Below are 288,358 nucleotides of genomic sequence, written 5' to 3'. Positions count from 1 at the left end.
TTGAGCACTAACTATATGTTAGACATCATCTAAGCACTGAATGAATTTTAATTTATTAAACCCTCACCATGAACCTATGACATAGGCATTATTATCCTCATTTGTACAGAGGAGGAAACTAAAACAGGCAGAGTTTTAGTTGTTTGGTCAAGATGCACAGAAAGTAAGTGGCAGAGATCAGCAAGATATTGGGGAAGAACAGACAAAATAAAGAGAAGGAGTCTGCAGGATGTTTGCATTCCTGAAAAATAAAAAGTGAGATGTTATTACCCAAGGACTCAGCTGAAAGTTAGCCATGTTAAGAGTGTCAAAATGAGAAAAGCCATAAGCAAAGTGAGTAGAGAGTGATCAAGGACAGAGCAACATATGTTCCAGCTATATTCATCTTAAGGAAAGGCTTTAGGAGGTGCCTGGGGGGATTTGTTCATTGGATAAAGGATGTTCCCACAAGAGGCTGGTCTCAGTTGTACATTGTGATTGAATTCTCTCTGACTGGGAAAACTTCTGAGCTACCAAAGAGCCGTTGTAGCTCAAACTGACATGGTCCTGGGCTTTAAAGTAAATAAACCAGTTATTTGTGAATCATATAACTTCACTTGTTACACCAGCAGCTATTACTGCATAAAGTGAACCCCAGATCGAGGGGACAGTAAAGCATATTCTCCCCATGTGGTACCTGGCAATCTGGACATGTCCCCCCCGCAAGGGGTCTCTCCCTGGTCTTGCTGCCATCCAGGCAACTTGAGACTACTCAGTGGGATAAGGATAGGTAGACAGCGGAACAAATGTAAACACGATAGTGTCTTTTACTGAGTTAATAAAATAATTCCAATCAAATACAAAGTTTTTAATCAAAATGTAAATGCTATGAAAATCTGCCTTAGTGGGATGCAAAACAGGTCATGTTCTCCATCCAGCTCAGCCCCGCTCCCGCCTCACTGGGATGAACTATGTCACATCTCCAAGGGCTGACATTTACCAGAAAGCTTAGCAGCAAGGGAGCCAAGCCCAAAGTCACTGCTCGTAGCTGAGCAAGAGGACAGATGAACCTCGAGTCTTTTCCTTAGGCTTACACGGGGCTGCAGGCTGAGGAAAAGACACCAGCTCAGCAGGCAGGTGAAAGCAATGCAGCCTTGCTCGGTTTTTGTACTCCAAAAACACTGGGTGAACATGAAGATTTGTTTCTGATACACTAGCAGAGAAATGGGAGACTGGAAAGTCAAATCCAGAGAACAATATTTAAAATTTTACTAAGCTAACTATAAGCATATGCTCTAGGAATAGAATTGAAGAAACACCTAATGGCAGTTACTTTTCTCTTTATTAGGAAAGCTGAGAAAGTGTTTTTCAACCATTTGGGAAAGAAACTGTATGAAACGATCATTTTTAGTTTACTAGTTTTTATTTCTCTGTATTTCTTGAATACATGGAAATTAATGCCTTGAAAAATCACTCAATAATGATGATGAGACAATACAGTGCATTTTGCTTTGATCATTGCAAAGATGAAACAATACTACCTCAATTATCTTCTAACCACTAGAAGTACCTGATGCTACCAGGTACATCTCTAATATAAAACATATGAGTGTTTTCTCTATAAAATGCCCGTACATATATATAATGTGACACTGGAGGTGGCATGACAATTAAGGGTATAATTGCTGTAATTACTGATGGAATTACTCATATTCCTCTATGCTACTTTTTCTAATTATCTTAGTTTAATGAAAATGTGTATTTTTGCATTGAACAGAATGTGGCCATCATTTGGCTGCCTGCCTCAGATGATGTACAGTGTCTGTCCCTTGAACAAACACAGAGCAGAGAGGTCACCACTTGTTTGCAGGAAGAAGAGGTTTCTGGAACACAACAGGCAATTTAAATGCATGTCATGAACATCCTGCAAAAGCTCACAGATGGGTTTCATTGGAAGAAGTATAACAGTAGGAGGGACATTATCTTAGAAGGAGCCCAATAGCTTTACAGTCTTCAGACTTTAATGAGAATGACTTGTAAAAATAGTACAAAGGAATCATACTGTTTGTCCATTCTTATTCTAGTCTCTGACTCAAAAATGGATTCAAACAGCTCCACTTTTCCTGGTTTTGTTGCACTCTTTATCACAAGAATAAGGCCTGAAAGATTGGTGATTTAACCATTCTGAAAATTGCAAGACTTGAAAGAAGCCTACTCTCTTTCTTTTTTACTTCCTCTATTTTAAATGCCTTGGAAACTTAATAGACAGGCTGTACTGCTTATTTATTCACTTATCAGTCACCTGGACAGAGGTTAAATAGATACTCATTGAACAAAGAGTATGTGATCATTCAAAACATATATCTAGCATATTCAGTTTTTTCTAGGAGTAAAAGGTACTTTGCAAATCCAGATAATTTTTGATATCACAGCTACTTGTTATCACTAATCAGAAGAGCTATAATACTTACTTTATTAAGTCTATGAAAACCGTATGGAAGGAAATAAAAAAATAAAATTGGGAAAATTATCTTGATTCAATCACTCAACAATTCTAACAATTTGCTTTTCAGGCCTATATTAGTTTCCTATTGCTGATGTTAATAAATTACCACAATATTAGTGGCTTAAAACAATACAAATTCATTATCTTACAGCCATGGAGTTCAGAAATTGAAACGGGTCAATAGAGCTGCATTCCTTATGAAGTTCTAGGGGAGAAATTTGTTTCCTTGCCTTTTCCAGCTTCTAGAGGTGGCCCCCATTCCTCGGCTCATGGCCACATCGCTCCAACCTCTGCATCTCCCCAACCACACTGCCTCATGCTTACAAGGACCCTTGTGATTACATTGGGCCTATCCAGATAATCCAAGATAATTTCCCCATCTCAACGTCCTTGACTTAATCGCATCATAAAGTCCCTTTTGCCACATAACGTAACATGCTCATAGATTTAGGGATTAGAATGTGAACATTATATTCTGCATACCACAAGGCCTCTTTTTTTATTTCAAATTGAAGGTGGAAGGATTCTTTGCCTGTACTTCTTTTAACTTGCAGTTTAAAAAATCAACAGCTCCTGAAGGGAAGGCAATTACTATTTTTATTAACTCATCACTAATTCGTAGGGTTACCAGGAGTCAGAGCTGACTTGACAGCAGATAACAACAAAAATATCAGAAATTGCATATTTAAGATTCTGTTACAGAGTTAGTCGTTAATCTTCCAGTTTTCACTTCTGCCTAGTCAATGGATGGCTGTTTCCATCATGAATATAGCAGAAAGAGAATACACATCCAGATGTGCGTTTCTAAATTAAACAAACGAAAGTCCACTTTTCAATTTAAATTATTACTTCCTACCTGCCTCCATGCACTGACATGACCATTAGATCCTTTTTCCTAACCATCCAAGCTTTTGACTCTTCTACTCTCAGACTTCTATCTTTTGAAATCCCTTAGCCCTTTCTGTGAGGAATGGGAAAAGGAGACAGTAAGACTAGTTAATGATTTTTAAAAATAATTAATCATTTATACTGTGACTAGGAACACCCTTAAACATGTCTATTTTACTATTCTATGTTCAGTATATGTCTACTCAAGTCTGTTAGTTTGCTTCATTACATCATGACGAAAAAGTACAAAGCTCAGGAAAGTTCAGGTGGTACATAGACAAGTCCTCATCCAACAAAAAAGTATCTTTGGGTTAAATGCACAAAAAACTCAGTACATAAATTTGAAGCCAAGCTTCAGACTCTTCTTTTAGTGTTCCTTTACCTTATCCCAAGTTGCCTCCTTCAAGTGAATATATGAAAATGACTTATATTTAGCCCATCAATTGTTTAAATGTAAATGAGTGCTTCAGAACTTTCTACAGTATATAAGTACAGAATAATGCTTCTGGTATATTTCCAGCTAAAAAGCGTGTTCTCTTGGGGCTGGCTCAGTGGCGTAGCAGTTAAGTGTGCACATTCCACTTCAGTGGCCCTAGGTTCGCTGGTTGGGATCTCAGGTGCAGACCTACGCACCACTTGTTAAGCCATGCTATGGCAGGCATCCTACATATAAAGTAGAGGAAGATGGGCATGGATGTTAGCTCAGGGCCAGTCTTTCTCAGCAAACACGAGGAGGATTGTCAACAGATGTTAGTTCAGGGCTAATCTTCCTCAAAAAAAAAAAAGCAACCTCTCATTGCACCAAAATGTATTGTAGTAACTATACAATCTGACCAAAATCAACAATTTAATCAACTCATCTTATTTATCTATTGTCTGAGAAAGTAAACATCCTTCTATTTATTTTTAACTTTATGTTCAAGATCTGATGTTAGAAATCTTGACTCATCATCAAGGGTGTTCTTTTTTCCCTCATCTTAAAAGTAAAATTTACTCCAAAAATACTTTCAAAAGATAGCTATTCACTTTAGCTGAAAAACACTGGATCTTTAAATTTTAAAATCCTTCACTGAGCATCTTCCAAAGTGAAATTTCTTATAGTACTCAACCAACTTGTGAAATATTTTGGCCTTATATAGGTTTTCACTGATTCCAGGCAAGGGCATTTTGACAAACAAGTTGAGCATTGAAACCAACAGTTGAAATTCAGTCGAAAGAAGTTCTCTCTTTTTCATTTTAATAACATTTCTGCACAAATTCCGAAACGATAGGGTCCCTGTTATTCTGAGTACAATGATCATTACTCATGTCTGCTGGGGCATTATTGGATGTATACTTTGGAATAAAGAGGGCTTTTACAATGTCTAATATGATGTCCTTTGCAATCTGTTATTAGTCTGTGCATCGCCTTGCCAGTTAATCATCCCATTATAGATTCTGCAAATCTGACAACCCAGAGGGATTGAAATGCAGTATGCTACAAGATTAGAAATAGCTATATGAAAACGAAGTAAGGGTAACAAATGTTGTAGATTGGAACATAAAACAAAGGCTTCAAAAAATGTTTGTTCTGGAGATCTCTCAATACTTTTACCATAAAAGAAACAAGAGCAACAGACAAGCAGGGAGAGAGGAGAGCCATGGACTTGACCACAGGTGAGGAATAAAATAAAGCCAGCAGTTTGTAAAGGATTTTTTGGAAGCTACCCAACATAATTAAAAATCAAATTAATACATACATCAGCTCTCTATTTACCTGCCCTGTCATTTGAGAGCAGAAAAGGCCAACGCATTTCGTCAATCACCCCCAGAACTGCACAGCGCCATTAATCTCACCACTTGTTTACGTGTGATGGTTGGTCCCCTTGCTTCTGTGTACTTTGCTGCCATCTCCAGGAAACTGTGATGACAAGAACAGCCCAAGCTGGGCAGCTGTTATAGCCTTAGAAAATAGTCTTGGGATTGTCTGAATTTGAAACCATCTTTAATAGAAAAACCTGGAAATTTAAAATATTTGCAGTTATCGATGGTTATTAGATCACAGGTACAATATCTATTGGTTATTTATTTGGAAATAGAAGTTACACTTTAAAATGAGAGTTTCATTAGCAAAATGTCAAATTCAGAAGAAATCCCATTAAAATAGCATGTTTAATTTCCAAACTGTTAAAGATAATAGAAAAACAGTTTGTCATGAAAATCTTTATTGCTATAACAATCCAAAGAATTATTGGCAAATTGGTCTGCATTGAATATATTGAATTACTATAAATTCAAATCCTTTTTTAGTGAACAAGTTCTCTAAAGGAGACAGCAAACACTGAAATTCCATTTGCTAGTGACTATAAAAGAGGATAATAAAAAAGCTGAAAGCGTGGATTCATGTTTTCCCTAGAAAATATCCTAAATTGAGAGGGATCGGGGTTTCTAAGGCTTTTTTTGCTAAACTTCTGCCTATAGGGTGCTCACTGCCAGAACAGACCCCCTTGATTGGCATGTAAAGAAAAGGGAAATAGTTCTTACAGCCCCCAGGGAAAGTGCAAGGTGCTTCTCCACCATGAACAGTCGGCAAGTGCAGTGAGGTTCAATGTCATGTAGAGCAAGGTGCAGACTGTTCACAATGTCAGTGTAGTGAACATCAAGGACATGACGGAATAACTTGGGGAAGAAAGTGCCTTCTCTGACCTTGATTGTTTATGTTTGATCAAAAATATACAAGGTAATAATTGCACTAAATCTTTATTCTATAGATAACATCTGATATAGGAATAATACATATCCACATGTAAGACAAAGTAATAGATATATGACTGGCCATTTCACGTTTTAACAAAAGACCATACACCAATCCTCAGATACTCTGGTAAAAGGTATATTCTAAATGCCCAATAAAAAGAATAAACCTTTTTTATATATTCAAGGAATTCTTAATGTGTGAAGTCTAGGAAGTCCATGCTCCAGATCAGAATTTATATCATCTTTTCCCCTGCTGGATTATAATATATTTTGCACCAGGGACAGGGTCTTATTTATCTATAATCTTAGTTTCTAGCAAAATGTATGGCACAATAGGCAATCTTTAAATGTTTGTTGAACTGAACTGAGTTGTAATAAATATGTCAGTAAAGGTTTACTCATTGACGATGATTTATAAATTTTCTAAATAATATTTTCTAATCCTTGGGACAACTGTTATCGTTTTGAAGCAAACTGCTACAGCTCTGGAGGAAAGAAAGATAGTGCACGAGCAGACCTCTGTATGGAAATTAAGCCACTGTCAATGCAAAAATAAATGTGAGAGTGGTACCAGTTAATGCTAATAGTCTTTCTAATCCTTTCCAAATATTGAAAAATATCTAATAATTGACTCAATTAACTTGACAATAAAAAGGGATTAAAAAATAAACCATCGTAAGAGAGAATCAACAGAGAGAATGAGTCAACCAATTAAAGATCTCTCTCTAGAAGAGAAGCCTGACTCAGAAAGTCAGGTAGAATTAGCTAAAAGATGCCGCTACAGAACAGACAATACACAATAGGAATATACAAATGAGAGGCAATGATGCCACTGTGCAACTGAATTAGAGAATATCCAAAAGGGAGACCAAATTAGACTTTACGGGAAGACTTCAGAATTTTTTTGAAGAATAAAAGACTGGTGACTCACAAGTTTGAAAACTACACAAGATTGGTTTGCCATAAACATAGAAGTCAAATTTACTTTGTAAACAGAGTGACATCAGCATCATCACAGAGGGAACTTGCCCGGGATTCTCTCCCCTCCAACATACCACAAAAAGGGACATTCATACTCCAATAGAGGACGTCCTAACACAACACAAAAAGGTTGAGACACACACAGCCATACTATGGAGGGCGGGGAGGCTGGAGCCCACCTCCAAAGAGCTGGAACAAGGTAAGAGAAAACTTCACTCCCTCCTCTAAGGACTGAAATCTGTGACTGCAGGAGGCCTCTGAAGGGAAGGAACAGGGGAGGGGATGTTTGTTTGGTGGAACACCAAGAACCCCCAAGGGCCCGTGCAGCCTAGCAAGAAGACTTCTACCAAGGCAAGAGCTTTCATGGGGGGTGACCTCATCAAGCCAACACTCCAGGAGAGCAGATAGCGAGAGCAGATAGAAAATCCTAAGAGCATGCAAGAGAAAGCGCCCTGTGTCCATGCCACTGCCTGGGATCTCAGCTGAAGGCAGAGGGCTCAGAATACATGGCTCTTGACCCCCACTCAGTGGCGATAGGTGGTAACTGCAACCAAATAATATCAGGATGCATAAGGCCAGACTCACCCCCTGTAGCAATATCAAACATTATTATCAAATCTCCAGACCAGACAGAAAACGACAAGTACCCAGAATTCAGTCCTGAGGGCATAGAAATATGTAATCTAAATGACAATGAATTCAAAATAGCTATCATCCAAAAACTCGATGAGGTAAAAGAGAATGTAGAGGAACAATTCAACGAGTTCAGGAGCTACTTCACAAAAGAGATTGAAACTGTAAAGAAGAATCAATCAGAAATATTAGATATGAAAGACACAATGGAAGAGATAAAACAAAATAAAGATTCCTTGAATGCTCAAGTGGACATCATAGAGGAGCATATCAGCATAATCGAAGATAGACATGTTGAAAAGCTCCAGACAGAGGAAGAGAGAGAACTAAGACTAAAAAGAAATGAAGAAAGTCTCCGAGAAATATCTGACTCAATTAGGAAATGCAACATAAAAATTGTAGGTATTAAAGAAGGAGGAGAGGAGGAGAATGGAGCAGAAAGTGTGTTCAAAGAAATAACCACAGAGAACTTCCCAAACCTTGGGAAAGAGATGGAAATCCGTGTGGAAGAGGCTTCTAGATCTCCAAGATTTGTCAATGTAAAAAGACCTACTGCAAGGCATCTAGTAGTAAAACTGGCAAAAATGAATGACAAAGAAAGAATTCTAAGGGCAGCAAGGCAGAAGAAAATAACCTATAAAGGAACCCCTATCAGGCTTTCAGTGGATTTCTCTGCAGAAACCTTACAAGCTAGGAGAGAATGGAATGACATATTCAAATCTTTGAAAGACAAAAATTTTCAGCCAAGAATACTTTATCCAGCAAAATATCCTTCAGATATCATGGAGAAATAAAAACTTTCCCAGACAAACAAAAGCTAAGGGAGTTCACAGTCATGAGACCCCCCCCCCCCCCCCAAGAAATCCTCAAGAAGGTCCTCATACCTGAAATAAAAAAGGGGGTTACAAAGCACAGAGTAAGGAGATAAAAAGGTAGACAGAATCAGAATAAGATAGCAAATACTCAAGTATAGCATTAAAGATAAAGGGAAGGAAAATACCAAAAACAAAGATAATTTTGTCATTTTAATCACAAACTCACAACACAACATGGAATAAGAAGTGAGATAAACAACTTAGGAGGGGAGAAGGAAAAGGACTGAATTGGTTTAGACTAAGGAAATAAGAAGCCATCAGAAAATGCACTATCTTATACACGAGATTCTGAATACAAACCTCATGGTAACCACTAAACTAAAAAGTAGAACAGAGACACAAATAATAAATAAGGAGAAAACAAAAAAATACATCAATAAAAACTGCATAATTCAATGGGTAGACCAAAACACACAGGACAACAAATACAGGAAATGCAGAAGAACTGGAAAATAAGTGATAAAATGACAGCATTAAGCCCTCATATATCAATAATGACCATAAACATAAATGGCTTGAATTCTCCAATAAAAAGACACAGAGTGGTGAGATGGATTACAGAACAAGACCCAACAATATGCTGCCTCCAGGAAACACATCTCAGCTCCAATGACAAACACAGGCTCCGAGTGAAGGGATGGAAGACAATACTCCAAGCTAATGTCAAACAAAAGAAAGCAGCTGTCGCAATACTTAGACAAGTAGACTTCAAGATAAGACAGGCAAAGAGAGACAAAGAGGGGCAGTATATAATGATCAAAGGGACACTCCACCAAGAAGACATAACACATAAATATCTATGCACCCAACATAGGAGCACCAGAGTTCATAAAGCAACTATTAACAAACCTAAAAGAAGATATTAATAATAACACAATAAGAGTAGGGGACCTCAACACTCCACTCACATAAATGGATAGATCATCCAGACAGAAAATCAACAAATAAACAGTGGAATTAAATGAAAAGCTAAACCAGTTGGACTTAATAGACATATATAGAACACTCCATCCAAAAACAGCAGAATACATGTTCTTCCCAAGAGTGCATGGAACACACTCAAGGATAGACCATATGTTGGGAAACAAGGCAAGATTCAATAAACTTAAGAACATTGAAATAAGAAGCATCTTTTCTGATCACAAAGCTATAAAGCTAGAAATTAATTACAAGAAAAAACCTGAGAAAAGGACAAAGATGTGGAGACTAAACAACATGCTATTGAACAAGCAATGGATTGTTGAAGAAATTAAATGAGAAAGCAAAGAATATCTGGAGACAAATGAAAATAATAACATATCATACCAACTCATAGGGAATGCAGCAAAAGCCGTATTAAGAGGGAAATTCATCACAATACAGGCACACCTTAACAAACAAGAAAAATTCCAAATAAGCAATCTCAAATTACACCTACCTGAATTAGAAAAAGAAGAACAAACAAAGCCCAAAGTCAGCAGAAGGAGAGAAATAATGAAAATCAGAGCAGAAATAAATGCTATTGAAACAAAAAAGGCAGTAGAAAGGATCAATGAAACAAAGAGCTGGATCTTTAAGAAGATAAATAAAATTGGCAAACCCCTAGCCAGACTTACAAAGAAAAAAAGAGAGAAAGCTCAGATAAACAAAATTATAAATGAAAGAGGAGAAATAACAATGCACACCACAGAAATACAACGGATTATAAGAGAATACTACAAAAAACTATATGCCAACAAAATGGATAATCTAGAGGAAATTGGTAAATTCTTAGACTCTTACAATCTCCCAAAGCTGAATCAAGAAGAAGCAAATAATCTGAACAGACCAATCACAAGGAAAGAGATTGAAACAATAATCAAAAGCATCCCAAAGAATAAAACCCAAGAACTAGATGGCTTCCCTGGGGAATTCTACCACACTTTCAGAGAGGATTTAATACCTATCCTTCTCAAGCTATTCTAAAAAATTAGGGAAGATGTAACACTTCCTAACACATTCTATGAGGTCAACATCAGTTGATACCAAAGCCTGACAAGGACAACACAAAAAAGCAAAACTACAGGCCAATATCACTGATGTAAATAGATGCAAAACTCCTCAACAAAATTTTGGCAACCCGAATTCAGCAATACATCAAAAGGATCATACGTCATGATCAAGTGGGACTTATATCAGGGGCAGAAGGATGGTTCAACATCCACAAATCAGTCAACATGATACACCACATCAACAAACTGAGGAATAAAAACCACATGATCATCTCAATAGATGCAGAGAAAGCATTTGACAAGATCCAACAGTGATTTATGATAAAAACTCTTAACAAAATGGAGATAGAAGGAAATTACCTCAACATAATAAACGCCTATATGACAAACCCACAGCCAACATCATACTCAATGGGCAAAAACTGAGCTCCACCCCTCTCAAAACAGGAATAAGACAAGGATGTCCACTCTCACCACTCTTATTCAACATAGTACTGGAGGTTTTGGCCAGAGCAATTAGGCAAGAGAAAAGAATAAAAGGAATCCAAACAGGGAGCGAAGAATTGAAACTCTCACTGTTTGCAGACAACATAATCTTATAGATAGAAAACCCTAAAGAATCCATCGGAAAACTATAAGAAACAATTAACAACTACAGTATAGTTTCAGGGTACAAAATCAACTCACAAAAATCAGTTGCTTTTCTATATTCTAATAACGAACTTACAGAAAGAGAAGTCCAAAAAATACAATTACATTTACAATCGCAACTAAAAGAATAAAGTACCCAGGAATAAATTTAACCAAGGAGGTGAAGGACTTATACAATGAAAACTATAAGACATTACTGAAAGAAATTGATAATGACATAAAAAGATGGAAAGAGATTCCACACACGTGGATTGGGAGAACAAACATAGTTAAAATGTCCATACTACCCAAAGCAATCTACAGATTCAATGCAATCCCAATAAGAATCCCAATGACATTCTTCATGGAAACAGAACAAAGAATCTTAAAATTCCTATGGGGCAACCAAAGACTTTGAATTGCTAAAGCAATCCTGAGAAAAAAGAACAAAGCTGGAAGCATCAATCTCTGACTTCAAAATGTACTACAAAGCCATAGCGATCAAAATGGCATGGTACTGGTACAAAAACAGGCACACAGATCAGTGGAACAGAACTGAAAGCCCAAAAATAAAACTGCACATCTAGTTTTAGATGTGATAGACTAGACTAGACTAGACTAGACTGTCTTCCACAAAGTGCTAGCCTTCCACAAAGGTGCCAAGAACATGCAATGGAGAAAAGACAGTCTCTTCAATAAATGGTTTTGGGAAAACTGGACAGCCACATTCAAAAGAATGAATGTAGACCATCATCTGACACCATACACAAAAATAAACTCAAAATGGATCAAAGACTTGAAGATAAGTCCTGAAACCATAAAACTCCTGGAAGATAACATAGATAATATACTCTTTGACATCAAACTTAAAAGGATCTTTTCAAATACCATGCCTTCTCAGAACAAAAGAAAACAAAAGAAAAAATAAACAAGTGGGAGTTCATCAGACTAAAGAGTTTCTGTAAGGCAAAGAAATTAGGATCAAAACAAAGAGACAACCCACCAACTAGGAGAAAATATTTGCAAATCATATATCTGACAAAGAGTTAATCTTCATAATATGTAAGCAACTCACACAACTCAACAATTAAAAAAAACAAACAGCCCTATCAAAAAATGGGCAGAGGATACCAACAGACATTTTTCCAAAGAAGATATATAGATGGCCAATAAACACATGAAAAGATGTTCAACATCACTAATCATCAGGGAAATGCAAACCAAAACTACACTAAGATACCACCTTACGCCTGTTAAAATGGCTATAATCACCACGACTAAAAATAACAAATGTTGGAGAGGGTGTGGAGAAAAGGGAACGCTCATACACTGCTGGTGGGAATGCAAACTGGTGCAGCCACTATGGAAAACAGTATGGAGATTCCTCAAAAAACTAAAAATAGAAATACCCTATGACCCAGCTATCCCACTACTGCATAGCTACCCAGACAACTTGAAATCAACAATCCAAAGTAACATATGCACCCCTATGTTCATTGCCGCATTCACAATAGCCAAGACATGGAAACAATCCAAGTGCCCATCAACTGGTGATTGGATAAAGAAGATGTGTTGTATATATATATATACAATGGAAGACTACTCAGCCATAAAAAAAGATAAAAAGGCATCCCATTTGCAACAACATGGAACGACCTGGAGGGAATTATGCTAAGCGAAATAAGCCAGACTGAGAAAGATAAACACCAGATGATTTCACTCATATGTGGAATATGAACAAACACATGGACAAAGAAAACATTTCAGTGGTTACCAGGGGATGGGGGCTGGGGGTGGGCACAGGGGGTGAAGGGGAGCACTTACATGGTGACAGACAAGAAATAAAGTACAACTGAAATCTCACATTGACATAAACTATGATGAAAGAAATAAAAATTAAAAATAAAACAAAAAATAAATTAAAAAAAGAAAAGGACTTGTATACAGAGCTTATAAAGAACTTTTACAATATGACAAAATACAATACAATTAAAACCACAGTGAGATACTGACTTCACAACCGCTAATGTGGCTAAAATTGAAAAGACTGACAATGCTAAGTTTTAGCAAAGATGTGGAGCAACGAAACTGTCCACATATGCTGGTGGAAATGTAAAATAGCACAAGTGTTTGGAAAACTGTATGGCAGTCACACCTAGGTATTTACCCAAGAGAAATGAAAGCATGTATTCACAAAAAGACTTATACAGGAATGCTTTTTTCACAATAGCTCCAGTCTGGAAACAATGTAAATGTCCATCGACAGGTGAATGGATAGACAAATTGTGGTATACCCATATCACAATAGCTCCAGTCTGGAAACAATGTAAATGTCCATCGACAGGTGAATGGATAGACAAATTGTGGTATACCCATACAATGGAATACTACTCAGCAATAAAAAGGAACAAACTATTGAAACACAGAAAGATGTGAATGAACCTCAAAACATCATGCTGAGCATAACAGACACACAAGACTACACTGTATGGTTCTCGAACAGGCAAACTAATCTATAGCAATAGAAAGTAAATCAACGGTTCCCTGGGGCTGAGTGCAGGGGAGGGCATGGACTGCAAGGGGTAAGAGAGAAGTTTTGAGGGTGATGGAAATGTTCTATATCTTGATTGTGGTGGTGGGTATAAATATTTGTCAAAATCATTCAACTGTACCCTGATAACGTGTGCACTTCATTTTATGTACCGTATTACTCAATAAGGTTGATTTTTAAAAGAGAAAATGCAAGCTATATTTTGTCTTAGATTCAACAGGTACAAAAGTACTGTCAGCTGCCTATTAAAGTTTCTAAATGCTTACTCTAAAAAAAAAAATTACTTCGTAAACAAAGTGGTTTATATCATCCAAACAGACTAGGAAAATGAGCAATTCTTAAGGTCCATACTATTTTTTCTGTCCACTGTCTTTAGACTAGACCAAAGGTACGGATAAGGCAGTTCCCTTCACTATAAAGTCGTCTAAAATGTAATCAGACTCTTGGCTGTCATCTGCCCAGAGAACAGCTCTTCCCACAGCTCTGCCACCTGCAGACCCATGCTGAACGAGTGTGGGAAGAAGGGGCCAGTCCTTGTCCTAATCTGATAATTAGCCTCTATCCCACTAAGCACAGGCACAAGAAGGGGCAGAGCCCATAATTCTAATATACCATCTGTCCCATTTATTACAGAAAGAAAACCAATATCTTACTGCTGATTTTAGTAGGCATGAGAAAAGCAAAGGTCTTAGTATATCAGTTGCACAAGAGAACCTGTTAGCTAACACATGTGCACAGCTAAACTGTGAGAAATGTGTCTATAAAATATACATTGGCACACCCTAAAATTGTATACCCAATGAATGCATGTGCCAATTTTCAGGATTTGTAACATATTTTCACAAGATACCAAAATTCCCCATACACCCTCAAAATTCCCCATAACCTCCTCAAAAACTAATGGCACAAAAGTGATATTCAATCTAGAATATATCTTTTCCTTAACTAAACTTTCCTTTCTGGCTATTTTTCCCTTCTGTATGCTATAAAATCAGCCTACATTGTCTTTAATCAATAATTTCACAGACTTGTCAGGAGGATTAAATAAGATAAAGTATATATAAAGTGCTTATAAATGTAAAAAAGCTGTAAAAAGTTTTTACTTTTGAAATAAAGTTTTAAGATAAACTTCTCAGATTCTCGAGATTGTACTACAAATGTAATCATATACCAAACTTAACTCACATACATATTTAAACTGATGGTATTGTAGAGATTAAAAAGTTCAAAATGGAGTAAAAGTATTATTTCTGAAGACGGGCTAGTTGGAGCAGCAGGAACATGACACTAATTCACTGTTCCACTAGGACAGACCTAAGGGGACTAGCCCAGGAGTAGGGAGGTTCAGCCTAGTAGAGAAAGCAAAGTGCTTTATCGGAACAGTCACCATATGTTCACAGGGTTACCTGTGATTCAGATAATGCAGATAGCGCCATGAATGGCAACTTTGGCCAGACCAATGGCAAAGTTGACAGATCAGAACCAATTCTTTCCATTCCTACTCTTCTCACCGTCCCTCCTTCCCCACAGCAACTGAGTAGGTTGCATCTCTTGTGCTAAGCAGGTTAGAAAGGCTCAGCTGGAGCATCATAAGGGAAATTTGGACAAAGCAGCAAAAGAGGTAGGAGAAAGTCTCCACTAAGGAATCTTTGGAGGTCTAAATATCCACAGTCCTTTAGAACATGTTTTCTTTTTAAACCATCCAGAAATCCTCTTTGCAATTGTTCCTTGAGACTTATTTGAACGTCACTCATCTCCTGGTCATAAAACTTGTTGTTGATTCTCCTGATCCTGTCTTGATCCACAAAATAAGAAGTTGATGACCTTCCTTATGTGCCTATAGCACTCAATGCTTACTTTTCAATGACTTTTACCACATTGAATTAAAATTGCCTGTGTATTTGTGTATTTCCCCACTGATAGTTTTTTGACTAGAGAACCTTTCTCTATATATTTCACTCTGACCACCAACCAGAACTCTTATTTGAATAATATCTCTGAAGGTCATTAAAATTAAAATGAGCACCTACTTTGAACCCCATAACCTCTCAAATTTGCTAATACTGTAGATGGACACTTCATACTGGGCTGCCCAAGTCCTGAAGTTGTTTCTGTGCAAAAAGTCTGCTTAGAAATCAGAAAATCCTGCTGAAGATAGTATGGCAAACATGTGTGTATGTGTGGTGTGAATATATATATGCATACATATACATACATACATATACATGCATATGCATATACATGTACACATTTATAGGGGTTTCTCTTCATATCATAACAAGATCATATTATACGTATTGCCCTACAACTTGCATTTATTTCACTTAATAATGTATCTTAAATTTTCAGGTCAGTATAAAAACTCTAACTCTTCATGGGGCTGGCCCCATGGCAGAGTGGTTAAGTTCGCACGCTCCTCTGCAGGGTTTCTCTGGTTCATATCCTAGGCACGGACATGGCACCGTTTGTCAGGCCACGTTGAGGTGGCGCCCCACATGCCACAACTGGAAGGACCTGCAACTAAGATATACAACTATGTACCAGGGGGATTTGGGGAGATAAAGCAGAAAGAAAAGAAAAGAAAAAACTCTAACTCCTCTTTAATAACTGCAGAATTATCTGTCATATGGATGTACCATAATATACTTAATCATTGCTTTATTAATAGCTGTTCAGGATGTTTCCAGTTACTTTGCTGCTACAAACAATGCTGCAGTACACACTGTCCTATGTACATCCTTTCATTTTGTGATTTTGTTTCCATACAATGAATTTCTAGAAGTAGAATTGCTGAGGCAAGGACTATGCCCACAATCTTTTAACAGCAACTGCCAGATAAAGAGGCAATCCAAACTCCCATCATCAGTGTACGAGATTGCCTGGGCTCCACATCCTCATTAGCACCGGACGCTACTGGTCTTAAATGTTTGCAACAATAATGGGTGAAAAATGATACCTGGTTATTTTGCTTTGCATTTTTCTTATTATTGTAAGGTTGAGCATTTGTGTCTCCGTGAATTGCATTTCTTCTTCTTTACATTGCCTTTATATTTTCTTTGCTCACTTTTCTGTGGCAGGATTTGTTGTTTTGCCTATTAATCAGCAGAAGCACTTTGTATATTAGGATTATAACTATTTGCCAATCGTAAGTTTTGTACATATTTTCTTCTAGAACATAGTTTGTTTCTTGACTTTGTTTATGGTGTTTTTATGCTACGCAGAATTCTTTTTGTTTTATTATTTTAAAAAAATTTTAGTGGGGCCAGCCCGGTGGCACAGCAGTTAAGTGCACACATTCCGCTTCTTCAGCCCAGGGTTCACCAGTTCAGATCCCGGGTGCAGACATGGCACCGCTTGGCAAGCCATGCTGTGGTAGGCGTCCCACATATAAAGTAGAGGAAAATGGGCACAGATATTAGCTCAGGGCTAGCCTTCCTCAGAAAAAAGAGGAGGATTGGCAGCAGTTAGCTCAGGGCTAATCTTCCTCAAAACAAACAAACAAAATTTTAGTTATCTTCTTATGACTTCCGGGTTTCCTTTATTGCTTAAGAATATCCTCACCTTGATGTTTTATAGATAATCTCCTATTTTAAAAATATTTTTTATAGTTTCATTTTTAGTTTTAGATTATTAACCCATCTGAAATTTATTTCTATTTGCCTTTATTTTCTTCCATTTTTATATACAATTATACAAACACCCTCCTTTTCACATAGATTAAAATATTTATTATATTTTAAGTTATATATACTTGGATATGTTCTGGGGTTTTCTATTCGGCTTCATTTATTCATTTGTCTATTCCTATACCAATATTGTACTGATTTGATTAGTACAATTTAATAATTTAAATGTCTTGTAGGCACAATTTAACTATCCTTTTTTCCACAGAATAATATCTTAGCAACAATCATACATTGATTCTTTCATATGAACTTTAAAATACTTTTCCAGTTCTTCAAGAAACTCACTGGTAATTGCATCGAATTCATGTAATTATTGGGGGAAATTGCTATTATTATGGTATAGTTTTGCCTCTTCCTTCCTTTCCTCAGCCTTGGGAGGATAATTTGTTCCTGAAAAATCCCTCAGAGATGAGTTCCCCTAAATCTAAAATGTCATTTCCACAGAAATTTTTGGTGCTTCAACATTTAACTGACAGAGCAATCTCAATTTTATGTAATTGAACTGTTGACACAAAACAACAAAAATAAAGACAAAGGAATACAACAATGCAAAAGGAGCACAGATCATCACTACTCTGGCTAGCAAGCCATGAGCACCTGGAGGGAAGCATGGACGGCATCGTAGGCCAACCACAGCACTCCGACCGGGCAGCAGGCTGGCACTCCTCTCCAGGCGCTTGGCTGCTGCTGAGGACAGGATCCAGAGTACATATACTCGCAAAGAGAAGTAAATTTCTGTTGTTAGAAGCTACCTAGTCTGTGGGTTTTTGTGATAGCAGCCCTAATGGACTAGAAAAGGGGAAAAGACATACTTACTTGACAGATTCCCCCAATAAATTAGGTTCTCTAATGATTTGTCCCCAACATAAGTCATTACTATACAAAATCTGACAGAACTCAGACTTTCCACGGGCCTGGTAGAGTGCCAGCACATTATAAATTGTGTGTCACTTAACTAATCTGAGGCTTTGGCCATTCTTTTTGAGAAAAACAGATCTCTTTGGGTTCCTCTGCTGTTACTGATAGATTCTTAGAGACAAAACCTTGGTCAGAAAGTAATTCTTTGGTTGCATTACTTTACTTAAGAATTCTCTCCTTTTTCCCCAAAAGAATTCTGATTGTAGACAAGCACAGAATTCTGCCACCATTTACTGCTCTCTCCCCTGGGTTTTCTGAGCTATTTAAACTTTAAAGTTGTACTAGGACTAGTTTTGCTATAGAATATCTGATTCTGAGTACTGACTCATGGAATTTATTTTCAATATAAGTGCAAACCTCTACTACAAAAGATGTGATTTCAAAAAAGGCTGGGTCAGAATCAGGAAGATTTATAAGGAGTACAACTTAATATAAGGATTATTATAATTCTTATATTTTCATGGTTCTTTGGAGTTTCAGAGTATTTTTGGAACAAGTTATTTCATTTGAGCCATATAATAACCCTGACTCATGTATTATCCCTATTTTGAAAAACAATAAAACTGAAGTTCATGGAAGAAAAGTGGTTTACCCAGGGTCTTAGAACCAAGAAATGGCAAAGATCATGAGCACATACCCTACTCTTACTTCCCATAGTTCAACTAAAACAAAGCTGCAGTTTTTTAAATGATTTATTAAAAGTTGGAGGATAGTAGAAAGGTAAATATGACTGCTTCTCCTGGGTTACTGCGGGATACTTCCACAGAAACCAGCCCAGTCCCACAACAAGAGTGTCTTCAAGTATGTGTACTTGACCCAGAGCTTAGGTGACGTCAAGAGGAAGAGAATGCCCCTCTAGTCCAGTCTCATGCCCGCCTTCTAAATTCTTGTTTGCTTTCCCAGAACCAGCCTTTTTTGAGAGTAAATGTCCATTTTCTATAAGGGAGATACCAATAACTCTACACAGGAGAAGGATCTGGTCCTTGATTGTCAACTGGGAATTCTCTAAATACACAGTGCATTCCTGCAAGTCTGGATGTTCAGCTGTGCCCAATAACTTCTATGAGACCCCAGTGAATCAGTTCCCACTTGGTCAAATAGAGCCTACCCAATCCATTCCCTTTAAACAGAACCCCTCCTGGTCCCAGGGGAGACCAGGCATGTAGGATCTTCCTGCAGTCTTCAGAATTTCTACTTAATCTCCCATCAGCAGTTGTGTAAAGAAGAGCATGCACATGGCTTTCCAGGACCAAGCAATGATACCTATTCAGGGAGCTTTCTAAATTATGTATAAAGGAAGAAACAATTCTATTTTCATCCCTCTACCCCTCAAAAGCCAAAGAACCTTCAGAAACTTAATACTGATAAAATATATACTCAGTTTATATAACCTTAAAGAGAACACTTATCTGTTTAGTTTAGTTCAAGTTATTTCGTAGTCTTTTCCCAAAACAATTGATGGATAATTATTTACTTCCTACAACTAAAAGACTTTTGTAGTGTTCTGGGGTTTTGGTTTTTTGGATTTGGGTGGGTTAAGGAGGATTTTTGGCTTTCTTTCTCCTGAACAAAGAATCAATCTTCTCCAAAGAGGAACTTAAGTCCCTGGGGAATAGAAAACTCCAACTTGGAAATAGTTACTTCTCCATCCTCTCACCATCAAGGCCTAGTCTCAGTCCTTTACAACAAAAATTTTCTGATGTATTCCTTCTTACTCACTACCTACAGAGTTCTAATTGTCTTGAAAAGTGCAACATAAACAGAGATGAAAAGAGGTAATATGTCTACTGGATGCTTTGTGTCTCCAGAATCTTATACATTGTAGACATTCAAGAAATGCAGGATGAATGGATGGATAGATAGATGGATGGATGGATGGATGGATGGATGGATGGATGGAAGGACAAACAAACAAGAATGAACAAACTCAATGTGACCCATCTGTTTAAGTTAACTATTGCCCTATGACTTAATAATGATTTGTTATTTCTTAGAAATCTATGTGCTGTCTAGGCAGATTTTCTGCTGGTTTTGTCTAGGTTCATTCATTCACCTGTATTTAGCAGCAGGATCAGCAGGCATGGAAGATCCAAGACGTCCTCACTCAGATGTCTGGTAGTTGGTACTGGCTATCAACAGGGATGCCGTCCTTCTCCTTCACATGGGCTCTCATCTTCCAACAAGTTAGACAGGCTTTCTTACATGGTAGACTCCAAGCAGTATTCCTAGAATGTGAAGGTAGAAGCTTCAAGATCTCTTGAGTTCTAGGCTTTGAAACTCACATAGCCATTACTTCTGCCACACGTCAGTCAAAGAAAGACACAAGGCCAACCCAAATTCAAGAGGTGGGGAAATGTACTCCATCTCTGGAAGAGGGGAGTTGCAAAGAATTTGTTTCACAATCTAGGTTCTGGTCACAATTATTTACATTCCTTACGCCTGCAAAACTCACCTCCTCTCAAGACCCCTAAAAGTCTCAACCAATCACAGCATCTGGCTCAAAATCCAATATCCAGAATTTATATCCATATTTAATTCAATATCCACTTAAGCTCATGAGACCAGCATCTTTAAGAATAAGCTGTAAGAACTTCAGCCCTATTGATAACCAACCTCCTGGACTCCATCACCTCACTCTTCATTTGCACCACTTCTTCCCAAATTGTCATTGTATCTCTCCAACTCTTGACTCCTTGCTTTGCCTCTCACTTTTATCCCCTCATTTGCCCTTCCTGTCAGCTAGTACAATTTGTCCGGCATGATCCTGGGAATCTTCTCACGACCGTATTACTTTCTCTGGAGCCATCCTGTTTCTGTGTCTCTTGGTAACTAACACATCCCAACTACCCCCATTTCACTGGTTGTGGTGGGGAATCAGATATAATGTAGAGATTAAATTAATCTTTTGAAATATTTATAAGTTGCTCAGAAAATCAAAGCAATGGAATTGTATTTATGATTTCAGTAATAATTTGTGGTTTAACACTTCAGTGCTTCACTCACCTGTCTATAAAATAGAATAAACAATTTGCCTAGGGCTATAGCTTGCCTCTCACCTATGTACAATTTGTTACTAGCAAGATTTCCAAAGATATTGCTGTATATTTTATTTTTATTTTTTCATCCTATGGAAAAAATATACTGCTTTAAAGTTATCATACATTTTAATTAGCAAGTTTAATTATATAGTATAATCATCTTCTGAACTACACCTCAAAATGGTTTGATCAAGAAGAACCATTTTTATTAAATTTGACAGAACTCACTTAAAATTAGCTTTCTAGAGAATGACTTCTGTTTAAAAAAATGCTATTCATGTTCTATCTTGCACTCTTATTATAACCTTGGCCCTGATGCATTACGATAAAGAGAACTAAAAGTGGCTATACTTCTTTCTTTTCAGATTTCTGAAACGTTATTTCACATACCTAAAGCAAGCTGAATGAGGTAACTAAACCATCACGGTGATTCTTTTTGCTAAAAATAGAGTCAAAGCAGATAAATGAACTTCATTTCTCAGGTGTACTTCCTAAGTCTCCAAAATCCATGGGCTCTGCCCAAAAGTAAAACACCGTGCAATATAATTTATAATTGGAGCTATTTGTTTAGACAGCATTCGTTATTCTCTGTGCCTCAAATAGTTTAAAATATGTGACATCCTATGTCCCTGCTTATTTGCAATTTCACTCTGATACTCTCTACTAAAATAACCTTAAATATTCATACTTGAATACTATCTTCAGGCACCACTTAACCTCCAGTTATATATTCCTATAAGCATTTATGCAGAATAACTGTTAAGATAGTCATATTTATTTTTCAAAATGTACATTTGAGCCACATTCTAAACATCTCACTAAGCCAAACATAATTAATTCACTTATTCAACAAACGTTTACCCACCACATGCAGGAGATTAAGCAGTGATAAGACAAAGTCCTTGCACTCATTGAACTTACATCCTAGTATACAGAGGAAGTCAGTAAACAAATCAGCAAGTAAGTGTAGAGGGCACTAAACGCAGGTCAATGCTATGAGGAAATAATAAAACAGGATGAAGGTATAGTGAGCCAGGTTGGGGGGAGGGGAGAGGAGGTTACTATTTTGTGTAGCAATAATGCCCACTAGACATAGATCAGGCTGGAATGTCTGAAGAGTTTATTTCAGACCTCTTGAATATATTTCTAACTCTGGCTGAGCTCTCTCTTCCTCCCTCCAGGATTATGTGGCAGATCAGTGTCTCCTTTGTCTCCCATGTTAACGATCTCCAACACAGTGATATCTAGATTCCCTACCTCCCAGGATCTGCCTTAATTCCATGGGGTTTAATTATCATAAAACAAATGACAAAGAAAAGGTTGCCTTTCTCTTTAGAGACTTATCTTTGAATGTATTCTATTCCGGAAAGCAGTCTAGTCAGGTTCCTTCAGTTTGGTAGGACCTCATTTGGATAAGAGATTAATGTTCTTTGCTGAGCTCATCACTGATCTTTTATTCTTTGAAGATGGATCAGGTCTTTTTGCCTTTTCTATTTAAAGCCAGAAAAGAGAAATGAAAAAAAGTGCCAGAGGCCAAAAAAATAAACCAGAAAACTGCATCCACCCTATGTGAGGATAATCTAGGTTGCCATCAAAATGAAATTGCTGGCGTCTTTTACTTGACTTGGAATCATTTCAGTTATATTTCATCTTTTAAGATCATTAGATTAATTCTTAGCGAAAACCTGTTACTTCATACTAATTTCCATCCTCTCTACAAAGTCCTCAGCATGGCTTGAGCCACTTAAATTCCTATCTGTGTTTCTGAAATGTGATCCTTCTCAGACTACCATCTTAATTGTTTTTCAGCTGATTGCTTCCTATACAGTTACTTTGAAATTCATGGAGATTTGGTCTTCTGATCTCCACTTCTTACCCACAGGGGCTGAAATCATAATTATACTTATCCTTATCACCCATCTTGAGAAGTGATAGTTTCTTCATCTGATTTTCTATTTCGAATCCTAAATCTTGACACTTTTATGAATATTAATCAGTGGGCAACACGGCTCTGCAGCACCACCGAAAACATGAGGGTTGTACAAAATGACTGACGACATTATTTAAATAGAAAAGATTCAGTTAGGATCTATGAAGGAGAAAGAGTCCTAAACTATAGCCATTCAGTTTAATTGAGAGTGTGACACAATAGGTAAGTATTGTTTCAAGGAGTGGAGAGGATTATGTGCTCCAGAAAACCAGTAAGGCTTCTGGCTCCTGTGGTTATGCTTAGTCTACCAGCTTGCTCTGTCTTCCACGCTAGTATCCCTGCAGATAAACACTTTGGAAGAAATGCTTGCTCTGGGCTTTTGCTGGATCACAACCACAAAAGTGATCAACTAGAACAGAGAAAATTAAAAAGTTTAAGGATTAAAGAGTTCATTAATTTCAGGGAGAATGAATGTTGTGAATACCTAGAAACTTGTATTAATGGAAAATGGCTTTTGAGTCAGAGAAGCATTAGAATGAAATTACTATTCCCTCCTACTCCGCTTTCTCATTGTATGATAAGTGATAGTCAAGTTTGCTGCACAGGCCAATTTCCATATTTTTGAGATTTTTTTGGTGGCCATTGTTATACAAAGTCAGCTTATCATTTAAAATACCTATTGACTATTTTTCTTCTCTCTTTCTCTCCATGCAATAGAGGATTTTTTAAAACTACTGCAATTTGAAACTTGGATATTCATTACCATATTACTACTATTACATAGACTATCTAGTCAAAAGCCACATAGAAACGTGCTGGCCAAACTAGCAGAGAAATATGAATGATTAGCAGCTGCCAGGCAATAAATTAGTTGCTTAGTTTACTTATTCAGATAAAAAGAAAAAACAAAAGGTGAAGAACCAGTAGATTAAATGGATAGGTACGCATATGACTAGAATATTTTTCCCATGTCATAAATAGTTTTTCCCCTACATAGACTGGTCTTAGTTTGAACCTGTTTAGATTTGTAATCTCCAAGAATGAATGACACATAAGGATAGTGATTTTACCAATGCTCTAAATTAACAAAGAAGCCATTGTGCTGTGGTACACTTTATCTCTTCAGAGAGGACTTTGTAAAAAGTGAATGAAGGGGTTACTGATTTTCATTTGGGAAAATTTTGTTAAGGCAAACTTTGGGTTCTCAACTTTAGTTTAACAGTACACTACAATGTAACACTGCAATAAATTTTCCATACATCTCAGCCTATACTAAGACTTCTCTAAACTGCTGGGAAAATTCATTCCTTGACTGGCATTTTGATCCTTTTGGACCAGTGAAAAAGAGCTAAGATATAATAATCACATTCTCTCGTCTATTTCTGGCAAATTTACTAGTTTTGACAAAATCCAAAGCGTTTGCTGGTAAGGCACTAATGGAAACAGAGGCATTATAAACTGTTGGTTTTCTAAATTTTTATTCATTCATTTAGCATGCTTAAAATGTGTAAAGTACTACCTAAACACTGATAGGGATGGAAGAGGGATGCTGAGGCTTAAGATTACTCTGTTCCTCATAGAGACCAAGTTTTAGGAAAAGAAAATGTAGACATTGCAGGCGTCCAGTAAAGCATGTCTGGTACTCCTGCACCCTTCTGTACCATGGCCTACAATGACTCCCATGCTCATCATACCATCCATTTACCTGCAGCATGGCTACTGCATGCTAAGTATGGACCCTTTATTCTAGAAGAAAGATACACATGCTGTAGCTGAAATATCAGAGGGTTTCAGGATGACACTAACATACTAATTGTCAAAAATATAAACTAATATTTGCTTCATTCTTCTTATTCATATGTATTCTCTTAGAACCTAGTCTTCCATGAACAGAAATCATGAGATACCGTGTGGCCTTAAAAAGGGAATGCAACCTCCAAAAGTTTTAAATTTAAAATCAAGGTATACCTAAACCACTGGGGAAATCTGGCTCAATTTGTATTATCATTTTTCACCATACGACTTTATGCTTGGTCTCTCTTGAAATTTTCTTCTCAAGTACAGGCAAACTTTCTGGCATTTGGGGGCTACTGTTGTGTGAAGTCAGCAAGTGCATTTCAGACTTTAAAATATGCATTAAAGAAATTATATTTGCATTCAGTAATTGCAGTATGCTATAAAACCCTGGCCTAACAGATTCAAGGACAATGCTGCAGTGGTGTTTATAATACCTACTTGCTATACGAACTTCATGTAAACACAATCTCAAGTAAGTGTTCATTTCATAATGACTTCTGCTATCAATACTCAATCTACTTAGCTACCAGAAAGTGTCAATACGCCCTTCACCTCACATGTTCTTAAGTGACAGGTTCCACTTCTCCAGCTTGTTATTTATTTGTTAGCTTTATTGATTTAACTTCCTTCTCTGCTTCTACTTATATGTCTAGAGGAGAATGATATTAGCACAGACTTTGTGACAAAGATGCAATGAATAGCTTAAAGTGATCGCTATTGGATCAATCTGTAAGGCCAAGGGAAAACAGAGAGATATGAGTATATCAAGATGTGTTTACCACTATAGTCATGCCCGCGTGACGAAGTTTCGGTCAACAATGGACCACGTATACAATGGTGGTCCCACAAGATTAGTTCCATTTAGCCTAGATGTGTAGTAGGCTATACCATCTGGGTTTGTGTGAGCACACTCTATGATGTTTGCACAATGATGAAATCACATAACGGCACATTTCTTAAACATATCCCTGTCATTAAGCGACGATACATGACTGTATCCTTAATTTACACCAAACCAATTGACATGAATGTAATTTTCAAATTCAACTAACGTTTTCTTTTCAGATAACAAAGAACCTAATCCTATCATTCAACAAACATTTCTTAGTACCTACTATGTGCTTGCTGCTGTGTTAAGTATTGGGAATGAAAAGATGAATAAGATAAGCTTTTTGTTCACAGCCTAGTAGGGGAAAGAGAAATTTTAAAAATAACCACAACACAATGTAGAAAGTACTAAAGTAGAAATATGAATGTTTTAGGTTTTGTTATATATAATAACAACTTCCTCCTAAGGAGAGCCTATAAAATGAAAGTACTTGATGGGATTGGGGAGGCAAGTTTAAACACAACCTCAAGAGTTAAATTGTTTTGCATAATAGAGGAAGGAGAATTTGACAATTTAGGAGAGAGGTCTAGGACAACACTGCCCTGTAGAAATATAATGTAAGCCACATATATAATTTTTAAGTTTCTGGCAGTCACATTTTTACAAGAAAAATAAAAAAAGGTGAAATTAATTTTAATAATATATTATGTTTAACTCAATATGTCCATAACATTGTCATTTCAATGCAGCAATATTTTAAAAATTATTACTGAGATATTTTATGGGATGTTTTCAAAGTCTTCAAAATCTAGTGTGTATTTTACTCTTACAGCACATCTGACCTCAAACTAGCAACATTTCAAGTGCTCAAGAGTCACCAGAGATGACCAGTGGCAGTGCATTGGACAGCACAGATCTAGTAGGTTAGAAAGGAGGGAGTCACCAATGAGTCAGCAGAAACCTGAGTGCTGTGTAATATGATCTCTCCACAACCCCCTACAATCTTTAGTTAAGGCTACCATCCTCACAAATACTTGGTGAGAGAGATCTACAGAAAACGATGAAGCTAAATTTCACAGAAGTATTGATGTGGTGTAGGTCAAATGTGCAACAGTATATTTAAAGACAAGCAGGCATGTAAGGGTGTGAATAAATAGCTGAAGAGGTCTAGGAGCTGTTACTAAGAGATGAAGTCAGACATATGTGCTGGGGTGAGAATGGAAAGGACTCTGTTTACTTTGCAAAGGGATTTGTTTTTATGTTGAACACAATATGGAACTATGGAGTGTGTTTTTGCCTGAGATTATATAATCAGATTTCTTTATATCTTCACTTGGATGTCCCACAGGCATTTCAAACTCAACACGATCAAAATTTAATTCATCATTGAACCATTCCTTCAAACCTGTCATTTCTATGTTTCTTAAGTTCTGCTACTCTTTTATTTTCCCAAACTTGCCTCCTAATGCCCTGCAAGGCTAACTAGTTTTCTCACTCTCCACTTCCCTAACTCTATTTCAGGCAATCATCTCCCAACTAGATTATTAAAATCGGTCTCTCTTTTCAAACTTGATCAATTTCAATCCATTTCCCACAGAAAGATAAACTTTTGTAAAGTGCAAAGTAAATCATAAAGTTTTCTGTTTGTTTCCTACTTTTCTCAGAAGAAATTCCCAATCTCCTAAAATTGGTTTAGAAAGTGCTGAGCGATCTGGCTCTCAATTACTTCTCCAGTTTTACTTCAACATATTTTCTTCTCACTCTCCACTTTAGCCATACTGAACTTCTTTCAGTCCATCAAACATGCCCACCACTTCTGAGCCTTTGGCAGGAGGTATATCTTCTGCATGGAACATATTCCCTAATTTTGTGGTCTCTATATACGTGACCTTCTAGGAAGTCTTTCCAATTGTCCCCAAGTGTAAGTTAGATTGCCCTCCTATATGGCTCTTTAATACTCTGTATTTCTCCTATCATAACACTTAGCATCCTATTTTATAATTTCTCAGAAATGTGATATTTTCGCAATAAAATAATTTCTCCACTAACACAAAGAATAACCATGTCTTTTTCTCAGTGATAGCTTCAGGGCATACCATACCAGGCACAGATTTAGGTACTCAATAAAATATGTGTTGAATGATTAATTTATATCAATAGTTGCAGGTTTAGAGAGATCAGAGGAAGGTATCAAGTTAGGTTACTATGAAAGTCTATATAACAGATTTGAAAGTCTGAAATAAGGCAGAAGGATGGGTGATGTGTGACGGATGAGTGAAGTACAGCAAAAGATATTCAGAAGGTAAATTTTGCAGGACCTGGTAACTAACTAGATATAGGAGGTAAGGGAGAAGAAAGAGTTAAGGATGATTCCAAGTTTTAAATCTTAGATGGTTAGCCATGTCAACAAAAAACAACCACAAAAAGAGCAGTAAGTTCGTGTATAGGGAAGGTACAATAAGATTTTAGAGGAACAATGAGGTCAATTTTGAAAATGTTTACTTTGAGGGATATGTAGAAGATCCAACTACCAATTGAGAACCTCCTACTGGAAGTAAAGCTCTGAAAATTCAGGAAAGAAATAGGAAAGAGAGATATAAAGTTCAAAGTCACTTGTCAATTGATGATATGTGAAGTCACAGGAATGGATAAAATTGAGAAACAGGAGTATGTAGAGTGAAAAGAAAAGCCAATGAGGATGGCCCTGAAGGGCATCCATTTTAAGGATTTGGCTAAAGAATGGAAGCCTTAGTAATGGCAGATGGAACACATTCATCTACTTTCAGTCCATCCATAAGCCATACTAAAATAATACAAAGATTTTTATTTAAAAGTATAACTCATAAGGACAGGCAGAACAGGAGTGCAACAAGAAGAGAAGAACATATAACTTCAAAAGGTAGAAAACATTTGGACAATCGTAAAGAACTTAGCAAGCTGGGAAAAAAACCCCACCAGAGTCTCATCCAGTATTGAAGGTGGCCAAGAACCAAGTCAATTTATGTAACATCATCCCAAAAGGCTTGGTAAGAACTGGCAGCACTATACATTATAGAAAGTTGAGTAAAGCTCCACCCACATGTTCAGTGCCTCTATTTCACTCTTTAGTTGTCAACTCTTAAGTGTGAGCAAACAACTAAGTATTACAAAACAACACAGAGAGTTTCTATGATGAAATAAAAAAATCAAAAAGGTTAAATAAATGTTGGAGAAGACTGATTTTGCAGGGAGAACAAAACTCCAAAGAAAATTACTATTAATACCTTTAGGGATAAAATAAATAAAATACTGCAACCATGAACAAGAACCAGATAACATTAAAAAAAAAATTCTGAGAACAAAAAGAGGGGTAAATACCTGGAAAATTAGAACTTTATAGTAGAAACAAAAAATTCAAAAAGACAAGTTTGAAGAGAAATTTAGGAAATATTCTAGAAAGTTGGGAAAAAAGAGAAAGAGATTAAGTAAATATAAGAAAATTGCTGGTGTGGTCAAGAAGTTATAATAAAATATGAGTTCCATAAACAGAGAAAAGAGGAAAAAATCATTTGTAATTTGTATCAGTTTCATGTGGCTGCTGTAACAAAGTACCACAAACTTGGTGGCTTAAAATAACACAAATTTATTCTCTTACAGTTCTGGAGGCCAAGAGACTAAAATCAGTTTCACTGGGCTAATCTCAAGGATTTGGCAGGGCTGGTTCCTTCTGGAGGCTACAGAGAAGAATTCATTTCCTTGTCTTTTTCTGCTTGTAGCAATCACTCTTATTCCTTGGCATGTGGTTCCCTTTCACTATCCTCAAGTGCATTACTCTAATCTCTGCTTCTGTCATCACATGTCCTTCTCTCTGACTCTGACTTCTGCATCTCTCTTATAAGAACCACTATGATTACATCAGGCCCACCCAGATAATCCAGTATAATCTTCCTATCTCAAGATATTTAACTTGATCACATCTGTAAAATCCTTTTTGCCATATAAGGTAACATTCACAGGTTCCAGAGATTAGGACTGGACATCTTGGGGGCAGGGGGCTGTGTGGGTCGGGGTGGGGGGCTGGGGGGGACGCCAGCAGAAGGGACATTATTCAGCCTACAATACCATTGATGAAATAATTCATGAAAATTTCCCATAACTGAAGGATCTGAGTTTCAAAATTAAAAATGTACCTTAATTCCTAGCACTGTGATGAAAACAGGCACAATAAAACACAACGTAGTGAAGTTTTAGATTATCAAAACATATGAAGATTTTATAGGCTACAGTATAAATCATAATGACATAATTCTTCTCAAAACCATAGTGGACATTAGAAGACAGTGGAGGAGTACTTCAAATTTTTAAAGGAAATTATTTCCAACCTAGTATCCATAACCAATGAAACTTCTATCTAAATGTCAAGTTAGTAATCTGACAAAGATACTACAAAAAATGAAAATTATAGACCAATATTTCTCTCAGATTAAAAAATCCTAAATGAAATACTAGCAAATCAAATCCAGCAATATATTAATAGGATAAGACATCAAAACCAAGTAGAGTTTATTCCTAGAATGCAAGATGGATTTAACACTTGAAACACAATCAATCTTAATTACCACATCAACAGAATAAACAAGAAAAACAATATAAATATATCAATAGACTCAGAAAAAGCAATGGATAAGATTCAACATCCATTCATGACAAAAACTCTCAGCAAACTAGCAATACAAAAGAACTCTCTCAATCCAATAAAGGGCATCAAAGACAAACTTACAGCTAATATTATACTTAATTGTGAAATATTGAACACATTCCCTCTGAGAACAAGAAGAATGTCCATCATCACCACTCTATCCAGCACTGTTGAGGAGATCCATTCTAAATATTAGGGTGGAAGAAGTAAACGTGACATTGTTTGCAGACGGTATTTTTACATATGTAGAAAATCCAAAATAATCTACAAACTATTTCAATTGAGAAGCACATTGAGCAAGATCACTAGATACAAGGTTCAACACACAAAAATTAATTGTATTTTATATACTAGCAACAAACAATTGGCAAATGAAATTTTTTTAAATACCATTTCCAAAAACATCAAAAAATATAAAATACCTAGGAGTAAATCCAATGGAAGTTGTACAAGATCTCTATATTGAGAACTAAAAACAACGAGAGAAATTAAACAACATCTAAATAAATGGAGTGACATGTTTGTAGATTAGAAGGATAAATGCTGCTAAAATAGGGGCCAGCCAGGTGGTCCAGTGGTTAAGTGTGCACATTCCACTTCGGTGGGTGGCCCGGAGTTCACCGGTTCAGATCCTGGGTGCGGACATGGCACTGCTTGGCACGCCATGCTGTGGTAGGCGTCTCACGTATAAAGTAGAGGAAGATGGGCACGGATGTTAGCTCAGGGCAAGTCTTCCTCAGCAAAAAGCGGAGGATTGGCAGCAGATGTTGGCTCAGGGCTAATCTTCCTCAAAAAAAAAAAAAGAATACTGCTAAAATGTCAAATCTCACCCAAAACGATCTATAGATTTGATTCAATATCAATTACAATCCCTGGCTGTTTTATTGGGGGGGGGCTGGCATTCGGTTTTGGTTTTGGGACATTGGCAAGCTGATTTTAAAATTTATTTAAAAATACAGAGGACTTTGAATAGCCAAGGCAACCTTGAAGAATTAAGCTGAAGGACTTATAAATTCAGATATTAAAATTTATTATAAATCTACAGTATCAGGCCATTTTAATGGTCCAAGTATAGGCAAATAGATCAACAGAAAAGAGGAGAGTTCAGAGAGAGACCCACACATACACAGTCATCTGATTTACTCAAAGGCATCACTGCACTTCAGTGGGGCACACGATGGTTTCCTCAGAAAGGAATGCTGTAGCTTGGGGTGTGAAGAGATGGGGGAAAAAATGAACTTTGATCCATTTATTACATTATATTCAAAAAATTAATTTTAACTAGATAGTAGACCTAACTGTTAAATATAAAATGTTTTCTTAAAAAGCTTCTAGTTGCTCAAAGAAAATATAAGACAATATTTTGTGATCTATTCATACAATGTGATATTAAGTAACAAAAAAATGAACAACTATTGGTAAACATAATAATGTGAATGAATCTCAAAAATATATGGAATGAAAAAACATAAATGCAAAAAAGTACATACTAAATGATTCCATTTTTATGAGGTTTAAGAAGGCAAAATTAATCTGTGTCATAGTAGTCAGAATAGTGGTAACCCCTCATATTGACCAGCGTGGGGCACTAAGAAATCTTTTTGACTAATGGAAATGTTCTATATGTTCATTTGAGTGGTTTATACAGGAACATATATATGTAAAAAGTCATCAAACTGTACATTTAAGACTTGTGCAACTTTACCTCGATAAAATTTGAAAGGTTTAATTGATATTTCAAGATAGAATACAGACATTTTTAGACACGTAAAATCACAAACTATTTGCTTTCTGTGAAAGCTACTCAAGGAAGTAGTCTACAAAACGAGAATGCTAACCAACAATGGGGCAGATCTGGGATAGAAAAAACAGGGGATCAAACCAAGGAGAGAAGGTGAAGGAATCCACAGCATGATGGTAAATAAATCCCAGAATGTTAATTGTACCCTAGACTTGGAGGGAAAACAGTCCAGATTGGAGCAAGTTCTGCCAGAGATGGCTGCAAAAAAAATTAATTTGATAGAATGCCTGATCATCTGAACATCTAAAGAGGATATTTAAGCAACTGCAGAGAATTTGAGGTTTAATTAATGAAAGACATATAGAAGAGAGAAAACTGAGTAAGTGAAACAACTATCTTTTTCCAGGAAAACATCATTGTATAGGAAAATTAATGTAAACAGTTTACTACCTAACTTGACTCTCCGAACAACATTTACATGGTTACAATCACGTAATCATTAAATATCTAACCAACTCTAATATAAATTTAAAAGGGGTTAGATAATCAGCTAAGGAGAAAAAGGGTCCCTCCGGGGTGGAGGGAATGGTGGTAAGCACGTCTGGAGACTGATGTTTCGGCAGTAAACCTGGTAGCATATTTCAATTCCTAAAATGATGTGCATGCACAATTTTTATTTAAATAAAATCTTCAAAATTTTTCAAAAAGAGGATGGGAATGATATAAAAGAGACTAAGAGGTGATCAGAGTCAGGAGATGAACTTCGGAAGGACTAATGGTTCGATTGAGTGATAGATTTCTTCTGATCATAGTCTAGATGGACTATCTCAAGGTTTTCAAATTAAGTTTTCAATGTTATCCTCTTGCATTTTAAACCTATCATTTTTCAGAGCAAGACAACCTGTCCTTTAGAAACTCCTCTTTTTTAATGCAAATGCTTTAAATCATTTGTGAGGCATTCTGTCAGCATTTTATGCTTGCTGGGAAAAGAAATTTCCTTCTCTCTTCCTATTATTGTATCTCTCAAAACATTCAGCAGAGAATTTATTACTTATTAAAGCAGATGGCATTCCCTAAGAGTTTTCAGGAATTATAAATAATTACAGGAAAGAAAAGTGCTTCCCTTACCAAAAAGGCAATAATGATGGAATCCACTATTGCATATGCCAGCGAGATCATAGTTTAGAGAGCAAGCACAGTGTTTTAACCTTTATTCTAGCTGATAGAAGATGATGCAGTATTCTATTATCCACAATGACAAGTGATTTATTGGGATACTTTCTTTTCTTCCAAACTGTTTTAAACCATTGTTTTTTTCTCCAATTGCACTGATTTTTCATCTTAGTGCATGCACAGCGTTGTAAACATTTGAGCAGTCATTTTAAAAAAAACCAACGGCAACATTCTCAGCTTCTAGAGATATTGACTTCATTAACATTATACCACAAATGGAGGTTTGCCTTGTTGGATGCCAAAACAACTTTTATTTAGGCAGACTTCTTAATAGCCTTGTCTAAAAGTAAGCAAAGGCTTAGGAAGTTCCTACTAACATTTCCCAAAAAATTTGCTTTCTAAAATCTTGTTTTAGGAAAAACCATGGTAAAGGTTGCCAGATATTCTTGCTAAAAGAGAAAACTATTTTAAAATAGGATTGCCAAACATTGAAAGATGCAGGAAACAGATTAAAGGCTGATGGTGGGACTGTGATGATTTTGTATGTGCCATTTTTCAGACCTGGAATCCTGGTGTGCATTTTTTTGCCCTCAAGGGAGGTGAGATCGTCGGTCTTATGGTAAGTGATGAGAAAATTATCAGACAAGAGGTTTTGCTGAGGTTCTGAAATAAGAACAAAACATTTAAGAATTTTTCCTCCTAATGTTCTTCTCCAACGGAGAGAAAGACTCGTACTTCAGGCCACTGCTAGAATGGCAGAGGATGATTTAGTTTTCAGGTAGGGAGTTGGTGGGGAGTACTAGAATGCTGAGTCAAAAGGGGCTTTGCAACATTGATATCTTTTTGACAAATTGCCCAGATTTCATGGTTAATGAGCCATTGTTATCTGTGTTCCCTAGATGTACAAAATCAAAATTCTGAAAGACTAAAGACTGCCACTCTAGGTCATTTTTCATTATTGATTGCTGTTTGTAATTGCATTACATAGTAAAATTTAGAACTGTACATGCATGAAATGGGGAAAAAATTTAAAGGAAGAATGTATTATTAAAGATAACCATCATTATAGTTTCAGGTTGCTTTTTATTTTAAAACATATAATCTAGCAAGAAGGAAGTCGAAGTATTGATATCTAAACCTTATATTAGGGAACAAAAGAATTGGATTCTGAAAATTTACTGAGTGTCTTGAGTAAATTACTTAATCCTCATGCATCTAGGGCTTTATCATCTGTCAAAAAACAAAAAGTGGAAAAACTAAGAAACATTAACTCTAAAAATCCTCTAACTCCACAAATTTTGTTTTTATTTTCAAAATATAATTTCCATGGGATATTAATCTATGATATTATTTGTTTAAAATATTCAAAGATTTTATCTATATCTATTTTAATAATTATCTGTTTATTTTAAATTATATTAATCTTTTGATTTACATAGATTTAAAAATCACACTCATAAAGGATATTGGAAAAATTGCTGTGCACAGGCCAGTGTGATAATTTTTTACTTGATATTAAAGTTATATGAAGCTGTCATTAGTTGTTTGAATCAAAATTATGAGATATTTCCTCCATATTAAAAGGTACAGATATAATAAACATCTACCACCTGTTGAAATAGCTTTCTAGGCCCAACACAGAGCCACTCCTACCCAAGGTGCCACATCAGCAAACCGAAACTCAGCTAACTTTCCTGTCCCTGTAAATGCTCCACTTGACCAGAATCACAGCATATCCAGTCAGCCAATCCCCAAACGCCAAGCCAACTCTGGGATCTATACTTATTTTCTTATCCCTTCTCACTCCAATTAAGGTTGACTAGGTGGCCCCAGCCAATGAGATATAGTCTATTTTTCTCTTTCTTCTTCTTTATCCTTTATCCTACAAGAACTTCTTGCCTTCTGCCCCATTTTGCAGTTCTCCAAATGGAGACTGTCCACTGCATAAAGTGTTAAATAAAGTTTGTTTGTATCACTCAAGTTGTCCTCTTTAATCATTTTTAACACACTCAACGTAAGAAAAAAAATTCATTCATCTCCTTCCCTCTCTCAAAATAGCCATTATCCTAAATTTGGTTACCATTTCCAATCATGTTTTTATAATTTTACTACATAAACTCTGTATATGTATATTGTAAGCATCATCTTGTATGTTTCCATTCTTCATAAAATAGTAGCATACTGTACTTACGCTGTATATATACAAGGTTATATTTTTGAGATTATCTACATTGATAATTTGGATATAACCCATAATTTTAATTGGTTTATTCTAATGAATTAATATGACAAAATTTGCTTATTCATTCTCCTCTGGATATGTTATCAAAACCAAAGTGAGTTCACCTCCTGGCAAGTTAAATCAGACTCTCCAGCAGAAATAGTTGTCACACAAAGTAAAGTATATTTGCAGCAAATTGGAGACCATGCAGAATCCTTTCCAAAGTCATGGTGTCCCCAAACAAAGGGAAGCAGGGAGCTTTTATTTGGATAGGGAATGAATATTCAAAAGGGAGAAGTGGGTATTCGCTTGCACAGGCTTAGCTGGAAAACATACTTCCATACACACTGCAAGTTATGGTGAAAAAGCCTAAGCTCCTCCTAGAGAGGAAATCTTAGCATTAAAAATAAGGCAAAGGTCAAAGGTGTAGCTCTGGTGGTGAGGCTTGGTCTGGTTCAGGGTAATTGGTGATTGCATCTCTTAACATAACAAAAGGAAAAAAAAACAATTTGGAAAAACAGTTAAATGCTTCTGAACCCACCGTTGAATTCCTCAAGGCAATTAGTTGGTGACAGATAGACATTTAAGTTGTTTCCAATTTTTAAAACAATGTTTGAATAAACATTCTAATATATATACTGTACATAATAAGGAAGTGTCCCTGGATTATATGTGTAGATATGGGATTATTAAGTTTTACAGTTATGCACGTCTTCAAGTTTACTACATGTGTCTCCAATTGCTCTCCAAATTAATTCTGCTAATTTATATTCTCACCAACAGTGTTCATAGTGTCTTATGACGCACAGAAAATTTTTTATTTAAATTAATCAATCGTTTTTATGTTTTCTGGGTCTTGTTTCAGAAATCCATAACATGAGGTCAAAAATATATTTTCTATATTTTCTTCTTTAAGGATTTTAGTTTCGCATTTCATCTTTGGGTCTTTAATCCATCTGGAATTGATTTTTGTTTATGTTCTAATCTATGGATTCATTTTTGTTTCCATATGAATAACCAATTGACTTAACAAAGTCTGAAGTTAATCTGTAGCTCTACCCTCCTTCAAAAAACACAAAATAAAACAATCCTACACACCATTAAAATGTTCTAAGTTCTATGAAGCTTGCCTTCTGGGGTTATTTGTGGTTGCTTCAACCCAGTGTTACCAGAGATATTATAAGTTGGAATCATGTTTTAGCTTAATTTCTAAATGTAAAAACCACCTGGATAGTATAACGTTGTGCTCCAAATGAATGTGAAGGCAGGCACATATTTGTAAATTCTCAGAGGAAAATTCTGCTACCCCAACTCCCAGCTCAGGCTGAGACAGGTAAGTTGCTTAGGCGCCTCTCTGTGCCAGTGGAGAGATATTGTTCCAGTTCACTGGTGTTGAAATTTTCAATAGTTTTTCATTTTCTTTTTTTTTTTTCTTTTTTTTAAGATTGGCACCTGAGTTCAATCTGTTTCCAATCGTCTTTTTTTCTCCCTCTTCTCCCCAAAGTCCCCAGTACATAATTGTATATTCTAGTTGTAGGTCCTTCTGACTCTGCTATGTGGGACACCGCCTTAGCATGGCTTGATGAGTGGTGCTAGGTCCAAATCCAGGATCCAAAATGGCAAAACTCTGGGCCACTGAAGCAGAGCACACAAACTTAACCACTGAGCCACATGGCCGGCCCCTCATTTTATTTTCTATTTCATTTTCAACTCTCTCATTCATATGGATCCACAGCATCATTTCCTATCCCTACAGGACCACTAAATTCCAAAATTCTTGATAACTGAGAGAGAGAACCAAACCCCACTCCCATCCCCACCTCCCAAGGTAGCTGCCACATCAGCTTTTGCTCTGGGGTTTTGTTTCCTCCTCATTTATGTCCCTTGGGATTTTACATATTCTCTTGTGAGCATTTAAATGGATAGTTGTTATCTAGTATTTCTAGGTTTTTAAAAACTGAAGGTGGTTCAGGTTATCTAATCCCCACTATCCAGAAAATGAAGCTCTTTAAGTTGTTTTAATATAAGTCAATATTGGATATTAAATGTTTAATATTTAATTCAATGATGGAAAGGATAATTTTAAGATTGCTAAAAATGAAACCAAATCTGTCATATATGATTCAGTGAGACATTTTTATATTAATGTCACATTCAAAATGGTTTTAGCTCTTTCTTGGCTCTTTTTAAAGGTTTTTTCCAGAGGGCAAAGATGAAGAATTTGGTTGCTTTCAGAGCTCTATTATCTAACTCATGCAATTTATTAATGTATTTAAATTTATATGAATATTAATTATGATGAACTCATCTTGTCTTACATTTTCTTGATTTTTATTGGAACACTATGTGTCATGATCTACAAGCTTTCCCACTATTCCCCCATACCTAACCTTACGCCCCAGTTAAGCAAACTGGAGGGCATTTTCCATTCAAATGCGAAACATTTTTCTGCCTCTGAACCTTTGCTTTTGCTTTAAACCATCCATATGCCATTCCCCACTCCTCACATCAGACTCTCAAACTCTACCTGTGCTGTAAGGCCTCTTTCTGTCTATCATCTTCATGAAAGCACTCTTTACTGCCCCAAATATGATATCCAGTCTCTTTCTACATAATCCTTGCAGTCCTTATCATATTATATCTTGATTTAATATTTCATCAGGGTTTTAAATTTTGTTTTAGTTTAGAAAATAAGAGTCTCTATCTTTTTTTCTTATATCCCATGAAACACTTTGAGAATTTGTCAAAAGTCAATAAATACTCATTGCATTTCAGCATAAATAAAAGCTTCTTTGCAGTTCAAATTAATGATTTTAAATAATTATAAGTAGTGTCATTATTTAAAACATAAACTCTGAAAGGAAAGATTTTTAAATGTTACATGCTACATAAAAGGTATGACAAAACATAGAATAAATCTCTCTGGGTTCCTACAAAAAGGAAGGTTTAGACTAGATGACTCCCAAAGTCTCTTCCATCTAGAATACGCTAATATTCTTCACCAATTTCATATACATTTCATGCATATTTCGGTCAGAGGACATAGGTGGTCACTGGGTCAGGGTCAGGAATTGAACTCACCAAGGAACTGCATGTTCTGGGAACACAGCTAGGATGAAGTGCAACTGGACGCTCCCTTCCCTCCACGCATCACTGGAAGCCATGAAGTAGAAGCAAATAAAAGACAAAGAAAACACTGGAAACAGAAGGAGAAACTCCTTCCTCCTACAATGTCTGTCCATTGCCCTCTATTGTCTTAGCTCAACATTGTGCTTGTTGAAAATGAGAAATGATTACAAGATCCAGTTCCATTATCACCAAGCAGGCAATGAAGGGTGGATTTGAAGCTGAGAGGCAATAAATTAATGATCGGCACAATGAGGAATATAAATTTCATTGTACACGTTATCCTCAATTTAGGAAAAGGTTTCCTAAAATTTAAAAGATGGATAGTCATGATATGAGGAGGTAAATTTGGATTAAAAAAATTTGTACAATTCTTTCAAACACCAAAGTACTAGTTAATGAACTACAATTTCAGTATATTAAATTGTAGTGAAGCAGCTCAGTGCATCAAATGATTTTAACTTACTCTATAATTTTGCAATTGGAGAATACATTTCACCTTTCCAAATCTGTTGCAGTTTGATATCAAGGTCTACTTTTAATAAAGATCATTAGTTACTCACTGGGAAAAAAAAGATAGACTTATGACTTAAAATGAAACAACATCTAGGGGTTGGCACATTATAGAACAATAAACCTTTGACTCTAATCTCTAGGAATTTACTTGAATAAACAGATATAGTATGATAGCATTAAAACATCACCTTCCTCAATTAACAGAATGAAGGTCTGTTATCCACTACGATTTCCCTAGATCTCATCATTCTCTTAAGAAAAGTTTTTCTGTTATATTTGATAAATATAAAAATCCCTTGTACAGCTTAGGCACATGTCATAGTGGGTAAAAGCATGGGCTTTGAAAAAAGACTGAGTAGGTTTGAATCCTGGCTTTCACACTCATTGTGCAACTTTGGGCAACTTGCTTAACCTCTCTCTTTCTCGGCTTTGTCATTTGTAAAATGGGGACAAAGTACCTGCCTCATAGGATTTTTGTGTGTATTAAATGAGCTAATACATGTAAAGTGCTTAGGACTTTGCCAAGAGCATAATGAGTCAAATAAAATTTCACTGTTTTTCCTACTACCTATACCCTTGAGAACAACTGTCAAACACTCTTGATTGATTATGGTGACTTATGTTAAAAAGAAATGACTAATTTCCCCAAAACTCTCTCATTACCACATCAGAGAATAGAGGGATAAGTTTAAATTGAACTGTCTCTCCCTTTAGAATTCCAGGACGATTTATTTCTTAAAAATGGGAGCAAACATATTTTTTGTACTTGTCCTAATGCCTTGTCAGATAGTCATGACTGATTTATCCCTATCATTCAAGGTTTCAATCTATCAATATGAAATGTATTATGTATATTTACATGTATATATTTCCTACCCAATTGATGCTCAGAAATACCTACTAAATCCCTAGGATAAAATTCCTTAGACTTCTGATTTTAAAGCTTGTTATATGTCTTGTTTCAAGTCACATACAGCAATGCTAAAGAAATGATTCATATAAAGTCACTTTAAAGAATAGTCTGGTACTGAGAATGAGCTATTGAGCATACATATGGTAGAACATTTTTTTCCTGTCAGCCCTAATACATTCATGTATGCAGCAGTTCAATTCATAATCATTTATTAAAGTGAACATTTGTAGTCTTAAATATTAAGAAAGAAACACACTATTAAACGTTAAAACCCTACTTGCATTTAGCTATGTTTAAAAAAAAATAATCCCAGGAATACTGTAATGAGGTCTAGGTTTAGGAGCAAGCATTGTGCAAGTTAATGTAAGTAATGAACCTTTCATGTGAAATGATGTAGTGTCACAACTCATTTGCATCCCACTTAAAGTGTAATTAAGTTTCTCTGACAGCACGGCTTATGGCTGAAAGAACAGACCTGGCTGCTAAATTAATCCAGAGCCCCTCAGTTAATAACACTCAGCAAAGAAAACTTTATACACTCTTTCATTAAAAGTTCCCAAACTCCCATTTATAGAAGAGTATGACAAGGCAGCCCTGAAGAGAAACCTTTGTATGAAATTGATGGCCTCTCACCAGACACATTTAATCATCAAAAAAATCAGACTTTGATGAATCAGGACATAAGAATATGCCATTTCACTCCAGCTAGGAAGGCTGGTGGTCTGGAGGGGATGACTTCACATTTAAATATCACCATATATTTAAATTACAGTATGTTTTCAAACCTAAATTGAAGTGTTGGTTTATTTTAATATTTATAACAGAACTGACTTACCATAATAAGTGCTCAAAAATAATGGAATTTATTTTTTTATTCTTTCTTTCAGCACACAAGTACTTCATATAAGTTTCCAAATGAAGTTATTATTCAATAAATTCTCTTGAGGTTGTTTGGTTTGTTTGTTTGCCATTGTCATTGCTAATTTGTTTTCTTAAGAATATTCACTTTTTGAAATTCCCAGAACTGATTATGATGTTGCCACAAGATTAGAACTACACTGCTATTTAGAACAAGTTTTAACTAAACAAGGATTCAACTTATAAATAATCTAATGTTTTCAGAGAGGCCCACAAAAGGTCTAGCAAATTTCTCATGATCAGATTCCACTTCTCTCCAGGGCAACATAAGAATCTTTGCCCAACAATTACGTGTGGCTACTGCTTGGTGTTACTATCCTGTTTTTCTCCTTTTGGCCAACTCAATTCAAAGGGTGATGTGAAAAGAAACACTGTATCTTTAAACTGATGGCCCTAAAAATTGACTATTGTTGCCACCATAAATAAATTGGTTCCTCAGAGAGTCAAAGTGTTGGTAGCTGAAGAAAGAAGACTAGATACATCTCTAACATAGAAGATATTCCTGAATCCTACAAGTGCCCAATAATTTAATAATATAATGCCTAATGGACTTACTCCAGTTCCCTAGACCAATATTATCCAGGGTCTTTCAGGCTAAGTTAGCATTTATTCTGACAGATGACCTGCATGTCATCCCTACCAAGAAAAATGTCATATTTAAGAATAAGATAATATATTAAGTGTAACACTGAGACGTTATAATATTCACCTCCACGTATTTGCGAAGCACTGAAATGTCCCTTGGGCAAAATGTGCAGCAGCTCGTTTTCCTAGATCAGTTCTCAGCACTATGCAATGAATTACTGGCATTTTAATAGAAACATTGCATGCTCTTTCCTGATTTTCCAAAGATCTATTTCAGGGAGCAGAAAACTTGCCAGGAAGGATGAGTTGATGGGAAAGAAGCACTCTAACAATTACTTTCTCTTATCATTTATTAAAAGAATCATTATGTAGTAAAACATAAAGAGTAAAAGTTATGCCCAATTAAACGATTTATTTTTGTCATGTTGTTGGAACATTTACAGTTAGTAGCAAAGACTAGCTATTCAACTGAGGCCAAAAGGTGGTGGTACATGGACTTCTATTTGTGAAGTGCCTGTCTTCATGAGCTATAACCCATGTTGTCAGAAAGTAAAGGAACACAGCAAAGTTCCCTTCACAGCTCTAAGCCTAGCTGCTGCCAGTCATTTTCCATAAGCCACTTCAGATTGAAAAGGTTAAATTACTCAATGCAATGGCTTTAGGTCATATTGAAAAAAATATTCAAATTTTAAGCGTTAAATACACAGCCATGTTTCTATTTATTCACTAACTACAAAAAAAATGTAAAAGAAAAACATATTATGCATGGCTTTAATTACTTTAGAAATTGTGCATTAATATAATATCAGTTATATTCTTTCTAAAAGATGTTTATATTAAAATTATGTAGCATATATATATATATTTTTTTTTGAGGAAGATTAGTCCTGAGCTAACAACTGCTGCCAATTCTCTTCTTTTTGCTGAGGAAGACTGGCCCTGAGCTAACATCCATGCCCATCTTCCTCTACTTTATATGTGGGACACCTGCCACAGCATGGCTTGCCAAGCGGTGCCATGTCTGCACCCAGCATCCGAACTGGCAAACCTTGGACTGCCAAAGCGGAATGTGCACACTTAAGCACCACGCCACCAGACCAGCCCCTGTAGCACATATTTTTTACATACATATGTAATTTTTCTTATGTATAAATGTATAGACCTTGCCACAATATTCATCAAGGAGTGAGAAACCATTCTTTCTATGCTAATTAATGATTATATTCCCACCAGCAGTGTACAAGGGTTCCCTTTTCTCCACATCCTCTCCAACACTTGTTATTTCTTTTCTTTTTAGAATAGTCATTCTGATAGGCATGAGGTAATAGCTCATTGTGGTTTTGATTTGCATTTTCCTAATAATTAGTGATGTTGAACATCTTTTCATGTTCCTGTTGGCCATCTGTATTTCTTCTTTGGAAAAATGTCTGTTCAGATCCTCTGCCCATTTTTTTAATGAAGTTGTTTGTTTTTTTTGTTGTTGAGCTGTATGAGTTCTTTATATATTTTGGATATTAACTCCTTATCAGATATATGATATGCAAATATCTCCTCCCAGTTGTTAGGCTGTCTTTTCATTTTGCTAATGGCTTCCTTTGCTATGTAGAAGATTTTTAGTCTGATGTGGTCCCATTTGTTTATTTTTTTCTTTTGCTTCTCTTGCCAGAGGAGACTTGCTATTCAAAAAGATACTGCTAAGGCCAATGTTGAAGAGCATACTGCCTATGTTTTTTTCCAGGAGTTTTACAGTTTCAGGTCCTACATTCAGGTCTTTAATCCATTTTGAGTTGATTTTCGTGTATGGTATAAGCTAATGGTGTATTTTCATTCTTTTGCACATGGCTGTCCAATTTTCCCAACACCACTTATTGAAGAGACTTTCCTTTCTCCATTGTATGTTCTTGGCTCCTTTGTTGAAAATTAACTATCCATAGATTTGTGGGTTTATTTCTGGGCTTTCGATTCTGTTCCATTGATCTCTGTGTCTGTTTTTGTGCCAGTATGATGCTGTTTTGATTACTATAGCTTTGTAGTATCTTTTGAATTCAGGGATAGTGATGCCTCTAGCTTTATTCTTTTTTCTCAAGATTGCTTTGGCTATTTGAGGTCTTTGTTGTTCAATATAAATTTTAGGATTCTTTGTTCTATTTCCATGAAGAATGTATTGAGATTATGATTGCAATTGCATTGAATCTATAGATTGCTTTAGATAATATGGACATTTTAACTATGTCTATTCTTCCAATCCATGAGCGTGGAATATCTCTCCATTTCTTTATATCTTATTCAATTTCTTTCAACAGTGTCCTATCGTTTTCAGTGTATAGGTCTTTCACCTCTTTGTTTAAATTTATTCTGAGATATTTTAATTTTTTTTTTGTGATTGTAAATGGGATTGTATTCTTGACTTCTCTTTCTGCTAGTTCATTATTAGTATATAGAAATGCAACTGATTTTTGTAAGTTGATTTTGTACCCTGCAATTTTGCTGTAGTTGTTGATTATTTCCATTAGTTTTCTGATGGATTCTTTAGGGTTTTCTATACATAGAAACATGTTATCTGCAAACAGTGAAAGTTTCATTTCTTCCTTTTCAAATTGGATTCCTTTTATTTCTTTTTCTTGCCTAATTACTCTGGCCAAAACCTCCAGAGCTATGTTGAATAGGAGTGGGGTAGTGAGAGTAGGCACCTTTGTCTTCTTTCTATTCTTAGAGGGATGGCTTTTATTAAGTATGATGTTGACTGTGGGTTTGCATATACAGCCTTTATTATGTTGAGATATTTTTCTTCTATATCCATTTTATTGAGAGTTTTTACCATAAATGGATGTTGGATCTTGTCAAATGCTTTCTCTGCATCTATTGAGATGATCATGTGATTTTTATTCCTCATTCTGTTAATGCGGTGTCTCACATTCATTGATTTGTGGATGTTGGACTATCCCTGCATCCCTGGTATAAATCTCACTTGATCATGGTGTATGATCCTTTTAATGTACTACAGTATTCAGTTTGCCAATATTTTGTTGAGGATTTTTGCATCTATGTTCATCAGCAATATTGGGCTTTAATTTTCCTTCTTTGTGTTGTCCTTGTCTCCTTTTGTTATCAGGGTAATGTTGGCCTCACAGAGTGTGTTAGGAAGCATTCTGTCTTCTTCAATTTTTTTGGAATACTTTGAGAAGGATAGGTATTAAGCCTTCTTTGAATGTTTGGTAGAATTCTCCAGAGAAGCCATCTGGTCCTGGACTTTTATTTTTGGGGAGGTTGTTGATTATTGTTTCAATCTCTTTACTTGTGATCTATCTATTCACATTCTCTGTTTCTTCTTGATTCAGTTTTGGGAGGTTGTATGAGTCTAAGAATTTATCCATTTCTTCTAGGTTATCCAATGTATGGGCAAATAGTTTTTCAAAATATTGTCTTATAATCCTTTGTATTTCTGCAATAGCCATTGTAATTCCTCCTCCTTCACGTCTAATTTTATTTATTTGAGCCTTCTCTTTTTTTCTTGGTTGGTTTGTCAATTTTATTTATCTTCTCAAAGAAACAGTTCTTAGTTTCATTGATGCTTTCTACTGTTTTTTAGTCTCTATTTCATTTATTTGTGCTCTAATTTCTATTATTTCTCTCCTTCTGCTGACTTTGGGCTTGTTTGTTCTTCTTTTCCTAGTTCTGTTAGGTTTACGTTAAGATTGCTTATTTGAGATTTTTCTTGTTTGTTGAGGTGGGCCTGCATTGCTATGCATTTCCCTCTTAGAACCCCTTTTGCTGCATCCCATAAGAGCTGGTATGTTGTATTTTCATTTTCATTTGTATCCAGGTATTTTATATTTCTTCTTTGATTTCTTCATTGATCCAATGGTTGTTCAATAGCATGTTGTTTAGTCTCCACATATTTCTGACTTTCCCAGCTTTTTTCTTATATTTGATTTCTAGCTTCACAGCATTGTGGTCAGAAAAGATGCTTGATATGACTTTAGTCTTCTTAAATTTATTGAGACTTACCTTGTTTCCTAACATATGGTCTATCTTTGAGAATGTCCCATGTGCACTTAAGAAGAACGTGTATTCTGCTGTTTTTGAACAGAATGCTCTCTCTCTATCTATTAAGTCCATCTGATCAAGTGTTTCATTTAAACCCACTATTTCCCTGTTAACTTTCTGTCTGGATGATCTATTTATTGATGTAAGTGGGGTTTTGAGGTCCCCTACTAGTATTATGTTACTGTTAATTTCTCCCTTTAGGTCTGCTAATAGTTGTTTTATGTACTTTGGTGCTCCTCTGGTAGGTGTATATATATTCATAAATGTTATGTCCTCCTGGTGGAAAGTCCCTTTTATCATTATATACTGCCCCTCTTTGTCTCTCATTGACTTTTTTATCTTGAAGTCTGCTTTATCTGATATCAGTACAGCAACACCTGCTTTCTTTTGTTCGCCTTTTGCTTGGAGTGTTGTATTCCATCCCTTCACTCTGACCCTATGTTTGTCTATAGAGATGAGATGTGTTTCCTGGAGGCAGCATATTGTTGGGTCTTGTTTTTTAATCCCTCCAGCTACTCTGTGTCTTTTAATTGGAGAATTCAACCCATTTACATTTGGAGTGATTATTTATATATGAGGGCTTAATACTGCCATTTGATCTCTTGTTTTCCAGTTGGTCTATATTTCCATTGTTTCTCTTCCTTTGTATTTCTGATTGCCATTTCATTTTGGAGGTTTTCTGTGGAGGTTTTTCAGTTTTCTCTTTTTTTTAATGAATTGTGGCTCTGCTCCGATTTTTTGTTTAGTGGTTACCATGAGGTTTATACAAAAGATCTCATAGATGAGGTAGTCCATTTCTGATGGCCTCTTATTTCCACTAGCCTAAGCAGATTCTATCCCTTTCCTCTTCTCCTTCTGAGTTATTATTGTCACAAATTATTCTGTTTTCTTTTGTGAGTTTGTGACCACGTTGAAGTGTTTATAGTTACTTTTGATGCTTTACTTCCCTTTATCTTTTAAGTTATAATTATTTGCTTCCCTGTTCTTAAAAAGAGCTGCAGTTTTCTGATTTCTTCTGTTTATCTCCTTGCTCAAAGTGTTGTAGATCTTTGCCTTTTTGTGTCAGGTATGAGAGCATCCTCGATAATTTCTTGTAGGGGAGGTCTAGTGGCAACGAACTCTCTAAACGTTTTTTCTGGGAAAGCTTTCATTTCTTCATGGTATCTGAGGGATAGTTTCACTGGATAGAATATTCTTGGCTGAAAGTTTTTGTCTTTCAGTATTTTGAGTATATTGTTCCATTTTCTCCTGGCCTCTAAGGTTTCTACTGAGAAATCTGCTGAAAGCCTGATAGGAGTTCTTTTATAGGCTATTTTCTTCTGCCTTACTGCTCTTAATATTTTTTCTTTGTCATTTACTTTTGTCAGTTTTACTATTATATGCCTTGGAAAAGGTCTTTTTGAATTGATATAATTAGGAGTTCTATTGGTTTCATCTATTTGTAAGTTTGGTTCATTCCCCATGTTTGGGAAATTCTCGGCTATTATTTCATTGAACAAGCTCTCTGCTCCTTTCTCCCTCTCTTCCTCCTCTGGAATACCTATAATCCTTATGTTGCTTTTCCTAATTGAGTCAAATATATCTCAAAGAATTCCTTCATTTTTTTTAATCTTAGTTCTCTCCCCTCCTCCATTTGAAGCAATTCCATATTTCTATATGTAAACATTAATTCTTTACTCCATAACATCAGCTCTATTTTTAAAGGATTCTAGCTTATTTTTTATTTCATTAATTGTGTTCTTCATATCGAGAATTTATGCCTGTTTTTTTTTAATAGTTTCAACCTCTTTGGTAAATTATTCCTTCTTCTTATTAATTTTATTCCTGAGCTCACTGAACTGCCTTTTTGAGTTTTCTTGTAACTCATTGAGTTTCTTTACAGCAGTTATTTTGCATTCTCTGTCATTTAGATTGTACATTTCTATGAACTCAGGGTTAGTTTCTGGAGAATTGTCATTCTCCTTCTGCTCTGCATTGTTGCTGTAGTTACTCATGGTATTTGATGAACTAATCTTTTGCTGGGGTATTTGTGGTAGTATCAAAGTGCAGATTCCACCTGCTACCACTGAGGTAGCTGTGTTTCTGGGAAGCAGGAGTTGTGTTTCTGATCTCACCCAATCTGGTGGAAGTTGTGGGGTATTAAGGGTGCTTGAGCCAGCAGGGAGAGCACTTACCTGGAAATGTAGATTTGCTGCGGCCTCTTGTGGTCATGCCAGCCACTGTGCTTGGTGGGCAGGCTTCCTCATGGGGTCCAAGCCTGGCTCACTCCTTGGGACTACAGCAGGAATGTGATCATGCAGGGACTCAAGGCTGCCACCACCTGCTCCCACAGTTGTGCTGGGACGTGCTCCCACCTTCAGGGTCACAGCAGTACTATGGGCCTTCATGCCAGACAGGAAATCATTTGCCCAGGCAAGTAGATCCACCACTGCCTCTACTTACAGTTGCACTGGCCACTGCACTTGGCGGGCAGGGCTTCCTCATGGGGTCTGAACCTGGGCCACTCCTTGGAACTGTGGCAGCACTGTGAGCTCTCCCATTGGACAGCAAAGTGATCACACCAGGGCTCAATGCTGCCGTAGCCTGTTCCCACAGTTGCACCAAAATGCACTCCCACCCTCAGGGCTGCAACAGTACTATGGGCACTCATGCCAGCCAGGAGAGTGGTCATGCATGTGCACAGGGCTGCTGGGGGGAAGGAGAGTGCTTACCTGTCTCCAACACCTCTCTGAGGGCAGTCTATGAACATTCAGATACATAGCTGCTTGGGTCCTCGGGTGACCTGTTGTGCTGTGTGGGTATCCTCTGTTCATCAATGAAAGTCCATTTAGTTGTAGTTTGAAGGGTGAGAGATAAAGGAAACACTCACTCTGCCATGTTGCTGACATCAGCAGTTCTTTTTCTTGATACTCTAATTTTTGTTGTTCTTTCTCAGGATTGGTTTGGCTATTCAGGGTTTTTTGTTGTTCCACATAAATTTTAGGAGTCTTTGTTCTATTTTCATGAAAAATGTCTTTGGGACTTTAATAGGGATTGCATTGAATCTGCAGGTTGCTTTAGGAAGTACGGACATTTTAACTACATTAATTTTCCAATCCATAAGCATGGAATATCTTTCTATTTCTTCATATCTTTGATTTCTCTCAACAATATTTTATAGTTTTCAGGGTGCAAGTCTTTCACCTCTTTGGTTAAATTTATTCCTAGGCTTTTATTCTTTTTATTGTGATTATAAATGGGACTGTATTCTTGATTTCTCTTTCTGCTAGTTCATTGTTAATGCATGGAAATGCAACTGACTTTTGTAAATTGATTTTGTACCCTGTAACTTTATTGTATTTTTTTATTATTTCTAATAATTTTTTGGTGGATTCTTTAGGGTTTTCCATATATAAAATTATATCATCTGCAAATATTGACAGCTTTACTTCTTTTCCAATTGGGATCCCTTAACGTTTTTTTCTTGCCTAATTGCTCTGGCTAGGACTTCCAATACTATGTTAAATAAGAGTCATGAAAGTGGGCATCCTTGTCTTATTCCTGTTCTTAGAGGGAGAGCTTTCAGTTTCTCACCATTGAGTATGATGTTAGCTGTGAGTCTGTAATATACAGCCTCTATTATGTTGAAGTACTTTCCTTCTATACCCATTTTATTCATAGTTTTTATCATAAATGAATGCTGTATTTTGTTGAATGCTTTCTCCGTATCTATTGAGATGATCAGGTGATTTTTATTCTTCATTTCATTAATGTGTTATATCACTTTGATTTATTTGCAGATGTTGAATCATCCTTGCATCCCTGGGATAAAATAAATCCCAATTGATTATGGTTTTTGATCCTTTTAATGTATTGGTGTATTTGATTTGCTAATATTCTATTGAAGATTTTTGCATCTATGCTCATCAGTGATATTGGCCTGTAATTTTCTTTTTTTGTATTGTCTTTGTCTGGTTTTGGTATCAGGGTAATGTTAGTCTCATATAATGAGTTAGGAAGTATCTCTTCCTCTTCAAATTTTAGAAAAGTTTGAGAAAGATGGTATTAAATCTTTGAATGTTGGGTAAAATTCACCAGGGAAGTCATCTGGCACTGGAATTTGTTTTGGGGGATGTTTTTGATTACTGTTTCAATCTCCTTACTAGTGATCAAACTATTCATATTCTCTTTCTTCTTGATTCAGTTTTAGAAAGTTGTATGATTCTAAGAATTTGTCCATTTCTTCTAGATTATTCAATTTGTTGGCATATAGTTTTTTGTGGTATTCTCTCATAATCCTTTGTATTTCTGTAGTGTCTATTGTAATTTCTCCCTTATATATATTCCTTAATTCAAATCACCCCTAAAAAGTTTTATGTGAGCAGTTTGTTGAATTCACATTTTAAGACATGTCAAGATGGTCCAAATCTAAGGTTCACCATGTAATAATAAAGGTATCTTCTCATGTTCTATTGATAGTTTCTGTGAGTCCCTGGTTACTACAAAGCACATTAACTCAATTCACACAGAAATACTGTATACAAATTTGATACTTTCTTTCATACAATACTCTTGTAAGATGAGCTTTACCTATAGATTATCAAAGTATGCAAGCTTTCACCACCAGTGGCAATGTTACTACTATATTCATAAAAGCAAGTAGAAATCATGCAGTCCTGTACAGTGTCTAGTACAGCCTGAAGGAAGTTGATTCAAATTGAGTCTTCTGTAGTTTTACTTGCAATTAGCTGGGAGTTGATTCAAATGATAGAGTTGTTCAAGTATAAAAACTAGCTCAAACAAATATGCTGAAAATAATTCACTTGTGCTATACATAAATAATACAAAAAACTATATGCATGTATAGTATATATACTTATATATTTATAATTTTATATGTATATGTATTTTTTTAATATTAGGCACTGTGGAAAGAAATGATGAATGCTTAAAGTATCTCCTCAAAAAATGTGTAGTATCTGAAATGAGCAGTTATCAAACCAAAAATCTCAAATATTCACAAAACATAATACATAAGGATACTTGCAAAAGGTAAATTATATTTGGATTTTTGACTGGAGTTATGGAGGGTTAATAAAATAACATAAATATACCAGAAAGATTACTTGCTACATTTAATTCTACCTTTTAAAAATCTTAAATAATTTACAATTGTCCCTTGGCATTTTCAGTTCTAATTAGCTCATATAGTATAAGGCAAAAAATGTTTTAGAATAAATTTGATAAAAATCTCACTTATTTATGAACAGAGCTACTTATTCCTATTACTAGAAATACAATGAAGATTTTTCTTGGATATTAAAAAACTTAAGGAGTTGTTGTTAAGCTCTTATCTCCCTCTCACAACCCACTGTAGCTAAAAGCCAAAAGTAAATATTCAATCAAATTATTGTTGCACACTCACAAATTAGGCCCTTGTCTGTCCTTAATCTCTTCATATGGCATTGAATAAAGGGCTTCATAAATTCTTTGAATCCCCAATCCATGAATTGCATATGAATTCAATTTTATCACTACTAGGTGGAAAATATTCCCAAGGAAGAAATGCAATCCCATTCCACTGGTTCCAGGTAATTTTGACTTTAAATTGTAAACTCAGGTCTTTCTTACGTAGTTAGGGGAAAATAATCAAGGCAGCATAATTTTCAATTGGGAGATTTAATGCATTAAACAAATAGAATCAAAATTCAAATTAAACAAAAATTATACAATTGCTTTGTAACGCTAGCTTGTCAGTCATGGTTCCTAAGTTGAAGATCCATTAGTAATGCCACTGAGTATTCACCTCATTCATAGTTGTATAATTTATAAAAAGTTAAAAGTATTTATGGTCTGCTATAAAACATATAAAATGTCAGATTCAATTTGTGCAAATGACTAATTTTTAAAAGGCATAATGATACTGCTGACCTAGGCATTGTTTCCTCATGCTTGGAGCTCTGAGGAAAAGCAACTGAAACTGCCTTGTTTGCTCATTAGTCCTCACTTTATTCACTGTTAATATCTATGCTGATCCCTGGCAGGCAAACTCAGACCCTGGAGACCTGTTAAGCAGCCACCTTAGCCCAAGGAACTTGACCTGAATCACAGAGACAATCTCTAATGGACCTTACATGCCCCTACCTACTTGAGTTAATCATTTTATTCTTCCTCATGATTTCAGAAGCTAATAATATTTATTATACTGGTCTTATTCATTCATCCATCAACAATTATTTCACTATTTTATCAATCTTGATTTTTTAGCAAATTCTTTTTGGGTGATATCAATTTCTATCTTCTTAAACTGTTCATCTCCTTATTAATGCTTATTAATGTAATCTTTTAATAGGAATAAGGCATAAAAGAGAGAGGTTTTGGAAACCATCCATGTCCCAAACAGAGAATATTGGATTCCTTTTTTATTCAGATTGTATCTCCATAGAATTTCCTCCCCTGCGCCCAAAGCAGATCCTGTCAACTCTAATGAAGAATCTAATATTAACTGAAGTCAGCCAAAATCACTGACAACCCTATTCTAAGAATTACCCTTTTGGAAAATGGTGGTGATCGAGAGCCAAATTACCTTCTCTGCTCTTCCAACTTTCTCCCTCAGGGATCAAGACAATTTAAAAAAACTGTTCAGGGAACTGCTGTAACAACATTGTCCACAGGACAATTAACAACTTCTACAAAGAGACCCATAAACCAAAATCTACAGTCTCTGATAAACACAATCTGCTCATCATAGCCATTTTCCCTAACAGTCTATTCTGCACCTAGAGAAGGAAGTATGTGAGGAATTTCATCCAGGGAAGCTCTGAAGCAACTCCATTGAGCTGTCAATAGTTATTTCCCTTTTAGAATGTCTTTTTTTTTTTTTTTAATAAATGGTCCATCATCAAATAGCTGGAATCCTACACACTAATCTGCTGCCAAGACAAACCTGAGTTTATTTGCTTAACCTCCTTCCAAAACAGGAATTCTCAAGTTCTCCATTATAGCTAGAATTTCTTGTTTCATTTTAAGATGATAAGCGTTTCATAAGAACCAAGCATTAATTGTTCAGTTGTCAATTTTCCAAAAACAGTTTTCACAAAAAGGTATATTTTTAAAGATCTAAGCCTATCAAGCTCCAACAAGTGTTAGGATGTAAATGGAACATCATTATTCCTCTCTTCGTTCTATTTGCTTCTGTATCAAGAAACTTAAATTAATTCCCGACTTTATCAAGCTCTGGACTGTCATTCAACTAGTATTTATTAAGTGCTTGTCATGCGGCAGACACTTTCAAGTTGGGCATCTATGGTCAACAAAACAAAGTCCCTGCCCTCATGGAGCTTATATTCTAGCTACAGTTGTAGAAGAGACTCTTGAGTAGCAGCAGACACCTAAGGCAAACATCTTAAATCCCTCTACCCATTTACCAAGAGAAGAACAGGATGTAAATTTTAGATTTGCTGAAAGCACTGCAGAAAAATTGATTAAGGTTCAGAACTCGCACTATAGCAGTAAATCATTATCCAGCTGAATAACCTTTTTATTTGTCATCTGCTATTCCCTTCTGCTTCAGAAGAATACAATTCTAAGGGGTCACAGATGATGCCTACCTTGTACAGCAGCATGTCTCCATTGTCTAGCATACTTAACATTTGTTGAATAACTAATGAGCAACAGGCCAAGTAATGAATGGATAAATGAGTATCACTGAAGTATCTATTCACAGGAAACTCCATAACTGTGGTTGATTTAATACCCTTAATTTTTCGCAGTATCATTCTTCTTGCTTCCCAAAGTGACTCTGTCAAGTGACTTTCCTATTATATTAGGCAGCAGGGCAGCAGGCAAGATCCTAGGAAAAACTGTAAATGTACTAGTCATAGATTGAGGTAGTTATTTCTGTGCTCTTTGCCCCCAATCCCTTACACAACCTCCCAACATTTGGATATTCTGCTACTAAATTCTTTAAATTTTGCTCTAAGTGGTGATGCAAAAGAGTCCATAAAGCAGCAGCAGGATGGGACCAACGCGCCAGTTATCCATTATCACAAAGGAGAGCTCTTTTGTTTTCCCAAACTGCAGCATCTTCAGCCTCCTGCCTACCCTCTCAAACCCCCCTCCAGTTTCTCCTACTAAATTGCATGTGGTTTAATTTTTTTAATTGGAAAAAATTAACCATGGTTCAGGAGCTACATTAAAATCCAGCCTCCCAAAATATTCCAGGTCAATCTCTTCAAGACTTATGGTGAATAATTCTATAATTTCAAAGTGCTTATTTAAGCATTCTAGTAGAACCAGAGTTGCTTTTTTGAGAAAAGCTTTGTCTCTAAATGAGGCATTCCTGCACAGTTTCTTTTTAAGTAGGTTGGATTTTCACTTTGGAAGAAAATAAGTGAAGCTCCTCAATGTTCCCCCTGAAACACCATCTTGGCAATCAATTTGCCTGATTAAAATCAGAATTGTCTTCTATCAATCAGCAACACATAATAGAAGGCATCAGCATACTGTGCTTGCTGTTGCTTCCCACTGTGAATTTTCTGCTACATAGTTCTTTTTACAAACCCAGCTAAGATCATTTATATTTAAAAGGAAGTGATTAAAGTCGTCATTTCAGAAAATTTATCTGATTTTAAACTCACCCAAAGTACTTACAAAAATACAAATTCCTGGGATCCATTCAAGATCTCCTGAATCTGAACATTAAGGGAAAATCCAACACCTAGAACAGTGCCTTCCACATAGTAGGTGCACATGAAGTATCAGTTAAAAGAGTAAATTATGGGGGCTGGCCCAGTAGTGTAGTGGTTAAGTTTGGTGTGCTCCCTTCAGAGGCTGCAGGTTTGGATCCCGGATGCGGACCTACACCACTCATCAAGCCATGCTGTGGTGGTGACCCATATACAAAATAGAAGAAGTCTGGCACAGATGTTAGCTCAGGGCCAATCTTCCTCATGCAAAAAGAGGAGGTTTGGAAACAGATGTTAGGTCAGAGCCAATCTTCCTCACACACACAAAAAAAAGAGTAAATTATGAGTTATTGAGTCCTATACCACAATGTTTCATTTCCCGAAGACAAATAGCTGATCTTGTGGGACAGAATCATTAGGGTTTTCCTCACCTGCACTCTGCTAATCTGGATTTTCCCTGGGATTTTCCCTGAGCTTACTTGAAGGTAGGAGCTTTGACTATCTTATTCATGCATAGAACTCCAGCCTCAAGAACAATACCATACACCTGGTAAGTACTCACAAAATATTTGCAGAATAAATGAATCAGCTTATGAATGCCTATATTTATAAAACCCTATTATAACATCAAAAGTGTTCTACCAGAGCAGAACTTATAATATTAAACACAGATAAACCTGAGCCAGAAAAGTTGAAAGTTGACATTGATGACATTTTATGCATTTTAACAGCCTGTCTATTTTCCTTCCTCAAACCATAATATTTATAATTTGGGAAGGATTGTAATGTCTCTTGTTTAGAGATGAAGCTCTTCTTATTTAAACCTGTATAATAATTTATTCCTATAGAACTGTATACCTACAGCTAAAAATGTGAAATCTACTAGCTTAGTAACATTGTGGCAGATTTTGTAGGTGGCACAAGTATACCAACCAAATTCTAACCCAAAGAAACCACCCTAGGAGAAAAAGTACACTCATTAACACAGAAGGAAACTATTTTTTCTTCCTTTCAGAGCTAAGGAGGTCTCCCCATTTTGTAGACTCCTGGTGTAGAAGTGCGGCTTCATGTTGTCTGTTGTTTTGGGGTTTTTTTTGTTTTTGTATTCCAAAATAGAAGAAGAGATATTTAAAGTAGATATAAAGAAAACATATACTAAAAAATTTGGAGAAAACTTGTTTGTAAAAATCAAATCAATATTAACTAAATTAACAAAACATTTTGCAAAAGTGAATACATTTTATTGGAATGAAAGCTCCAAGAGAGCAGAGACCACATTTTATTTGACTTTGTATGCTCTGCCCCTAACACAGAGCCAGGCCCATAAAAGGAACTCAGTGAAAGTTTTATAAATGAAGGAGTGAAAGAATGAATTCCTTTCTGCCTAATAAGTATATTTAAATAACTAACTTTGTTTTCAATAATCAAACGCTTTTTTAACATACCACTTTCAGTAGTAATTTGCTTGATACTCAAGGGCACATATCTTTTTCCACATAGTAAGACAAAACTGTGCTCCAATTTTCAGTGTTGATTTTGCTAGACACTACAGTACTTTGGAGCCTAACCATTTTAAGAATTCAGCAAAACACTTAATTCAGTTTGACACTTAAATAGACAGCAGTATTAAATCTGCCACTTTGTTTCTGTTACCTTCACTACCGTTGATGGGATTTTAATCCGGTTGGCATCCACTTAACAAACAATATACTCACAGTTCTCAATTTTCATTTTTCCCCTTTTACACAGTAGAAAATGAAATGGTAAAGTTAATAGAGCTGTAAAAAATATAGTACCAAATTTATTTTAATGACAATGTGAGTGTCACTGATTTAAGACAGCTGCTCTCTGAATAAATAGATTCAGGGCCTAAACTGTAGAGAAAAAGGCTGTGGCAGATGTCCATCTCGGGGACCTAAAGACCTGTTGGCAGATCACTGCCCAGTTAGGATTACTAGTCTCAGCTGCAGTTTTCCCATAGCTCAAAAAACTGCCCAGCTGCTTCTGTATGCAGAGGCTCCTAGATCGATTTCTTACTGGAATAGATTCCTCCAAACAAGCATAATCCTTTATTTGAGGTTTAGTCACTTGAATTCCTCTCTGTATTCTTCACTGTCAGGCTTTGCAATTTTTATTTATTCTTGGTAGAATGCACTTACTATTGTAGTTATGGCACTTTTCACTCTAAGCCCCTCTTTTCAAGGCCTTTGAGAAAGAAAGGTCTTTAGCTAGAAATTTCTCATGCTACTTGACAGTCTGGAAATGATTTATTTTAGAAGAGAATAGAGGTGAAAGGAGTAGAAAGAAAGATCATTTATTCCACCGTCTTTGAGAACTTGATTATCAGTTCATCACAGGTTTATTGTTAAATGAAATGTGATGGCTTTCAGCATTTAATTTTATTGCCTTTATCTTTGTTTAAGAAGTAACATTAAAATATTTTAAAGTCTCATGAATAGAGTAAACCCAACAGGCTAAAAAAATTCCCTGTGGCTAAAGTAATTTTAATTTATTCTCTCCCACACTAATGTGGTAAAATGGATTACTGAAACACTAGACAATGAAAACATGCTTTAATCTTATATATATTTACACATATACTTACAAATATATTTATTCATATATGGCTCTATATGTAAACCAGTTTTTATTTATTCTGTGGGTGTCCTTTCAGATGTTTTCAAGATCAGCCTCTTCCACACATGGAAGAGTCCACAATAATCAGAATTGTCACTCTTTAAAACCTCTACTTAATATCCTGACATTTTAATTCATTGCTTTCCAAATTCTCCATGAGAATTATTGCATATACACTTAGGACTAAATTATAAAATGGTTACTGAAACAATTATTTAACAGTATTTCAAAATGTATCAAACTTACTCTGGGGCTCTCTGATTTTGCTACACAGAAATAAAATATTTAGGCTAATTTCTTTAGAGAACAGCAAGATTCAAGGCAATCTGTTGCTCTTATCTCTTCTTTTTCTAATAACAGAAATTCTTCAAAGTAAATTATTGCCAATTACTTACGAGTTCATCCAGGGAGAGGAAGAGAAAGAAGAGTGAGGAGATTTGCTTAAAAGACTATTCCGACTTCCCAAGTGTGAAGTCTTCAATATAGACTATTAAATAGCAGATAGACTATAGTGGAGAATACACAGAGACCAAAACTAGATATAACTATTAAGAATTTAAAGTAAACTTGCCATGATCTTCTTAATTAGGTGAAAAGAAAGCTGTTTATGAAAGTTAAGCCCCTATACTTATTTCTGATTTCTTATGCTAACCTTGAAGACTCTGCGATGAATAAAACCCACTGAAATATCAAATCCACATGCAGATAATGATTTGTCAAAACCAAGTTTATATACCAGAAACAGAAAGAGGAAGAAAGTGTACATAAAAATATAAAGTTATATGTTGTGTTTTATTATTATATTTTATCTGAGTCCTAGAACTTGATTTGTCTCTTTTGTATATCCAAATGTAAAATTAAAATAAATAAACTGTATTTTTCCCCCTAAGAACATTTGACTCAGGGTAAGACTAAGAGTAAGGCATTACTACATTTAAATTCCCCTTCCTCCTCTTAGGGCCTGACCAATAAGTAAGAGGTAAGCTGGGCATGAGTATCACACTACAGGAAGTCCCCTAAAGGAGATGCTATATCCAGAACAGACTTAAGATGTGATCTAAACAGTGCACTGGGCCTAGCCTCACATGAATTAGAGTTGTCTTAGCTATTGCTCCAGGGAGCACAAGCAGGTACTTAAGGAAAGTACTAAAAGAAAGATTCTCTTTTTTCCTCCATATTCAGAACAACACATTGATATCACCTTCCTGGGTAGAAGGGGACAAACATAAGTGACTGTCGGCTTACTTTCCAATATTGAAAACTATTATATTCACTTGAAAAAATCTTTCTTCAGCACAAAAGCATTACTTCTCACAAGCTCTTAAAAGGTACATAATTTTATGCCCAATCAAACATTATTATTACTGTGTATGGACCATAGTAGCACCATGTGGCAGGCATATTATTTGGGGCACAAATCCCAACCTACGTTTTTTTTAAAAAAGGCATTACATAAAAAGCTCAGTTAGATATTGGCCAGGGTTCAAAATGAAAACATATGCATGAGAAATTCAGAACTTACAAATAAATAAAAATGGAAAGGTTAGCAATGGTCTTTCTTCCTCACTGTTCTAAGCCTTTGAAATAAGCTCAGGAAATGTATGCAGGTGGTTTTTTGATTAATTTGATAGAGGTACATCCATGGAACCAATTTACAAGTGATTTGCAGGCAGGCTGGCATTACTGAAATAAACGGTGCTATTACTATGATTTATGCTACTATTCCTAACACAAATGATAAAGTGAAATTTACAGTCCTTAATTACCACCATGAAAAATTGGGAGGGATAGAAAAGAGCAAAGATTGGCAATTTGCAAACTTGTCAGTAAGGCAAGATGCAAAAATCCATTTGCTTTACTTAAAAAAAGAGAGAGAGAGAGAGTGCATAAATGGGCCTTACTATATTGTTATCAATCCATTAGGGAAGGGGAGGGAGTTCAAAAAATAAATGACCAGAACTTAACCTTGAGATGCCAGGAAGCATGGTTTAGGAAAGCAATTGACAAAATGCAGCCTCTAGTTACAAAATGCAGGGAAGTGACAAAACACAACACTACACTATACACAATTCTTGGCCACTCACAAAGCCTACTTTGCTCTTCAAGTCACTTCCTTTCTATTATTTTTTTCAAATATCTTATAGCAGAAGAAAAGCAAATTAAAGAAATCATATCTGCAATTTTTAACTAAAGGTTTTTCTATTGTCCCATTCATATCTAAATAGCTCTGGAAGTCTGTTAGGATACTCAAAAACAATTATAGAGACATTGCTATACACAGAACTTTAACACAGCTACACAGTGGAGAACCGTCTCTGAGAGACATGGCTCATGCGGTGCATCTGTCAAGAGGTGGGAGTGATGTGAATGCCAAATTGCCTGGACCCACAGCCCCTTCCTCTCTCCATCTTCCATCACTTCCTACTTTAATAGTTCATCCAGGCTTTATTTCCAATACTCATTCCCTTGCATGACTGACCTACTCTTGAGGAATGTCTAGAGTTCTAACAGACCTTCTAATCACTATTTGCTAATTGCTTCAATAAATAGTAATTCCATGCAGTGGTCATTCACTCTGCTTCACAGACTGCTTCATAGCAAAATTCTGAAAAGTTACAAGATATGGTAAGTGATTAGACAAGAGAGATGGAAGAATAAATGATGGCAGAAGTTTCATGCCTGCCTGAAGTAGAAAATAACGGTGCAAGCTTAGATATAGGGAAGCCACAACCAAAACCTGGGAATTGATAAGTTAATTTCAGAAGTGTTAAGTTTGAGTTGCTGGCAGGACACTCAGGTGTAGATATCCAGTAAACATTAGGAATGTAGGACTAAAGCTCTGGAAAGAACTTGGGCCCACAGATATAGATGTGGAGAAATCTGAACAGAAATGAAGACTGAAAGCATGGGAGAGGATCAGATGGTCATAGTGGAGAATGCAAAGACAGTAGACCTGAGAGCAAAACTAAAGACAAGACATATTTAAAGGCCCAGGAGAAGAGAAAAGAACAAGATCAAAAAGGACTCGTCACAGGAGAACTAGGAGAATCCTGAAAAGAATCTCAAGAAGAAGGAATGATCATCAATGTCACACGCTGCATAGAAATCAAAAAGAATGAAAAGATTCCATAAAACCTGTTGACCAAGATACCTTCAATAGATAAAAACCAAAATATAAGAATTTAAGAAATAAACACATTTAAGAAAAAGGAGCTGCAAGTGTAGAGTTTCCTATTAGAAATCAAACAGGAAAAGACTTAGGGGACACTCTGGAGACGCATTAGGAGAAGGTTTTTTAAAGAGGAGGTATAAAGCATATTTAAGTATCTTATTGATTTCTGATCTCTTGCCACTTCTTAAAAACGTCTTCTTCCATGGCTGGGATGTGGAAAAAGCCTTCAGATAAGTCTTTTATGGAATTCATCCCCTTTGTATGTAGGACCTCAGTGATCTGATGTATTATTCTGTCTTTGCTTGTTCCCAGAGTGCCAAAGAGCATCCTGGGCATTCTATAACCAAGCACTTTCTCCATTTCTACTTCCCATCAACTCAGGCCTCATTCCCACTCCAAAAATCTTCATATTTTTTAAGCAGCATCTTCTCCACTTCAATCACCTTCCTCCCAAGATTTCAAATTATAATAAAATTTCCACATCTTCTTTGATAACTTCCTTACATCAAATTCATAAATTTCACACTTTTCCCTTGGGAATTTTCCATACCTTCATTCACTTGAATTTGAATAGTATCTGCTTTTCATAAGCATTTTCTAACTCATATTTTCATCACCATACTTGAAATGCGCCACATGGAATTTGAAGTACTTTATTTCTTATAATTTATAAATTTTTTCATCAATAGTTAATGCTAACTACCATTCCAGGGCTTACTCTGCATATTAAATATTAGTATACCACCTGACATTTATTGTCTCATTTCATCATCTCCAAAAACATTTGAACTGAATATTTTTATTCTCTCCAATTTACAGATAAGGAAACTGAGTATCAGCAAGTTTAGGTCACTCATCCAAAATCACACAGCAAGTAAGAAACAGAGCTGGAGTTTGAACCCACATCCATTTGACTCCAATGTTCATTGTCTAACTTGTGGAAAATTCTATCCTTTTCATCTTACTTTATAAGAGTACTAATTGTCAATTAATACATTTTCATTATTGGAACACTGCACAAAAAAATAAAATTCTCACTAGTTAAAGCAGGTATCTGTCAATTCTGATTCATCCTAACACAAAATACTCAAAAGGATAGAACTCAAGAATTGTTTTGTTCCTTCTTCTACCTTCTCTTCACACTTTTATCAAGCAGTATCCTGTTTCCCAAGAGACCCACGAGTTTTTTTAATTGGTCTTCCCACTGTCATTCCCTCTGTTCCTTTCTCTATCCTAACTACTCTGAATTCATCTTTATTGACAGATAATGTAAATGTGCATAAGATCACCATAATTTGAAATTAGTCCTTACTTTTCATTCATATTATGATCTCCATATCTTTTAGAGTTGACTTTAATACATGTATTCTTTCTTATCAAATATAATATATTTTATGTATCTGTAACATAAGTATATACATACACTATTTAAGAGTATTAAGTTAGCAGAATATCTTTATTTTATGTAGCTTAGCGTCAATATGTTAAATTTTTTATTTTTATCATATAATGCGTATGTATGTAATTTAATGGTATTAAACCAGCAGTATGTTTTATGTTAAGCAGTTCTCAAACAATGCATACATTGGTTCTTTACTACATTCCTTTTATAACTTTGCTCTCCTTTCCACTTTCACAATTGGAATGTTAGTTATATCTATATCTTCTCAAACACACTAAAGGTTAAAAAGCACAATTACATTTAAAAAAAGAAGAAGAACATGCCATACCTCTACCTATGTGATACTTTCCCTAGAACCCCACTGTCCAATATGGTAGCCAGTAGCTATACCTGGTAATTTAAATTTAAATTAATTAAAATTAAATAAAAGTTAAAATTCACTTTCTCAGTTCCTATAGCCATATTTCAAGTGCTCAAAAGCCACATGCGTCTAGTGGCTACCATTTTGGACAAAACACATAGAGAACATTTTCCATCATCACAGGAATTCCTATTGGACAATAGTAATACAGAAGATTCAATAGATAAGTCAATCTTTAGAATGTCTTTCTATTTCTCTTAATATTATTATCCTCCATGAACGGATAAAGAAAATGTGGTATATACATACATGGAATACTGTTCAGACTTTAAAAACTAAGAGAATTCTGCAATATGTGACACTATGGATGAATCTTGAGGACATTATACTATTGAAATAATAAGCTAGTCACAGAGTGGAATGGTGGTTGTTGGGGGCTGGGAAATGGGGAGTTACTAATCAATAGCCATAAAGTTTCAGTTAAGCAAAATGAATAAGCTTTAGAGATCTGATGTACGACATTGTACTATAGTCAGCCATAACGTATAGTACACTTAAAAATTTAAGAGGGTAGATCTCATATTTTTTGTTTTTACTACAATAAAATAAAACTATTTAAAAATAGGGCTATTTCTGGCATGGTCCAGAGGGAAACAATGACAGACAATAAATTATTCTTTTACTACTGAAAAAAAAAAGGTTATTATCTTCCTACCTTCTTTCTTTCTTATTGCCAATCCCTAGGCTTTATTAATTTTTCTACTCACTACCACTTTGAAATAATAGTCTTGGAAATATTTTACAATGTAAGATCAATAATGTTTTCCAATTTAAAAAGTCTTCCATGACTTTTTCATAAACAAAATAGTCAATATACCTTGAGTCACTTCTTTGTTATTTTCCCTTCCCCCAAAACTTAAGCGACAAAACAAAGTAAAACGAGCCTTCCTAATACAGTGTGCAATCCTTCGTAAATTCCAGTGACAAGACCATCTGTTCCTACGGGTGGTCCCTTGCTGAGAATTTTGTTTCTAGAATTAGAAAAGAAATCCTCAATAGTTTGTTACACTTTCTATGGACAGGTCATTATTTCAGCTCCTAAATCCTATATTTCTACCACTGTCAGCAACTTTACAATAGGCTTCTGGTTTTTCCCTTGCTTCTCTACTTTCTGAAAAGTTTGAAACTAATAGAATACACATGTGAAAAGGTGACAAAAGTTGGAGTTCTAATCTATAGTCATGGATCACACAAAGGCCAGTGCATATATACACATCAAATCTCTAATCTTGGCCTTCTTAGCACACACTCTTTGACTGAGATAGTTTTGACAACAGAAAGTTTTATGTCTTAAAGTATTTCTAGCAGAAAAAAGATACATCATACTATTGTGTCTTCTTTTCTTAATGACTGAAAAGAACCAGCAAAACACAGACCTCGTACTTTAAATATGAAAACCAGAAAAGACAGCTAAAACTCTTGAAAGCAGCTGCCCATGGGAACAAGACTGGACTGAGGAATAATGGGACAGGAGTACTACGTTTAATCATAAGCCCTTCAGTTGACTTTTAAACCATGTGCATTTTTAAAACAATAAAATTGTTTTTAAAAAGTTTATGGAAACAACCTCATTGTCCACCAGTTGAGGAACTTATGAATTTTATGTATTAGAATAACAATGCAGCAATTAAAATAAGCGAACCATTGCAAAATACATGACTGCGAAATATTTGACTTTTGCCATATTTATATACATATCTTCCCTAGATTCTGTCATTTACAAAAACATCTTAATTAATGGCTCTTCCCAATTTGTTATGAAGAGTACATCATTTCATAAATCTTCAAAATTTGCAAAATATAACAGTTTTTATGGATACACACATATTGAAAAAGCAAGAAAATATTACAGAAATGATACAGACACATTACAGAATAGCAAAAGTCAAAAAAACTGGAAAAGGTGGAAAGAGGGAAGGAGAGGTGGGAGGGAAAGGCAAAAGAGATGGGCATTGGGTGTGTCTATAATGATTTATTTTTTAACATCTGTCAAGTCTAGGTGATGAATGTTAAATCTAAGTGGTGGGTGTCATAATTTTCTGTACTTTTCAGTTGTTTTGAAACATTTCACTTTTTAAAAAAATTTCTGCTTCTTCATTGTTGAAAGTGTCCTCAGTTTATATAAGATTTTCCTACTAAGTACACACTAGTCTCTGGCGCTCCCATTAGGGAGCTGAGTAGAAACTATTCCTAGAAGAGCAGTTATCGTTATGAAACCCAATGTACAGGAGCACATGTAAAACAACAAGCCATAGTAATGACCCACCCATAAACCATCTAACCCAGAGATTCTTTCAAAAAATAGCCTCATGCACATCAGCCCTACTCAAGCCCTTGAACTTCCTTATTTTGCTTCCTTTTCCCATAACTTTGGAGGAAAAAATGAAGGTTAAATATCAAGTATATAGATATTCAAATTTCTAAAAAACATTTAAACCTGCATTTACAAATACGGTCATTGAAAACAAAGGTTGATTTGATTGAGTACAGATGTATAGCACTCACTACAAATGCACCACTGTTGGAGAGCAGTAGCACTAGGTGCTGTCTGCGCTGAGCAAACAAAAAGAGAATCATGAGGATAAAGCTGAAACTAGGCCAATAGTTCAAGCATCTTCAAATTAAAATGCCATCCAATGTTAATTTTTATCTACTCTTATTCATGGTTTTCCAGTAGCTCATTCTCAGAAAACTGCAGGCTACTTAACCGATTGAAGCTAAGGAGTGACAGTGGGTCACAGAGTTCTTGCATTTACATAGTTAAAAGGAAGAAGTCTCTCTTTTTCCACTTGTGTAGATTATATAAATTTCTTTAACTTTTAAAAAATCTACCATTAAAGATATGCTAAACATTGTCCATAAATCTAAACGTCATCTAAATTTTCAGCTCTATTTCTATTAACAAGGGAAGTTAATTGCCAGATAAAAGAACATCAATTTCAACACCAGCTGTTTGGATTCATGTTAATAATGTTCAACACACTGTACATAATACGCTAAAGTATTCTGCTCACAAAATAGTCAAGGATGGCAATGTACCAGCATCTACCCAACCCACAGTCAATTTACTACCTTTCACACAAGAGATGTGTGCATTTTAACCAAAGTCTGCATTAAGTACTTACTTTCCCAATGTTATATTTTCAAGGTCAGAAACTAAACTGCCTCATCAAAAATGTCAAGGAATAAACATCTTAGAAGTGTCTGTTAAAAATTCAGATTCCCAATAGTCATGTTATTAAAATTAAACTGGCAGTTTTCAAAGTTGGTAACATAAACAAATTAAATTGCAGAATTTTAATATTTTATTTCTATAAATTTTATTATTTATCATGCTTAGTTCATTTGTAATAATTGACAAAAATAATGACACACAATTTAGCACTGTTTGACCTAAAATTTTAAATTTCTTACAGTGACGTGTATCATTTATATTTTTTATTTTCTGTATATTACTATGTTTTGACATCTTTAAAAACCTTTCTGGCTGGGGAGAGACTGCCCCACCCTGGACTAGCCAATTCTTAGAGATAGCAAAGGGCCCAGTGGGGAGCACAACCTTGATATGTAAACTAACCAATCCAGAGCCATTCCTCCTCCATCTGGCCATATACCCCAGGAGGCAATAGTCTCTGCCTTAACCATCCCAGGGCCAGGTGGAAACTAGGGACCACCCTTAGAGCTTAGAGCCCATCAAAATTATTCAAACTAGCCAATCCTAAACTGTTTACCCTGCCCTGACTTGCCTTTCTCTCAGAAGCTCCAATAAATACAGTGGCCTAGGCTCCCCTCCCTCCTGCCCCCATGCCTCCTGACCCACGTTAGTGCTTTCCCATGTGGCCCTTCATGGCACGGCGTGCCTCCTGTTTCTAGGACCTATGAGTATAACAAGCTTTGCTTTCTTGAACCTCTCCTGTGTCTCCTCTGTGGCTGCAGCTGACTGACTACCAGATAGAAGAACACAGAAATGATGCTTATGTTTACTTGATTTCCTGTTTTCTACATGCAGCTTACTGCTGATTGTCCAACAGTATCTATTCTCCTCTTCTTACCTTTTAATGACAGACACCATTGGGCTTAGCTGGCTTGTGACTGTCTGGCTAGAGGTGACATTTCCCAGCCTCCCTTGAAGTTAGATGTGGCCCTGTGATTAGGTTTCGGTCAAACTTATCACATAGATGAGAAATAAAACTTGTTTTTGTTCATTTAAAAGGCAAAACTAGGAACAACACCTAGCAAGTGCATAGAAGTGAGTTTCAATTCAATAGAGGAAATTACTTTCTAACAATGGCATTCTTTAGAAGCTATTGCACTTCTAACACTAGATCTTCTTTTCAAACAAAGGTTGGATAATGTGTTCCACCAACAAGATGGAAGGAGAGATTTCTGAACTAATAAAAGCTTGGAATAGATGGCCCTTAAAGTTTCTTCCAGCCCTAATATTCTACAATTCTATGCCAGGTAGGAAAAGGAAAGAAGAGGAAGGAGTGATGAAAAGGCAACGTTTAGAACTAAATGACTTATAAACAAGGAATAGATTACTAGGAAATACATCTGAATAACTAGAAAAAATTTTGCGTTAATTACCATTTTTATAGAATACCAAGTTTCACATATGTCTACCCTTTTTAAAAAACAACCACAAAATTTCAAACAAATAAGTTCAAAAATCTAGAGGGCAAGCTCTAGATTCAGAGTACAGAAATAAAATGATGTCTCATGGTTTTGAGATTAATTTGATTGGAACTCAAAATTCCTTTCATTAATCATTCATAGTAGCAGTTGGAGACTGTTTGATTGATTCAGGTTACAATCATGGAGTAATTTACTACTCTAATTTATAACATGATGTCTGTTGGCTTTTGCCATACTTATATTTCTATCTGCCCTAGATTCTGTCACTTTATAAACATCTTAGTTAATGACTCCCTCCAATTCATTAATAAGTTTAATTAAAGTAAATAAAGGAAAGGACTATATCACACTAATCTTTGCACTGTCTCTATGCCTAACACAATGCCATTGTTATAAGTGGGGCTCAGAAATACATTTGTTCAACGATCATTTCTGGAGACTCAACTCTGTACCTGCCAATGCTCTGGGCACTGGGAGCAACACAGTGCTGTTTAAGAGCATGGATTCCAGGTCAGATGAATCTGTGTTTGAATCCCTGCTCTGCCAGGGATTAGTATACCTCAGTTTCCTCACCTATAAAATGGGCAAAATAAGACTTCTTCCTTACCAGGTAAAGACTGAGCAAGATAATATGTGTAATGTGCTTAGCATAGCCTGGCATATACTAAGTCCTCAATAAATGTCATTTATAAGTCAATCACACTTTTCCACGAGGAAAGAACTTTGGCCTATTTTTTTTTCATTACTGTATCCCCTGCACCAAAAACAGTGCCTGGAGCATAGTAGGCACTTAAAAAAAAGTGTTTTAAATAAATGAATCAGTAATCAAGACATATTTTTACATAAAAATGATTTCATTTTCTTCATTACAGACATTTATTTCAAGAATTAGAAACTACATGGACGGATGCTCTATTAAGACAAAATGAAGAAGAACTTCTTCTAACATACCAAGATAATTTACTTCCTTCCAGAATCCTGCCTTAGAAAGACAAGGTAAATTATGTTATATAGGCAATAACTACTTACAGTAAAATGCTTACCTTTATATATAACCTAAATAATAAAATCTTCAAATTGGCAAGAAATGTGGTTAATTAAGTATACCTATTAGATACTCAGAGAAGTCTTAACACATAAGAACTTGAAAAAGCCAAAATGACAAACTCTTGATTTTCTTATTTATCTCAGGACTACACGAGACAAATGCTTTTAACAGAAGAAATTAAAATGCTAATAATTTCAATCTTATCTCCCAAGAACACCGTATTTTAGCAGTTCCTGGTGTATGGCAAAATAGCTTTCACACATTTGTTTTTCCATTCAGTACTCCAGAAAATTTGCCAAAAGGCAGGATTCCAGATGGAAAAGAAGAAAGAAAACATGAAGAACTTGAATAACCCACAAGGATTTATATTTGAGAATGATATAATGACTGTACCAGTGACGAGGAGGTATAATGGATGCCAGTCCCTTCCCTCTGCCAGATTTTCCTTCTCCCTTTTTCTGAGAACCCTCACTCCCTTTGGAGAACTGCTCCTCACTCTTCCAACCATGTAATTCTGGCAGGGCTGTCAATTACAGTATTATAGCCTCCTTATATACTGAAGTGGCAAGAAGAAATGTGTTTCCTCTAAGGTGGCTAAGCTTGGATATGTGTAAATTTTCAACCGCCTGAGTCATCTCTCTCACCACTACCACATAAAGGAAGCCTCTCTCTGTAGGAGAAAAGAAAAAATTAAGATAGACACACAGAGATGTGGAAGAGGTGTAGAGATGAATGGGAGCTAAAACATGAGAGTGTGAGAAGAAAAAAGAGCAAGAGAGAAATAACCGTTGACATCATTCTAAATCTTTGGATTGAGGAAGCTTGAGGCAGGCCAGCTAGTCCACGTCTAAGCTACTTAAGGACCTGAGACAACAATTCTCTGTTTTTGCTCAAATTTCCTTGAGTTGTACTTCTTTCATTTATAATTAAAAGAATTCTGATGAATACAGGAGACTGGATTTTACTTAATCACAAAGTATCTAGAGGTACAGTATAAGTCTATAAATCAAAATATTTCGAGTCTTATGAATATTCAAGATTTTCAAATATGGGCACTATTTTTTGTTTTCTGTTTTTAATGTTTTATGCATTTATATGATTAAAACTGCAAAACATTTGGGTTTTACTCATTGAAACTATTCTCCTCTTTGAGATGTGAATTTCCACACAATTAAAACAAGTGAGAAAAACATAACATTCATTTTGAAGAAATTATCTTAGCAACTCAAGTTAATATAATGATTATTAAGTTAACCACAGAGGCAATAGCATGAGGATTAAAGAGCATGGACTCCGAAGCCAGATTGCCTGGACTCCAGTTTAGCTCTGCCACTTACCAGCTGTGAGATCTTGGTCAAGTTATTCAACAGAGGTATGTTTCCTACCTGGAAAACGGATTATGGTGTGATGAAAGGATTTGAAATGTGAAAAGTGTTTAGAATAGTATTTGACCCAACATAAGCATTACATTAGTGTTAGTCTTTATTGTTACTATTGTTACTATCTAAAACAATTGATGTTACGATAAGCAGATCCTAAATTTCATCGTCGTGACTTGGCAACAACAATGCAGTGCTTTGAAACGCCTCATTGGTTGGCTGATTTTATCATCTCACGCTTTTCTTCAATGAAAGAAATGAGAATCAGAATGGCCTGATAGATGCACAAAAGTTCAGGTGTATACATGCAAACCCATGAAGCATTTTACCAACGTTAGTATTGACAAAGCCAAGAACAGCGTGCTGGTTCCCTCTGCCACTTAGCCTTTTTCCTCTAAGGGAGAGGAATGTAATGGAAAGCAAATTGTCTGACTGGGAACTTGAGACTGAAATAATCTAATGCTGATTGATTCTACTTATTTTCTACAACAATGTGATAATATGCTTAACTGTATTTAACTATCCAAAATGACTATCTAAAGAATTGTTTCTTTTTAAATCGATAGCCATGCAGTGCCTCTCCAAACCACATTCCTTGACTGAGCATCTCTAGAGATACCAATATTTGTTTGTCCAGTACAGCGAGGGTCAGAAGAGTCTACACCCTTGAATGGATTTTGTGTAGAAACAGATGATGCCCTGGACAGAGCTAAATAGATCGCTTTAAATTTTAAAGTTTAAAACAAAGGCTTTGGAACTCAGAACTCAGCTCATTAGTAAATTTTCTTCTAAATTTTGCTTGTTAACTCAAAGACAAAGTCTATAAAGCATAAGGAGTGCATGTGTGTATGTGTGTGTGTGCATGCACGCATACAACTTATTTAGTGGAGTTAAATTAGGGTCTTAAATATTGTAAAAAAACACTGAGTATCATAACTACACTAGAAGCTCTCTACAGTTTTGAGATCTGAGACTAGTTTCATGAAAAGGCACCAATCATGATGAATTTAAATCAGGAAGTGGGTCAGCCTTATAACTTTGAATGACGTCTACAATAATACATATGGAGAGACTCATGCATATTTCGCAAACCAAATAGAATATTTGAGAGGTTAATGATTTTTAAAAACTATCTGGAAAGCTAGCCTAAAGCAGTGAGCAGCTTTAGTATGCATTAAAAGAGAACTTAGGGGCAGATTTCCACCTCGAGGTACCGTTTAGTCTTGCTTTTCCAAAAAAAATGATTCAACAACTGCAAATAAAAAATAATCATCATATTGAGAAATTTAATCCAGAAAGAGTCAAGAAAGTGAACATTCGTAAAGAGTCACATTCTGAAGAAGGGAAATCTAGTACCTTATTTTTGAAATGAAAGTTTTATGTTCAATATTACTACAAACTATTTTAGAAAATTCAAAGTAACATTCTTGGGACATTATGAATATTAAAATTTAAAGCAATTTATTTGTTGTCCATACAAAATATTCTGTTCCAAGTGTTTCCCAAAGTGACTTTCTTGAAAAATTAATCCCACAGAATTTCTACAGACAGTAGGTACTAAATGTGGGAGGTAGCTTAGAATAGAAGTTGAGTTCAAATTGTGCCCACCCCATTTATGAGACCTTGGGCAAATTTCTTAACCGCATTATGTCTCAGTTTCCTAATCTGTGAAACACAGATAAAAATGGTATCTACATCTTAGGACTAATGTATGAAGTTTTTACATTAGTGTCTGGTACATAGTAAGAACTCAATAAATGGCTGCTGCCATTGTTGTTATTAGTATTACTATTATGTAAAAAAAAGTACTGTGGACAAATACGTTTGTGATATGTTGGGTTAATAATGTGAAACAGATTTCCCTTCTGAAGGATTTGAGAGTTACTAATATGTTAACGTTCATAGTGACTCTGCAAGGGACAAATAAAGTTTGTGGTCTTTTCCAAAACTTTTTCATTGGAACCATTTTTTTCCCCTCAGTATACTTTTCAAAACTAATGTCAATGAACAGACTTGAGGGATGTAAATAAATAAAAAGAGGATCTCAAAAGAATTTTTTTCTTTCTTTCTTTTTTTTTTTTTTTCCGAGGAAGATTAGCCCTGAGCTAACTGCTGCCAATCTTCCACTTTTTGCTGAGGAAGGCTGGCCCTGGGCTAACATCCATGCCCATCTTCCTCTACTTTATATGTGGGACACCTACCACAGCATGGCATGCCAAGCAGTGCCATGTCCGCACCCGGGATCAGAAGCAGCGAACCCCGGGCCGCTGAGAAGCGGAATGTGCGCACTTAATTGCTGTGCCACTGGGCTGGCCCCAGAATTTTTTAAAAAGATAATACAAACTAATCTGCCTACTGTAATCACTCTACTAAGGAATTTTTAAAATTCTAGTTCTAAAATCAGACAACCTGGCTTTGAGTACCAGCTCCACTGCTTACACACTATGTGATCTGACGCAAAAAAATGAACTTTTCTAAGCCTCTGCTTTGTCATTTGTAAAACGGTGATGGTAACCATACCAATGTCACAGGATTGCTGTAAGGATTAAATGGAACAACACTTGTAAAGCATTTGCCAGAATGCTGTCAAGCTGGGGAAAGAGATTCTTCTTGGGGCATCCTGTGCATTAAGGTGTCTCCATTCCCCCACCCACAGCCAGATGAGGCTATGACCTTCTGAAGCCAAACATGACTTGAGAACCAGGAGAATTCAGATATCCGTAAATATTTCTGGTGAAGGCCACAATATTGCTAGTGTAAGATTTTCTTGAATGATAACATAAATCCCAACCATAAAAGAGCCATAGCATTACAAATCATTCAGCTTCTCAGAGCCTTTATGACTGAGCTCTGCTGAGATTGTGTCACTGCCAGGACTCTGGGGGCCAAAGGAAGCTGCTCAGAGGGATCTTGTATTTTCTCTTGCTTTGTGTGTACTTGCTTCTGCTAGATTTCTACATTCTTTCCCATTGTAAATTGAGAAGTTAATATAATTAATTATATTGGGTTTGGGTGGGGCAGAGGAGGGGAGTTCTTTCTATCTATAGCTAAACAGAAATACTATAGCAAAGCACTGCCTCAACATAAGCACATAACGAATATTAACTGTTGGCTATCATTCTCATTCAGGGTTGGATCTGGGGTTTTGGCAGCCAAAAGCTTATAAAATTTGAGAGGACCCTATCTGAAAAAAAGAGAAACACAAAATTACAAAACCAAAGTTAGACACAGGACCTTAGAAGGAATTCATTCAAATAGGGGGCCCTGAAGCATAAGCTTCACTAGATTTACAGTAAACCTACTCAGATGACAGAAAATACATGCTTCTGCTTTCAGGGACTTTTAAATAAAATAAGGGAAACAAGACAGTACCTATGAGTTTAAACAGCAGTCTAAAATGTGAGTCAGTATGGTGACACATAAATGTCACAAAATAGCATATAACAAATTTCTAAGTGAATAACACAGCTAATATATATTACAGAAGTTCAAAAGATAGAGCAATCACCATGAACTGGATTATCTTAGAAGGCTTCACAGAGGAGGTGACATTTTAATCAGGTCAAAAAGAGAGGACTTGGGTAGGCAGAAAGAAAGGAAAATTCTATGTGTTCAAATCATTGAAGTTAAAATGAGCAGACCTGTTTGGTTGAGGTAGAAGTTGTTGGGAGGATAGTAATTGAACATGGTCAGAGAAGCAGTCAATCAAAGGCATTGAATAGCAGTCTAACAATTCAGGGCTTAACCTTACAAGCAAAATGAAGTTACCAACCTTCTTGAAAAGAATGGAGTGACATAATCGAAGTGGTTTTTTAGGACCACCAGCCAGTTCATTGCACATTAAATAAGCACAATCATGAAGACATCGGCAGCAGGAACACTATCTGAAGTCTTTTAATAGTGTAGACAGTCCTCAAGAAGTAGTACTCAGAAGCTGAGGATGGAAGTGAAGGGACATATTCAAGGGACATCCTCAAAGAAGAATCAACAGGATTTGAAAATATTCGTGGGGGGGAAAAATGAAGAGATCAACAATGACACCAGAGATTTCAAGGCTGGTAACTTGGAGAATAACTTAGCAGAAACTGGAAAGTCAGAAATAAAAGTGATTTTGTACAAAGACAAGGTCAGATTTGGGTGTGAAAAGTTTGGGACAAAGAAAGAATACATTTAGGTTTTCATGTCCACAACAAAGTTGTAAATATGGCTTTAAGAGAGATTCTGGAGAAGAAATTTCTACTCATTAAATTCTGGTAACGTAAAAAATGACTTTTTTAAACAGGATAACAGCATATTTTGGAAGGTTCTGGATTTGGAGTCAAGAGGCTTCAGATGCAGATACAGGTGTGTTTAAAGTAGCTAGACTACTGGATCCCTCACAGGCAGAGTTCCAAGACACTGCAACTCCATGAAGAGGTCATCTTGTTTTCCCTAAAAAGTTCAATGAAATCTATAAATTACAAAAACATAAAATATCTGGATGAGAAATCTTTCTCAAAATGTATAGATAACTTTTTTAGTAATAAGTATTACAATACTACTGTAAAATTAAAAAAGGGTGGTTTTAATTTGTAGTTCCTAGAATTAGAGAACACTGTCAATTTAAATTCAATGATGCAAAATGGTGTCAAGATGGCAGCATAGTCAGACTTTGAACTCACCTCATCCCATGGACACAACAAATTTATAACTACATTTGGAACAATTCCCCTGAGAGGGAACTGAAAACTGGATAAAAAGAACCCCCATAACAAGAGGTAGTGCTGACTGAGGTGGAAGAGGCAGAAATTCCTTTCTGGAGAGAAAAAAGCCACCTTTGAGCCATGGTGCTTCATGGTTGGCCAAGAGCAATCTTAGGATACAAAGCCTTCCCTGGAGGAATGGGGGATCTGAGCATGGGATCATTAGCACAATAAGCAGCTTTTGGACTCAGCACAACTGAGATGAGTGTCATAATATCTGGCTTTGCTGGCTATTAACCGCAAACAGGAATACCCCCAGAAAAGCTATTGGACATAAGAGAAAGAAAAGCTTGCTCTTAAATGGCCCACACACAAATTTACTCATTTCGGAAAGCCACCTAAAATCACCAGAAAGAAAGGTGCACAGTCCTTCAGTGAAAAGCGACTCACTTGATAGGCTCTGGGTGCATCTTGGTAAGAGATGAGATCACCCTAGGGACTGAGTCATTGGCAGCAGCCATTATCGTGACTTAGTACAGGCATGCTGACACGGATGCTGGCAGATGCCACTGGAGTTCTTCCACTGGCCTGTTAGTGCAGGGGTCTGCCCACCCACCAGAACACCAATTTAATCCAGCTCAGCCAGGGCAGGCAGGCTGACTCAGGGACTGGCCCCAGTGAACAGTAAGCCCTCGAGCTACTTGTGGCCCTGCATAGGTGGGGTGCCTGGAACCTCTGCAGCTGGGCCACTGGGCCCACCTCTGCAGGGCAGGGCATGCACAAGGAGCAGGTGCAGTGTGTGGGGTGTTGGCAGACCATGTGAGGCCTCTGCAGTCAACTGAGTCTGGTGCAGTGGATTGGGTTATGTGAACAGGGCAGGACTGTGTTGACAGGTGTGTTGCCCTGTGGACAGTGGGCCTTGTCAGCTGCAGCAGACTTGTGCTTCTCAAACAGCCACAAATAGGATCAGCCTCACCTTCCAAAGCCTGAAACAACTGGGCGCTCCCATGCCTGGGGCCAGCCCCACTCAGCCACAATCCTAAGAGAGCTGAAAACAGTCTTGGAGGCCAGAGGCCTACAGCAATTGTCATCCCCTGAACCTAGCAATCAGCCATGCTGGGGGCCTACTCACTCAACAGAAAAACTGTAACAGGAATGTTCTATGAGACATTGCAGCCAACGGTGCTGGGGCTCCCCACACCCGATAAAGTGACTGAAGGGTCTGTAGTAGCCACACGCAGCTGAACATTACAATCAGCCAGCCAGGGGCCAGCCCTGTGGTCAAGTCATTAAGTTCATGTGCTCCACTTTGGGGGCCCAGGGTTTGCTGGCTCAGATCCTGGGCATGGATCTACACACTGCTCATAAAGCCATGCTGTGGTGGCATCCCACATAGAAGAACTAGAAGGACTTACAACTAGGATATACAGCTATGTACTGGGGCTCTGGGGAAAAAAAAAAGAGGAAGATTGGCAACAGATGTTAGCTCAGGGCCAATCTTCCTCACCAAAAAAAGAAAAGAAAAAAGAATAATCACCCAGCCAGGGGGACAGCCTAGCCTTCCCAGGCACCTGCAGCAAGAGCAACCCTTCCACAACAGAAAGACACACATAGCCCACACAGGGGACAATCCTGGAACATTTGGAACTGGTGACAAGAAGGAAGCACACTGCTGGGCCTCATAAGGCATAGCTTACATAAAGCTATCTCTCCAAGATCAGGAGATGTAGCTGACCTATGTAAAACATAGATATACGCACAGAGAAAGAGGCAAAACGAGGAGAAAAAGCAATATATTCCAAGTAAGGGAACAGGCCAAAACCCCAGAAAAAGAGCTAAATGAAACAGAGATAAACAATACACCTGACAAAGAGTACAAACTAAGAGTCATAAGGATTCTGACTAATCTTGGGAGAAGAATGGACGAACTCAGTGAGAACTTTGACAAAGAATTGGAACATATAAAAAAGAATGGGGGCCGGCACACTGGCTCAGCAGTTAAGTGAGCATGTTCCACTTTGGCGGCCCAGGGTTCACCAGTTCGGATCCCAGGTGCAGACATGGCACCATTTGACAAGCCATGCTGTGGTAGGCATCCCACACATAAAGTAGAGGAAGACGGGCATGGAGGTTAGCTCAGGGCCAGCCTTCCTCAGCAAATAGAGGATTGGCAGCAGTTAGTTCAGGGCTAGTCTTCCTCAAAAACAAACAAACAAAAAGAATGAATCAGAAATGAAGCATACAACACTGAAAATGAAAAATTCTCTAGAGGGACTCAATAGCAGAGTAGATGATACAGAAGAACGGGTCAGCGAGCTGGACAAAAGACTAGAGGGAATCACCCAAGCTGAACAGATCAAAGAAAAAAGAATTCAAAAGAACAAGGACAGTCTAAGGGAATTCTAGGACAACATCAAACTCACTAACATCCATATTATATGCGTCCCAGAAGGAGAAGGGAATCTATTCGAAGAAATAATAGCTGAAAACTTTCTTAACCTAAAGAAGGAAACAGACACCCAGGTACAGGAAGCACAGAGAGTAACAAACAAGATAAACCCAAAGAGGCCCACACAAAAGATACATTATAATTAAAATGTCAAGAATTAAAGATAAAGAGAGAATCCTAAAAGCCACAAGAGAAAGGAAACAAGTGACATACAAAGGAAACCCCATAAGGCTATCAGCTGACTTCTCAGCAGAAATATTACAGGCTAGAAGAGGGTGGCATGATATATTTAAAGTGCTGAAAGAAAAAACCTACAGCGAAGAATTCTCTACCCAGCAAGGTTATCATTCAGAATGGAAGGAGAGATAAAGAGTTTCCCAGACAAGCAAAAACTAAAGGAGTTTATCACCAAGAAACCAGCCTTAGAACAAATGCTAAAGGGATTCATTTAAGTGGAAAAGAGAGGATCACAAATAGAAACAAGAAAATTATTTAAAAAAAAACAATAAAATCACTGGTAAAGGCAAATATACAGTAAAGGTAACAGAATGACCACCTAGGAAGCTAATATGAAGGTCAAAAGACAAAAGTACTAAAATTATCTATTTCCATGATAAGAGGGTAATGAATACACACGCACAAAAAAGAGGTTAGATATGATATGAAAAAACATAAAATATGTGAGGAGGGGAGTAAAAGAATAGAGCTTTTAGCAAGCATCTTTTCTGACCACAACAGTATGAAACTAGAAATCAAGTACAGGAAGAAAATCGGAAAAGCCACAAATATGTGGAAATTTTAAAAAATGCTACTGAATAATGATTGGGTCAATGAAGAAATCAAAGGAGAAATCAAAATGACTTGATCAAAATGAAATCAAAAGGAGACAAATGAAAATGAAAATACAACATGCCAAAATTTATGGGATACAGCAAAAACTGGTTTGAAGAGGGAAGCTTATAGCAATACAGGTCCACCTCAACAAACAAGAAAAATCTCAAATAAACAATCTACCAGTGCACCTAAAGGAAGTGGAAAAATAAGAATAAACAAAGCCCAAAATCAGTAAAAGAAAGGAAATCATAAATATCATAGCAGAAATAAATGAAATAGAGACTGCAAAAACAATAGAGAAAATCAATGAAACCAAGAGTTGATTCTTTGGAAAGATAAACAAAATTAACAAACCTTTAGCTAGACTTACCAAGAAAAAAAGAGAGAAGGTTCAAATAAATAAAATCAGAAATGAAAGAGGAGAAATTACAACAGACATCTCAGAAATACAAAGGATTCGATAATCTAGAAGAAATGGATAAATTCTTAGAATCATACCATCTCCCAAAATTGAATCAAGAAGACACAGAGAATCTGAATAGATCAATCACCAGTAAGGAGATCGAAACAGTAATCAAAAACCTCCCCAAAAATAAAAGTCCAAGACCAGATGGCTTCCCTGGTGAATGCTACCCAACATTCAAAGAAGAGTTAATACCTCTCCTTCTCAAACTCTTCCAAAAAACTGAAGAGAAGGGGATGCCTCCTAATTCATTCTACAAAGCCAACATTACCCTGATGTCAAAAGCAGACAAGGACAACACAAAAAAAGAAAATTACAGGCCAATATCACTGATGAACATAGACGGAAAAATGCTCAACAAAATACTAGCAAATCAAATACAATACATTAAAAAGATCATACACCATGATCAAGTTGGATTTATTCCAGGGATGCAGGGATGGTTCAACATGTGCAAATCAATCAACGTGATACACCACATTAACAAAATGAAGAATAAAAATCACATGATTATCTCAATAGATGCAGAGAAAGCATTTGACAAGATACAGCATTCATTTATGATAAAAATTCAGAATACAATGTGTATAGAAGGAAAGTACCTCAACATAATAAAGGACATATATGACAAACCCACAGCTAATATCATTCTCAACAGAGAAAAACTGAAAGCTATACTTCTAAGAACAGTAACCAGACAAGGATGCCCATTTTCACCACTCTTATTTAACATAGTATTGGAAGTCCTAGCCAGAGCAATCAGGCCAGAAATAGAAATAAAAGGGGTCCAAATTGGAAAGGAGGAAGTGAAACTGTCACTATTTTAAGATGACATGATTTTATATAGAGACAACCATAAAGAATCCACCAAAAAACTTTCAGAAATAAAACATGGATATGGTAAAGTTGCAGGATACAAAATCAACATATAAAAATCACTTGCATTTCTATACACTAACAATGAAGTAGCAGAAAGAGAAATTAAGAATACAATCCCATTTACAATTGCAACAAAAATAATAAAATACCTGGAAATAAAGTTAACCACAGAGGCGAAAGATCTGTACCCTGAAAACTATAAAACATTGTTGAAAGAAATTGAAGAAGGCACAAAGATATGGAAAGATATTCTGTGCTCTTGGATTGGAAGAATTAACATAGTTAAAATGTCCGTACTTGTTAAAGCAATCTACAGATTCAATGCAATCCCTATCAAAGTTCCAACAACACTTTTCACAGAAATAGAACAAATAATCCTAAAACTTATATGGAATAACAAAAGACGCCAAATAAGCAAAGGAATCCTGAGAAAAAAGAACAAAGCTGGAGGTATCACACTCCCTCATTTCAAAATATACTACAAAGCTATCGTAACCAAAATAGCACAGTACTGGCCCAAAAAGAGACAAACAGATCAAAGGAATAGAATTGAGACCCCAGAAATAAACCCACACATCTATAGACAGCTAATTTTCGACAAGGGAGCCAAGAACATACAATGGAGAAAGAACAGTCTCTTTAGTAAGTGGTGTTGGGATAACTGGACAGCCACATGCAAAAGAATGAAAGTAGACCATTATCTTACACCATGCACAAAAATTAATTCAAAATGGATTAAAAACTTGAATGTAAGACCTGAAACCATGAAACTTCTAGAAGAAAACATAGGCAGTACACTCTTCAACACCAGTCTTAGCAATATATTTTCAAGTACCACGTCTGACTGGGCAAGGGAAACAATAGAAAAAAAATAAACAAATGGGACTACATCAAACTAAAGATCTTCTGCATGGCAAAGAAAACTATCAACAAAACAAAAAGACAACCTGAAAAATTGGGAGAAGATATTTGCAAACTATATATCTGATCAGGGGTTAATATCCAAAATATATAAAGAACTCATACATCTGAACAACAAAAAAACTAACAACCCAATTAAAAAATGGGCAAGGGATCTGAACAGACATTTCTCCAAAGAAGATAAAGAGATGGACAACAGGCACATGAAAAGATGCTCAACATCACTAATTATCAGGGAAATGCAAATCAAACCACAATGAGATATCACCTCTGGCCCATCAGTATGGCTATAATTAACAAGACAGGAAATAACAAGTGTTGCAGAGGATGTGGAGAGAACGGAACTCTCGTATACTGCTCATGGGAGTGCAAACTGTTGCAGCCACTATGGAAAACAGCATGGCGATTCCTCAAAAAGTTAAGAATAGAACTACCATACGATCCAGCTATTCCACTGCTGGGTATTTACCCAAAGAACACAAAAACACAAATGCATAGATATATGCACCCCTATGTTGATTGTGGCATTATTCACAATAGCTAAGACTTGGAAGCAACCTTGGTGCCCACCAAGGGAAGGATGGATAAAGAAGAGGTATATATACACAATGGAATACTACTCAGCCATAAAAAATGATGAAATCTGGCCATTTGTGACAATATAGATAGATCTTGAGGGTATTATGCCAAGCGAAATAAGTCAGAGGGAAAAAGTCAAATACTGTATGATCTCATTTGTAAATAGAAGATAAAAACAACAATAAACAAACACAGACAGACAGAGATTGGATTGGTGGTTACCAGATGGGAAGGTGGGAGGGAGGAGAGAGAAATGAGTCATTAGGCACATGTGTATGGTGATGGGTTATAATTAGTCTTTGGGTGGTGACCATGATGTAATCTACATAGAAATTGAAATATAATGATAGACACCTGAAATTTATATACTGTTATAAACCAATGTTACCACAATAAAAAAAATAAAACAAATTCAATGATGCATGCTTTGCAAATACCACTCAACACCTGAAATAAAACACTTATCTATATTTATTACTTAGACTAACATTTTCACATGAATTGCTAAATAATAGTGTGTCACAGATAATTTTCTTAAGTGCTTAAACCTCAATTCCAGGCCACACATTTTTTGACCCCAGCTTTCTACATCATTGAGATTTCAGATATTCAGGATGAGTAGCATGAGGTATTTGGAAAGTCTGAGAAGATTAATAGATACTGTAAGAAAATACTGTCATATATTATAACGTGTGCTCTTTATTTATCTCAGCTTTAAGACTCAAAATAGAAAGTTTCTCACCTTCCTACTCCAAGAGTTCATCAAAAGGCTGTCCTGCTTCCCGTGGCAGTGCTGGGGAACATCACAGAAAGGAGTATTCACTTCCATCAATAAGTCTTGAACCCCAGGTTTAAACTTGAGAGTCACAGGCCTGTGCGGTGCTGATAAACTCTCCCATGTTGTGGTAATTCTATATTCCAACTATCAGAATGAGACAGAAGAGCAAACACCATGATCTAAGTAAAGCAATGTGCTTCTTGCTCCCCTGGTCTTGATCAAATTAAACTGAAATAAGATTTTTCTACTAATATCCAAAAGGAATCAATACCCCATTACATTTTCAGGAATTCTATTAATTGCAGTAAAATGTTTTGGTGTGGTATTCACCCCGAGCAAAATACATACAAAACATATTTTGAGGAATTGGTTTTTTGTGACTTAATACATAGGTACATTTATTTATGTAGTATTCACAAAGTTTAATGATGTGAATTTGCTTTCATTCATTCCACAAATAATTTTTAAGGACATACTATGTGTGTAGTCTCTCTCTAGGTCATGTAGAGAAAATTCAAAAAAGTAGTAGATGCAATCCCTGCCCTAAAAGAATATATAGTCTTTATAATAAGGAAGGTAAAATGCACATCTACAAAACTCATGCACAGTTCAGCAAAGCATAGACTTAGAACTTAAGTGGATAACACAGAAAAGTAATAGAAACATGGAAATAATATAGGTTGGAGTAGAGAGAAAATGCCTCCTGGGATTTGATCTGCACGAGAAAGGAAAATACATATGTTGACTATAACTATCTTGGATAGTTTATTCTGGATGTTTATTTTGTCTACTTTAATTTCAACTTTTTGAGAATTGAAAATAATGACTCAGTCAGCAGTTATTGTTCATATTCCATGCTAGCTGCTGACTTCTACGTATTTCCCCAAAATGTAAAGAATGTTGTTCTTACCTAGGTATATATTAAATGATGTGTTAATTAATAAAACAAACATTTCTTGTGCAACCACCAACTGCCTTTTCTGTGCTAGATGTTACAACTACCAAAACAAGATATTTCCCTTGCCTTCAGGTGACTCACAGTCTAGTGGAAAAGAGAACTGAACACCACACGGGAAAACTGAAAAGGTTCTATTGGAAGTACGGGAGCACAGAGCAAAGAGCCTCGAGTTCTGATGTTAGGAATTGTAAGAGTGGAGAGTGTAGGCAAAGACTTCACAGAAGTTACAATTGAAAGATGTGTAGGAATAGAACTGGAAAGGAAACAAGTGTATTATAAATGGAGAAAATAGCATGTACAAAAGTATAGAACCATGTGAAAGCTGAAAGGAGGTAAGAGCCAGACATAAACGGAGCATAAGGTGCATGACGGGAGGGGAGGGGGTCTGGAGAGAGAACGGATGCTGGCGGAAGAGGGTGCACATCGTGGAGCTAACACTAGAATTTATGCTGAAGCCATGTGGAACTACTGCAGGGTTTTAAGCAGAGAATTTACTGACAAGGTTTATGTTTTAGAATAATCACTCTGGAGGATGTATAGAAGAACAAAAATACTCCAAAAAATTTGAAGTCTTATTCAAAAGTTATTTTTCTATCCCAATTTTCCGTAAATACACTGGTAAAGTTTTACTTTCAAAGTAATAGTCTTTATTTCAAATGATTCTTGTGAAATGTCTGTAAGAGAAAAGGATCTTAAAGAATAGACTTGAACTCAATTCAATAACAATGGAACTCTTTATTCCCTCTCTACAACATAATATTTCTCGAATCTCCCAGTGCTAGATACATTCATGCCTTCTCAATTATCCATTTCTCATTATGTAAAGAAAATTAACCAAAGTGAATCTGAGAAGAGAAAGCAAAGAAGAGAAAGCAAAATTTAGAGCCAAGAATAAATTACTGTAAGCATTGAATGCTATAGGTTTTAACAGCCATTTAGAAAACTATCCCATCATAAAAGAAAAAAAATCTGTCTGCACAAAAGTTTAAAACTTCATATACTCAGTGGTATGATCGTTCTTTTGCTCCTAAATATTCTTAAATTATGTCTAGCTCTTTTGCTTAGAAAAAAGCTACTTAGAGCTACTTTTGCTCAGAAAAAGAGTGGCATCATTTTTTAAATGTATTATGTTGAGTATTTTTTCTATTCTTTATAAATGGACTATGTTCTTTCTAATATCCCCGAATGGTCAAAAGCATTCTTCTGGTAACTCACAAATTTCAGTAAAAATATCCCCTTTACTAAAAATTCAAAATGTCAAAGTAATCCTAATTTTGTAGGAAATTTCAGTTGTTTTCTTATATAGTTCAAAAATATCAAATTCCAATAAGAAAATTTATGGAATAAAATAAAATTAATATTTGTAAACAAGCAAATAATTTTTATTCTAGTATTAAACATTCTCTGGTATACATTTCTTAAGTGAGATATCCATTTTATTAGTCCTACTTTGTCTACAAGTAAAAGCTTAAATACAAAAACAAAACAAAACAAAAATCCCACAACACCATACATAATAGTTTTAGGTATCCTTATGCTCAACTGCTGGTCTAATTATGATGTTGACCCCTTTCTAAAATAGCTTGCTGTTTATCACACTCCCAATTGCTTGAAGTCTGCTTTCTCTCAAATTTGTGAAATTCCCATTTGACGCCAGAACTACATAGAACAAAATTTGGCCTGATGAGTTTTGTTTTGCTTTTTTTCAATCAGACTCCCACAAAGGAATATAAAATCACTTGTAGTAATAGAAAGATGTTATTTGACCAAAAATGCTATGACTCCTGAAAGGCAAAACTAAATTTTTCTAAACTGGAAGGAATAAACTTCTAAAAGTCAAAAAAAGAGCAGATAACACTCTTAGACAAGTTGTTTAGCTATATAAACTTTTCTTGATGGATTTCTTTTTAAAAATTCTCTATAGGAAAATCAACAATGATTTTCAAGTGATAATAATAGGAAAGCATGCTTCATTAAAGTTAGGGCTAGGTGGTAGCAAATTAGAGAATCTTATTTCTAGATTTTCTACCTGCATCTATATGGGCATAGAGTTATATAATTATGTCAGGTCAATAGAATCAATGTGAATACACAGTCTGGATAAAAACTCCTTGCTATATCATTTCTCCAATTATTGGGCTTAAAATTTTTGCCCAGCTTTTTTTAAATAAGTACCTTTATTCTCTACCTTGCCTATGGAGACACAGCCCTAAAGGAAAGCCAATAATTTATCTATTCTATAGCCATTTTTTATCCTTCTGATAAATACCTTTGAAGTTATATTTTTCATATCTAATACTACTACTGAGTTACAATATTTTTTCAGGATTTTTAATTGTAAAGAAGCAGAAAAGTTATAAAATCAAATTGATGTCATTCTCATTGTAGGGGGATCAGCTTATGTTTTATAAAGTACATGAAATGTCGGCAAAAAAATTAGCTTTACCTAATGAGATCTAAACATGTCTAACATTTTTTTTTTTTTTTTTTTTTAAAGATTTTATTTTTTCCTTTTTCTCCCCAAAGCCCCCCGGTACATAGTTGTGTATTCTTCGTTGTGGGTTCCTCTAGTTGTGGCATGTGGGACGCTGCCTCAGCGTGGTCTGACGAGCAGTGCCATGTCCGCGCCCAGGATTCGAACTGACGAAACACTGGGCCGCCTGCAGCGGAGCGCGCGAACTTAACCACTCGGCCACGGGGCCAGCCCCATGTCTAACATTTTTTATGTGTATTAAAATCACAGGGATTACTATTTTGAATTCAGGGAAACAGACATATACGTAGCTATTGATACAAAGTTGTTTTGTAGAATAAGACAATGAGGCTGTTTATAACCTCAATTTATTCATTTGAAATTATGAATATATAAAGTATATATATTCTAGTAATCCAGTAATCCTATGTACTATCACACATATACAAAATTTAAATAGAATTTAATGCTTAGCATTTTTACTCCCATTAAGACATAAAACAATATTTAATTTTGTTTTAATTACACCTTACTTGTAAGCAAGGCATAAAACAAAATAGGAAAATAAGGTTTAAAACTATATAAGGTCTCCTACATACATTTATAGCAATTTAAATAGTGATGAACTAGATACAAATAATATTATAGGAATAATATAGAATCTGAATTTAGGAAAGAAAAAGCTACTCAAAGATCCTCATTGAGCTATATAAAATTATAACACTATAAAGCTTGTCCCACAGTAGAACACAGTGATCTCTGAAATTACAAGGCAGTGAATTCAGAACCATAATAAGGAAATACTACTTCATAACCTTTAGTTAACCTGTAGCTACAGTTCTATAGGAGGTCATAAAATCAAATTCTGTGGTTGGATTTAAAAGCTGGGTAATTTTATAGCCACTCATAATATCAGGGTTCAAGCTCATTGCCTCCAGAGGCTGGAATAGAATTCTTTGATCATTCATATCAGAGACTACTAGGTATGAAGGTGGGTGGTGCTATGTGTTGTGTTGAAGGTTAAATGTTGGTTCCTTGGAGTCAAATGACACTGTCTACCATGTGGGCCTCCTTCCTAACATGCATAAGAGTGGTGAAGGGGAATAGAAGCTGCAAGAAGCTGCGTTCATAAGTCAGAATTTATCCTTCTCTTATGGAGTCTTCCCATCAATTTACAGAGTCACACGCACAGTAAGCCTACGTTTTATGAAACACTGATATCAGATGGATGCTAGTATTCCCATTTCCAGGTTATTTCATCTGGAGTGATCTCCGTTTCCAAGCTGACACTTCCCTTTTCCATGATGCCCATTCTTCTCCTCTATGTGGTGCTTTAGCTAGTGAGGATGCTTCCTGTATCTATCATTCCCTTAAAAAATATAAATTACAACGCCCTCTCTATGCAAACTTTTAAATTGCTTTTTAAAATATACTGTGCTTTCACCTTTAAATATTTCTTTAAATTGCTGTTTCCTGCCTCTCTGCCCTCGCTCATTCTGCCTCCATCACTGGAAAGCCATTCTCTGCCCCTCTCACTTCAAGGATCCATTTTTTTTCCAGTTTCTTCATGAAGTGACCTCAGATCTCCTCAGATGAAAGTGATACTCCAAACTCACCCTCCCCACCCACCCTGTAGGTCCAAAATATTGCATCTGTATTTCTGTTATTCATCCATTTCTACCTTATTCTAAATGTATGCATAAATGAATATGACTTACCTCTTGCTTAGCTCTCTTGTAGAATGCAAACATCTTATAAATAGTTGCTGCACCTAAGTTATCCCTTGACTGTTTCTCAGCACCTAGCTTACCCTCTTCAATGTGCCAATTGCACAGTAAGCATTTGTGGCACTAAGGAAATAATTAAATGAATGAGGTTTGATGTTTATGTGAGTGTGTGATTCCTTGGACAATGAAGAATTACTTTGTGGCATACCTGTTACCAATACTTTTATATAATTCTTACCTCTCCTCTTCTACCTGGCAATTGTTTTCTTTCTTGGTTACTTTAGAAAATTCCAGTACTTTAAAATAATTTTCAAGAATTAATCTCTACGAAAAATGCAGTTCTTAGATCTAGTATTCATATGAAAAGAAACATGCAGTAAAAATATATAAATAAAAGAATGCTGAGACTGTCATTATTTTAAACACAGTCTTGTGGTTCTTTCTGGGTAGAGTTGAATGAAGCACCAAAAATATCATTTTGTTAACCTGCTTCTTCCATCTAGTGGCAAAAAGCAGTAAGAAACAATATCCTAGAAAAACACCATGATCAAATGGCTCTAAATGCCATTTCAGGAATTACTGACGATGAGAATCCAACATCCAAGGTTTAATTTATAAGTGTATTCCAACATCCAAGGTTTAATTTATAAGTATATAATAATTATAAAAAAATAATTCTGGCAAATTGGCAGTGTTCAGCTGAGATAATCGTGAAAGTTACTTACATTCATATGTATATTTGCATGTTTTAACAAAGACTTCTGCTACATATATAAAAGCATATATCACCCTGCATTAAATTGGGATGGATCTGTTTTGGTATATATAGTTATATTTCTGGACCAAATTGTTGGAGAACTATTTAGAATTCCATTATTTCCTCAGCTATACGCACAGGGCTACTATGCTCTTATAAGTTTCAAGAGGTACAACTGAGAGTCACTGAAATTGACCTATCCCCATTGGAATTACCAGTGAAAAAACTTTTGAAATAATAGACAGTGAAATACTTTATAACCTGAGACACGGGGTCAATTGGAGGAGGGAAAGAGGCAAAGTTTAAAGGAGGTACAAACAGCTGTTATGCTTTGTTAGAGCTGCTTCAAAGGCATTAATGAAAGACAACATGCAATGCACAGCATAATTGCACGTTCTCTGCACTCTCAAAGGCCATCAGCTTATCCCTAATACATGAGATTTGACTGCCTTTCTAACCCTTTCTGTTTGCCTCACTGCAAAAGTAATTAATGTTTTAGAAGTTAAATGTGGGTTATGCACAAACGAAAAAAAATTCTCCAAGACAGCAAGCTTTTTGCCTTCCCCTATTCAAGTGAGCCAGTTAACAATGTGTAATAGTAATATAAATTAGGAGTTGTTAAAGTTTGAAGATATAAGACTACATAAGAGAAAATGTAAACATTAGTGAATATCATGATTATTTCAAGTTCAATATTTTTTATTAAAAGAAGACTATTTGTTTGTTCCCTAATTTTCAAGAACAGAAAAACCTTGCCTTAACACCCTCAATCCCCAAAGTAAATTTAAATATAGTAGGATTGGCTGTTGGTTTTTCTCCTTTCCATAGCCACCCTCCCCGCTCAAATGAAAGCAGGCTAAAATTTTATTTTCTGCAACATAGAGCAGAGAGGGAGGAGAAATGGGGCGATGACACAGAGGAAAGGGTGAAACAAAGACGATGGGATCTTCGGGCAACTCCATCTGGGAAATCAGTGAGGCAGAAGATGGTTCCCATTTCCCCAGTATTCTTACGGCCAGTCTCCCTGGATTGGGCCAAGGAAAGGGTACCAATTAACTGAGAGATTGCTGGAGCCACTGTCACTGTTGAGATGTCCCAACAGCCACAAGATCCGAAGACTCACCCCCAATAATTATATTGACACAAACAATTGTTACTGTGTGGTGCCACAAGAGCCAGGATGGGGATGGAATCTGGTGACCCAGCAGGACTGCTAGCACCTGTGGCGGAACCTAGCCTGGTACTGGTCACTTCATTTACTTCACAATCATGTGTCCCCACATTATAGGCGATTGAACAGTGTGGGTCTCTCTTATGGTGTTATGATATGCTTTTACTAAAACGAGAGACCTGGGTATTTAAAATTTTCTTTCACAATGAACAAGTTCAGTTCCTGAGAAGCAAATTTCAGGCCAACTATATACATAGTCACTGTCATTAATATTTTATTCATTATGTTTAACAGTTCTTTGATCTTGGGAAAATTATGTAACTTCTTTGCACATCAGTTTCCTCATCCATAAAATAGGGACAATGATAATACCTATCTGATAAGGTTTTTATGAGGAACTAAATGAGAAAATGCATATAAAGTGCTTGGCAAACAATAGGTGTGCAATAGATGTGAATGTTATTATTTACAGGTTACCAAATAAATACCAAGAATTTTATAGTACATTACCCTGCATGTATTGCGGTATCCCAACACTTTTTTATTTATGCTTATAAAATAAATTTAATAGGGCTCCCTTTGGTGCAAATATTTCCTTATCACAGCTTACTTTTGTAAATAGGCATGGTGATTTCTGTAAATAACTTTCAAGCTGCCTCCAAGTCTTTGGGTAACCAATAAACAATTACAATTAAAATTATGTCAATATTTGTGTCCCGTTTTTTGGAGTTTCTTAGAAAATCTTAGCTGAAAAACTCAAGATTAATGCAAGGAAACTTAAAAATCCATAATTTAAAACAAAAAAGGCAGATGAATAATAAAAAGAAAACATATGCTAAAGAACAAAAAGTAGGAAGATAAATGATCATTAAAACTTTTAATCCTCTAAAAATAGAAACCATCATGAATTTCTAGAAGTCTTTCAGCCTATATTTTACATGCAGAGAATGAAAAAAGTCATTCTAAAGCACCCAATCAACTTTTCCGTCCCATGTGAATCTCAGTTGGAGTGAGGATATAATATCGTAAAAATTTTTTGTAAAAACATATTTAGAGAACACAGACATATTTTCCACATTTGGATAGAATGCATTCAATACTAAAAGCCTATTCAAGATTTGAAACTTAAATTCTTTGTAATTAAGGAAGAGGAAAGAAAGAAGGGACTGTTACAATTTGCACACAAATACATCTGAGTTACGATGCTCATTCATTCTTGTTTACTCTTCCGAAGCCAATTTGTTATTAGTTGATCACCTTTAACATGCAAAATATTGCTGAAGGATTCATAAGATCACAAAAAATACAAGGTAACTTTAAAACATTTTAGGCTCCTAGGTGAAAAGACTTTCTTTGTATGTCACATACTTGCTTTTTCTTTCTGAGTCTACACATAGTTTTAAATAAAATCAGGAGTAATAAATGTGCTCCAGTTTTGACTCAAACTACTGGACTTTGATGTAGAACGTTTTTACAGAAAATCAAACCTCTCTGATTTACCCACACCAATCTAGATGTCCCATGAAACACAAAGTTTGATGCTTAACATTCTTCAACAGTTCTAAATTGTTCTGCTAAGTATTCACCAGCAAAAGGACTTCTAGCATCCAGCTTTCTTTCTCATCTTTTGAAATGAAATTCTTTTAGAAGTTTCTACAGGTGCTTCTGAAAAAGTTTACTCCAACTCGATAACCATTTAAATGTAATCCTTTCACGATAAAACTTAATCTGAAACTCTAATAATTAGAGATATTTACCAGTATAACCAATATATTTCATTTCTCTATAATATCTAAAAGAAATTATACTGCACGAATTTTATTATAAACACATAGTGAAAAAGAAAAAAAATACTCAAGTGAAATTCTCATAAGACAAGAATTATGACCCTCCCTAACAAACAGTCACTTCCCTGGAGGATTAAAAAATGATAAAAATGAGTCAAATACCTGTTTGGTAAAGAGCAGCACGCAGAGCCTACACAGCATGCTGCAAGAAGAGTTAGGATCAGGATTGCCTTCATTTTTAAAAAGTGAGAACAAAAATACATTTTGTAGGGGCCGGCCCAGTGGCACAGCAGTTAAGTTGGCGCACTCCACTTTGGCAGCCTGGGGTTCACCAGTTCAGATCCTGGGCGCAGACCTACATACTGCTTATCAAGCCATGCTGTGGCAGGCGTCCCACATATAAAATAAAGGAAAGTGGGCACAGATGTTAGCTCAGGGCCAATCTTCATCAGCAAAAATATAAATAAATAAAAAAGAGGAGGAGGATTAGTAGCAGATGTTAGCTCAAGGCTAATCCTCCTAAACAAAAAAAATTCTGTACATTATTTTTAACTTTATATATCTGATCAAGGTTAAGGCATTATGTTTCATTATTTACTAGAAAGTTTATAACTAATAATATTTATTGTCCTTGGTTGCGTTCGTCTATTGATAACGGTGACAGATTAGTGTGGCAAAACATGGCCAGAACAAGGTAGCAAGGCCAATATCAAAACAGCTGAACTCTGAGAAGGCCATTTATAGTCAATACAAGTAATGCTTACTTCTTTTAAGCTTGTTTATTCTTTTAAAATATCATGAGAATGTTATTAATGGACGGAAACTATCTATCTTCTCATTATTAGCATAAGTCTAGAGGACGCATTTCAGCAACTCTTAACTTGCAATGAGCCATTAGCCTTTAGTATGACATTTGCTATATCTTCTGCACTAAAACTGGGAGCAGATCTTCATTAGCTAAATTATTTTCATTTACTCAATATTATTTCTAGGGCTCACTGGATAAAAAACATTCAGCTTATGCTGTAGGTGGGCAGGAAAATTAGGAACAAATCACATTCCCAAGAAGCTCACAATTTAGTTAGGGAGATAACCGAATAGATAAGACAAAAATGATAAAGTGCAATAAGAAAGACATGCAGAGGGAAAGTTTCACAAAATTTTTGGAAAGAGATTTTACTGGCAACAGAACACCGAAGGTTGCATAAGATGGAGGCATGTGTTAAGGAAAAGGCTTTCATTCATTCATTCACTCATGTTTGCACCAATTACTCTATTGGGACATTAATTTAGATTTGTTCACTCTGAGAGGAAGCTGAAAAAAAAAGTATGGTATGTCCTTCCCCAATAACCGGAATTTGGCTGGCTATACGGTATAGGCCTGAACTTCTTCACTCTTGCATTGTAGGGCCTAAAGCTGAAGTTCCCAGGAACCTAGAATTCAACCAACTACTCCAATTGTATTTGTGTGTGTGTGTGCCTGTGTATGGAAAGGAGATAAGGCTGCTATCATGCTAACTGACTCAAAGGAGAAGGTCAAGGGGAGTTAAGGATCATGGTCACCTTTATGGCAAATCAAGAATGGCTGATAAATCCAGCTAAAATTCAAGTCCAGCCCAATCTGAGAAGGTCTTGGAGCAACAGAGACATTCCTCAAACTGTGACAAATAAGGTACTGTTTATAACAGACCCTTTCAAAACACAAGAAACTCACAGCCAGAAGGGCTATTTGAGTATGGAAAAATCACATTGCTTCTATAAGAATACTGTTAGCCTATATCACAAAGTCATCAAAAATAAGTTTTATTTTAAGTGGGGTCCGGAGGAGAAATAAGCATTAAAATATTTACAGACTATGGTGGCACAGGGAATCCCACTAAAACCTCATGATCCAACTGCTCAGATTATGTAAGAATATCCACCTTCTAGAATATATTCAGATGTGAAGCCTTTGGGAGAAGTCAAACAGGGCAAAGACCTCTTGGATTTGGACTTGAAAACTAACTGAGGCAGCTGCTCATTAAAGCCTATTTGAAAGACAGTTGCGGGGCCGACCCGGTGGCACAGCAGTTAAGTGCACACATTCTGCTTCTGGCGGCCCGAGGTTTCCCGGTTCAGATCCAGGGTGCGGACACGGCACCGCTTTGCACGCCATGCTGTGGTAGGTGTCCCACATATAAAGTAGAGGAAGATGGGCACGAATGTTAGCTCAGGGCTAGCCTTCCCCAGCAAAAAGAGGAGGATTGGCAGCAGTTAGCTCAGGGCTAACCTTGCTCAAAAAAAAAAAAAGAAAGAAAGACAGTTGCTAGCTTGTTACCGGGTATTGGTCAAAACTGCCACCACAGAAGGGCATCAAATAATTAAGGTTAGATATCAATCATGCCTTGGATGATGTCAGAGACATTGAATAGGGAAGGGGCAGCACAGCAAAGCTGACCAAGAGGAAATGTCACATGGAAGAGTGCACTAAGATGGGAAGTTCAGGGGAGTACAAGCTCATAGAGCCAATGAGAGCCTCCAAGGATCTCCCTTCCCCACACTGCTCTGTGGTTCAAGCCCTGTGATTCTTTCCCAGCCAAGACCAAGTAGCTGCCTGGGAATTCCTGACTTGAGGGCTGTGTTACTGTTTGGAAATTGGTAGCTATGTGCCTTAGTGATAGAAAAAACCTTGAGGGGATAAAGAACAGGCAAGTCTACAAATCTGGCAGAGTAGAAGAGCTGCTAATTTAGCAGTAGGAGAAGAATTAGGCTCATGATCTCAGAGGAGCATTTGGATATTTATGGACTTTGGGCTGTAGTCAACGGCAAATGGATCCTAGATGACTAGACAATTGAAAATATCTTTATGTGACACCAATTAAGAAAGTCTCTGTGGGAATTAAGAAGAATTAAAAAGGGTCATTTGGACGTTCACCAAAAAAATCCAGTTCCCAGCTCAGAAAGGAGATTCAAATGCTAAGGCAGATGCTTAATCAGATTCCTGAGCTAGCTACCTGGGTTCTCGAAACAAGGTATGCAGGTTTAGAAACAGTACCAACCTGTGTCTTCCCTAGCAGGAGTATATGTTACACAATGACATGTAAAAACCTGTACTATAACATCTGGAACAAACCAAATGGGATCCAGAATTTATTGAACAAGGGACTCTTGCCAGGAACCCTATAATGAGGAATGTGTTATATGGATAGAAAGTCATTTCTGCTGGGAAGGTATAGAATGATCCTGTAATATTAACTCTTATATAGGGTGTCAAACACTATTTTAATCTCTCTTCTACAGCTATATAGCGTAACAAAGAATTTGTAAGTTTATTTATACAATTAAATAAAAAAGCAAGACTTATGTAAACAATGATTCCCTGGGATGCAAAAATATTTTGGGGAGCTGAATTAAATCTCCCAATAGACGTAATACTTATGGAAACTGCTTGGCCAGAGAAGGCAATGAATTTGGCCTTAGAAAAATTATATATTCAAGTAAAATGCTTCCATCAACACATGATAGAAAGGTTCAAATAACTGTGGATAGAAGAGGAAAAAGAGTAACTTAGTTGGTAAAAGAAATTTAAAAGACCTATGAAACAGTGGGGTCATTGTTAAGGTATTTTGTGAGGGAATTCTTACTCCTTACTGAAGCTGCTGCCTATAATCTGTTTCTCTCTGATTACCAAGGGAACATTCTCTGGGAAAGAAAAAAGACAGATGTCCCAGTCTTATCTTCTTGTAAACTTGCTGATAAATGACTTCTTTAGGCTAAAGATACTTGTTAGCAGGAGTGTCCTCATCTGTGGAATTCTCTTAGCAAAACTGTCCCTACAATCTATGGATTTATAAGGCATGAGTCCCCGGAAAATGCCACATAAGCCTTTCATCAATCTAAATATCAAATAGAGATGCTTTGTAACTTCAATAGCCCCCCTCTTGCTCTATGAGGTCACCCACAAACCTCACTTAAAGACCTCCTTTATTACTGGCCAGAAAAGGTGTTCAAAGCAGAAAGGAAGGACCAAGGTAGCCACTTAGCACGGACTAGATTTCTAGCTGATTCACCTGAGCATTTTGATTGTTTATATCCTTGAAATTACTCATAAATCTGGGTAAGACTCCCTTATTCATGTAAGTCTAACATGATAGTGCAATTCTTTCTGTTGACTCCAGTATGCTAACATTTATATCTAAGAAGGAAGAAGAGAATATGAGTATTTATACATATTTGCTTATACTAAAAAATAGAAGCATGAACTATAAATTTTGTTAATGGTTATCTAAAGGGAGAGGGAGATAATGAGTTAGAAGGAACTAGAATAGAGGCCAGACTTCTCTAAGTATACCCTGATTTGTAGATTTGAATTTGGAACCTCATAAATATTTTAAATTATTTTAAAAATTCCCCAAAATCAAAAGGGAAATGAAACCAATGAATCTGTGTATTGAATTTTCTGGCATAATACAGACAGAAACTACTTTTCAAGTGACTTTAAACACAGGAATTTGGCTGTATATCCCTAGTGGAATATACTCTAAAGTCAAAAAGAATAGCAAAAACAAAACTAATATAACCTTTAAACTCTTTTCAATAATCATATTGTTGTTGATAGTATTGTTTTATTCATAGTCTGTTGTGTGTTTTGTGGGAAAAAGCAAATGAGAAATTATGTTGAAATCACTGAAAACCAATTTGTCATGTTAGAAGAGAAACAGATGTAAGATGTATGACATTAAGTAGGAAGTATCAATATGAAATCATGATGTATTTTTTCTTTAAAAAGACTAGGAAAAATGCCCATCCCATTAACATTGGGCTCTCCTAATGTCCAAACAGTAGTCTCTAAATTAATCATATTCCACCAAGAGAAACCAAGACTTATTAGAGAAATGGCTAGCACTATGTCTATAGCAGGCAATGTCCAACATGAGCCTGAAACATCTTGTCATATCAGAAAGCAAATAAGCTATTGCAGACTACTAAGTTCACATCAAAAGACTAAGGAGCCAACTTAAAGTGACTCCCACTGGCCAAAGTTGGAAACGCATAGAGCATCAATGAGAAAACTGCAATGGATTGATACATATAAAGCAATTTTAAATCCTTGAGTTCAAAAAAGATACTTTAAAAAATCTCTTTGGTCAACTTTAGAGATTGCTAGAGAACCAACTTTTCAGAAAACAGCTAAATTAAAAAAAAAAAGATTCAAGCATCTATCCTGTAAAAACAGTGCCTCTTGGTACCCAAATAATTGAATTGGCGTAATTTTTTTTATAGAAGTATTCCAGCTAAGAACTATGGAAGTAATGACAAAATTGGATTATTGACATTTTACAAGCCCTAACGAATCCATGGATTTAGGCAATGCTCATCAATGGCTTCTAACATCACAAAATGGAGAAAACCAGACACTATGCATCTCCAGATAGAGGAATACAACACCATCTATGAAATATTCTTACCAAAAATTGAACCTGAATGTAATCAAGCTTCTAGATGTAATTCACATAAAATAAAGGAGACAGATGAAAGAATGGGAACATAATTATCAAAATCCAGACTGTAGAAAACTGTAATTTTCTAAAATATGAGGAAAATACCTAGACTAGTGTCATAAATCATTGACTATTTTCTCTTGTGCCAGCTTTTGTGGTTTGTCATTGTAAGATGTGTAATGCCCACAGCCATTTTGTACACAAAAAGGAAAGTTGTCTTTGGATGAAGATGACCAACAAGATGGCAAATCAAGAAAACCACATATAAATGGAGCTAGAAAACTGATGACACAGAGAGATGGTTAACCTTTACATCAAACTGCCAAAAGTTTGATACTGCCATACCTCCTTTTATTGTTTAAACTGGCTTCAGTTGAGCTTACTTTTACTTGTAACCCAAAGCATCCAAATATAGACTAGAAAGGGACCCTAAAGTGAAAAGGGACCATTTCCAACAAACGTATTTAAAATTTGAGGCTCTCTATACACAAGTCCTATCTACCTATGTAACTATCGAGCTAGCTATCATCCGGGGGATTTTTTTCAATTTATAACAAAATCAAATTGAAAAGTAAAGTAGATGGCTGTATTTCTTTCCTTGGTTTTTAAGCTGCATTAGAGACACATCTGAGTTGAGGCTCCCCTCAAAATCTTCACCAGTCACTAATCATTGAGACTCTTTTTGTTATTAGCTAGTTACTCAAAAGATATATTGTGAACAACTGAAGTGTTTAAAGTTTTTGTTCTGTAAACACTCTAAATTGATGGATTTTAAATTTTTGTGACTAGATCCAAAATAAGAACAAACTCTTGAAAGAATAGATACATTTAATAAATGTGATGCACTCTGATGTTTTCAATTCTACTTAATTGTTTGTGGGTTATAGTCCACTATATAGATTCCATAATCCGTTCCCTAATGGATTTGCAACCTGCAGTTTGAAAAGTCATTGATATAAATTACTTCATTATTTTTGAAGGAAGATGTTTTTCTCAGAAAGGAAACAAGATGCATTGCCACTGTTGCAAACAGTAAAACATTAAAGACAGGAAAGCAAACATTCACAACCTGTAGGTTTTCTGCACAAGCAGACCATACAGTCATTAGAATAAATTACTTCAGTTTCTGATATTTGGAGATAAAAGGTTATTATAGTTATTGCAAGTCACTCGAGTGTATGAAGTTTGGTTTCCAAAGTTTTTCATATCCTCTTAAATTTGCCTTTTGATCTTTGACAAAAACCGGGTTAGTAAAAGCATTTAGTATAGATGGTGCCTGGGGTTTCTTCCTCTCTAATATTCTATTGCACTACGATTCACTCCCTAATCATGATAAATCCTAAGAGACTTGCATTCAGATAAGCCACCACCAAAGTACACCTGCTGCAGTGACAATTTTCAGGTGTGACACTGCTGCAATAAATGACACCCAGAGGCGCCTGGGGAAAAAAATGTGTTTCTCTCAGCAAGCGGCTTAGGAAGAAGCGGCTTGAACACTCATCTTCTCTGTGAATGTGCTACATAAAAGTGAAGGGCTTATGAACCCTTTTTTTTCCATGTTATTTTTATTTATACAATCAAAGAGGGAAATATCTTGGTTCAATAGCTTTATTTTAGCTGAGTAATCAAGACTCAGAGAGGCGGTAGCATAGTTGACAAGCGCCCAGTCTCCAAAATCAAACTCCCTAGGTTCAAATCCACTGCTCCTTAGCTGTATGGTCTTGGGCAAGACATTTAGTCTCTGAAGGTCTCAGTTTCTTTAACTTTAAAAATAAATATTCCAAGAATATATGACTCTTTTTGAGGTTACTGTCAGAATTAAATGTTAAGTTCCTGAGTGATTCCTGAAAAATAATAAGTATTAGCGATTTTAATGAAGTGACTTTCACAAAGTCAGGCAGTTAGAAGAAAAGCTAGGACTATTGTAGGAATACAGGACACGTGGTGTTTCTATGGTATACACCAAAGCTTAATACTTGTGGTATTAATTACCTTTTTTCTTCAAGATATTTTTTCAAAACTTACTCAAAAACATACCTTTGTATTTAGCACAATTTTTACTTCTTGGAATGCTTCCATTTATAGTTTGGTTTTCTATTTCAGCACAGCTATCTCTTCAAGAGATGTACTCCAGGTACTGCAGTGCCTTAGGGAATTATTAGAAAAACAGGTTTTCAGTGTACTATTGAGTCAGAAATACTACTTAACAGATATTTCAGGTGATAGGCTGCCAAAAGAAAATTAGCTTTTACTAAACTCTACATTCTCTGTGAATTTTTTTAGTATAAAGTAAAAAACTAATATAAAAACACCAAAGATTTCTCAATAGCCAATAATGTAATCATATACTGTTATAATTCAGACCAATGGTAAAGTGAAATATCATTTGACAATATTTTCTATTTCCTCTTTAAACGACACATTAGGTTTATAAATATCAGCATAAATTTGACCCACGGATCCCATTATACAGAGAAGAATATTATAATTACTAGCTATTTATCATGAAATCATAAGGTGAAATTTGTACAGACATCTCTCACTTTTCATAGACTAAAACTTCGGTTTCCTATATTCCTCATACACATGTCATCACAGCTCTAGTGATGACTCTTTTTACTATTCCTTACATGAAAAATGATAGTTGGTGATGATAAATGATTATAATAGTCAATTGTATAAGTTCTGCTTTCATAGAACAAAACTAGGACAAGAAATGATCAGAAAATGAGTAGTGCCCAGGAATGATAATTTAACAAAAATATGCTCCCCACATATATCTTCAATTAGAAGATTTCTTATGCAGATGTCCTCATTTAAAAATGCAAATGCTACTTCTTGGACTTAAGTCCAAAAATCCATAGTGTAAATTACACTAATGTGGTAACTGAGTCAATACCTAGTAAAATCAGCACTTACAAAGTAAAATTTTGACTGTGATGAGGACTAAAGGAAGAGCTGGGGCAGGTAGAGAGAATTGGGAAGAACGGAAACTTGGGACAGACAAAAGGAAGTCGGAAGACCCTCATGTTTAGGGCCAGAAGAAGCAGCAGGAGCCACTGGAGGAACTCCGAAAGAAATTCTATTTAAAAATCAATGCTTATTGACTGTGTACTATGTAAATAACGTTTTGGTATAGGCACTGCTAGAACTAGAAGTTAATAAGACATGGTTTCTTTCTTTTTGTCTACCATCTATTTCATCTAGGACACTGAAAGTGGCCTGTGTGACAGGAAAAAAATCTTTGTTGCAGGTTGCTGAAGTCTGAGTTACGATTTGGGGAAAAATGAGAACTCTTTAACTTCCTAAATATAGGCTCATTTTCAAAACTAACAGGTCCTGTGTCTCTATTCTATTTTGCAATGAGAATAAGAAGGTAAAAGACAAAGAGGAAGAGATAGCAGGAGAGAAAGATGATGTGTGAATGTGTGTCCACCTCCTCTCTTTCCCTCACTAAAACCAATATCATAAAGAAAAATATTCCAGGATTTTCCCTGCACATGAAATTTTGAAATATATCCTTTAAAGTTATTAAATTAAACGAACAATTAACACTGAATGCCTACTATGCACTGGGCTCTGCGCTATTTTGTGTAGACAGAGGCCGTTCAGAATTAACAAAGAGACATATAGACAAATAATTACAATGTAATGCACTTTAGCTTAGGTTCTCCCAAAAAGCAGAGCCTGAGAAAAGAGCTGTATGCCAGTCATTAATTTTGGAACGTGATTCTAAAGAATGAGAATGGGGATCTGGAGAAAATTAAACAGGATAAAACAATATAAGGTTGTGTTTTGAGCTGACTACTGCTGTAGGCAACTGAAGCTTAGTCCACTGAGGACCCCTGAAGAACTATATGGAATGCACCTCAGAATTGTCTGCCCGAAGGATAGAAGATAGGAGTATTTAATCACCAACTCTTGTCCCCATTTGACCAAGGATGTTAATTACCTCAACTTTGCAAGTTTGCACATTTGTCAGAATAGCTGAGCAGATTTCCACAGGTGTTCCATGTAGCTGAGGTGGCAGAAAAGCACCAAGGCAGAAAGCAAGAGATACATGGTACAACAGAGGTTAGGTGCCAGCAAAGAGTGAAACAGGTGGACTTAAAGGATGGCCTGAGAAGACATGAGATGGGACACAAGAGCTATCCCATACATTCCACTTCTTGCAGCATTCAGAGCCACACATGTTCCATATTGAGTCCAATCTATCACGTAATCTTCAAGGTAGTGGCTAGCCAGCACATAAAGACTCAATGCAAATATTTAGTGGAACCAGCTAGTCTCCACTGCTGCAATTGATTTCACATCTATAGTTGACATTTATCTTCTCCCTCCTCCAACACAAATTCTACACTTCCCTCACATTTGGCCAAGCTCTTTAGTGGGTCCAGGTTGTTTGAGTGATAAGGTAATCCAGACCTTCATCCTCAAAGGGTCAGAGTCCTTAGTTGCCTTCCCTTGTCAGGTTGTGGCTGCTGTAGTTGCCATTCATGGTTATCACTTGACATTGAAACACCAGGAGACACTCTAATGGATCCCCTAAGAAGGACATACTCCACTCTGGCTCCATTAAAGCTGTAACTCTAGCTCTTCATAGTAGGCTGGGTCAATAGCCCTACGATTTAGTTGCCTGATGAACTTCTAGCACAAAGAGCCATTATGATTAGGTGGTTTTCATAGCTTTTGGTTCAGTAGAACACTTATTAGGTCCCGTTGTGGAAGACTTCCAACCTTACCTCCAATCCAGAAGAACCCATAGTTGCATCATTGTGAGTGATATAGAGGGTTGCCAGTTTCTACCTTCAGGTTCTGAGATCATCGGTTCAGTATAAATACTACATCCTGAAGAAAAGCAGCCCAATCTTACAGGGAGCTGTCCCTGAGCCTGTACTTAGTTAAGGCTTTAGTAGGCCATTTCAACATTCTATTTAGTTGGCTGCTTCCAGACGATGCAGATATGGTAAGGTGATGCAATATATGGTAAGATCAGTAGATTCCATGGGAATGAACCTATTTTCATATCTCCTCTACTACAAAATGGGTCACTTGGTCTGAGGTGATACTATACAGGATCCATGTCAGGAAATCAGGCATCCTATAAACTTTTTGGATGATAGTGCTGGCAGAGGCACTGTAGGCATGGAAAGCAAATCCAAATCGGGAGTAGATGCTGCTCATAGCACAGACAAATTGTCTTTCTCCACTAGGTGTCTGATATAATCAACTTGCCATCAAGTAGCTGGCGAGTCTCCTCAAGGAATGGTACCATAACAAGGTCTTGGCATTAGTCTGGGCTGGTGAGATTTTGGGCATTCAAGAATAACAGTCACTAATTCAAGCATGCTGAGAAGGAATACATGCAATTGGGCCCCTGCATAGCCTCTATCCCAGTCAACACAGTTACTCTGCTCATGGATCCATTGTGCAAGTGCTGGAGTGACTGAGGACAGATGCTGGCTGATATCCACTGGGTAAGTCATTGTGTCCACCTGGTTGTTCAGGTCCCCCTCTACAGTGGATCTGCTGTGGTGGGAATTAATGTGAAACATAAAGATCCTCATGCCTTGTGCCCATTACCTTAAGTCCATCCACATACCTCTTTCCCAAACTTCCTTGCCTCCAAACTCCAAATCTTGCCCCAACCAACTAGCCACACCATTTTCCAGGGGTCCTTAAATATTTGTACCTAAGGACATTGCTCCACAACACAGTGAATGACAAAGTAAACTGCTCATATATCTGGCCACTGGAAGGCTTTCCCTTCACTACTGTCATTCGGGGACTTTCCTGAGTGGGTCTGTAGTGTGGCAAGAGTTCACTTTCAGCCAGTACCAACAAATCAAGGTAACCTATCAGGCTTGGCTCTTTCCTTTCTTTGTCATTTGGTTGTAGGGATCCTCCAATGAAGCCATGGGTATAAGTTGAGGGAAAGTCATCGATACAACAGAGGTAGGTGACATGGGATTCTGGCACACCTATTCATACAACGTATTTGTGCCCTCTGGACCTGCTCAGACCTAATCCTGCAAGTAGTACTTCCATCATATGATGGACTGTTGTTATGTTCTCTCGACCTTATGACTTGGTAGATATGATAATATCTATCCCATAATAGGTAGCTCTAGTCACATAGTCACTTGTACGTCCCACAGTCAGGTGCTCAGCCTTTACTAAAACCCAAGAGTATAGCAGGAACTTGTTTTCAAACATTCTTAGCTACAAAAGGCATGACCTTGCTCCAGAAACCTAAAGAGTCTGCACTATATCTTTCCTATGGGGGCTTTTCAGAGACTCTCCCCTATATCCTTTTTCACCACAGATACCTTTAGCATCATCAGATCTACTGGGTGACAGACCCAATTTTACCATAGCAAAAACTGCTGCAACAATCTCTCTTGCTCCTGGGAATGACCTTGAAGGGTTGGAGGATGGACCTACTGGACCTAATATGAGATGTTCTTGGCCAGGACTCCTTTGATCACCTGGCTTCCATGTGCCCCATTCTAACAGAGGGCCATAATGGCAATTCAGGTCCCTTACTATCAGCATCAGCTCAGTTACTGAATTCACTGTATTCAACAGTCCCAAAATGTCTTAGTAGTCACATTTCTTCAGACTAGAGTTAAATGGCCTAATCTGATTTAATGATTAATGTTAAATGATTTATAATCTGATTAAATGGCCACAGATCTTTCTGGGGAAGAATTAGGAGAATATTTATGGTATATTCTTGGGGTGACGTTGCTGGTTATTTTATCAAGGGGATCCAGCTTCTCTTTCAATCAATTGATTCCTGGTCTGAAAATTGGACTAGATCTACAAAAAAGAGTGACAAATCAAAACGATCTATTCCAAAAGCTGAAAACCGCCTTCTTTTCACCAGCTCTCAATTTTTTCCTAGTATACAAGTCAAGTTGGCTGGCTACCCATATCACCTTTAGTACACCTTGGACTATTAGCCATAGTCATGGATATCTGATGTTGATGCACTGTGATTGCCACTCCAGCCTTGCTCATTACAGTAATTACATTCACATGGTTTCTGTTAATTAGTGTCTCCACAGGAATCTGATATTCTGGAAACTTATCACACTCATCAACACTAGACATCCAAGTTCTATGGCAACATTGTCTACTCAGTCCTGGGCCACAGAGGCTACCTATACTTACCTAAGTCACAATGAGTTTCTCAAGAATGATGGTGCTCCTCTCTAAGTCTCCTCTATTCTATTCCCCTGCTGGCGAACACAGTCAGATTGTGGGTTGTCTGGTCTCATATAACACTCTACAATTATATTCTAACATTATCATCTCTCCAAGCCATTGGCCTTTCCTCGATACTCTACCAAGGCAACTTTAGTATTTCTGCTTCACGTACCATGCCACCATTATAGCCAACTTCAAGAAGTTACCTCAGTAGCATATTAAGATAACTTCCAGGTGTCCTTGTTAAGATGTTAGGCCCCAAGTTTAACATCCCATGTCAATCAAATTTTTCCCTTTCCAACCCTACATACTGCCTTCTCTAATAAAGTAACTAGATCCACTCCAACATGTGCTCCCCTGGTTCCAGGTCCTGTACCCTTTCAGTGTGCACGATATTTCTTCCCACAGCATGTACTTGTTATTTCCACTGCCTCTTGAGCTGTGCTGCAATCTGAACCTCATTTTCAGTCTGGTGAGGGGATGGCATATTTTGAGAACAAATGTTATCTACAATGCACCTGCCTCAGGTGAGGTGTTTAGGGGAGTGTCTAGGCAAGTTGAGGATGACTGCCTCTAACAAGGGTAAGGAAGCTGCATCTACCATCCTAGAGGGTGAAGCAAAACCTGGGGTTCAAGATATGCCAGAATAGGCTCATCCACACAAACTTCCCCATCCTAGGTTTCAGGGTCCCACTCTTTCACTATGAGGCCCCTCATTTCAACATAGGAGACATGTCAAGCCTGGGCATTCAGTCTCCTTTGTAGTGTAGCTACCCTTACCATTAGCTTGATTTTCCACACTGTCTGCTCTTCAGCTATTAGAACTAGGGCTTATTCACATGTTGATGTGCATCTTTCTGATTCTCACATTGTGCCTTGAGTTTGTAGTTGGCAATTTTCCATTTTCAAGTCTTCTAAAGCCTTTATCAAAAAGCAGTCAACTCCACCATCAACAGACTTCAGAGTTCCAAAATAGTTATACCAGTCAGTTCGTCCAGTGTAACTGTTGTCTAGGTCGGGAGACAGATTCCTTGTGCTTCCTACTCCACCATCTTCCCAGAATCCTCTCCAAATTGTCATTTTTTATTAATGGAGAAATATCAAATGAAATTATTTCAATGTAGAATTGCTAAAAAAAAAAAAAAAAAAAAGCAGCCAACTTCACAGTCCTTATTATTACCACTGCCTCTATGCCAAGTGCTACCTATCACTTACACTGATGTTTGACCTTCACCAGCTCCTCAAGCCAGTCTGCCACCAGTGAAAGTCTTAGCAACCGTGATGTTACACCAGAGTCATCACCACCAGTCTGGTCCCTATCACTGAATGCCTCGTGAGTGATACAGTTCCTGATTCCCATACTTTCCAGGGCCACTTCAGGTAACAACTGACTTAGCCTGGGTTCCCCATAAAGCAGACCTGGGACAAGGGCTTGCATGTAGGCTGATTTTGGTAAAGTAATTCCAAACAAGAGTAAGGAACTAGGAAGAGCAAACCAGGAAATGAGGGAAAGGCAATATAAGGTATGTTATTAGTTGGCCACTGCTGTGGGCAACTGGAGTGTGATTCCTTTAGGGACCCTCTGAAGAGCTGTGTGGAAGAGCCCTCAGAACTGCCAACCTAAGGGATGAAAGACAGGAGTAGTTATCCACTGACTCTCATGCCTCCTTAGTCAAGAGTTGCCCCATGGGATGTTAGCTCCCTCACACATCCAGGGAAGTTTAAGTATGATGTTGACACAAATAATTCATAATAAGTCTCTAAATCAAAATTGGGGTGAGTTTATTATATGAGCTAGTTTTGAGGACTATAGTCCAGGATAAAATGACCTTCCTTCACCAAGAAAGGAAGAACTCTGAAGAAGTGACGAACACAGCGTGGTTATATACCATCTTGGAACAAGAAACATACATGACATATGCCAGGAATATCTCTTTTACTACTGTCACAAAATGCTTTGCTAGCACAGCAGGTCAGTGGTCACAAGAGGAGCACAGTAGGTCAGTAATTAATCTTTAGTTTCTGGGAAGAAATGCTTATCTAAAAAGAAATGCCGATATTGGTGGGGGAGGTACATACATCCCTATCTTTAAGGGCATCATTCTTGGCTTTGGGACATTGCAAATGTTTAAAGCAGATGTACAATGCATGCTTGGTAGGCCACATCAAGACCTTCTGGAAAAACAAGGCCATGTTGAATTAGTTTTAAATCAAGTGGCTTCCTCATATACCACAATATATATTAACTTTTCTTATTGCTTTTCATTTATTCACCAATGAGAATGGCTAAATGGGTTCCTGCAGGTGTTCCACAGAGCTGAGATGGAAGCATAGCCCTGGGGCAGGAAGCAATAGATAGCAGTGCAGCTGAGGAAAGGTGCTGTCAGTGTGCTGAGTGCAACTGGCTGCTGGAGTAAAATGTTAGGCTGAGAGGATGGGAGATGGGTCAGAAGAGCTTTCTAATGTACAGTGGGATAAGTGCTCTGATAAAGCAATGTTAAAATACTATGGAAACTTAAATGGGAAAGAGAAGATGATCCTTGGACTTTTGAGACGTAAGTAGAAGTGTTGAGGGCTTACCGTAATGGTTTCACCACTTGTACCCTTTCTTTTTTTAAATATCAGATTAACTATATTCATCATCTTCAGCCTCAAAAGCCTAACATCTTAAAAAGAAGGAGGAAAAAAACCTAAGTAATTTTTCTCTGGCAAAATTTTTTTTTTTTTTATTAATGTTATGATGGATTACAAGCTTGTGAAATTTCAGTTGTACATTTTTGTTAGTCATGTTGTGGGTACACCACTTCCCCCTCCGTACCCTCCCCCCACCCCCCCTTTTCCCTGGTAACCACCGATCAGATCTCCTTCTCAATATACTAATTTCCACCTATGAGTGGAGTCATATAGAGTTCGTCTTTCTCTGACTGACTTATTTCGCTTAACATAATGCCCTCGAGGTCCATCCACATTGTTGTGAATGGGCCAATTTCGTCTTTTTTTATGGCTGAGTAGTATTCCATTGTGTATATATACCACATCTTCTTTATCCAATCATCAGTTTCTGGGCATGTAGGCTGGTTCCACGTCTTGGCTATTGTAAATAATGCTGCGATGAACATAGGGGTGCAACGGACTCTTGAGATATCTGATATCAGGTTCTTAGGATAGATACCCAGTAATGGGATGGCTGGGTCATAGGGTATTTCTATTTTTAACTTTTTGAGAAATCTCCATACTGTTTTCCATAGTGGCTGTACCAGTTTGCATTCCCACCAACAGTGTATGAGGGTTCCTCTTTCTCCACAACCTCTCCAACATTTGTCGTTCTTGGTTTTGGATGTTTTTGCCAATCTAACGGGGGTAAGGTGATATCTTAGTGTAGTTTTGATTTGCATTTCCCTGATGATTAGCGATGATGAACATCTTTTCATGTGTCTATTGGCCATATTCATTTCTTCTTTTGAGAAATGTCTGTTCATGTCCTCTGCCCATTTTTTGATCGGGTTGTTTGTTTTTTTGTTGTTAAGCAGTGTGAGTTCTTTGTATATTATGGAGATTAACCCTTTGTCGGATAAGTGGCTTGTAAATATTTTTTCCCAATTAGTGAGCTGTTTTTTTGTTTCAATTCTGTTTTCCCTTGCCTTGAAGAAGCTCTTTAGTCTGATGAAGTCCCATTTGTTTATTCTTTCTATTGTTTCCCTCAACTGAGGAGTTACAGTGTCCGAAAAGATTCTTTTGAAACTGATGTCAAAGAGTGTACTGCCTATATTCTCTTCCAAAAGACTTATTGTCTCAGGCCTAATCTTTAGGTCTTTGATCCATTTTGAGTTTATTTTGGTGTGTGGTGAAAAAGAATGGTCGATTTTCAATCTTTTGCATGTGGCTGTCCAGTTTTCCCAGCACCATTTGTTGAAGAGACTTTCTTTTCTCCATTGTAGGCCCTCTGCTTCTTTGTCGAAGATTAGCTGTCCATAGATGTGTGGTTTTATCTCTGGGCTTTCAATTCTGTTCCATTGATCTGTGGACCTGTTTTTGTACCAGTACCATGCTGTTTTGATCACTGTAGCTTTGTAGTATGTTTTGAAATCGGGGATTGTGATTCCGCCGGCTTTGTTTTTCTTGCTCAAGATTGCTTTAGCAATTCGTGGTCTTTTGTTCCCCCATATGAATTTTAGGATTGTTTGTTCAATTTCTGTGAAGAATGTTCTGGGGATTCTGATTGGGATAGCATTGAATCTGTATATTGCTTTAGGTAGTATGGACATTTTAACTATGTTTATTCTTCCAATCCATGTGCAAGGAATGTTTTTCCATCTCTTTATGTCATCGCCTATTTCTTTCAAGAAAGTCTTGTAGTTTTCATTGTATAGATCCTTCACTTCCTTGGTTAAGTTTATCCCAAGGTATTTTATTCTTTTCGTTGCGATTGTGAATGGGATAGAGTTCTTGAGTTCTTTTTCTGTTAGTTTATTGTTAGTGTATAGAAATGCTACTGATTTATGCACGTTAATTTTATACCCTGCTACTTTGCTGTAGTTGTTGATTATTTCTAATAGTTTTTCTGTGGATTCTTTGGGGTTTTCTATGTATAAGATCATGTCGTCTGCAAACAACGCGAGTTTTACTTCTTCGTTACCTATTTGGATTCCTTTTATTTTTTTTTCCTGCCGAATTGCTCTGGCCAGCACCTCCAGTACTATGTTGAATAGGAGTGGTGAAAGTGGGCATCCTTGTCTTGTTCCTGTCCTCAGAGGGATGGCTTTCAGCTTTTGTCCATTGAGTATGATGTTGGCTGTGGGTCTATCATATATGGCCTTTATTATGTTGAGGTACTTTCCTTCTATACCCATTTTACTGAGGGTTTTTATCATAAATGGGTGTTGGATCTTGTCGAATGCTTTCTCTGCGTCTATTGAGATGATCATGTGGTTTTTGTTTTTCATTTTGTTGATGTAGTGTATCACGTTGATTGACTTGCGGATGTTGAACCATCCCTGTGTCCCTGGTATAAATCCCACTTGATCATGGTGTATAATCTTTTTGATGTATTGCTGTAATCGGTTTGCCAAAATTTTGTTGAGGATTTTTGCATCTATGTTCATCAGTGATATCGGCCTGTAGTTCTCCTTCTTTGTGTTGTCCTTGTCAGGTTTGGGGATCAGAGTGATGTTGGCTTCATAGAATGTGTTAGGGAGTTCTCCATCTTTCTCAATTTTCTGGAACAGTTTGAGGAGAATAGGTATTAAGTCTTCTTTGAATGTTTGGTAGAATTCTCCAGAGAAGCCGTCTGGTCCTGGACTCTTGTTTTTGGGGAGGTTTTTGATTACCGTTTCTATTTCCTTACTTGTGATTGGTCTATTCAGATTCTCCATTTCTTCCTGATTCAGTTTGGGGAGATTGTAGGAGTCTAGGAATTTGTCCATTTCTTCCAAGTTGTTCAATTTGTTGGCATATAGTTTTTCATAGTATTCTCTTATGATCTCTTGTATTTCATTGGTATCTGTTGTGATTTCTCCTCTGTCATTCCTGATTTTATTAATTTGCGCTTTCTCTCTTCTTTTCTTGGTGAGTCTGGCTAGGGGTTTGTCAATTTTGTTAATTCTTTCGAAGAACCAACTCTTTGTTTCATTGATCCTTTCTATTGTCTTTTTTGTTTCAATATCGTTTATTTCTGCTCTTATTTTTATTATTTCCCTCCTTCTACTGACTCTGGGCTTTGTTTGTTCTTCTTTTTCTAGTTCCGCTAGGTGTCGTTTGAGGTTGCTTACGTGAGCTTTTTCTTGTTTAGTGAGGTGAGCCTGTATTGCGATGAATTTCCCTCTTAGGACTGCTTTTGCTGCATCCCAAATGATTTGGTATGTCGTGTTCTCATTTTCATTTGTCTCCAGATAATATTTGATTTCTTCTTTAATTTCTTCAATGATCCATTGTTTGTTGAGAAGCGTGTTGTTTAGTCTCCACATTTTTGCACCTTTCTCTGCTTTTTTCTTGTAGTTGATTTCTAGTTTAATAGCGTTATGATCAGAAAAGATGCTTGATATTATTTCAACTCTCTTGTATTTATTGATGTTTGCTTTGGTTCCCAAAATATGGTCAATCCTTGAGAATGTTCCATGTGCACTTGAGAAGAATGTGTAACCTGCTGTTTTTGGATGAAGTGTTCTATATATATCTATTAAGTCCATCTGGTCTAATTTTTCATTTAATTCTATTATTTCCTTGTTGATTTTCTGTCTGGATGTTCTGTCCATTGGTGTTAATGGTGTGTTGAGGTCCCCTACTATTATTGTATTGTTGTTGATGTCTTCTTTTAGTTCTATTAAGAGTTGCTTTACAAATTTTGGTGCTCCTGTGTTGGGTGCGTATATATTTATAAGTGTTATGTCTTCTTGGTGGAGAGTCCCTTTTATCATTATATACTGTCCCTCTTTATCTTTCTTTATCTGTTTTGCTTTGAAATCTACCTTGTCTGATATTAGTATAGCGACACCTGCTTTCTTTTGTTCATTATTAGCTTGGAGTATTGTTCTCCATCCCTTCACTCTGAGTCTGTGTTTGTCTTTGGGGCTGAGGTGTGTTTCCTGGAGGCAGCATATTGTTGGATCTTGTTCTTTGATCCATCCTGCCACTCTGTGTCTTTTGATTGGGGAGTTCAATCCATTTACATTTAGAGTGATTATTGAGACATGGGGGCCTACCACTCCCATTTTGTGTCTTGTTTTCCGGTTTTCTTCAGTTTCCTTTGTTTCTCGTCCCATGGTTTAATCTGTTCTGATGTAGAGCTGCTACTCTCTGTTGTTGTCCTTCTACTTATCTCCTCTGCTCTTGGTTTTGTAGCCCCTTTCCTTTTTTGGATTTTTCAGGAATGAGGGTTTTCCTGAGGATTTCCTGAAGAGGAGGTTTTGTGGCAATGAACTCCCTTAATTTTTGTTTATCTGGGAAAGTTTTTATTTCTCCATCGTATTTGAAGGATATTTTCGCTGGGTAGAGAATTCTCGGCTGTAGATTTTTGTCCTTCAGATTTTTGAATATATCATTCCACTCTCTTCTAGCCTGTAAAGTTTCTGCTGAGAAATCTGCTGATAGCCTGATGGGGGTTCCTTTGTAGGTTAGTTTTTTTTGCCTGGCTGTCCTTAATATTTTCTCCTTGTCGTTGACTTTTGCTAGCTTCACTACTATATGCCGTGGAGTTGGTCTTCTTGCATTGATAAAGTTTGGAGATCTATTGGCTTCTGTCACCTGAAGATCCATCTCCCTCACCAGATTTGGGAAGTTCTCAGCCATTATTTCTTTGAATAGGTTTTCTGCCCCTTTCTCCTTCTCTTCTCCCTCTGGTATACCTATAATCCTTACGTTGCATCTCCTAATTGTGTCTGATAATTCTCGGAGAGTTTCTTCATTTCTTTTAAGTCTTGCTTCTCTCTCCTCCTCTGCCTGCAACAATTCTATATTGCCATCTTCCAAATTGCTAATTCTTTCCTCCATATTATCGGCCCTACTGTTCAGAGCATCTAGATTTTTCTTAATCTCCTCTATTGTGTTCTTCATTTCCAATATTTCTGTTTGGTTCTTCTTTATCGTATCAAACTCTTTTGTGACATAGCTTCTGAACTCGTTGAGTTGTCGGTCAGAATTCTCTCTTAACTCATTGAGAATCTTAATGATGGCTGTTTTGAAGTCATCGTCATTTAGGTTATATATCTCATTTTCTTTGGGATTGTTTTCTGTGTATTTGTTGCTTTCTTTCTGTTCTGGAGATTTAATGTATTTTTTCATATTGCTTGATGTTGTTGATTTGTGCCTCCGCATGGAGATAGAGTTTAGTTGCTCCTTTCACTTGTTTCAGCTGCTGCAGTGGGAGGAGCAGCTGTTTATATTTCACCAACCAGGAACCCTGTCCGTAGTTGCTAACTGGGCCTGGGCCCCTCTTCGTAGCCACAGTGGCCCTTTGGATTCCCTCCTCTGCCGTGGGGGCCGTCACAGGGGGGCTTCAGGCTGCAGGTGCCTACTGTTGCAGCCCACCTAGATGTGCTCTCTCCTTGGGGTCTGCAACGGTGTTATGGGCTTTTCCAGCGGCCAGGGGTGGGATCACTTATATTTGTCGCTCCGTTGCTGTCGGCACCCACCAAATCTCACTTGTCCTCTATGGGTCGCAGGAGAGCTATTGGCATCTTCTACAGTCTGTGGTTAGTACACCTAGCTATGCTGCTTTTGCCCTGGGGTCTTCCAGCCTTGTGGCTGGCGGCTGGGTGCCTTCTACTGGTGCTGTGCAGAGGCTTTCCCTAAGGCTGCTGTGAGCCTGTAGGGTTTCCCCCTAGGCTACTAAGCTGGGTCTCTGGAACTCTCTCCAGCCCCAGTCCTCTCTGAGATCTCCGGCAATCCCTAGCCCCACGGGGCGGGCAACGGCAGCTGGGGGTCTCCCCGCCCTCAGGGCTTCTCTCCGGGCCTCTGCCGGAGCCGTGAATGCTGGGCGTGGCCCCTCTGCTAATGGCAGACAGAGAGTTTTGTCTGCTGCCTGGCGGAGCTCCGGCGCTTCCCCTCCGGGTCGCAGGACCGGCCTTTGAAAGTTCCCCCCGCCCCGGTCCTCTCCGAGATCTCCGGCAATCCCTAGCCCCACGGGGCGGGCAACGGCAGCTGGGGGTCGCCCGCCCTCTGGGATTCTCTCCGGGCCTCTCCTGGAGCCGTGAATGCTCAGCGTGGCCCCTCTGCTAATGGCAGACAGAGAGTTTTGTCTGCTGCCCGGGCAGATCCGGCGCTTCCCCTCCGGGTCGCAGAACCAGCCTTTGAAAATTCCCCCAGCCCCGGTCCTCTCCGAGATCTCCGGCAATCCCTAGTCCCACGGGGCGGGCAACGGCAGCTGGGAGATCTCCGTGCCCTCCGTGTCTCTCTCTGGGACCCTCCGGGCGCCCCGAGCACCAGGCTGGGTCTCCCCGCCAATGGCGGGGAGAGACTCTCCCCGCGGGCTCAGGTGTGCAACTCCAAAGTTTCCCTCTGCGTTTAGGAGTAATTGCAGGGGGTTTAGGTAGGGTTCTGGTCACCTGTTTCCACCGTCGCTCCTCTGTTGTGTTCTCGCTCCTGCCCTAGATGTGTGTGGATCCTCTGGGGGCGTCCGTTGGAAGAAAGCCGCTTGCGGGTACTAGGCTGCCCGTCGGGGTCGGAGAGTTTTCACCTATTTCCACATCCTCCCGGAGGAAAGTCCATCCGCCTTCCGATGTATAGTCGCGTGGGTGTCTCAGACGTCCTGAGATGCTGTCTGGATATCCTTTGTCAAGCGATAAGTGTCCAAATAATTGTAGACTCGAAGGGCGAGAGACAAAGAGGACTACTCACGGCGCCATCTTGGCTCTTCTCCCTCTGGCAAAATTTTTTTAACGTCAAAAAAAGTATTTGGGGACTAAAGATAAAAAGTGTATTTCCCCCTGGACTGTGCCTTACACTTTACTGGAGCTGAGAGAAAGCATGCGAAAGCACCTCAAAAAATACACACACTGTGCAATCTATTTAAGTGGTGAGAAGAGGGAATCTGCATGATACTGTAGTGAACAATTCAAAACACAGCAAGGAAATGCATTCGTGCATACATTAAACAAAGGAATGATTATTCTTTCATGGTCCTGAAGGTGAAAAACAAATTTGAAACAGCTATTACAAACACCCACTCTCAAATACTAAGTTTCTATAGAGTAAATTGTTTCTATCTTACTAATGGACAAATTTTCCAAAATTCTGTGGTTGAACTGCATGTATCTTTCAAAAGAAAATGTGTATATGTGTTTTTTGCTTGCTTGTTATTGGAAGAAGGCAAACATTTCTTATTTAGATAAAAGAAAGTTAAGAGATGTTTTAAAAACATCTAAATAGACAAAAAGAAGATACATGTTAGGTTTTAGGAGGCTCACAACATTCAAATTCAATATTTTATATGGTTGTGATTGTATCTAGAATATCTGTGCTTTACTTTTCCCTCATAAACAGTTATGATTTATAGCTGAACCTGTGACTTAGAATGATGGATTCACTTCTCAAATCAGGATACTCTAAATATATCTCTTTTTTTGGATAGTTTTATACGCACTCATAAAGTTATTTCAGGTAATTTATAAATAAACCATCCAAGATTATTTGAAATATGCCTTTCCTATCCAAAACTGGCATATCGTTACCAAATCAGTTAGCTGCTATTATCAATTTTTAAAATATTTTTTGAATTTATCTAGGAGGCCTAACACCGCCACCATGGTATGTTGTCATGAAGATACTGACAGTGCTTTCTGTAACAGTCAGCATTTATCTTACGCCAGCTCTCTTTTCAGACAACATATTTAATAAATGAAAAGAATTAGTTGATAAGCCATATTTAACTAGCATTAGTGATTGTTCAATGGAACAATATAAACTTGACGTTAACTCCATTTAATTTTCAGCTTATAACAGTATTTTATTAAGGTATAATTTACATATAATAAAATCACAAATCTTAAATATACAGCTTGGGGAATGTTGAAAAATGTATGCAGCTACATAACCATCAGCCAGATCAAGATACAAAACATTTCAACCCACCCCAGAAAACTCCCTCATGCCCCTTTTCCAGGTAAATTGAATCCCCTCCCCTCACCCAGAGCAATCACTGTTCTGAGATCTCACTATAGCCTAGTTTTGCCTAAACTGGCCTCACATAAAAATAATTATACATCATGCTGTATCTGGTTTATTTTGCTCAACGTAATGCTTTTAAAATTTGTCTAGGTTGTTGCATGTATCAGTAGTCCATTCTTTTTTGTGAGTAGTCTTCCATTGTCTGACTATATCACAGATTCTCTATCCATTCTCCCATGGATGGAAATTTGATTGTTTACAGTTTTTTGTTGTTACGTATAAAGCTGCTTGGAACATTCATTTCTCTTGAGTAGATACCTAAGTAGGAAACTGTTGAATCACAGGGTAGGTGTGTATTTAACTTTATCAGAAATTTTCAGTTTTCCAAAGCAGTTGTACTATTTTACATTCCTACTCTCGGAGTATAAACATTCCACTTACTCCACAATCTCATTAATGCTTGACATTGTCAGTCTTCTTCAATTTTAGCCACATAGCCATTGTGTGTAATTTGTAATTTCAGTCATTTAGTGGTATCTTGTTGTGGTTCTAATTTACATTTCCTTGGTGATAAGTGAGGGTGAAAGCCTTTCTATATACTTATTGGCCTTTCATGTATTTTCCTCTGTGAAGCGTCTGTTCAAGTCTTTTGCTCCTTACTTGGCTTGTCCTTTTCTTAGCGATTTGTAGGAGTTCTTTAAATATTCTGGGTAAGAGTCCCTTGTCAGATACTTGTATTTTCAATCTTTTATCCCAATCTTTGGATTGCCTCTTCACTTTCTTAATGGCAGATTTGGATGAAAAGAAATTTTTATTTTTGATGAAATCCAATTTCTCACCTTTTTTCTTTTTTAGTTAATGCTTTTATGCTCTATTTAAAAAAACTCTTGGGGTCAGCCCTGTGGCATAGTGCTTAAGTTTGGCATGTTCCCTTTGGCTGATCCCAGGTGAGGACTTACAGCGCTCATCAGCCATGCTGTGGCGGCAACCCACATATAAAGTAGAGGAAGATTAGCACAGATGTTAGCTCAGGGCAAACCTTCTCCAGGAAGAAAAAAATCTTTGTCTACCTCAGATTGTGAAGATTTTCTCCTAGAACTTTTTTCATTTCACCAGTCACATTTAGGTTAATTTTTCTATAGGTTGTGAGGTAGGCGTCAAGGCTCATTTTTCTTTTCATGTTTTTCCAGTTATTCCAACTCCACTTGCTGAAAAGACAGTCCTTTCCATTTTTAAATGCATTAGCACCTTTGTCAAAAATCAATTGACTGTAATACAGTTTTCTTTCTGATTTCTCTATTTTATTCTATTGATATATTTGTACAAATCTATGCCAAGGTCACATTGTCTTCATTACTGAAGCTTAATAAGCCTTGAAGTGAGGTAGTAAAAGTCCTTCAACTTTGCAATTTTTCAAAATTGTTTTGGCTATTTGAGATCCTTTGCATTTCCATATAAAATTTGAATCAGCTTGTCAGTTTCTACTCAAAAAAGCCTGTTGAGATTTTTAACTGGGATTGCATTGAATCTACAGATGAATCTGGGGAAACAAATTAGGCAGCTCATTTTCTCTGTATAAAGAAGTGTAGAGGGAGGCAGTCCAGGTATGATACAGTATTACTCTAGCATGCTGTTTGGAACCCAGGCTCCTTTGTCTTGCTGCTCTGCTATCCCTCAGTTGTCTCTTCATTAACACAGCGTAGCTAGTATGTTACCTCAGGTATCAATTCTGCAATTCAGGGAAAAGGAAGGGGGAGGGCAAAGGACCAAAGGTGTATGCCAGCTGAGTCTTTCATCTTTAAAGCATCTTTTTTCAAAGCCCCACCTAACACTGTATGCTTACATCTCATTGACTTGAACTGTTTTATAGTGACATTTCTATCTGCAAAGGAGTCTGGGAAAATGTACTTTTTGAGCATAGCTCCCAAAAATTCAAGTTTTTTTAATAAAGTAGAGGAGAAAGTATATTGTTGGGTAGGCAACTAGGTATCTGTATGAGTAATAAAGGTTCTTCTTCCACAAGAATGCTAATCTCTGAGTTAAGAATGCTGGTGAAGGAGCAGGTTTGTGGAGGCATTCAGAGATGATCTATCTACTAGATGGCTTCAAGCTCTGAACTATATTATAACAGAGAATTTGAAAATTCTAGACCAGGAATATTTGATGTTTACAAAATAAAATAAAAATATTTTTATATCTTGTTTAACAGCATTAAGAAAATGTCATTTATTTATAAATAAAAGCAGAACCTGTTGCTCAAATTCAAGACTATTTCATTCCATTTCCTTCTACAGAGTAAAAATAGTTGTAAGACTGAAAAAACTGCTGGTTAAATAACACATGTATCCTAATAATTCCTTAACAGAAGTAGATGTCCTGTTCAACTGAAATAGGTCATTGTTTTCTACACATTTTAAGAATGGACAGAAGATTCCAAGAAAGGAATTATCGTATATTACATGGAGTTCAAAAATGCACAAATAAGATGTTCCAGTCTCAGGCTGGCTGAAGTTTAGGTATGTGGAAAGAGAAATAATGATTTTGGTTGACAGAGTCAGGGATATTTGGGGTGATGGTAATGCAGGGCATACAGCAGAATTCATTGCCATGAGGGCTCCTAGACTAAGTGAATCTGAGAAACATTTTAACTTTGTAGATAAAATCATCTACAAACTTTACATTTTCTTGTTATATACAATTTGCCACAGAGGTACTATATTTTTACTGACCTCTATGAAACTATTTGTTGTTGAAATGTGTTCATGGTATCTTGAAAAAGACTATACTTATCATTGGTTTACCTTAAAAGATATAGAGAAGAAATGTTTGATATAGTCATCTACTACACTCCTATATATCAGGTTTCTCTCTTAGCCACAGGTCTGATTCGGGTTGTTTCCATTCTTCTCCAAGCAGTGTGTTAAAATTGAAAGGCTTGAAGTATTCCAAACGATGGCTATATGCAAAGAAAAAGAAGGTGGGAATTGAAATGAATTATGCATTTGTGAAACAGTTGTCCTGAAGGGCTATTTATTTTGGCACATCTGTGATATAATGTTCTATTTTAAGAATACCAAAGGTAAGATGTATTCTATCTGTACAATTTTCTCACTCTATCAAACATTGAGCTCTGAAAACTTTCACTCACATCTCAAAGCGCTCTCCTTTCAATTCTGCCAATAGCTCCCCCACAGCTGAGGAGAGAAATAAAACTCAAGCCTCGAAACCTGATTCATTCCATCTAGCCTTAAACAAATCATATTGCACTCTTATAGATGTTAAAGATCTCATAGGTATTTTATATTTGACCTTTGATATAATTTATATCAGTCATATAAACAATTGTTTGAAAAAGTTTCAGCTTCATAAATTAGAAGATAGACTCCTCTGGCAAAGCAAGGGAGGTTAGTAAAAGACTGTTAATCCTAGTTCTTTCCTTTGTTTTAAGACTTCACTTAAATTCATTTTTGTTAACACATTGTAAACAAAAGAAATCAAATACAGAGGTGATCCATAATAATTTTAGTACTTATTTTGATAAAATGCATTTAGGCTTTCACACATAAGTACATAGATTGTATTTCTTTTTTTTTATTGGCATAACATGGTTAATAATATTACATAAATTTCAGATGCACATCACTATACTTTGACTTCTATATACACTACATCGTGTTCACCACTCACAGTGTAGTTTCCATCTGTCACTCTACAAATATCCCCCTTTACCCCTTTCACTCCACTCCAACCTCTTTCCCTCTAGTAACCATTGATGTGAAAGATAAAAAAAAAAAACAGAAAAACTCTCATAGGTACCTAGTTCTTTTCCTTCCAGGAAAACCATTTAACTATTATGAAGCTTTCTGTTTTGGCTTAATAAGGAGAGAAATGCTCAGCTAACCTGCTGCAGTGGAACTCAATTTGGTAGGAAATCTCTCCACCCTGGCTCCGCCCTGGCCAATGGTAGAATGTACTTGGGTAAGCCTCCCAGAACACATGAATGAGGAACTTGAATACAGGAAGGCATTAGCTGGTGAAGAGCCACAGAAACAAGCTGTCTTGAAATGAGGGCCCTGAGTAAGTTTGATTGTAGATTCCTGTCCCATTCTGCCCACGTGCCCAGGCTGAACCAGTTATGGAGTCACAACTGTCAATCCCAGATGAAGAGGTTAAGGACACAGTGAAGGAAAAGATAAAAGAAGGGAGAAAGAGGATAGCAGAAAGGGTCAGGACTGGGGAGAAGAGCACAGGGAAAAGTGTGTCAGGCAGAATAAAGGAATAGGCTACAAGTGAGGAAGGCAAAGCAGAGTGAAGTAAGAGCATGACAGGAAGGAGAAGGCTGGCAGGGAGAGGAAGGACAGTGTAGCACTTTCTAAGGATAAAAAGGCAGGAAAGTCAGTCTACCATGGTGCAAAGCCCACTAGGACGTCTCTGTCAGGTTCTTCTAAACACGCAGACTCACCAGACTATCTTGGCCACACCGAATACAATCAAAGAGGTACAGGGCAGGAATCTCAGTTTGCCCCAGGACAGCACCTGGCTCTCCTCCCTCAGGGAGGAGTGTTTGCAGCAGTCCATGGAGCAGTCACAAGGCTGGCCAGGAGTTATATTCTCCTTAGATGGCAGCTTCAAGTGCAAAGAGATAGGACTCGAAATGGGAAAGTGTAGGACATACCTTGACTTAGATACCTGCTGCCCCATAGGAGCGAGTATCTCCTGTAATAACTCCATAGGTATAGCTTCCAGGGTCCCCCAGGGAACACCATTGTTAAAGGGAAATCCCAAAGCTGTTCTGTCCCCACCAGGTATTTCTAGGTTATTCATAACTCCTCTCAGTCCAGATGCAATTTACCAATTAGGGGTCATTTTTATCATAAGCAATCTTGCCTAGAAATATAGTTGACATTTTTATGCTTATGAAGTTACCAGGGGAAGAGAGCTAGAGAGTTAACTGAAGTCCAGATTCGCAAGCAGCAGGGGAAAGGAGTTATTAACCCTTACTCAGGCAAGGAATCATGGATGCCTCTGGCCATCTAGCTCTGAAAGGGATCATAATAAGTTTGCAACCATACTTCTACATCAGCTGTTGCAACACTCACTAAGCAAGTCTTTTCGCACACCACTATGGCAATAGAAGTGCTCTACCGACAGGAGTGAGACAGACTACATCTGTCAGGTATTTACTGAGAACCATCAGGGAGCAGAGGACTCTACTAGGTGCTTGCACACATATGTCTTCTTTGATCAAAAAATGTTACTACTGGGGTCAACCCAGTTGCGTAGTGGTTAAGTTCCCACACTCTGCTTTGGTGGCCTGGGGTTCATAGGTTCAGATCCTGGGCACAGACCTACATACCACTTATCGAACCACGCTGTGGCAGGTGTCCCACATATAAAATAGAGGAAGATGAGCACAGATGTTAGCTCAGGGCCAATCTTCCTCAGCAAAAAGAGGAGAATTGGCACTGGATGTCAACTCATGGCTAACCTTCCTCACCAAAAAAAAGGTTACTTCTGCTCTACAAAGAATTTCCAAAAAACTCTTATAGTTGGAACGTATCTTCATTGATTTTCTACTTACAAATCAGGTTTTTGTCCTTGTTGCAGCTCATGCTGAGGTACAGGGTAAAGAGCCTCATAGCTTCTTTTATCACTAGATCCATGAATTGCAAATGAATTGAATTTTGTCACATTTGGTGGAAAATAGGTCCAAGGAAGATAAGCTCTGCCTTCCCATTTTGTCTCTCCTCTGGATACTTTGAATGACAGAGAAAGTTCTTGCTACAGATACAACATGTGAAACACAAAAGGTAAATTCAGGTTTATACTTTGAACATTATACATATATATACATATATATCTTGCATACTTAAAGATATTGTCTCATATTTCCATTTACTTACTTTCCACACATTTCTTCTTCCAGAGAGTAAAAGCACCAAATGCTGTCCATGGCTGTCAAAATTAAAATTCCTCATGAGTGTTTGAAAGAAACAAACGTTATTTTCTTCACTATCTTTCATATCTGCAATGGGTGTGCTTGTAACTAAATTTCCAAATAATTAAAAGATGTGATATGACTATTGGATAATTATAAGGAGAGCTAGTATGTCTGGTTACTTAGAAATGATATCTTTGAGTTTACCATTTTCCAGATGACTGCAGTCAAATACATAAAACTATATATGTTCAGATTGCTTTTTATACTTCATTTGGTTAGATGAGGCAAAGTATGAAAAAGAGGCAGGGGGATATCACGGTATTTGGAGTTCATAATAAAATCAGTTTTCAAAAACTAAAGTACCCTAAAGGAAGCTGGCACCAATTTCCAAGTCTGAATCCAACAACTTCACTACAGGTTATTTCTGTAAGAAAACTGTCTTGAAGCTCATTAGGAAGATAGAAAATAAAAATACAGATTGTCTAAAACTAGTCAACAGGCTGAAGACTGTCCTTGATCTGTCTGCCTCTTGTGTTTTCGGGCTTTCTACCATTAGTTCAGACACCAATGTCACATTTCAAAGAGAAACACAATATATCCTCAAAAGGGAATTCTAAGAGATTATAACTGGAATTAGCCAGGTCAGTAAGAATCAAAGGATTTCAAGTAGTTACATGAAGCAAATTTGCTGTCTCTGGAAAAGACTATCTCGAAACATTTCTACACAGATGGTCTGCTGTGAGCTTTTCAGGGAGGATTTCCTTCAGTAACTATACTAACAGAACACAAGGATTCTTTTCCAGTTAAAAGTTCTCTGCTTATTTTTATCACTATTATGCAACTTTAAGAATATCCTAGAAGGAATAAAAGTTCTTGCAAATTAAAACAACAATATTCTTCATGTTGCTTTCCCAGAGGTTAACTGTCACAGGAGATGATTGCCTGAAGCAAAACTGTAATTCTTGATTATTACCTGTCCTTATATATATGAAACCAAACTATTCAGGACTTTTTTTAACTTTTGTAATTTATCAATTTTATACATAGGGTTATTATATAATTTCTTAACGAAAGAGAATCTAATTCTCCTATTCATCTAGTGCTAAGTCATCACTTTATGAAAAGAAACTCTTATCATCTAATAACATTAAAACTAAGGATGAAACTCCAGAATTCTAGCAGATCCTAGTTCTTGACTGTCTTCAAGACAAGTTATAAACCTATTTGCCTTAGCTTTCTCACCTGTGTGGTGAAAACAATCACACAATAGTTGAAATTTTATCACCTCACATGACAGTTTGTGAAAATTCATATTTTTCAATAAAATATTTTGCCATATTAGTTGAAAGGTAATACACAAAGATATATGATTATTATTCTGAAAAATATAATTGCAAACAGCTACATCTTCCACTCTAAGGTTAGCAAGAAATCAAAATCAGGGAAAGAAAATCATACATAAAATCTTGTTTAAATCAGTTGTTTGGGACGCTCTGCCCAGCCTACAAAGGGACAAAGGCTACTGGATACTAGATACTGAGAGGTATTTAAATGCCATTTAAAATGAATAATGGCAAATAAAGAAATATTTCCTTATTAAATGTTTCACTAATTTAAAATGCTATAATTTAGATAACAGGTGGGCATAAATTCACTTTTTCACATCTACAGGAAAAAATTGCAAACCAGGTAAAGAGGGTCCCCAAGGGACTGGTTAAATTTGAACAAAGAGAGTCCAAGGTTAATATTTTTGATGAATCTAGGAAAAGCCACATGTGATTTAGTTTTTATCCCCGGCACAGAACACAAAGTGACAAAGGATACACTCAATAAGTACATGATGAATAAAGGAAGGAATACATGAATACATAATTACATATATATAAAATTAAAGTTTAATCTAGTCATTAAAAAATCCCCTAAAATAAACATTTTCATAAACTAGTTCAATTCTTTATATCTACATGTATCCTTTTATTTCTGAATAGCTAATATATAATAATGGAAATTTATAGAGTAAATAATAAGAGTTTATATTTTATAATTATTTTTAATTCTGCAAAGAAAAATTATCTTCAGATTTATTAGAGAACGACCTACATTAGTAAATTGAAAATAATAACATAATATTTTCAAACATTTATAATATATATTCTGAATTACACATATACTTGAAAATAAGGAATTACATATAATTCAGATTAATTCATATTAGAAATCCTCCTAGTTAGTTGGAATTAGTGAGCTTTTACTATGACCATATGATTTCTAACTAGAAAGTAATGTGTTCAAGTTATGCAGTAACGAGTTAGAAAAGATACTTTATACTTACGGACAAAGTTCAACTTCTAAATACTGTTTGGTTAGGTCATTCAAGAAAAATGCTTCCACAACTTTTGAAAACAGAGATATGACATATTAAGAAATTTAATTTTTCTTCAAAAATAAATAATTTGTTTATTACTTTAGAATATAAAATGAGTTAACTCATTATTTTTAATTATAACTCTATCACCAATAGAAAAGGGAAAAAGAAAATAAATACACATTGCCTGGAAGAAGAAATAAATAGAAAACATATCATCAATTTTTTCCCATACCAGATGGCAATAAATTTAAAATATTAATAAAGCCTAGTGCTGGTGAGGTTGTAAAGAAACGAACATTATCACACAGACTTTGAGCCAGTTGTATTCTTCTAAGAATTCATCCTAAGGAAATAATCAGACAACTGGGAAAAGAAGTTAGCATAATGCGATTCATCAAAAATTGCTCAAAAACTGGAAATGATCTAAATGGTTATCTCCTATTATACAGGAGAGCTGTTAAGTAAATTATAGAATTTATCTATTTCATGCAACAGAATATAATACAGTCATTAAAATCAAATATACAATTAGATATTTTCTGATATAAGAAGACACCCATGATATTTGGTGAGTAGGCTGCAGAGCAATAATCAAATTTACCTGAAATAAAAATATCCATGTGTGCCTGTGCCTGAATGTCTGCAAAATGTGCACAAAAATGTTATGACTGGTTATCTCTGATAGGTGGAATGCAGCTAAGTGATTTTTCTTTTCTTTATAATTTCCTGGAATTTTCTGAGCATATGTCATTTAAAAAATTGTTTAATTATGAAAGTAATACATGTTTCTTATAAATGATTAAAACAATACAAACATACATGAAGTAAAAAGTCCATCTTTTTCTTCCCACTTTACTCTAAAACCTGTCTTTTGCTCTATAGCCTGTCCTTTTTCTGTCCTTCTACAATCTATTTTACCTGCTCAGATTTTTAAAAAAAAATAAGGAATCATACTTCCCTACAACCTGCTTTTTTCACAAAAAAGCTTTCCAGCATATAGATACTCAAATATTTTTAATAACTGCATAGTATTCTTCTATGGAATGTCATAATTTATTCACGTAATCCTCTATTGATAGACATTTAGGTTGTTTCCAGCTTTCCATGTTATTTTTATAATAAAATATCCAAGATATAGATATAGTTCCATCAACAATTCAGAGTCTTATTGTCCCTTTCTAAGTCTTTTACCTAAACAAATTAGAATTGTCTTCTGTGATGGTTAATTTTGTTTGTCATCTTGGCCATGGTAGCCAGATATCTGTTCAAACATTATTCTAGATATTTCTGTGAAGTTATTTTTTAAATGAGATCAACATTTAAATCAGTAGACGTTTAGTAAAGGAGATTACTCTCCATATTGTGGCTGGGTCTCATCCAATCAACTGAAGACCTTAAGAGGAAAATGACTGACCTTCCCTTAGCATGAAGGAATTTTGCCAGCAGACAACCTTCAGATTCAAACTGAAGTGTCAGCTCTTCCCTAGGTGTCCAGCCTGCTAATCTATCCTTCAGATTTTGGACTTGCCAGCCTCCACAACTGCATGAGCCAATTCCTCAGAATAAATCTCCCTCTCTTTCTCTACACACACACATACACACACACATGTTCTATTGGTCCTGTTTCTCTGGAGAACCCTAACACATCTTCTGGTTACTATTTTCCAGCTCCATTTTGAAAGATGAGTTGGAAATGGGTGAAGAAGAATTATGGAAAGGGCATTCTAGGGCGAGAGAGTAGTGTAATCAAAGGCACAAGGCTAGGAAATATTGTGGCTTATTTAAAGAACTACAAGCAGTTCAGTCTCACTAAGCAAACCTTTCAACGCAGAAAGAAGTGATGCTGGAAAGCGAATAAGGGCCAGGTCACGGAAAATCTTATAGAGATCTTACTAAGACAGGTAAAATTTCTCCTGAGAGGACAGAGAGCCTGAGAAGGTTTTTAAGTAGCTGAACGACCAGTTAAAATTTTTATTTTAGATAGATCACTCTGGCTTCCAAGTGAAGAATGGACTTAAGGTCAAGAAGACTATTTAGGAGGCTCTGACCCAGCCCAGGTAAAAGATGATGAAGGCCTAATCTATGGCAGGGATGGTGGGGATGAAGAGGAGCTACCAAATTAGAGAAACATTTAGGAGGTGAAGCTGGTAGGACTTAGTAAATAAATCCACGTATGAAGAGTGAGAGAGAGGGATATCTTGGAAAGATCTCACATTTCTTTATTTGGTGATCTGAAGTATTATAGGGCCACTAATTGAGACTGGGCAGTTAGGAAAAGAAGCACGTTTTATGAGAGTAGTGCATGAGTTGAGTTTAGGACTTGAGTCTCTTGTCTGTAGCACCTCCAGTAGATAAGTCATACTGGTATATGTACACCAGTAGAAAGCTCGTATATACAGCTACTGTATCAATAAAAGACAACATATGTTTAACATACGATAAATTAGTACTGACAAAATGTATGATATACAGATGGTTTAGAGAAAGCAGATGTTAGTATGGACTAGAAGAATCATCAAGAGTTTCTTTGAAGAAATGAAACCTGAATCAGACCTTGAACTATGTGCATTAGAGTCAGGGAGAATAGAATGAGAGAAGGTCCATGGGTGAGAATATGCATGGACAGTAAGATCATTAGCCTTTCACGAAGTCAAGAGCTTTTGGTTGGCTATGATAGCCCAATTCATGAGTACCTTGAAAGATTACAGAAAGGGTTTGAACTTTTTGTGAGGGATAGCAATGGTTTGTGATCTGGGGAATGGCAACACAAAGAGTATTTCAAAAAGATAACGTTTGGCAGCTTAATTAGGATACTTTAGAAGGGGATCATATAGCAAACCCGAAACAGTGTAATTTCATGGCATGCGTTTCAGCTGTCATTTTATATGTGAGATTACTTTCCAGTATAAAATAAAAACTACATTTCATGTTGAAGTTGATGGTGTTTCTATAATAAGTAAAACACCCCAAAACTTCCATAAGGAAGGTTTATAAGGTTAAAGTGGCAATTTGAAGATACTTAAAGACAAAACAGGATGGCTGAACTCTTCTTAAAATAGGTAACAAAAGTAAAGGAAGGAAATATGGCAGTAATTTAAAAATCTGGATTTGCAATTGCCATTTTTCACTGTTCTAGTTATATAAGTTGAAGACACATAGGTAATTGTGAAAAAGTCAGAATGAGAGATTGGTAGGAAGTATCAGAAACTGCACATGTCAGTTGCTCAGAAGCACTCACTTCCTTACAGCAAGATAAAATAATAGTTCCATGAGAGGTTATTATAAAAAGATTTATGTTTGCAATAAAATACAGTCCTTCCACTTACCTTCATAATTCCACAGTTCATTGAAAGGCTTTCCTGGTTCTCCAAGTGGAGCTGGAGGATCATTGAAAAATGGAGCACTAACTTCCATCGTCACTCCTCTGTCACCTGGATTTAGTCTGACAAACACTGGCTCATGCTTCACTGGAAAACCATCCCAAGTGTGTTCAATTTTAAAATCCATCTGAAGACGCTAAAGGAAAAAGACATATTAAAACGAGCTCTTTTAACAATATACAACTGTTTCCTTTAGGTAGAAATGAAATGAAAATTTCTATGCCAAATAGCAGGCAGGAAGGCAGCAGAGTGACAAGAACACAGTTCTGAGAGGCCATTTGTGTTACGGCAAGTCACAGACACTGAGCTCTGTTGTAAAATAGGTAGTTGCATCCCAAAGGCTTTAAGAGTTTAAGTCTAGATTCAGCTTGAGGTACCTTGTAAAGAGTGTATCAAAATCATTTTTAAAACCTTGTAATTAAGTCCATGGTAGAAATTATTCATGTACTTAACAACTATGAGCACTATGAGTTTATATGTCATCTTTGTATTTTACTGTAAAATGTGCAGGTGTCTGAATTACTGGATCTCCTGTGAATCAAGATTTTTATAATAATTTGATTTAAAAAAAAAACCTCTATAAATCAGCAGATGCATGGCTGTTAACACCTGTTCTTTTGGCTAAAACTCTTTTCTCTTGGGGATGGGAGTAGGGGGGCTACAGACATTGAAGGTTAGAAGAATTTAATACTGTCTTCTTTGGTCTCAGAGTTAAGATTTTCTTAGCATTTTCAATTTTTGATATTTCAAGTGTTAAATGACCATTTTCTTGGTTAATCCCTTCTCTCCAATTGAAAAATGGAAACAGAATCTGCTATCATTTAAACTTTAAGATAGACTATCTTTGACACAAGCAGTATTTGCATTTTAAATTGCTTCTCTAAGGATTAAATGGAAGGACATAGTATTATATTAATAAAATCACATTTTTGTTGAACACTATGGATCAGGCATTTTATAAACATTATTTCATTTAATTTCACAACAAACTTGCAGGAGAACTATTATTATCCTCACTACAAATGAAGAAACAGACTTGTCCAAGGTCACATGGCTGACAAATCAAGAAACTGAACCAATTGTAGCCATGTTTTTCCAGATGAAGATATTTCAGGAATCTGCAAGAAGATGAAAAACTTATTTCAGGAGTAGTGGATTCCTCAAATTATACTAGGTCCTTATGTCTTGTCCAGAGGATAATCTTGATTAGTAAATGATGATATTTCCAGACTGTAACTTCCCTTATCTAAAGTCTTTAAATGCATTCCCTTGCTTCATATGTGATTTTTTACTGCAAGTAATAGAGTTATTAAATTTTGAATCAATCTATTTCAATGAATATGTACTGAGTACCTACTATCTGCCAAGCATCAGGAGAACCGAATATATAAGCTCTGTGTCACATAGGAATCCTAGATCTCTGAAAATCTTTTTCTAAAGCATGTAGTTTTTTCCTAATTTTCACTACATGCTAATAAATTTTAGTAGATAACCTCCAAAATTAAAAAGTACTTCTGGGGGCTGGCCCTGTGGCCGAGTGGTTAAGTTCGCACGCTCCACTGCAGGCAGCCCAGTGTTTTGTTGGTTCAAATCCTGGGCGTGGACATGGCACTGCTCATCAACCCATGCTGAGGCAGTGTCCCACATGCCACAACTAGAAGGACCCACAAAGAAGAATATACAACTATGTACTGGGGGGCTTTGGGGAGAAAAAGGAAAAAAATAAAATCTTAAAAAAAAAAGTACTTCTGATATTGCAAGCTATTTGCAACTAATAGTATTTTAGAAGAGGGTATGTTCAGCAATTTATAATTCTTCATTATTGAAATAAGCTCAGTGAGTGATAAGACTGCATAAACTGACTATGACTTACATAGAATTTAGTCCTTATTTATATGGAATAAAATACTTCAATAATAATTTTTCAAGACGCATTCTTCAAAAATAAACGTATAAGGCTCTACCCCAAATTTTGGTACTAGTAAGTATGCTCTTGCAGTGTATAGGAAGAAATAAGAATAAATCAAGATGTTAGAAATGCTGATTAAATTTGATTCTGACACCAATATGCTGAGAGAATATGCTACTCTCCTAACATGAAACTTCAGAATTCTTAACAATCCTGGCAAAATATAGCTCAGTGACTAGGAAGTTTTGGCAGATTCATTCATTCTCCACACAACCACCATATCTGCAGAAATGCTGCACACATTAAAGGGATCCCTATCCTACTCAGTGGGTTTCCGTCAAGGAATTTTCAACTTCTAGCTCTTTCAGGCAATCATCTCTATGTCTAAATGGAATTAAACTGTATTTAGTGACGTGCTCCTAAAAGTAGCCTGTCACTTCCATGCACACATGGGTCTCATGGTCAGAGTGAGGTGTACTTTACAGGTTTCAAATTACTTCAAAATGTAATCTTACCTGGAAGATAAGAAGAAATAATAGATAAAAGCAGAGCTATTCTTGTTAAGAGCACAAGAAAGTGGTACCTCCAGTGTTTCTACTGGTTCCTTCTGCCTTTTCCCCTAAGATTTCTTTGAAAATCACTGCAAGAAATGCTAACTAAAATTCCACCAGCAGGGAGGAGTGCCACGGCTGACGTGTCCAAGGGTAGAATATAATTTTGTCTTTAACTGCATAAATGACTTTAGCTTCTTATCAGAATGACACATTTGTTAATCTGCTTAAAGAACACTTATGTCAATCTAAGTATGCATAACATTTACAACAAAATTAATCTAAAATGTATAGTCCCACCCACTACTTTACAATCTAATCTAAAGATAACATGGACCCAGAGACAATCGATTCTCCTTTCAACTCCCTAGGGAAATTTAGGACTGTCTCCTGGGGCTTAACCCCCACCACCTCTCAATTTCTTTGTTTGCACATGTGCTCATATGAAATAGAGACAATTCAATTGTCAGTGTCCTTCACGACCTGGGCTAGTGTGCATCCCTGAAGCACTCCACTACCTGTCACTCTCTATTACGGGTGCACTCCGTTTTGATTCACAGCACTTAGACTTCATGACATATTTGCTTATTGTCTCCCTGTCCCCAAGTAGAATGCCTGTAAGTAACAGGAACTCATTACTTATTTGTTGAGTGAATAATTGTTCTAGTCTCTGGATCTAAAATTTCATGATACTAAGGTTTTCTGCAGGAGAAATCAACCATGTCAATGGTATCATTATCTCATTCAACACTATATACCAAAACAATGGCAAATAAGTAAGATGATATATTCTAGCTAGAAATTTCTTTTCAATTTAGTTTACCAAAGGTTTATTAGCCACGTACTTTGCTTCAGGCACCACACCAGGTTCTGGGGAAATAAAGTACAAGGAGTTTATGGGGAGTTGAGGATGATTCTCAGGTAGCAAATCAGCCAGGTGGTATGTTGCTAACTAACCAAGTCCGTTATCAATTGGTTCATTTTGATGTCCAATTTAATAAAGTTGGATCCCTACACCAAACTAAGTTTTAATGAATCAAAGATTTCAACATATCAATCAAATCATATAAGAACAAGAAAGAAAAAAAAGGATTTTTTTTAAAAAGATGATCTTCTCGTAGAAAAGCCTTTTAAAATATAACTCCAAACCCAGAAGACATAAAAGAAAAGATCGATACATTTGGCTACACAAAAATAACAAAATTAAAAGCAGAAGTCTGCCTACCCCCACGAAAAAAAGACCACCATTACAAAATCAAAAGATAGTCTGGGAAAAAATATCTGCAACTCATATTTCAGACAAATAAATAATTCTTTAATGTTTAAAGGGCTCCTAGAAATCAGTAAGGAAAAGACCAACATCCCAACAGAAAAATGGACAAAAATATGAACAGCCAGTTGACAGAAAGAAAATGCAAAATGTTCAACCTCACTTACAGTGATAGAAATGCAAACTAAAACAACAACAAACTCTTATTCTTTACTCAGATTGCCAAGGATCAGAAAGCTTGACAACATGCTATGATAACAAGGACGCTGAGAAACAAGCACATTTTGCTACTGGAACACAACTGGCACAGCCTCAGTCAAGAGCAATCCCTCAATACTTATCAAAGTAGAAAATGCAAATATCCTGTGACTCAACAATTCTAGTTCTAGGAGTTATTATACCTGCACATGTTCAAAATGACGTTAAGTATAAAGATTTCACTGCAACATTGTTTAGAATAACAAAATATTTTAAGCAACTTAAATACTCAGTAGAGTACTGGTAAAGAAACTATGCTATATCATACAGTGAAATACTACATAGCTGTTAAAAAGAGTGGGGTAGCTCTATATATACATCTAAAATAAATTAAGTGAAAAAAAGCAAGGTGCAAAAAGTATGGATTTACTTCATAAAAACGAAGACTATTTGCATATGTATACACTATTTCAGGAAGCATATACAAGAAACCACTGGTTGCAGTGGTCACCTCTCTGGAAGGAATTACCTTCCTGAAACAGGGGAGGAAGGGAGACTTACTTTTAACAGTATCTTTTTTTTTTTTTTATCTATTTGAACTTTATACTATGATAAATAAGCACTACTACTCAAAAATAAATGAATAATTTAAAAATATTTTTTAAAGTCCAATTTAAGCCCGAGTCTCTTAAAGACTATGATGATCACCTCTTCTCTTCTTTGTATTATATATGGTGTGTTTCTAAAAAGTCAGAATAAATATTAGGAATATTATTGAAGGAATATATTCATTCGAAGGGATCACCATTAGAACGTATATTGGTAATCTGTATTTTTTTCACATTTTAACCTCTACTCTTCAAGTTACTCTTTCATCAAAAAAAGTCAAAAAATAATTTTTAAATTATTTTCATTGCTTTACCTGTACTATGGAAAGACCTTTAAAAGGAAATGAAGGAAGAAAAAGGAGACAGAACCCGGGAGCATTAAGAGGCTAGCAAAGGAAAGAAATTCCACAAAGGTTACAAGAAGAAAGTTATGGAAAAGGTGTTTTCACAACAAAATGTTTTGCAAGGAAAATGTCCAAATTCCTCTATTCATGAAATTTTCTTTAGTTTCTCTACAAGAATTATTTCTTTTCAGTTTGCACCTTCCCTCCACCCCTACCCATTTACATGAGAAACGGAGAAATGAGGAAGTCAGCCTAAAAGTGACAGTAAATGCGCCAGCAGAAGCAGGCAGCTGAAAAGTAAGTTACCAAAGAAAAACCTAACGACATAACTGGGCAAAGGTGCAAGGAATGAGAGGGAAGAAAGCAGAACAAGAAGAGAACACACCGAGAATATCTGCTCAGTCCAACGCTCGCTGGCTCCTTTCCGCTGAGGTCACCGAGAGGGCTCAGCCTTAGGCTCCGCCCAGCTGCCCACACATTCTCGGGGAGGGACTTAGACTGCAGCAGAGACGCCTGATATTTCTGGGAAAGAGAAATTTTGAAGGACCACCGATGAGCATCTGAAGACTTTTAATCATTCCTCTGAAGTTTGAGCGGTTTTCTAGAAGGAGAATGAAGGGTAACTCAGCAATATAAATACTGTCCAACAATTTGAAAATGAACTGTAAATCCTAAAGATTACAATAGAACATGTATAACAATAATTCAATCAAGGCAACTAAAGGCTATCTGGCTAGATAAGCAAAAAGTATAAATTATATTACTCTAGCTGTAAATAATATTATCCTAGCTGCAAATTATATTCTGCTACTGGGAGGCACACACATGGTGGTTAATGATTGTGACATTGGGACCAGAGTGCCTAGATTCAAATCCCAATTCAGGCACTTTCCAACTGTGCTCATCAGCCAGTCATTGTAAAAAGGATTTTAAAATATCACCTACCCCAGAAGATTTTTGTGAGGATTAAATGAGTTAATGTATATATACAGCATTTAGAACAGTACCTGGCACATAGTATTTAAAAAAGATTAGCTCTTATTATTAAAGTATATATATTTGCCTAAAAATAAATTCTCTGTTTAAATTAAATTAAAACATTATAATTACATGTGTCCAAAGTGGTCTTCTTATAGGAAACTAGACTACGAGACAGGATAGTCTAACCCTTGAGATCGCAGAATTAGGTTAAGTGTTCTAGAGATATACAACATGGTTCTGGTTGGTTTGGTCTTAAGTATCCTGGCAGTTTCAGCATTTATCCACCTATTTTCCTTCATTTAGTGTCTCTTTCACCCAAGACAGCAGGGACTAATCATTTTTGTACAGGATTAGATGTAAATTCATGAGATAATCATGAGTAAAGTTTTAAGCTTCTCAAGAAAAGGTAATAATTTACAGAACTACAATATTTCCAAATAGAATCACTCTGTATTTTGGTTGCCGGGGATTTCCAAAATTTCTATAGGATCTGTGGGTTTAATTCAGCAAGGAGTAACTGCACCTGAACTTCAGAGCTACTTTGGGAATAGTGTGCATATCCTACATGTTTAAGTAAAGTCACCATCATTTTCTTCCGATATGCAAGAGCAGATATTACACTGGTGTGTTGCCATTATTCAAATATTTTCAGGTAAAGTATTAAGCTAAGCCACATGAAAATGCAGAAAATCGGTAATTTCACATGGTTCAGCCTAAATATATTCTGCTTATAACATACTTTTTAAAACTTCCTTGGGGGAAAAACAGCTCTTGCGTTTGTTTTACCAAAACAATTATTTTTGTTTTATAAAAATCATTTTTGATGGGAGAGAGAAATGGGGAATTGTTGTTCAATATGTATAGAGTTTCAGTCATGCAAGATGAAAGAGTTCTAGAGATCTGCTGTACAACAATGTGTATATGGTTAACAATGCTGTTTTGTACACTTAAAAATTTAATAGAGTGGATTTCATGTGTGTTTTTTTACTACAAAAATTATAGCAATAAAAAACATAAGCTTAAAAACAGAGTTCTAATTTCCAGGCCATACTTCTCTTGACTGATAAAATAAACATAATTATTAAGAGTTTTTAAAAATCACTTTTTTATGGCATTTAATTACATCAGAGAACGTTAAGTACAGTTTTGGCCCTAGCTTAAATTTTCAACTTCATATTCTTCATGATGCTTTCCACATAGTACTCGGTGCTCAATGTCACTTTATTGAAGAAATTCATTTTAGTGAAATCTATCAGTTTTCAAGGGTTTTCTTTATTGCAGAAATATACTTAATATAAAAAACATGAAATAGTAGCTAGAGAAGGGTTGAATACAGACTAAGACTTTTTTCTCTCACTTCTCATTCCTTGTACTCAATTACACTAATAGATACTTTCCATGCACATTCACTGAATTCTTAAATTAATTTCCTTCATCAAATATTGAATGAGTCCTTATTGTGTTCCAGGTATTATGATGGAGCCTGGAGACACACTACAAAAACAACATGATGGAGATGCAGGAAGAAGCATGAAGTTAGTACTAAGGAAGCACCTACCTTGGGGGAGTGGATAGAGAACACAAGGGAAGCTGTAAAATGGAGAAATACTAGAGGGGACACTTTAAGGATAAGTGGAATCATAACAATTTTGCTTTTTAAAGATGAAAATTATTTTGAAAATATTCCATGAAATTCAAAAATTCCACCAGTAAAATCTTGGAACCCAAAAAACACCCAAGCCCAAAAACTACAGTTTGTATTGAACCTGACCGTATAAGCCAAATAATTCAAGTACAGAGATAAAAATTCCAATTTCAGATATTTAAGTTATGGAATGCAAAGACCACTCATCATTTATATCTAGAAGGTACTCTTTGCTTTTGCCAACACCAATATATCTTATCAACTTTTAGTGTAAATGTTAAGTTTATAACTACTTGTTCAATGCTAAGTTAAATCATAATACGACAATACACAAGGTTCAAGCGTAGAAGCAGCTACAAGTCAGTCCCTGGGGAGTTGTGGAGACGTTCATGAAGAAAAAGTCATATACTGACCTTGGAAAAGTAGTTGGAGCTTGCACACTCAACTTTTCCTTCCAAGTTTTTGTGTTAACTTCACGGCCACTAAAAACCAGATCAAATTCAATCTTCACTGACTCAAAGCTAAATTAAACTTTTTTTAGTGGTTATTAGATATACCTCCATGTGTAACAGCCAGTCTTTAGAGGAAGGGACCATCTCACACTTCATAGTGAGTATGGAGAAAGCCCATAACAGGATTTTAAACACCTAACTGGATGGAGTTGGGACACATTTTAAAAATTTCTTAATACATTCTGCTAATATTACTGCATTTATATAACATTATGGGTAGAGGATAACAAAACAAACGTAAAGAGAAAGCCAAATCGAGTTACATCTATGGCATGTCTGTTTAGTGAAACTCCTTCAATCCAGAAAAATACATAATCCATTACAAAAAACTAAAACTAGTGGATAGCTTCAAGTTAACATTTTTATTGCTAGCACTGAAATTTCCTCCAATGTTAACTGTTCTTAAAAAATGGTAAAAGTTTAAATCCAGATAAAATCAATTCTCTAAAATGGGAATTGTAATCCCTCCACAAATGTAAAGTTTTGCCCAATTTTTTCTTGCAAAAAAAAGTAACTTTAGTTTTTCTTCTTTTTGAGGAAGCAAAATAACTGCAGAATTTGCAGGATCTTTGCAGTACTTCTAACTATATGCCTTATTGCCACACAGTTAAATATTTAAACAACAGCTGTCGCCTTTCTCTAAAGACCCCGGAGGGGCAGGACAGTACTGAGCTTTCGGAGATTACCAAGTCCACACTCAGAAATCCTCCAGGACAGCCTTGGTGGCGGACTCTGAAGACGCCAGTCTGGGTTCCGCCCCCAGCCACACAAACCTACATTCTTTTCACGTAACCCCTTTGGCCAGCGGGGTCTCTCAGTCCACAAATGCTGTGCATCAAACATACTTGGGGCATTTAAAAATATGTATTTAATGCCCTACCTAGGTTTACATTTTTGAAGTTTTCTTTAAAAAAACAGAAAAGACGCTGGGCCCCACAACCTAAAAACACAGGCCGGTCAGCTTGCCCGCCGCCGCTCGGCTGCCTCAGCCCACTGTCATCCAGGCTCTCACAGCTCCGCCCATCGCTTGACAGACAGCCAATAGCGCGCGAAGACTCTAGGAAACGCGATGGCGTAAGCGCTGACGCCCGCGTGAGGACGCAGGCGGCGTTACCGTCTCCAAGGAGCGGTCCGGGGCACCGGTTTCAAAGTCGCAGGGCGGGCCGAGTGGACTTCCGCTGCTGGCCCCGGGCTTCCCCGCTGTCCTGGAGTTGCCCCCCGCTCCAAGAAGGACGCCGCCAGCAGGCTGCCCGCCGGCTTCCTCTGTGCTTTCCTAAGTGGCCCGACACGACCCCGAGTGGCCCGCGGGACGCCTCTATCCACTCGCGTCCGCGTCCCACCCGACTGAGATTCGGGTGATCGTGGGACAGAATTCACTTGGCAGATCCCCAGCAACCCTGAAATCTGAAGTCTCTTGCCTGAGCGAAGGACTCGGCTGGGACTCCGGAGAAGGAGGCGCGGCGGAGCTGTTGACGCGGCGTGGGTGGGATGCTGATTACACCGCTCGAGTGCCTGTCAACCTCCAGAGCGTTGCCTTAGTTTTGTTTTCGCGCACAGCGAGCTCTGTGTCTTTTTGAGGATAGTAAAGGTGGTAAAAGCTCCAAACTAAAATTGTATCGAAATGGCCACAGAAATCGACTTTCTGAGAGATCAAAGTAAGCTCCTTAATTCTTTATTGAGAATTCTTATATGTGATGTTTGATGTCATCGTTGATCAACTGATATTTTTTGAATGCCTGTTGGTTGCGTGGAAATTTGTAAAAACTTAAAGAAGTTAGCTGCAGAAGAAGCTTGGTGCTATATATGAGGATGTTTATATACTTAAGCAGAACCGTTTGGTAAATACTTGGAGGTTCCTTAAGCGTGTTGCATGGGACTCTGCTAGACACTAAATGTGTTTGTTATGCTCGTCGCGTGCTCTGGAGAAATTAGAGGACTAATGGCCGAGAAGAGTTTCCAAGTCTGCAGTTAGAACACAGCTCTGGCCATTTGTTCGAAAGATGTTTATTGAGCTCCTCTTGTTTCTGTTATGTGCCTGGCGCTCAACAAGCATAGCTGTTACCAAGATGGTGAGGACAGTTCTACCGTCCTAGAATTTGATTTGAGGAAGGAAATATTTAAACTCCGTAATTCACTAAAGTGGCAGCAACTGCTAACTCTTTTGCCTCGATTTCCTCATATGGTTTTTGGAGTGATTAAACGAGTATTGAAATATATAAAGGATTTAGAATAGTAGTTGACACATAGTGCTAAACGAATATTAACTATTACAAGGTTATTGTTAACTATGGTCAAGAAAGGCGCCATTTAAGCTGAAACTTGGAGTACTAATTTGAATTTACTAGATAAAGAATTGTGTAGGCATCCCAAAGAGAACAGTATTTCTGTTGAGGGGATTAGGAATATGCTTCGTTGAAGACTTGCAACAAGGTTGGCTTGAATGGAATGTGGCTTATTTATGTAGGCAAACAGCAGGTGTTGCTGAAAGGGAAGAATGGGGCTAGATGATGAGGGACCTTGTCTGCTATGTGTTAAGGAGTTTGCACAGTCGCGCAGATTATCAGAACTACTGAAAGGAATTCAGTTGAGTGACATGATCAAATTGTGGTTTGGCAAGTCCATTATGGCTGTTATGAGGAACATGCCTTATAGCAGAGTGCAGTTAGGTGACTATTATCATCCTGGTAAAAAGTGAACTAAGGTAGGCGCAGTGAGATTGCAGATTAGAGGGTCTGAAAGAAAGGTAAAGGGCAACTCGGTGTTTGGCTTGAGCAACAGGGACGTTGGGTAAAAAGTCGTGATTTCCATTCTGGAAGCATTATAGACCAGTGGTTAAGAACTCAGCCTCTGGATTCAGTCTGTCTGGGTTCGTATCCTAGCCCTGTCTCATTCCAGGTCTTTGCCCTTGGGCAAGTTACTTAGCTTCTTTGTGCCTCAGTTTTCTCATTTGTAAAATGGGTATAATAGCACAATAACCCTCATGGAGTTGTTGTGAGGATTAAATGAGATGCTGCAAATAAAGCAGTTAGCATGGTGTCTAGAACATATTAAGTGCACACTATATATTATGTAAAAATCATTAATAACACTAAACTTGAACATTATTTCTCAGTTTTGAAGTAGGAATATCCTCCACCCCATAAGGAGGACTACCTAGCCATGGTCTGAGTGGTGTGGGACAAGAATTGGGTGATAAGGAGTTTGATTGGGGTGGGGAAATTACCTGAGGCAGTCAGAAATATGAGTTTTAGAGGAATAAGCCAACCAGAATTCTTAGATAAAATCGAAGTCCAAATACCAGAGAAAACAGTAGAAACATAGTAAATTATTTCTTGAAAAATGAGTGGTCGTTAACCAGAAGTTAAGTGGAGTGGGAGAAGGGAATCTCAGACAGAGGGAGCAGAAGTAGCAAAGGCTCAGAGGCTTCAAATAACAGTGCTTATTCTGAATATTGGACATGGAATAGTAGGGTTTGCGTGAAGAGATGTGAATGAGTATTGGATGTCTATGACCCTCCCCTTTTTTCCTTTAACTAGATCTAGCCTACCAGTAATAGCTGGTGGGTTACCCCATTAGGTGAACCACCTAAACAACAGCTCAGGTAGATATAGATGGCTTGACCTTCTCTGACATACCTTTGACCTTCTCTGCTTTGACTTCCATTGATCTTGATTGTCTCTTTTCATTTGTTCCATTTGGATTGGTAGCCCAGCTCCAGACAATTTGATTTGGTGTTTCTCAACTGGCCACTCCTCTGATAAAGCATCAGCTTTTCACACCATAACCACAGGCACTTCCACACACAAACAGACTTCTGGTAAACTTCTGGCATATTTGCAGTATGCCATTCTTCCACCACCGTCTGAGAAGGCAAATCTTGTAGTCATTAGGGACCTGTTCAAGGACGGACTTGGATAATTAAGCTAAGGAATGAAGAATTCATTCTTGTAATGAGGGTTCTGGGTGGTAAGGATGGACTAAATTTTTCTTTTCATTTTCTTAACAGTGTCTTTCATAGAGCAGAAGTTTTTAAATTTGATGAAGTTCAATTTATCAATTTGTTCTTTTATGGATGTTTCATGTCCAAGAAATCTTTGTTTAACCCAAGGCCGCAAAGATTTTATTCTAGAAGTTTTGTAGTTTTAGGTTTTACGTTTAGATCTATGATCCATTTTGAGTTATATTTTGTATAACGTGCAAGATAAGGGTCAAAATTTACTTTTTTGCATACGGATGCCCAACTGAAGAGACTGTCCTTTCTCCATGGAATTACCTTTGCACCTTTGTTAAAAATCAGTTGTCAGATTTCTGTAGGTCCATTTCTGGACTCTGTTCTGTTCCATTGATCTGTTTGTCTATCTAAACACCAGTATCCCCATGTCTTGATTATTGCAGCTTTATAGAAAGTCTTAAAATCAGATAGTGTTAGCCTTTCAAATTTGTTCTTTTTCACAGTTATTTTGGCTATCCTAGGTCCTTTGCACTTCCATATGAATTTTTGAATCAGCCTGTCAATTTCATCAAAAAAAGATACTGAGATTTTGATAGGCGTTGCATTGAATCTATTGATCAATTTGTGTAGAATTCATATATTAGGGATAGTCTTCTGACCAATGAAAAGGCCTCTCTCTCCATTGATATATCTCTTCTTTCATTTCTCTTGGCAATATTTTGTATTTTTTAGTATATAGATTTTACACATCTTTTGTCAGATTTATCCTTATGGATTGCTGTGTGTTAGTAAATAGTATTATTCTTTTACTCTCAATTTCCGATGTATCATTGCTAGTATATAGAAATTCAATTTTTTTGCATATTGTACCCTGCACTCTTTCTAAATTCACTTATTAATTCTAGTAGGTTTTTTTGTGGAGTCCATTAGATTTCTACATAGATGATCTTTTCATCTGTAAATAAAGGCAGTTTCACTTCTTCTTTTCCAATTTGGATGCCTTTCATTTCATTTTCTTGCCTTATTGCCCTGGCTAGAACTTCCAGTACAGTGTTGAACAAAAGTGTTTGGGGTGGACAGCCTTGTCTTGTTCCTGATTTTAAGGAGAAAGCATCTGTCTTTCAGAATTAAGTATGATACTAGCTGTAGGTTTTTCATACATGTTCTCAATAGGTCAGGAATATCCCTTTCTATTCCTAGTTTTCTGAGAGTTTTTATCAAAATGGACATTGGATTTTTTTTTTCAAATGCTTTTTCTGCATTTATTGAGGTGATCAGATGTTTTTTCATTTTTAGTTTGTTAATAGGGTGATTTATTTTGATTAATTTTCAAATGTTAAACCTGCCTTATCTTTTTGGGATAAACTCCTGTTGGTCATGTATTATCCTTTTTATGTATTGTCGGATTTGGTTTTCTAAAGGCTTAGCATTTTATATTCATGGGGCCTTTTTTTCTCCCTTCTAAGGTCTTTGTCTGGTATTAGGTAATCCTGGCTTCATAGAATTACTTGGAAAATATTTTGTTTTCTTCCATTTTCTGGAAGAATTTGTATACAATTGGTGTTATTTCTTCCTTAAATGTTGGGTAGAATTTACCAGTAAACCCAATTGGACCTAGCATTTTCTTTCTGGAAAGATTTTAAACTACAAATTCAATTTCTTTAATAGATAAAGAGCTACTCAGTACTCTGTTGTGTACTTGTGAGAGACCCTCCACAGCTCTCATATATCCAGAGTTCTCTCTCTGTACAGTTTTTTCTCTCGTGCTTTGTTGTACCAATTGTAGTTCCCTTGTTCTCTACTGACTCTCAGCTCTGTCTCCTTAGCTTAGAGAGTCTGCTAATCTCTGCCTGCTTTTTCCGTCTTTGTGCTATGGCCTGAAAAGTCCCTCAAGTCATTTAGCTGGTACCATCATAGGACTTACCTAATTTGTTTTGCGTCTCTCATCATCATCTGGTGTCTGGTGTCTTGCAAACCGTTATTTCATTTATTTATTTGTTTTTTGGTTTACCTGGCAGGAAGGGGTGGTCCTTGTTACTTCATCTTGGACATAAGCAGTCCTTTTCATGTTGCCCTACTTTTGAAATCTTAAACACAAGTATCCTTCTCCCACTGTAACTGTTCTTTGACTTCATCAAGACCTTTATTCTTTGAACTCATGTTTTTCCATTTTGTAACTCCTTCCCAGCTTGTTTTTACTGCTTACACAAGCTATAACCATTGCCCATGAGTTCAACTGCTGTCTTGTCAGTAATCATAATGTGATTATGCCCCTGTTCTTCTGTAGCACATGCCCAGTAATACCTCATCCCTAGATCAGTTGTTTAGTTTGCCTTTATAGTTCTCATACCCAGCTGTTCAATAACCATAAATAAAAGCTCAGCCCTCTGATAAATACCACCACAACCTGATAACTAAAAATCAAGCTGGGATTTGAACCCAGGCAGTCTAGTTTCAATGTCTGCATTCTTAACTACTGCCCAACAAAGACACTTGCAAGAAAAAAAAATTATAGGCCTGTTTCACTTATGCGCGTAGAAACTAAAATCCTAAATAAAATGTTAATAAATCACATCCAGCAATGAGCGTGTGTGTGTAGATATACACATACAATTGTCTTCATTTTAGGTTCATCCCAGCAATGGAAAGATAGTTAGCACTAGAAAATTGTTGAGTATATAAAAGAAGACCTAGATTGCTTGAGAAATATATCAAATTTGTGGGCTAGAACACTCAATGTAGTAAATATGTCAATTCTCCCACAAATTAATGGGTAGATTCAATGCAGTCCTAGACTTAGTTTTGACTACATGGTTCTAAAATCTATGTGGAAGAGCTAAGAATAGCAAAGAGAATTTTAAAGAACATCAAGGTGGGAAATTTCATTTTATCAGCTTTTAAGTCTTCTTATAAATATCCAATTATTATGTCAATATTATGTTGACAGATTGATAAATGCATAGATCAGTGAGATAAATTAGCAGAGAAGGAGATACGTATATACACAAACACTTGTTATCTGAAAGAACAAGCAATACAGATCAGTGGGAAAAGGATCAACTATCCAGCAAATGATGCTGGGATACTTGGCTATCCACATAGGAAAGAAAAAATAATAAAGATACTTTTTTCACACCATAGAGAAAAATTATCTCCAGGTTGATTGAAGGAATAAATTCTCTTTAAACTTTAAGAAAAAAATTTAAAAAGGTGTCTTTATGATCTTGGGATAGGGGAAGATTTCTTCAACAGACACAAACATTATTTTTTCTTTTTTTTCTTTTTGAGGAAGATTAGCCCTGAGCTAACTGCTGCCAATCCTCCTCTTTTTTTGCTGTGGAAGATCCCTGCCCATCTTCCTCTACTTTATATATATATATACCTACCACAACATGGCTTGCCAAGCAGTGCCATGTCCGCACCTGGGATCCAAACCAGTGAACCCAGGGCTGCAGAAAAGCAGAACGTGCGCACTTAACCACTGCGCTACCAGGCCGGCCCTAGACACAAACATTTTTGGCTTGAAGAAAAGATAAATGAATAAACTACATTGGAAATAAAAACTTGGATGTCACAAAAGTCATCATCAATAAATGACTAGCCCAGCTACAGAAGGGGAATATGTGTTTACAATAAATCTAACTAAGAGTTGGTTAGCATCCAGAAGGTAGAAAGATCTCTCACAAACAAAAATGCATTGACACTAATAGAAAAATAAAGAATATGACCAGCCCATTCACAAAAAATAAAACCTGAAGAACTACTATAAAATATGAAAAGATGTCAATCTCATCAGTATTCCAGAAAATGCAAATTAAACAACAGTGAGATAAGTACTTGTTGAATGTATAAAGGAAATAGTAGATTTAAGTTATGTTAAAATTTTCTCCAGATTAAAGTCAATCTTGCAAAGAGTGAATGTGTTTCCCTCCTCATAAATCCACTGTTGACCTATTTTAATCACTGAGAACTCAGATTAGTGTTTTTCCTTGTTTGGAAACCCTATCAGTAGAAAAAGGAAGTAGTTTGTATTGGAATTATTGTACCCATGGCCATAACTCCAGCCTGCTTTTGAGACTGATAGGGAAGAAGAGTAATAGGCAGAAGCCAGATCCTATGGTGGTGGTAAAATTTTAGTACTATATGTGAAATAAGTATCTTAAAATTTCTGAGGGGAACAGTAAAAAATTGTGGATAATTCTTTTTAAACTCAATAAAAAGTTAAAAACCATTTACATCATTAATACTCCGTAATTCTTTCTTTATCGGAATCGTATGTATCTGTCATATTTCTCCGCTAAGTTATGCGTGCTTTCAAGGAAGAAACTACTATCTGAAGTTCCCAACATAGAATGTATACACTGTACATTATATAGATTTTTAAAATTTATACGTATATATAGTTAATATGTATTCCGTATATATGTATATTTGCATTTGTATAACATAATTCCTAAGAATTATTTGTATGTTTAATTTTAACGTTTCACTAATTTACACTCTCACCAGCAGTGTATGGGAGTTTTCTTTATTCTACATTGTCACCAACATGTTTTTTAATTTTAGCTCTTTATTTTATTGTTATTTTAAGTTGTATTTTCCTCATGCCTAATGAGGTTGAGCAGCTTTCCTATGTTTACTGGCCACCTGGGTAACCTTTTTGTGAAGTTCCCATTCTTCATACCCTTTTGCTATAGGATTGTCTGCCTTTTAATTCATAGGAGTTTTTTATGTATTCCAGAGACAAGCTGTTACTTATATGGGTCTGAAGTCTTGTCTCCATGATTGTGGCTTGCATTTTTACTCTCTTAACATTTTTGTTTTTGTTTTTCTATGAACAGAAGTTCTTAATTTTAATGTGGTCTGGTTTATCAGTTTTTTTTTTATGGTTCGTGCTTTTTGTGTTTTGATTAAAAAATCTTTCCCTACCCTAAGGTTATAAAGATGTTCTCTTTGTTCTTGTCTAGAATTTATTATGTTGGCATTCACAGTTATATCTTCATTTCACCTAAAATTGATTTTTATGGATAATGTTTTATTCCTTTCTATGAGGATATCCGCTTGACCCAGAACCACTTAGAAAAAGATCATCCTTTCCCCCTCACTGCTCTGGAGTGCCTCTTTGATCATAATTCAATTGCCTGTATATACATGAGTATATTTCTCTTCTACTGGTCAGTGTTATTTATTCTTAGATGACTATCACACTATCTTAATGCTCTAACTTTATAATAAATCTTGATATTTGGTACAGCAAGTCCTTCCCTCTTTTCTTCGTTTGCAAAAGTGTCTTCGCTATTTTCATTGCATTTCCACCTATATTTTAGAATCAACTTTTAAACTTCTGCAGTATCCTCTTTGGAGTATTAATTGGGATTGCATTGAATCCATAGATCAATTCGGAGAGAATTGACATCTTTACAATACGCCTGTAAACCATCAGTATCTCTCTCCATTATTTAATCTTTAATTTCTCTCCTGAATGTTTCATAGTTTTCTATGCAATAATCTTGTACATCTTTTGTTAGATTTATTCCTAGACATTGATATTTTTGATGGTATTGTAAATAATAGCTTTTATTGTTTTCTAACTTTATGTTGCCTATATATAGAAATATAATTAATTTTTGTACATTGACCTCGTATCTAACAATCTTGCTAAAATTAATTATTGAGTCTAAGAATTTATCTGTATGTTCTTTTGGATTTACCACATACACACTAATAACTCTGGATAATGACAGTTTTTCTTCTTTTTCAATCTTTATACCTTTTATTTCTTTTACTTGCTTTATTGTGTTAACTTGGACCTCCAGTAGAGTATGAATAAATGTCAGGAGAATTTATCCTTGTGTCATTCCCAATTTCCAAGGGAAAGTTTTCAACATTTTCATCCTTAAGTGCATTTATGTAGGAGAATCCTTTATCATATGAAGGAAGTTCCCTTCTATTCCTACATTCCTAATGCTTTATCATGAATGTATCTTGAATTTCATCAGATGCTTTTTCTATCATTTTTGAGATAATTGTATTTGTAGATCCTCTTTTTTGTGTGTTTATTTTCTGTTTCTTTGAGTTGGGAGGGTTATCTTTTTTCTTTCCTTCACTTGACTCTCTTTGGGTTTAATTTGCTGTTCTTTTTCTAACTTTTTGGAATCGACTGTAGTTCATTGACTTCTGCCTTTTTCTCTAGCATGTGCCATTAAAGCTATACATTTCTCTTTGAGCAAGTTTCCAGGTATTACATTTTCACTATCATTCAGTTCAGAATACTTTCAAATTTGTTTTGTAATTCCTCCTGAGACCCATGGGTTATTTAAAAGTAATTTCTTAACTTCATAGTGTATGGAGATTTTCCCTTTACTTTTTGATTCTTGATTCTAGCTTAATTGTGCTATTGTCAGGTAACATGCTCTCTTTGGCTTCAGTAGTTTGAAACTTTTTGAGACTTGCTGTATTACCAACAAATTATCAGTTTTAAATGTTCCATGTGATCTTGACAGAATGACCTTTGTACATTTGTTGGGTTCTGTGTTCTGTTCTGTATGTCTATTCTTGATGTGAATAAAAATATCACCTTGTACTCACTGAGAGCTCTTGGCCTCGTTCTGAACCTTTTTTTCCATTGTCTCATGCCCACTACTGTTTAATTTGGATTCTTTGTCCTGCAACTTCTCCTCAGTATGGAGGTTTGTCCTGGAAGAGAATTTCAGAAGATTTTAACAATTCTAAAGGGTTTAGTTATGGCTTGTCTTTGCAACTCTTTTCACTTCTAGTAGCAGGAATAAAAAAAAATGTAGAGAATATTTTTTGAATTCTGTTAACCTGAAGAGCAAGCCAGGAGAGTAAGAATTAAAATTTATGAAATCAGAAAAATTAGTTCTTTGCAGCATTCTTTTGCCCATTGGCAGATTGGTTGGCTTAGGTGTGTAGAAGGGCCTGTTCTTAAATTCCACAATGGTGTATTGAAATTGATGATTCATTTTATTTTGAGAAGCGAAGACTAGCAATTTTGCATTGAATATATCAAATAACTACTTTATTTCTAGTTTTTTTAATATTGAACATTACCCAATGAACAAGAAATTGGTTTTTCTCGTTTCAGATCAAAGACTAAATGAAGTTCTTAGGCGCTATCAAATGGAAAATTTTTCCAAATATTCATCCATCCAGGTATGTAAATTAATTAACGTCTAACAAACTAGGCTCAAATTTGGTTGTAAATGTATCTACATAAATGTGAATGCAAAATAAATTCTATTTAGGATTATTCTCATGTGGAGTTACCTACAACGGCTTTGAAATTTTGCTTACAACCTTGATTCTTGTAAAGAAGAAAGCTTGTTTTTGCTTAATGAATGTAAATTCTTTGACCATAGAAGTTGCCTTTTTTTTAAGAGTTGGAGCTTACATATTATGTATGGTGTTAAAATGTGTAAGTTCTAAAATGGGAATTCATTGAAGTTTTGAAACATCCTAAAATTGTGTCTCAAGATATGTTCAGTAGTAAGCTTTAACTCTCTGAATTCTCATAAATTATGACAGAGTGTAAACTAACTCAAAACAGTAAATAATATATGGCATTGTTGTTGATATTTCTTTCCTTGGGTCTCTGTTTTTACTTAAATACTATGTTTAAAAATTTTTTTGACCAGTAGGGTATACTTATTGGTGCACTCTGAGTTACAGAATATTAAAGTAGCTCCTAGATTAGTGATAGCTCTCTACTGAATCAATAAGGAAGTCTTTTGCTTTTGACATGAATGAATCTTGTAATTAAAACTGAAATTGTTTTTAAGATATTAAAGAAGAAGTTGTTTTTAAGGTACTGAAAAAGGAATAGTTTATTTGGATGACTTGAATATACTTACATTATAGATACTTCCTTTAATGTATACTCAACATTTCACCTGCTACTCTCTGTTTTTATTTCCAAAGACCAGACTCAGAGTCCAAAGTGTCTTGAAACTACCCATCCACTATTCACCATGTTAGTCATGATATTATTTTTTTGTGTGTTACTTTGTTATTCATGCTTAACTAAGAACTGTTATCATATAGGTGATAGAGAATCTTTCATAATGCAGCAGCCTGTAAGTTTTGCTCAGATTCTTAGATTCTTTTGCTTCTGCTCAGTGTCTTATAGAATATGCCTGAAAAGAGGATTCAAACAAAAGATTGATTTTAATGCCCAAGAAGACCTCTAGGCATGGTATTGCATCATATTTAATGACACTATGACTGACTTGATTATGGAAGATGGTTTTACCAGATAAAGCAATGACTCTAGACAGCCTTTTAGATGCACCTGCCTCGTGCATTGTGATTGTAATTAATTAAAGCCTGATGATAACATACTAAGTAGGGACAAATCTCTTTGGTGAAATTATAGCTCCTTTAATTCTCTGAAGGTACATTGATCTTCTCTTACATGTACTATTCTTGTAGTCATACCATCAAATATTGATTCTTATCCCCTATTTTTAGTGGTAGTGTATTGTTGATTGCCTAAGATTCCTCTGCAGTCCACCATCTCTTAAGAACATGTTTCTCTCTCTCAAGACTCCAGTCCTCAGGGGTCTTGCCTTTCACTGCATGGTTTGTAGTAGTGAGAGGGGAGGTGATATGTGAGCATGAGAGGCAGATTATCTGCTTTCTAACAGTAAGGTCCATGTCTTTGGCTATATGTAGTGCATCCTCTGTGTGTTCTGCATCCCGGAAACATTATTCTGGTTTCTGAAAAAATGTTCAGGAGGAATTTTTTTCTGTTTTGAGTAAAGGAAGACAGAAGTAGGAGGAAACCATTATCAACTATCAGTTATCAAATAAACAATTATCAATGGGTATGTGGGACCCAGGAGCACTGGCTCAGATCTCTTGTTACTGTAACTTTAGTCATTGCTACTTAACAGTAGAAATTCTTCATAAATTTATGTTTGCCCTTTTTGTTCAGTTGTGTTTTCCATGCCTAGAACAATTCTTGTTAGTAGATGCTCAATAAATATTTGTTGAATGAGTGAAACAACTATATGCTTCCTCTCCTTCTCTCCTACCTACTTATCTTCCACCATTGTTGAGCTCTGTGTGCCAAATACAGTGAAGGTGAAGATGTAAAAAGTCATGATAAGCTTGGGAAATACAAATAGTTCATGCTTTTTAGTTCTGTTTTTCAAGACAAAATCCCAATGAAATGCCCGCCTCCTTCCTCACACTAGATACCACAGAATTGCCAGGACTTGTGTTAAATGGGCATACTTCTTTATGAAAACTTTTTCTAATATTAGAAAAACAAAGCTGCAGGAATTTGATATTTATTTCTTATATTTTAAGTTGGAACTTCACACATGATTTTCTATAGAAACTATGTTATAAGTGATAGTTAAAATGCTTTAGTGCTGTTACTACATGATGATCATTTAGGCTTCTTTTGGATCAAAGTAAGTTTTGTGAATTTCCTTAAGATTTTTTGTATAGTACTGTTTCTTAGGGAAATACATAATACCTTTAAAATAACTAATGATACATAAATTCTGTGAATTTAAACTGAAAATTGAAGTCGTCCAATGTGTTGAATAGCTTGTGTATTTAATATATTTCGTTCATGATACTTTGATGATAAATTCATATTTTAAAAACTCTTTTCCCTTTATGATTGTATGTAACCTTCTAAAGGTATTTTAAATAACAACTAGTGTCTTGAATGACCAATTCAGGGTTGTTGTGAACTTTAGTTGTCTGTCTTTGATTATTTTTTGTTTTCTTTGTAAATAAAAAGTATTTCAAGTGGCATTGCTCTCTGAGAGTATAGTAATGGGCTCTGGATGACAAATATTAAAAGATAATATTCAAGAAGGTAAGTGGAAAATTTCCCTCTTTTCCCAATTCTTTCCTCCTTCTTTTTTTTCGTTTTTTAAATACGTGCCTTTTCTCACACACAGGCTAATTAAATCCTCTTTGTAATCTATGCCACAGCAGTACATGTGTGTCCTGAGCTGTAGAATTAGTGTTTCGGTTCTCTTTGTGCTTGCTGGAGTGTAGAATATTGTTAAAAATAAGTGTGTTTTCCCTGAAAGCTCACTAAACATATCTTCCTCTTCTAACTTGGGACTTCTCTTTCTATTCGTTACCCTTTGAACTCAAAATTAAAGTTAAAAAAAAATTGAGAGAGTCTGCTTGGAAGGAAAGGAAACGCATAAACTGGAAAGAAGCAGCAGCAAAGAATAAATGTAAAAGCCTAGTGCCAGGGAGGTATGGGTTGGTTCTGGAGGGGAAAGACAGTCAGTGCAAATGTATTCATTGACTCAGCAAACACTGATTTATTAATTCAACAAATCTTGAGTGCATGCCTGTGCTAGGTAAGTTCTGGGGACACTGCTATGAATAAGGTAGACAAAGGATCCTCCTTCAGTGGAAGAATTAATTAAGGAATGAAAATTGCAATATTCTATGAAAAAAATAAACAGGGTGTTGAGAGAGAGAATAACGTGTATATAGTGTGGTGAGGGGGAGGTGGCTGAGATCTATTTTCGGTAGAAAGGTCAGAGAAGGCCTATCAAGGCAGTAGCATTTAAACTGTCACTGAAAGTGAAGAATGAGCCGCAGAATGGACCAAAAAGAAGCCCTGAGGCAGGAAGAATTTGGCATGTCTTGTACAATGAATAGGAGCTGGTCCCAACTGTAATCAAATAATAGTTACTTGAAAATTACATTGAAAGGAACAGTAGGGCTACTTTTGTTGATCATGACTTAAAAAATATAATACTCAATAGATAAAATTTAACAAACTACCTGTACTGTTCGAGTTGAGTCAAAGTACTAACTTTCTAAACCATCACCGTCCAATAGAATTTCCTATGATGATGGAAATGTTGTATAATTCTATACTGTCCCATACAGTAGCCACTAGTCACAAGGGGCTTTTGAGCATTTGGAATTAGGCTAGTACAACTGACAGATCTTTATTTAATTTGACTTTAAATAAATGAAATTTAAATTTAAATAGACACGTGGCTTATGGCTATTGTATTAGACAGTGCAGTTCTAAACTCTCCATCTGATGAATTACTTCAGTAAAACCTTAGAGTTAATTTTGCATCATCCCATGATGGTGTTAGAAAATCGATGATGTAGCACTTTAGCAAGAGTCTGACTCTAAGAGTTTAGCAATTTCTTATGCTGTACATCAACCTTTATTCATAAATAATGAAAAATCAATCTCATGATATGAGTGATAGGCTTAAGGGATTTGCTGCAATCCTCTAAAATGTGTAAGAACATCTTTACAAAATTCTAGTCAGCCTTTACTTTATTTTCTTCCAGAGGATGAAGGAAAGGATGATATTTACATATTTGATAGCCTGTGATACTGATTAAAGTCAGGGGCACAAAATTAAACATTAAGAGTTGTAATTAGAATATTTAGTGTGTAGTTTTGTTAGAGGCAGAAAAGTGTCCAGAAAGTTTGTCTACCCAACTACAGTCCAGTGTTAGTGACATTCTTTCCGTGATGTACCATCACCATCATCTCAGGAAGTCATCTTGGGATCAAAATAAATAGAAATTAATTGTACAGTATCTATTATTCAAGATTCTGTAAATGTTCCTTTTATTTAGTGTAGTTGGTTTAAATTTTGCTTTAGAGAGTATAAGAAGGATATTTATAAATGCTTTTCTAGTCAGTTTCAATCTTATTCTCCCAACCTAATTTTTTCCATTAGATCTTGAATTAAGTAATGCAGTCTATTATTCTAAAAGTTTCGATAGCAAGTAGAGATTGCTGAATCTATACTTTTATTCAACTACTTTTCTTATGTTTTGATTTATCACATTTGTTTTCAGAATCTTGTAACTTTTATAATTATTTTGGATTTTGGGGTAATTTATTCTTATGTTTATATTTCCTTAGCAACTATCATTAGAAAATAGTTTCAGAATAGCATCTTTATGGAATTCAGTTTAACAAATATATATAGAGCACCACCTTTATGTAAGGCACGATGCCAGGGGCTTTAGTGATATGAAGATGTGTGAAATAAAACTGACTTTTCATAGCAACCAAAAGACTAGTAAAAATATTAAATAACTAGGGAAAAGGCATATTCTTTCTGTTTTAAGAACCTTAAAACCAAATATGGTATTAAGGGAAAAAGGAGATCACATATAGCTGGAGAGATCAGGGAAAGTTTCCTGAAGGATGTAGCATATCTTCTGGGCACTGAAGAGTAGGTAGGATTTTAAAAGAACTTCACTGGGGGCCAAAAGGAGGTGGCGGAGAGTGTTGCAGATGTACCTGTTGGCATCTGCAGAAGCCAAAGGAGATGAGAAAGTGAGAGTTGCATTTAGGGAGTAAAACGTACTTCAGTTTTTGTAATGTGTTTGGCATCTATGAGAGAAGTAATGGAAAATAACATTAGGAAGCGTGGGTTGTATCCACATTGTAGAGGGCCTTGGATAGTTCAGTTGAGGAGTTTGGATTTAATTCAATAATCACTGGAGGATTACTAAATAGGTTTTAAAAGTGATTTTCTGAATAATCTAGAATAAATTCATCTATTTACCATTATTGTGCGACTCCTGTGAGTGAAGCATTGTGTTAGACTCTGGGAATAAAATAGTACAAGCTTGGTGCTATCTCCAAGGTAGGTTACAGTGGAGAGAAACAGGTGATAAGAGTGACAATTAGGAAACATAATTGGTGGGAGGAGGGAGGTTAATGAGGGCTTGAATTATTATTTTGCCAAATGTCATCCATCTCCAAATATCAGTCATAACATTGATAGTTGGTTTTGATTTTATAAAAATTCCTAAGAAATTTTAAATAATATTTTTAAAGTTGGAACTACTTAGTTATCCCAAGAAGATTCTTAACCAACTTTTGAACAATTGAAAGTTAAAATATCACTTGTCTCTTAATTAATTCTCAAGTTCTTAATAAATTACATAGACTGCTGGATGCATTTATTCTTTAACTCATCTGCGTTCTCTTGGAAGATTACGTTTTCATTTTGTCTGATTCATCTTGCACTTCTTCTGGATTCGTGTTGACATGTCCATTGAGGTTTTGTACTTCGAGAGCTAATCCTTCTCATGTTAGTGGAATGCTTATAATATATACCTTGGTTAGCCAGTAGACTTTTTTCCCATATTCAGAAAAAAGAATTTTAAAAAATAAAGAGCTAAGATTTATTGAGAGCTTCCTTTGTGTCAGGAATTATGCCAAATACTTTGCGTATATTATTATTCCTTATTTTTAAAATTTTATGTATTTAAAACATACAACAAAGTATAAAAGATAATAAAAACTAATATCTGTATAGCTACCGCCCAGTTGTGTCTATTCTTAACTTTTTGCCATATTTGTTTCAGGTTTGTTTTGAAGGAAATAAAATCTTCCAGAAACAATTGAATCTCTCTGTACACTTCTTTTCTTGCCCATTTCTTTCTGCTCCTTCCCAGTGGTCATTCACTGTCCTGAATTTAGTATTTTTCAGTACTATACAGGCTCTAATATTTTTGCTATATATGCTCATATCTGAAATCATTTTGTCATTTGACAACTTTTAAAATTTTAGATAAGTGATACCATATTGTATGTATCATCTGCAAAACTTTATTTTGATCATTATTTTTAATATTTTGATATAGATATCATCAATTCATACATTATAACTGCTGTTTACTGCATTCCGTTGTATTACTATATCACAATTCATCCATTATCTTGTTGAAAGATATTTAGATTTTGTCCAATTCTTTAATTTTGCTATAATGCTTAAATACATTGTCGAACATGTCTCCATATATACCTCAAAGAGTTTTTTCCTCCTAAAACTCCTAAAATTGGAGTTTTCTTATCTCCAGGTTTACTAGAAATTGCCAGGGGGCTCTCCAAGGTGGTTTCAGTAGTTTTCATTCCCATTTCTGGTGTATGAGAGTGCTCGTTGTGAAACACCCTTTTGAGCTGTTGGTGGTATTGTCAGACATTTTGTTTTTGTCAGTGATTGGTGCGAAATGGTATCTCATTGTTTTTTATTTACATTTCCCTAATTGTTAATGAGGTTCTGCTTGCTTTTATTTGTTAATGATCTCAGATTTCCTCTTCTGTATTTTGCCTGTTATTACTCTGTTCATTGACGCATAGAACGTTCTCAATTTGTGGGTTTTCATGTATCTTGTTTATAAGCTTTGTAATAGAGAAGGTTTAACTTTTAATATAGTCAAATGTATCAGTGGTTTACTGTTGTGTCTTAAGAAATCCCTTCATTAGCATAAATGTCCATTTCCTGTTTAAGTCTTCAATCAACCTGGAATTTATTATTGTGTATTTTGTAGGAAGGATGTCTGTTGTTTTCTCTATAGGAATAACCAGTGGTTCCAGCATTTATGGAATAATCCCTACTTTCCCCACAGACTTATCAGATATTGTTTCTATATGTGCATAGTTCTATGTCTGAGTACTCTATTCTTGTCCCTTGGTATTTTTTATTTCTGCACAAATGCAACACAGTCTTAATCCCTACAACTGGAAAACAAATTGTCATGAAATTGTTAGTTTTAAGGTTAGAATCCACACTTGAAATACTTTGATATCCTGTGAGTCTAAACTCTGTACTCTGCAAGGTATCGGTGCTTTGAGCCTTTTTTTTTGTTTCCTAAGAGACACTCTCAGCCATCTTCTAATTCGGGACTTAGCCAACTATATCTCACTGACCAAATCTCACCCACCATCTGTTTTCATAAATGGAAATTTATTGGAACACAGCCACACTGATTTGTTTACATATTGTCTATGCTGCTTTTATGCTACCAAGGCAGTGTTGAATAGCTGTGACAAAAACCGTGTTATTCACAAAGTGAATATTTACTAAAATATTTACCATCTGACCCTTTACAGAAAACTTTGCTAACTGCTGTTCTAGTTCAACTATATTGTGAACAGTAATTACATTGAATGTGAATGAACTATATACTCCAAGTATTCAAAAAACACACGTACAGAGACAGATCCAACTATGTGAACAACAGAAAGATTAAAATGAAAAGGATGGAAAAGTAATACCATGAAAATATTAACTAACAGAATGTAGACGTAGCCCCAGTAATATTAGACACAGTAGACTTTAGGTAAGAAATATTACTAGAGATAAAGAGGGACGTCTTATAATGGTGTAGTTATAACAATTCTAAATCCATATATGCCCATTGCATAGCATCAAAATATGTAAGGGAAAAAAATTGAAAAAAACTAAAAAGAAAAAGAAGCAAATATAGAATTTCAAGGGAGAATTTAGCACATCTCTCTCAGTAGAGAGAAAATAAACAAGAAATAAGCAAACAAAAAATTAGTAACAATATAAAAGATCTAAACACAACTGACAAACTGAACCCAAATGACATATATAGACACTGTACTCAACAAAAATAGAATACACCATCTTTTCCATTGCACATGGAATAGTTACCAAAATTGACCATAAGCCGGGTCATAAAGCAAGCCTCAACAAATTTCAGAGGATTCAAATCATTCAAATTTTGTTTTCTGACTACAGTGGAATTAAGGTATTAAGCAACAATGAAAAGATAACTAGAAAATCCTCTATAGATTTGAAATTAAGCTGTACACTTCTAATGGCTTATTGGTCAAAGAAAAAATTCTGAGTGGAACTAGAAAATATTTTGGACTTAAGATAATCAAAATTTGACATATTAAAACTTGTAGGATGAACATCCACTTCTGGGAAGATGAAGTAAATGTACCTTTCCCTATACCTTCCACTAAGTCCAACTAAAAGCGCTGGACACTCTATACGAAACAAAAATAAGACTGAAAGGTAGAGAGAAGAAGGCAAACAAGCTAGAATCTCAATCAGAACTTCACACTTTATACAAAAATTAACTCAAAATGGCTCACAGACTTAAACACAAGATGTAAAACTATAAACGTTTTAGAAAAACATTTGGAGGTATTCTATGTAATCTAGGGCAAGGCAAATAGTTCTTGACACCACAAGCGTGGTCCATAGAAGGAAAAATTGAAAGATTGAACTTTATATCAATATTGAGAACTTGTGCTCTGCCCAAGAGGATGAAAAGACTTACTACGAAGCGGAAGAAAATATTTGTAAGCATATATCTGACAAATTACTACTATGTAGAACTTATATAGAACTGTCAAACACAAAAGTGAAAAAAAAAATCAACTATCCAGTTAGAAAATAGGCAAAAGACCTGAAGAGTCCTTTCACTGCAAAGACTATACGGATGTCAAATAAGCACATGAAAAGATATCAACATTAAAGTTTAGTTTCTTATTGCTGCCGTAAAAAATTACCACGAACTTAGTGAGTTAAAGCAACACAAATTATTATCTTGTAGATCTCGAAGTCAGAAGTTTGGAGTGAGTCTCACTGGGCCCATCAAAGTGTCAGCATACTGCCGTCTTTCTCCAGGCCATAGGGGAGAATCAGTCCTTCAGTCCTTTGCCCTCCCCTCCTGCCCATTCTAGGGTGGCATTCCTTGGCTCGTGGCCTCTTCCTCCATCTTCAAAGCCAGAAACATAGCATCTTCAAATCTCTTTTGGCTTTAGTCTTCACATCACATTTTCTCTGATTGTAACTGCCCCTTTGTTCATAGGGACCTTTGTAATTACACTGAGTCCACCTGCGTAATCCAGGATTATCTCCTCACCTCGAGATTATTTATTTAATCACATGTGCAAAGTTCCTTTTGCCATATGTCATAACATATTTACAGGGTCAGAGATTAGGATGTAAACATCTTTAAGTTTCAATTATTGTCTGTCACAACTACTAGATTAATTACAGAACTTAAAACCATAATGAGATGTTACTACCTACTTTCCAGAATGGTTGAAATAAAACATAGTGAAAACTCAAAATACTGGCAAGTATGCAGAAAAACTGGGTCACTCATACATTGCTGGTGGAATGATAGTCTGGAAAACCATTTGTTAGTTTCTTCAAAAGGTAAATATACAACCCAGCATTAGTACTCCTGGGAATTTATCATAGAGAAATGACAAAAGATATCCACATTAAAGTTTAGTTTCTTATTGCTGCCGTAAAAAATTACCACGAACTTAGTGAATTAAAGCAACACAAATCATTATCTTGTAGATCTGGAATTCAGAAGTTTGACAACATTAATAAACTTATGTTTGCACAAAAATATGTACACAAATATTTATAGCATCTTTATTCATAGTAGCCCCAAATTGGAAACAACCCAGATGTCTTTCAATGGGTGAACAGTTAAACAAACTGTGGTGCATACTTACCACATTACATAACTCAGCAATACAAAGAAATTAATTACTAGTACATACAATAGATGTCCAGGAAATTATGCTGAGTGGAAAAAAAGCCAGTCATAGAAGGTTACATACTGTATTGATTCCATTTATATAACAGTCTTGAAATGACAAAATTATATATATGGAGAATGGGTTAGTGGTTGTCAGGGTTCGGGGATGGGGAGGGGTGGGAGGTAGATGAGTGTGGCTATAAAAGGGCAACATGAGGGGTCTTTGGGTTATGAAACTGTTTTGTGGTTTAGCTCAGTATCAGTATCATGGCTGTGATAGCGTACTATACTGTACTGTAGTTTTGCAAGATGTTACCATTGGGGAAAACTGGGCAAAAGCTGTATGACATCTCTCTGTTATTTCTTATAATGGCATGTGAATCAACAATCAGCAGTTATTTCAACATAGAAAATTTGATTTAAAAAATTTTTAAGACTTGTAGGAAGGAAGGGGGCTAGCCCAGTGGTGTATTGGTTGAGTTCACTTGCTCCACTTCAGTGGCCTGGGGTTTGTGGGTTCAGATCCCAAGTACAGACCTACACACTGCTCATCAAGCCATTCTGTGGCAGCATCCCACATACAAAATAGAGGAAGACTGGCACAGATGTTAGCTCAGAGACAATCTTCCTCAGGCGAAAAGAAGAAGATTGGCAATGGATGCTATCTCAGGGCCAATCTTCCTCACCAAAAAAAAAAAAAAAAGAAGAAAAGAAAAGCCAACTTGTGGAATGTAGCTAAAACAATGTTTAAAGGGAAGTTTTTAGACTGAATTATGTGTATTTGAAAAACAGAAATGATTGAAAAAGCAGAGCAAATTAAACCCAAAGCAAGAAAGACAAAAGAAAGGAGATAGAAATCAATGAAATAAAAAATAACCATAATATTGGGAAAAACAACAGAGCTGAAAAATTAGTTGTTTTAAAAGATCAGTAAAATTCATAAACCCCTACCGAGGTAGATCAGAGAAAAAGAGAAAATCCAAATTATGAGAATCAGATGAAAACTTTGACATCACTGCAGAGCCTACATACATTAGAAAATGACTATAAGAGGATATTATAAACAACTTTACACCAATTACTTTGGCAATTTAGATGAAATAGGCAAAATGCCTTGAAAAGCAAAACTTAATAAAACTGACACAAGAAGCAGTAGAAAATCTGAGTAGTCTTTCATTTACTAAAAAAACTAAATTCAATGTTAAAAATCTTCCCACAAAGAATACCTTATGTCTGGAGGACTTTATAGTAAACTTTTCTAAACGCATAAAGGAAGAAATAAAACCAATCTTATATCTCTCTTCTAGAGAGTAGGAAAAAGAGAATCCCATCTCAAATGCTTTTATGAGGCTGGCATAACCTTGATACCAAAACTTGCAACAGACTTTTGGAAAAAAGATAGTTATAGACAGTCTTACTCATGAACTTACGTTCAAAAAGCCTTAACAATTATTAGAAAATCAAATATATTAAAAAGACAGTGCCACACCACCAGGTGGAGATTTATTCCAGCAATACAAAGATGGTTTAACATTTGAAAGTAAATCATTGTAAATCACCATAATGACGGGGAGGGGAAAAGAATAAAATTATGTGACTATCTCAAGAGATCTAGAAAATAATCGATAAAATTCAACTCCCTACCATGATAAAAAACTTTCAGCAAACTAGGAATAGAAAGAAGCATCCTCAGTTTGATAGACTGGCTACAGAAAACGACATATGCCTTATACTTGATGGTGAAATGTCGAAAGTTTTCCCCCTGAGAAGGGGAATGGGGCATGGATGCCTGCTAAAATCGTTTGTATTCAACATTATATTATATATTCAACATTATATTGAGCAAGATGAATAAAGATATGAAAACTGGAAAGAAAGAAATAATACTTCAAAATAACCATTATTTGCAGGAAATAAGATTCCATATATAGAAAATCCAAAAAACATCTTCAAACTCTCTGACAATGAATTTAACATGTCTTTGTAGGCAAGGCAAAATTACAAATTTTATTTTATTTTATTTCTGTAAACAGCAACAATCCAATTGACAATGAAATTTACATAGTGATGCTATTTACAGTAATATGTAAAATAGATATTTAGGAAGAATTTTCATAAAAAGTAAGACTTGAAAACTATAAAATATTGATAAAAATTAAGGAAGAATAAGACAAATGTAAGAATGTACTATATTCATAGATTGCAAGGCTTAATTGGATTCAACAAAATCCCAATCAAAATGCCAGTGGGATTTTTTTACTTCAGACTTGACAAGCTGTTTCCAAAATTTATTTTCAAAGAGCCGAGAAGAGAGGCCAACCTGGTTGCTCAGTAGTTGAGTTCATGCAGTCCACTTTGGTGGCCCAGGGATCACAGGTTCAAATCCTGAGTGCAGACCTATACACTGCTCATTGAGCCATGCTGTGGCAGCATCCCACATACAAAATAGAGGAAGACTGGAAGAGATGTTAGCTCAGGGACAATCTTCCTCAAGCAAAAAGAGAAAGATTGGCAACAGATGTCTAACTTAGGGCCAATCTTCCTCACCGAAAAAAAAAAAAGCACCAAGAAGAGCTAAGACCGTCTTAAGGAAGAATAACAAAACTGGAGAAAAGATACTACCAGATGTCAAGGTTTACTGTAAAGCTCTAATAAGGCAGTGTGATATTGACAAAGGAGAGACAAGTAAACCAGTTGAACAGAATAAAGAAATAACCATATACATGCCAGATTTCCAGATAGGAAAAAAAGAAAAGAATCTCAATCCCTTCTGGATTGATTGTATATCTAAATGTGTTCAGTAAAATAATAAAGCTTTTAGAAGAAAACTTAGGGGAACCAGTCTATCAACTTGCAATAGGCATGATATCTTCAACAGGACACAAAAATCAGTAATTATAAATTAAATGACTGATAAACTAGACTATAACAAAATGGAAGAATTTATGTTTGTTAAAAGACACAGTTAAGAAAATGGAAGGCAAGCTACTGAATGAAAGAATATATTTGCAATCTGGCAAAAACTCAATATATAAAAAATGTCTTCAAATCAATAACAAAAAAAGTACTCATTAGAGAAGCAGGCAAAAACCTTGAAAAGGCACTTCACAGTGGTCAATAAACTTATGAAAAGGTGTTCAACTTTAATGTTTATCAGATAAATGAAAATTAAAGCCACAATCAGATACTGCCACACACCCACTGGCTAAAGTAAAAGACATAAATCCAAGTGTGGACAAGCATGTGGAACAACTCTCTTATACTGCCTGTGGAAGAGTAAATTGGTACAATCACTTTAGAAAGTTGGTACAGTCACTGTTAGAACTGACTGATGCATACCCTATGAGTCATCACTTCCACTCCTAGGAATACCCATCAGAAATGTGTACGCCAAAAGACGTTTACGAGAATGTTCATTTAACAGAAGACATACGTATATTGTAGCATCCTTATAGAATGAACTAGTATATGGCAAGAACAATGAATGAATGAAAACTGCAGCAAAAAGAGTGAATCTCAGAAACCTGATTTGAGCAGAAGACAGCCATAAAAGAGAATGTGCTAAATGATTACATTTTTATAATTCTAAAAGACAGGCAAAACTAGTCTCTAGTGTGGGAAGTCTGGCTGTTTAGTAACACTTGAAGGACTGGTACCAATCTGCACAAGTTCTGTTAACATTGTACCTACTGTGCAAAGTAAAGCCTGCTTGTGTTCTGTTTCTTGATCTGAGTTCTGGTTGCACTGGTATGTTTACTTTGTGAAAACTTATTTAGTAGTATACTTATAATTTGTGCACTTTTGTATGTCTGTATGTAGTACTTGAATAAAAAAAATTGTCTTCCTTTCATCTAGTCATTCTCACCATTCTGTGCCTCTTTCATAGGTTGTCTTTATTCTTGTTATTTCTTGTTCCTTTGCCTCTCTCTCCTCTGACTCTGCAAGCTGTCTTATGGGTAAGGACCATGAGTTGTTCATCTTTGTATTACCTGCTGTGTCTAACATGGGCCCTTGCACATAGTAGGTAAAATAAGTGTTTACAGAGTTAAGATGTTGAAAATTTGTTAAGTGAAACTTTAGAACTCAGAGGCTTCTTCGAGTGATATTTTTTATTCATTTTTAATTATGTGTGTGATCATGAATACCTTTTCCCTTCAAAAAACCAGAATATTACAGATGCGCTTAAAAATCTCTTTGAACCCCTCACTCCTCACCCCTCATTTCTTTCCCTCTACCCTTAGAAGTAACCTCTTTGTTTTTGTGATATGTCCATGTTGATGCATATAAATTGTGTTAATTCCTTGAACTACTTATGGGATCCTGTTGTATTATTTTTCTTTTATCCTGTTGATGGACATTGTTTTTATTTTTTTATTACAGTAAAAGGTGCATTGAATATCTTTGTATATCTCCTTGTGTTTGTATATTTTTCCATACTTTCTACTAGATACTAAATTTTTGGTCATGTTACAAATGTTGCTGGCCTTTTAACTTTGCTTATAGTACTTTTAGCTGTATAAAAGTTTTAAATTTGGATGTTGTAAAATGTCGCTCTTTCTGTTTATAGGTTTTACTCCTGATGTCTTCTAGCTAGAAAATGTATTTTGAGTGAAAGTATGCTAGGCATTGCTTGGGATATTGATGAACAAAATAGACAAAAGCCTCTATATTTTTGGAGCTTAAGAAAGCTTTCTGTATCCCAAAGTCAATAGTACATTTTCTTTGCATAATTGTTAAATATTTTTAAGACATTTGGATCTGTGATATATCTGTAATTTATCCATTTGACACATGCTGGAATCTGATTTTATTTTGTTACCCAGTACTACTAGTTGAAAAGCAATATTTTGTCCATTCAATTATAATTGCACTTCTTTTATATACTACATATCCGTAAATGCTTGAGTCTATTTCTGGTTTTTCTATACTGTTCTGTTTGATACTGTGCCTGTACTGGGTTTTTTTTTAATTACTCTAGCATTACAGGATTTTGATATGTAGTAGGGCAAGTCCTTCCCTTTTTTCCTTTTCCTTTTTTTCTGACATTATCTCGGCTATTCCTGCATATTTACTCATTCATAGGAACTTTAAGATCTGTTTAAGATCAAGTGTCATAGTTTATTCTATTGAATTTTTTTCAATTGCATTGCAGTTGTAGTGAATTTTAGAGAATTGATATACTTACAGTATTGACTCTTTCATAATCCATGAATATGGTAGAGTACCCTGTTTATTTAGACCTTCTTTTTGTCCTTCAGTACGTTTTTCAATAAAGTTATTGCAACATTTTTGTTTTATTCGCAAGTACTATCTTTTGTCACAGTCCTGAATAGGGTATTTTTTCCTATTACATTTTCTAATTGTTGCTAATATTTGGGAAGGCTACTGCTTTTTTATATTGATCTTCTATCTGGTGACTTAGTGTACTCTCTTATTTGTCCTAATAATTGGTAGGTTATATATAGAGTTTTCTAGGTAAATGGTCAAATTGTCTGTAAATATTAATAGTATTGTATCATCTTTCTCAACTTGTAAATCTCTGACTCCTTACCCCCACAACAGGTTGCGTTGGTTAGAACCTCTAGTACAGTGTTGAATTTTAGCAGGGATAATGAGCAGCCTTGCATTACTACGAATTTCATGCAGTACGTCTGATGTTTCACTATGAAGAATAGTAATTGATGTAGGTTTCTGGTAGATATTCATTATCAAATTGAGAAATTTCTTCCTATTTCTAGTTTACCAAGAGTTTTTATTATGTATGGGTGTTCAAATTTACCAAATACATTTTCGACATCAATTTAGATTACTTTTTTCCCTTTCTTTTTTAGTTGCATTAATAGATTTTCTAAGGTTATAAAAATTTTAGTTGTATTTAATTTTAAAATACTGTCAGTTTTGGCTAGGATAATGTGAGAAAACATTTTAAGATGCAATATTCTCTATTATAGAAAGCTGTCTTCAAAGGAGATGGAGATGACGCATTAGAAAACTCAGTAGTTGACCAAAGGTAAGATTAAGTTACCAGAAAAATATTACTTTCTTAAATATACTTAATTATTATTAAAATGATTTCTTTAATGTTAGGAGTGTTTATTTTATGGTCTGCTATAGTAAGATTTAAATGATCTGTCATTGAATCGATAAGGAAAAAAAAGCTAGTATTGTAGTCTATAAGAATGGATCTCAACTGGGATGATTTTGCCTTCCTCCCCTCCCCAGATATTTGACAATGTCTGGAAGCATTTTTGCTTGTCACAACTGTGGAGGGTGAGGGTGCTACTGGCATCTAATGGGTAGAGGCCAGGGATGCTGCTAGACATTCTACAGTGCGCAAGTCGTCCCCCACAACAAATCATTATCCAGCTCAAAATATTAATTGAGCTAAGATTGAGAACCCCTGGGTTAGGAAAAAGGCAAAGTATTGATTGCTATGGGTAAATTTAACATAAGAAATTTTGATGCGCAACTTATTTCATGTCACATGTTTATTAAACTAGATTGAACAGATTATACAATCTTTTTAATTTTGTATTTTTTCTTTAGCTTTTTAGCTCCTCTTATTACTGAGTATGATAAGCAACTGAAAGAGCTAAATGGGCAGCTGAAATATTATCAGGTATGAAATCATAGTAATCAAGCTTTTTGTAATTTTATAAAGATAGAAAAAGTAACATAGATAGACTCACTTTCTTTTCTAAAACATTGGTGAAGAAGAAAATATTTAGCTATAACTAATCAGTTCTTGGCCCCCTGTAAGTATATGTGTGTGTTTTGTGTGTGTGTATATGTATATGTGTGTGTGTTTAAAGATTATCTTTGGATTGGTTTTTTAATCCAGTGTTTCCTTGCTCTTGCTGTCTCACAGGAGCATCTCTTAGACGCTTAGAATTCTTAATCTCATTATGTTTGCTTGCATCTTTATTGTTCCCCCAGGAAGAACCAAAACCATCTCACATCCTTTTTTGACCTTTCTCTTTACCCTCATTCTACTTGTATGTCCTATTATTTGGAGAATGGGTTTTTTCCCCCAATTTCATATATTGTGTCTATCAGATTTTAGATGCTATTGATCCACTTCTAATGTAAACTTAAGCTGTGGCAGCTTTTATCAGAAATAATCTTAGTAATGAGGGTTTACTTTAGAAGTGAAGAGAGTGAAGGAACTGAGGAAGCTTCTGGGTCCCAGAATTTCTAAGACTAGGGTATATAGCAGGCTCATGGAGAACTGGAATAATAGCAAAGCATTGTTTAGGATACAATCTGAGTTTCAAGGAGCTACATTTTTAAAGTATACCTAATGTTTATAATCTGTTTCTGTGATTTGAAAGTGTTTTTTACATTTCCCCCTCAAATTTCGACCTTTCTGATTGTTGGATAACCATACAATGGAAACGTTTCTTAAATAAATGCTATATGTCTTGAGCCAAGCCCACCAGGAGGTGGTGACCTCCCCTTTTTAGAGTTTTGAGTTTGTGTTTGGCTTAAATACCAATCCCTGGATCAGTTCAGTTGTGATAAGAGTAGCAGGATTGGCCTAATTTAATGCAAATGGAAGAAAGTATAACAAAAATGTCGTATAAAAACAGCCCCTTGATACTGATTTCCTCAGAATGGGGCTGTGGATGTGGCAGACTCTAAGAACTTCATTTGTATCTCTCTTACTTTCTTTTCTATTCATGCATGCACAGCAAGAGGTCCTGCCACATGCTCTGAAGTCTAGTGCATAGTAAGCCTTCAATTTTTGATGAATGAATAAATGCTGGGGCTTATTCGAACAAGATGATTAAATCCATCTTAACAATCTCTCATATATAAATTAATGGAGTGATGTGTACTTTTACTAAAAGAACACCTAATGCTTACATCTTCTAAAAATAAATTTAGGTTATTCCATTGCATTTGAAATTATTTATACTTTCCTTTCCAAGGTTTTATTCTCTAATATATAAAATTTATAAAAGTGATCCTATAGACCCAAATATCAAAAAGAAGCATTTGTTTAAATTGCAATTTCTGTTTTATCATGTGTTAATTAACTGTTTTCCTAGTCTTTACTGTGTGCTTGTTAGCCTGTGTCCATTTAAGGTTGAACCAACCATCGTAATGTCTTTTAATCTTTCTTATTGACAAAGAACAACAGAAAGCTCTATTTTGCACAAATGGCATTTTCCTTTTATTTTTAGGACTAGTGAGTCTAAAATTTCTGCTGAATTCATCTCTCAGGATTGCTATAATGACATATTATGTGGTTTTATTGTTATAAAATGGAACAGCTAGTTATCTTCAAATCAGCTGTTTTAAATTTTTAATAATCTGATTCATGTATCTCTTTATTCAGCTATTTTTACTAAGGTGTTTAACTTCATTTCTCCATTTGGCATCCCCACTCTTAGAGTGATTACTGAGTTAATTATAAGAAAAGAAACTGTAGCAGAAAGCCCAAGATTCTGTAATGAGAATAGTTGCTACTTTTAAAGAGAAAAAAGATGTTGACAGCTACTTTTAAGAACAGTTGCTCACATAGATATTATTGATTAGAACTACTTCTTATGGTTTATCTCAATGACCCAGTCAAAAAATAGTATATCTTGAAAGCAAGAAAAGTATCACTATAGTCCTCTATATGAAAGATTTTCTTCCAGAAAATGTAAATAATGGGGGAAAATTTGATGACATGAGAGGTACTGCTGAGATTTCATTTCCTTCCAACTATTAAATATTTTGAAATATTTTACAATTAAAGAATCTGTAGTGTGGCTGTAATGATCCACCTTTAATCCTTGCTAATGCACATATTTCCTATTTGAGTAATAAATAGTTTTCAAGATACACTAACATTTTGCAACTTTTAAAGATCAATTTTTTTTAATTACAAAAGGGGGATAATTGCTGCAATAAAATCCAAACCTCCTAGCTTGGCATTCAAGACCTGCCGCCTGCCTTTCCAATTTTCCCTCTCGCTGCGTCACTCCATGTATGTTCAGTTCTCAATTATCTGGTAGTGAACTCATTCATTTTGATTTAATTGTGATTCAGGCACAGCAGGCACCTGGGAAAGCTTCACCTTTCAAGCCAGCTTTGTAGTTAGAATTGGCTGTTGCTGGTTTCCTAGACCAAGCTCCTTGAGCTTTTCTGGTTGAAAGGGAGAGGAAAGCCTTGGAGTATTGCCTGTTCCATCCTGCCCTTGCCAGGTTCCCTGCAGGCTTGGCTCCTCTCCTTTAGCCCAGGGCACCCAGTCAAGACTAACAACTATCCTGAGCTGATTGCGGTTTGGTTTAAGTGTGATTTTACATGGTCTCCTTCCTGCTCTCCACTAGCCCATGTGACTCTTATTGAGCGCTGACTACTGTGCCTGTGTTATCAAATATTTTTTACTTCTTTGCTTTTACTCATATTTCTCCCTGCTTGAAATGCACTTCCTTAGCTATTGAAATCCTACAATCCTTTTATGTCCTCAGAGAGAAATAATCATACCTTCATCTCATTCCCTTTACGGTATATATTTTGTTCTTATTTATATTTTAGTTAGTGATTTTTTTTACCATTTTTCCTGTTACAGTCTATGTTAGTGACCGTAGCAGACTTATGTAGTGCAGAGAGTTTAAACAGTTAATAAAGGTGATGAATCAGAGACTGAATGAATTACTGCTAAAAAAGATCTCTTTTCTTTTTTCACCATTAACATTTTACTTTTTGAAATACAAGTGCTTATGTGGGTTTCTGCTAAACTATGGTAAGTTAAGCTATACCTTCAAGGTATAGGGATCATCTGCTCTTTATTATAGTGACATACTGAGGAATATCTTTCATCTGTTTTTTGTTGTGTTTTTTTTGAGGAAGATTAGCCCTGAGCTAACATCTGCCGCCAATCCTTCTCTTTTTGCTGAGGAAGACTGGCCCTGAGCTAACATCCGTGCCCATCTTCCTCTACTTTATGTGTGGGACGCCTACCACAGCATGGCTTGCCAAGCGGTGCCATGTCCGCACCCGGAATCCGAACTGGCAAACCCCGGGCCACCAAAGCAGAACGTGCGAACTTAACTGCTGCGCCACTGTGCCGGCCCCTCTTTCGTCTGTTTTTTAATAAACATCTGTAAATCATAGGAGTTGCATTCATAAATTTTTCTTAGTGTGTTATGTAAAATATTTTTATTTATATTCTGGTCCAAATGAGTGTTCTATTATCCTTTGTATATCACTAAGATATGCATATTTAATATTACTTGTTAGAAGTGAAGAATGATTATTTCTTACCTGTAGACTGGTGTCATAGACTCTGACTGCTTGCATTTGAATGGACTACTTAATACAGATCTAATTGTCTGGGAAATGTATTGCTCCAACCATATTTTATTCTTTCAGAAACAGACAGGTGAGATGAAACTACAACTTGAAAATGTCATCAAGGAAAATGAAAGGTAGATCAATTAACTATTGATTATTTTATTGTTGTCTTCAATAACTTTTATTGTTGTTTGATGTTTCATTCATATAGTATATTGGTTATGAGTGTGCATTCTGGGGCCTGATTTCTTGTTTGATTCCTGGCTCCATTATTTACTAGCTATGTGACCTTGGACAAGTTACTTAACTTCTTTGTGCTTTAGTTCTCTCATTTTTAAATTGGAGAACCTATTTCATAGGGCTGACTGTAAGGGATAAAGTAAGTGCTTAAAATAGGGTACATAATCACTTTATAAATATTAGCAATCATTAATAGTATAGTGCATAATATACATGTGTGGGGGAGGAAGACATTTCCTCTACCCACTCTGGGTCCTTCTGGCTGGACAACAAATTAAATTCACATGAGTCAGAATAACAGGAAAAAATTAAACAAAGCTTTGTAACATGTACACATGGGAGAGGCTCAGGAAAACTGAGCAACTTGCCAAAATGGCAGAAGCACTCACCTTAAATACCCTCCTCAGCTAAAGACAAAGGAGGATGTTGCGGGTGGGAGGGAGTCAGTTATGGGAGGTTACCAGAAAAGTACAGTAAACAAGAGTAAGGTTATTATGCAGATTTAAGTCCTTGCCTTCTGCATTGATAAGAGTTTCTAGAGATGAGGTCATCCCCCCTTCTTCCTGGTACAAAGAGAGAGACACCTTTACAGATGGAGATTTCCTTTACAAATGTAAATGTCTCTTGCAAAGGGTGACTTGCTTTCCAGAGTTTCTCTCATGTCTGCAGTTTTTAAAAGTAACCATCCCAAAATAATCCTCATGCCAAAGAGAGGTATCTTGGGGTGGCCAATTCCAGTCCCCCACACACGTATGTTATGAAACATACTGATAAAATGAAAACCTGTCAACCCGTCATCCAGTTAAGAGCTAAAATGTTGCCAATACTTGTGCATCTGTCCATGTTTTCCTCCCCTATGCCATCCCTCTCTTTCCCTCTGCCAGAAGTTAACACTTTTTGAATTTTGTGTTTATCATTCCCTTGCTTTTTAATTTTTTTATAGGTATTTGTATTCCTAACAATATATTATTTAGTTCTGCATTTTTTTAAACTATATAAAAATGGTGTCATTTAGTCTTTTGAGACTTACTTTTATTTCACTCAGTATCATGCACAAGTATAAGTTGCAAGGGATGAAATTGCTGGATCATAGTGGTTATGTGAATATTCAATTTTGCAATATAATGCCAACTTAATTTCCAAAGTGGCTATGCTAATTTATGTCCCCACCAGTGATATTTATGAGTTCTTATTGGTCTGTATCTTCTGTCAGCACTTGCTCTTATCAGGTTTCTTAACATTTCTTGTTTTGATTTTTGTTGTTTGGTTTTGTGGTTTTAATTTACATTTTCCTGAATACTAATACGGTTAACCATTTTTCATACGTTTATTTACCCATGTGGTTTTCTTTTCTCATGAAATGCTTGTTCCTTTATTTTTCTCATATTCTATTTATCTTTTCCTTATTAAATTGTCAAAGTACTTTATATAATTTGTATTCTGAGTATTTGTGGGTGTGCCAGTCAATGATTGACACTGACTGCATTGGCAGTAAGCGGTAACCATTATAGAAGTTTGTATTCTGAGTATTTGTGGGTGTGCCAGTCAATGATTGACACTGACTGCATTGGCAGTAAACAGTAACCATTATAGAAGTTTCAGACAGGAAGAGATTTAGTTACTTACATTTAAGTAGTAGGCAAGAAGGTCATTGGTTTTAGGGTGGCAGCTTAGAGGCTGTGATCTTCAGGCAAGGAATTTATGCTGCTGCCAACCATCTCTGTTGCTACTTCTACAGTATCATTTCTGTGAAGCTGGAGACTTGATACTGGAAAGTGGGGCATAGGGTACTGACTACAGGAGACAGTCATGTCTGTCCAGTTTTGCTTGCCATCTGTCATACCAACAGAAAAATGTTCTCACTGCGCTTCTGCCTTCCATATCCCCTCCAGTGCCTCTCACTGGTGAAACGTTAATTCCGTCCATGTCTCCAGCTTTAAGGACATCTTGGAAATGTAGTTTTGACTTTTAGCCACTATGATAGAGGCTGGGGTATGGAAAGGGGTGGGAATGAATAGTGAGTGCCAGTGGCCCATACAACATGCTAGACAATAGTTGATACAGATATCTATTCCCAGATTGTGATGTTGGATGAACAGAATATTCTTTTTTTTTTTTTAAGGTAGTTGAATATATCCATCTTCTTTCTTGGTTGTTTCTCTAACAAATCCTCTTTCAGCCTGTGGTCATAAAGATCTCTTACATTTTCTTCTAAAAATGTTAAAGTTTTATTCTGTCCCAAATTTCTTAACTTTTAAAGGTCAGGCAGCTAGCCTGAAATCAGATATATCTTTTGTTGTTGACTTGTGTAACTAGAGGGAAAAATGAAGAAATAAATTTTTTTTAGTTTTAAATTCATTTAAAGCACGGGCTCTTTTAAAATTTGGCATTCTTTTGTTTGCATTCCTCTGTGTAAATCTTTTAATTTGGTTTTCAGTTTTTCTCATTTATTTGTGTTTTTCCCCATGGGAAAATTTTTCTAACTTTAACTTTTTAGGACTTACAATTCTTTCTCAAAATAATTATTAAAAGGCTATGCTCCTCCTAGTAAATAATATTACTAGGATTTCTGAATCGCCAATGTGTTTAGATTAAGCTTGTATTTTAATGTATTGGGGATAGATAAAATATTATGTGTTTGAGCTACTTATTTAATGGTTTCTTATATTTGCCTCCACACTCTTCCTTTCATGTCCAGGTCTTTTGAAGACAGTCTTTTAAAAATCTGCTTTCACTTATTTAACAGTAATGTGGTCATTTCTCACGTACGTATTTGTTCGTAGGAAAGTGGGGAAAAATGGCTTCTGAGCTTATTAAAAGGCACTTTTAGGGACTCAAAAATGTTACCAGGTTTTAAAGTGGACTCTGTCTTTAGGGAAGCACCCTACTTTTAATTATGTATTGCAGTTAAGGACTGCAAAATCAACAGACTTTATCATTTTTAAGGAAAATATCTTAACTATGTATACATGGTCAGGTCTGAATAATGGAAGCTAGCAATGGCGTGGATTATATAATAGTATGCAATTCCACATTATTGGGTTTTGTAAACATTTTAATACTTACATTTGTATATGGGTATATATTATCTAGGAATTGATTACAAATAGGAAATAATGAAGTAATTTTATAAAAATGAGACTAAGGAAGAGGTGAAAAAATAGTTATTTTATCATCCTCCCAATTTTAAGTCTATTCCTTGAAACTTAGCTCCTGTTGAGAGTATAGTGTTTTTTCATTTTATTTTATTTTATTTTTTTAAGATTGGCTCCTGAGCTAACATCTGTTGCCAATCTTTCTCCTCCTCCTCCTCCTCCTCCAACCACTCTGCTCTTCCTCCTCCTCCCCTTCCTCTCCCCCTTTTCCCCTTCTCCCCCACCAAAGCCCCCCAGTACATAGTTGTATATTCTAGTTGTAGGTCCTTCTACTTGTGCTATGTGAGACACCATCTCAGCATGGCCTGGTGAGTGGTGCCGTGTCTGCACCCAGGATCTGAACCAGTGAAACCCTGGGCCACCAAAGCAGAGCACACGAATTTAACCACTCAGCCACAGGGCCAACCCCCTTTATTTTGTTTTTTGTCTTATTTTTTTCTTTAATATCGTCTTTTCCTCCTCATAACTTGAGAGGAAGGAAATTGGGAAAGATAGTTAAATGAGTGAATATATGTACAGCATTTTCTAGCACTGAGTAACTACTAATTTTTAGTTATTATTTTTTACTTTATTATTGAAAATGTGGAAGATTCACTTGTTGCCTTCATAAGAGCCATTTTCCTTTTTTTCATAGTGCATATAACCCTGATTTTGTTCTAGTTCCAATGTGCTTAGGGGGGCTGAGCTTCTTCCACAGTCTCAGATGATAAGTCTTTGATTTAAAGCAGTTTGCCTTTCTTTTTGCCAGGGATTGGTCTAGGGATGAACGTGTGACCCACTTTTAGCCAGTGAAGCATAAGGGAAAGTCTGTTGTTTGGGAACTTCTAGGAACGATTTTCCTCCCTGATAGAGAGAAAAACAGACAAGAAGAAAGCCTTACCTCCTTCCTGCTCCTTGTCACTTTAGAAAGCCATGTGTGAAGCTGCTGTAGCCATTTTGTAACCACGAGTGTAGATAACAGAGATTGGAGAAAGGGAAAAATGGGGAAGCCTTTGGTCCTTATTACATTATTGAACTGCTGAAGCAAATCTGGACCACTTACCTTCAGATTTAATATTAGGTGAAGTCATAAAATATTCATTTAGTCATTCATTCATAAATATTTACTGAGTACTTACTAAGTACCAGGCACTATTCAAGGCTCTAGAATACATCAGTGAATAAAACAGACAAAAATCATGATTATTTTTTGTTAGACATTTTGTTACTTGTAGCCAAAGTATGCTAACCGATAGAGAGACTTAATTACATCTGTCAGGGATTCACAAACTATAGCCTGGGCAGCCAAATCTGGCCTGCCACCTCTTTTTGTAAATAAAAGTCTTTTGGCTCACAGCCACGACCATTCATTTGTATATTGTCTGTGGCGGCTTTTGCTCTGCAGTGCTGGAGTTGAATAGTTGCGACAGAGACTAAATGGCCCACAAAGCCTAGAATATTTGCTATCTGGCCCATTACAGAAAAAGTTTACTATTCTCTGATACATGGAGTGATCTTTCTCTGCAAAATCTAACTAGTTTTTAATTTAGCAGTCACCAAAAAGCTTTTTTGAAATTTAAAACTATCTTTACATTTTTATTTAGGGATATTTAGCTTTCGAGTACAGAAATAGAAAACTTCAACAACAATATAAAGTTAGTATTTAATAAATTAAAACCAATGATAGCATATTATTTATTTTACTCTAAATTTGTTAGTTTTTGTTTTCTGGTAGTCTGATATTTATCTTTTTTAAGATTAAAACTAAATCTTTATGATGTAGCAGATTTCAATACAATTATAAAATAGAATTGTTTTTAGCACTATTTTCGTTGATTTGTTCTCATAATTTGACTACTGATAATTGAATTATAATAATATACATCAAAGGTATGATTTTAAATTTGATTTCACCTTCCCTAATAATTGTATCATTAGTGTGTGTTGACAATATCCTATGAACACAACATAGTAAATGTTTATTATCTATTTGAAATTTGGGAAGGAGTTCATGTATGTATTTATAAAAGCAATAACAAAGCCATTATTTTTCAATACTTGTCCAAAAAATGGTATCCTCCACCCCCAAACTTGATTTATTTCTATAGGAGCAGAAGATGAATGAATGTGATTGATCTATTTTCCTGTGAGAGAGAGAAAAGAAATCTCTGGGATTACATGATAAACACTGCTGTTCTAGTGCTAATTTAGGTCATTATATTGTGAGGAAGACCATCCCAAAAAGTCCACCAAAATCCTAAGCTTTAACTATAAAGTTTTAAATTTCTATTTCTAATAATCTCATATAAAGCCAGAGCTACCCTGATTTCTCTGTATGTCTCTGTTTATAGTTGAGTTTATGTTTGTATATTTATGTATATGTATGTTTCTTACCACATGCCCCTTTGATACTAGTCTCAGGTCACACTGGCCTTCTTACTTTGGCTTCCTTAAACCTGGAAAACCTGTTTCCACCTGAACACCTTTTACTTGTTTCTTCGGCCTGGAATGCTCTTCTCCAGACCTGCCCAGGACTGTCTCCTTCCCTTCATTCAGGAAGGCATTCCCTGATCACATAATCTAGCACTGCTGTTCCTACCCCCCCTTTCTCTTTTCTGTTATCCAATTTTATTTTATTCATAATACCCGTTACTCCCTGAAATTATTTTTGCTTGATTATTATTTGTCTTATCTACTTAATTTATCCCTCATGAGAGCAGAGCCCTTATCTATTCTGTTTATCATTGTATACCTCCCACCATTGAACAGTGCTTGATACATAGTAAATGCTCAATAAATATTTGTTGAGTGGATGATTGCAAGTACTAGGAAGATAAACACATACATATATTCATATTTGACTCTTTTTGCTTTGAGAAATAGAGACTCAGGTCATTTTAAGTAAATAGTATAAATAAGGAGATACATGGAGTATAACTAGAACTGGGAAACAATCAGGACCATCTCTAATGGTATACTCTTCTTACCAGTTCTCTTGGTAGCCTTCATTGTCCCTTCTGTGATGACAGCACTGCTCTTCACGTAGCTGCTGTTCCTATTCTTCCAACGAGAAAGCTCTTATTTTCTAGGCCAAATCCTGAAGCACACATTCTTGTTGGCTTAACTAATGGCCAACACTTCTATTTGTCCGAGCCCTTCATGCCAGTCATCTTATGATAGGGCTGCCCTGGAGAAATATGCAAATCTCTAGTCTAATCATTGACACCCCTATGCACAGAATAGCCTATATTGGTCCCCAGAGCATGGACTGTGGTCAAGGATTACTTACGTCTGAGCCTGTCAGGCACCATAACTGCACCATGTCCGATATATATATTAGAGTGTAATTGTGGAAGACAGCACTCTAGCTGGAGACATCAGAGAAGGCTTAAATGAGAAGAAGAAATTTGAGCAGAGTCTTTAAGAATGAATAGGAGTTCATCAACAGAAAAAACATATGTTTAATAATAAAATACAGATCATTTAATATGGCTGTATCTCAGCATATTTATATAGGGGAATTATACATGATAAGGGTGGGGTGGTGGACAAGACCAGGTGATCTAAGGTCTTATATGCTCTGCTAAGGAATTTAAACTTGTCCTACAGGTGGTATAGGGAGCTCTTCAAGGATTTTAAACAGAGGAGGAGGGTACACTTTAGAAGGATTGTATCCAGTTGCACTTTAGAACTGGAAAATTACAGATTGTTCTGGAAAGAATGTGTATGATTCATTGGAGGGGCATAAGAAGGAAAGCAACAATTCTAGTTATTAGCCTGTTTGATATTAATACTAAAAGGTAATGCTACATCATGGCAAGGGTGTGGATACCTTCACTGAGGAAGTTTGGACTTCGAAGATAAATGAAATCTGCCAGATGAGGAGAGGCATATGGAGAGGCTCTACTAGGCAGTTGTCTAGAATATTTTCTAATTATATTTATTTGTTGTACTTTCTCTTCTCACTTATTTGATTCTAGATTCACTAATACTATCTCTTCTCCCCTATTTTAATACTTACAAAATTGGGATGTGGCCATAGTGACCGGCATGTCAAAGATTAATAGGCGACAATTTTTCTTTTTAATGGTTTGTAAAAGAATGATGCATCTCACTATCAATGACAAATTCACTTCAGAGAAATGCTGGTTAGAACTGTGTTTGATGGGGCCGGCCCAGTGGTACAGCGGTTAAGTGCTCACGTTGTGCTTTGGCGGTCCAGGGTTTACTGGTTTGGATCCCGGGTACGGACATGGCACTGCTTGGCTCACCACGCTGTGGTAGGCGTCTCACGTGTAAAGTAGAGGAAGATGGGCACGGATGTTAGCTCAGGGCCAGTCTTCCTCAGAAAAAAAGAGGAGGATTGGCAGCAGTTAGCTTAGAGCCAGTCTTCCTCAGAAAAAAAGAGGAGGATTGGCAGCAGTTAGCTCAGGGCTAATCTTCCTCAAAAAAAAAAAAAAAAAGAATTATGTTTGATTCATCTTTGTCACCTCAAAGATCAAAATTTTTAGAACATCATCTTTGCCAAATTTCTATTGCCTATTTATTATAATTGGTTATAATTTCACCACTGCAGTTGAAAATCACTGGCTGAGTGATTTTCCTGGAATCAATACTTTAATCTGTCTGGAACTCAGTTTCTAAATCTATAAAGTGAGGGATTTGGACTGGTTGATTTCAGTTTTATTGTTTCTATATTTTTAGGATTATAATAAGTGCTCTTTAAATATCTTTTGAAGTGATATTGCAAGTGATAAGATAAAAAAGTAATAAAAACAATTAATAAAACGTATAGCTATATATAATAATTTAAGTAAAGGCACTATAGTATATTATAGAATAATATTTATTTCCTTTAAAAAAAACTTTAATCGGAGATATCTTTTCTCCAACGAAATAGTCAACATCAAGAGGTCAGAAACACTGTTACCCTTTTGAGTTAGTCATGTTGTATCCAGCATAAAACATAGTAGAAGCCCTCTTACCTTCTAGATTCACAGGTGGTCTGTAGATTGAGAGAATCAGTAAAATGAAAAATCATAAAGAAATACATACTTTAAAAAAAGTTTGACTTAATATAAATGTGCATTTATTTAATTTTTTTGATATTTTGCCAAGGTCTTTACTTTGAGTAAGGCTGCTAATTGTAGTCCTTTGTTGTCTTTTATACATAAACTATATAATTCATTCTTTATAATTTCCTGTTTTGGTTTCTTTGAGGAAGGGTGAGAACTTAGAGATCTTTTTGATCTCCTTTTGATCCTCTGTGATTTTATAGTATTCCGACTTTTTATGATTATTTTACCTCCCTCTAATTCAACAGCAACTACTTAACAACTCATCTTTATTGAGTCTTTCATATTTGGTTTAGGTTTCGTAGAAAAAAGCAACTCTTTTGTACTTTTATCACTTGGGTCATATTTAATTTAATTGTACAATTATAATAACAAGTTAAGGCAGATATAATAATTAGCTTAACATCTGTTCCAGCCTCCTTTTAGTATACCTTCCTGCACTGTAGAGTCTGGAAAACAAAGAACTAGTTCAGGATATGAATTAGGTTCTGCTAATGATAAACACTTGTAAAGATCTAAATTAGGAGATAAGTAGGAGGAGAAGCAGTATCTGAGGATCTATTTTTGTGGATGAAAATCTAAGTGTAGTGTGGCTCTAGAGCCAATAATTCTGGCAGCTGCTTCTGTCAAAACTAAGGCGGGGTGTCCCTGCAGGCAGTAGCTCTGGCAGTAACTTCCTGATCCCAGGGTTTCAGCTAAAAAGGTGTGATCCTGGAACCAGCAGTTGGTATAGCTGCTTCCTGATTGTCTAGCTTCCTAGCTGTGGCCTGTGTATCATTTCTTTCAGCTAACCAGTTCTACAATTAGTTAAACCAACAAGCTTGACATCTTTTAGAATTTGCACTAGAAAATAGAGATCGGCTAGTTGATGGTGACTACAGAAAAAGCAGCTATACAGAGAAGTATGGTCCTACTACTGTTATTAATAAATAAGGATAACACTGTTTACTTCCATGAAGCTTTATGTGATTTCTCCTCATACTATCAAGCCAACCAAATGTGATGGAACTTTCTCGTTTTTATTTTCCTATGTCTGTTACATTTTGACTTGCTTATGTATTTAAATAAATACAACCAGAACCAGAAGTATCTTACTATCTTGTATGTAATATCTCTTCAAATATTTGCTGAACTTAATTATCGATGTCTGTTTTTCACGATTTATTAACCATACATAAAAAGCAATGTTTTGAAAAAGATTAACTCCCTAAACCTTTGCAGTACTTAAAATGGTTTTATTTTCTCAACTACACTGCTAATATCTTTGGAGAATTAGATTAAATGCATTTAATCAGTATTTACAAATACATTATAGTATTGCAACTATATTACATTTCAAAGAAAACAAGAGCAAAAATAAGCAGGGATATAAAGGATATAAAAAGCAAATAACAAGTTTGAGTATATGTGTATAGATTTTCTGTTTATGCTACTCATATATCAACCAGCAGGAGTATACTATTTTTTTAAAAGACCTATAAAACATTTACAAACATAGACATGGACTGCTGCAAACCCTCCACACCACATACACATGTACAAATTAAACATAAAGCACACCTACAATAAAATTAGAAATAACAAAAGATGGGCACGAAGACTTTAACTACATTTTCAACTAACTCCTGCGATAAAGAGGAATTGAAAACTAAAATTAAAAACTGAATAAAATGAACCACACATCAAACTAATGAGATGCTAGTTTGTACCAAGCTACTACTCAGAACATTTTTAGTTAATTGAAAGATAAAATTGAAAATAAATGAACTAGAGAGTTCTGTTTATAGTAATGGCAGACTAGGTAACCAGACTCCTTCTGAGAAAAATGAGAGAATCTGGACAAAAACTAGAAAGTTTGGACAGAAATCTAATCTTTGGAAGTGAATTGGAGTCAATAAGAAATTATAGGGCAAAAAATCAGGGAAAGAAAGAAATTCAGGGATAGAAGCCTGCCTTTGGGATTACATTCCCCCAGGTGTATCTCCCTATCCTGGAAGAGGTGAAGAGAGATTTAAAAACTGAGAGCTTGAAATGTATTCACAAGGCTAGAGAAAAAAATTGAAATTCAGGGCCCTGGGTGGGTGGCTCAAGAACTTCCAGGCATTGAGGTCCAGCCCCAGTGGCCTACTGGTTAAGTTCAGCACACTCCACTTCGGTGGCCCAGGTTTAGTTCCAGGCTGGACCTCCACCACTTATCTACCAGTGGCCATGCTGTGATGGTGGCTCACGTACGAAATAGAGAAGATTGGCAACAGATGTTAGCTCAGGGCAAATCTTCCTCAGGAAAGAAGAAGAGACCTTCCAGGCATTGAGTTGGGAGTCCCTGGGAGTAAGAGTGACCCCAAAAATAGACTAGTCCTAAAAAGATCTGAAATATAGTTCTGAATTATCTGAATCTTTGATGTTGGTAGAAGGTGATCAGGTATTGATAATGCCCCTAGCCACCTGAAAAAAGATAAACACGACTGTTTTAGAGGAAGATAACATCATTATTAGGCCTGGAAGTAGCTCTGTACATTTTTGCATGTGATATCTGGCTCATAACTGGCCTAAAAAGAACTAGTGATGGGAAGATTGAAGATAGCATAGTTTAAAAAATCATAGGAAATATAGGCAATATAAACAGATCCACAGAATTAGTCTTAAAATAACTGCTTAATATGTTCAATGAAATAAGACACAATTTTGGGAATTTTGATAAGAGAGCTAGGAACTTTAAAAAAAAAGAGCCAAATAGAAATTGTAGAACTGAAAAAATGCAGCAATGGAAATGAGACATGACTGAAGAGAGAATTAATGGAATGCAACTCAAGTCAGAAGAAAACATTCAGAATGAAGATGAGAGAGACAAGGTGATAGAAAATACAAAAAATAATGTGAGACATAGGGGAAATAATGAAAAGAGCTAAAATTCATATAACTTGAGTCCTAGAACAAGAGGACAGAGAAAAACATCAATCCACAGATTAAAGAAACACTGTGCATGATAAGCAGAATAATACAAAAGTGCTGTGCGTAGGTACATTATTGTAAAATCAAATACAAAATCAAAGAAAAAGAAAAACGTGTTAAAGCAGAAAGAGATCATCTTCAAAGGAGCAGCAATAAGATATTAACTGACTTCTCAATAGAAATGATGGAAATCAGGAGACAATGGAATATCTTCAAAGTGATGAAAGAAAAACTAAGAATTCTGTACCCAGTGAAATATCCTTCCAGAAGAAAAGTCAAATAAGTACATTTTCAGGTGGAAAGAAATTGAGAAAATTATCATTAGCAAAACTAAAGAAAATCCCAAAAGGATAGTCTACAAAAAGAGGGGAAAATAATCACAGATGAAAGCTTGGAATTACAGGAAAGGGTAACTATGTGAGAAAATCTAATGAACATCAACTATTCTAAAACAATAATAATGTCTCTAAAATATCTATAGAGAATTAAAATACAAGACAACAATATTATAAATTTGGGAAAAGAGTAATTGGAGTTAAAATATTCTCAATTCTCACATTCCCCAAAATAAATAGAATACTAATTTATTTTACAATTTGGTAATTTAGTGATGCATGTCATAATCTCCAAAAGTAAAGCAAAAGGTCATATAACTGCAAAGACAGTAAAGTAGAAAAATGGGATAATGAAAAGTAACCCAAAAGAAAGCAGGAAAGGAGAGAAAAATCATAATAGGCAGGGAAAACAGAAAGCAAATACTGAGATAATAGATATAAACCCAAATACATTAGTAATTACATTAAATTTCAATGTACTACATGCTGCATTGAAAAACAGTAATTCATCAGAGGAGGTTTAAAAAAAGAAACCAATCATAGTGTACACCTATCAGAGAGATTCCTAAAGTGTAAGAATATAGAATGGTTGCAAATAAGAGGATGGAAAATAGATACACCATGCCAGTGCTAACCAAAAGAAAGCTGGTAATATCAGACATAGGAGACTTTAATGCAAAAGGGATTTTTAGAGATAAAAGGGGACATTTCTTAATGATAAATGATATAACAATTTTAAATTTGTAAGTACCATAACAAAGCCTCAGAATAGAAAATTTTCAGATTTTCTGTTTTTCCATAATTAACTAGGTGGAACTACTGTCATATTTAAAATTTTTTTCAAACGACTTGTTTTATCAATAAAGTGTAATATCTGAATTTTCCCTTTTTGAAAAATTAAAATCTCCGTAGGACAAACTGAATTATGCTTGAATTATGACTAATTTAATGCATTTGAAATTGTGCTACAATACGTTTGTTCTTAAAGCACAGCATTTAATGTGTAAAGAATGATTTTTGACCCAAATGTTTATTTAGTTGACCCCAAGACAGTAATTACCATTACTAAAATGAATTTAGTTTATTATTATGTTAACTTTTTGTTCCAAAGGTTGCACAGTGAATTAAAAGATGCGGTTGAAAAGCAACTGGAGGCCCTTCCCTTTGGCCCAGAGATGGGAAATGATCTATATACAGATGAAGAAACAGTCAGGAATCTTCAAGAACAATTACAACTAGCCAATCAAGTGAGTGATATTTTTATATTTTTAATTATATCCTGAATAAATAATGAATAAAGAGTTTTAAAGAATTTGTGTTAATCATTATATATGAATGATGATAGAATAACAAAATTGTTAACTCAATGATTTTCTACAATTTGCATAATAGTTAACAGGTAACAAAACTTGTAATATACACCCTCACTGTTTGTTATAAATAAAGTTGCCCAATATATATTTTGATTGAATCTAAAGCTTTTGACATGATTTTTTATGTCTTATAAAAATATTTTAATGCCAAAGAAAAATTTTAAAGAAAAAATCATCAATTATCCACTTGCCTAAGTTTACATTTTTCTTTGTTCTCTCTACTGTGTGTTTTTTAGATTTTCAAAGATTATATAGAATTGTATTTTTCTAAAGATATACTTCTTCTAGAATTACACTTTTTCTCCTTTTTACCTCCCTCATAGTAATTGAAATATTTGGGAAGCTATGTTTTCAATACTGTAATTTTTTGTGATTATAGGTAAGGGAATTTTATTTTAATTTAAAATTTTATATCCTAGATATCTCATATCTTGTATGGACTTGAATCCCATTCTTCTACTTTGTAGCTGTGTGTCTCAGTTTCTTCATTTATAAATGAGGATTAGAAATTCTTTATTACAATTTTGATTTTATTCTTATCTATGAAAAGTCCTATTTTTTATTCCTTGGAAATTTGTTTTTGAAATTCTAAGTAAAGTGATATTTTAAGTTAATCAGATAAGCTATATTTACCTTGATAAGCAGCATTATTTAACACTGAATTTTTTTTTTAATCTGAAAAAGTAATAGAGTAAAAGCATAATGAGGAAAACATATTCTTTACTCTGTTCTAGACCAGTATTATCAGGAAGGATTCATAAATGTTTATGTAGAAATAAATGGAAATTAATGTGGACTTATAAGTGGTTTTTAACCAGATATTAAATACGTCTTTTATAAGCTGTGGCACAATATGCATTTCTTATTACTCCTGAAAAAGACTTTGATAGACCATATGTAAAAGAACCCTCTCTGGTACACCTTAAATAAATACAATGATTGTCAATCATACCTCAATAAAACTGAAGAAAAATTTAATTTTGACAAAGAAAGTGGAGTACAAAACTAGATAAGATTTGTAGTTTCAAAAAGACAAAACAAAACTGAAAAAGAACCCTGTCTCTAAAAAGCATCTCTCTGTAGTACTTTTGTTGCTGTAATTTCCAGTGCTAAATTTTATTAAAACTTGAAAATTACTTTATTCCTTTTTTTTGTTTAACCACATTTGTTCTCTCATGCTTCATTCCTTTCTTCTCCTGTCTTCCCCTCTCTTTGCCTTTCTCCATCTGCATCTTGTTTGGTGTGGTACTGTGTCTCAGAAGATGGTCCTACTTTTTTGCTACATTTTGGGTCATCACTTGATAGAAGATTTGGTGAGGTCCAAGTTTGAGCAACCAAAAAGGAAAAAGCAAATTGGTTATAAACAAATTTTCCTATGAAATCTATAATGTACTTTGTATATGAATATAAAATTTTAACTGAATGAGTGTTTAGGTAATTTTATAAAGTATCAATAATAGAAAATGTTAATAAATTTATAAAACAATGAAGTCAAATGTTAATTCTTCTTATTATCTATACATACATGTTTATGTATTTCATTTTTAAAGGTCTGATAAAACACGTACAGTTTTGGTATCCATCACTAGATTGAAAGACCTTTGTGAATGCTTTAAGACTGGTTGAATCCAAACTGAACAGATAAAAACTAAATTAAATACAATTTATAATAGAAAATTGAGAGAAAAAGAATTCTTTATTATTATGCCTCATTAAAGTGCTAGGCATAGAGTTTAACTGACTATTCAAACATCTTCATTCATTCCACAAAATATTTATTAGGTGTCTATTTTGTACGAGGCACTGTCCTAAGTGTTGATGATACAGTGGAGAATGTTGGTTCCTGCTTTTCTGGAACACACAGACTTTTGGAAGAAACTTATGGTCAAACTTCTTGAGTTTGGTCCTCATTCTACTTTCTAGCTCTATGATCTTGGGAAACTTCTTCGTGCTTTACTTTCCTCATTTATATAGAGAGATGATAATTCTTATCTTGTGGAGTTCTTATGGTGATTATAATTTTAAAATCCCCATAAAGCACTTAGTGTAATGCCTAGCACATATGTAAGTTAATAAATTTATCTATTATTTTTATCATCTTTATCATCATCATTACTAAACTGCAAGATAAACAAATAAGAATTAAATTAGGAGCAAAAGGTGCTGTCTAGAGCAAGTATAATTGCCTTGCGAGCCAATAGCACTAGTACAATAAGTACCTAACTTAGTATTTTTAGTTTGGAGTATTTTGTTCTGCTACAATAGTGTGATTTGTAAAAATCTTTTGGGGGGCAATTTAAACAGTAAGAGCTCTGGAAATGTTCATGTTCATTGACCAATTAAGATGATGACATAAAATAGATTCTAGGAATCTGTTCTAAGAAACTGTATGTAAAAATTTATGAATAAACATGTTCATTATCATATTGTTTATGATAATGAAAAATTGGAGGTAGTTTAAAAATTTAAGAATAGAGAGTCATTTGAATTGTGGTTTTTCCAAATGATGGGTTATATCATTTAAAAAATTATATATTAGTACAGTAGTTCTCAAATTTTAGTGTGCATCATAATCACCCACGGGCTTGTTGAAATAAGATTGTCGCCTCCCTCGCCCAAGTTTCGATTTAAGAAGTCTGAGATAGGACTCAATGGTTTACGTTTCTGACAGGTTCTGAGGTAATGCTGATGCTGCTAGTCCTTTGAGAACCACTGCTCTAGGAGAATCTGGATTCCCTAACGAGCAGTCCAGATGATTCTTACTATCAGGCACATTTGAAAAACTGCAGTCAAAAGCTCTGAGGCATTTTTTTGGCCATTCTACTGAAAAGAAAACAGTCTTAAGGAAATGAAATGAATTGTCCAGGATTATTCAGCCAGGAATTAGGGATCCAGCCCAAGTCTCCTGGCTCTAGATTCTGCCTTTGTCTGCAAATTTTAAAACTATGTAAGTTTTAGACAAAACTAATTAATGATGTTAGAAGTCAAGGTAATCGTTATTTGGTGGCAATAACAGTATCTGGAAGAGAGGGAAATCTGGCTTCTAGGTGCCGGTAATGTTGTCTTTCTTGAACTGGGTGCTGGTTACATGGGTGTGCTCACTTTATAAAAAGTGATGATTTGTGTGTTTTCTGAATGCATGTTACGCCTCAGCAGTAGTTTCCTTAAAACTTAAAAACCTGTATTTATGTTAAGTTACAAAATGCGTATGTTTTCACTACACCTTACCTTGTTACTAAAACTGAGATAGTAGATTAACTCTGACCTGGGATTTAAATATTTGGGCTTTAGAGACAGAAATGAACGTTTCTTCCTAACCCTGACAACAACTTACTGAGGGACCCTAGGCAAATGGCCTGAACTTCAAATTCCACTTTTCTAAAAAGACAATAATGCTGTCTATATGCTAGCTTAGAGTTTCTCAACTTTTTTGGTTTCAGGACCCCTATTCAGGATGCTTAAAAATTATTGAGGACCTCAAAGAGCTTTTTGTTTTGGTGGGTTATGTATCTGTCAATATTTATCGTATTACAAATTAAAACTGAGACTTTTTTTTAAAAAAAGGGAGCATAAGAATGCGTTCCAGTAGCCATCAGAGTGATGACAGCATCACACATCGCATCATGTAAACTTTGGAAAACTCCCTTGTGCGCTCATGAGAGGATGAGAGGAAAAAGGGAAATAATGTCTTCACATTATTATGAACATAATTTTGACTTCAAGGATCCCCATACTATATTTGAGAATTGTTGTATTGAAAGAATAGTTAATCACTTGAGAAAACTCACGTTATAAAATACCAAGTGAAAATAGTACAATACAAATGGCACATTATTTGATTCTCAGTTTTGTTCAAAGGAAAAAATACAAAATTCCCCCCAAATCACATTTATAAATATGAATATATCCAACATTTATAAAGATTGTATCTAGATGTTAGCAATATTGATTATCAGATGGTAAAATTATAGGTAATTCTTATTTTCTTCTCTATTTTCTATATTTTCCTAATTTTTTACAATAAACATTTATTACTTTTGCAATCAGAAAAAAAGTCCTGTGCTTTACCGGGGACGGTTTTCTTCTTCAGTAATTTCTAAGACTTACACTTTGTTGTAGAACAAGGTAAGTGGTTTAGATCCATATTTCTGATTTGTGTTTTAATTTAAACTATGAAATCTGAATAAAAAGAATATTTTAAAATAAGGAATTTCCATTTTTAAGTTTATGGTCTAAATTATTAATATAACTTCAAATTGTCAAAAATATTACAACTATACCATCTTTACACAAGTTCTGTTTTTACTTTGTGACTTTGTATACAAGAGCTCTTTCTGTAAAAGAATATGATTCATTTGTATTATGCAATAGCATGCTAATAATTTAACAAGTTCTCAAATGTTTTTGTTTTATAGGAAAAATCTCAGGCTGTGGAACTGTGGCAGACTGTCTCTCAGGAGTTGGACAGATTGCAGAAACTTTACCAGGAACATATGACTGAGGCCCAGATTCATGTAGTTGAAAGTCAAAAACAAAAGGTAATCTTGGATTTCATGGTGTTCTTGTATATCAATAAGAAATTGCATCTGGAGAATCTCAGTTTTGGAGAGGAATGCTTAAGTCTCTGCTATGTTATTTATGTTAACAACAGACAGATCTCTGAAGGTTAGAAATCTCTTGAACAGATAAGATAATTAAAGCAGTGCCTAGTGTATATTGGGTTTTATGATGTGATTAGCAATGAAAGCTGTATTTAGTGCTAAGAAGCATCTATAAAATTATTACGTATAAATAGACCTCCAAAGCTTTTATATTCTTGATTTCTTACCTGGCTAACAAAAAAAAAAAATTGTTCATTAGATCGTGGCCAATGAAGAAACCTGCTCAAATATAGCAACAATGCTGTGTAAAATGAAAATGTTAACATCTTAAATGTAATCTTTTACTGAAAGAGATGTCAAGTTTGTCTAACATAAATTAATCAGAATAGAATTTTACAAGTTATTTATAATTTATAACTTGTAAAAGAACTTCTTTCTGTCCAAAGCAAGAATAATTTTATTTTCTTTCAAAGTGGACATCTAGCTTTCACTTTGTACCTCCATTGACAAGAACTCACTATCTCAGAAGAACATCCATTCCATTGGAAGATCTGCCTCCTCTATCCTTCCATTCCTTCTTTTTCTGTCAGATACATTGAAAACTGTGAAGTAATCCCAATTTTGATCCTTTTTCTGTGGATTTTGAGAAGGCAACTGTTTAACTACAGTTATCATCATGCCTCTCTTCAACTCTCATTTATTGACTTTTCAAATTCCAGTTAATAACTGTTCCTATTATTATCATTGTAATTGGAGATTTCTAAAGAAGCCATAATAATGCTTACATAATGCTTTGCAGTTTACAAGGTTATTTTTCTATACATGCTGCACTTTGAAAATAATCCCCATGTGTCTGATCCATAAGGCTTTTACCTCTGAGATCTAGAAACCATTTCTAATATAAGTATGTTCTTTAAGGCTTTTTCTTCATTTAGTTCAATCAACTAAGCCATTAGGTTTTTGGTTTTTTCAGCTGAATACGATCCTTCTTGTGCTGTAGCTATGAAGTAAGGGGTTTTTTGACTTTACAAATAATACTTTGTCCTTATTTCCCCCGTTATCTATCAATCTTGAATTCTGTCATCTGACATATTAAGGGTCCTTCCCAACTTTGAGTCACCGGCACATATAATGTTTAATAGGATCATAACAGATAATCAAATGATTTAAAACTTGTGGGGCATTTAAGCCATGAGAATTTTTAAAAGTAGAGAACAGGGACAATAACTCTTGTGCCATAGTTCGAATGGTAGGTTTTGAATAAGTTTGAATGTGGTTTTCCAATATTTGACAAGGTCTCTTTAGCATGTCTATTTACTAGAGTTGATTTCTAGAAATAATGGTTTTACATAAAACAGAGATAGCTACATTGGTTTCCACATTGCCACCTTATTTAATTTTGTAATCGTTAAAAAAAATTTATCATTATCTTATCATTTCTTCAACTCTTAATTCACACAATAATAGTCAGAAGAAATACAACTGATTTCATCTAGACTTAGGCATAATGATTTTAGACTTGATTTTGGTTTAATTTTATTTAGGGGTTGCAAACAAAATGCTATTTATGTTCACCTCCCCCCCCCCCCCACCTTCCTGCTATAGGATCAGCTGACCAATTTTCAACAACTGACCAAGCAACTTCATGTTACTAATGAGAACATAGAAATGGTAAGTGAAAATATCCATTTGATGTACTTGTTTATATAAACTAGAAATTGTTACTATAAATAATGTTTATTTATGCTACTGCAAATCAACAACAAAGAAAAACATGTTGCATGAAATTAAAATAGGCAGGCAGTACTCTTTTATCTGTCTTTTTCTTTCACATTCAGTAGCATGACAGGGTTCACAGTACTATCTGGAGATGTAAAGTTGACATCTCTTTGAAATATATCCTAATCTGAAAATACCCTTGGGGTGCTTGGTAGAATCTCCTGAGAGTAATCTAGACTGTGAGCTCCTCAAGAGTAGGACTCATGCTTTATTCTTAGTATTTCATCTAGCACACTGCTAGGTATATAATGAGAGTAATGGCACCATTAAACAAATGAGTAGCCCCATTCCTTAAAAATAGTAGGACACCAAGAACCATTTATTAGTTGATTGACCACCAGTACTAATTGGTACCTCTAAATTTCCCTTTAATTTTTTCCTAAAAAGAAATACAATTATCCTTCCCAATTCTGCTCTTTACCTTTTTGTCTGTCTCACTTTTCTGTTTTCTCTTCTTTTCTCACCTTTTCTTTTCCTTCTTGGAATTTTATTTTACCTCATTGTTGAGTAATAGGATTATGACATCCCAGGTAATTCCTCTCTTTTCTGTCTTCATTTTACTTAGTTATTCTGCTAATTCTTGTTAATCCCTAAAATGAAAATGTCTTTATTTAAGAGTGGAGTTGTGCCATCAAAAGTAAGGTTAATCCAATGTTATTCTGCTTTTTAAAAGTTTCTTCTTTAATCATGTAAAAAATTATTAAAGAAATTTCTTTCTATTTTGCTTATGTTAACATTTGGAATTTCTAATCGCTTATAATTGTTGATTATCTACTTCTTAGAGCTTTAAAATAGTATTAAAGTACTCCAGAACAAAATGATGACTGATTTCTGTAATTAAGAAATCATATTTCTACATAAAATTAATGGTTTAACCTAACATCACAATTATGCATTCTTTCTTTTAGTATATCTCCTAGAATTATGGGGATTATATAATCCTTTGGGATCTTATACCACAGAGCCTCTATTTTGTTATAAACAACTCGAAATCATTTTGATAAAAGTCATGGGAAAAGAATATTTGAGTATTCACAGGAAAAACTTAAGAATTTCAAAGGCAAAAGAATTCATAGTTTCAGGCCAAAACTAAGAATAACAAGCTATGGATATAATACACACACACACACACACACACATCAAGCAATTTTCATTAAAAATTTTTCTTATTACATGAATAAACTCATTTAAATGAATAGGTTCTTATTGATATGCAATAAATTGATGAGTATACAAGGAGTAAATAAAATATCTTTTCCCACCAATGCACATTAGAAATATCCAAAAGGTAAAATGCCCTAACCTGAATGGTACATGAAAGTACAAGTTTATATTTATTTATTAAGGCTGTAGATACAATAAGAGCTCACATTTCCTAGAAATTCTCTTTACTAAAATCATACGTATATATTTTTTTGATGAGGAAGATTGGCCCTGAGCTAACATCTGTTGCCAATCTACCTCTTTTTGCTTGATGAAGACTGTCCCTAAGCTAACATCTCTGCCAGTCTTCCTCTATTTTGTATGTGAAACACACCACGGTGGTGTGTAGGTCCGTGAACCCTGGGCCAAACCCATGAACCCCAGGCTGCGGAAGCAGAGCGTGCGAAGTTAACCATCATCACCGGGCTGGCCCCAATCGTATTCTTTTTTGAGATTTGCTCATCTCTATAAAATTACTCAAAAATATTTATTAATTGCATACTAAGTTCCTTCCACTGTCATAGGTTCTCTAGTTGCAAGAGAAATGTGCATCTATCCACAAAGCCCCTGTCTGCTTGGTAAAACAAGAATGACATATAAAATGATCATATGAATCTTATTCATATGAAGTGACTAAGGTGCTGAAATGGATGTTGATTGAAAGGGATGCTTCCCTGGACCTTTATGAATCTCCAAATTCTGGAAAATTAAGACCATATATAATTTTCTCTGTGATCACAAATACAGAACGTCAGAGCCATATTCAGATGCAGTTGTTGAGCTCCTGCTAGGCTTGCTAGCAACTTAAGTGTGTTACTTCCCAACACTACCTTCTTAAAATTCACAATGCCAATTTATACTTCTGCTAATTTCTCTACATCATTTATCTTTAAGGTGCTCCCAAATAGTAAAAAACGAAAGCATTATTTATGCAAGTGTTGAGACAGTGTATGTAATAAAACACTAATGGTGCATTACAGACGTTATAGAGGACTTCAGAGACCTGAATTCCTTCAGTGGGGGCTGAAGTTATTGGGATAGCTTCACAGGAGAATTTGAAATGATGTTAAAGGTCATCTATTCACCCAAATGATACAGACATCCCTCTATTAAATGCTTTTCAGTTAGGTGATCTTCTAGCCTCTGCTTTGAATATCCCCTGTGAAAGATATTATCACTTCCCCAAAGAGCCTGTGCCTTTGAACTCTGATTATTAGAAAGCTAAAATCTCTCTTATCAGATTTCTTCTCACTGATACATGATTTTATCTTTTGGAGTAAAGTAGAACAAGCTCACTTGTTCTTCAAGTCAATTCTTCAATTATTTGCGTGTAACCATTATGCCTTTTCTGATTCATGCCCAATGTTACACCCAGTTGTTTGTTTTTTTTAACTTTTCTGGTGTGGTATAATTTACCTACCTGTCTTTATTCTTTCTTTCTCTGCATGTGATAGTTGGTCTCTTAAATTTTGGTCTGTAAATTGAATACTAAATTCTGGCCTACAGTTGTCTGCTTTCCAAGATAAAGGAAAAGATGCAGTCCTCAGGCTCTCTTTCATGTCTCAATAAAGGCATTCATTCATTCATTCATTCCTCAAAGGTCTAAGTACCTAGAATGTACTAAATCATGTGCCAGACATTGGAAGTTCTAGGAGAAGCTGGTCTTCAGTAAAAGGCTCATATTGTAGCCAGGAATATATAAACTTTAAATATAAAGCAATGTGCATTGTAAAAGTACATATAAAGTTTTGTAAAAATGCAGAAAGGAAACAATTAATTCTGCCTTAGAGTGAGTGGACCACACAGGGTATGGAGGGATGAATTTTGGCAGAATGAGGACATCCCAGGTAGAGGGGAATACCATAGTGTATTAAAAATATGAAGTCAATGAAATTGGGTGGAATATGAGAGAAGTACGATGAAAACTGCCTCAGGGACTTCAGCTGGAGAGATGTATGTATGCTCTGTTGGAATGGGAAGAGACTGAAATCAACTAGGAGGTAATTGTAATCTAGATGACTTTGCCTATAAGGCATATAGATAAGGATAAGGAACTTGTCACATCATAGTAAAAACAACACTTATGGAAGAAAATCAGTTCACTTAGAAAAATTTTTTCTCCACATGGAAGACTGCTTCATATCTTACTTTAGGTTCCTGCCCAGGCAGATGCCGAGAAAAGGGTCCCAAAGCATGTCATTTATTTGGGAGATGATACTAGGGAGCCCCAGTAGGGGAGTGGGGAAGTGAGACTGGGAAGGGAAGAGAAGGCAACCAAGAAAGGGTTTTTAACAGTCAAGCAAATTAACACTGTGGATAATTGAAACTTAATCCCACTAATGAATTCTGGAAGCCAGTGTAGAACACGGCTCAGAGTTATCCCACTGCGGGGCGCAGGAGATTGGGCTGTTTACATGCCAGTTCCTTTCAGTCATTGTTATCAGGCTCTTCCAGAGCAGGCTGGGGCCAGGAATTCTACAACACCCTTAAGCCTTCTGCACAGGTAAGTGAGCAAAGGAGACTCAGGTGGCCAGAGAAAGCCATAAGAGACGGAAATGCAGATGCAGGTAGTTTGAAGTGAAGCAAGTGTCCACCAAAGCAGTAAAGGCAGGAAAAGATGGCCAGGGTTATATTTTACTATCAAAAAATCTAATCTTATCATGACTTCATTTAATTTTTTTCTACTTATATGCCTATAGTTAATCTCTAAAGATGTAGTTTTAAATATTCTGATACTGAATGTTTCTATTTTTTCTTGTGGCAGACGAACCAACACTTTCTGAAAACAGTAACTGAACAAAATGTGGAAATGGAGCAGCTCCGAAAACAACTTAGGTATTTTCAGAAGTGCATTTTGTTATCGTATTAATAATTATTTTTCTTCAGGGGAAGTAATGATGCCATAATTTTTCCCATGAGTGTTTTTTTCCTCCCTTTTAAGCTTTTGTCGATAGCTTTTTGTGTGTATGTTCTTTTGGGATGGGAAAAGACTGAAGTCAAGACTACTAGTCAGGAAGCAACTCTGATATATATGTGAAAGGATGTGCCATGATGGAAACACTGGAAACACCAGTGCTTATGGAAGAAAATCAATTCTCTTAGAGAAGAAATTTTCTAGACAGATGTGTCTTTCTTTGGATTCCCCCATAAGCAGACCCTAAGAAAAGAGTTCCAAAGCATGAAGTTTATTTAAAGGTAATGTGGAGAGTACCTATAGGGGAATGGGGAAATGGGACAGGGAATGGGGAGAGAAGGCAGCTAATAAAGGGTTTTTAACAATCAGGCAACTTAATACTGTACATGTATATTGTGGTCTGGTGGTTTCATAATCATTGCATTAATAGACTTCACAGAAAAAACTCCAAATGACCAAAATTTTTTTTTTCACTTTTTGCTCTCTTTACTCATAATACTTAAAATTCAGAAGTGTAGTCATGTAAGATTTTCTTCTATGATGCAGTCATTTAAAAATATCTTTAAATTGTAACTTTTTTAAAAAAAAGAAGCATTTATTTTACAAAATTTTATGGACCACTTTTTATATTTTTATTTTGTTGCCTTCATCAACTTTTCATTAATTTAATTTAAACAAATTTACTTTCTTTTCCCCTAACATTTGTACTTATGGGCTCTTATTTGGTTCTCCTTATTTCTTTAGATGTTATTAATTTTACAATTTAAAATAGTAATGACTTATTTAATTTCAAGATCTTCTTCTTCTTTTTTTCAAAATGGAAGTCGTTTTTTTAATTATGAGTAATGTAAGTCCATTATAAAAACCTTTAGATGGTATAAAAGTATATCAAGTTGCAGTGCGATTCTGGCACTAACTAACAAGAGTTAGTACAAACTTAAGGGCACAATCCCCAACAAGACTACCCTCACTCAGATGCCAGACCCAAGTTTGAGGGTCCCCAGGTCACCCACAATTTTGACCAATTGGTCACATGTGTGGGTGTTCCCACTAACCCCCCAGGCTCAATAATTCTCTAGAATGGCTCAGAGAACTCAGGAAAGCACTCTTACTTATAATTAAAAGTTCATTGTGAAGGGCATAAATCAGGACTAGCCAAAAAAGAAGAGACCCATTGGGTGAGATATAGGAAGGTCCTAAAAGTACAGTTTCCATGTCCTCTGCCTGTAGCATTAGGGTGCATCACACTCCTGGCACATCAGTGTGCTCACCAACCAGGAAGCTCACCTAAGCCTCAGTTTCCAGAGTTTTTATTGGGGTTTTATGATGTGTGTATGATTTATATTAAATGTAAATAATTTATATTACAATTTAATGATATTTCTAAATGACTGCATCATAGAATAAAACCTTATGAATATATTTCTGGATTTTAAGTCTTATGACTGGTTGAATCATTGGCCACTTGATTGAACTCAATCTCCAGTTCCCCTTTCCTCCCAGGAGGTCAGGAGGTTAGGCCTATATCACATGGCTCAAAGCCTCTACCCTCTAATTGTTTGGTTGGTCTTTCAAGCATGCCCCAAGTCCCAACCTGAAACTGTCTCCTCTCCCGGCCTAGTGTGAGTCATTTCATTAGCATAAACTCAGGTGTGGTCCCAAGGGCCTACTATGAATAACAAAGATACTCCTACTACTCAGGAATTTCCAAGGGTTTATATGCGCCATTCCAGGAACCTTAGACAAAGCCCAGACAAATTCTTTATTATACAGCTCAAAGTGGAAAATGAAAATCTTGTAATTCCATTATTTAGAGATAACTATTGTTAACTTTTTAAATGTATAACTTAGGTTTGTGTGTGTATTTAAGTATTTTAGTAAATGGAGGATATAAACACTTTTTAATAGCCTAATTTTTTTATTTTATTGGTATATGAACATCATATCAATATTGTCAACCTTAATGTTATATTATATGGATGTGCTATATTTATCAGTTGAATTCTTATTCACTGTCCATTGTTATTCCTTTTTCATCTTTAGTAGAATTTTTTTTATAGGCTACCTGTTCATTGAATATTAGAATTAGAACACTATTAGAACAGTAAATACATAACAACCCTAAGTCAGTCTTGGTTTTTATTATTATTTATTGTTTTTGTTAAATAAAATTCAAATACTGTTAAAAAATAAAGTGAAACTTATCTAATTTAGGACATTTAAAAGAAAGGCCAGTTTGGTTGAATATTTTCTTATACATTTTTTTAAACTTCCTTTTAAACTTGTTTATAATGAAAACACTAGACACTAAAGCAAAAACTGACAGAAATATGAGGCATGGCAGAACAAGTCCACAATCATAGCAGAGATTTTAACCTTTCAGTAACTGATGGATGTAGAAGCTGTGAATTATGTGATTAACAACTTGATCTAATAGACATCTCTAGAACATTGAATCCATTCAGTTATTCAGTAGATATTTAGCAAGCATCTACTATGCATCAGGCTCTGATTTTGACACATGGGGTGTATCAATATATAATACAGTTGAAGACCTCTGTCCGTTTACAACTTACATTCTAGTAGGAGCAGGCTGACAATGAACAGATACAATATCTAAGTAAAGTATAGTATGTTAGGAGCCAATAAAGGCTACAGAAAAACAAAACAGAAAATGATCAGGATAAGAGGGATCCTGGAGTGCTGGGGCTCAGTGGTGGGGTTACAATTTTATATAGAGTTTGCAGAGTAGACCTCATGAAGAGGATGAGATTTGAACAAACACTTGAAGGATGTGAACAAATTATCCATGCAATACAGGGCAAGAGTGTCCCAAGTAAAGAACTTGCCATTGCAAAGGTGGAAATGTGCTTGAAAAACATCAAGGAAGCTAGATGTCTCTGTTATCTATTGCTGAATAACAAACCATTCCAAAACCTTGTGTGTGACTCGAGATGATAACTTATTTAGATTATGATTTGGGGGATGGTAGAGCAGATTTTCTGGTCTGGGCCCGCTGGGCTGATATCTGTTGGACTTGCTTATGTGTCTTCAGCCAGCTGGTTGGTCTGTTAGCAGGGTGGTCTAGTAGTTGGCAGTAGATGATAAACCTGTCTGGCAATTGACAGTCTCTTCACCAGGTCAACAAGGCAAGTCTTACTTCTTCGCTTGGCCGTGACAGAGTTCCTAAGAATAGCAAGAGAGCAAATCCCCACGTACAAATACTTTTCAAGCCTCTCTTGATCACTGTTTCTTATGACAGTTTCTCTTAAGTTATAAATCAGTAACAAAAAGATATCTAGATAATTCCCATAACTTTGGAAATCAAGAAGCATATTTGTGCGTAGCTTAAAATGATCACTACACTCAAGCAATTCTAGTCAAAAACCCAGTAGAGTTTTTGTAGAATTTGAAAAGCTGATTCTAAAATTTATATAGATATACAAAAATTCAAGAACAGGCAAAATAGAGGCTGGCCCGGTGGCCTAGTGGTTAAGTTCGTACGCTCTGCTTTGGTGTGCCAGGGTTCACAGGTTTGGATCCCAGGTGCGAATCTAGCATTGCTCATCAAGCCACACTGTGGTGGCATCCCACTTAAAATAGAGGAAGGTTGCCATAGATGTTAGCTCAGTGACAATCTTCCTCAAGCCAAAAGAGGAAGGTTGGCACAGATGTTAGCCCTGTGGCAATCTTCCTCAAGCAAAAGGAGGAAGATTGGCAACTGATATTAGCTCAGGGCCAATCTTCCTCACAAAAAAACAAAAAAGGAATAGACAAAACATTTTCAAAGAGGAAAAACAAGCTGGGTGGACTTCCTGTACCAGATTGTTATGATTTACTTACAATCAAAAGTAAGGTTGTCATATTAGCATAAGGATAGATAAACTGAACAGATTAGAGAGGCCAGAAACAGATTCATACTTATATGAACTGTTGTAGATTTCAAAAATGGCCACATCCTTTCTTTCTACCCATGTCTGTGCCCTTTGCAAGATGACTTTTATGGCTTCAAGAGGTGCCATTTTTCAGAGAAGTGCTTAATGTTCTGGCTGGATATATAGGCAGGATATCAGGTAAAGAGCCAAAGTAGGATATGAGTGTACATGTTCTGAGCAATATTATCAACTAAAGAAGGAAAATAAATTTATCTAGGTTTTGAGTTATAGTACACATTTTTATTAAAAATCGTGAGTGGGAAGATAGAACAGTACTTTTGCCTATTCCTCCTGCTGAGTACAACTGAAACCCCAGGACATCCATACAAAACAAATATGGAAAGACTGAAAGGTGTGGAGAAGAAAGCAGATTGGTCAGATGCCTCAGGATCCAAGGAATGACGCCATGGTAAAGTCCCTAGGTTTTTTTGGTTTGAGTTTTGGTTTTGGTTTTTTACCTCATTATAACCCAGACTTGGAACTGAAGAAGCCGGCAATCTGACAACACCAACAAGCAGACAGAAAAAGCCCCAACAAAGATCTTCTCTCTCTAGCCAAAGGACCAGGAAAGGAGCAGCCTAGCATGACAAAAATGTTGTAAGCAATAACCTCTCTACTCCAGCCAAGTATTACAGAAAAAACTGTGGACCCACCTGTACCAATGCCAGCAAAGGCCTGGTGGGATACCTGGACTTCTACCCCTACCTGGCAGTAATAAGACAGCCCCTCATTCCCCCAAAAGGTATTGGAGGGCCTAAGTTAAGTGGTTTAAAATAATATCGAGTCTCATAACATAATACCCACAATGTCTAAGTTTCTATCAAAAATCATTTGTTAGGCCAAGAATCAGGAAAATCTCAACTTAAATGAAAAAGACAATCAGTAGAACCAACACTTAGATGACAGAGATGTTAAAATTATTTGACAAAACTTTTAAACAGCCATCATAAAAATGCATCAATGAGCAATTATGAACAAGTTTGAAACAAACGAAAAAAATAGGCATTTCCAAGATAGAAATGGAAAGTCTCAGCAAAAAAATAGAATATATACAGAAGAACTAAATGGGAAATTTAGAACTAATGTACTTAGATGGTAAGATTAAATTTTCTAATAAGTCTTTCCAAGTCTTTAAAATTAATGTCAATCTAATTTATATTAAAACCCCTATAGTTTGTGTGTGTGTGTGTGAGAGAGAGAGAGAGAGAAACTTGGTAATCTATTCCTAATATCATGAAGTAGTAAAGTGTCGTTTACGAAGACCATTCCATAGAAAAATAAAATGCAACGGTATTTATAAGAATGTGAGTTTGGCAAAATAGAACAGAATAAAGAGTATATATAGAAGTTTAGTATCTGACAGAGGTGGCGCTATAAATCAGTAGGGAAATAATCATGTTAGAAATGGTTGTTACATGTGAAAAAAATCTGTAAAGTTTTGCTTCTGACATTTAGGTATTTATATGATTTTATGGTTTTATGGATTAAATACCTAAATGTCAGAAGCAAAACTTTATATATTTTCTTTTAAAATATCAGAAAATCTAACATTTTGCTAAAGAAGTATTTCTTAATCAAAATTTAAATGCAAGCAAAAGAGGAAAAGATTGATATATTCAGCTGTGTTAAAATGTAAAACTTCTGTTAGAAAAATCAATATAAGTCAAATGAAAGGCAACCCACAGTCTGTGAGAAGACATTTGTAATGCATATAATTGATAGTGCATTAGTGTTGAGGATACATTAACTAAGCATCAATAATAATAAATAAAAATCCATAGAAAATCAGGCACAGGATGTGAACAAACATTTCAAAAGTTATAGCAATCTAGAAAATGCAAGTTAAAATAATGCAATACTACTTCACACCCAGTTATCAATGTCAAAAATATAATGTAGAGTGTAATAAGGGACAAAAGGAGATTAAAGTATGATACAATATGTATACATTTCAAATGTTTTAAACAATATGTGTTGATTATGGATATATATTTTTTAGTTATATATATCCATAAGTATATTTTCTTATGTATGTATCCATATAACATGTATAGTGAAATAATAAAATATAAGTATATGGTATATATATATATATTTTATATATATATATATAAAAAAATACAATAAAACATTTCCCGGAATGATATACCCTAACTTCAAGTTAGTAATTGTCTCTATGGAGTGAGACTACTTGGAGAAGTAGGAAATTGGAGACAGCCTAGGTGTCTGTCACTAGGAAATGGATAGATAAAATGTGGTAATTGTGTCCTGTGCAATACTGTGTATCGTTTAGAAACATGGATTTGCATGTGAAGATATAGTTACAGCAACATGAATAGATCTGAAAAACAAGGTTTATATTAGGAAAGTAAAAAGAGATATGGATCTATATCATAAAAACATATACATGCAAATAACAATATATATTTTACCAGTATATGTATATATCTAAGGGTATATAACATTTTAATGTAAACCAGAAGATGAAGGGGAATGAGAGAGGGCTTGGGAATAAACAGGTGAACAAAAATAAACAAGAGCAGTCTTTCACAACTAACGGTGATAATGGGTCGCGGAAAGAATAGTGTGATTAACTCAGCTCTGCACTCAAGGTTCAGAAAAGAGTAGAAGGAAAAAAGAATATAAGATTTGTGGTGTATGTAGGATAAGTCAGGGTGTGGAGATTCTGGAAGGAAGATGAGTAAAGAAATTGGTTCATAAAGACCTGCAATCTTATGATACTAACAGAAATAGACAATAAAAATGCATGTAAAAGATTATAGGAAAAATAGGCAAAACTTGGTGATATTGGGCTAAAGGACAGGGAAAGAATCATGGAATTTTATTGCTAAATGTATTTTAAGGATCATATTAGTTTACTTCCAAATCTTATAGAAGAACCCAAACTGAACCAAAGGCTCAAAAATTATATTGTCCAGACTTGACAACAAGTTCAGGGAAGAGCCAGATTAGAACTCACATTTTATAATTGCTAATCCAGTGAGTTTCTAAGCTTGGCTCTCTGACAGTATTCACAGGAGTAAGGAAGTCAAGAATGAGAGCTGATTGTTAAAGAAAGGATAATGAGTGGGTATGTTAATTTCTGACATGTATGTAGAAGTTTCATTTGGCATTTGGACATTTGGACCTGAAGGTCATTAATTGAGATTATGTATTAATAAAGCTGGTTGTGGTTTTCTAAAGCCTAAAAGGTCCTAAGTGTTTAATTATCCGTGAGTAACTTTGCCATAATATTTACTGACAGTATCCCATAGCTTAACATTAAGCAGTTCAGAGTTGTATACATAAAACTATGCTTGCTTTTCCTGCCACGATTTGAAGGAACATAAGGATAAGCAGATGCTTCTTTTAAGAAAGAGGATGTTGCTCTCAAGTTTGACAGATTCTGAATGATGGGCATATTGACATTACTGGAATTTAGGTTTTGAGATGCCCTATATAACCATGCCAAAATAACTAAATTAGAAACTCTTTAAATGCTAGATTTATTTAAGTTTGTACTTATACTGAAAACATATTAATTTCATTTGTTGTCTGATGTTATGGTGTAAAAAAAGTTAGAATCATGTAACAAACTTATAATTAAAGCTTTTATCATGTTCCTTTTTGAGAGTTTCTGGTGATGCTCTGTCATAGCAGATAAAACTAATTTTAAGGCCTAGTTTCTGAACCTTCATTGACCTGGTCTTCCTCAACCCTCCAGTTATGTACAAACTGCTCTAAATAGCAATTTTGCTGTTTCTCATGAATGAACTGTTGGTTTCTTCCTTTATGCCTTTGATCATTATTCTGTTTCTCAGAAAATTTATAACTTACTAAATCTAGTTAAAACATGCCTGCTCCAGGAAGACTTCTCTCATTCATTCCGCCAGATTTTTATTCATCTTTTCTCATGGATGTACTCAGCATTTATTCATTTTAACTGAGATTTTATGCTATTTCTCTTTAGGTGCTTTTTTGTCATATATATTTGTTTATTATGTATACCCACCTGAGTTATGAAATGATTATTTTTCAAGGCATAAATGCTCAGATTTTACATCTGCTTTGTGAAGTCTTTGAATGAAAAGATTGTCATTTGTGTATATCTTTCAGGAATAACCGATATTATCTTTCTAAAAGGGTGTTCTGTAAAGACTGACTAAAGTATTTGGTTAGGGGTCTGTATTATTCTTTAATCAAAACGGCATCATCAGGGGCCACCCCTGTGGCATAGTAGTTAAGTTCGATATGCTCCTCTTTGGTGGCCCAGGTTCACAGGTTTGGATCCCAGGCATGGACCTACAACACTTGTCAGCCATGCTGTGGTGGCATCTCACATATAAAGTGGAGGAAGATTGGCAACAGAAGTTAGTTCAGGGCTAATGTTCCTCAGCAAAAGGAAATGGGAACATGAGAATATTTATTTAAAAAATTCTTAGCCACTAGGGACTGATCTCATTAGCAGATAATAGGTACTATCTTTGTAGAAAGAATCTGTAACTTGTCAATCAGTTTATATTTATTGAGAACTTATATATATGTGTGTTCTGAGTGTAAAAACAGTCTTTAAGTTTATGTCTTTGACATGTAATTAACATGTATACAATAACCTCAAAACTGTTGTATTCTGACCCACTTCATTTCATGCACACTTTTGTGGCTTCATCAATCTCTAAAGATGAGACCCCATTACATTTTTCTGGCTCAGGGTTCTCCTGTTTATCTCTACCCAGAATTGTCAGAGGCACTAAACTGAGCTTATCACCATATCTCCTGAATCTTCTCTTTATATTTGTGAATGGCACCATCCAGTTCCTGCTTCAGAAAACAAGGAGGCATCCTAAATTGTTTTCTGTTTCAACTCTACCTTCTAAATGTTTCTCAGATCTTTCACTCCTGCCTCACTATATTGTTATTGCCTTTGCTCAGTCCATCATCTCATCTAAGCTACTGCAGTAACCTCCAAATTGGCTTACCGCCTCCTTATCTTCCCTTTTCATGCTGTCATCAAAATGATCTTTCTGAAATAAAATCTGATCATATCACTCTCTTCTGATGGCTAATAGATGCCCTTAGGATATAATCCAAATTACACAGCATGACATAAAGTCTTCTGTGACCTGACCTTTGGCTACTTAACTCCAGATCTTGTCACTCCTCACCTTAATTTCCTGAACTATTTTTAGTTTCCTAAACAAGGCATGCTATTTCATAACTCCTTACTTTTTTTTTTTTGAGGAAGATTGGCTGTAAACTAACATCTGCGACCAATCCTCCTCTTTTTGCTGAGAAAGATTGGCCCTGAGCTAACATCCATGCCCATCTTCCTCTACTTTATATGTAGGACCCCTGCCGTAGCATGGTTTTGTAAGCAGTGCGTGGTCCACGTCCAGGATCTGGACCGACAAATCTCCAGCTGCTGAAGTGGAGCGCACAAACTTAACCACCTCGCCACCAGGCCAGCTCCCATAACTTCTTCCTTTAGCTCACATTGTTCAGGCTGTCTAAAATATCCTTTCCTGATAAATATGCTCTCAGCTCTTGAGGTTCAGCTTGAGTGTCACACCTTCCAAAAATCTTGTTCTGAATCTTTATGGTTTCTTCTTCTCCAGGTAGAACCAAATATACCTTCCTTTGTGCCTCAGCTGTAGACTGCACATACATCTGTCACAGCATTGTTGACACTTTAGTGTACTTAATTCTTTACAAATCAATTTCTCTTTGCTAGTTTTTAAGCTCTTCCAAAGTGTGGATCATAATTTTGTCATTTTTATCTTGCCATCATCTAGTACAGCACTAGACATATGACAGGTGCTCAAAAAATATTTTTTGAGTCATTAAGTCAGTTAATTAATTAAATTGCACTTCATTGGAGGGGCAAAGCTAAACTAATTTATGTGGGTTTCTATTTCTGTATTTTGTCATTGGTCTTTTGGGGGGAACAGTTGTTTTCTTGGACTGTCATTTAGAAAATTGTATTTTATAATCAGTAGTAATATGTGTCCACTTGGTAGTTTGATTTCCAAAACAATGCATCTGAAAGAAAAAACATTGCTAATATAATTAATAGTAGCTTTGCAGAATGAATTAAAAGATTTCTCAATGTTTCTCATTATGGATCCAGGCTTTAAGTTATATTGACTTTTAAATCTATTTTTATTACCAGTCATCTCAAAGTTTGAATGCATGATATAAGCATTTAAGTATTTTTTAATGTTTAGTGCTCTCTATTTAAATGTGAAATAAAATCCAGGAAATCTTTAAAGTGTGATAGTAAAATGATTTATAAATAGCTGGTTTTATTGAAGAACATAAGAGCTGATGTGATAGGAATACAATTCTTAATATCATTCTATTATGGTTAATGCAACAAAGATTAAATTATATAAATTATTGTCTAGGTATATTCATTGTGATCATTTTTAATCATTTTTATGGGTGCATACTTTTTTCTTCAAAAATGTTGTATGTGCCTATAATTTTTATATATCTTTTTAACAAATATATGTACCTTTGGCATGTAATAGTTCTATTTTAACTGAGATAACAGATTTTTCTCAGATGTTTCATGTTCCAGTTTGAATAATATTGTGTCTCCTATTATTAAAATGCTATGGAAATCTGGAATTCTGGATCACTAGTTTTGATTCATAGTGTCTCTTGGAAACTATCCCATGTGAGAAATGGCCCTGAGCAGATGTGCTTAGTCATAAGAATTGCCAGACACTTCCTTATGTGTTGGCAGCTAGTTTTCTGAGCACAGAAACATGTTTTAAGATAAGAAATACGGTTTTGCTGTCATTTCGCTCTCTCTTCACACTGTTTTAATTTAATGTTATTTAAGAGGTTACTTACAGTCACCTCTTGTTCAAAAATGTTTGTATCTTTCCCTCTTAATCTTTAAGGGACATAAAGAAGAATATTAGATTTTACTTCCAGAACATATTGGTCAAGAGTAGAAACAAATTCATAACTTCATTGTTTGAAACTTTTGCCTCTAATAGGTGAATACTGGCTTATTTCAAAATATGTATTTTATTCATAATTATAATTTTATTTTTGCAAATACTCCATGTTTGCACACCTAATCTAAAAATGTGCTTCCATATGGTGTGAAGTATAAAGAGCATAGGCTTTGAAGTCAGATAGCTCCAGATTTGTATTATTTTTTATTTTCTATTGTCTTGTGCACGTTGCTTAACTGAATGAACTTCACTTTCCTCATCTCTATAACAGAAATAAAATGAGCTTCCTTGCAGTCTTGCTGTGTCCTTTAACTCTTATTATCTTTGCTCTCCTCCATTCTACTTTAGTATCCAACCTATGTAGATAGGCTTGTACAGTATTTACAAAGCAGATGCTAGTAGATTTGGGAGTTGGTATTAATGTAATAATATTTCCCTCCCTCAGTCTGGAAAATCAGCCTTACCTTTATTGTTGCTGCTATAATTTCTAGAACCAGATAAAGCATTCCTTTCTTTTTCTCTCCTTTCTATTGTTATATCCTTACAGCTTGCCAACTGTATAACGCTGAATGTTTTCTGTTTCTTCTTGTGTCTTGTTGCATCAGTTATATTTATTCTTTCTTCAAGCCTTAGTCCCTCTTTTGTGGGGTTCTTCCAAGACCTCAGGAATATAGACCTCCCCCGATGATTCCTCAGATTACTATATTTTCTCCTTCCCATTCTTGGAAATTGCTTGGAAAAAGAGTTTGTATTTGCTATAGTTACTCTTCGGCATTTCTTTAAATTTGGATTTGGTCCCACCTCTCTATTCTTCTTCTCCTCAAGATTATTGGTATCTTTTTTGCCTTAAAACAAAATCCTCCATTCTCCTTGGCTGTCGATTCTCCTTGATTGATGATTCTTCTGCCCTTCTTGAACGTTTCTCTACTAGGTCTTTTGTGTTTGTGCCCTGATTTCTTCTCTGACCTTTGTGGCCATTTCTTCTCTTGCTTTGCTTTTCCCGTTTTCTTATCCTACCTACTGAAAGTAGACATTTCTTAAATTGCTAGCCACTTTACACACTTTTTGCCCCCTCTCCTTAGATGATCACATTTACCCCTCCCCAACTTAAACTTTCGTCTCAATAATAATATTTCCCAAATGTGTACCTCTGGCCTTGGTCACTTTGTTGAGCTCTGTACTTGAATTTCTAGGGCAGTGGTTTCCAAACTTTTCTAGCAGCAGAACCCTTAAAAAAATCTTATACACAGGGGCTGGCCCCGTGGCCGAGTGGTTAAGTCCGTGCGCTCCGCTGCAGGCGGCCCACTGTTTCGTTGGTTCGAATCCTGGGCACGGACATGGCACTGCTCATCAAGCCACGCTGAGGCAGCGTCCCACGTGCTACAACTAGAAGGACCCACAACAAAGAATATACAACTATGTACTGGGGGTCTTTGGGGAGAAAGAGGAAAAAATAAAATCTTTAAAAAAAAAAAAACTTATACATAAAACCCCAATATATAAGACTGATAAAAGTGGAACTGCTGTGATTGAAGTAAGGAGTGGAAAGCTTTCCCATCTTAGTAACTAATACCATCATCAAACCTAGGAATTTTGCTTGATTTTTCTCTTTTGCTTTACCCCCCCCCCCCAAGTCAAGTTGGCTCTATATCCAGATTGTCACAGATCCATTCATCACTACTGTCACCTCTACCCTAAGCCTTCACCATCTCTTGCTTGCATTTGCCTCCTGTGTGGTCTCCCTGCTCTTATCCCACTGTGATGCATTCTCCATACACCAGCCCAAGTAGTCTTCTCAGAGCATAAAACAAATTACATCGCTCACCTGCATAAAACACTCAGTGGATTTCATTGCAATGAGAACAAATTCCCAAAATTCTTACTCTGCCCAAAGACACTTATATGATGTGACCTCTCTGCCTTCCTGACTTCATCTTCTACTTTTCTCTTTGTGATACATCCCATTTAATTGTCATTTCTTTAAATACCTCTCTCATACTCTTTGCATTTATTATTAACTTTCTCTGCCTATAGCTCTTTCACCCTAGATTTTCTTCAGTTGACCTCATCGACCTTTAGACCTTAACTCAAATATCTCTTCCTTAGACAGGTTGTCCCAAGTCTCTCTCCCACTGTTATATATCATTTGCTTCATGGCATTATCACTTTCTGAAATAACCTCCTTCATCTGTTTACATATTTAGTGTCTGTCTCCTACTACAATTAGACTTTATGAGGACGGGGAGGAGAGGGGGCTTTGTCTCTCTTGTTTACCACTGCATCACCAGTGCTGACAACAGTGCTTTGTATAGTTTACAGGTGCTCAGTAAAATAAGTCTAGAACTTCTGAAATATAGTTAAAGAAAAACAAAAAAACATGAATGAGCCACCAACACTTGAAGCTCAGCATGTCCAGACTGTATTCCCAGTGCCTGGCATATTATACGCATTCAGTAAATACTTGTTCAAAGAATGAATGGATGGAATCTCTTAAATTCTGTCTTTGAAAATCTATGCTGTCTCTCCCAGTAGATCTGCTTACTTATTGTTGCCATCACTCTAGTTTAAACCTTTCCTGCCTCTTACTCGTTTATTGTGATATATTGGTTAAAAAGAGAGAGACAAAACCATCATTCTAGCCCATTCTTTTTGACAAATGCTAGGTTTAAATTTCTAAAGTGCAGCTCTGATCCCATTATTTAAGCAGCTCCCCATTGCCTTTAAATTAATACAGATCACTTAACTTGTCGATTAAGGCCATTGACATTGTAGCCCCCTTCACCTTTCTGGTCTTATTTCCTATCTTCCCTAAATAAGCCCTACACTTTCCTGCTCTTATGCTTGTACTTATTTTGTTCCTTCCTGAAGGTTTCTCTTTATCTCTACTTGTGAGATTTACCATTCCTCTGCCAACTCTTGTTTTAAATACTTCCCACTTCAATATTCTCTGAACTAAATGCAAATGTACCACCTACTCTGAATCATAATGCTTTATTTTAATCTTTTGTGATGCTTAAAGTGTGCTTTTTGACCCTCCTAAAGGTTACAGTATCTCATCTATCTTTGTGTGCATTGTACCACATTACAAACACTTTGTGTATCTCAAACATCAGAGGTATGTGGTAAACATTTTTGAGCATGTCTTTTGTAAAAGCCTATTTAATAATATAAAATGAATTAATATATTCTTCAGTTTGTCAGTAGTATCCAAAGTTATATGACTCGAAAACTATATTTGTAACCATTGTTTACTATCTTTTCTGTAAAGATGAACATGTTGATCGTGTAGTTATTCTGCAAAATCTAAAACAGGGGATGTATATCAGAATCACCAATAGAGATTCTGGAAAAGCAGAGATGACCAGGTAGCACCCCTAGACATCCTGAATGAATAAGACTCAGATAGAGACTATGCATATATAGTTGCAAAAAGTTCATTTCCATACACAGAAAGTATAGAGAACTACTGTTAGTATGATAGAAAATTATATTCTAACATAGAAGTTAGGATTTTGAACTACCTTAAATTGTATATAATGTTGAGTTAAATTGTGTGAAAATTATACACAAATGAACTATTTTAAGACTGAAGAGCCTCTGTTTTAAAGTTTTGATAGCTTAGTACATGGATTATTAATATATATTGCTTTTAGTTTCTTTGTAGGCGACTGTCTGTTTTTTTGAGGAAGCTTAGCCTTGAGCTAACATCTGCCACCAATCCTCCTCTTTTTGCTGAGGAAGACTGGCCCTGAGCTAACAACCATGCCCATCTTCCTCTGCTTTATATGTGGGACACCTGCCACAGCATGGCTTGACAAGTGGTGCGTAGGTCTGCATCTGGGATCCGAACTGGTGAACCCTGGGCCGCCGAAGTGGAATGTCCACACTTAACCACTGCACCATGGGGCTGTCCCCTAGGCCTCTGTCTTTTGAATAGATTTAATCATTAGACTGCCACTAAAGATTGAAAACATGACAAATTAAAATAAAGCTTTTCCAAGTTTTGCTTCTTGCTATCAGTTTCCTAAAATCAGAAGCGATCTTAAAAATTTGGAACTTTGTCTAAAACTATGTTTGGGAATTTTTTGAAGTTTTTAAGCATAAACAATTGTTTTTTATTATACTAGATAATTATAGAAGTACTTATTAAAATACCTAGTGTATGCATTTTTTAATTTGAAATTAAAATTAAGTAGAATATGTAACAAATCAGTAAAAACTGAGTTTTATTTCTCTCAAAATCTTACCATTTTTATTGTATGAAAGAAATATTGTAAACATTTCTAGAATTCTCCTGATGTGAGATGGCAAAAGAACAGATAAAAATTATCTTAAAATAGACTCATATTTGATGTTAAATCTCAAAAAATGTATTGATAATTAAAACATTTGAATTTCTGTCCAAGTTAATGCTATAATTTAAGTAGAGTACTATATCCTATCTTTTATGTTATCCTTGGTTGTACTTTGCTTAACAGAGCAAAGCTTTATGTTTTAAAGATTTCATTCGTCTCTTTAATGTTATAACTAATGAAAAATTACATTAAAGAAAAATTCCAGAAATTTTATATAGTTTCACAAGCGTACCTGAAAATGAAATAATATGCTTGTAGAAATATTCCTTTGGAGCAAAAATAAAATATGTGAGTAGTTGTGACATTAAGATTGATGATATTTAACTAGTTATTCTTGTTTAGTTTTTATCAATTGTTTTTCTAAAATGAAAACTGTTTTTGACCTTTATAAAATTATATACACAAGAAGACATATACCTAAAAAATTTGCATGTTAAATAGTATAAACATATAGTTATTAAAGTTCCTTCATAAAATAGAATTAGGATTATTTCTGTTGGTTCCATTAAAGATTTCACAAGTTCGAATATTTGAAAGGACTCACAAGACTCCACAGAGCATGCTCACATAAGGGTTTTATTTACAGGCAAAGGATATTGTGCAGTAAGAAAAAGAGCATAGGCAAGCCTAGGGGTCCAAGCGACATCCTGGGTCTTTATTCATACAAAGACATGCTTTGTCTCCAGATTGAACTACTGCAGGGGTGTGCAATGAATCTTGGCTTCAGGAAAGCTGAAGGCAGAAGTTCCCGCTGGGGTCTTTTTTTTGCCCCTCTGCTCCAGCCCAGCTGTCTAACCAGTTATACCAGGTGAAAACCATCAGTAAACAAATCCTGTTTGGGGGTTACCAGAGGAGATTCAGACTTTAAGCAGCACATCATAAATCCCACTTCTCATTTTTTGGCCAAGAGTCAAGGCCAGACGTTCCAGCTCCCCCAAGCTTTCTCAATTCAGCTGTAAATTAATACTATACCACATAGTTCCTGACAACTTAAAATCTAAAAAAGGGCAAGATTATGATGATAGCTTACATTTGTATAAACTACAGTAAAGTTTATAAAGTGCTTTAATATGCATTAGCTTATTTGAACTGTATGATAATTCTGTGAGCTATGCGGAAAAATTGTTTTTGTCTCTATTTTACAGCTGCAACTTTTAGACTCAGAGGGTTAGGCGATTGGCCCGGTTCACATGGCTTTTGTGGTGGTACAGGCAGGTCTAGAAGACAGACCTTATGACTTTTATTCTAAAATATTTAGTATTTTATGCCAGAAGTAAATATAAAGAATATTTACTACTTTTCTAACTATCTTGAAGAACAATATAGTAATGAATAAATATAAAACTACTACTTATTTTTCCCTAAAACATAGTTTTTTGTTTTAGGGAATATAATATAATAATTTAAATGCTTTCATAATATTTTTCTTTTCATGATTTACAAAAACAAGTCTTAAGACCAGTGACTGAATTTTTTACTTTTACTTATGTAAGAGAGAGATTCTGTTTCAAATGAGATAATATATATTTGGAGGAATTGATCACGAAGTTATTATTCTGAGATTTCCGCACTTGAATATCAAATTGGATATGCAAGATCTAAGTAAAATATCAAGATATAGTTGTACCCATGACTCTCTGTCTCTCTCCTTTCCTTTTGCATTCTCTTTCATTCATTCATGATATATTTACTTGTCTACTGTATACCAGGTACTATGCTATCACCTGAGGATTTAAAAATTAATAAAATGTGATCCTTGCCTTTAATGATCTTACATTCCATATTTTTTGATGAACTCACAATTTCACGAGGGAGTATCTGTTAATGTACAAAGTATTATGTCTTATGAGGACTGAGATTATAGGGTCTTTTGCCTAGGAGAAGATAGGGAAGAGTTGACATGAAGAGACTTTTGAGCTGAGTCTTGAAGATTGTTGAGGAATTTATCAGAGAAAAAGAGGAAGAAGGCTAGTCCAGTTGAATGTGTGAAGAAATAGACAAGAATGTGTTTAGGAAACAGTGTTAATTTCAAAGTGGAAATAGAATGCACAATTGAGAGACAATTGGGAAGGAAACTCATTAGGCAAATTAGATGGAAATAAGGAAACTGTCTATTATAGAGTGGTCTTGGCAGATTATCTAATCCACCTCCTTGTTGTTGGACATGAGACCACTGAGACATTCTTAGTCAAGTAAATTGCAGAAGGCCACATTACTAGTTGACAGAACTGGGTTCCTGACTCAGGGTTGTCCACGCTGCACCTTATTCCTACTGTGTCTCTAACAGATAATTTTTTTCCTTAACCATGCTATGACCTTACATTCGTTTACAGTTTACAGTGTACAGTAGTGTACATTATCTATTTTGACTAGTTCAGAAACCCCATGAGACAAGGAGAGCAAGCGTTATTATCCCCCTTCTGAAGGCGAGAAAACCAACTCAGTGTGGGTGCTATGCTTATTCAGAGTTTACTCAGTTTTATCATTACTACTTAAATTTCTTACTCCTTAAGTTTTCCCTTTTAAAATACATGGAATTTTGTAACTGGTAGATTCACTTATTGATTCATTTAGTAAATGCACTCCTGAAATTACTTCTAAGATTAAAGTAGATTTTAAATGCATTGTTGTTAGGTGGTTTTTGTTTCTGTTTTGTCATTTGGTGAATCATTTTACAAGTAAAAAAAATATATTTTCTATCTGATTAATTCAGATTTTTATAAATTGGATTTTACCTAAAGCAAAGCATTTTCTTTTTTTTTAATTTTTTATTTTTTAATTGCAGTAACATTGGATTATAATATTATATAGCTTTCAGATATACCTCGTAATATATTTCCGATTCTGTGTAGATTATATCATGTTCACCACCCAAAAACTAATTATAATCCACCCTCTCACATGTGAGCCTATTCACCCCTTTGCCCTCCCCCCCTTCCCCTATGGTAACCACAAATCCAATCTCCATTGCTATGTGTTTGTTTGTCGTTGTTTTTATCTTCTACTTATGAGTGAGATCATAAAGTATTTGACTTTCTCCCTCTGACTAATTTCATTCAGCATAATACCCTCAAGGACCATCCATGTTGTCACAAATGGCCAGGTTTCATCATTTCTCATGGCTGAGTAGTATTCCATTGTGTATAAATACCACATCTTCTTTATCTATTCATCCCTTGATGCTTCCAAGTCTTAGCTATTGTGTATAATGCTGCAATGAACATATATCTTTATGCCTTTGTATTTTCAAGTTCTAGCAAAGCATTTTAAGTGCTTAATCTTATAAAATATTATTGGGACCATTTTTTGGTAGACAGTATATAATAGAGAACTCTGTTTACCAATTTCATTACTTATTTTTGCATCTTTGGGCAAGTTGGAAAACCTCTGTCAACCTCACTCTCTTGACTAGTTTGATATAATAGTAGTACTTAATTCACGGAGTTATTGTGTTAAGTGAGATGATGTCTGCAAAGCATTTACAACAGTTCCTGGCACCTAATAACTACTAGATACATTTTAGCTGTTATTAAATTTTTATTTCCTGTTGTTTTATGCTAATCAATAACATAATTAAAAATACTGTTAGAGTCAAAAGTAAGTGAATTAATATTTATTGTAAATTTTGCACCAAAGAATTTATTTAAGTTCAACAAGACTAATATATTTGTAATACATAAAATATAATTAGGAAATAAGTATCGGAAGGTCCTACACTAAAGGAGCTTCCTTCCTAAAAATGTATTTTTTTATATAATCCAAGTGTTCTGTATTCACATTTAGTGCTTAACTGGTAGGATATTAAAAATCTTTTTTTCTGTTTCAGAAAGTCTTATTTTTCTAAAATATTTTTCTATAAGAACTCAAGAAGATATTAAAACTTATTTGATACTATTCTAACATTCAAAAAACTTGTCTTTTTTGTCCTTTTCAACTACAATCTTGAAAGACAGTAAATATCTATCTTGAGACAAGTGTTTCAGTTCATTATGTTAGTTAAGTAGTTACATAATACATAGTTCTGTTTAAGGAATGATCAAAGTGTTGAAGCTTAGATTCCTTTTCATAGAAAGGCCAATCAACAATACTTCTCTAACTCTATAAATTCAGGAAATTATAGAAATAACTATATTCTACCTAGTGCACTGTCATCTTGTTGGGTATTAAGATGATAAAATTCTTTTTCATGAAATATTGAACTGAGTATAAAATATAATTTATCCAAATGGAGTATTAATGACTTCTACTTTGCACCCCCCATTCAGCTATATTTTTCCTCTTCACCCTCTTCCACATGCATTTTATTAGTAATAAAGGAATCTTTCAGAATTTACCCCTTAAATCCATTTTTAGGTGCAAAGAGTTAGTACTGATTTTACCAAATTTAGATTTCTGTTCTAATTTTTTTAGTTGTTAATGATCTATGAAAACAGTATTTATTAATTTACTTTCTATTTTAGGCAAGCCAAATTAGATCTGAGAGTTGCAGCAGCAAAAGTGGAAGAGTTAACTAAAGTAACTGAAGATCTTCGAGGACAGATGCAAAAGAAGGTACTTTCCTATTTCTGTGACAACTAGATGTCTGTAGCTTAGTTTTCTATGTATTTTACTGTTGATCCATTTTGGATTACGTGTTAAAGAGGGTTGCTGGAAAACAAATTAATCGTTTTCTTGCCATCTAAATATAAAATATGAAATTAGGAAGCTAACTTATAATATTAGAACTAACTTTTTATTTCCATTTATTTTACCCTAAGTCAACAAAACATCATAAAATCATCCCTAAACACATCATTACTGAAATGCCTGTTAATGCAAAATCAAGTTTTGGTCAATCGGTTACATGTAGATGAAAGAGAAGCATTTAATACTACATTTTGTTTAATATTACTTTTGTGTCATTTATGAAAATATTTATTGGCCTATGAGACTCTGGCTCTTTTTATGTGTAATAGGGAAATTTCAGAAAGGTGTCGAGGAAAGGTCAAGCTTTAGATTTAGATGGATCTAATTATTAAAAATTCTAGCTCTGGCACTTACTAGCTGTGTACTTCTAAACCTTATTTCCTAATCTGTAAAATTTGGTTATAGATTTCCAATAATATGAAAGGTTTATGAAAAACTTCTCATAGATAACAATTATAAAAATTTGATAAATTTTTTAAAACACTGGAAAGCAATCAAAAACAGAAAGACACTGGAAGAGGTAAGAATTGTGAGTTTTGGGCTTTCTGACCTGAGAGTTCTCCCCACCCCCCACAGCTATGGCTTCAGAAAACAACAGCTTTAAATGGACTTAAGGTGCCCAAAATCAAAGTTGAGAGCTAGAAAAGCAGTTGAAAATTTAAAGAAGAAATATTGGCAGCAAGAGAACCACAGAAATAAAAAATGAAATCCAAATTTTAAGTATAAACTCTGACCAAATCCATGACTGACAGCCAAACTATGCATATAGGGGTGGGAGAGGGACCCCAAGGGGCCCAGTGAAAAAGTAGGCAGAGACTTGAGAGAAATCTATTCTTGAAAGATAGAGCTATATGGAACTAGATATTTGAGTTTGCTTTTTATAATTGCATGCATTCCCAAAATATGTGCAACTTAAGCAGCAGAAAGCTGAAGCCTTAATGTTTGAAGTTTCAGAGGACAGAGCCCAAAACTGCCACAGCAGCTGGAAATTACAGGGGGATCTCTAAGAGCAACGAAACCACAAAGAGGATGAGCCCTACCTCTGTCCAAATATTGCCCCATCTTCAAATTATGCAGGCACAGGGAGTTTCCCTGGGAGCCTAGCTGAGAAAGCAACAGTGGGAAAAAATAAGGAGTGGTCACAGGTGGCAACTGCTGCATATTGTAGGGGAAACATTTCAGAGTTTGAGTCTGGACAAGATAATTGCCTACTTGTACAAAAAAAGCCAATAATCCTCAAAAGAACAAAAGAGAATCCGGAGTAACTGTGATGCATTATCTATATTATCCAGTTTCCAACCAAACTTACTAGACAGGGAAGTATGACTGGTGGGGGTGAGGGTAGAGGGGAGGCAGTTGATAGAAACTCACTCTCAGTGGACCCAGCTGTTGGATTTAGTAAGCAAAAACTTCAAATAAACTATTATGAATATATTCGAGGAATTAAAGAAAATCTGTTTTTCAATTAGAGTAAAATAAGGTTTCGATGAGGAAACAGAATTTTAATTAACTAGAAAATAATTTTTAAAATAGAAATTCTACAGTTTAAAAGTACAGCAACTGAAATAAAAATTTCATTAGAGCTCAGAAATGGATTGGAAAAAGCAGAAGAAATAATCAGTGAACTTGAAGACAGATTAATAGAAATTTTCATATCCAAAAAACAGAGTGTAAAAGATGGAAGAAAAATAAGCAGGATCTCAGAGATCTGAGGGGACAGAAAAGATGTTTAAGGAAATAACGGTTGAAAACTTGCAAAATTTGGTGGAAAACATTGACAGATCCAAGAATCTCAGTGAACCCTTAATAGGATAAACACAAAGAAAATCACTTACAGACACATTATAACAATGAAAGCAGCAACAGAAAAATGACATAAACAAGGGACCAATGATAAGAATAATGTCTGACTTCTCATCAAGAAACTGTGGAAGTGGGGCCGGCCTAGTGGCCAAGTGGTTAAGTTTGCACACTCTGCTTCCACGGCCCAGGGTTTTGCCAGTTTGGATCCTGGGCGCAGACATGGCACTGCTCATCAAGCCATGCGGAGGCAGCGTCCCACATGCCACAACTAGAAGGACCCACAACTAAAAATATACAACTGTGTACCGGGGGGCTTTGGGGAGAAAAAGGAAAAATAAAATCTTTGAAAAAAAATGTGGAAGCAAAAAAAACCTGGAATAATATATCTGAAATGCTAAAGGAAAAAAATGCTTACTAAGAATTCTATGTCCAGTGAAACTGTACTTCAAAAATGAAAGCTAAATAAAGGCATTTTCAGATAAACAAAAACTGGGAGAATTTATCACTGGCAGAGCTGTCCTTCAACAAATGCTGAAGGAAATTCTTTAGGTTGAAAGGAAATGACACCACATGACAACTCAGATCTAGGAGAAATTAAGAGGAACAGAAATTTTAAATATGAAATGGTATATGTACATATTTTCTTTTCTCTTACTAATATCGTAAAAGACTTGACTGCTTTAAAGCAGAACTTAACACTCCATTTGATGGATTTTAAAGTATGTCGATGTAATATATGACAACAATGGCACTGAAGACTAGGATGGTACATGGAAATAAATACTGTGGCAAGGTTCCAATGTTTTCTCTGAATGAATTAAATATTAACTCTAAATAAACTGGGATGAGTTAAAGAAGCATGTTATCAATCTCTAGAGTGACCACTAAAAATAATTCAGAGGTATAGCTAAAAGCCAATTGAAGAATTAAAATGGTATTGTTAAAAGTATTTGTTTAACACGACAGAAGACAGGAAAGGATGAACAGGAAATTTTTTTAAAGATGGTACAAATGAAACCTCTTAATTTATTTCAAAGCGTCTCTATGTCAAGAAGAAATATCCTGATTGTAATGGGATGCAGTATAACTTAGTTAAGAGAGCATGTTCTAAATACAGACTATGTGCAGACAGACCCCAGCCTTATTTTGTTAGATTTGCACTAAAGGAATAGTTTGAAATATTGGTAGAAATCTATATGCAATGACTTTTGATTATTGTTTTTCTAATACAGGATTGATAGTGAGCATCTCTTCCTCCTCTTTTAGTATATGCGTGATTTGTTCCCAAAGTGGTATTGCTTCTTTAAACTTACATATTAAATTCTAGCAGTGTAAAAACTTTATAGAGTGAACTTATGCTGTGTAATGATGTATTGAATTTTCACATAGTGAAAATAAGCTTCTGGTTTCTTTGTTTTCTAGGAAGAAGATATGGTGTCTGCCCAAGGACGAGAGGAAGCATCAGATAGGCGTTTACAGCAGTTACAATCTAGCATAAAGCAATTAGAAACGAGGTAAGTTGTTAAATACATCTGGCTTTGTCTACACACTTCAAAAGATAGTCCACATTAGAGTTACAGTATATGTTATTTTCTAGAATACGTGTTTTATAAGTCCTAAGCAAACTATAATCATAGATTTAAAATCAGATTTACTGGACATTGTTTATTAAAAAAAATCTTATTTAAAATATTGGTGTATTTTGAACATATATTCAAAGATTTCTGTCTTTACCTTTTCCCCAAAGCAGTCATAGTCAAGTTTAGTCAATCCCAGAATCAAAAATGTTCTATCTTAAAAATATAATAAAAACAATGAAGTTGGGTAAAAATTATACAGAAAAACCATTTCTTATTAAATAGATACACAAGAGAAAAAATACTTGAGAAATCATAAATGTTTTCACTGGAGTCTTCTGGAGCAGTAATTTTCAGTTATCTTTGAGGTTCTGGACTGCTTTTTAAATATATTCTGTAGTTTTGTCTTTAATTGCTATCTTAATGCAAATGTTCACTCTAGAATATTTTGTGTTTTTTTGTTATTTCGTAGTCCTTATTTGAAATTCCATTAAGAAACTTGAAAATTGTCATTTGTAATCTATTAAAGATACAGTGACCACAACCCATAAATCCACATTATAGATGAAAAATCTACTCTGTATAATTGAAATCTGTTACACTCAGAAATAGTCTACTGATCTGAGCACATTAAAAATTGAGATCTCAGTTCTACTCACAGATCCGTAGCTAATTTATTGCTTGTTCAGAAAAAAATTAGTATCTTTGACCTTCTGTTCTCCAATATGTTAATAAAAGTAATTTCTTTGCTCACAGCAGGTTGAAAACTAATTGATTTTAACTGCTAACTTGAGATTCTGATGAAAGGAGTTGTAATTTTCAAGCGCTGGGGTTTTTTGATTTTTGTTTTTCATTTTTCTAAACTTTTCAGCAGTTGATTGATTGTTTTACTGCTTTCCTGAACTTCTTTGTCTTGAACTTACAGAAAAAGTCAGTGGTTATAGATTTTTGTTTCTGTTATTTTAGTAGCATTCTATGCTATGAAAATAAATGCTAGAGACTTGAAGCAATGAAATCTGAATGAGTGGATTTCACTTCTAGTGAACACTGACTCTGGACCCTGACTGACTGAGTTTAAACTCTGACTTCACCAATTACTAGATGAATAACCTTGAGCAGGTTGTTTACCCTCTGTGTACTTCAGTGTCCTCATCTGTAAAATAAGTATAATGATGTAACCTACCTCATAGGCTATATGATATAACCTCATATCCTACATTATAGGTTAATAATACAACCTATCTTATACCATTGTTGGACATATTCAGGAATATGTTTTCTTTAACGTATGTAAAGTACCTAGCACAAAGAATGTTCTTACAAGTGTTTGCTATTTTCATTGTTGTTACTAGAGGGAACTTGGCCCAATTTTAGTGAGTTGACAGAAAAGATTCTTCTAAGATTTGGCTGTAGAGTGTATAAAAGTGCCTTTATGAGAATAAGAATAGTAGTAATACATCTTTTATGTTATAAAATATGGAAACCTATAAATTATGAGGCTGATGATCTGAATCTGCTTTACTATAACTCTGTTCCTAACACCAATCTGACTTTTCAGAGCCAAACAGTTGCTGGGGCTGCTAGACTGTTGAATGCATGTGAAACCTTTAGTTGCAAGGCTTTTTCTGACGTAGGTGGTTGTGAAGGCTGGATTTGAGTGTCAGAGAGCCTTGACCGAGAATTGGAACTCACAGAGTCCTAAACAAATCTTGCCCTGTTGAGACCCATGGGCTCTTGGGAGATGAAGTTGCCTTAAGCTGTTCATGAGTCCACCTGCTCTGCCTGGCCCCCAAAAGGCATGGGGAAGTACCAGAGTGAACTAATGCTAGCGAAGTGCCGAGTGGCCTGTGCCCCTGTGGGCGAGGTAGAGGCTGCTTCATCTTCTGCCACAAATGTGTTAACCACAGGGAGATGGAATGAATAATGTCATGTATATAAATCATTACATTACAGTATGAGAGGACTGAATTCCATTAAAGGGCAGAGAGTTGCAGATTTTTTTTTTTTTTTTAAGATTTTATTTTTTCCTTTTTTCTCCCCAAAGCCCTCCGGTACATAGTTGTATATTCTTTGTTGTGGGTCCTTCTAGTTGTGGCATGTGGGACGCTGCCTCAGCGTGGTTCGACGAGCAGTGTCATGTCCGCGCCCAGGATTCGAACCAATGAAACACTGGGCCGCCTGCAGCGGAGCGCGCGAACTTAACTGCTCGGCCACGGGGCCAGCCCCGAGAGTTGCAGATTTTGGTTAAAAAGCAAGGCCTAGTAATATGTTATTTTAGAAAACATGTAAAACTAAAGTGAACTAAATGAACGAGAGCAAAGATCTCAAAAAAGGAAAGACGAAGAGGATTTGTTTAAATTTAAAATAAAGGTTTTAGTGGAGAATATTAGCAACTATGAACAATAACAAAGCAGGAGTAACTATCACGCAAGTTATAGTTTAATGGTAAAAGCAGTGAACAGAATAAAGAGGGACTTTATGTAGTGAAAAATGGCACTGTTTTGAAAAAGATGAAACATTAATAAACCTAAATACAGGAAATAATAGGACAGTTAAAGATGTGATGCAAAAGCTAGGAAATGCAACGATGATTTGATGACAATACGACTATCTATGGTCATTAGTTTTGGCCATCTGCGTCTCATCTCCCTTCCATGTGTGGGAAGTTCCTCAGGTCACAGCTCTTCATGGGAGACCAATCCTGTGGTGATATTTTGGGCATGTTCCTTGCTGCAAAGCTTCAAACTTGGTTTTCCAGGTCTCCCGAGGAGTCTGTGAACTTACCAATATCCATTTTAATAAACCTTTTTTCTGCTTAAATTAGAGTTGGCTTCTGCTGCTGGCAACTAAGAACCCTGACTAAAATGGTGGTAGACCTTAACTTACTTCATTCAGAATTAAGATCTGTCAAATAACAACAACAACAACAATGTTTAAAAAATAGAGGAATTAAATAAAATGTAGACTGAGTTCTCTGAATTCCCAAAGGAGAGGGTGATGTGTGCTGGAGCAAGAAGGCTTCCCCCTGGTACTTCTGTGTGTGTGTGTGGTGGGAGGGTCGGGAGGGGAGAGGATAGAGAAAGCTCTCCTGCACCATTTAGAAAAAAGAAATGCCTGAAAAGAACAAAAAAAAGTATGGAATGTAAAGGAAGAATTGTCTTACCAGACCATATCAGAACATGTTATAAAGCCACTATAATCAAATTAAAAGACTTGGGCATAGAATAAACAAATAGATCAGTGAAACATGATAATCCGTAAGTAAACCATGATATTTGCGTATTTTAGGCATGATAAAGGAATTATTTCAATTCGTCAGTTACTAAAGGTACTCGTACAACTGGCTATCAATTTGGAGGAAAATTAAATTGGACTCCTCTCTTATAGCACATCCAGAAGTAAATTCCAGATGGATTAAAGATTTATGGGTAAAAATATTAAAGGCATGGCAATCTTTTGAGGAAATCTAGGAAATAACGTTAACAATTTATGGATGAGGGGGATCATCTTTGTAAAAACTAAAATCCCGAAAGTTGAAAAAAAAGTCAAATTTAGCTGTATTAAAATAAAAAGTTTTAGTGTGGTAAAGATTCCCTAGAGTCAATAGGCAACAACAACAACAAAGTAGATTTGGGAAAAATATTTGCAGCATACAGAACAGACCAAGGGTTAATATCTTAATATTCAAAGAGCTCTTATAAAGGAACAAACAAAGTGAATAACCCATCAGAAAAAATGGGCAGAGGATATGAAGAGGAAATTCAAAGAGGACAATTCACATGGCTAACAAACTTTTAAAATATGCTTAAACTCTCCTGTAATCAGGGAACTACAAATTAACAGTGAAATGAACTTATATCTATTGGACTAGGAAAAAAAAAGAGCTTTTGAATGTACTACTTGAAGAAATTTGTTCAAGAAATTGTTGAATGAGAAAAGCAAGTGCAGAAAAGGGTGTATACTATGATCTTAATTTTTATAACACAAAAAATTATGTTTAAAACCTATAGATAACTGTGTATATACTTTGTATTTGTGTGCATACATGTGCATATTTATATGTATATGATTTTATGAACATGGATAAAAATATTCGAAGATATACGTTAGTAAGTTAGCATGGATTACCTAGGTAGAGAGTGGGGAAGGGGAACCAAGCAAAAAAGGAAAAGAAAAAATAAACACTATATAGTAAACAGAGAGAACAACTTATTCATTCAGAATTTGCTTTATAACATTGTTGTGTAACTATATAATACACTGTGATACCACAGAAAATAACATCGTTAGAGTCAGAACATTTAGGCTCAGTCTCAGCCCCATTGCTCATTAGCCGTACAGCCTTAATCAGATGCTTAACCTCTCTCAGTCTGTTTGTTGTTCCTTAAGAGAAAATAATGAAACCTAGTTTACAGAACTTTTGTGTAGATCAAATGAGAAAATATGTGTGAAAGTACTGGAATAATGCTTGTCCTATAATAGATGCTCAGTAAATCTCCTGTCTCCCTCCTTCCTTTTAAAAATATTTAACTTTCAGAATGTGATGATTAATTTTTAGATTATGTGTGGCAATCCAAGAAGCTACCCAGTTAAGAGCAGAAAAAACACATCTGGAAAAACATACCAGAGATTTACAAGCAAAGTGCAATGAATTAGAAAATGAGAAATATGAAGCTATTGTAAGAGCCAGAAATAGCATGCAACTCTTAGAAGAAGCTAACCTTCAAAAGAATCAGGTAAGAAAACTATTGAACATGTTTATAAATAATAAATTACTAAACGTTCTCCCCATATGACATAATAGTAAGGGAATCAACAACTACAGAATAAACACATGAAAATGAAATTGCTGTGCTCTGCATTAATAGACATACTACTTTCTTAATGTTAAGACTTAATATCATAAAATATGATAAAATGTCAACCCCTCCCAAAAGTTTCATATCAGACTTTTCTTATGTCTCCAGCCCTCCTGTAACTAATCTTCATCCTCTATAGCCTCATACTTTAAAAAAAAATCTGTTCTAGCACTTTACTGCAGTATACCCTATATTTTATTGAGTTGAATAGATGAATCTTATTCATCTTTATTTGCTCTTTATCACCTACACAATTGATCTAATAGAGCAGAAGCTTAATTGACAGGAATTAAACTTAGCTATAAAGATTTATTACCTAGCGCCTTTATGTCACTCTTTTTTCATCCCTGTAACAATTGTGATTCCTATGCTATCAAATATCATAGTTTTTGTCTTTTACCACTTCCATATGAATGGTATATTGTTTATAGAAGTCATAAAGTAGATAGATTTGGTTTTAGTGTTACTGCTTCTCTAATGTAGAGATCATTAAATCATTGCTTCATTTAACCAACATTTATTGAATGCCTAGTATATACATCATAGTCTGCTGGAAAATATGGGGAGTACAAAGGAAATACTTTTATTTATGTTTCCTATTTTATATGATAGAGAATTTTCCAAGAGCTATTAAAAACAAAACAAGCAGTAAGTTGCATATTAAGAAGCTAGTAAGAAATAAAAAAGAAATAATTATCCATATCTAAACTGTGAGAATGCTAAGGTGCTTATCATGTCTTTTAGCTAATATTCTCCTCTGTGATCTAAATACTGTCTCTTAGAATGGTCGATAAAAATAGACGTAAAATGCTTTAGGATTGCTTTGAACACCGAAGTTAGTTGGAAAAATTAAGAGCAGGGCAAAATTATTTCTCTCTCCCCCCTGAAGGCTAGTCATATGAGCATTTTTAACATCAGGTCGCTAAAGATGAACATTTTGTGTAGAGCACAATACACAGAGAAGGTAGTAGTGACACTCATTGCCTATCCCTCAAATCTTCTCCCCCAAGTCTAACTCCACAGACTTTTTACAGACGCTGTTTATGGCTACAGCAGTAAGCTCCCTCTTGACTCATTGCTTAATGGCTAGAGGGATCCCACCTTCAGTTGCTTGTTCTGAGAACTCAGGTGTTCTCTCAACTGATCGTACAGATAGACAAGAAGCACAGCCTGGCATAGTTTACTTAGGATGCTTCCCCCTTTCCTCACTGTCCCATTCTCCTCCACAAGGTGGTTACATCAAAACAGCTGTTACTTCTCACCAGCTTACCTATTTAAGCAGGAAGAAATTTATTAAACAATTAAAAAAAATAGAAATGGGAATGTGTATGGTAGCTTTGGAAGATAGTGGGATCAGAACACAGGGCCACTTATGTGATGATAAAAAAATATTCAGTCAGGCCTAAAATTGGAGGAGTTCCGGGCTCAGGAAGATATTTGAGCTAGAGATGTAAATTTGGGAATTGGCAGCATGTAAGTGATATTTAAAACCATAAGATTGGATTAGACCATCGAGGGATAGATGTAGATACAGAAAAAGACCAAGGACTACGTCTTGAGTAGTCCAGTATTAAAGAGGTTCAGGAGAAGAGGAAGAAACTAAAGAAAAAGAACAAATCTTTCGTTAGGCCATGGTCAGATGAGGAGGTTAGGAAAAATAAATATCATTTATAACTTAGACAAGATCTCCAAGTGGAAGTGTCCCAGAAGTTTAGAATAAGATATTTTCTTTCAAGAAAGTGATTGGTTTTTTATCCAAATATTATGAGTAGGATAGGTTTTTATCCATTTATTATGTTATTATGTTATCTTTATTAATAATATCTATAATAACATCAAGTGATTATTTTCTGAAGGCTCTGCTTGAGGAGAAGCAAAAAGAAGAAGATATAGAGAAAATGAAAGAAACGATTTCTCGGCTTGTGCAAGATGCCACCATAAGAACGAGGAAGGAAGTAAGGGGTTTTAAATTATATTTAAAATTCAAAATTTTACAAAATTTCACAGCTTAAGACTAAATGCTACGTAAGTTTTTGCCTGGTAGACCTGGCTAATTAACTTTCAGCTGATTTCATCAATTATGCTAAATTTCAAATAAAAATCATCTCAGGATGGCAGTTCCTACCATTTGGGCTAGAGTGGGGAAAAGGAGGAGGGCAGGGGAAGTGGGATTTAGGCGAGGAATGTAGTGAAGATTAACACACCTAAAGTGTAAAGTTAAGAAGAAGGCTCAAAAAGGAACTGAGAATGCCTAGAAGAGAAAACCTACTGTTGTTTGCAATATCTTAGAGTATCTTGGGACTGGAGGACTGGAGAAATCAGGTTTAACCTCTTATTTTGTTGGTAAAGAAACTGAAACCCATGAGTGATTACTGACTTGCTCAGAGTTGTATACTAGTTAAAGCCAACACTTGGACCCGTAACTTCGCCTTGCTGTACTGACCCCAGCGTTATTTCAATCACATCATTCTGAAACATATACAATTTGTGAATTGTGTTGCTGTTTGCAATTCTGTTATCAAAACCAATATTTTTGTATTAAAGTAATGAGATGTTTCTTGGTTTGAATTGTGAGGGTTATGAAAGTTAAAACTGTCTTGGGAATGTAAATTTGCTTTCGAGTGAAGAGACGGGAAGACATACATATATTTGCCTTTTCCTCTGGTATGGATATGAATCAATTCATAAGTGGTGTGGTAAAGTTTGAAAGTGTAAAAGTGAGTTTAGGAGGAAGAAACCACAAAAACCCCTTTTAAAGATGAGAGAACTGAAATATGGCGTAGTTAAGAAACATGCTTAAGGTTCTACCTCTAGGAAGTAGCAGAACTGGGAACAAGTGCAAGTCTGTTGATTCTTGAGCTCTACTCTCAATCACTGTGAGAAATTGTTTCCCATTGATTTTACATTTTTTTTATTTTTAGAAATTTTCAAACCCATAAAAAGGTTGAAAGAGCTGTACAATGAACTCTTATTTACCCTTCCCCCAGATAACTCTCGCCACACCCATTCCATCTTTCTTTATATATGTACACACTCTTCCCCTTTGCCTAACATTCAGACGTAGACTGCAGACATTATGACACTTCACTCTTAAATATCTTAGCATCTGTTTCCTCAGAAAAAGGACATTTTACTACACAACCACACCAGTATTACCATACCTTAAAAAAAAATAACATTACTTCAATTCACACTCAAATTTCCATAAAATGTCCTTTATAGATGTTTGATTTTTTAAATCCAAGATCCAGTCCATATTTATGCGTCATTGCATTTAACTGCCGTGTCTCTGTAGTCTCCCTCAATTTAACCCAGTCCCTTGCCTTCCTCTGTCTATGACAAAGAATCTTTTGTAGAATTCAGGCCAATTTTCCTTCAGAATATTCCTCATCTGGATTCATGTGACAGCTTCTTTGACTCGATTCAGGTCATTTCTGGCAGAGTGGATATGTATATCTCCTGCTTCATCATGTCAGGAAGCTGAATGTTAGGTTGTGCACTGGCGATGCTAAGCCTAAATGCATGGTTAAGGGGGTAAGATCAGATCTCTCCATTGTGTACTTTGTAAGTAAGCATGGTTAAGGGGGTAAGATCAGATCTCTCCATTGTGTACTTTGTAAGTAATTGGGGGAGATACTTGAAGACCAAGCAGGTATCCTTTCCCACCAAAATCTTTCAACTAATGGTTTTAACATCCATTGATTATCCTTGCCTGAAATAAATATTATATGGAGTGATTAAAAATGATTATATTCTAATTCTATCATTCTTTCTAGACATTTACTAGCTCTCATTTTTTAGTGAAGAAGAGTTCTCCCCTCCTTTTTAATATCACTATGAATTCACTATGGATGTTTTTTATTTTTTTATGTTAGAATCCATTATCATCAGTCTTCTTTTTTATCCTCAAATTGTCTCTTTAGCTTCCTTGCATAAATGATGTTCCTCTCTCATCTTGTACTTTCCCTGCCCCAGACCTTGTAATTTTTTAATTTCGTCTTTTTGTCACAGACACGAATTAGCAGAAGCAGAAATTTCCTGTTTTCATTTTTACTGTAATATTTACATTAAAATGCTTTCCTGTATATTCATAAAGACCCCATGTGAAGTGATTAACATAAATAATTGAAAACTAATACTCCTTTCCTTTAAAATGAGCTCCTATAGGATAGTTGGATACACTGTATGTTCCCCCACTAGATAAAATACAGGTGTTAACTCTTTTCTTACCTATATTTTTCTGTGGGCAGTATTATTTCTCTTCTAGGTAGACTGAAATAAACTGGTTTTAAAAAGTTCATCAGTTAAAAAAAATAAAGCTAACATGCTTGCATTTTTCCCAAGCAACTAAGTGGTAGAGTTTTCATTCCTACAAAGTCATGTATAATGTTTCTTCCTGTAAAAGTATTTCTTAGAAATATATTGCTTTGTCACTGTCTGGCTGAAATTAGGTGATTTCCCGACATAAAATTTCTAGTTTGAGGCAGCATCCAAACTAAAACCTGGGTTATAATCTGGTATATCCTTTCTACAGGAACCCCTGTCCTATTCTTGGGGTTGAGAATACTCTAACTTTGGCCATAGTTTAAAATATTCTTGATAACATATCTTTAAAATAGATATTAATAAACTGTGGCTTTTAATGATAAAAATGTTTTGTCCAAGTACTCATGGCAAAAGAACTCCTGTAATTGATTTTCTCATCCTGAAATAAATTCACGTTGATTTTAAGGTGATAGAGGGTTGTCTTTTGTATGAATCCTTAAATAATCTCAGTGTAATTTTTCAAAAGTGATGTGATCACTATATTCAGTCCAAACCTTTCTACAAACATGAATATTCAACTGCCTCCTAAAAGTGTAGTTACCTCCCTATCTAAATAGTCCTACAGACGTCTGAAGCTCAGCGTGTCTGAAACTGAACTCCCTCTCTTACTCCCAGAGCTTTCCTTTCTCAGGGATTCCCTTTGATTTCCTTGTATCCAGCCTTTCCCTACTATTCCAACTCTTCACTCAAGAAGTATCTATTGAGCACTTTCTGTGTATGTACCAAGCATTCTGCTGGGTCCCTGCCCTCACTGAGTTAAATACTATTGCCAAATTGATTTTTTTAAGTAAACCTTTTTATTATTATTAAAAAATAATAAATGCTTACATAAAAAAGAAATGGAAAATATGTAAAAGAAAATTAAAATCACTTATAATTCAAGTACCAGAGATAACCACTAATTTTAGTGTTATCCTCTGAATTTTCATTTGATACCAAGTTATCAATGATATGGTGTAATTATCCATGAAACAAAAAATTCTGGAGATATATACACCAACCTGTGAATAGTGCTAAGCCTGGAAGGTAGAATAATGAGGAACCTTTCATTTTCTGTATAATATAATTCTACAGTGTTTGGAGTTTCAAAGAGTAGGTATTATTTTTGTAAAGAAACCATGTATATATATAATATCATATAGAACATGTAATATGTATTTCCTTATATCCATTTATATTTTTCTAAAATATATTTTAAATGTTTTCATTTGAAAATTTTTGGCTGTATTGGTGATAACTGCCCCATTTATTACAATTTGACATATCCTGCAAATATGTAGAATTAACCTGTTGAGTTGGGGATAACATGTCTAATGACTTTACAAGTATCTATTTTTATTAACTAAAATAAATATAATGACCAAATTGTTACATATTTATGTTCTGGCTATAAAATTAAATATGACAATAGCTTGTTTCTTTAAAATGTGGAAATAGCTATTTCTCAGATATCTCTCAAAGAAATAAAATTTAATTTGTGAAAAAATACATTGTTTTCTTAAATTTTGATCTTAACTCATGGCGTAAAGTTGGTGATCAAACTTGTATTCATCCAGTTAAGCAATATTGGCATCATCAATGCCTTTTCTATTCGTTTGTTGTTAATTTACCTTACTATTTGGTTTATAAATATCCTTACTATCCATAAAATTATAGAAGAAAATGTTTACATAAAGAAAGTGAAATTAAAGTGAGAGGAGTTTAGTCCCTTAGGGACTTCTGAACCACAACTACATTAAACCACCTTCCAGATATGTATATTTGCTCACATAACAAGGTTTACATTGTGCTTTATCAGACACTAACTCCAGAAAATTCCCTATGACCTATGCTATACCATCAGTGTCAATTGTCCTACACATTCTTTTTAGAAAGTATGAGTAGTTTCATTCACTGAATTTGTCAGGATTATTGTAAAAATATTTCAAAATATATGTACTACTACAGTCATAAACCCTCATGTTAGCTGTATCATTTCTAGATACTGAGACAGAACACTTTTTAAAAATTATGTGAAAGACAGACAGATATGACTGGGCTGATAAGAACCGAAAGTTTTATATTCTAGGAACCTTCATGACTTAATTTCTCTGTGCCTTTATCTTCCTCATCTGTAATGGGTTAATAACTACTTCATCAGATTGTTGTGAGAATTAATGTGATATTAACACATAAAGCACTCTGAACAGTTCCTAACACGTTAAACCTCAATATATGCTAACTGTGATTATCATTGACTGAAAATAGGATGGATTGATCCTTAATATGTTGTTCATGGGAAACGTCTACATAAAATTATAATCTTAAATAGAACTAAAACGGGCCCACACATAATATGTTTGGCAAGCCTTCGAAAAGATAGCACATATTAAGTAACCAAATAAAGTATGTAACAATGTCGTAAATGTTCTAAAGAAGGTTTGCATCATCTTTTAGAAATAATCCATTTTATAAGATCCTAGAAAATACCAAAAACCTTTGAGTCATAAGTGTTTACTGATGATTTATCATCAGTATCAATATTCCTCCATCTTTTTAAAAAGCGTGAGTAGATATTAGAAAAAAATATTGTCATAGGAACCATCTGATGAGCTGTGACTAATTCTTCAAAATACTCTGTACACATAAATTGTACTGTTTCTGAACATATTTAAGAGTTAATTCAAGTAAGGGTTTTCATTACAAAGTAATTTACTTAGCACTGAAATATGATGTGCAACATAAAAATATTCTTCTATTTATAAAACAAAAGTGCCTTAAAAGTTATTAATTACATTTTTAGTATGTAATTTCCTTTTTCTCTTGATGTGCTCTATGGCAGCAGTTCTCAAAGTGTTGTTCATGGAGTTTGCAAGGTTACACCGACTGTCAGAATTATAGTAAAATATCGTTTCGTTTTTTTACCTCATTCATTAGAATGAGAAAACAGTGTTGTTTTTCAGAAGCTGATGATATACAACAGTACAACAGGTTGAACACAGAAGTAGATGTATGAAGAATCTGGCTGTCTTGTATTGAACCAGACATTAAGGAAATTTGCAAAAATGTAAAATAATACTATTTTTCTAAAAAATTTTTAATTTTGGAAAATATACTTGTTTTCATGAAATTGCTACCTATGTTAACCTGAATGACTTTAGTTATTGTTATTTACAAAGGGATTAATAAATAAATATTTTGAAATTTTCTCAGTTTTCATTTCTAATATAGTGAATTTTAATAGAAAGAACCCATTATAAACAAAGATCTTTGTTTTTACAGTGTAAAAAGACCCTGAGATCAAAAAGTTTGACTACCACTGTCCTTGGGACATACCATCCTATTCACTCTCCTTCCAGTCATGATAAATTCTTGACTCATTAATACATGGTGTGCTTATTTATCTTTTATGCCCTAAAAGTTACAATCTTATTTTTCATCAAAATTATTATCCTAAATGTTTTTTAGATATTAGTCATCTTTATTGTAGACCTCAATAATTAATAAATATCTTAATTTATAGGTTACAAACACAAGAAAACAATATAACGTACAGATTTCTCGACTAACGGAAGAACTTTCAGCCCTTCAAATGGTATGTTAGAAGACTATATCGATATTTTCCTTGAGTTTTGCTTATTTTAAAGGCTAAGATACATATTATTGGGCATTCATTCATTCAAAAGATACTTATTAAGCCAAGCTCTATGCTAGATGCTAGGAAGAGTAAAAATTAAGGTAAACGTGTTATCTACAGTCTCGGAACTTATGGTCTAGCAGGAAAGATGGATGGCGTTTATGACATTTTACTATGATTACCTTTTTTTGACAAAGAACACACAGTGCTGTTGAAGCACCCAGCAGCAGCTGCTCCCATATGCTGCACTCATCTGGGAGGGCAGCATGAAAGTAAGAAAAAGTATATATGACAGTGGGAAGGAAGAAAGACAAGCTTCCCAAAACAGTGAGTACTGAGGATGTGTCGGCAGAGAGGGGAGAAGAGAAGAGTACTACATACTAGATGCGGGATGAAATATATAAATTTAACTTGAAGATTTGATGAAATGGAATTTAATAACCTTGCTTACAGGGGAATAAAAATACAAGAATGTTCAGAGATTGCGAAGATGTTTTCAACTTCACAAACTCTCATCTTTTCTGAATCTCTATATCACTTTTAATCTTTATTACAAATTTTGTCATGAATTATGCCTTGTGATAAATATTATACATTATGTTATTCCTCTCTCTCTCTCTGTCTCCACCCTCCCTCCCTCCCTCCCTCTCCCTCTCCCTCTCTGTCTGTCTTTCTTTCTCTGTCTCTGTCTCTGTCCCTCTCTCTCTCTCTCTCTCTCTCTCTTGCATGCCTCATGAAAATCTTATCTTTACAATTAGGTTGTAAGCACCTTAAAATAGAAGAGTCTTATGCCTTCTTTTATTTTCCCCATTGCCTAGTGCAGTGTTTTACACAGTATGTTTTTTAATAAATATTTATTGACTGATTGATATTTAAACACCTCTGAAAAATCACATCTTTTCCCCATTCTACAAAGAGACAGTGTCACTTTTTGTTTGTTTAATGTCATTTGTTTTAATGCTGTAGGAACATTAAGTAAAATTAATGGGATGCAGTGTGGCCAATTAGTCATGTCTAATTCTTTGGTTTTTTTTCAGTTTTACTTCCTTTTCTATCACCTTGCTATTTTGCTTGTTCTCTTACATGGACTGATTTAGCTATCAAAAGATTCACAGCTTTGAAGAAGGGTCCTACCCCAGTCCAGGATTGTTTAATGGATTATAAATCTGGAACAACCAGACCATTGTTTCTTTCTGTTTTCTCTAAGGAACGTGTACTGTATAAGACCTGCAGGGACTTTAAAAATAACTCTTAGCTGTGTAACAACCAGAGCTATATAAACTCACTTTAGAGTAAAAAAAATTATCATTTCAAATTACTACAAAAGGTGTTTCTTAGGATTTATAGTAAAACAATGGTAATTCATAGCTAAGTGAATTTTTCTAAAAATATTAAGTATTATGTGATGTCATGTTGATTCCATGGGGAAAATTTTACTAATTGATGTGTTCAAAATACTAAGCATTTAGAAGTATGTCTGAGGGAAGACACGGTTCAACTACTTTAAACAGCATATTTTCTTAAGGCATAACAACCTGAGGTCAGCTTTTGCTTTCTGTTCTGAAGTACCAATTTTACCACCTATGCCATAAAGATGAAGTCAGGGAAGGAAGTTAAGCCTGCTTTAGCTAACCTAAAACTACAGTTATGCTTGCAAGAAGGAGAAAAACTTGTATTTTAGGTTAGGGTGAAGATTTTTTTCATAGGTTTAAGAAAAGGCCAAAGCTAGTCTTTCTCAACCCACATATCTCCCTTTGGAGAGCAAAACACACAGCCTTTATTTTCCTCCTACAAGTTACAGTTTCTCTTAAGAATATTGAAGGTTTTGATTCTGCCAAGAAGCAGAGATTGCTATTAATCTATAGCAAATGAGGAAGAAGATGCCCAAATTTATACAAGTAAAATGAAACATTCATTATGATCTTTTTTTGATTCATGAACTTTTTAGAAATCTAATTTCGAATTTCCTCTTCAGTGTGTATTTCGATGTATTTTTATTATTGTTTTCTAACCTGGTTAAATAGAGGCCACAGATATAGTCTACATGATATTGATTCTTAATATTCATTGGAACTTCCTGTATGGTACACTATAGGGTATGATTTTGGAAATACTCCATGAGTACTTGAAAAAGTATCTGGTATCATTTGATCATATCTTGCCCAAAAAGGTCAAGGAAGATTGGTGGTGATTAATAGTAAATATCCATGAAAACCTTTTAATAGTAATTTTAAATATTTGCTTTAGTATTATAGTGCATTTCTAATAGAATTAGTATATTTCTCTTACAGAGAGTTTCGACTTTTCTATCTCATTTTAACTTTGTTTTCTCAGGTTAACAAAATATTCTTTCATCTATCATCACTTAGCAATAAAATAGTGGATTGGATGGAGGAAGAAACATAGCATATTTATAACATAACCTTTCTTTATGTGCCACTTGCCAGACCCAGAAGTGTGATCCAACCTTGTTATTAATATATACATTAAAAATCGTATGGGAATCATATCAATAGTTGCAGAAAAAGCATTTGACAAAATCCAACACCCATTCCTGATAAAAACTCGGTAAACTAGGAACAGAGGAGAACTTCCTCGACTTGGCAAAGACTATGTACAAAAACGCTACAGCTGTGAAACTGAAAGCTTTCCCACTAAGATTAGGAACAAGGCAAGGATGTCCCCTCTCACTACTGCTTTTCAGCATGATAACTGGAAGTACTAGCTAATGTGATTTGACAAAAAAAAAAAAAGGAATAAAAGTTATACAGATTGGGAAGGGAGAAATTGGTTTGCAGGTGACATGATTGTCTATGTAGAAAATCCAAAAGAATCAATGTAAAAACCCTAGAACACCCTGGCACTCCTAATTCTCCTTATCCTGCTTTGTATAATTTACCTACACATATAAATTATAAGTAAAGTATATAAGAAAAAAAAAAAATTCCTGCAACAAACAAGTGATTTTATAGCAAGGTTGCAGGATACAAAGTTAATATACAAAAGTCACTTGCCTTCTTATGTACCAGCAGTGAACAAGTGGAATTTGAAATTAAAAACATAATACCATTTACATTAGCAGTCCAAAAATTAAATACTTAGCAATAAAGCCAACAAAGTATACAAGATCTATATGAATAAAACTACAAAACTCTAATGAAAAATGTCAAGAACTAAATAAATGAACAGATAGTCCATGTTTATGGATAGGGAAACTCAATATAGTCAAGATGTCACTTCTTCCCAACTTGATCTATAGATTCAGTGCAGTCCAAATCAAAATCCCAGCAAGTTATTTTGTGGATGTTGACAAACTGGTTCTAAAGTTTATATGGAGAGATGAAAGACCCAGAATAGCCAACATAATATTGAAGGAGAAGAACAAGGTCAGAGGACTGACAATAGCAGACTTCAAGGCTTACTATAAAGCTACAGTAATCAAGACAGTGTGGTATTGGTGAAATGAGACAAATAGATCAATGGAGCAGAATGTAGAACCCAGAAATAGACCCACAGAAATCAGTCAGATGATCTTTGACAGAGGAACAAAGGCAATACAACGGAGGAAAGATGTCTTTTTGACAATGATGATGGAACAATGAGACATCCACATGTAAAAAAAAGGAATCTAGACACAGACTTTACACTCTTCACAAAAAATTAATTCAAAATGGATCACAGACCTAAATATAAAACACAAAACTATAAAACTTCTAGAATATAACATAAGAGAAGATCTATATGATCTTGGGTTTGGCGATGACTTTTTAGATACAACACCAAAGGCAGGATCTGCAAAAGCAACAATTGATAAGTTGGACTTCGTTAAAATTAAAATTTCCTGCTCTATGAAAGACTCTCAAGAGAATGAAAAGTCAAACCACAGATTCAGAGAAAATATTTTCAAAATACATATCTAATAAAGGACTTCTATCCAAAATATACAATGAACTCCTAAAACTCAACAATAAGAAAACAAGCAACTTGATTAAAAAATGGACCAAATTCCTTAACACACACCTCACCAAAGAAGTTATACAGATCACAAATAAGCATTGAAAAGATGCTCTGCATTATCTGTCACCAGGGAAATGAAATTAAAATGGTAATGAAGTACTACTTATTATACCAAATAGGTGCCAGATACACCTTTTAGAATGGCCAAAATCCAAAACACTGACACCACCAAATGCTGACAAAGATGTAGAGCAATAGGAACTCTTACTCGTTGCTGGTGGGAATGCAAAATGGTACAGCCACTTTTTAAGGCAGTTTGGTGATTTCTTACAAAACTAAACATACTCTATCATATGACCCAGCAATTGCACTTCTCTGGATTTACCCAAAGGAGTTGGAAACTTATGTCCACAGAAAGCCTTCACATGAATGTTTGTAGCAATTTTTTTCATAATTGCCAAAACTTGGAAGCAATCAAGATGTCCTTTAATAGGGGAATGGATAAATAAACTGTAGTATGTCCAGACAGTAGAATATTGGTCAGCACTAATAGGAAATGAGCTATCAAGCCATTAAAAGACATGAAGGAAACTTAAATGCTATTACTAAGTGAAAAAAGGCTAGTCTGAAAAGCTACGTACTGTGTGATTCCAACTATGTGACATTCTGGAAAAGGCAAAACTGTGGTGACAGTAAAAAGGTCAATGGTTACCATGGGTTTAGGAGGAGACAGAGATGAATAGGCATAGGCGAAGCATAAAGGATTTTAGGACAATGAAACTACTCTGTATATTCTATAATGGTGGATACATGTCATTACAAATTTGTCCTAACCCATAGTATGTACAATCCCAAGAGTGAACTCTAATGTAAACTATGGACTTTGGGTGACAATGTTGTGTCTATATAGGTTCATCAGTTGTAACAAATATGCCACTACAGTGGGGGATGTTGATAATAAGGGAGGCCATACATGTATGGGGGCAAGAAATATGGGAGAAATCTCTGTAACTTCCACTCAGTTTTGCTGTGAACCTAAAACTGCTCTAAAAAATAGTCTATTAAAAAAAATCACATGAATGAGTTATGAACATAGGCAAAATCTCAAATTTCACACCATGAAACTACCTTTTCATACATGAGCAGCTTACTATATGAATGTATATGGAACATTAAATTTCCATTTCTTATACATTCACAGTTCTATCTTAATAAAAGATAATAAATTTAGAGTAATCATCTGATCTGTAACATAAGGATAAAGATCTTCATTATAATCAGAGTTAATTAATTTTGGGTCACAATTTAAAAGCTTATTTTAAAATTTAAAAAATAATGATATGCAGTACTTCCATAAAATGAAGTTATGATAAAGATGATTGAATATTAATTAGTGTACTGTCAGCAAAGTAGGTTCATCCAAAGCATAATTTACAATTATAGAAAATAACCACACTCATTCTCAAAAAATAGATAAAAACAAATAACTGTGAAAACCCAGTAATTATGATTATTTTTAGTTTTAGTCTCATTGGCAAAATATTAAATTAACTAATTGACAGTCAGTAGTCAATAGCTTGCTCAGTTTACTGATGAAAACCTTTTGAGTAGAAATGTTTTATGTTTATGCTAGTAAAACATTTTTACTATGTCCACTGGCTGTTTATAAGTTATACCAAAAAAATTAACTGTTTTAGAATTTATATACATGTATGCCTTTTAGGCCACAGGTTATCCTCATGATGTTGTGCCATTGTCCATTTCTGTGTTCCCTTTTAAATATGTGATCGCAGTACATGAAAAGGAAGACTATAATATGAGAAAGGTATCTCATTTATTTTTTTCTCCCTGGAATCCCTCACCCTCTATCACCCACCTAATGCGTTTACTTAGAACTCCTTGGCATTCTGTACTGGAGGCAATTTCTGAAATCCTGGGATAGGTAGCTCTTTGAAGATTGAGGGTTTTTTTATAATCAGTATGGTCTTGCTGTATTGATAGGGTAAGTGTGGTATTCCTGTTTTGAACAAATCTCCATTTTTTTCCATTTTTCTTAAGGTTTTACAAATATATTTATTTACAATATGACTTGAATTTATAGGAGTGTGCCGAAAAACAAGGCCAAGTTGAACGAGCCATTAGGGAGAAAAAAGCAGTGGAAGAAGAGCTAGACAAGGTAAAAAGAAAAAGGAAAACATAACTACCTAAAACCCAACTGCAAATATTCAACATTACTGTCTGCTTTCATCACACTATCTAGCAGCAACCCCTATATTATAAGTATTCTCCGGGTGAGTGTGTTTATTTGCTTGGCGTATGTTCAGAATCTGCATTTAAATCCTAATATTGCCTGCATGCGTTTCTTTACAAGAGTAGCCACATTATTTGAACTTTTTACTTAAAGGTATAAATTTTATGAGGTAGTTATATTCCTTGCTTGTGCTTCATCCCAATAGTAAGTTTTATTTTGTCTTCTCTTTCTAAATTTTAATGCCAACTCTTACTGGATTTATGTCATCTATAAATATAACAAGTAAATATAAGCAGAAAATTGAAACATTGCTCTAATATTTACCTTTTAAAAGTAAAGATTTTTATTTCATAGTTAGGAAAAATATTTACCCCAGTGATACTTGAGAAAAAATATTGTCAGAAGTCTGCAGGTTAAAATTTATTTCTTACTTAGATAACTTTTTTTTGAAGAAGAAGATGATTAGCTAACTGCTGCCAATCCTCCTCTTTTTGCTGAGGAAGACTGGCCTTGAGCTAACATACATGCCCATCTTCCTCTACTTTATATGTGGGACGCCTACCACAGCATGGTGTGCCAAGCGGTGCCATGTCCGCACTCGGAATCCAAACCATCAAACCCCGAAGCAGAACGTGCAAACTTAACCGCTGTGCCACCGGGCCGGCCCCTAGATAACTTTTTATTAGCAGTAAATATCACTCTCTTAAAATGTCTTGGAGAAAAAGGGGAGACCACTTTTGATCCATCACATACTGTTTTAGGTGCTACATTCAGAACTTTCATAGAGGGGTTAAATAGCTTGCCCAATGTTAAAAAATAGTAAATGGTAGAGTCAGAGTTTGATTTTCAAACAAGAGCTATGTAGCATAAAAAGCATGTGATATATCTATATTATTGACATTAAAAATATCATGATAGCATCAGATAGTAGAAAAGTAATTTACAAAGCAGAAGATAGTGTATAACTCCATCTGTGGGGGGAAAACTAGTATACATGTCATGTTCAAGGTAAGACTTTCATGATTACCACTCTCCTGCACAGTTGATCCCTTGTGAGTTTCTATCTGTTATGGAATAGGAATAGATCCCATTTAGATTGCTGCCTGCTATACACCAGGGTTTGGGATAACGTTTTTAATATCACATGGCATAGGTTAAGAAATAGGCTTTATTGGGGAAATGTAAAACTCACAGAGCTAAGGGCAGCAAGTAAAGAGAAGGCACAGCTCCTGTTCTCGCACTGTCCCACAGACAAGCGTGCTAAAGTCAAAGTACTGCTGGGACTGCAGTGTAGGTCTGTATTTTAGTATTGGGACATTGATGTGCTGATACTCTACCTTTTTACAGAACAGGAGTGACAAAGCAGTCTTGTCAGTGGGAGGACGCATAGGTTACTTGGCCAGGCAGTCTAGATTTGGAGGGTAGCTGTGTGTGAGATTTGTCTGAAAACGTGCGCTGCCAGTATCTGGAGACCTTGCAGTTCTTGGGATGTGACAGCCTCTGTGTCGTAGGAGGAAGCTCAGTCTCATAGGAAGCTGAGCTTGGGTACCATCACTCCTGCTGGGGAAGGGGGAATCCCCATTCTGGCTAGACCACTGTCTAGTTTATCCAGAGTGAGATTCTGGAGTCACTTTCAGATAGTTCTTCTCACTGCACCACGGCATGTATCTGTATTTTTGAATATTGGAATACAGACTTGTCTTGAAGGGTGTTCATCAGAGAATCAAAGCAGTTATCTCTAAGTGGTGACATTTAGAATATTTTTTTTACTTCACCTATTTTGCATTTCTGCTTAAAATATTAAAACTATTTTAATAGTTTACAATGAGCATGAATAATTTCAAAAAAAAGCAATTATTATTTTATATGTCAGTTTTCAGCATTATATTTTGTAAATGTGAAACAACCAAAATTAATTTTTGACATATTTTAAAAGTTACAATGAGAACAGATGAGCACATGATCATGGGTTTTTGTTCCTCATCATTGATTTCAGTTTCTAAATTGTATAATTTCTTAAGGCAATTTCATTCTGTAAGATAATATACATACAAGCCTCTTCTGCAGATTTACCGTGAAGGCAGAGTAAATGAAAGTGATTACAGAAAACTGGAAGAAATGCACCAAAGATGCCTGGTTGCAGAGCGTTCTAAAGATGATCTTCAGCTAAGACTTAAGACAACAGAAAATAAAATCAAACAACTTGAAATAAAGTAAGTTATTCTTTTGGATTTTCTATGATAAAATTTTCAGAATTAGTACAATTTTTCACATATTCTTTATTTTTTGTAGGATTTGTAGTTATATCTTATGTTGAAAAAAATCTTTTTAGCACCAAATAGAATTTGTTTTTCAAGATTATTTTGAAAGCTAATTTCTTCAAGAAGAAAAGAATTAACTGTACTATACTATTTTATTTTAGATTTCTCCTTTCTGGCAGTTAAATAGGCTGTTCATAAGATTGCTTTTTTCATACTAACTATGCAGCTATTGTAGTAGCGTGCATGTAATTATTGCTTTTATACTCAGTTTATACATATATTTCCTGTAGTATTGAATGTTCTATAATAATCCATCATGTTTACCTATTATATTATCTATTAAAATTATAAACTTAGGGGCCGGCTCCATGGCCGAGTGATTAAGTGCCGTGTGCTCCGCTGTGGCAGCCCAGGGTTTGGATCCTGGGCGCGGACATGGCACCGCTCGTCAGGCCACATTGAGGCGGTATCCCACATCCCACAACTAGAGGGACCTGCAACTAAGATATACAACTATGTACGGGGCGGGGGGGTGGGGGGCTGGGGCAGGGGGAGAGGGGGTTTGGGAAAATAAAGCAGGAAAAAAAAAAGATTGGTAACAGTTGTTAGCCCAGGTGCCAATCTTTAAAAAAAAAGAGAAAAAAAGTGATAAACTTATAATCTGGCATATCTATCCTGAATATTTTTCCACCTTTTCTCCCCAGAGTATTACTTAATACAGTACAACTTACTTATTCAAATTGCATGAAATTTCAATCTCTATTACAGAATATTTGTAATAGGTATTTTAAAAATAAAGAGGAGTGATGTCAGCAATATGGCAGAATAGGACATCCCTAGCCCATGTCCCTCCACAAAACCAAATATTTGACAGGCATCTATGGATAAAAGTGCCTTTGTGGGAGCTTTGGGATCCAGGTGGGAGGTTGCAAAACTCTGGTCCAGCCCAAAAACAAGGAGACAAGTCTGTGCATCAGTGGCAGCCCCACCAACTATGTTCCCCTCTGTGGATCCAAAGCCTCCCATCTCCCTGTGGACTTGACTCTAGCCCTACCTGTTTACAGTCCTGCACCTAGCCCCTTCCACCAATGGGTCTGGCAGAAGCCACAGCTGTAGATAGCAAGCCTGCCAATCTCAGACCTGACTGTGGTCCCTGAAGCAGTCCCATGATCTGGCTCCAGTTCCACTCTACTGCAGTCTGGAGGCAATCCTCCCCACTCAGGAACCAACCTGGCAACCTGACGGGAGCACTAACTGGGGCCCAGTGGAAGACATACCTGACTGCACCTTTGTAAGAGGCCTGCCAACCATGGACTTGACTGCAGACCCAGCAAAATCCACAAGATATGGATCAAGTCGTGCTCTACTACAATTTGAGGCAGTCATGCATGGCCAGGAATGTGCCCAAATAACCCAGCAGAAGCCATGCCTGTAGATGCCCCCAATTACAGTTCTACTAACCCCAACCTGACTATGATCCCTGAAGCAATCCTGTGACCCAGACCCAGTCTCACCCTACCACAGTCCAGAGCAGTCCTACCTGCCTGTGGACCAGCCCTGTGACATGACAGGATCACCCTTAGGAACCCATTGGACACAACACTTGACTGCACCCCTGGCTACAGGCCTGCCAACCACAGACCCAGCAACAGCCACATAGAAATGGTTTCAGCCCTGCTCAATCACTGTCCCAGAGGCAAACCTATCAGTTCTTGGACCAGGCAGGAGAAGGTCTTTACCTGCCAAAATCAGTCTGTAAAGACTGGAAGAGGAATGTCTCCTTCAAATGCACAGATACCCACAAAGAATCAGGCAAACATAACACCACCAAAGGAAACTAGTAAAGCTCTAGTAACCAACCCAAAAGGAGTGGAGATCCATGAACTGCTTGACAAAAATTTAAAATAATTGTCTTAAAGAAACTCATTGAGCTATAAGAGAACCAGATGAGAAGTTAACAAAGAAACAGGAAGCCAAAAAAACAACAAAACAGAAATTCTGGATCTGAAGAATACAGTGACTGAACTGAAAATTTCAGTAGAGATCTTCAACAGCATTCTTGATCATGCAGAAGAAAAAATCAGCAAACTTGAGATAGGTCATTTTAAATCGTCCAGTTAGAGAACCAAAAAGAAAAAAGAATGAAAAAGAGTGAAGAAACCTACATGACTTATGAGACATCTTAATCAACATATGCATTATGAAAATCCCAGAAGGAACAGAGAATGAGAAAGGGGCAGAAAGTATATTTAAGGAAATAACAGAAAACTTCCCAAATCTGGGGAGAGAAATGAACATCCGGATCCATGACACCCAAAGAACCACAGATAGGCTAAACATCAAGAGGTCTTCACCTAGATACATTATAATCAAATTGGCAAAAGTGAAAAAAACAAATAGAATCTGAAAACAGGAAGAGGAAAGCAACTTGTTGCATACACAGGACTCCTCCCACCCCCATGAAACTATAATGGTTTTCTCAGAGGAAACCTTACCAGCTAAGAGACAGTGGCATGATATATTCAAAGTGCTAAAAGAAAAAAACTGCAAACCAAAAATACTATACCCAGCAAAGCTGTCATCAGAAATGAAGGAGAGATAAAAACTTTGTCAGACAAACAAAGGCTCAGAAGAGAGTTCATCACCACTAGAGTGATGTGAATACACATAGGTGAAGCATAGAGGATTTTTAGTAATCAAAAACCTCCTGGGGACAGCCCGGTGATGCAGCGGTTAAGTGTGCATGTTCCACTTTGGTGGCCCAGGATTTGCCAGTTAGGATCCTGGGTGCAGACATGGCACTGCTTGGCATGCCATGCTGTGGTAGGCATCCCACATATAAAGTAGATGAAGATGGGCATGGATGTTAGCTCAGGGCCAGTCTTCCTCATCAAAAAGAGGAGGATTGGCAGCAGATGTTAGCTCAGGGCTAATCGTCTCAAAAAAAAGAAAAAAAAACTCCCAACAAAGAAAAGCCCAGGACTAGATGGTTTTACTGGTGAATTCTGCCAAACATTGAAAGAAGACTGAATGCCCATCCTTCTCAAACTCTTCCAAAAAAATTAAAGAGGAGGGAGTATTTCCAAATTCACTTTATGAAGCCAGCATTACTCTGATACCAAAGTAAGACAAAGACACTATAAGCAAATAAAATTACAGGCTAATATCCTTGATGAACATAGATGCAGAAATCCTCAAAAAAATACTAGCAAACCAAATTCAAGAATACATTAAAAGGATCATATACTATGATCACATGAGATTAATACGTCAGATACAAGGATGATTTGCCATATGCAGATCAATAAATGTGATACGCTCCATTAAAGAATGAAGGATAAAACTCATAAGATCATCTTAATAGATACAGGAAAAGCATGTCACAAAATACAACATCCATTCCTGATAAAAACTCTCAACAAATTAGATTTAGAAGAAATGTACCTTAACATAGTAAAGGCCATATACGACAAGCCCGCAACTCACATCATACTCAATGGTGAAAAGCTAAAAGTTTTTCCTCTAGAATCAGGAACAAGACAACAGTGTTCACTCTTGCCACTTCTATTCAGCATAGTACTGGAAATCCTAGTCAGAGCCATTAGACAAGAAAAAGAAATAAAAGGCATTGAAATTGGAAGGAAAGAAGTAACATTGTCTCTGTTTGCAGATGGTATGATCCTGAATACTGAAAACCCTAAAGATTCCACCAAAAAGCCATTAAAACTAATACAAAAATTCAGTAAAGCTGCAGGATATAAAATAAACATACTAAAATCAGTTGCGTTCCTATACACCAACAACAAACTATCTGGGAAGGAAATTGACAATCCCATTTACAATAACATCAAAAAGAATAAAATACTTAGAATAAATTTAACCAAAAAAGTAAAAGATCTGTACACTGAAAACTAAAAAGCATTGATAAAAGAAATTGAAAAAGTCACAAATAAATATAAAGATATCATGTTCATGAATTGAATGAGATAATATTGTTAAAATGTCCATACTACCCAGAGAAATCTTCAGATTCAGTAAGTTCCTATCAAATTTCCAATGACACTTTTCACAGAAATAGAAAAAACAACCCTAAAATTCATAATGAACCTCAGAAGACTCCAAAACAGCCAAAGCAATCTTGAGCAAGAACAAAGGATGCATCACACTTCCTAATTTCAAAATATATTACAAAGCCTCAGTAATCAAAACAGTGTGGTCCTCGCATATAAATAGACATATAGATCAGTGGAACAGAGTAGAGAGCCCAGAAATAAATGCACGCATTTATGGTAAACTGATCTTTTACAAGGGTAACAAGAATGCATGATGTGGAAAGGATAGTCTATTCAATAAATGGTGTTGGGAAAACTGGATACCCACATGCATAAGCATGAAATTGGACCCTTATCTCACACCATATACAAATATTAACTCAAAATGGATTAAATGCTTAAATATAAGTCCTGAAACTGTAAAACTACTAGAAGAAAACATAGGGGGAAAGTTTCTTGACATTGGTTTTGGCAATGATTTTTTTGGACATGATCCCACAAGCACAGTCAACAAAAGCAAAAATAGACAAGTGGAATCACATCAGACTAAGAAGCTTCTGCACAGCAAAGAAAACAATCAACAGAGTGAAGAGATGACCTATGGCATAGGAGAAAGTCTTTGTAAACAACATATATGACAGGGAGTTAATATTCCAAAATATAGAAGAACTTGAACAACTCGATAGCAAAACCACACCAAAAAAAAGCAAAAAACAAAAAACTACTTAAAAAATGGGCAAAGGACCTGAATAGGCTTTTTTCAGAAGACCTACAAATGGTCAACAGGTATATCAAAAGGTGCTTATCAGCTAATTTTCAGGGAAATGCAAATCAAAACCACAATGAGGTGTCACCTCATATCTAGGATAGCTGTTATCAAAAAGACAAAAGATGACAAGTGGTGGCAAGGATGTGGAGAAAAGGGAACCCTTGTACACTGTTGGTGGGAATGTAAATTGCTAAAGCCACTATGGAAAACAGTATGGAGGTTCCTCAAAAAATTAAAAAGAACTCCCTTATGATCCAGCAATGCCATTTCTGGGTATTTATCCAAAGGAAACAAAATCACTGTCTCAAAGAGATATGTGCACTCTCACGTTCATTGCAGTATTATTCACAATAGCCAAGATATATGAAGCAACCTAAGCATCCATCAACGGATGAATGGATAAAAAAAGGTGGTGTGTGGGGTGAGGGGGTGATGTATATACACACACTGTAGGTATCCCACCTTTCTCTATTTTTTTCTTACACTTTGTTGAAAAACGGGCTTGTTTGTATGGTAGAGTTTCCTCTATCTACCTCTATCTACCTGTCTCATGTTGTTCCTAAAAACTAGTAATTAAATCAAGAGGCTTGGTCTGATCTGGCTTTCATTTCTTTGTAAGAATTCTTCAAAGATGGTAATATTTTGGACTTCTTTTTGGGGGCACATAATGTGTGATTGTTTCTGATTTAACATCTTTCTGATTTTAGCATCCTTTGATGATCTTTGCCTAGATCTGTCATTTCATTAGGGACTTTATTTGCCAAGGTTGAGATAGGAAGAAAGAGCTATAAGTATTATGGGAATAATGGTCTTGATATATTCCCTGTGACACCTTTTAACCAGGGAATGTTCACAGTATTTGGTTATCTGGGACTGAAAAGATGAAAATTTTAAAAGCTGGGAATAAAAATTAGCAGTGTAATGATGTAATATGCATGTTTGGAGGTTATATCACCCAATAATCCATTGTTGAGAAAGTTTAAGAAATATAACCTATTTAAACTGTGATAAAAACAAAAAGTTTATAGAACTAGAAGTTTATAAAAACCATTTCTAAGACATATAGCAGGAAACTATGGATTAGATCTTACAATTTGGTAGTAGAGTCAGTTAATATGTCTTCCTGTGGAGTCGATTGATGAAGGAAAGGCGTTTTGGTTATTACCTGCTTCACCTTGCTCACCATTAGCTTCAGTTTGTTCCCTTGAAGTTTTTACTCAGTGATTCTCATTGGTAGTAAAAATTTGAAAGAAGTTTCACATAGGTTTTCTAGGTGAGCGGTAACAGTTCAATTTATTCTTAGTTAAGATTGCAAAGTTGAGTGTATTTGCCTTGTATAACATTGTGAAACCACTTAGTTTAAGTCTACGGTGAAGATAAATGCGTCAGAACAAAGAAAACAAAAGTCTGTACTATAAAATATAGACAGACTTCTTGACTTCTATTACAGGTCGTTAAATTTAAAGACCCCTTTTGTTTTGTTTTTTTAATCAGCTCCTCAGAAGAGATATCACGTTGCCAAGAAATGATTCAGAAACTTCAAAATGTATTGGAATCTGAGAGAGAGAACTGTGGATTTGTCAGTGAACAAAGGCTGAAACTTCAGCAAGAAAATGAACAATTACAGAAAGAGATTGAAGATTTAAGAAAGATTGCTCTCGAGGCTCAAAAAAAAGCCAAATTAAAGGTATTTTCAGGACCAGGTAGAGTTCAATGTGTACTTGTGAAAACCAAAATACAGAAAATATTTAGAGAGACCTAGTGAAACATTTTTAAGTCCTTTACTTTTTTGCTTTCTCATCAGATAGCGCTAAATCATAATGCAGAGTGTTAACAGTCTTTCCTGTATTGTAGAACTTGGCAAGCATACTTGAAAATGATTGCTTTCGCTATCCACACATGCAAAAAATTCTTTTCCAACCATGAAATACAGTGATATTCCTGCCAAAGCAATTTAAGCAATGCTAGCAAAACTATAGATTAGATAACTTTACAGACTGCCATCCTCTATTGTCCCTCTAAAATAGCCTCTCGAAAGTTGAACTCTGAAGCTAGCTGTATAGAGGGTGTTATATCAGTATGCTCTAAGAACCACTCATAGGTAGTCTGAAAATTCCGTGCTCGGAAGAAAGCAAAGGGGTGAAATTCTCCTCTAGAAAAGAATTCCCCTTTATTTTCTCTCTCCTTTCCCTCTTTTTAACTTTAATGCTTACATACTTTGGCACTAGGAACGTGGTAACCTGTTTAAGGGATTCACAGAATTCAAGAAGCACCAGTATCACTATTAACATGTTGCTTGCTTTTCCCCATGTCATGTGACTTTTGTGCAAAGTGTCAGTAACTCTTTATGATAAAGATCTGTATCTTCCAGTTTCATAGTAAGGATATGGAGAGGTAGTGTTAGTGTTTCACTTTGTTTTTTGTCATCATGAGGACTCATAAGCAGTCACATTCCAACCTAATTCATATCAACATATATTTATTGAATGTCTCCTGTTGCAAGTATCAAACACTGTAGTTACTTATAGACGTTCGAACTCTGAAACAGAGAACCTTATATATCTTACAAAGAAATTTGTACTTTATGCTTTAGTCTATGGGAAATCTTTGAAGAACAAACAAAGGAGAAGAATTACACTACAGATATCAAGACTTGATATAAAGCTACAGTGATTCAGACAATATGTTATCAACATAGGAATAATCAGCTTGATCAATGGAACAAAATAGAGTCCATGAACAAAATCATTTTTCATAATCACCTCATTTATAACAAAGGCACCACTGCAGTTCAATAGGGAAAGAATTATCTTTACAATAAATGATGCTAGATCAGTTGGGTCCATATTTTAAAAATAAACCTTGACTCCTATATCACACTATACATTTAAATTAATTTGAACTACCTTGTAGACCTAAATGTGAAATATAAAACAATGAAGCTTTCAAGAAAAAAATCTTCATGACCTTAGATAAGAAAGAATTTCTTAAACAGAACACAAAAAGCACTAATTATAATGAAAAGATAGGTGAATTGGATTTCATTAAAATTACAATTTTTGAGTCGTTGAAAGGCACCATTAAGATAGTGAAGATGGAAGAAAGTATTTATAATACCTGCAACCAAAAGAAGGACTCATATCCAGACTATAAAAACTGTTACCAATTAAAAAAGGAAATCACTAATAAGGAAAAAACAGTTAGCAATTAATAAGGAAAAAACAGATGCCCCATTTCCAAAAGTGGGCAAAAGACTTAATAGATACTTCATAAAAGAGAATGCATGAAAAAATGTTAAACTTCAATATATATCAGAGAAATGGAATGAAAACTACAGTGTAGTGTCACAGCACACCTACCAGAATGGCTAAAATTTTTAAAAACTAACAATATCAAGTGTTTACAAAGATGTAAAGCAACTAAAACTTTCATACAATACTTTTGGAAATGTAAATTGATACAACCCCTGTTTGGCAGTATCTTTTAAAGTTGGACATACATACATACTATACCAAATAATCCTGGCTACATACCCAACAGATATGCGTGCTTATGTTCATTGAAACATGTGTATAAGAATATTCATAGAAGTTTTAATTATATCAAAACACTGAAAACAAATGTCCATCAACGTGAGATTATATAAATAGATTGTGGTATAGTCATATAATGAAATAGATGCAGCTATGGAAAAAAATGAACTATGGCTATAAGCAATAGTGGATTAGTCTCACAGAAATAATGTTAAACAAAGAAGCCAGACATAAAACAGCTTATCGTCTATTAATTTCATCATGTGAAAGTGGTGAATAAGCATAAATCTTGGCAGAGGAAAGTGGGTAGGAGTATAGATAAAACTAGAGCAGCTATGAGTTTGATGATTATGGAACCTGGATGATGGTTATATAGGGATTTGTTGTTATATTCTATTTTGTGTATGCTTGAAAGTTCCCATACTAAAACATTTCCATAATTTTAAAAAAATCAATCTACTTTGGTGAAAAATATTAAATCTTTATCTTATATTTTAAATTTTGTAAGTTTCATATGGATTAATAGCTAAAAACTCTTGTGATACTATGAAACATTAGTAGGATATGTAGGTGAATATTTAACTGATAGATGGGAAAGAACTTTCTCAGCAAAACAAAAAAAAGGAAGAAATTGCAAATGAATATATTGGTAGATTTTAACATATAAAGTTTTTAAATATTTAAAACCATTTTTAAATGCTTAAAAAAGAAATAATTGGGGGAGATAGTTTTAATAAATATGACAGAAGACAAAGCTCATTCATATTTAAAGAGCTTTTAAAAATATAAAAGAAAAATATTTGTAACCCAATAGAAAAATATGTATGAGACATGAACAGAATTCACAAACTAAGAAAAACAAATTGCTAATAAATAACTTTTTAAAAGTTTAAACTCACTATTAATTTACTACAGTTATCATTGTGAGGGACCGTGCAGCTGAAAGTGTAAAATGGTACACAGAGTCTAAAATTCAGTCATAAGGGAAAAATTAGCATATTTTATGATTAAGTACAGTACAGCGTTATTTATAATAAATCAACCCATCTAGAAATAAGGGAACAATTAAATTATGGTACATCTATAAAATACTGTATTATGTCATAATTAAAAATCATGTTTCAAATATTTTATAATGTATTTATATTGCTATGTCCTAAATTTTTTTTAAAAAATAAGAAAAAATATATGCATATATATTTATATATGTTGTAATCTTATATACACTAATCTCAATTTAAAAATTCATAAATAAAAACAATTATGAAGAAGTTAGAGTTAGTTATCTCTGAGATATAGATTGCAGAGACCTTATATTTGTCTTTAATTTTTTTATATTTTCCGTTATTTTACAATATGCATGTGTGTTTGATTTTTATAATGAGGGAGAGGGGAATCAATGACTTTCCCCTATCTGGTACTGCTTTTGATCTATCTTTAATAATCAAGTTAGTAACTGATGTTTTGGAGAACAAAGGGATGACAGAAAGCTTATCTACCCCACATAGTCCACCAAAAATGCTCCCTTTTTGCCAAGTCTGCATCTGTCTTAAAAGGAGAATCATTGGTAAAGAAGAGACAGAACCTCTGAGCTAACTAGAGAGCTGTAATTCTGTTTTATGGAGGAGGCTGTCAGACAAACTGCTGCTTTGTTGCTGATTCCTTCTTTGACGACACAGGCACATAGTGCTACATTTTGCTGCTCTTCTCCCCCTTGAAAAAGAGTGTGGTCTTCCCTGGATAAACTGAAAGGAGCCAAAAAGATCAAGAGGTCGCTTGGCTGAGAAGCTTACCAACTTATTATATGAAGTTTTCATTTGATCTTAAAGCCACTGCATTCCTTTCAGCCCTAGCTTTTTCCTTTCCTAACTCCTCCTTTCTTTCTGCCAAAGTTCTCCATTTCTTTGTGATCTAAATACCTCTTATAAGTATATAAAATTAAGAAATGGATAAGTAATCCTGTATACTTGTGTAATTCTTCTGCGGAGGAAGGGCACAAAGGAAGAATGGAGGGAGACCACAAATTTTTTTTCCTACCCACATTCTGAATTTAATCATTAGTGGGACTTTTGGTATAGGAGTCCCAGTTATTGTGGCCCTTAGCCTTCCAACGTCACTGCAGACCTGTCTAATTTAACAACTGGAATTGCGTCAGCTAAAGGATCAGGGGTTTGTTCAAACTGAATTTTGACCCTGAAAGCCGTCATTTATTCAGTCTACAGATGTGTTTTGACAACCTTACTATCTTTCAGGCGCTGAAGATGTAATAATAAACAAAAAAGACATGGTTCCCACCCTTAAAAACTTATTATTTACATGGAAGTGGTCAAAGTTTAAACTTATTTACAAACTAATAAATGCTCTTTAGGAAAAGCATAGGGCATTGTAAGAGCTTATAACAGAAGGACCTGACTTTGTCTAGAAAGAGGGTAAGAGAATTTCCTTATAAAAGTAATAATTGATCTGAGTTCTAAAAGTTGAATGCAAATAACTAAGATAAGCTAGAACGGAAAGATTATTCCAGGCAAAGGGAACAGCATGTGGAAATGACCCAAGCATGAGAAGACATTGTGGCAGAAACAAAGAAAGAGAAGGGGTTAGTGGCATAACATAAGCTTGTAGAAGTAGGCGGAGATCAGGTTATCATGAAGCACCTTAGCGCAAATAAATCCAGTTTATTTGGTCCAGTTACAAATAAATTTTCCAAGTGGAAATGGGGAGTTACCTAGGCAGGCAGAGTTCTAAAACTATATGGCTGCACAGATCCGTTTGTATTATAGTGTGAAAGAGAGAGACAGAGACAGAAATACATACTTCCACCTAAGATTTCAAAACCATGGCTTCTCCAGAGAAAGTAGAAGTTGAAGCAGGGAAAGAGGAAGAGCAAGTTCAAATCTAAATTTGCAGAATGTAATAATTCAAAAATTATTAAAATAGCAGCAGAAGTCAAAGAGCCTTAGGAAGCTTGCACAGCAGTAATACAATACAAAATTAATAAATACAAAGTTGTTTTTCCAGTGCCAGTATTTATAAAGTCTTAAGTTTCTACTTGTGCACCATTTGAGAAAGCAAATTTAAGAGTTTTAGGAAGCATGTTGCGTTTAGTAGAAGTAATGAGGGCAGAGTGTTTGCAGTTTTCCTCTATGAGCTATGGATTTTGCTGTTGTTGGTTTTCTGTGTTTTTTGAATTGATAAAGTTGAGTCCCTTATTCATTCTTATTTGAGTTTGAGAGTAGCCATATTTAATGAATTACTAGAAGCCATGTTAACCGTGACCATTTTTAAAGCACATTATTTTAAAATGTCACAGGATAGGTATTCTTTATATTTCTTTAGTGTAGCAAGATAAAGATGCCCTGAGAGTACACCAAAGAAATTGTTCTAGTAACTATTTTCTTAATTGCCTCAAGAATGGTGATAGGTAGTTTCATTCTAGATGTGTACAACAGAAGGCAATTTGTTACATACATTGGAAGGATTAGGGCATCAGGGCTTAATTCTCTCCATAAACCCCTGGTTGAGAAAGCTTCTAGAGTATCCAAAGAGCATTTGCTTGTATGCTCATTCTGCATTAAGGTATTCTTACTATAATGACATAAATTATCTAGAAATAAATGAAGACATTTCAAATGAGATTCTGAAAATCATTATTTATAGTCTTTTTTCCTAAAAAAAAATATATACATCATTTGTTTATACTGAAACCAAAGTGGTAAAGGAATTCCTGTATGTGATTTTCTTTGACTTTACAAAGTCCTTTGAGAGACGATCTGAAATTTGGTATGCAATTCAGAAGTGACTTGAAGAGCTTCTGAGTTGGTGAACACATCAAGGTGCTAGGAGGGTGGCACTCTTGCAGAGGGCAGAGAAGCCTGCACAGCCCCTGCTTCCTATACCTTGCCCTATGCATCGCTTCCATTTGGCTGTTCCTGAGTTGTATCCTTTATTACAAACCAGTAAACATTAAAAAACATGGCTTGAGTAAAAACCTCTCAGTTACTGAGAGCATGAACATTTTCCAAGGATTCTAGAAAGAAAAGTAAAAGTAGATAATGAGAGTAGTTTTATATGAGATAGTATACTTTTTTGCTACTGGCATTTTAAGGTGGTCCAGAAAGTGTTGCAAAAAGTTATAGTCCATTGTAATTCTGGTTTCATTTGTAGTGAAGACAAATTATAAACTTAATTTATATATATATTTCTCATCCAAACATTTCTATGCCACAGACATAATGAATGATTCCTTTTGTATATATCGTTGATCAGTATATCTCCTAGAATAACAGAAAAGAAAAAGATACTGTGTTCATTTTATTCCTTAGATCAGTACAATGGAACATGAATTTTCCATAAAGGAACATGGATTTGAAGTTCAGTTGAGAGAGATGGAAGACAGTAATCGAAATACCACTGTTGAACTGAGGCAGCTCTTAATGACTCAACAGAAAGCGGCCAATAGGTGGAAAGAAGAAACAAAGAAACTTACTGAAAGTGCAGAAATTAGAATCAGTAATCTAAAGTAAGTCCACTATTAATTGATACATTTTACAGACAAATAATGTCTTTGCCATAATCTTTTTGTAAAGATGTGTAATTCTGGACCTTGTACTTATATTTTTTATTCAGCAAATATTTATTGAACTTCTATGAAAAATATTAAGCATTATAAAGCAAAACTAACCTTGTATATTTTTGTAAATTTTATACATATTCCACAAAATACAGTGATTTTTGTTGGACATGACAGTTTAGAATTTTAATACCATTTACATATAGGTATAGCATAATAATGTTCTATAGTTGTAACAGAATCTATTTGACCTGCAAAGCCTAAAATATTTGCTCTCAGGCCCTTTAAGAAAAAGTTTACTGATCCCTGCCCAGAAAGAACTTGAGCTTTTATGCTGAATGATATGGGAAGCTATGGAGGGCTTTGAGCAAGGTGATAAGATCAGGTTTGAACGTTCAGCAGGTCAGTTGACGGCTGTATGAATAGACTGTAGGGGCGAGTGTAGAAGAAGGGAGAAGGTGGCCCAGTATTGGAATAACCAAGTAGAAGGCGATGGGGACTTGGATTAGGTTCTGAAGGGTTGGAGATCACCAAAAAAAGTTTGCTTAGGGCCATGTCAAGTATGAGCTGCCTAAAAGACATCTCAGTCAGATATCGACTCATCAGTGGGGTACATACGTTTGGAGTTCAGGGGAGAGATTGCAACAGGAGCTGTACATTCGGGAGTCATTAACATATACGTGATTTCTAAAATCATTGGATGAGAATGTGTAGAAAGGAAATCTAGAAAGAGAAATTAAGCTGTCTGAGAACTAAATTCCAAAAGTTAAAGGTTTGAAGAGATGATTCCACTGAAAGAGACTGAGAAAGAATATCCAGCAAAATAAAAATCTAGACAAAATGGTTAAAAAAAAAATTCAGAAGGAGAATAAGCAATAAATATAGGTGATATTTATTGAATGCATAACGTGTTTTTTCTAAACAACTTACATATACTTAATTAGTCTTTACAACAGCCCTACAAAGTGTATAACATTACCATTTACATTTTACAGATAGAGAAACTGAAGGAGATGGAGAGGCTGAGGGAGGTTAAGGAACTTGTTCCAGGTCACGTAGCTAAGGAAGTAACAGATCCTAGTTTCAAATTCAGGCAGTTTGGGTAAAGATATACTCTTAACCATTATGTTTTATGAAATGCTTCTGATTGATTGAGTGAGGTGAGGACTGAGAATGGACCTTTCAATTTGGCACCCTGTGGTGGTCTTTGTTAAACATGGTAAGAGCAGTTTTGGTGGAATTCTGGAAAGAAAATGTTGTATTTAGAATGAATTTAAGAGAAAAAGAGAATTTCTGCTTCCAGTTAACGGTGAGCTAAGCAATTTGGATGAGCCCTTTGCCACAACTAAAAAAGTTAGATAAATTATAACAAGTATCTATGAACTGTATTAAAGAACTAACAAAAACATTATTACCAGTTTGATTTTATTCCAGGAATGCAAAATTATTAAAACATTAGAAAATAAATTAGTATAATTTACCACATTAAATTATTAAAAGAGAAATATCATAAGGTCTTCTCAATAGGTAGAGAAAAAGCATTTGTCAAAATTTAATTCCATTCTTGATTTTTCAGAATATCTCTTAACAAACTAGAAATAGAATTCCGTAATTTTATGAAAGTATCTATCTTAAAGCAGACATTATTCTTAATGGCAAAAAAAATGTTAATAACTTTCCTCTGAAGATTGAGAAGATGACAAAGAAGTCCACGATTACCACTTCTATTAGTATTTGTGCCAGAAGTTCTAATCAGTGCACTATGGCAAGAAAAAGAAATAAAAGCTATGCAACCAGAAAGGAAGGAAGAAAACAGTCATTCTTAATGGACATCATAATTGTATATATAGAAAGTCCAAAATAATTGATAGATTATTAGGTGAATATACAAAAATTAATTGTATTTCTACATGCCAACAGCAAACATTTCAAAACAAAATTTTAAATATAGTAGAATTTACAATACATTAATAAACATCAAATACCCAGGCATAAATGTAACAAACGATATGTAAGACTTTTGTGTGAAAACTATGATATTAAGAGTAACTAAAGAAGGCCTAAGTAAATAGAGATCATGTTAATTTATTAGAATATTATAAATTTGTTAACACTGCCCCCTCAACCATCTATAGATTGAGTATAATCTCAGTCAAAATACTAGCACATGGAACAGTATCCAAAATATATTAAATGCAAAAACACAAGTAATATGCAGTGTGTATAGTATTCTACCCTGTAAGGGAGGGAGGAGTGTGTGTGTATGTATGTGTATACATATATATGCAAACATCCTATGTATACACCACATTCATACACATGCATACGCACACACACATTCTGTTTTTAAAGAATAGAGAAGTAACCAAATGAATAATTAAAATGGTTGTCTATGAGTGGAGAGAAGGATGAAGGCTAAACTTCTTTGAATGAACCTTGTTTTGTAGATTTTTAGGCTTGACTTTGAAACTATATAAATGGTTATATAATTATTTTCAAATTAAATCAAAATTTAAAAGACAGTACCTAAAAGTTGAAAGTAAAATTAAATAGGGGCTGGCCCTGTGGCCGAGTGGTTAAGTTGGCACACTTCGCTTCAGCGGCCCAGGGTTTCACCAGGTCAGATCCTAGGCGTGGACCTAGCACCACTCATCAAACCATGCTGAGGCTGTGTCCCACATAGCAGAGCCAGAGGGATCTACAACTAGAATATACAACTAAGTACTGGGGGGCTTTGGGGAGAAGAAAAAGAAAGTAAAATTAAACAAATTAATTGTGTAGGAAGTTGATGGCTTAATTACACAGATGAATTATTTCAAATGACATTAAACGGTAATTAGACCATATACTCCTAGTGAGATAAATCCTAAGGATAAAAGGAAATACAAAAAATAGTAAACTGTTTTTAGTAGTCGTGTTGTTAGAAATAATATTGGTATTATTATTCTGAAACTTATAATTACAGCATAAAGCAACTGAGTAATTATATAAATGTCTTTAAGAACCAAGATTTTCATCATGAGAGAAGAAACTCAAAGAAATTAACTAAAACTTGGAATTCTAAATTGGAATTGGAAGTATTAGTATATGAATTCATGGTGTGTTTTACTCTTAAAAACATATATTTCCTAATTCTATCCACTAAAAGGAACTAGAAACGGTGACCAGAATTCAGTTGCAATGAGGTATCCCAAAAGAAACTAGGACTCCTTAGAGAAATGATTGCTTACAGATATGGGATAGAAAAGTACAAGATGAGCCTGGAAAACACTTTGTTGTAGCAAAAGGCAAGGAAGGTGTCAAGATTACTGGGGTCATGTCAAAAGAACCCAGGAGCCAACTTGAGGAGGCTCCCACTGGCCAATGTGGGGACAATTTGAACATCAAAAAGGATATCTGCAGTAAATTAAAGCATATCAAATATATTAAAAATTCATGACCAGAATGATATTAAATAAAGAAGAAAAGTCTTTGGTCACCTTTGAAAGATGCTATGGAATAAGCTCTTTCTGAAAAAAGATAAATAAAGGGAAAAATCAAACATTTATTCTGCCCTCCCTATACTGATCATACAGTCATGCATCACTTAATGATGGGGATACGTTCTGAGAAATGTGTTGTTAGGGGATTTCGTCATTGTGCAAACATCATAGAGTGTACTGAAAGGGAAAATTTGCCACCCAAAAATGTGTCTTTTTAACGTAAGGATTATTTTCAGCTGATTTTGGGGGTGTGTGTGTGTGAGGAAGATTGGCCCTGAGCTAACATCTGTTGCCAATCTTCCTCTTTTTGCTTGAGGAACATTGTCCCTGAGCTAACATCTGTGCCAATCTTCCTCTATTTTGTATGTGGGATGCCACCACAGCATGGCTTAATGAGTGATATGTAGATCCATGCCTGGGATCTGAACCCATGAACCCTGGGCCACCACAGTGGAGCGTGCAAATTTAACCACTACACCACTGGGCTGGCCTCGTAGGCTGATTATTTTTAAGAAACAAAAGACTAAGAAAAGTTTTTTTCTTACCTCCCCCTTAACTGCCTAAAAGAATTCATATAGAAAAACCAGTCTCAGGAAGCGAGCTATCATCTTAACATAGCATGGACCAGGTGGTAGACAGGGAGGAACCTAGGAAAGCCTATTTGTTGGGCTCCCCGCTGTGTTCTTCTATTTCTGTGTGGCCAAACAGACAGTTGTTTTCTAAATGTTTGCTTATTTTCACCTACCTGTGAATTGCTTTCCTTTCCTTTGAAGTCCCTGACTCTCCCCACCCTTGATATCTTCTTTCGTCTTTAGCTGAGGATGATATTTAAGGTGAGGGCTTTGACCATTTTGGTCAGTTACTTAGTTTTCCTGGGTTTCTCCCATGTATACATGTTATTTAATCCTCCCCACAGAACTTACACAACCCTAGATGGCATAGCCTACTATACACCTAGCTATATGGTACCAGTCTTATGGGACCATCATTGTATATGTGATCTGTCATTGACTAAAACGTCATTATGTAGTACATGACTGTGCTTCATCAAGAGCTACATGGCCTTCTCTACCATAATACCCCCACTTCACTGGTTAGGGAACCCATATAGGGATTTTGCCAGTTAGTTGCTCATTATGTCTATTCCAATTATGCATCCCAGACCCAGGGAAATAACCACAGGGTAGGATTATGGACACACTGGGCCCACTATGAGACAACTGAAGCCAAAACTCCATTGATGACCTGACCTATAGAAACCCCTCCTCTGGTTGGTGGCCCTTAGTGGTATTTGGAGTCTCCAGGAATTTGTCAGTTCAGCAACAGTGTCCAGTAATCCAGAAAATGTCTGGATTTCCCCTTCCAAAATTGCACGATCACCCTGTTAACCCTTCACAGGTCCCTTAGGGGAAGGCCGGGAGGAAATATATATGGATGTATAACAAAATCCTTCTTCAGAGGAACCTGCAACCCCTTCCTTCATTCAGGGGGCTCTAAGTCTGTGAACTGACTCAAGTTTGAGAATTGGTTAAAGGGCCATGTGTGACACTCTCTTGTAGTGATTCAAGTCAGACTGCTAGTCACAAGACCTAGAGCTTTCTACTTCTGCTAGAGCTTTTCTACTTCTCCAAATCAAATAAGACTTTAGTAGGCTGCCCGTCTACTTCAGTTCTATGCTCACAGTGATCAGACTAGAAAACACCAGAGATCTGTGCAGATCAGACTCTTCTGGTTACTACTTCAACCCTGCCACCCATTCCAGTAATGATGACATCAAATGACACTACGTCTTTCTTGCCATTGAAAATCCTATCATTTCCATTGAATTCAGGAAGCCTAGTTCCATGGTTCCGTGGTAACAGTTCCCACTGTCATTTCTGTACCAGAGAGAATAACCACTACAGAGCTCTTAGGGAATACTGGGGCAACCTTCATGACTGCGTTTCTCACAGTCTTGGCAAAGGGAATGTCTGCTGGACCCTCCTGAAGGACAGAGTTGAAGGATGGATGAGCTGGTTTTATATTAAAAAAAAAAAAACCCTCTAGCCTTCCAATCTCCTTAGCTTTTGATCACTTCCTCTATTACTGATTCTCAAATGGGGACAGTTTTGTCCTCCTCCTCTCCCTGGAACATTTGTCTTAAAAATATCCAGACACATTCGGGGATGCTACTGCCATCTAGTGTATAGAGGCCAGGGATGCTGCTAAGCATTCTACAATGCACATAAGAGCCCCCTACAACAAAAAAATTTCCAGCCAAAGATGTCAGTGGTGCCAAGGTTGAGAAACCCTGCTCTACACTGTAACAAGGAGCTTTTTACACTTTAACCTCATTCGGTATAGGTAACCTTTGAATCCAGGTGTTGTTCAACCTACCAGGCAAACCAAGATACTCAAGCTAACAGGTTGAAGCCAGAATATCTGCTTTGTGAACTCATATTGGTAAATTTGGCCTAATCCAATGTTTTATCCCTTATGCTGTAATCAGGTGCCCTTAGGTTCCATTCTCATACATACTCTCCAGTTTCTGTTTATATAAAATTGGCAAAACCATGAAATTATTTTGGCATATTCTGCATCCTCACAGGTCTTGTTTTGTACTTCATTCCCTAGAGCCTCTTAGATTTGGGTCTGGCTGTAGATGTAGAAGCAATGAATCATGGTGAAGTTAATCCTGAAGAGAGTCCCCTGTTCTTTGCAAGGCAACTCCCTCAGGTAAAGCCACTAGAAATTCTTCCGGCAAAGGAGACTTACCTATCCAAATAGGAGAGAAGGACTGCTGCTACTGGCAAAGGAGGCGTGGCAGAATTTAGAGGTCCAAGGCCCCAGCTTCACTGGAGTCTGTCTATTCACATGTCCCCATCCCAATTTTCAGGAAAGAAGAGACCCTGCAAGGTTGGGAATTCAGTTTGTGGTGTAATTCAGCCACCCACAGGATTAGACTTTGGATTTGATTATCAGAAATACCAGCTTTGCAGCCTGAGGAGATAAGGGTTTCTTTTAGGGTAGTCATAGTAGCTTTCAGGGCCCTAACCTGGGCCTTGAGCTCAGAATCTAAAACTCTGAGCTCTTTATTTTCATTCTCAAATTTTTTCAGTGTACCTAGAAGCCCCAGTATACTCTGTATTCACTAAAGTATTCTATGTCGTTAACTACTTGGTCACTCAAAACCTTATCCTCTATAGGAACTTGATTATATAGGTGATAATTTAAATAACTGTTTTGCCATTGCATACCATGGATTACCAGTGTCCCCTTTACCACTGGCCTTTAAATCTAATGAAAGCGGAGAAGCAATTCCAGATAGTACCCATTTGTCAAACCTCACCAAACTCTACATTCAAAGTGGCTACATTTTAATTTCCCTAATTGTACCTCAATAAATTTGATTTTAAAAAAAAAAAACAAATATTGCCTTTGCTCAGTTCTCCTCTTCTGTCTTCCTGGGACTCTGCTCAAAGGTATATTGGACTTTTGTATTCCATTCCTGTCTTTCTTACCTTCTTTACTTCCATCATTTTCTTTCACTGTGCTATATTCAGACAGTGTCTTCAAATATATGTTTTATTTCATAAATTCTCTTTTTTATGTTCAACCTGCTGCTTATATGTCCATTGAGTTTTTATTTTGTTATTTTTTTATGTCTAGAAGTTCTATTTAGCTCTTTTTCATGTCTGCTATTTTACATTCTTATAGCCTCCTGTTCCTTGCAAATATTTTCAAGTTTGTCATGCTTTTCTTTGTAAATGGTAAACATTATCTGAAAGTCTGCATCTGATAATTCCAATTTCCGTCATCAAGCAGGTCTGTTTCTGTTGGTTGCTATGCATGTTGTCTAGTTTCTTTATTTGCTTGTTAGTAATTGTCATGTAAAATTTCTGTTCTGGGGCTCTCATAGAGAGACTTGCCTTAGCTTCTGCAGGGTGCCTGAAACCACTACTGGTTTTGAGCACCTCGACGAAGGGTACGGTTTCTGGCCGACCCTAGGTATTTGTTCTTTGAGGTCAATCTATAAGATGGCTGGTCCGTGGCCACAAATTCTCAGGAGTGTTCCTTTCTTATTTTCTTCTCCTGCTTTGCTCATGACCAAAGTAGCTTCTCCATAGTCCTGTGACTTTTTGGGGAGGGGCATGGGTTCAGATATGGTTCACCTTACCCTGAGGGGGGGTGCCCCTTTTCAAATCAATGTTGGAGAGGGTCTCTCTACCACACTCCTTTCTCTGAGTGGTAACAGAGCCAGATCCTAAATGTGGGGTATTGTAAATGTCTTCCGGGGCATAGGAAGAATTGGTGCCCCAAGACGCTGCTTATTTTTCTTATTATAAGCTTTTATTCAAAAATTGTCTTGGGACTTCTTGCTATATTTTCGTTTCTTTAATACTTTTAAATTGTGGTGTTTTTAACAGGTCGATTAATCTGAATACCTAGTGTGTCTTTCCTGAATCCAAACATATACTTTTTAAAAATATCCCACCTCATTTACTACAATGATTTATATAATACATCTTGGTGAAAACTAGGCTTTAGGTAACTTCTGTCTTATAACAGAGTTTACATGTATCTGTGGTCAGTTACAGCATCCTAGAAGTTGAAATGGACTATAGCTACAAAATAAACCAATTAGAACCGTTACAGGGAACTATCCTCGGGGTAATTAGAACCAGTGTTGCACTTATACAACATATCACTTCTAATTAATAAACATTAGCAGTTGATCTTAGTATTATTTCTTAACTAGAAGAAATATGTTGTATACCTTTGTGTTTTGACTGCATTACCTTGAGTAAGGATATAGTGAGGCTGGAGGCAGATCAAGAGAGAGAAACTAGAAAGAGTTTTATAGTTTCTTGTATTCACAGTTCCCTGGGGTGAACACAGCACAAAGCACAGGACCTTACAGTAGAAGCACCAGGATTGGTTGCAAGGCAAAGGGAGTAGGGGAGAAGTGTGGGCAAGTGCCTTTATTATGGTTTCCGCTGGAAAGAATGAGGCAGGGTAAGTAGGCCTAGGATTGGCTAATTTGAATGATTTCAGCAGGCTCTGAGGCATAGGGACTGTCCCTGGTTGTCTGATATCTGGTTGTGGGGCAGTTAAGGCAAGTGTACAGTGGCCCAGAGTATGAGAGCCCGTAAGGGAAGTAGTTGGGAGTGTGAATTTAATCAGCTGCTCCAGAAGGGAAACCAATGGGCCTCTAGCTAGGGCCTCAAAACTTAGTCAAGACAGCATTTAAAAACAACTATATTGTACCTCGAAGTAACTAATAGTGTAGAGTCCTAAGCCTAGAATATTTAAGGACACATTATTCTAATGGTCCAGAAGTGCCTAACTTTGATTTATTTGTACCACAGTGTTGAAATGGGAGATGAAAAGTGACTGTCGTGTTGGCTGAGATCTTAAAAACAGCTTGGAAAATGTAGCATCATTTGTATCTATACTTCTTGCTTAGTGAGGGACTGCCCGTGCTGAGCTGAGGGTGTCCAGTAAAGATTTAACATCCCATTTTCTAGCTCCTCCTCCTCCTCCTCCTGCTCCTCCTCCTCCTCCTACCCCCTCTCTCTCCCCCCCCACACACCGGTACATAGTTGTATATATTCTAGTTGTAGGTCCTTCTAGTTCCACTATATGGGACACTACCTCAACATGGCTTGATGAGCAGTGCTAGGTCTGCAACCCAGCATCCGAACCAACCAAACCCTGGGCCACCGAACTGAAGCACCAAACTTAACTACTTGGCCACAGGGCCAGCCGCTGCGCCAAGTTTAAGAGAAAGGCAGTACCAGCCCTTTGCGGTCCATTACATATGATTTTTCCATAGTTCTTAGGAAAAAAAAGTAATGAATAAATGTTTGGTTCAATATTATGTTTGTATTAAAACTTACATGTAGATTATTAAAATGATATATATTAACTCTGCAAGAATAGAAGCATATTAAACTTTTATATACTTGCTCTATTGTATTAGCATACTTAATGAAAATATCCAGATTTGCTCTGAGTTAGCACACCTTTGATGGTGTTCAGCAAGATTGTTAGCATCTTGGCTCTCTATCTCTACTCTATGAAGCTCAGAGTTATACCCTGCAGGCCTCTATGAACTGTGCTTGTATGTTCACAGGCACCAGTGCACCAGCAGTTATCGGCACGTAATATTTATTGAATGAATATGTATGTATGAGCATAAATATTATGTAAATGTAAAGTCCATAGCATAGTGTTAGGCCCTTGATAAGTATTCTGTAAATGTTTATAGGTGATTTATTTGAGAATTATTGAAATGTGATTTTTTGAAAGGAGTTTTTGCTAGCCAGCAGTACAAGACCAAGGAAGAATCAGTCCAGCCTGAATTCTGGGATGCAATGCCAGCTTTATGACTAGCTCACCTCATTTTGACTGATTTAAAGTTTACTGGAATGAGTCCTGTGTCAAAAAATTTCATCAAGCCTGCTGGCTGTCATCACACCATCATAACTTAATTCTTTTGAATACTGAAAATTAGTTTTTTTATTTTTTTTAAGCTAAAATTCAGATACTGTGGAAGTAGCCCTATAGTTTCCAGTAGTCGGAATCTTGAAAACAACCTGGATGTGGTCCATAGAACAATCTGGTTCCAATCTCTCTACCTGCTTTCCTGTACCTTCATAGTCAGTCGTCAAGTCTGGCTGATTCTGCCTCCTTAATGTTTTTCAAGTCTATTTGCCTTTATCCTCACTACTCCTACCTTAGTTCAGGCCACCCGCATCTCACCTGGGTTACTGCAACAACTTTCTGATTGGTTTCTGGAACCCCAAGCTTATCTTCCCTCTAATCCATTTTCCACACTATGCCAGACATACCTTTTATAATTATGACTATAATTATAATATACCTTGTTAATTCATTCCACTCTTCCATCGTTTCCCACCCCCAGTTAGGAAGAAGTTGGCCACAGGGATTTTCTGATCTGGCCCTTATATGTTCCAATCTCATTTCTCCTCACTTTCCAATTTTTATTACTCGCTTTTCCTTAAGAGAATTTTAGAGAAACCTTCATCACTTTAAGGTCCCTTTAATATAATAAGAATAAGAAATTAACATTACCAGTTTGAAAGATCAAAATTATATCCAAAGCACCTAGTCCTTTAAAAATAGCTGCTACCTAGTAACCCAGCCAGTCACATTTCTTTTAAACCACAGGGCAGTGGTGGGGACTGGGGTAGGGCAAATACTCTAACAACGGCTTTGCTGTCCAGCATGGAATCATACCTTTAAAAAGACAATAGCAGTGAACAAAACAGGCAAAAATCCCTGCCCTCATGGAGCTTTCATTCTAATAGGAGAGACAGACAATAAACAAAAGAAAATAAATATATAACGTGATAGGTGATAAGTGCTAAAAAGGAAAATAAAGTAGAAAAAGGGAATAGGCAGTGTGTATATTTTTAGAGGGAGTGCAGTTTTAGATAGAGTTGGCAGGAATAATCATCCTCAACTCTCCTGACCCTCTTTCTCCTTTTTTTGCCAGGCAAGCCCTGGTTAAATCCAACTCGTTCTCCGCCTCTGTTCCTTCACCCATTCAGCTCAAGTTGGCTGCAGATAAACACACAGCCATGTTGGTGGTCTCACTTTAAATTCATAATCACAGAAGCGGCCCTGTGCTGCCAGGCAATCAATCTGTAGGTTCTCCTCTCCTTGGTGACTATTTTATACCCTCTTGTTTTTCTTCAAACATTTTACATCCCCTCCCTCATCATCACTTTCATTTGGTAACTTCAATTCCTATTTCACCGAGAAAAGAGAAGCACTCAGAAGAGAACTCCCACAGTCTCCTCGCTGCATTTGTGTTCCTATAATGCGTCTTTTCCCATATACCCTGCTATAGCAAGAAGTAGACTGGCCCTGCACTGGTATAAGGCCAAGCTCTTCATTTGGCCCATAGATTCCACCTTTGCTTTGCTCTGCTGCCTTCTTGTTGGATTCTCATTTAAAAACAAAGAATCTTTTTTTAGAACAATTTTCCATAAAAATAGAATGCCTAACGTAGCAACATGAAGTGCTTAACTGCCCTAAGAGAGAAATAAATAGAAATAACTCATTGAATAAGCAATTTAAAACAAACCAACCAACCTTCTAAGGAACATTCCTACTTAAATGAAATCTTGGTTTGTGAATTCATTTGGCCTTTCCGCCAGTGCTAATGCGCCATGGTCAGATCTGCTCCGCAGCTCACAATAGGTGATAAAGCCCTGCAGCCTAAACAGTCAAGAAACAGTTTGTACCTGACTCCAGTTGTGCACTTGAATCCAGTAAATATACCTAGGATTTTTTTCATTTTCAAAGCTTATCCCCTTTTCTGTCCAGCCTTAAAAAACCAAGTTTTGGTAAATGATCTTCCAAACCCTAAATAAAACTACCAAATTTCTGGTAATTTAGTGATTGTTTTTTTACCTCTTAGATAAAAGGAAAAAAAGGAAATAGAATATTTCCTTCAAAATCAAGAGAATAATACCATCACTTGACATCGAACATGGGTAAGATTATTATTTTCTTATGTTATACAATATTTTAGAAAATAGCTTTTAACTTCAATACCAAAGTGAGCAGACATGCCCCTGCCATCAGACACTGCGTTCTAGCGGGGGAGTCTGACTGTGGGGATCTCTACTAGTGGAGGTTCGCTCTGCTACCAGATTGTTAGCAATTTCATCTTTACCTTTAGTGAATTAATTATTTCTTTTACTATTTCTATGAATTTGAACTTATATCAAACTCAACATGCATGTCATGGCTAAGAACTTATGTTGTCCTCAAAGCTTATTAAGTAATGTTTCAGAATTAATATGACCTTTTCAAATCATTCATTCGACACATAGCTAAAGGCATTATGTTCATTTATTTCCAGTTTACGTAGAATTCTAGAGGACTATGTGTGTCTTCCCAAAATAGTCTCTATCTTTTATGCATACCTCTTAATTTGACAGCCTTTGAGATGTTGAAAAACATAGGTTTAGAATCATATATTTATCAATGGCCTTAAACAGTGAACTATTGAAGTAGCAGTATTATTAAAGACCTGAAAATTTTCTCCTAAACGTGAGTGACTGACTTAAGATCTTAGTGTAGGAGTCAATTGTGGTATATAAAAAGCTGAAGAACTAGATTCAAATCCACAATCTGCCCCACAGGTGTGTAATTATGTATAAATCAATTTTTTCAAGCCTCAATTTTATCATCTATAAGAATAAAACCTACATTAGATTGCTAGGGTTATTTATGAAATAGTGTGAATATCAAAGAATCTTGTAAACTGTAAAGCATCATGCAAATATTATGTATTATTATTAGAATTAGAAATATTCTATACTCATATTTTTCTCTTAGCTTTTTAACTGCCTTACTGTTCCTGCATTGCTAGTCCTTGACTGTCCTTGAGATATTTTCAACATCCTTTTCAATTCTTATCATGATCTTTTCCTTTCAAGTTCAAATGTATCTTAATTATTGTCACTGCTTTTACTTCTGCCATTCTAGTTCACTGTAACACAGTTTTTAAAAAATCCACAATAACTACGTAGAAAAAGAATCCTTCTTTGAATGCTCTTATTACAGACAGGAGAGAAGGAACTGGATTTTTCCAGCCATCACCTCTCCTTCTTCTGTGACGGTCTGGTCTTTGTTCCATGAGTTATAGTACTGTTTTTATTAAATTTTAAAAGCCCCATGTTCTGTAGCATTTTTGGTAGGGTGAGTAGGTTGAGGAAGATTGCTTAAAAGCAAATTGGTTATCAAAAATAAATAGGTCACAAAAAAATAATAAAAATGAATAAATAGGTTTCATTTTTTACATGCTTTGAATTTTTAGATTTAGTCATTTTTAGGTATCTTTTTAAAAAGGAATAATTATACATAAGTTAAATATTTCTTGGTTATGTAATTTTTATAAAATAAAAATGTGAGAAGGCATTATATTCTGAGGTTTCATTGTATATATTTAGGATTTTCCATAGGAAAATCTGCTTTTCATGGGAGATAGTTAACCTTTGCTTGGTATGCCCATGTTGATTGTTTAAATCACGGGGTTGAAAATGCAAATACATTCCAATATACTAAGAAAGATTTTCTGAGTATCTCTACTATGTCACTAAAACTATCAGCATGCTCTGACATGTCAAAACTAAAATGTTCACTTTCAAAATAGAAAATATTTTTACAAGGCTTTCCATTGATTCTTTCCTTTCATAAAAGGATTATATATTTAATGTATATATTTTTAGTACATAAGGAGGCAGCACAGCATTGTAGATAAGAGTACTAACTCAGGAGTCAGTCAAACCTGAATTTGAATCCCACCCAGCCCAACCCTTTACACTTTTTTATACACCCTTTATGTTATCATTAGACTTTATTTATAGGATAACAAATATAAGGTGTTAACTCCATGCCTGGCATGTACAGTATTTAGGAAGCAAACAGCAAACACTGGGCATAGGGAATAGCCTTTGAAAATGCTAGGAGATTGTTGTATTCAAAGTAAACCGTGACATAATGCATGAGACGTGTATGAGCAGCTTACATGCTTCTTTCGTTTTTAATTGTACAAAAACATTACTAGCTCTAGAAAACACTAGATTTTAGGCAATATTTAGATACATGAATTATATCCTTTCTCTTTGGAGACAAAAATAACATTGAGGAATATATATGAAATCAAGTCAAAAATCTTTCTGCAATAAATAAGTATAGCTACTAAAGTATTTTCACTGACGTATCTCACCTGTTGGTCATAAGACAGAAATGTATGGAAGCCATAATAAATTTCTAATTTTTAAGTAGAAAGTTAAAATTTATGCTTAATTCCAGTGGAAAAAAAATATGTTACAAATGTGATGCTCTATACGGGCTGAATCTACAGTAGCGTCCGTACTGGGCATTAGCAATTTGATGTTTGCTCCGTTGTACCAATGGTGTATCAGGCTAACTGCTAGGTGGTACTTCTCTGTCTTTGGGAAAGGATTCATTTGCTCTCCTTTAGAAATGGTTTTGTTTTTAGAAGGATTCAATTATACAATCCAAGTCTTCAACCAATCAGGTCTTTTATTAATAATAAATTGTAAAGTTAACTACAGATCAATACATTAAAAAAGCAAATGGCTCATTTGATGCTTCCCATAAGGGTTTCTCTGTATATACCATGAATTTATTCATCCTACTATTCATATAAAAAGTTTTATTAATAGCTATCAAAAATGAGCTTTTTCAGGTTAGGTCCCAGCATCCTGCTTCCCAGTGTACCATTATTGTGCCATGTTAAGCATCAAAGCTTTCCCCATGAAAATATGCCCTTTAAAAACTTAGTGCTAGTCTGTAGTCACCAAATCTTGAAAATTCTTTGCTTTGCTTCTGTCCTCTTCACTTCATAACAATTAAATTCTTATAAATTGACTGTTTTCTTCCTAACTGTCTGTCCACCTATCTCCTGCAGTTAGGAGAATATTGGAGACAAAACCAAATACCAGCATAGCCACAAAACACTTAGCATGCTAGAGTCTCCCTGGACTAGTTTTGCTGCCTTTGGAAACCTCTGTTCCTTCCGACAATTAAATGTGATTACCAGGTACTTGTGATTTCTTAAGATCTCCCCATGAGTAAGTATAGCCATAATTAAATGTAATGCAAAATAATGAAATAAAATGCTTTTCCCATAGAAGGAAGTTTTTCATCTTAGTATCAAAAAGCTTAGTATAAAAAGCGTTTCAAAAATTTGAACTCCTCTGTGGTATCTTCTTTTAATTTGAAGTTTGCTTTAATTTGTAAAATTTTATTAATTCATCTATAATTATTCTCTGCTAGTTACTGTTTTATCTTGAAATGTATGTAACACAGAATTTTGAGCTTCCAAAAGGAAACAATTTTATTAGCTACTTATTAATGTATAACATCTGTAACTGTAGTATATCTGTACTAATCTTACTTGAATGAGAGATTGTTGTTATTTTTATAAATTAAATCAAAAAACCTCCGTGGGGGAAAAAATGAGATAAGATTTTCCCTACCAGGTATCAAAAATATATAAAGATGTATAGTGGTATTGGCACAGGGATAAATAATTTGAACAAAATACAGAAAAACAGGAACCATGTAAACTTAGAAATTTTGTTCGTGATAATATGTGATAAGATGGCATTTCAATCAATAGTGAGATAATGTTGGAAAAATTTAAAATATTTCTTCTTTCATATCTAAATTAAATTCCAGATGGATTAAAATGCTAAATAAAAAAAGAAAGTATTAGAAGAAATAAGGTTATTTTTATTATCTTAGAAGGAAAAGTCTAATCAAAACACAAAACCCAGAATGCAAAAAGGGAAAATATTGATAAACTGGTTTAACCGTAAAAATTAAAATTCTATGTAAAGGAAGATACTAAACAAAGATAAAAGACAAATAGCAAAAAATAAAAAAAGGATTAATATGCAGAATCTATCAGGAGTTCCATAATAAAGAAAAAGATTCACAACCTAATAGAAAGATGGACAAAGTATGTGAACTGGCAGCTCACAAAAGCAGAAATACAAAGCTCCTTTAAACACATCAAACCAGGGTCAGCCACACTATTCACTGAAGAAATGCAAATTTAAACAATAATTTTACCCAGCAGATTGGCAAAAATGTAAAAGATAGTTAACATGCAATGTCTGCAAATCCATGAGGAAACAGGAATAGATAATACAGTATTGGTGGGAATGTGAACTGGCAAATCCTTTTTGTAAGGTAATGAGGCAGTATTTAACAAAATTTAAACTGTGCATCCTCTTGCAATTCCAGGTACAGGAATCTGTCTTACAGAAATACATGTGAATATGTGTAAACACGCAGTAACATATTTGTCCTTGCCATCAGTGAGGCCCTTCCCATCATTAACCATGACTGTTAAAATAGCCTCCTTCACTCTGGTTTCTCTGCCATCAGTTTTTTTTGTACTCTATTCCCACTTTCATACTGCTGGCAGAATTATTTTCCTAAAAAGCAAATATGATCCTGACCCTGACTACTTAAAGACTTCTGTTTTATTATTGCCTGTTGGTTTCTTCCAGTCTTTCCTCCACCTTGTTTATTATCAGTGATCTATTTCTCTACTTCCGTCCTCATGTTCCTTGTGTTCTAGCCACACTGTGCAATCACCTCAATAAACCAGACATGTTCACCTGGCCCTTTTGCAACTCCTAGTCTGCATTCCATTCACTCATCATGTATTCATTGAGTAGGCTCTGTTCTTTACATACTGAGGACATAGCAAAGCCCAAGTTCCCCCCCCCTTTTTTTTTTTTTTAAAGATTTTATTTTTTCCTTTTTCTCCCCAAAGCCCCCAGGTACATAGTTGTGTATTCTTCGTTGTGGGTTCTTCTAGTTGTGGCATGTGGGACGCTGCCTCAGCGTGGTCTGATGAGCAGTGCCATGTCCGTGCCCAGGATTCGAACTAACGAAACACTGGGCCGCCTGCAGCGGAGCGCGCAAACTTAACCACTCGGCCACGGGGTCAGCCCCAAAGTTCCCCCCTTTTTTTGAAGATACCAGATTATTGACAGAGAAGTGGAAATTCTCAAATAAATGTATACTTTTTTAAAAATCAATGTAGAAAATTAAAATAAGCCAATGTGATAATGAATGGGTGAATACCTGAGACTGGTACACAAGGAAGATCCTGTAAGGAAATGAATCTTAAGATGAGATCTAATGACAAAAAGGATCCTGTCATTTAAACATCAGGAGAAAGAACATTCCAAGCAGAGAACAGCTAGTGCAAAGATCCCAAGGCAGGAATACCCTTGGTATGTTTGAAGTAAAAGAAATAATAAAGGCAATAGTGGCAGATTTAGGCAATGTATTGTATTAAATACTGCCAGCCACCACAGCAAACAAACTCTGAAATCTCAGGAGCTTAACACAATAGAGGTTTATTTCTTGCTCATATTACATGTCTAAGGCAGTTTGACAGGAAGCTGTGCTGGTAGAGGTTCCACCATCTTGAACGTATAGTTTTCCAAGATCGTTGAACAAGGAAAGAGAGGGATGGAAGAAGACCACTGGCTCCTAACCAAATCAGCTCTGAAGTAATTCACATCACTTCCTGTTACCTTCATTGGCCAAACTACTTATATGGGCCCAATCTCACTGCACATGAGTCTGCAAAGTGTGTATGAAGCTCATGGAATGTTGGGTGAACACTGTCTCTGCTGCAGACAGGGACCTGATCTTGTAGGGTTTCGTTAGCAGAATGCAGAGCTTTAAGAGTGAATGAAAGCCAGTGGAAGTCACCTGATCTGATTTTTTTTCCTTAAAGATCACTCTGGTTACTGGGTAGCAAATGCAAGTGAGTAAAAAGCTGGGGAAGGACTTGGAAGGCTATTAAGAGTCTTGTTAAGAGATGCTGGTGGCTTAGACTAGGAAAAAAGCAAAAGGTGGATTAGTTGAGAGTCCTATTTTTTAGAGGTAATAGCAGGTGATGATGGGTTGGATATGGAGTATGAAAGAAAAGATAGGAATCAGGGATGATCCTAGGGGTAGTTTGTACATGCTATTTCTTTCTAGGAATGTCATTTCCCAACTTCCCACCTAAAAAAATTTTCTTGCTTCCAGACCCAACACAAATATTTTTTCTGTAAGGCATTCTTCATTCCCCTGACAGATTGAGTCTTTCCTTTTCCTACATTCCCATACCATTCTGCTCGTTCTTCTTTATGGCAGTTACTGAATTGTAGTATAACTGTCATTTACATCCGTCTCTTCTACAAGACCATGAGCTAACATCTTGCCTTACTCGGAGTTATTCAGTAAAAGTGTATTGGATAAGTGAATGAATGAATATACAGTATGATATTTTATTCTCTTGTCCAAAACTATATATACATATATATAATTTCACAGCGTTTGAGCCTAAGGAATTCTCTCCAATCTCTAAAACATTATTCTTGGCTATACATCTGTAATATTTGGCTTCCATAACTGCGTTTTTTTTTTAAGTTTTTTTTTTTTTTTAATTAACAGGATGAGAAGCAGCTGCAGGTACTGGCAGATTACAAAATGTGTAATTACTAAAAGTAACTAGAGCATATTATAGTATAATTCAACAGGAAAAAAACATCTGGCACATGCTATGTTAATTTGTCATAAGAGAGTTTCAAAGAAAGCACTTGCTGCAGCTGGCAGATCCATCATTTCCCTGAAACGAATAGTACACCTTTTGTTTTTAATTCTCCTGTATAATGTAGAATAGAGCCTTATGTGATTTAGTCTTTAGTCATCACTAAAGGATTTCATGCATTGAGGAAATTTTCCCTTATGCCGTATCAACCAAAATATACGTGGCTCATCCTTATTTTAAACTTTGCCTCAATAATAACAGAATGATCTGAGCAATTATAGTAATTAATTATAATTCCTGAGATATTGGCCCAAATTTCAAACTCTTATCCCATGCCTTAAGGAATCATAACTTCTCTTATTTAACATGTTTGCAGTGTTTTCAAAGAGACTAATGTGTTGTAGGGAAAACTTTGCTCTTAACCTCATAACCATACCTTCTCAGTTATTATACATGCCACTGATACTGAGGGTTGAAGTACATTTAGAGTGGACATTCTTTCATTGTGGTCTAGGATATCCAGTTCTATGACAAAGACAAACAGAAAAGGGCTAATTATTATTACAAAACAGCTTCTAATGCTGTTCTTTTTGAAATAGTCTATATTTCCAATTCTTTACTGAACTTTTCCTTAGGTATCTCACACTCAATATATTCAGAACTGAACCCATTATTTCAAACTTAACCCCAGTTATTTTTCGTACTATATTTCCCATTTCCAGCAGTGGTAATATCTACCCAGTTGCTGAAGCAAAATTCCAGCTGTCACCCTGAACCCCTTCTCCGCACACCCCTAAATCAAGCACTACTAATTTGACCTCCTCAGTATCCCTTGAATCTCTCCATTTCCCTCCAGTAGTTCAGGCTATCAACAGTGCTCTCCTGAATTCCTGCTATTTACTACAGTCATGTTTCCTTACTATTTTTTCTGCTGTAATCAGCAAGATTTTCTGATATTCAAACCTAATCATGTTTGAGTCTCTTCTTGAAATACTTCAGCGCCTCCCCCCAGTGTACTGGTGATAAAGTCACAATTTCCTATCAGACATGTAAGATCCTTTCAGTCTGTATTTCCTTGTTTCCAGCTTCTTCCTCTCTTGCCCCACTCCCACCTCCTAGTCACACTCTGTGTCCCATTCATACTGCACTTTCTTTCAGTTTCCTAAATTTATTATCCTTTCTTATTTCCTGGCCTTCACACCTGGATTTGATTGTAACCCTCTTCTTTTTCTTACCCTGCTTTTGTCCATCTAACTTCTATTTATCTTTCATATATCAGCGTAAAAGCCTACTTCCTCTGGAGAGACAGCTCTAATCCCTTAATCCTCCATATGTGTTCCCAGAGCACTGAGCACTTTGTTTATAGCATTTACTACCAATGTTATAAACCTAGTAGCTTTCCATTATTTCTAGTATTTATAAGTTTCACTCTGGCAGTGACTGGATCTTGTCCCCCGTTGTCTCCCTAGCAACTAAGATAGTATGTGGACTGTAACAGGCACTCATTTTAGTATTTATTGAATGAATGAACTTTCTAATTCCCCCAATCTTATCCTAAGATCAGCATTTAGAATTAGCTGTTGTGAGGAAAATTCACTCTTTACTTTGTAACTTTGAGTTCATTCTTCAAATTACTTCTTAAAATAAACTTCCTATGAGTGATTTTTATAAATAAGGCTCTATATCACATTGGTTTTAACTAGCATTAGTCTCCCAAATTGATTATACCACTTGATGGCTACTCTGAAATTGTAATCACTCAATTATCTATAGTTCTGATATGAGAGCAAGTAGATAGTGAAAACTTTGAAAAAGCAAGATACAGGATTTTAGAAATGTTATTATTAAATGGACTAGTTAACTGACCCTGGAATTAACTAAAATTTTCTTAGGCTAAAAACCACCTGTGTGTGCCAAGCCCTGTTCTAAGCCTTGGGAATATAGCTTCTCTTTTGGAGTTTTCATTCTAGTGGGGAGAGACAAATAAGAAGAAGGTAAACCAATGAATAAAGAAGATAATTCTTGATGCTTTAAGTGATATGAAGAAAACAAGTGAAATGATGTGATAGACAGTAACTGAGAAGGAGGTGGGAACCAAAAGAACTGGACTGTTTTTTTAAAAACTAGTCAGAAACTGAAGCCTGAATAATAAGAAGAAATCAGCTATACAAAAAAGTCAGGAAAATATTCCAGGCACATGGAAGAATAGCAAATACAAAGGTCCAGTGTTAAGAAGGAGGAGACCATGTAATTAAAGTATAGTGAGTGAGGAGAGAGAGTGCTATACAGTGGAGGAACAAGGCAGGGATCAGATCACGAGAATTTTGTAGGCTACTTTAAGTAAGATATTTAAGTAAGACTATTTTAAGTTAAAATAAGGTCCAAAGTAGAGCAATGGGGAATAATTGGAGATTAAACATCCTTAGATCTTTAAAAGACCACTTTAGCTATTGTGTGGAAAATAGACTAGAAAGTAGGCAAAAATGGAGTCAGGGAGACCAGATATTAGAATATTACACTATTCCAAGCCGTAGATGTTAGTGGCTTAGAACAGAGTGTTGTCGATGAAAATGGAGAGAAGTGGGCAGTTATGAAATACATTAGGGTGGTAGGACAGAACTTACTGATAAATGACATATAGGAGATGAGGAAAAGGGAGGAATCAAAAATGATGTGTAAGCTTTGCCTTGAGCGAGCGTATGAGTAGTTAGTGATGCCGTTACTGGGAAGAACGGAACTTGGGAAGGAATAGGTAAGAAGTAGTCTCCATTTGGGACAGTTACATCTGAGGTGCTCATCAGTTATATTTGAGGTGCTCATCAGCGTTCCTTTACAGGCATGGACTAGACAAGATTCCTTAGGAGGACTATGTAGATAGGGAAAGAAAGAACATGGGATCGTGACCAAGAATGTTCCAGTATATTTAAGCTGGCCTTTCTGCTTTAATCTGTGGTGTTTATAGTTAACTAATGAGATTTGAAACCTTAGGATGAATTTCCTTTTTTAGTCATAGGTCTTTTGAAGCCATACAAAAAGTTGAGATCGCAATCTTTGCAATTACTGACCATTTTTCCACATACTTAGGATTAAATATTTTTTCCAGGGAATCTTCATTTTGCCGTTCAGATCTTGATATTATATGATGCCACAGATATGCTTTCCTAATATCTCTTGTAATTGATTGTATTGAGAAACAATATAATTTAGTTCAGAGAACAGTTTGATTAAAAGACTAGGTATGAACTCCATTTTTTCATACAATCACTGCATTACCTTGGGAACATTAAATAACTTATAAGATGAGAATAATAACTACTGTGCAACCTTGAAGTAAAAATAAGGTACAGTAATAAAGGCACAGTAGAAAACCCTGTTGGCTGATGTCTACTTAATCATCTAACAACGTTAACCAGTGAACTAATATCTGTGCAAAGTGTGCTGACCCATGTCCGAAGCATTCTACATGCCCTACCTAGTTGACCACTCCAGTATCATTGTCTCTCACTTGCTTTACAAGTGTCAGCGTGTTTATTCCCAAACTAGGTTATACCAGTTGTACTTGTTTTGGAAATACGTAATTCAATTAAATATCAGTGATAGGTGAGTATAGAAAGAGAAAGTTATTATTTCTTTTAAAACAGAGTTGTATACTTTGGAGAATTTGCTATTAAATTAGCTTTGGACAAGCAATTCTGAAAGCATAGAAGGAATACTGTAAAAATCCAGAATAATTCTGTATTTGGATTGCTTGCTAAGTGCCTTTAAATTCTTACCTCATTAATGAAGCCAAAAGTAGAAATAATTATAGATGATACTTTATGGATGTGGTTTGTGTGAGAAAAACATTTAACATTGAAACACTCCAATCAATGTACTCATACTTTAAAAAGAAAATCTAAGAAATTTTGTATATTCCAGGTGAAAAGCCCAGACAAAATCGTTATCCTTCCTTAGGCCTCACATCTCTTAAAAATCTAAGGAAATCTATGGACCCTTTTCCCAGGAAAGGTGAACAAACATGCAAGGCCTTGCACGTAGTTTCAGGGTGTTTGTGGACGTGCTTGAAGCCTCCCCGTGAAGCGGACTCTGCCTTAGGTCCTCCCCCTTCACCTGTTGCCATCTCAAATTGAAGGAGTTGATGACTTAGCAATGTTGGTTATCACATTTTGTTTACCAAGGCGTTTAATGTTTTCTCAATAGATACAGCATAAGTTAGTTTGTTTATAAATTATTTCATAAAATTTTACTTATACAGAAGTTAGTAAATCAGTTATATTTTACAACTATATTTCTAAATTTATAGGCATGACTAGGATTTTCTCTCAAATACACATGAATTATATAAGTGAACTAAAAATATTTAGGATCCTGATGAGCTAAGCAATCCCCAGTGATATTATGAGGAATTCCTCATTCTTCCTCATTATTCTCTATGTACATTAAAATTGGTGGAAGATAATTTTACCTTAAACCTTGTAACATATTATATAATATGGCAGATATTATAGAGAAATTGGATATAGTTTCATTTAAGTTCTTCAATTATTATGAAGTACTCTTTAAGTGCCGTAATGTCATACAGAAACTGGAAATGTCATTCTCTCTGTACCTTCTGGAAGGCTACACTTAAATCATCCCTGATAGGTAAGAATGTTTCTGTTTTTAGAGATTTCCAGTGAAGAGACTATATAGCTTTACTCGGCAAATATTTCAAGTGTAATACCACCATGAAACTTTCTGGAAAGTCTTATTTAATGTTTATCCTAAATCACTAATGACATAGGGAACTCTCAATTATGTTCTCTAATGAAGAGAGAATTTCTCATAGATAATACAGAGTCAGATCCTCCTCCTGGGTCTTTCCTTTATCCCTGCAATGAAATATCCTGACAGAGAAATAAGGAGTTGCAAAGCACTGACAGGCAGGCTCCAGGAGAGCCCCAGGGGATAGAGTTGGCGAAATCGCTTTTCTCTCCACCCTTTAATACCTTCTAAAATTTCATTCAGAAGTGAGATTGAAGGAAATGCTTAGCTGAAAAATAGCCTTTTCTTAGCCGCTTCCGATCCTTTGTAAAAAGAGGTAGAATATAAATGAAACTAAATAAATAAAAATAATCTTTACCTAAAATATGTTTTGTGGTACATTCCTCAGTAAAATGTTTGTTGAGCAAATGATGAATAAAATTTACTAACTGCTAGGTTTTCTATAAAAACTTAGTTATAAATCAGCAAATATTTATTGAATCCCTGTGTGTAGAGCACTGTGGTAGATACTGTGGAAACTAAAAGCAACCTCCTTTTTAAAAATTTCCCTTATACTTGGGGGAATGTGTGCACGTTTGTGTGCATGTGTGTACATACAGATACATATATGTGCATAAACATACATATATAAACCACTATTGAGCATTATAATGTATAATTGCTAGTTGTCTTGTACATAAAATAAGTATCATAAGCTTTGATATGAGAAGAGAACCATCTGGATTAAAATGAACTGGGAAGAAGGCAGGAGAGCAGTGGAGCAAGGGTGGAATCTTAAAGAATGGGCAGGATTTTAGTGGGAAATCTGAAAAAGAAGATACATAAAATGACATACACGTGAGCCTAAACGTGACACGTATATGGTTTGTTTGCAAGACGGTCGGTGCCTAGCTGAAGTGGAAGGCTCCTATTGGAGATAAGGTTGAAAGATAAATTACACAAAATTTTAGAGGAATTTGAATGCCAGTCTCAGACATTTGAACCATTTTGTTTAATAGCAGAGAACCACTGGAAATTATTGCTCAAGATAGCAAATTATTAAAGCGGTGTTTTAGAAAGAGAAATATGCTAGTGATGTGTGTGTTGGAGAGGGAAAACCACTATATTGAGTACTTCTCTGTGCACTGTAATGAGTGCTTTATGTATCCTCTTTCACTTGATATCGAGAAGCCTGAACAGTTGGCCATTGTAGTAAATCTAGAAATTGTTATAAGAACTTGAGTTGTGATGGTAACACTGAGTAGAAATGAAGAATAGATGCAATAGACATTGCAAAGGAAGAATCTGTTTAGGGGCAAACTAGATGTTGCACTTAAGAGAAAGTGAGAAATAGAGTTGACTTTAAGGTTTTTAATCTAGGCAACACGGACAGAGATGTTGTCAACGTAAACATTGAATGGCAGGATGAGAAGTAGGTTTTCAAGACAATGCAAAAAGTTGGATTTTAGGCATGTTAAATTTGAATACAGGACTGAACCTTTAGGGAAGAAGTCAGAAGTAAAGATATAACTTATCAGGTTTCCAAGTTAACGTGTAAATATTTATATTCCTAGAATGCCTAACACACACACTTACACATACATACTCTTTCACTTATTTATTTAGCAATTGCCTGTTATGTTGCGTACAGGGGAGTGGTTAAGAGCACAGACTTTGGAACCAAAGGGCCCTGTTTTTAAATCCTGACTCTACAACTAACTAGCTATGTGCCTGTAGGCAAGATACTTAACTTTAATTTTAAGATTCTCTGTCTTTTAATTTTCTTGTATGTAAAAATGGGGATCGCATAGGCTTATCATGAAAACTAAATAAGTTAATTTAAATAAAGCACCTCCAACAGTGCCTGGCACACAGTGAGCACTATGAAAGTGTTTGCTGTTATCATCACCATCATCATCATTTCACTGCTGCTTGCCAAGCTCTGTTGAGTACCAAATTATAAGGATATGAAGATGAATAACAAAGTTGCTTACCATCCAATGGGGGTGATAGAGCTTGATACACAACAGAATAAATATTTATGCAGATAAAAAGTAACTTAAAGTTAATAATTTGTATCTTTGTCGTCTTGGATTTTGTGGAAAATTATTACTACCTATTAGTAATTATTAGAAGTTATTACTATCATTCAGATAAATTGTCATGGGTAAGTAAGTGAGTAGTTTAGGCATCAAATTGTGCAGTAGGGGGCTGGCCCCGTGGCCGAGTGGTTAAGTTTGCGCACTCCACTTCCACAGCCCAGGGTTTCACCAGTTCAGATGCGGGGCACGGACATGGCCCCACTCGCCAGGCCGTGCTGAGGTGGCATCCCATGTACCACAACTAGAAGGACTCACAACTAAAATATACAACTATGTGCTGGGGGGATTTGGAGAGAAAAAGTAGGGGTAAAGAAAAAGAAGATTGGCAACAGTTGTTAGCTCAGGTGCCAATCTTTAAAAAAAAAATTGTGCAGTAGGTGTTTTCTGACAAGGTTATGTATAAACTGTATGTTAGCTAACTTTATAAATGTAATCATTGTTTTATCTTAATCTCAGTAGTACTCAAAGAGTATTTCTCACCAGCGCTAATGTGCATAACTTTTACCTTTAATTACATTTAGCCTAGAAGACGGACTATTTTATAGTCATTTTGCTTTGCTTTGTTTTGCTTTGTTTTGTTTTGTTATGTTGGGGAGCAGCAGTAATTTTAAGCTACACAAGATACTTTAAAGTAAGCACAGTAATTTATTCTACCTTATTATTACCTCCAAAATAAAGCTAAGATAAAACTTTTGGGTTTGTTTGTCATGGAACCATTGATAGATAGTCAAGTTTCTCATAGTCAGTGACCTGTACTGATGAAGCCACTGAGTTAGAATAAGCCATGTCCTTCTTAGTCTGTAAGTTATTTTATGGCAAAGCTCAGTAAGTATTTGTGGAATTGATTTGTAGACATTATTTCTTGTTCTCTCCTATATATTTATAACATTGCTTGCTGATTTTAACAACTCTTCACTCTAATATAGGACACTTGAGGGACTAACCATGTTTTTGGGCTGTGTAGCTCATTTGAAAAAAATCAAAACTGAAGTTATTTTGGAAGTGTTAATCTGTTGATTTATTTAAGAAGCAGAAGTAAGGTGAAAAGATAAAAACCAACCCTGAATTAACTATTTTAATAGTCAGAAATTGATTTGATTTCTTTAAAGTTGTTTTTAAGACTACATTGTATCTACTTCTAAGTGAGACTCTTGAAATAATCTTTGGCCAAAAGCAATATAATGCTTATGTGTTGAACAACATAAAATAGAAGATGACAGTTTTTTGCATGAGATAATTCCAGCTAATAAAGCGTAAAAGATATGAATGCATAAAATATTGCACATATACAATCAAAACATAAATAACAATCCTGAATATACTACATTGAAATGATGTTGGAGTGAATAACATTACCTTGAATTTCCAAGAGTTGAGCTCCTCTAAGAAGAACTGTGTGTGAACCTCTAAGGTTCACTGTGTATAAACCTTGAAAATGCAATCTGTAGCTAAGAATCGCAGTAGCTCTTGAAATTTTACAGTTTATATATATAAATATATCTGTTTAATATGAATATATATTCACTTTAACGCCAAATAATACTTCAAGATAATAATATAGAACATATTTTAGCACTTTTAAAATATATGTGTATGGCTTTTTTGCTTTTTTTATTGTGGTAAAATATAAAATTTACCATTTTAACCACTTTTTTAAATTGTGATAAAATACACATACCATAAAATTTACCATCTTAATCATTTTTAAGTGTACAGTTCAATAATGTTAAGTGTTTTCATATTGTTGTACAACCAACCTCCAGATTATACAATCTGGAGTGTTAATTTGTTGATTTATTTAAGAAGCAAAAGTAAGGTAAAAAGATAAAAACCAACCCTGAATTAACTCTTTTAATACTCAGAAATTGACTTGATTTCCTTAAAGTTATTTTGTACTGGAGATTGTACAACCAATCTCTAGAATATGCATGCATTTTATAAAGAATTGAATGGGTCCTTAAGATTAATGAGACTTTATTTTGCATACAAGATATTTTTGTTCAGAACATGAACATGTATCTCACTAATAAAGATTCTATTTTGTTAGATTTTTGAACAATTGTGTTCATGGCTTTTTTTCTTTTTTTTTTTTTTGCTCTCTCTTGATTAATAGGAGTGAGCTGAGTCGACAGAAACTTCATACCCAAGAGCTGCTTTCTCAGCTGGAAATGGCAAATGAAAAGGTAGCTGAGGTAAGATAATGACTCTCCTGGGAAGCACTTTCTGCTGCAGCTTGATACACATGTTGTGGAATTTTACCTGAGCCAAGTCCAAATTAATTCTCTGCTTGGAAATGACCATACAGATGTGAGTATTTCTTGTAGAAATCATCCATAACCCTGAAAGTCCACACATAATATAATGTGAAAAAGAAGCTTTGAAAGTCAGTGATTCATCACATGTAAATGATGAAAGATAGAGGTCTTATTTCAGTTTTACCAGGATAACTCGTTTCAGTGTTTCAGAGAATGTGTTAGGATCCTCTTTATTTCTATGCATGCCCAAGATTTTTTTTTTAACCCATTTCTCTAATTTTGTTTTAATCCATCACAAAAGGCATGCAGAAACTACTTTTGCCTACTGGAATATATTAAAATATTCTTTTAGATTAATGCTTTAGAACTAAACGTAGCAAAAGTTCATCATGTTTTTCTTTGAAGCTTTTAAAAAAAATAAACAATTTTAGATTATGATTAGAGCTTTCTGGAACTCTAGTTCTTTATTTGATGTTCTATATTTGAATTGATCTGTTGGCATTTCATTAATAGGCTCTGTGGCCCACTATCTCTTTGTGGCCTTCTGTAGGAGCCACAGTGAAATCATTACTCTTAGGTTTCATAGCATTATAAATTGATATGAGCCATCTAGAAAACTATGGCACAATAGACATTAAAATACTCTTTGATGTAGTTCCCACTTCCAGGAATCTATTCTAAGGAAATAATTTAAAATATAAAAAACGTGTAAAGGAAGATATTCAACACAGGAATGTTAATAAAATTGGAAGATCAAAAGCAACTAAAATGGTCAATTGAAAAGAAACAGTTGCATATATTATTATGCAACTAATAATATCTGGACTGTCCCTTAACCATTATGGTAACAACATAGAAAAATGTACATTATATGTAGTCTGATTGTAACTATGAAAGTGATTATTATAGATGATGGGATTTTTTTCCCAAAATTTTCTCTCGTGTCAATGGTGTGCCTCTTAAGTTTAAGACTACATATTTAAATATCCTGGTAAATTGGAATAGCCAATATAGTTCTCTTCATAAAATTTAATTTTGCTTTTGGGCACAATAAGAACTATAATAAGCTCATTTTAACAGAATACTGTTATTTTAGCATTTTATATTACTAGGCATGACATTTACTGTTATCACTTGTATGTCAGGACATGGGAACTACCTAGTTCTTCACAGAAGGTATGTTTTTCTTGCTTTTCCTAATTTGGCTGGCGTTATTCTTTCAATTCAGGCAAGCGCCAGAAAAACTATAACAATTCTAGTTGTACAAAAAAAATTTTTTCAGGCTAGCAAGTATGAAAAGGACAAATAAATTTTTTAACTGATAGATCCTTTGACTTGTTTGCATGACAGCATGTCCTGACAGATTCACATTCATAATGCTTATATCGTTTCCTGAGGCTGCTGTAACAAAGTATAACAAACAGGGCAGCTTAGACAACAGAAGTGTATTGTCTCAGCGTTCTGGAGGCTGGAAGTTCAAAATCAAGAAGTCAGCAGCGTCAGTTCCTTCTGAGAGCCCTGAGGCCGGATCCGTTCCATGCCTCCCTCCTAGCTTCTGGTAGCCTCAGGCGTTCTTGGCTTGTACACGGTGTTCTCCCCATCTTCGTGTAGTCCTCCCTTTGTACACGTCTGTCTATGTCCAAATTTCCCCTTTTTTTTTGAAGACACTAGTTGTATTAGATTAGGGCCCACCCTAATGACCTCATCTTAACCTAATCATCAGCAAAGACCCTATTTCCAGATCAGGTCACATTCATTGGTACTCGAGGTTAGGACTTCAGCATCTTTCTTGAGGGACGTAATTCAACCCATAACAATGCCCTAGTAACTCAATTGACCCCAATGTCCTCTGGATATACAGATGTATTGGGGAGACACATAGAAACAGAACTCTTCTCCTTTTGAATAATACCTTTCGCATATAAATCATTTAAGACAAACCTAACTCTTTAAAAATCAGGATTTCTGGAATGAATATTTTCTGTTCCTTGAATTTTAATAATGACAATGTCTCAATTTCCCTAGAAGTTTGCCCTAGCCTAGTGGTTATAAGTGCGCTAGCAAACAGCCTCAGCACCACCTAGAACTTGACAGAAGTGCCGATTCTCAGGACTCCTCCCACCCCTACTGCAGCTCTGGTCCGGAGGCCCAGCAGCCTGTTTTGACTCTCCAGGTGATTCCAAAGAAGTGGTCTAGCATCTCAAGGTTGACAGATCGAAAACTGGAAGTCTTGTTCTTAACTTCTGATTCACTTTGCTTTGGGATGTAATTCACTTTCTCTAGTGGCATGTGGAGGAAAAAAAATTTCATCAGAATGTAAAACCAACTTTGAAGTTTGAAGTTCATAACTTGAAAAATGTAAATTTGGAGATATGTTATCTTTGCATTTTGTAAGTGGTAAAATGATGTCCAGATTTTTCATTGGTTATTCCACAGAACATCTCCGTGTCACATATGGATTTCTAACTTGTTTGTTTGTATTTCCCCTTAATAGAATGAAAAGTTAATTCTAGAGCATCAAGAAAAAGCCAACAGGCTTCAAAGGCGTCTCAGTCAGGCGGAACAGAGAGCTGCTTCAGCCTCCCAGCAGGTAGGGAGCTTCCTCATTATTGCTGGAGTGAGTAGTCTGGCGAGATCTAAGATGAGTTCCCAGAGAACTAGTAGTTTTATTTTTACTTGATTAAACTATTTAAAATTAGTCTCTTTCATATTTGAAGTTGAAAAAGTAAACTTCAGAAACAGAAATAAACATCAATCTCCTCCAGTTGACACCCAAATCTAGAACTGCACTGTTCTCGATATATGATATCTAGATAATATAATATATATATCTAGGTATATCTAGATATATATATATATGATAGCCACTAGTCACGAGCAGCTATTTAAATTAAAATTAAATAAAATTAAACATTGAAATCCTTGGTCAGACTAGCCAGATTTCAACTGCTCAATAGCCATATGTAGCTATGGCTACATATTAGACAGCATAAATATAGAACAACTCTGTCATCACTCAGAGTTCTGTTGGACAGCACTGCTCTGGAAATATGTTCTATCTAAAACTAGGCAGGTATTCACTGACAGATTTGGAAGTAGATAACATTGCTTTGAATGTAATATTTCAAATTGCACTAACTTTGTTTTTCCTGTAGTTTTTAAGTGGAAAAAAATTACTTATAGGTTAATTTCATTCAATGCACATTTGTATATGACCCTATGAACCTAAAATACAATATAAAAGTTGTCCAATGGGAAATAGAGTAAAAATGTAGAACATCAATGAAATACTAAGGGGTAATTACTCAGAATACACACACATCATATAAATGAAATGGGCCATTTGTTCTAAAGTAGGAGCAATAGGCCTCTTATTAGGAACAGAGTGAGACCAGTTTAGTGATTATAAAGATAGACTGGAAACAAACAGTTTAGATAGATAGACAGATAGATAGAAACAAACAAACCAAGTTACTCCATTATTAATTATATTTGGTTATACATGTACTGTTTCAATCAAAATAATATGATTCTTAGATATTACAGCATTTCACATAAAGTAAAGCAACTCTAAATAATTACTGAATTCAGTTTATGTTCATGATGTTTATAGATTTTTTTTTTGAAGTCTACTTCTGGTATGAACATAGCATGGCACTTAAAGAAAATCCAATAATAATTTGCCTTTCTATTCCCCTTCCTCTTGAAAGTAATTATAGCTTTATCAAACAAATTTAATTTCTTATGAAATTATGAATTAATGGGTTAATTAATTAATCATTCAACAATTCATTCATTCATTTAGATTATAAGGTGATGAGAGCCAAGGTGTACCGGGCAGTATCTTGAGAGTGTGTGTTGTGTTGTCAGGCAAATAGCCTAGTGCCATTAAGTAGCCATGTGATTTTGGGCAATTTCAACTTCTAAGCCTCAGTTTCTTCATTTTTAATGTAGAATAATAACATTCCTGTATAGATTTATTGAGACATCAAAGGAATTAACACATATACAGCAGTTAACGTAGTCATTAAGTGGTAAGTAGATACTTAGATATATAAGAAATTAAATGTCTATATCACAATTATTAAAGCTTCAAGTTTACCTCTGAGGAATATGGTAGAGAAAATGCCTCCTTAAAATCAACTACCTTGAGTTCTATAATAAAACAGGTACAGTTACAGAACCTTAGTTATATAATCCAGTTGGTATCTAGTTTAGTCTCCATCCTGACAGAATTGAACCTAAACAGTCCAACACTGATGTTTCTCCTGTGACTTAAACTCTGTGATGGCAGAGATTCCACCATTCTCTTTGTGAGCTTTTTTCCCCATAATGTTTTACCACTAACCACTTCACAAATTTTTCCATATGCTTTTCTCCTTCCATTGTGTTCTCATTTGAAGATGGAAAGTAATCATTCAGCATTCTCCCCATATACAAAAAGGAATTTATTCCCTGGAGGTAATATTTTTTCCTGTCCTAAATGAGTCCAAGTCATAAACTTTCTTTATGAGATATATATTCAGTTTTTTTATATCTTTATCTTTACCTTCTCTGAATTCTTTCTAATTTTCCCATTTTCCCCTAAAGCTAGAAATAATACCCTGCTAAGAGCCTGATATTTAATAAAATAAAGGAGTTAAAAGATTATTATTGTCTCTAACATGTCATACTTACCATACTTAGCACGAGCCCTGCATTGTCCTGATTCGGTCATGCTCTAAATGTGCTGTTCTGGTTAACTTCCTGTATGTTCTTCATCTGTCTTTGGACTGTGGTTATACATTCTGAGTGTAACAGTCTATACTATTAAATGCCATACTGTGTTCTTTTGACAGTAGGACATTTTTAAAAATCAATGTGGTGAAGCCTTTCTAGGCAAGAACACAAAACTTAGAAACTATGAAAATAAATTAATAAATGTGACTATGTAAAATTTCAAATTTCTGCATTTAAAAAAGTCATAAAGCCAATGACAAACTGAGAAAAAATATTTGCAACACATATAAAGAAAGGCTAAGATCCTAAACACGTATAAAAAGTGGCTAAGTAAAAAAAAAAGTGCTACAGTATGATAGACAAATGAGTAAAGAATATTTACAGAAAAGGAAAAACAGATGGCTTTTAAACATTTAAAAAGATGCTCCTCCTCACCCATAAGACAAATACTAATTTAAACTGTAATTACATATCATTTTTCACCTGTCAGTTCATGAAGTTTGGTAATACATTGTGCTGGCACTTTCCCGCATCATTGATGGTATTGGTACCACCTCTTTGGAGCCCAGTTTGTCAGTATTTCTCAAAAATTGTAAATGTATGTAACCTTTGACCTGGCAGTTCTAGGAATTTATTCTGGAGGTGGTGTTCTTGCACCTAGGCAAGTCTGTGCAAGGAAGCATGTAAAAATGCTAATTGCAACATTGCCCATAATTTTAAAAGATGAAAAACCATCTAAATGCCCGTCAACAGGAAACGAGTTAAATTATGGAGTATCCATACAAGGGAAAGTTTGCAGCTGTTAAGAGGAATAAAGTAGATCTCATGAAAGTATTTCTAAGGTAGATTGTTTAGCCAGACAAAAATAAGATGAAAAGTGTGTATAATACTTTATCATTTTTTAAATAAAAAGGGATGAGGAAATGTATGCGTATATTTTTATAGAATATTTCAAGAAATATACTTAGAAACTGGAAATAGTGGTTGTATCTGGAAAGAGGACTATGGATTGAAGGACAGCAATGGGAAGACTTCCTTTATGCTGTATATACTGTTAGATTTTTTTTTTTACTATGTGTCTATATTGTCAATTCCGATTAATATTTAAAGATTATTTTCCTATTAGACTTTTCTTACCATGATCTACCATCATCTTTTTATTACCATCTGGCTCACACTCACTTTGTGTCTTGACCACTTTTCTGATTAACTTTTTTTTGCCCGGGGGAGGTGAGGAAGATTGGCCCTGAGCTAACATCTGTTGCCAATCTTCCTCTATTTTGTGTGTGGGACGTCACCACAGTATGGCTTGATGAGTGATGTGTAGGTCCATGCCCGGGATCTGAACCTGCAAACCATGGGCCACCGAAGCAGAGCACATGAACTTAACCACTACGCCACCAGGCTGGCCCCTCTGATTAACTTTTATCTAGATATTTTTCATCCATCTATGAAATATGTTTTGGAATTCTAAGGGTATCACTCTGAGCTATGGAATGTCCTATTTGACATGCATATCTCTAGTGTAATACAGACATTTTAAAGTCCCAAGAGTAAAATAGAAATGAATACAAAAAGTGACCTCTTACAAGATCCCTTCCAATAAGCTTATTTTTAATAATTGAAAGTTGTGATGCATTATACTTTGTATTACTCTAAGATTTTCCATAGAAGAAGTAACTACTTACTGATTGTTTATTTTAATTGCAGCTCAGTGTGATTACAGTGCAGAGAAGAAAAGCAGCCTCCATGATGAATCTGGAAAATATTTAAAAATATTCATAGTTCCCTCACAGAACTTTAGAATATTTTGTTGGACTAGAAGTATATTGAAATGGTAAAACCTGCAGAGAATGGTTAAGGCTTGTGTCATTTTGCATAAGCATTTTCCATTCTGTTTTGAGGGTTATTGGAAAACAGAACATGAGCTTCCTGTAAGTAAAGAAAATATAATCCCATATTGAGCTTCAGTGGAGAATAAAGCCAGCTGAGAAGAACTCATTGCCTTCAGCAACGTGTCCATTTTTTGATTCCCCCTTTTTCCCTTGGAAGAGCATATTAATTTTCAAACTATGGTAATCATGAGAAGGAGATTTTAAGAAAAATTTTAATTTTAGTATTCCAGCTTGCAAGATTTGAGAATTTTACATCTAATTGTTACTCCTAACTCATTTTTAAAGTTCCCAAGTATCCGTTTTATTATGAACTCATAAATGCAATAAATTATGCACTTTCTAAAATGTTGCTGTCAATTATTTTAATGTATAATTGTAGTGATTCATTTTTAACTTACACAATTTCAAATATTTATAAAATATTGATATTTAAGAATTTGGGAGATTTTTTTTTTTTTTTGCTATTACTCAAAACAGTACTATCAAATGGAATCTTAGGTTCTGAGAATGCGTGGGCATTGAACTATTGCAGTACTGTTGATTTTCGAGATCCGTGTAATTCATTAGTCTCTGCTCCTGGTTTGAACTTGGTGCACTCTGCTTTCTGGTGATTAGAGCAGATAAGTTTGCATCTGGTTAACAAGTTAGGAGACTGTCCAGATAAAAGATAATGAATTGAGTTGGAGGTAACGTGAAAACATTCATGCATAAATATTCAACCAGCATTCAAAAGTTTAGGACTGGTGCTAACAAATTGGAGTAGTCATGAGGTCTTTGGCATGGAGCTCAGGACGGAAGCCATGGAGTGTAGGGGCTTGCCGTGGGGCCTTATGTGATGGGTCTAACTACCTCTTCCCCTCCATTTCTTGTGCTCTAGCCCTGATGTTGGCCTTCTTTTAATTCCATCAATACATCATCCTGCCTCTCCACACAGGATCTCTGGACATACTTGCCATTTCGCACGTTCTTCAGATCACTACTCAAACACCATTGCCTCAGAGAGCCTTCCTTAGCCTCCAGACTACGTTAGGTCCCTTATTGTATTGCTCTTAATAGTATGTTGTGTTTTGCCTGCATTAGCACTTATCAAAATCTGTAATGAACTCTGGGAAATTTTTTCTTTAACGTCATGTCCCTCCCAACAGACTACAGGCTCCCTGAGAGCAGGACTCATGTCTACGCTCACTCATCGTTGTATTCTTACACTCAACATAGTTCCTGGCACATGGAGGGTATTCAGTAACTGTTTGTTCAAAAAGGGAAAAAGAGTTTTTAAGGACAGGGCCTTAGAAAACATCTTCATTTGTTGAATGAGCTCAGGGAGAGGAGTCATTGAAGGAGACAGAATAGGGGCAACGACAGGGCTGTAACCAGGAGAATCCAATATGATGAAACGGACATGAGGGGGAAATCTAGTCTTCTAAATAGGAGGGGACAAATGGCTGCTAGTGTCAAATGCAATGGTAAGACCAAATAATACAAATATGACACTTAAATGGTACTTAGATAGGAGATGCTTAGCTTATTTCCATTTCTTAAAGAATTCTTCATTTGATTGTCTAAAGTAAATTCCTTCCCATGTCATTCACAGACTAATTCCCATGTAATGAGTTGTACTCATATTCATGTTTATAGACTATAGAATTTATTTTTTAAAACTTTTAATTAGAGAAGATGTTAAAATTATATCTGACCAAAATAAATGAGACTGTTGGAGAGAGCACTTCAGAAACTAACATTCAAGACAAATGGGATATTAGTATTATTGTTATCCTTCTTCAAAAAGAAAACCTAATGTCCCAGACTCATTTCCTTAAGGAAATCTTTCAACATAAGCACTTTCTCCAAACTTTGGCCATCGGCACCTACTCTTTACATTTTAATATTAATAACCCTCTCTCCAGTTGGATCTCCTTGAATGCTTATCCTCTGAGAAAAGGCTAAGCTACTAATACGCAGATAGTAGGCCTTCCTGACCTCTGTTGAATTTGCACAGATTTAAGCTATGTTTAGCAACAGAACTGAACGTCTGGTTATTTTTCTTTCAGAAAAGTCTGTTAGCTGTTGATTTCTAATGTAGAAATGGAGTAGAGGTTTTGACATTTCTCATATTGGTCAGTCTCAACTTCATTTACACAGACAGTAAGTATTATTTATTCTGTGAACTGTACTTTAGGAGACAGGGAAAATGAATAGGAGAATGAGAAAAGAAATGATATAAATCTGAAATTGGGGACAACACAGCTAGTTCATTTTATTTATTCATGTTTCTTTATTGTGTCTCTCTGAGGAAGAAAAGAGAGATGATTACCTCTTCTTCCCTTTGTACACAAATATGCAAATTGGGGCAGCCAACAATCTTCTAATTTCTCCTCTGGTGTGAGAAAGAACTGTAACTACTCCAAATATGGGAGAATATTAGCAACAATTCAATCATTCGTTTATTCAGCAAATATGAATATTTCATAGCTGCACAGTCTGCCAAGCCAACTCTCAGACAAATCACAGAAGAGTGAAAAAACACTTTAAACATTTTACTGTAAGTTCTGTTCTTTAACCACAATGTGTCTTATCAATTTTTCCAAAATAACAAATCTGTAATGAGCTTCTTGATAAACATGTTTATCAAAAATAATAATTGTGTTTTTTTAGTTTACTTAAAAACGCGCATATAGAGAGAAGACAGACACTATGATACCCCAATAATATGTAAGAAATCTGTCTCTTACCAGCCCTTAAAACTTATAAAAATATGTGGCTTTTGTGGCAATATTAATGATTTTAGTATTTATATAAGAACTAGCTAAATAAATATGTGAATACTTAGATAACAAAAATCATAGGATGTTCGGAAAGCCATCTTTAAAGTAAATCTTTACAACTCTGGCACCCACCCACCTACCAAGAAAAACATCTCCACTAAGTAAGTGGTCTTTCTAGCCCAAAGGTTCACCACGAAACATCCACATGTGCCCCAGGCTCCCATAGACACTGCCAGTGTACTAGCTCAACCCTGCCCCTGTTTCTTCTACGCAGAAAGCATATTGGAATGTAAACAAATGAGAATAACATTATAGAGAGGACTTTGAATCTCCTCTAGTTTATCTCTCTTTAAATACACATTCTTAAAGTTCACTACCTTATTTTTAGTAATAAATTACTACTGTTACTGGGCACAGCTGTTGAAATTCACTGCAGGAAGCGGGGTCAGCTTACTCTCCCTTGAGATGGCCCAATTCACTTTCCAACAGCTTTGACCATTAGACAGTTCCTCCTCAAATTGAGCTGAAATGTGTCCCCCTGCCTTAGTTCTACCTTGTGCAAGAGAGTAAGCCTAAGCCATCTTTCACATGGCAGGTCTTCAGCCTTTTGAAAATGAAAATAATTGTCATGTTCTCTCTGCACTTAGCAAACATCTCCATTTCCTCATAAGACTTGGTTTGAAGTCTTTGAACCAACCAATCACTGGTCTCCGAAAGCACAACAGTTTGCATGTATCTTTTTCACTCATTGAATAAATATTTATCGAGCACCCGCTTTACACTAGGGGTACTTGGGACACATCCGTCTTATGCCCAAAACCAAGAATTATATTCAAGGTATAAACTATAAATTCCCTTGTTCTAGATCATGACTGAGAGTGGTGGAGAGAGCTACCTGTCCAAGTGTCGGGGGACAACAAAGAATCTCCAGGGGATGGACATGGCTTCAAACTACGTACCCTTCCCCTTCCCCCACCCCACGAAGAGTCTGACACATTCTCTTAGGGAAGCGTGTTTTGAGAATTATTGTATTTAGTGATTTATGAAAATGTACACATAATTTCTCATTCGTATTTAGGATGAAGAAAAAAAGAGAATTACTGTTCTAAGTCCACACCTCCATTAATGCAGCTTAAAATCATGTTAGCTTTTTTGGAAGTTGAATCACACTGTTGGACAGATATTGAGCATATTATTGCCTAAAATCCTGTCTTTTCCAAAGGTTTTGTTGCTAAGCCAAATCTTTGCCCCAGAAGCTGGACTGACTGGTCATTTATGCCTTTTAAGTTTAATTATATTATTACGGTGTGCTGAGGTCCTTTTACCTCCTAATTCTGTCATCCAATTTGTTGTCTTTAAGCATAGGGATCGTATCTGTTTTATTTTGTTATACTGCTGTATTTGTTGCACCCATGACAATTTTTTCTGTACAATGAATGCCACCTACAGATTTGATAAACATGCCACCCATATTTTCATGAAAATTGAAAAGATGAGAACTAGACAGATCTGAGTACAGTCAGTCTCTTAGAGCATACCAACCACCAGCTTCCATAATGGGTAACTAATCAAAACCAGGAGGCGTGGTCATTCAACCCATTTTTAACGTGGCTCATATTGCTGCTCCTACACTATCACAGAAACATCAAAAACGACCTAGCCTTCTGCCTAGAAAAAGTTCACTTATGCCACAAATGTCATACTTCCTAGATCTAGTCTAGTAATCCTGTCCAAGAAGAAAATTAAGTTAGATAGATTTCTTCTTAGTAAATCCATGTAGCATCCTAGTAATCACTGCTTGTTTCTTTAAGTTTATTTAAAACCCTTTAAGTCCTTTAATATGGCATCTTGGAAATTTTCGTTCAATATTTTCATCTTTTTTTCAAAGAATAAAAAAGCCATCAGAACATAATATGATGTATAAGGAAATCTGGTAGCACTTAGATCTGTGGAGATTAAAAATGTGAGACTAGCATCTCCTTTCATATAAACTATAGGGGATAAAAGAGAATGAGAGTCCCATTTCTACAAATAACCAAAAGAATCCGTTGGAGAATCTTTCCCTGGATCTACAATAAACCTTCTCATTTGTATTGATAATGTCTATTTATTGAGCACTTATCATATGCAAGGCATTGTGCCAGCATTTTGCATTTATTATCTCATATAATCCAACAACCTTGCTCGGTAGGTATTATCATTCCCTTTTCAAAGATATAAGGCATCATAAAAGTTAAACCACTTGCCCAGGATTACATAGGTGGAAAGTGGCACTGCAGGCTTTCAAACCATGTCTGTCCAACACCAGATTCCTTCTACTGTGCAACGCCACATCTTTAGAGTTTGCAGAATCTGTACTGGTGATGTCTCTCCCATTTTCTGACAGTGAGTCACCTCTATAGGTTCTCTGAGTACCCTGGAATGCCATTCATCTGAGTCAGGAGGCTTGGACCCTGTAAACAGCTGGATGCTCTCGTACGAGTGCTCTGCACATCCTAGACTTCAAGTAACCCTTACCAGTGTCCATTCTGTCCTTTTCAATGCAAGGACCTGTGTTCTTGATGAAAATACAGACACAAAATAGGATTTGAAAAATTCTACTTCCAGTTTGTCATTCATCAACCTTATTATATAACAAGTCTGAGCTGCGAGTCTTTTTTTTTTTTTTTTTGCCTTTTCTGACTCTGATTCTAACCCAGAAAGCCCTTTTGGTTGTCAGATTATATGCCTTACACAGAAAACTTCCTGGGAAAAGCATCTTCATATCTAGTGGGATTTGGTAATCTTTTCAAATCTTGAAAAGAAATTGGCCATAATGTAAAAAGTCAACTAACTTTAGTGGAAAATAGATATAGATCCAAGCAAAGGAAGTTATAATAATTAGTGGGTTACCTCCTTTGAAGGTTTCCAGATTTCTTTAATGGGTGGTGACAATTTCACCCCCCAAAAAAGCATATCTACCAAATAATCATAAATATATGTTAACTGGTGTTTAGCAATTGTCAAGTGGTTGATAGATTGTCTGAGTTCCTGTGCCAACATAAACATGGGCCTGTAAAGCATGGTGTTTGAAAGGTATTTGCTCACTTTGAGTACTTGGGACTAGTTGAGGCAAAGATATAATCACAAGCATTTGATATGAAAAAGAGAAGCTCAGACAATTCAAACAGTAAAGGTGGGAGCAAAGCCAAAATGAGCCAGAAGAGGGGGAAAGCTCCCTTTGAGGCTGCTAAATGGGGGTGGGAAACACCGGAGGAAAAGATTTGCTTCATGAAGAAATTGTTTCACACTGGTAATAATCCTGAAATTAGAACCATCAGCCAGATTAGTGGGTAAAATAGCCATAATTAACCCATAATTATAAATGCACTATTTAAAACTCAGCCATATATAAGCTGAGTAGTGGTGAGAATGGCAGGATACGTTCATAATACATTAGGAATGACAGTACACATTTTTTTCTTTTTACTACTTAATTTGGCATTGCTTGACTTATTTGTAAAATCTAACCAGACTCATTATACTTTATATCACAAAAATACTGATTTGAAGGTTTTGCATAGCATCAATTTAAAGTCTTTAAGACATTAGTCCTAATTCCAGATTCATCATCAAGAAACTATGTGATTTTAGGGGGCCAGCCCAGTGGCATAGTGGTTAACTTCACGAGCTCCACTTCAGTGGCCCAGGCTTTGCCAGTTTGGATCCCAGGCACACCACTTATCAAGCCATGCTGTGGTAGCCATCCCACATATAACATAAAGGAAGATGGGCACAGATATTAGCTCAAGACCACTCCTCCTCAGCAAAAAGAGGAGGATTGGCAGCGGATGTTAGCTGAGGGTTAATCTTCCTCAAAAAAAAAAAAAAAACTGATTATAAATAATTCTCTTTAACATTCCAAGCAATGTGTCAGGATATAGAGGGAATTAAGTTTTTCTTTGAGTTCTTGATAGCAGTGTTACTTCCTTTGATCATATATGCATATACTTGCTCTGTAAGTATGTGTATGTATGTGTTACATGAATGTATATGACACTAAATTAACTAATTCCATTCTCACTAGAAGAAAGCAGGGACTAACCACAAGCTGACCTTATTGCTCGTTATTCATCAGGTTATGTTCCTAGTCATTCAACCAGTACATTAACATAATGTTTTAAGCCAAGATTATTAGCTTTACTTTATAGCAATTCGTTGAACTGAAGTCCTCAGTCTACTCAAAAACATGTGACCTGCTTTATATGAACTATTTTTATGTTCTGAGAGGCAGTATTGCCTAGGGGGCTCAATCACAGCCTGGCTGGGATTGACTCCCAGCTCTACCACCTACTGACCTTAAGCAAATTACTTAATTTCTATGCCTCAGTTTCCTCATCTGCAAACTAGATGATAGTGCCCACCTCACATGTTGTGAGGATTAAACAAATACGTATAAAATACAGACCAGTGCCTGCCATTTGATAGGCCCTTTGTAATTATCTGCAAAAGTCTAGGGGTTCCTCTGAAGGCTATGTGGCATGACAACGTCAGCTTTTATTGCAGAAGTTATCAATATGGCTATATAGCGTTGGCAAGGTTGCAACTAATTGGGGGACTAATTTCAGCAAGACTTGCGTCAAGGAAACCGGATAAGAGGCTGCTGCAATAACCTAGGCAAGAAATGGTGAGGAGCTATATGGCAAATGGTAGTGGGATCAAGAGAAGTGAAAAATACTGAAGACACATCAGGTATGATATGTAGACGTAGATCACCGTTTTTCTGTGGGAGTTGAAGAAGAAAGAATTCACAATGGACTCCCATGGTTCAGGCTTGGGTGACATTTTCTAAGGCAGGATATAGAAAATGATGGGTTCCAAAATCCCAAGTGCTTGCTACGTCCAAGAGGAAATGCCCAATAAGCAGGCCATCAGAACTCAGGAAAAACCAGATTGCAGAGATACCAAACTCAGCAGCACAGAGATAGTCGAAGTCAAGGAAGTAGATGAAAGAACATACTTGCTTTTATCCTCTTTCCAGTGACCAGGCAATCAGAGCTCTTCTATTCTACCCGAGACTACACATTATCTAATGCAGTTCTGAGCGTTAAAGGGAAATCATACTCAAGATTTCAACCTTGAAGTTAATTGCGAAATTTGCTGCAGATGGCTAATGTTTCAAAGGTAGAAACCGTTTTCTAAGTGATCGGGGTAAAAACAACACGAGTCCCCAGTGCCACATTTCCCATCACATATTGCAGAATTGCCAACCACAGGCCTTTCCTTTGACTCCTGGGGACTTAATTTCCCTAAGGAACTATTGTGGTTATTCAACTTTAAGACCTTGTACGAAGAATCACAGTGATTTCTCTCTGGGGTGTTACTCAGAGCAACATGGAAGTAAATAGTTACTAAGCAGGAACAAGGAGAAATAAACAAGGTTTTAGCCAAATGTATTAACAATTCATGTAAAAAAAAAAAAAGGCCAAATTTTTACAAAAATTCTAAATTAGGGACAGTCCCGCTACCCTGTTGTGGCTCCTGCTCATTGTAATCTACACGAGAATGCCTCACCCACACCAGTTTTGCGGTTCCCAACACATTTTAAGGTGCATTTCATTATATGCTAATTTCTTCCAGTGCTGGTTGGATGAAGACTGTCTCAGGCAGAGAGATCACCAACCCAGCAATTAGAACTAGGGCCTAGGCCCAGTTCTGCCGATGCCTGATGCTGTGATCTCTGACATGTCATCTTTGTAGAATGCAGATAATATCTCTTTGCCCTAGGGTTCCAGAATTCTGATCAAAGGACCGTATTTAAGGAAACTGTTTTCTGAAAAATTTTTTAAAGAGCCTTATAAATACAGTCATCCTGTCATTCAGGAATAACATTTTTTGCCTCAGAAGTCTCATCAGTCAACCTCATGCTGGAGAAAT

At 35.6% G+C, this 288,358-nt stretch overlaps 2 protein-coding genes across 9 annotated transcripts; one reads left to right on the top strand and one right to left on the bottom strand.

The window, feature by feature from the left end:
* Window positions 1–69,202: 69,202 nt before the first annotated feature.
* On the bottom strand, window positions 69,203–133,649 carry C3H4orf33 (chromosome 3 C4orf33 homolog). Of its 6 annotated transcripts, none has more exons than XR_006887831.1 (10): window positions 133,562–133,649; window positions 132,583–132,651; window positions 129,929–130,144; window positions 124,610–124,799; window positions 121,248–121,308; window positions 118,878–118,929; window positions 118,556–118,755; window positions 115,776–115,930; window positions 97,201–97,309; window positions 69,203–69,231 (listed from the first exon to the last, which is right to left on the bottom strand). XR_006887831.1 is itself a non-coding variant. In XM_046655632.1 (9 exons), the coding sequence occupies exons 4-8, from the start codon at window positions 124,788–124,790 to the stop codon at window positions 115,825–115,827; spliced, it is 600 nt and encodes a 199-aa protein (XP_046511588.1). In that variant the 5' UTR covers window positions 124,791–124,799; window positions 129,929–130,144; window positions 132,583–132,651; window positions 133,562–133,649; the 3' UTR covers window positions 112,742–114,703; window positions 115,776–115,824. The 6 variants fall into 6 exon arrangements, 4 of the variants coding, with proteins under 4 accessions (XP_046511588.1, XP_046511585.1, XP_046511586.1 ...); XR_006887830.1 differs by lacking the exon at window positions 69,203–69,231 and adding an exon at window positions 80,838–80,954; XM_046655632.1 differs by lacking the exons at window positions 69,203–69,231; window positions 97,201–97,309 and adding an exon at window positions 112,742–114,703.
* A 143-nt stretch (window positions 133,650–133,792) lies between these two features.
* Window positions 133,793–280,014, top strand: SCLT1 (sodium channel and clathrin linker 1). Of its 3 annotated transcripts, none has more exons than XR_006887827.1 (21): window positions 133,793–134,336; window positions 143,739–143,806; window positions 159,907–159,965; window positions 160,502–160,574; window positions 164,321–164,376; window positions 177,090–177,225; window positions 181,767–181,889; window positions 183,558–183,623; window positions 187,699–187,769; window positions 207,567–207,657; window positions 211,018–211,109; window positions 215,731–215,908; window positions 217,888–217,986; window positions 223,860–223,931; window positions 230,032–230,106; window positions 232,249–232,394; window positions 238,758–238,950; window positions 245,119–245,315; window positions 257,280–257,355; window positions 272,925–273,003; window positions 275,561–275,592. XR_006887827.1 is itself a non-coding variant. In XM_046655613.1 (21 exons), the coding sequence occupies exons 1-21, from the start codon at window positions 134,303–134,305 to the stop codon at window positions 279,556–279,558; spliced, it is 2,067 nt and encodes a 688-aa protein (XP_046511569.1). In that variant the 5' UTR covers window positions 133,793–134,302; the 3' UTR covers window positions 279,559–280,014. The 3 variants fall into 3 exon arrangements, 2 of the variants coding, with proteins under 2 accessions (XP_046511569.1, XP_046511570.1); XM_046655613.1 differs by lacking the exon at window positions 257,280–257,355 and adding an exon at window positions 279,496–280,014 and having other exon boundaries at window positions 275,561–275,656; XM_046655614.1 differs by lacking the exons at window positions 133,793–134,336; window positions 257,280–257,355 and adding exons at window positions 143,284–143,322; window positions 279,496–280,014 and having other exon boundaries at window positions 275,561–275,656.
* Window positions 280,015–288,358: the final 8,344 nt, after the last annotated feature.

The sequence above is a fragment of the Equus quagga genome, chromosome 3 (assembly GCF_021613505.1).
Source record: "Equus quagga isolate Etosha38 chromosome 3, UCLA_HA_Equagga_1.0, whole genome shotgun sequence".
Taxonomy (NCBI): domain Eukaryota; kingdom Metazoa; phylum Chordata; class Mammalia; order Perissodactyla; family Equidae; genus Equus; species Equus quagga.
This window is presented reverse-complemented; position numbering and strand designations above follow the sequence as displayed.

Excerpts from the sequence above, each read along its gene's own strand:
- C3H4orf33 (XM_046655629.1), bottom strand. The coding sequence starts at position 124,790 with ATGGATTTTAAAATTGAACACACTTGGGATGGTTTTCCAGTGAAGCAT. Across the intron at positions 118,930-121,247 it reads TTAGAAGTTGAACTTTGTCC|CCATGGACAGCATTTGGTGC; the intron begins GTAAGTATAAAG and ends TAATTTTGACAG. Across the intron at positions 115,931-118,555 it reads CAAGGACAAAAACCTGATTT|CCATCGTTTGGAATACTTCA; the intron begins GTAAGTAGAAAA and ends CTTTGCATATAG.
- SCLT1 (XM_046655613.1), top strand. The coding sequence starts at position 134,303 with ATGGCCACAGAAATCGACTTTCTGAGAGATCAAA. Across the intron at positions 143,807-159,906 it reads CCAAATATTCATCCATCCAG|AAAGCTGTCTTCAAAGGAGA; the intron begins GTATGTAAATTA and ends TCTCTATTATAG. Across the intron at positions 160,575-164,320 it reads GGCAGCTGAAATATTATCAG|AAACAGACAGGTGAGATGAA; the intron begins GTATGAAATCAT and ends TTATTCTTTCAG.